Source organism: Buteo buteo, chromosome 2 (genome assembly GCF_964188355.1).
Source record: "Buteo buteo chromosome 2, bButBut1.hap1.1, whole genome shotgun sequence".
In the NCBI taxonomy this organism is placed as follows: domain Eukaryota; kingdom Metazoa; phylum Chordata; class Aves; order Accipitriformes; family Accipitridae; genus Buteo; species Buteo buteo.
This window is the reverse complement of record NC_134172.1, coordinates 36,397,895-36,660,043: the sequence shown is the minus strand read 5'-3', so window position 1 is coordinate 36,660,043 and position 262,149 is coordinate 36,397,895. Positions and strand designations below refer to the sequence as shown.

Here is a 262,149-nt window from a genome sequence, read left to right as displayed (position 1 = left end):
AAAAAAAAAAAACCCAAACAGGTACACCTGTGCAAGGTCTTTTAGACTGGAAAACCTTTGTTGCTGTTTTCAGTTACATTTGTGCTAAGAAGAAATACTATCGCTGCCTGCAAAGCTGTCTCTTCTCTTAGGCCACCTGGCTACAACAAAACTACAGCTAGAGGCTCCAGGGACACGGAGACACGAGACCTGGAAACCATTTAATATGCACAACATGTTGTAAAGACACTGACAACTTGACAAAGTAATTCCGCACGGATGCCGTTACTGGCTGTGAATTCACACATCACACTCCCCTTCCTCCCAAACCTGAGACAGACAGATGCGTTTTATATTTAGTATCAGAGCAGCACAGAACGGGGAGGAGCCCCTTGCCCTCCACTTAGGATCGCTGACCAGTCTCTACTACCATAAATGGCCAAGGTACACCTAAGCCTTTTCATAGGATGATTAAAACTAGTGAAAAAAAATGCTGTGCTACACTGTAGGACTGTTACAATAATGGCAAAATATTGATTCGAAAGCCAGCTATTTAAAAAATGAGACGTGCTTAAGCATTGCCTACGACCTACGCAATTAGGCTTTAACAGCTTACAGCACTCATGTGTATGACAACAAACCATTTCCCCCGCGCCCGATTCCTTGGATTAGAGTCAGAAACGGTCAATACATCTAGCTGAACAACAGATATACGCCCACAAATAAATCATATAGCTGAACCCATAACTTATCTGTCCCATGATACTATGTTCAAAGTTCACGACTGCTCTCAGGAAAACAAATCATCGACAAGTACACCTTAAACTGAGCTGTTTATTTAATGACCACTGTTAATGGCAAACATAGTAGCATTTCGTCTCTGCTTTTACCGTTACAAAAAAATTTCTTTTTTAATAGAAGTATAAAGAGATTTCTCAATAGAATTGGAGGTTGCAATTTGGATCCTACAAAATGATGATTTTTTCTTTTTAGGGTAAAAACAAGAGTAATTCCAGTTAAGTATAAATTTCACTTAAGACATAACATCAGTGTCCAGTTTTCACAGCCAGCAACATTATGAGATATATTGTACCTGGTTTTTCATGTGTAGGTGTGGATAAAAATTCTGCAAAAAAGTACTACATGAATACCAAGAAGTCAAAAGTATGCCTTCTAGTAAGGAAAGTAGGTTCTTTTACTTTGACATCATCAACATGGGCGAAAAGTGGTCAGAACTCCTAAGCAGTATTTAATGCAGTTAGTATTTTTAGGATCCCACCTGTTTTCCAAATAAAAAGAAAATCATTAAATAAATGTAATAACTTTTACATATCATTTAAGTGGAAATGTTAAATAAATTTAAGCACAGAATAAAATTTTTAAAAATTGACTTTGATAAAACCAGTTCATGATGATCAAAGTACAATTTAGTAAGACTGAATTTGGCAGAGCAAACACTTGAAACTGACAAGTATTTTTAACTCAAAATGTCAATAAAAGCACAATACATTATTTCCTAAAAGCAAAAAGTTATGTTATCAGTACAAATTCAAGTTTTTTGTAACCATTAAAACCTCTGTCTATAACAATATTTTGCTGTGAGTGTCCTGGTTTTGGCTGGGATAGCGTTAATTTTTTTTCTAGTAGCTGGTATGGTGCTGTTTTGGGCTCACTATGAGAAGAATGTTGATAACACACTGATGTTTTAAGTTGTTGCTAAGTAGCATTTATACCAAGTCAAGTACTTTTCAGCTTCTCATGCCCAGCCAGCAAGAAGGCTGGAGGGGCACAAAAAATTGGGAGGGGACACAGCCAGGACAGCTGACCCAGACTGGCCAAAGGGGTATTCCATACCATGGGACGTCATGTCCAGTGTATAAACTGGGGGGAGTGAGACTGGGGAAGATCACTGCTCAGCAACTAACTGGGCATTGGTCAGCGAGTGGTGAGCAATTGCATTGTGCATCACTTGTTTTGTATATTCCAATCCTTTTATTATTACTGTCATTTTATTATTGTTATCATTATTAGTTTCTTCCTTCCTGTTCTATTAAACTGTTCTTATCTCAACCCATGAGTTTTACCTTTTTCCTTTCAATTCTTTCCCCCATCCCACTGGGGGGGGGGGGGGAGTGAGTGAGCTGCATGGTGCTTAGTTGCTGGCTGGGGTTAAACCACGACAGTGAGAAACCTCATCTCTGAAATACACACATACATTTCTGGAACTGCATTCCCTAATGGGTATAGCCACGGGGATAAATACGAAAGTAGAATAAACTTCCGCTATTAAGTTTGCAATAATGTCTCTGAAGACTGAAATTAAAATATTTTTTCTATATTCTTATTTACCTTTTTTAACCAATGTTATTTACATTTGTTTTTTTCTTGTAATTCTATTGTGAAATCCCCATTTACTTATGAGACCAAGTAGAGAATCTGTAGAAATGATTGCTTATTAGGACCAGAAGAGGGAGCTCCAATGAATATTTTTATTTATTAAGTTAAAGCAGTATGTAGCGGTGTAGAATTTAAAGGTAAAGGTTATTTTAAAATATTCATTAACAGTTTGATATATTACACCTTTAAATTAAAGTAACAGATTAACGTCTCTGATTGGCATCTGTAGTAATGGCAGCATAGGTCAGAGTTAAGGTAAATGGCCTTTTTTAATCTTTGAATTTGGGCAACTGAGCCTTCCATTCCCTTCTCACTTGGATTCCAGCCATCTCCATCAGTCACCGTATGACCTGCATGCAATCCCAAGAACTCTCTTTCCACACCTGATATCTGAACAAAAAAGCAAGTTGCCCTGCACCAAATGCCTTCAACCTCACCTCTTTTCCTCTGCCAATCAGGCACATAGAGGCATTCTCTCTGATGGGAATCAGAGCTTTGTAAGCTTCTGCCAACTCTCGCTATAACGTCTCAGCACACACGTACCACCTGAAAAGCCTTCAGTCCCAGACATCTTCAAATATTTTTAAGCAGAAACTGACTTACACCTCTCTGTTTTCAAAGGAGACTAACAAAGTTAGCTCAGGCTCTGCTTTTGCCTCCTAAACTGCAGCCTCTTCCAGTTATTCTGTACCAAGTTCTTGCTGTGCTGCTTCGCAGATTTAAACCACCACACAAAGTTACCGAATTCTAAATTTTCCTGTCCCCCACCTTTAACACAACATATGCTGCCACAGCTGTGAATATGGGCAAAGAATACAAAAGCACATGTCCCTTCTTGAGGAAGTCTGTGTGTTGGATTAGACATGATGAAAGAGTGTCTGTTGGATAAATAAATTGATAATAAAACCATACAATTATTTGTTTACATGCAATAAATAGCATATCCATTTCCACTTAATGTTTTCAGAAGTTTAGTGTAATAGAATCATTGTTATGGACAGTATCAGACAGAGAAATCTGGGATAAAGTATACAAGCAGGATCCCTTCAAGTAGCTAGTAAGGATGTGTGGAAATGGGTTTACAGGCGTACAGAACTTCACATATAAAAAATATTTATACTTTGGCAAGAACAGAGCCTAGAGAAGCGTGAGAGAAGGGCATGTTTGAATTTTATCTAAAGGCGATGAAACGACCAGAAAGAAAAAAAAAAGATTTGAAGGAAAGATTAAAATGTCAATATTAACAAAACGAATCCCACCAAGTAAAAATCCATGAACAAGATGAGTCCTAAGGACTCTACAAATAAAGTGCATGCGTCACAGGACTGTAAGACATGTATTTTCTTTACCCTACTACAACGAAATACTTAAATACATGGTTATTCTCTCAGATCTTAAATAACAGTTCTGTAAATCTCTAAATATGATTTTCCATCCTCAAAGGAATATCTATGTAACAATTATGAAGATTACAAATGCATTGATTAAAGTACCAATTTTTATTACAACAAGATAATTAAAAATTTAATTTCAGCAATAGAACAAAACAGCAGAATAAAGAAATGAAGAAATACAAGCATGCAGGTAGGGACAGCAAAAAATACTCTTCAATACAACGATTAACACTGTGCCATATAATAAGTTTTTATTAATCTCCTGGCTTCTTTGATGGCACTGGACTTTTTTCTTTCCGTTTAGCAGCCTTCTCCTTTTTCAGCTGTAACAAAGACAGACACCAACAGTGGTTCAAGAATTAATTTGCAAGTCAGCTAGCAATGCAGTATTAAATCTCTACATCCACTCACAAATTCACCAGAGTGATAGATGCAGTGGAGCAAGCTACAGATCATTATTAGCCCAACCTAGTATCACTTACTTTTGCATCACAGGACAAAGGAGCATTTCCATAGCTCTGCAGCTCCTCCCCTATTCAAACCAGCGCTGCCTTTATCTCTGATAATGGCAATCTAGGTATTTATGTATCCCTAAAGTCCAAAGTGCCTCACAAATGTTCATGGGTTTATCTTTATGTCAATGAAAGGTAAAGAAGTTTTATTACAGACGAGTAACATACAGTTAGACTAACCAACATGCACAAAATCACATAGGAAGTTTGTTGCTGAGGTAGATGCTAAACCTCCATCTCACTGTCTCCTCACTGACCCACAAGGTCACATCTTCCTCTCATAAGATTTTTTTACACAGTAGGCTCTTACAGCATGGTATGATTTACCAACACACATACATTTAACTCTGCCATTTTGTATAAGACTATTAACCCAAACAAATATATCTGTTGTTTTTAGAAGCAACGCTTGTTCTTAAGTATTGTTACATTGGTGAATGAAATTCTATTTAGTGAATGAAATTCTATTTAGAACAATTACATAAAAGGGATGCATGGACTTTTGCATCTCATGTAAAATAAGATAATCACGTTGCTATCAAAAATGCAAGGAAAAATAAAATAATATTTTTAACATGCTTTTTTTCCTCATAAAATAGTGTCAAAAGGAAGCAAAGCCCCAGTCCTGATTTGGATGTCTACAAATTAACTCACTGCTAAGCAATCCTGTTGTTGGTCTACACAGAAACTAATTTTAAAATATTCTTCCCTATTTGGAGGCTTGAGGTTTGTATCTGAAATTCCTACTACCTTTTGCAAAGAAAATAAAATCTTGCAGGGGCAGGGCAAGAAACGCAGCAATTTGGATTTGACAGTAACATATTTTCTCCTATAAACTGATACTGTATTTGTACCATCTTACCATATTTTGTGATGATTTCCAAAATAAAGAAAATTATTTAAAATTTCACAAAGCTAGAACAACTTTCTCATTAACAAAAGCAGCAAGCATAACAGCAGTTAAGATTTTAGAAGTTAATTATGCAACATTGCCTTCCAAAAGAATTCATGAACAGTCAAGACATACTCCCAGGTGAGATGGTGGAGCTAAGGAGCTAATGTGGGGAAAGAATAAGTATTTAAGCATCTAAATAACCTACGCCACAGGGCATTTAAGATAGTCAGTGGGGTGGAGGAGGCACCTCTAAGGGGGTGATTCAGGTCATATAAGAAAGACACACCAGATTTAGCCCAACTACACAGACATTCGCAAGGAAAAGAACATCATAAAGTTTTATAAATGAGGTAGCAAACACATTCCTAAATGTCACAGGGAACTTTTCCGTAAGTCTGCTTTGTTGTGTCTTTCTGTCACATAGTAAAATATTTTGTTGTTCTGTAACGGAGAGTTACCTCAATAAAAATCTGTCCAGTTAAGACAAATACCATCATGACTAACCTCTGAAATCCTGCAATAGCTCATAATTGTATTTAAAACTTTAAGAAGCTAGTGTTTTCTCAGGAAGAGAACAAATTATGTACTGCATTTATATGCCACTTAAATCATACATTTATCTTTTTTAGACATCCTCTTGTGAAAATATATTTGAATTAAGCAATAAATGTAGTAACTTGCCCGTTCTTGGTAACGTTTTTCAAAGTAAGCCATGTCATCATCTTCTGAATGCTTTCCATGAGAAACTTGCCTTGCGGCACTAGAACCATCTGAAAAAAACCCAAAACCAAAACCAAACAACAAACAACAGACAAACAAAGCCCAAAACTTTTTTCATTAATGATACTTGCTATTCCATTAGTTATGTTTTACATTTGGCAAAACACATTCAAAGTGAGAACTCACCTTTATATGCAAGTAACAAACCCCAGCAATTGGGACCAAAGAGTAAGCCCTTTAGCGTAGGCTAGCAGCTATTATAGTCTTGGAGGAGTTCAACAGTTATATTAATTGCTAAATTCTTATACTAAACAAGGGACATAAAATAAGCATAACTGATTCCATGCAAAAAAGACCTTCTGGCAGAAGGCAGTTTCACAGGATTGTGCTGAATACATATGATCCGTTCAGATATGATGAGCTTCTAGTAGGAATTAAAAATTAGAACAACTGATCCAATGAATAAGTGACACCATTAATAGGGAAGATACAAAATGCTAAAAAAAAATCATTAAAAAGCACATAATGAGCAAAATTAACAAGACAGTTACTCTAAGCACTTCAAGCATATGAATGGTGTAGTAACTTTTCACATAACAAGGCTTCAACACTCATTTAAATTTTTAACTTCGATTTTAGCCCTAAGCATCCTTCAACTCATCCATAAAACCAATTAATTTTATATTAAATACTTCTTGTAAAACAGTATTATCCTACTAATACAGCACCTGCTATCTGTGAAATGGTTTGAGCAGAACTAGAAGGTCCCTCAAATGCTTTTAGAAATGGATGATCCATGCTGGTAACAAGGGATTCTGCAAGTTCAGCAGGAGGAGTCCCTGTTATAAAATAAGTTGAATGAAAACAAAAATTAACTTCAGGAGATATATTAAGAACATACAAGACGGGGTCAAAACAAGGCTACAGATTCATATCTACTATACTCAGTGCAGACACCATAAACTCAAGTTAACAAAAGCATTACAGACGGCTTCAAAAGAAATGAAAGCTTTGTTTCTTTAATTACTACAGCTATGCTATAGTTCCTAAACTTCAGACAAATCTAGGAAACCAGATCAGAATTTAAAAAAGAAATAATGAGTACATGGCAATAATAAATAAAACAGTATTTCAGGACAAAATGTGTCCATTACTAAACGACACAAAATCACAGAGCAACAGAGGTATCAAGGCCAACTAATCTGCCTGTCAAAATTAAAGTTCTACAAATGACTCTTGGTTATTTTATGCTAAACAGCTATTAACCTTTGAGCTTGGGGGAAAAAAAAAAAGCTGTAACTGTATAACCAAGAAACACCTAGGGCAGTATTAGGCTAAAGGATTAACATAAATATAACATGGAATTATTAAGAGAAAAACAGAAGTTACAGAGTCCTTTCTAAAAGATATGCTCCACTTCAGCCAGAAGCTACTGGGCTGAACACCATAATTGTTGATAAAGAGGTTTTTTATCGGTTCACTACAGGAAGTTGGACGAGATGGTCATAGTGGTCTCTTCACACCTAAGGACTGCTAGAAAAAAAAATCTGTCTTAAGTCTTACTCCTATTGATCCACTTTGCCTTTGAACTTTGAAAATCTATGTTGAATTACTACTTTTCAAAACTACTTAGTTAGAGAATTAAGTTTCATCTCAGGTCAGCTGCACTTACCTATTCCACTGTCATCGAGTCTCATGTAGCCTTCTGCTAGTGAACTAAAACCAGTCAGTCCTCCCATAGCAGCGTAAGGAACATCCTGCCCTACAGGCTTTCCTTGGGCTAAGCGCTCTTGTTTAGTTTCCATGACTGTCTCATGAGCATATGTTGGCTGACCACATGCACAGGTAAAGCAACTATGAAAGCCCGAACACTTGGAACCTAATTAACAAATAAATAAGTGTAATGAGTTAAATTATAATGGAATTTATACTTTACTGCAGCCAAAATGGTGTTTTCCTAAACTGATCTCATCAAAAACTAGAGCTCCTTCACTACAAAAGCATCCAGCTATGCTTTCTATTTGGAAACATGTACATGATTTTAGGCAAAGCAATCGGCTATCTTTGCTGAAACCTTTTACAGCCTTTTCATCATGGTACGAAAATGCTGTATAGAACAAGAGAAAGGATGAAGGTGGGGATTAGATCATAGGGGTCATCCAGTCTCAGGGTCTCATTCAGTCAAGTTGTGAGTACCTCCGAGGATGGAGATTCCACCTCTCTGAGCAGCCCAGACCAATGCTGATCTTCTCCTGGAGCAGACATCTCTTTCCTAATATCTAACTGGATTTCCTATGTTGCAACTTGTGGCCATTTCCAATACTAACACCCTTCTCTATCCCTCCCTTGACAAAAAATAAAAAAAAGAAAAAATTCTGTCAGTGGGTAAAGAAGACAACCTGCCAGAATTTTGGCAGTATTATCTCCAAAGGTGTACAGCATGTGCCAGTGTTGCACGGCCAGAAAACTTAGAATCTCAAGTTATGACACAAATCACAATTTAAATGTCTCTTAAAACTAGCAAAATTATCTGGGTAGTAAACAGAGGCAGTGGCAACAGCAAAATAGGTTCTACGTAAGAGTACCATTAGACTGACTTTCAGGGGTTTTTTAAGCTTACATAGCCACAGGATGTAACTGAAATAGTTATACAAATGACATGTGACATTCAGAAACACAGACTGAAGTGAAGTGATATATCTGCCTAAGCTACAGCTAAGACTATCATCAATGCCCTGCTGGAGCAATGATGTGAAGAAAAAATTAAGGAACTGATTTTGAAAATATTTCACTATACAAATTATCCTGCTTCCAACTCGCGTTAGAGTTCATTTTGCAGGGCACCAAGAAATAATTTTTTTAAGTCTTGTGTAGTATGTAGAAGGATCACATTCTTTGAAATGTTAAAGGATTTTTCATATAATTTTGGGCACTCCTCAATAACAGAGCTCTTACTCTGGATACAGAATAAGGTATATAAAATATATAAAGTGCAACAGCAATATTTTTTCAATTATAAAGAGAGTACATCTCCAATTTATCTATCACATTAGATTTATACAGCACCGGGCTAGACTAATACCAGTACATTAAAACAACAAAGTCCAAAATAGGAGCAAGTATTGGCACTTCTCTGTGTCATCTTTGAAGCCATCAGAAGTGTCAGGTATTTTTGAGAAACACTAGAAAAAGTGCATAAGGTAAATGATTATTAAAAACACTGTGTTCTAAGGATTCAGTCTGAATCATCCAGTTGCACATTTAAGACTTTCATATTACTTAGAGCAAATTCTTGAAAGACTATCATATAACTATTTCATGTTTTATTCTGTGAGATATGATTCTCATCCAGCAAAAGCTGTTTATGATTTTTCCTGTACAAATTACACAGACTTCATGAAAGAAATTTACTGACAGTACGGAACTCGTAACAAAAAAAGCTTCAGCTTACTTAATTTGAGGTTTCAAACTAAAACATCTTTATGCATTATTTAGTTTTTATGGTTAATAATTCCTGCTGTTTCATTAAAATAACCTCAAACAACTGAAGCACAATGCTTCCTCTTAATGCCTTCTCAAACCTTTTGCTTGAAACTCCATTCCATTTGCATTTCTGGATCCACAATCTGTATGTTCGGGAACTGCTTTGTTAGAGTGCTAACTATTCGGGAACAGAGCACTACTTCTTATTGAGTTGAGAAAAGATATAAAAATACATTAACATTACATTCAACCAGGCAATAGAGGAACAGAGATCAACACTTCCCTCTCTCAAACTACCAAGTTCAAGTAGAAAAGTCACGTGCATGCAGCAGTGGAAATGACAAACTGCAAATGGGGTGCTTTCATACTGCCTAACTTTAGGCAGCTGTCTCCATATGCACCTAACCGAATCATTCAGAAACTTACTCTCCTTCACAGAACTTGGGGAACATAAGGTTGTTGTTCTAAACCCTTCTGTGCAAAAGGTGATGTCTTCCTTCCCATTTCCCATCCTTCTGCAAGGACCAAAATATGCATCAGTGACAAGTGCAGCACGTACCTAATACTCTGGGCAGAATACAGATCCCTAACCTACTGTACCTGTTAAGTTTCCTAGCAAAGAATGCTGCAAGACCATCAGCAACTTACAAGAGTTACATGAAAATCCAGGTGCTGCACTGTGCTGATCAGCAAAGTGTTTGCATCTACAACGGATGGGCTGTGTGCCATTTAGAGGGACATAGTGATAGGACTGGCACTGACAACGGCTCACTCTACAAGGCACACAAATAGGACGGTCTTTGGGAAGCACCTCATAGTCCGTTTTGTGTTGCTTATACCTAAAACAGGTAAAAATAATAACTTTCATAACTTTGTTAGTATTAACAGAAAACTAACTGAAAGGCTTATTATTTATCTTACAAATTCTGTTTTGAAATATCTTTAATTAATTACTGTTAATTGTTAATTTTCAATTAAATTCATAATATCAGGTGCTTTTACATCCATTCATTACATAAATATCACAGATCCTTATGTTTCATTTTGACAGCACTATCAGAATCAATCTGATTTACAATAACTCATGCCTTAAAGCTGAATTTATTGAAGACTACAGAATCATTTTGGTCTCAAAAAAATGTATTGAGATTTAGATTTAAGAACAGTTCTTATGATTTAAAACCTGATTTTCTCAATCCTTAGACCTTAAATTAACTTGCCTATACTGTACTGTAATATATCTGAAAACATTTTACGTTTTCCTCATTTTAAAAAATACAACAGTGCAAAAAAAAGAAAAGATACCTACCGGTGAGTACAAAAGCACAGTGTCTCTGGTCCCACAAGCTTACAGTCCATGCCAGTTGGTGATCTCCAGCTCACATACAACCTGTTCTGTAACCGAATTGGTAATACTTTTCTTTTGTACTCCTCATATTCCTCAGGGGTAAAGAGCTTTCCTCCATCGTCATCACCTACAATTCTGTAAGCATGTCATAAAAAAAACCCATAAGAACATGGAAGACAATAAAAGTAGGCTTCTCGAGATATTTTTTTCAAATAATAGATACCAACACTTTTGCTGTAAATGCAGAATCTTATCTTTCATAATACTGTTCTAGTGATACACAATTAGCAGAATTATAGCTGATCTTTAGAGAAATTTTGTGAATAATGCTCTTTTCAAAAATTTGCTCTGACAGACTGAAAACCAGCATTGTAGGAGAGAAGGAAAAAGTAAAGCCAACTACCAAGCCCCTTTTCATATGGCAGAAAAAGCAATGGGCATTAAGGGTTGTGTAACCAGCCAGCTCTGCCTCAGGCTTCTTGAATGACCTCTGGCGAGTCACTTCACCCATCTACACCTAAACTTACTGCAGACTTGTATAAGGTTATCAAACCTTAGCCTAGTCTGAGGAAGATTATTCAACTGCAAGCAGGTAACCGCACTGCCACCAAAGTAACAAACACCACATCCAAGCAGTCTTCTACTTTGCAAGAAGTCTATGCTAGTTTCTGCACATAATGTTGATCACAGCTGTATCCCACACCGCGGACAGGCCCATTTGTTTAAGCTATCACTACGTTCAAATTCAAGGTCAGTGAACAGTGGGAACTCTGGAGCAGCATCCAGAGTCTACGTTTATGGAGACAACTGAAGACAGTAAGTAAAATCTGTAAAATACAATTTAGACTTAACTGCAGCACTTAACCTATGCTGAAGGTTAGTTTATTAATGTCCGTAAATATTTCAGTTATTGTTACTGTTGTTAATAACAGTATTGTTCAGTTATTGTTTAGGGTGTGCTAAAACATACCGAACAAGAGATTCTTTGTCAAATACTCTGTGGATTTGTACATTGCCGATAATGCACAGCACCAGAATAACGTGTCAACACATCACTGTCATTTGCATGTCAATCCAGCTGGCACCCACTGAATCAGTCCATAACCACCTATGTAAGAAAGACCACCACGCCTACATCTGGTGTTTTACTCGAGGTCTTCCTAGGCTAAATTAAGACCACATTTCAGCGTTAACGACCCAGTTCGTGTTTACTCTTGCTCAAGATCCATCCGCTCTTCAAGAGGAGCGCTGATGAGATTAGCAAAGACACGTAGGAGGACTAGGGCAGGCGTCCATACGCTGCAAAACTTCATCCACGACGCGCGAAAGCCCACGTTTCCTGAAGAGCGGAGCCGCTGGCAGACTCCCCACCCTCTCACACCACGCCGCACCGACGCGCGGCCGGGCAGGCTGGGCGTCGGAAAGCGACGCGTTACCTCCCTTGCGGGCAGCCAGCGTGTACATCGTGCCTTCACACCGGCGAGGCGTGCAGGCCTGCCGGCCCTCAGGCCCGCCTCTTCACCGCAGCCGCTTCAGGGCAGGGAGACGCTCCTCCTCCGCAGAGAGCCGCTCTCGGGCGCCTTCGCGGAGTCGGCCAGGGCACGTCCCGTTTCGCCGATAAACGGCGGGGGAAGGGTTGGGAGGGGACGTGGTGACACAACGAAGCCGCCGCAGGCCCCGGAGAGGCGGCCTCAGGACGGCGGGACCGCCCGGGCCGCCAGGACGTAGCTACCCCCTCAGGGGAAGCCGCCGGCAGGCCGCCGGGGGGGGAAGCCGCTGCCGCCGGCCTCCGGCCCCCACTCCCTCCCGCCGCGCCGCCCCTCTCCCCCCCCAGCGACAGCGGGCGCGGCCCGGCCCTCCCCTCACCGCCGATACTCCGCGTACTCCTCCAGGGCGGCCGCCTCCGCCTGCAGCCGCTCCATGCCCGGCCTCGCCGCCGTGGGGCCGCCGGCGGGCTGGGCGGCTGGAGCGCCGGGCGCGGAGGGAGGAGGGCGAGAGGCGGGCGGGGCGGCTGCGGCCCGCGCAGCCGAACGGCGGGCAGGGCGGGCGGCGGCGGAGGAACGCGCCTGTGAGGACGAGCTCCGTGCCAGCGCCTGTGGGCGCGGCAGAGCCCGCGGGCAGGGCACGCGTGGGTGCTCGCACAGCCGCCGCGGGGCGGGGAGGGGGCGGCCACCCCGCGCACGCTGCTGTCGGAGTCGGGGGAGACGCGCTCGGGGCGCGCAGGTGTGGTGCCTCCGAAGGGGCACCGACACGGACCCCCACCCGCAGGACCGGCCACCCAGCACAGCCCGGCCACCCGCAGCCCCCCCGGCGCCCGCCCCTGCCCCGAGCCGCTGCCGCCGTTCGGGCCTTACCTTGGACCACCGCGTTCCTGGCGCCTAGGGGAGGGGTGGTCGTGGTCGGTCGCTCGTTCCCGGGCACCCTTCCGTTATAAAATACAAGGTACGCTCCATTATAAAAATACGTGTTCCGTTATAAATTACGTGCTTTGTTCGTAGTTCAAGACAAAAGGAGGCCAACTTCGGGAAAGGCTCGTAACCAAAGATGGCTCTTAGACTGGCAACCTGCAATTCCCAGTTCTTCTCCATGTGCCACAGGCGACGCCACCATTGAAACGACTCCTCCAACACGTTTGCAGGCTGCGGTAAATAGAACCATAGAATCACTTAGGTTGGAAAAGACCTTTAAGATCATCAAAATAGACCACGGGCTGCTATTTCTGATACCGCACTGTGTAAGTTGACTGCTTCCACTTGATAGAAACATACTGGTCACATCGTGACTGAACAGGTGAGCAAAAGATGTTTTTCTTACCTGAGCTTTAGGAAATTGATATTTAAACTGTGCTCTGTATGGTAGCATAAGCTACGAGCCCTCAGACTGTCAAAATGAGACCCAAGAGGGTAGGCTTTTTTCCACACAAGAACATGACAAGTGCCTGTCAAAAAAGGTACAGCAATTCAGGGAAATCTCCAGATTGTTTTGCACTGGGCAAGCCACCAGCAACAAAGCAGAAGGTGAAGAGAGATGTCACAAGGACCAAGACAGCATTTTGCCAAAACGTCCCCCAAAGAGAGATGACACAGCAGGGAGACTCTCAGGTTTCCACCAGTATCTAAATAAGGTGATGGAGCATATGGTCTGGGCATTTGTCCTGTGGCTATGCCACATGTATAAGAAATTTCACCAGAGCAGCCAGCACTGCAGTACAACACACGTGTTCTGTCACACTGAGATCTGAACACAAACCAGTCCCTCCTAAAGGCAGAAAAGATAGGGGCGCAAGTCATCACTGCAGTCCATACATCTTCAAGTAAGCTAGCAGAGGAAAATAAAACCACACAAAGAAGTCAGGATTGTTTCTCCAGGGAAAAGAAAATTCCTCCTGTGACCAGAACTTCAAAAGAAGAAACAGATGGGGGGAGGGAGAGCTTGAAAGCAGGACAAGAAGCTCTGCAGGCAGGGAATTTGAATGTACTGAGGAACACACTGCTGCACAGGAACTGCACAGAACTGAAGATCTTTGAGATGCCTTATCTGTATGCACATTTCACTAGTGCCAGAGATCCCAGCACTGCCAATAAAGCTGGGGGGGGGGAGAGAGCTCTGGCAAGCCTGGTTCATGCAGAATGAGCAGAGCTGCTATGTCATGGGTTGATGGACCTCATCTGTGCAAGGTCTTTGTTAAAAACAGTGCTCTGAAATACAGTTCGGGTTTGGAGAGCAGAGCCATGTTTCTGAATAAGGCAGCTTTTGGTGAGGGCTACAAATGTTAGTCTAGATTGTACTTTAGTATCAGATTACCTGTGAACAGTGAGTAAGAAGGTATTGAGTAGGATATAAAAAGTTAATTTTTTGTGGGGCACCTGTTCTGTAACTACCTCCCATCGTAAAAATTGAGGATTTATTCCTGCATTTGATCACAGCAAGTGTTTTCTGCGATAAAGAGACAGCGTTCAGCTTATTAGCACCCCAGCATCTGCTTGGATCCAAATTTGTGCTCATAGACTTACTTGGGAACAGATATAAAAGGTGAAAGACTTTGTAATTAAGCTAATAAAGCTATTTCAAGCACCCATTGTTTTACTGTCATAGCATGAGCATTGGAATACATTTTGGATTCAGAAAACCCTCTCCTGTCTCGCATCCCTTCTAAGAGATTATTAATGGACATCCAAAATAAAATTCATTAAAGACTGAGTCAAACCAGATTTTCCGTGGCAAACTATCGAATAATTTTGCGGGGGGGAAGGCTTTCTGCTACTGTGAAGAGGCTGTGCCACAAGGTAAGTAAAAGGAACAGAATCCAGATGGCAAGTTTTACCTCCTATGGCTGTGATGTAGCATACGGGCGCTGCTGGCCCAAGATCTCTGAACACTGATCAAAGTGGGTTGAACATATGGACACTCGCTTACAGTACAGCTCTGTGAGACCTAAGGTGCTGCCTACACATCAAAGGCAACAGCTTAATGCTGCATAGGGTGTTGACAGTCTCTCTCAACACCCTCTGTTAACAATAAAATGTGTGACCCTTTAAATGTTTAAAAATCCTTACAAGTTTGACATGTGCTTTAAAATTCATCTCAGTGAAATACCTACGTAAATTGAAGATAGCCACTTCATTAATGCAGGAATAAATAATTTAGAAATAACTGGTTTAATATTTTAGACCTCAAGTCATCATTTTGAAGTAGCAGTTAGTCACTCTATGCGTTTGGTTAATGACTATCTCTAATTAGCTATTCTGAAAATGAGAAGAATTGAAGTTACGTAAAGAATAATGGAAATAGTTTCCATCAAATTGTTTCCTCCCTCCACATTTGTTATCAATATTCTGAAATACTTAAAAGCAAATGTAAGCAGTCCTGATGACTTATAAACTTCTAACCCTGTGCTACAATAAAATTTAGTTTGTGTATTATTAACCTAGTTTACAGGCATTTAAAAATGTCAACATGTTTCTCTTCAGGTTTGCTATCAGAGAAACAGAACATGAATAGATATCTACTGAACAGAGTAAGCTGATGAATGCCACAGGGAATATGCAAGCAAGGGTCAATAAATAATGAAAGATTTTTGCTGGAGGTACTGACAAACATAGTTGGGAAATTTGTAGGAATTAAGATCACTTACAGATAAGATAATTCAGTAGCATGTGATGCCACTGGTGCTTAAGTGATATGATTTCATAATGTATGTAATGGGAGGCTTTTTTCATTAACTTGGGCCTCATTTTAATAACCTAAATGATATTTTTAAAGATACAAATGCACATGTGCATCATCCCAGACAAACTGAGATTTTGGGAAAGTATTTTCTAAAAGGTTTTTAAGAAAACATAATAAACTGGGAACTTAAATTTTATGCAGTCATTTTTCTAAATACACTTCTTGTAGAGGTTCCTAAAATTACTCTGCTTCTGCATTCCCACGCACAAAGGCTGCAACAGCAGTGATTACCCCCAGAATACATACCTGCACCACAGGAGGCACTTGGTCACTTAGGCAACTTGCACACATCACAGTCATGATGCAGTTTGGAAACCTCTGCATTAGCAAATATTTTCAATTAGAATTTAGATCTATCTAGCCAGCCTCTTGAAATGCCTGTGTTAATGAAAAAGAAGTATTTTGCAGTTACTTGGAAAAACAGACAACTGTGCAATATGTTAGGCATGTTACTGGATGCCAAAGGATACTGATGTTTCACCACACTGATTACAAGAACCTCTACATCTTTGTGCCATGTTTCTGTATTTTTAAAAATATTTTATTAAAAACAGATCAACAAACTTCTGTGATGCTAACAGGGGATAAGCAGCTTGTTAAGAGCCACCTCAGTGCGTTGCAGTGGAGTATCTGTCTGTCCATCCATTCATCCCAAAGGTTCTTTAATGTGGAACCACTCAGCACTTTTTCTTCTTCATACACAATTGTGAGACAATGCTTGGATATCTTAATTACATCATGGTTACTACGGTGAGATTCAAAAATTATTTATGTAGATGAGGAATGTATTGGGTCTGGCTCTGTGTGGCAAGGTTTTGGTAGCGGGGGGCAGTTACAGGGGTGGCTTCTGGGAGAAGCTGCTGGAAGCTTCCCCTGTGTCCGACAGAGCCAACGCCAGCCAGCTCCAAGATGGACCGGCCAAGGCTGAGACAATCGGTGATAGTGGTAGAGCCTCTGTGATAACACTTTTAAGAAGGAAAAAAAAGTTGCTGGGACAGGCAGAAATGGCAGCCGGAGAGAGGGGTGAGAACATGTGAGAGAAACAGCCCTGCAGACCCCCAGGTCAGTGAAGAAGGAGGGGGAGGAGATGCTCCAGGCGCCGGAGCGAAGATTCCCCTGCAGCCTCTGGGGAAGACCCTGGTGAGGCAGGCTGTCCCCCTGCAGCCCAGGGAGGTCCACGGTGGAGCAGATCTCCACCTGCAGCCCGGGGAGGACCCCACGCCGGAGCAGGTGGATGCCCAAAGGAGGCTGTGACGCTGTGGGAAGCCCACGCTGGAGCAGGCTCCTGGCAGGACCTGCAGACCCGTGGAGAGAGGAGCCCACGCTGGAGCAGGTTTTCTGGCAGGACTTGTGGCCCCATGGGGGACCCACACTGGAGCAGTGTGCTCCTGAAGGACTGCACACCGTGGAAGGGACCCATGCTGGAGCAGTTCGTGAAGAACTGCAGCCTGTGGGAAGGACCCACGTTGGAGAAGTTCGTGGAGGACTGTCTCCTGTGGGAGGGACCCCACGCTGGAACAGGGGAAGAGTGTGAGGAGTCCTGCCCCTGAGGAGGATGAAGCGGCAGAGACAACGTGTGATGAACTGACCGTAAACCCCATTCCCTGTTCCCCTGCGCCACTGGGGGGGGGTAAGTAGAGAATCCGGGAGTGAAGCTGTGCCCAGGAAGAAGGGAGGGGCGGAGGGAAGGTGTTCTGAGATGTGGCTTTATTTCTCATTACCCTACTCTGGTTGATTGGTAATAAATTGAGTTAATTTTCCCCAAGTTGAGTCTGTTTTGCCCGTGACAGTAATTGGTGAGTGATCTCTCCTGTCCTTATCTCAACCCATGAGCCCTTTGTTATATTTTCTCTCCCCTGTCCAGCTGAGGAGGGCAGAGTGATAAAATGGCTTTAGTGGGCACCTGGCATTCAGCCAGAGTCAACCCCCCACAGGAAAGCAACAAAAAGAACAAGAGAATCAAAAATCTTCCCTAAGAAAGATGTTTGCTTGCTGGTTATTTTGGTTGTGGAACTTGAGAGCTGTATTGAGACCTGTGGTGCTTGTAGCTGTTCAGACAGCAATCAACATACTCTTTTCTTTCCATTTTTCTTCATTAGAACTTTTGTTTGGGAGTGGATCTTGAACATTTTTGCTACCTACATTAAACAATCATTCACAGGCACAGAAATACTACCAATTACCAAGTAAAATCAGCTGGTAAACACCCATGAGGCAAATTACAGCTGGGAAAATTCAAGTCTCAGAAATTCCCAAAAGAACAAACCCAAAACAATAACCACCACCACCCAAATCGGGAGTTCTTTATATAAGGGAGGTTTTATGTCCCTCTGCCCTCCAAAGAAAAAGAAAAGGAAAAAGAACCCAAACCCAATCCAGCTAAGAACCAACCAACCTTAAGGAGATTCTGTATTTCACTAAACTTGAAGCAGGTCACTTTGGGGGGATTTTGTGATGTCATCCTAAATGGGAAATACATAGCTGCATCATAAAAACTGTAGCACAGCAGAAACACTATTTGAATATTCCTCTTAAAGATTTTAAAATGTTTGGCAACACAACCAAATGCTGTGATACCATCAAACATTTTGGACCTGGGGTGAGTTGCAGGCTTTCTCTTGCTTCTTTTTCACAAGCCCTTGGGTTCTTTACAGAACCTCCTGCCATTGCAGGGCTGCCACACCTCTCAAAATACCCTATAAAGGAAGCTGCATAGTAGAACATGCAGATGTTTTCTTGCTGCTGTTGTGGATGGAAAAGGCAGTTGAGACCCTCCTCTTATCCCTTCCTTACCCCCTTTTCCTTAGTCCACATGCTTGAAGTTTAGTTTTGCCACTCTTAAAAGTGCTGTCATCTCAGCAAAAAGGATGAAGTGCAGCTTCCACCCTCTGCACTGCTGGAGCACAAAAATCATGGAAGTAGTACTGTGCTAGATAGTTGGTCAAGGGAGAACACACGTCAGAGGCATAGCATGGCGATACAGCACAGAACAAGACCAGCCATGAAAAAAGGGGCACGACGTATCACAGCCACTGATGTATTGCTGTATCAACCCCTAATAATGCTCATTTCATGTAAAATTAGATGTAGGATGCTACTAGACTGTTTTTAACTTGCTTCTTGATAAACAGTTCTTTCAACTATATTTATGAATGGAACATTTCTGCCGTAAGATTTAGGTAGTTCACAGTTTTCCCTATATATCTGTCAAGTAAAAGATAATTCCAATGAGCCGTTGTACTACTGAAACCGGAGAGAAAAGCAACTATTTCCTAATGGAACCATGCATTACTATGAGGAGTACATAACTGCATGTAAGTTAGTGTATCAGTCTCTAAAATCCCTGCATAAAAAGGAAAGTTTCAGGGCATTAGAATTTCAGGAGCAAAAGAACTCAGTGATTGAGCATGAAGAATACCAGATAGACTACTGCAAAACTTCAGAGACATACAATTTTCCAATCCAGAAACACCTAGAGCCCATGTAGCAAGAATGATGAGACTGTTAAAAAAAATGCCAACAAACCAGGAGTCTTTACAAGTACAATTGAAAATTTATTTTTCTCTTTCTGCATTGAAGTGAGTACATGTTTACACATAACATGACAGAAAAAAAACCATCATCTGGATACCGACTAAGGTTGTATTTTTCCTTTGTAACACCCCAGAATGTCAGCAGAGAAATAGAAAAAAAGAAAAAACACATAACTTTGGATGGTATATCATCCAGCACCTCCGGTTTTACTGGTGGGTTTTTTTTTTCCCTTAATATTGGATTAGACCACCCCCACCCCCCTCAAAAACCCACTCACAGCACACTCTTGGCAATAGTCCCTGAACATATCATCCCACCCCACCCCCCTCCCGCAAACATTCAGTACGTTTTAAAAAACAGGCTCAGTGGCACTTTCTATTTAATATGACTTCAGTAACTTTTTGAAATACAGTGCATCCACACTGCAATTCACTTTCCTGTAAGGCTAACTTAGACATAAGGCAAACACTACCTTAGCTCTCAAATATTCCATGATAAGACACCCTTAGTACACGTATCTCTGTTAAATGCAGAGATGCCTTGTTTCCCCTTCATTGCTTTTCCTCCTGATCAAAAAAGCAATTCAGGGAGATAAGCGTGCTATACTCATCACAGATTGCAAGGTACTAAAAAGTTAAAAAGAAACAGCAATGAATAAAAATAAACAGTATTCACATATCCCAAACTTAATTCCATCACTTAAATAATTTCATCTGCAATTACAAAATACATACACTTAAATATCTTTGTAAGAAATAATCATCTAAGATATCACAGATTATGATTTGCTTTTGATAATCTAACTGCCCTAACTCCGGCATAAAGATATACCTGGACAGTGTTGCTACCTAGGATGTTTTCCTATTATAATTAATTTTCTTAAATATACAGTAAATTCTCCCTAGCTATTCTGACAGATAGTGCAAATAAAGACATTCTTTGGGTCACAATTTTAAAATATTACCGCCAATGCTATCCTCAATTTAACATTGTTTTAGTAAATGAGTAACAAAATATTGTAAGTATACACATTTTCTAACATCTGTTTAACAATGCGTTTTCCTCAGTTACCTTGGCTTAACACAGACCACAAAATATGAATAAGCTACAATACTGCTCACCTATCCAAAAGATATGTTATATTTATACTTAAATAAATATATTTAGAAACTTACCTATAAGTTCCGCATTGCTTTCCATTTGTTGTTATTATCCAATGGCATACTACATCAAATCATGATAACAAAATAACTTTAAAGACAACAAAGATCACTTCAGAAGTACTGCTCAAAGGCAATGAAATAATGTTTTGAGAACCTATGCACATAAGTTAGGCCTACATAGATCCAGCACATTGTATAATAGAATAGTTCACGCTTCTTTTAGGAATCAACTACTGCTTTGCCCTAGCCAGAGATAAAAAGCTTATCTTAAATACTACCTATCATATATGTAGCAACATAAAGTGGCCGTGTTTGCTATCTAATGTTGCTTGCTGGTTTTACACGTTTATTTGAAGTTACTGGCACCTGATTGCTAGTTCCATTCGTGGTATTTGTTGCTGAGCCATTCACAACGATGTAATCAACTTTGTTTTCCAATTTCACAAGGCGTTGTAAGATGTCATCCAGAAGAACAGCAATTGTTCTCTTAAGATCAGCTGAAGATAATGGAAAAAACAAATTAGATCCTATTACTTACTACATGTGGAAAAGAACTACTATTTCAACATGTTCACATCTTAAGACTTGCCATCATTCCTACTATACTTTTGGGGAAAGTGCAGATTAGTATACAAGTACAGAATTAAATAGCTGCTTGATTAATATAATTTCTTTGTTATTTTAGGCAAGGAAGATACCGCCATAATAGTGAACTGTGAACGAAGCCAATTAAATACTTGAGTGTAAGAATGAAACCACTAGTTGGAGCATTAGACTAGTGACTATTCAAAAGCAGTATTTCAAATTTCATCCAGACAACAGCACTAGAAAATACCCAGCTATAACACCTTTTAGTCTTGGACAGCAACAGAATATATTTAAATACTTTCCAACATAAAAAATGTACTTCTTAATAGCTTTCTCTAAATAACAGATCTATCCCACAGAAAAACTGGTATAAGAAAGTATCTTATCACTTCTTACATAGGCTATAAAGCAGGAAAAAAAGTTTCCATATTTAGGCCTATATTGATTGAAAAACAACAGAAAGGACAGTAAAAAAATTTCCCATATTCTGGAACACAAAAACAGTAACAGACCTTTCAACAAAAGCTAATTACACTGTTGTCAATGTTCATATCACTACGTTGTCTCAGATTAGGAAAAAATGAACAAACTTACCAGGTTTTACAAGGCATTAAGATCCCCACAACATGCACCAATGCAGACACACACAAGACTCTCCCTGCCCCCCCTGCCCCCAATCAGTTCTTAACTAACCAGAAAAACTGGGAAGGAAAGCACAGGTATGAAAGCAAAAAGAGGAGTAACCCAGATAAAATAAAACACTAGTAGTAAATTAAAAAAAAAAACAAAAACAAACAAACAAACCCCGAAACCACAAAAAAACTCAGGTCAGTCCCTCTGTCTAAAATTAACTAGATCTTGTTTAGTAATGTCATCTTTGGGGGAAAAAAAAAAAGAAAAAAGAAAAAAAGAAAAAAAAATTGCTTTACAATTTGAGCCAGAGCAGGGTCTGCTGTCAATGACATGATGTGGGTCATAGTATCATTCTGTGCTCAACAGTCAGAAGGGAGGAATCGTCTACTCAAGTTCTAAGTCTGATGATCAGCATGTAGATCAAAAGTTGACTTAATTTTTTTATTAAACTTCAGACAAAACCTCAGAAGGCAAATCTCATTTGGAAATACACTGTAAGACTTATATAGCAGTAGAAAGCTGCAGTACACAAGGTTTTTTTTTAAAACAAGTTACACAGAAAAGTAATTACACAGTAAAGGCAGGAAATCCTTGAAGAAGAAAAAAAGGGGGAGGGGGAGAAGAGGGGGAATAAAAGAAAAAGTAGTCTTTTACTGTGGTAAAAAAGTTAAGTTAATGAATGAAAGAATTAAAGGCCAAGACTTTTTGATACTGTCCTTCTCCTCTTGGGTTGCTTCCTGCTCATCTTGTTATCACAGACTTGCCTCCCTGTTCCTGAGCAGCAGAGAAAAGAGTTCAGACACATTTTTGCTATTTGTACTTTTACCAGACTTTCTATAAAGAGCATCCTACAACTGGTAGAGCCCATCCTTTTAAGGATTCCTTAAGAAGGCCATCAAAGTACATTAACAAAAAATATATATATATATATATGTGAAGATTTATAACTATTTCTTTTTAAGCCTTGTATTACTCTCACTTTCACAGATACATTTTTTCCTTTATGTCAGAACCCAGGTAGTTTCTTCAAACCTAATCCCTAAGGGATTAACTAGAGCTCATTGCAGCCTTCCCTCAATAGAAGCTATGAGGGACCAGAGTTAAAATTAAGACATTTTTATAGCTTTGCTAAAAAGATCTCAAAACTATCTTTTCTGTATTTCAGAAGAAAGGCATCTATTACCAGTCAATACTGGAAACATATTCATCAAGTTAACAGGTAAATCAGACAGAGAGAGATGATGCAGCAAATATCAAAGCTCTTGAGACAAGTAACCTAATGGCTCTAACGGCTACTTCTAAAGCAAGGGCAGATTCTGCTAAATTCAAAAGCAAGGGCAGATTCTGCTAAATTTGTAATTGCCTTGCAGTCTCAAGACTGCAAACTCAACTAGTATGTTGCTTTCCACTGCTTTTTTACTACTTAGAGAGAAGAAAATTAAAGAAATGAAAGCAGAAAGTTAGCAATGAGACACAAGAAGAATCTGGAATGTTAAAGTGACTTAATGTAAAACTGTGTCCCCATATCAAGCACGTGCTTACTCCTCAATAGCTTAAGATGGAGAAAAAGCACAATGTTACTGTTAATTCTGTAAACAACAGTAGTCATATACCTGGAGATACCTAAAAAATTCCTGGAAAACAAAAATCTCATGTCTCAAGCTTGATTTTGCACCCACATCTTAATCTTCAACTTCAGTTAATAAACTAAAATCAAATCAGTTAGAGAGGTTTTTCTCTTAAAGAGCAGTAATATTACTTTAAAAAAGGAAAAAAGTATAACTTTACAGTTTTCAGGGAAAAAAAGTATTTTTAAAACTAGTATGGTTTTTTTCTTACCATATCCTGCCATAGAGGCTCCACCGCCACCATTCATTAAATTTTTATTTTCTTCTGCCAGTGCTTTGACATATCTTTTACTTAGATCTAGTATCTGTCCACGCAACTCAGCACTGCTTTGGCGTCTTGGATACTGGAAAGTGTAGCGTAGCAACATCAAACCCCAAATGATTCCAAAAACTAGTAAAAACATACTCAGTTTCTGGGACATATTTTTTCTTGAAAATGTTAGAAACATGTCTGATGAAGGCCACAGGTGTGTCTTAACTTCAAGACAAGCAATTGAACTCGGCTTTATCAAATTATATTACATATTAAACAAAAACAAGATTTCTATGAAGTGAAAAATCTTCTGGCTGGATCATCTTGAATACATCTTCTCATGTTTTAGTTGGTCTCGATTCCTAAAATTCGTAAAATATCACTTGGTTATTCAAAACTGCTACAGCTGTTGACATCAAGGACAAATACCAGTTTCCAAATGCCATATTATTGCATAATCTAGCAAACTGTGGTGGATTTGCATCTGCTTAGAGGTGCAGTCATCTTTCTATCTCATCTGTTGTTTATCAGGTTTCCTCTTCTTATTTTTACTGATTTTTACTCCCCAAACATCAAAACTTCTACGCTTCTACAAATCACCTTAAGTATTTTAAATACCGGAATGTGAACTATTAAACCAAAATGCATTTCAAACAAAATGCTGTATCTAGAAGAGACTTGTAAAACACTTATATACAACATTTTGATGAGTTATATGCATACATCTACACATAAGAAAAAGATCTTGTGAAATTATTGACTTAATTCCGAATCCTCACTTAGAAGCACAGGGCAACTATAAACCGATAAAATGCAGGACAAAGTTCAAAGTTGGGCATCATTCTCTTCTGGTTTTGTACAGCATTATTTTTTTTTTGTTGTTTGGTGTCTTGCTAATAAATAAATAAAACCAAAATGAACTGGCACATTGCACCCACTTTTAGCATTTTACTACCACTTTAAAAAAGTCTTACCATAGCAGCCAATTCTGATCCCTCAAGATTAAGGCTTCAGGCTTTCCTACTTACAAATGGTAGGAAAGCTTCAACAGTTAAACAACAAATACCCAGACATCTTGAAGCAATGTGAGCCAGACATCTTCAAGGAGCTCTGTATTGGGAGGGGGAAAAAAAAATAATATTAAAACAAAACAAAGTGCAGGATTAAAGAGACATTCATTTTCACGTGGAGTGGTTGAAGTTGAGGGCTTCAAGCCACATGCTTTTAAAACAGAAATACATTTTTAAACCCAACTTGAAGCAATTGTTAGGGAAGAACATAAAACCATTTCCATTTTATTATAAATGCATACATTTGAATGTTCAATAACTGATTTCAACATACTTTAAAAAAACCAACTTGGTAAGACTCTCACCAAAATGTGTCCCTCCTCTTGTGTTATAAAGACAGTGACGGTAGATGCTCCAGATTCATCATATGTGTATGTATATACATTTACATATGTATCATTGTCTTATTCATTTTTCCCCCTCAAACAAACCAGATCTTTTCAGTCTCTTTACATGTGTATACGACGCATTTCTCATTTTTCAGCCACCTCTGAAGCGTCTCCAATTATTCAATACTTTTTTGAAAGAGAGTTTCTATTATTTAACATAGTCTGGATAAAGCTAGTCATTTTACATAATAGTTACGTCTTCCCTGTTACTCCTTGTTCTTGCCACATACTACCCAACATGAGCGCTTTTCAGACTGAAGTTACACATTTAATAGAGTTCCCCACCAGACTTTCTATACTGGTACTTAGATCTCTGTTTTTATTAGAATATTGAGGCCAAATTTCTTATCCTGCTAAGCACTCATCTAAACTTAACTCCGCCTCCACGGTATTTTTCATTGCCTCTGCTGACTAGTTCAACTGGCCTTATGCCGACACGCCACGCTCTGCTGCAAACACAAGCGTGGCTGCCAGCCAGCAGGGTGCCGAGTTGTGCTTGTCGCTTACCCTTCACCTTCGCTCTTCAGATAACCTTCTCAACAGGCAAGCCACCATGACTGATTCAAGTGGCAAATTTTTGAAGTGCTCTAAAATCAACACGCATATCTGAATTATTCTGAAAATGATTAGTCCAAGGCAGGGGCAATATTAGGACTTGGATACCAAAGTTGCTGTAAAGTAACAAGTTATCGTGTATAAAATGCCCTATAGCAACTGCCAGTACATAAAATCTTACTGTTGGGTGTACTAATGTAAGTGGCAATCACAAGTGGATGAGGAATAGCTTACTTTACCTTAACTGCAGGACATGACCATGCACATGGACAGATAGCCAACATGCAATAATTTGAAATCCCACTGTAAATTCAGTGAGATGTACTTTGTTCAAAAAATGTGCTTATCTCCCAAAAAACTGTTTTTAAGACACAATTTTGCCTTAAGTACATAAAGTAACAGAGAAAACAATAAAAACTTATATTCTACAGTTTCAGCATGAGTATTTGGAATTGTGTGGTTAAAGATTTCCTGAAACAGATCCTCCCTAAACATGAGCTAACCAAAATTTCTTTTCCCTAGCTCTTTGCCAAATCCATGGCTCTGCACTCGGACTTTAAAGCATAAACTGCACCTACATCATTATGCATCTACATAATCCCTGAATAGTATCAAATATGATGGAAAACATTTACATATGAGGTCCAGGAGTAGGGTATTCATATGATGGCTCAGAAGATCAAACAGTATCTCTCAAGGAGAGACCACAAGTTTCAACCCCCATTCCCAAAGTCTACGTTTTATATTATTTTTTTTAAATTGTCTGAAAAATAACAAATAGCTCTTGCAGAATTTAAATTAAGTTCCACTTTCCATAGATCTCCAGCTATATCTCATCCTGAAGCATTTAGACAATATCACTACAGAGCTCTGAAGTGGAAATAACTCTGCCATCACACTGTAAATAAGACCACAAGCCTGGATAAGAGTCCTAGCCAAGAGGAACAGACTGAATAAACTCCCGCCAAGGAGCAGTAGGACTTGCAGACTGGGTCTTTGCCGTGTATATTTGATTCACAGCGCACATGCTGACTCCTGAAACTAACAGAAATCAAGGACTTAACCTGCTGGGCAAATGGCGTAACACCCAAATACTGACACCGGGCAGAGGAACTAGGAGTAAGTGTACCAAAATGAAGGGAACTATTTGTACTGGTCACTTTTCCTATGCATTTTTAGAGGCCATTCCCCCTTAACAAATTCCAGTGTAATTTCAAAGTTCTGGAGATTTGGTCTCCTCTTTCTTCCTGATGCATGCACTTCTAGTGACCCATAACACACTCCCTGCAAGACCCTTCCAAGATTACACAGTGTGGAGCAATAACAACAACAACAACAACAACAACAAAAGCAAGCTTATACTTGTGTGATTTGCAAGCAGGAAAAAAAAAATGTATTGGAGCAGCACGTGTACATATTAGGAAGAAAATAGCACAGTAAATAAGATGGACGGATTGGAATTTTCTCTTACTTCTTGCTGCCCTGAAGGGTCAGCACTACTCTGTACAAACTTTATAGTTTAAACAAAACTTGTCCTCAGAATGGACCTTTGTTTTCAGTAATTCAGAGGTAATATCCCATGAGGTAACAACATACATTTAAGAAGGAACACTCTCTCTTGTGATCTTTCTTCTCCCTCATTCTCTCAGCTCCTCCTTGCTCACCACTCCCTGAGCAGGGGAAAAAGGAAGCTGAAACTTCCTTCTTCACACTGACTTAGCCCAGGTAGGAACCCAGGCTTGCCACTCTCCCAACCACAGCTGAAGGGCTTTTGTGGCAAAGGAGGTCAAAGCACTGCAGAGAGCAACAGAAAAAAAGGGCACATCAGAGCTACGCCTTGTGGAATTCCTACCATTCCTAACCTGAGACAAAAGAAAGATGACCATGAAGATGAAGGAGTACAGCCAGAACAAAACTTTAAGATCTGAGGAGGGAAAGAAAAAAAGAAAAACCAAACCCAAAACCACCAAATAAAATAAAACACACACAGGCCCCAAAACCCAACCTCTCCCCCCAGTCAAACAAAACCCCTGACCTGACTATGCAGGTAAAATGGCATTCCAAGACTCCATGAAGAAGACGGTATCTTCCAGATGATCCTTTCAATAGGCAGCCTGAAGTGACTGATTCAGGTGGCAATTTTTCAAAGTTCTTTAAAATCAACACGCATATCTAAATTATTCTGAAAATTACAAGCCCAAGCCAGGGGCAACATTAGAACTTGGAACTACCAGCAATTCCTGAACAGAGGATCTGAGACTAGGTTTGCCTTTCACAGACATAGGGAACTTCGTTTTCCTTCACTGTTGCCACTGCTGATTGTCTAGGAATTGTACTGCCAAAGCCTTCGAATGTGGATTTAACATTGTCCAGCGATACCACAACAAACACTGACATACATCTGGCAATGAAAGCAATGAACTAAAGCACTCATCCTCTCCAAAATAAAATCATGTCTCTATCCTCTGAGCTGTGGTCCAACATCAGTCATGTATAAATTATATTGAGTGCATGAAACAAAACGAACAAGGGCCAAAAAAAATGGAACAGAAAATCCATTGTATGTTCTGTAATAAAGCAAAGTTCTATTATTTCTGATGCTACTTACCTAAACAGTAGCATCAGACTTCAGTTTGAATGCTGACCCTTCTCCATGGAAACCAGCCCATACTTAGAAAACATCATACTTGAATTTTGTTGCAAAGTCTTCCTCAGATTCTGCTTTACTTACTCCCAGCAAAACCCAGAGATTATACTCACGTACACACAAATAAATGCAACAGTTTGTAAGGCAAAGGAATGCCTCATACATCCTCTGAGACGATCTCAGGGTACCATGAAAACAAGGCATACCCAAATCCTTAAAAGGTTACAACACTCTTTACAGCACTGTCAGTTCTGCTACTCAGTCAGCTCGTGAAAGACCAGTACATATTCGTCACCATTTTTCTAGTCTGTCCGAGAGATCCCAGCCTTCCACTAGAAGTGGTTATCGGCATGACCAGGGTAAATTTACAACTGTGCTGCAGAGATGGTGTGTACCATCTAGTTTTGAAAAATGTACAGGACAGACGAAGATGGTTATTTATAAGAGAAAAAGAAAGCCTCAGGCCCGTCAGGTATTTTTGGTAGTTATTAGTAAGCAGCTTTAGCAAAAAAATAACAGAACAGAGTCAGCAAGAGGTGAAGAACAGAGAAAACTGAAGCCCGAGAATCCCATTCTGTTCAAGGATCAGAAAGACTTTAAGGATAAAGCCAAGAAAAATGCACTGAAAATAGTATTGTTAACATACAGTCCAATAAAGTCACCTCTTTGGCTATGTATTTTGAAAGCCAGAATACCTACTAAGGCAGTAGTTCCTCAGTGATACCCTTGAGACCTATATAGGTCTCTAATGAGTATATTAATTAAGTAGCCTTGATAAATGGGAACTTTACTCCATCTATTACTTACTACCATAATACTTATCTGTTCCTCACTGCCAAATTATGATCAACAACAATGTAACACAGTGAATTCAAAAGCAAGTCTGGCTTTGTGATCAATTATTATTATTAACCGTACAAACACAAGAATTGATTTATCAAGACAGAGATTAAAAAGAAAAAAAAAGCCAGATATAGTCATAGGAGACTGCACCCAACTACAAACAGAGAATGGGAAAAAAAAAATCTTGTAACAGAACAGACAGCAGACAGAAATTAGGACAGTACAAATAAAAGCTGACATTAATAATTACTATAAAATAATTGTACAGTATGAAATTAGAATTTATTACAATCTCAGTGGGAGCATAACAAGTTTATGAAATTATTAAGGACTTGGAATTAGCATACTAAAATTATGTCTATAGAAGAAATTTCTATTAAATTCATGGCAGCAAACATATCCCAGTACAGTGAGGGTACTGTATTAGTAAACAATAAGCTGTGAACAGGCATAATGATACCTCACTGGAATAGCCAAGGAACGTTTCAAGAAGACAAAAATCACAGGGAATTACAGAATACCAGGAAATATTTCCACAGTTCTGTCAGCTCTATCCCATTAGTTTTCTTTTTTGTATCTATTTAGAGTGTGCTCCCCCTCAGCCCATTTACCTCTGTGACCTCCAGAATCTTTTGTTTTCTGATTTTCCAACAGAAAACTTTGAGCATCACAGTCACTCAGCTGACAGACATCACGCTGACCATTCTGAGAGCAGACAGGCTAGTTCTATGTTATTTGGAAACCTATCAGCACAGTCGCTGTGCAGCAATGAAAATGGGAAGTCTAAAGAATGACTGACACACCCACAAAAAGCATAGAACATATATTCACTGACCAATTCATCTCTGAAGACAGGATAATAAAACAAGTACCTAAAAGCCCAGAAGCTATGTGCTGAGACTTTCTGGAACACCAAAAATGATGTCTGCATTCTGGTAATCTGCAGTCTTAGATGGCTATCATTTTGGCAGTAGGAGAAAAATCTGCATGAGGTGCAGCTAACAAACAGGTACCCAAAAAAGTTAAGTATATCCTGTTACACAGGACCATGATTCCTGGCAATACACAGAAATTTCAGTTCTGCATTCCTACACATAACACAAACTCCCTCTAACAAATCATCTTACCCACATCATTCATATTTAAAACTCATGCCCAAGGAAGAATCACATTCCTTATGTTTTTAAGAGCACATGAGTTCTTGAAAAAATGCCAATAAAACCATCTTTCTGTACTGGCACATCCGTACTGGTGACTTTTGCAGACCAACACTGCCCTTTCGTTCCCAGGTTCATTCAGACAGCTGCATAGCACCATAAAATAGCAGAATATTCTACTCGGAAGCAAACAATTAACAGCAATGCGTGTCCCCAGACAAGTGAAACCATATTTGAGCTGTCTTTTGATGAGATCAACTCTCACCATTTTAAGTATTCCTATTATTGATGCTGTAAAATTTGCTCAACAGAAAAATATCACTAGCAAAAAGGCAAAAAGAGAAGGATACCCTACTGACAAAACCTCAGCAATGCCCAAAACAACAGCGCCCATCAAAATGCTGTACCTGTGTGCTGATGAGACTTGAGGGTCTTTCAAGACTGCATCATAGGTAAGTTGATAGAAGAGAGAATTTATACTAATACCTGCCAGTCTCAAGTGAAAAGAACAGCATTATACAACACACTGCGATCTTACAGATAGGTAAGAAGGCATACTTCTGGGCAGGGAAGCCTGCCCTATCAGTATGACAGCTGCTGGACTCCAGGTTTTAGCAGTTCTGTACCACTTTTGGAACACACTGCCAAAGGAGTCCGCCTAGTGCTTGGTGCCTTTTCCAGGACATCTATCTTTATACCTTCTCCCACAGCATATGTTCCTTCATTCCCTGCCTCTGCGTGCCCCAGACTTGCAATTACCAAGGAATGCTGGGAAGAAAAAAAATTATCCCTTTGCCTTATTGCTACCTGTCTTTCAGGGAATACCTTTAATAGCTATTCCAAGCAACATCATAGAAAGACATGAGGTTTAAGGGAATAGCAAAAACAGGTAACTACCAAGAATACCTATTCTTCTACAGTGCTGCAACAAAGAAAGAAGAAAATCTTGTGTGCTCCCACCACTCGCTGTCTCTCAATGCAGCCAAAGGGTATCTGGGCCAACAAAAGTCACGGCTCACCAAGCAGATATTGTCACTGCTGACAAGTTGCTGAGACTACCTCAAACACATCTTAAAGCAGGAACAGTTCTACCTCCTACAGGCTTCTGAGAACAGCACACAACCAATTTGTTTTGTAGCTGGACTTTTGAGTTGAAAGCAAACACATACCGCTTTAAACTTGAAAACCCACACATAAGTTCACAGTGGCTCTGGTATATAACCATCTGAGTGCCCAAACACTAGATTACCTTTTGTATTTCAGTATTTTAGAAATAATGGTGATTTGTTTCTATTTTGAAGGCATGTAGTCCTATTTGCATTGTTTACATTTTACACCTTCTGCCTACAATTGTTTTTACTTTGCATTATGTCTAAGGAGTCTACTTAAGTACTTTTTGGTACCTTAAAGTATCCTGTCGGTTTTGGTTTTTTGTTTTGTTTTGGGTTTTTTTTTTTTTGAGTACTCCCCCCCCTTTTATTTTGCCTACTACTGTCAGTGAATGCTTTTAAAACAGCCATTTAAAAACAGAAATTCTTTGTTCCTTGCCTGTGGGCAGTCAGCCAAGATTCAAGATTTTGAGAGGGGAAATGACTTGGCAAGGGTTGTGAAGAAAATTAAAGAAAGCAGATATCAATGGGGACAGTATATTATACTTGCTGAAGTTCCCCTCCTCCCACTGGGTCCATCTGGGCCTCAAAACGTTTCTACATCTCTGTATCAGCTTCTTAGGGGGGAAAAAAACATTTAAAAAAAATCATCTCAGCTTCATTCCATCTGGGACACTTTTCTTTTTTTCCTTTATGCTTTCTTGCTGCCATTCAGGTCCCAGTAGGACCCTTGCTCACATGAACCACAGTTGTGACAGAGCATGAAGTACCTTCTTAGCCTCTCATTTCCCGATAAGATTGCCACAGTTTTTTCATTGCAGCTGAACACTAGGCTATGTCAAGCACCCCCTTGCAAAGTCCTAACCAGTACCTCTACTCCCTCTTGAAATTTCACAGCTGTGTTTGCACCACTCTTTCCAAAGTCCCTGGTGACTCCAAAACTTCCTTCTGAGATGATAATGTTTAGCTAATTTTAGCTAGTTTTACAGAAAGCCATACCTGCAAGATCATGAGTGTAGGCTACTGAGAAGACACGGATTTTCACTGAACGTTTTAAAGACAACTAAAAGGAAGGGGGTTGTCATTAAAGAGAACAAAAAGGAGAGGGGAGGGTGGAGTCAGCTAACAAAGTGATGGCTGCAATGGTGGAGAGACTGCCACTGCAGAATTGGTCATACATATACACACGGTCCAGCATCCACACAGACACTATTCCCACGGAACAGTAACAAAAAAGAGGGCAGAGGAAGAATTTAACTTGCCTGGTTTTACTTCAAGAAACCTGCAGAATTCAAACTGAGTACGGATGTGTACAAGGTGTCCACCAAAAGTACATTTCAGTGGTAAAACTACAATACAGACAGGGCCTCAGATTCACGCTCCCTCCCAGGAGGCTGATCCAGTTGAAGATTTTAGAAAAATAACACTGGAGGCAATGTTAAAAGACAGATTAAGTTCTTTTCTTCTACATCTTTTATTATTTCTAGATTGACTTGTCAGTTTATCTTAGCATAGCAAGGGTATGACAGGCAGTAGTTAACCATAGCACCACAGTGGTGTGCATTACAAAATATTTTATTGATAAAATTAAGCAGAAGGTACCCAGAAATTTAACTGGATTACTTACATCATGGTAGCCTCTTATTTCTTCGCTATTACTGAAGAGACCAATTTCAGTGGAATAAGTTTTAAGTCCTCTTGTCTAGGCCTCTAGTCTAGGCCTTGTTTTACGTAAGCAAAGTACCCATTTAGTTCTGAGCAATCCAAAACGAATCTTTTAAATTACATAGCCAAATGGTAATTTTTTTTTTTTTTAAAGTTGACAATCATAAAAGAAAATTTAGGAGACTATTAATAATGCTCAGTTGAGGAAACCCAGCCCACCTAATAGTACAAGTTTTCAATCACAGGTGAAAGAGCTTGTCAAATAACAAATACTATATAAAGTACATTTTAGCAGTAAACTTGTACCAGCACAAAACACATTCATTTGAATGACTGAGCTCTGCAAATTTTTGACAGCTACTACAAACAATTTAATGGCTATTTTTGACACTTGCTAGTCTTCAGATATGTTGACTACACAGCTGAGAATTTAAGCTGACAGCATGCATTTATCCTACTTACAGTTTGGGCAAAATACAGGAACAAGTGCCCTAACTATTCTTGGAGAAGGTACAAGTGATCATGAACTCCAGGGGCAGTATTTTACTTTTAGCAGTTAAATGACATCCAATCCCCAAGCTAAATCACAATACGTGATTAGCTAATACCAATGCCTCCCTCAAGAAGCTAAAAGCCAAAAGGAGTCTTTAAAAGCAGAGACTACAAAAGCTTTAAAAAAAAAAAAAGAAGTCGCTTTATTTCCAACTGTAAAAGCTTTAGGAAAAAGACCTATTTACGAGACCAAAGGAATTCCAACATAATTGCTTAATCCTCTGGAGTTATCAAGTACCTGAAATAAATTATTAAACAATTATATATTGTAAGACATAAAATAACAAAAAGAGGCCAGAATAATTTAGGCTTTATACACATGGGTATCTCTAGCAGTCAAAACGGGAACAAAGGTAACAACAAATTAACAAATTTCCACAATTTAGCTAAAACTGCCATCACTCCTCTTCTAACACTAGAACAAGATGCTACTTACAATATATTATCATCTTCATATTGTCTCCTTTCTTTGATACTCTCATGAAACAACAATTCATAACATTTCTTCCAAAATAAACACTACATCACAATTAGAACAAATCACATGCATGCTTAGCTATTACATTCAGCATGTTCATATTCTGAAGGTTCTATAAAAAGTCACAATTCCTACAAAGCTCACTTTTCACAGTGGAAAAACTGCCCTCCCCTCCCCAATTCACCCACTGAGGGGGCAAAACAACAACAAAAAAAACCCAGTTGTTCACCTGATCTAAAGTGCACTAAAGAAACTCCTCATCATGTCATAGGACAGAACAAAAATTCTATCTGCTTTGCTTTGTGGCACACAAACACAGAAATTACACTCCATACTACCTGTCAGTATCTTTTAGATGACAAGATACATGAAAGAGAATTTACAGGATGCTACCACATTAGATTAGGAAACTGAAAAGTAAGTTTATTAATAATGAATGATTAACAGAGCTACAGAAGTAAGGTAGAGATAAGAGGACGTTATAAACATTTACAGAAATAAATTTAATGGAAGATTAAAAATGTAGTTAAAATATCATCAGATGTTACATATAAAAGCAATTTCACTGTATTGTAAGAAGGTAGCATTATTCCACAACTCTTGCTGTCAGTAAGTTTCATATAGTATAATCTCCTAAAATTAAAACAAATGCTTTGCCCATTATTTTTTTTTATGCAAACTTGTTAGTGCCAGGAGATCACTTAACCTAATATTATTGAGGACCCTGCCTTTGCTCGAATACGGATTAAACAAACATTTTTTTTCTTCCTTCTAAGTTCCATCACATCATTGTAAGCACGTTTTGCCTCCTTGAAAGTTAGGTCCTTACAGTACAAGAAAGACATCAATCTTGCAGAGTCACTGCAGTCATAGTTTATGACAGGAAGGCCACTGCAAATGAAGGAGACCAGAAAACCCTCGTTGCCTTCACTGCTTCCTCACCATCCAAGGACACTGCATCACAGCCCTGGAAAACGGTTGCCCAGCCGAAGGGACCCTTCGGCCACGGCGGGCAGCAGAACACACCGTCCCCACGAACCCGTAAGAGGGGCCTGCAGCAACACCGCCAGGAGCCGCCAGCAAGACCCGCGCTGGCGCCGATAACCAGCGCCTGCAGAGCGGGCAGGAACCGACCCGCAGGCAGCACCGAGCGCTCAGACAGCACCACCCGCTGCGGAAGGACAGGCGGGGGGACGGAGGGAAAGCTGACGGCTGCACAACCGCCAGTGGGGGCGGGGGGAGGGGGGCAGAAGCATGGCCGAGCCCAGGATGATAAACCTGTCCCGAAGCAGGGGGCAAGCCTGAGGCGGAGAACAAAGCGGGGCGCTCAGGCGAGGTGAAAACCTGGGTTTGCCTGGCAGCCGCAGCCAGGCCGCGGCAACCCGGCTCCCCGGCTCGCACACTGCTCGACGCCCCCCTCGCCAGCCCCGGCCGAGCCTGGCGCCTCTCCCCCCGCCCGGCCGAGCCGCCCCGTCTCCCCACAGGGACTGCCGGGCCTCCACCACCCTCACGCCGCCCCCACTCAGCAGAAGGCCTTTCCGCGCCCCTTCCCCCGCCAAGGGGCGGGTACAGCCCTTCCACACACCCCGCTCCGATCTGCCGCCCGGCACGGTGCCTACAGGAGAACGGGGCGGCCCCTTGGCGGAGCCCCCCGGCAGCCCCGCGCTACCTCCGCTCCCGACCCCCAGCCGTCTGACAGGCACCGCTCGCTCCGCTTCCGCCCAGCCTCGCCACGCCTCGCGTCGCGTCGCGTCGCGTCGCACCACCTGAGACCCCACCCCCTCTCCCCCCCCCGTCCCGGTCAAGCGGGCTGCCGCAACACCCCACCCCCCGCGCTGCCTGGGGCGCATGCGCAGCCGGGAGCCTGCCCCCCTCTTTCCCCCGCTTCCCGCCGTTGGTGGCGGTGCGCGCGAGAGGCGGGAGCGTGAGGGATGGCGGCCGTGGCCGGTCGCCGGCGGGCGAGGGGCTTCGCTGGGGGCGAGGAGGCTTGGCCGCGGGCGAGGAGGCTTGGCCGCAGGGCCGCCGCCAGGCCGGCGGGGAGAGCCGCAGCGCGTTGTCGAGGAGCGAGGCAGGCTGCGTGGGGCCGGGAGGGCAGTACGTAATTGCAGGCCTGGTAGTGCTCGCTGGAAACACTGGCTGCCGGGCTCCAAACAGGAACCCCCGGTTCCTGGAAAGCTGCGTGGCCGTGGCTGTCAATTCCCATTGACGTTCATAACCAAAGATTACCTTCAGAGATACAAACCGGGAAAGGTGTCGTTTCTGCCCTCTAACGGCGTAAGGGAATTTTGTTAGTGGCCTCAGAAGTGAGTGCTGTTCCTCAGCTGCATGAGCTGGACTGTTCGTGGCTGGGACAGTACGTAAACTCCCACCGTGATAGTCACGTCAACAAAATCCATTGTGGGTATAGGACTGTGCTAGCAAGCTACCTCAGGCTCTTCCTGCAAGGTGATACTTAAAGGAAGTTGGTATCAGTTAACTAAAGGTGAACATAAGGGCACTTTAAACAGCTGCAGTGTTGCTAGTGTTCAGGAGTATCTGTTTTTCACCCTAGCTCAATCCCTTCAGGATTGTCCCTACCTAGACAAGCTGAGGTACCGGTTTACAGGTCAGATGTTGCAGGTGGGTGTAGAGGACGGTTCCGTTTGCAACACTGCACCCTCTGTAAAATACAACACAGTTAGAGCAAGCATTGTCCTGGCAGCTTGCTGATCCCACCACCGCTCTACCTCCCCATCGGTTACCCACACACCTGCACTGTGCTGCAGCTTTCCCTCCCTTCCAGGGTGTGTCAGAGGCTACCTGGCTCCTCTCCGGTTTTCAATGTTTTTTTCTGCACAGATTAGATGCAGGAAAATTCAGCATTTTAATCTCATGCTCTAATAGAAAAAAAGGATGTTGATACATCAGAGGGGTTAGTGGCCAAGACCTAAGTAGATAGATAAAACTGTTGGCAGGTGGTATCATGTCAGCCAATCAGTTGCATATAAAACTTTTCTAATGTTGGCTAGCTTGCAGCCCCTTATTTCAGAGTCTTGTGAAACACATTTTGGGATTTTTCTTTTTTCTTTTCATGTTGGTCTGGAAAATATTGGTGTTCACCTGAGAATTTAAATTTGAGAAAATTAGGCAATTGTTGAATTGAATGGAAGGCTGTATTCCCACAAAGAATTCAGAAGAAGCTGCATTAAAGGAATTATATATTTATTTGATTATGCAATCCATCCCATGGACGGAAGTCTTTTGCTGAATTATACAATGTTGAATAAGGACAGGCAAAAAAATAAAAACTGAAATATTTGATAAGTAAGCTTTCGAGTGAACAGATTGACTGTATATTGTGCAACACCAATGAAATTGTTGCTAGAAGCATGTTCTAAAGCAGAATCACATCGGATTCTGTGGGTATTTTCTCATGAAGATTTCCTCTTGAAAAGATCAAAACCAGATGGTCTGAAACAGACTCCACGTAACAAAAGTACTGCAGCTATTTACTGCCATTTATTACTGTACTATTTGCTCAGTGATTAATCCTCTGTTTTCACAGACGTGCGCTGAACAGCTGTAATGTCTTTGCAAATATAATTTATATGGTATTTAGAGCTTACTAGGGAGAGAAAGGGAAATCTGTCAATGATGTAATAACAGGAAGATTTGCTTGTGGATGTCACAAAATTGTATTAAGAAATCTGTCTCTATTATAAACATACCCTCTCTTGACAGGAACTCTGAACTATTAGTAACAGTCTTAATTCCTGTGGCCTGAAAGCCTCATGTATTTGGCCATCTTTCACGAACATGCATCTCACAATATTATGTGATACTTTTTTCCCTTATCCAAGATGTGTGGTAAAAACTGTATCACAAAATAATATCAAGCACCTTGTTTCTCCTCAGTGACATATGAAAATCAAACCTTAACACTGTTTACATGGTCCTTGTAATTGTAGGTAATAATATTCTCAGGATTATTTCGAGGGATAGATAAAAGCCCAGGATTGCAGGAGTAAAAACTTGCTATACTGCAGTGTTCTGTATTATTTTTCAAAATCCAAAAAAGCAAAAATAGATTGCTGGTGCGTTGTTTTCTTTGTTCTTTTCCCCATGCCATTCAGTATCAGTAGGCTGTCCTTCTGACATTAATTTGCATAGCTATTGCTCTGTCCTTTTCAAATGAGTATTAAGAATTTTCTCTCTAATGTTTAAACTGCTTAATGGTAACAGCTAGAGAACAGCACTCTGACGAATATGGTTCATGATTAGTGTACCTGCTGCCTTCTTACTTAACAAATTAATCCTCCAGTCTGTATACTTACGTAAGAATGTACACAACCTTATACTTTCCTTACTGCCGCTCCTGTTTTTCTCTCTTCCTGATCCCCTACCAGTAGTTTATACCCTTTCACTTTAGGGAATGGGCCTGATCTGGGCCCATCTTTCCCTCAAAAAAGTGCATTTTTTCCCCCAGATTGTGAATACTGTAAACTCACTACTGCATTAAAGCTGACAGTATATTACAACAGTGTATTAATATTGCTTGAAAAAGCTCCATAAGGCATGCTTGAAGTACCCACAATTATGTCACGTTAGTGTCTCCTTGAGGCCATCTCTAGCTGTTTTCTGTGTTTGAACAGGATAGAGAGGAGGAATGGGGAAGCCCTTGTGATGTAACCGAGCAGAAAAGACAAGCCTTTCAGTAAAATGCTGGTTAAAAGGAAATTCTCAAGACTGCACGTGAAAAATTTAGGCCTTTGTTTCCTAGAAGTATTCAAGACTGAATCACGTGGGTTCATTCCCAAACCTGTACAAGGAAAGCAGCCTTCCAGCCGTGCACGTTAAGCAGCCTGTTGCCGTAACAAAACACCACCGACAACGGGGATTTCAAGGTGCTGACCGTAAACATTCCCTCCTGCGGTGCAGAAGCAGAACCCCGGAGAAGGTGCCGGGAAGAGGTGAGCGGGGGAGACAGCGAGAGATGAGGAGCAAGGTCGGTTTTCAGGGCGCGCAGGAGCCGCAGCCCTAACGGGAGAGCCCGCCTTCGCACGGGGAGCGGCGGGATCTGTCACCGGGCGGGGCGACCAGCCCGCTCGCTCCCGCGGCGGCGCGCCCCCGAGAGCCGCCGCCAGGAGGCGGGGCGCACACACCCCTCACCCCCCCCCGTTTCTCGGCGGCGGAGCGCGCGCGCGGGGAGGGGGCTGCGCATGCGCGGCGGGCCCCCGCGAAGCTTGTCGCAGCCGCGCTCGCTGTCCCGCCGGCGGTGCTTCCTTTGTGACAGGCGGGCCGAGGCCGGCTCCGCCCCCCGCGCGGTGTCGGGCGCAGACGGAGCGGAGGCGCCATTTTGCGCTGCTGCGGGAGACGGTTTGGGAGGCTCTGGCGGGAGGGAGGTGGCAGCGGTACCGGTGCCGATAGCGGTAATAATAACGGCAACAATAATAGCAGCACCGGTTGTGGGCACAGTTGCTGCTCGGGACTAGCGTCCCCGTTCGCCCAGCCCCGTGGCCAGGACTCTGCCGACATGAGCGACGTGGAGGAGAACAACTTCGAGGGGAGGGTGAGTGGCCGTCCCTACCCGGGCCGTGCTGAGAGGGGGCGACCTGACCCGGGGAGGGTGGGTGGGTGGGGGCGCTCGTCTTCCTCCGGCTCGGTAGGGGTGGGGGCAACGCAGCTTGTCTCTAAAATGGCTTCTTCAGGCGCCCGAGTCTTGACTGGGCCGTGGGCAACGCGCGTCCCTCTCCTCTCCCCGTCTCCCTCTTTTTTTTTTCTCTTCTTTTTTTTGCCCACCTGGCGCTGAGGAGCTGGCCCAGTGCGGAGCTGAGCTGCGCTGCCTTAACCCTCACACGCTTCCTCCTCCCATCACGTCTCTCCGTTCCCATCCCCCTCCGTCGGGATGCGGGCCCTGAGCTCTGGTGCTGCGGGTTCTCCTCCACCCTGCTAGTGCAGGTTTTTTCTTTATAAGAACAGGGCTTAGAGCGCTGCTGTAGCCCGGTGTTTCTCCCTGCTTCTCTTTTTATTTTCTTCCCTTCCCGTGATCTCGAGCCGCCCTGTTGTCCTGGCACTCTGTTGTCTGCCGGGCCTAGGCGTCGGGGTCGTTGCCTTTCCCCGTCCCCACTCTGCCTGCGGGCAGTGCCGGTCTCCCGGTCGTGGCTGGGAGAGCGCGGTCCCGCGCGGCGTAGCCGAGGCCTCCGCCCGCGTAAAAGAGGAGGGTCTGGGTCCTTTTGTGAGAGGTGCGCTGCCTCTTCCTGGCTGCTGGCCCGCGAACAGGATCGTCTTCGGGCCAGGTTTCCTGAAGCCATCGGGGAGGTATGGCCTTCGTTCTTAAACCGTTGAAACTCATTGATCACGTAGCTGAAGACTTTCTCTCAACAAGCTGCTGTGGCTTTGTAACCTTGTTAGGCCTGTTTCTTCTCTCCGATTGCTGCGGTTTTTCATGCACACGTATGACTGGTCCCTTCCATTTTCAGTGGGTTTTTTTCTTAGTGATAATCAGGGCAAGCAGGAGTTAGAAGATGTTTGAAACAGGAATGAAATATGTGCTTTGTCCTCACTCCACTTTTTTTAGTTTTGCAGAGATTTTTTTGTTGTTGTTGTTGTTCACTCTTTTAAGAGATTCTTTAGAGGAACACCTGAGCATCCTTTTGGTGACTTTCTCTGATGAATCAGTGACAGCAGCTTTGCAGTTGTATAGGGTTACTGCCTGGGGAAACAAGCAGTGAAGTTTTGGAAGAGCAGTGTCACGTTCTAATAATTACTTTTACACTAATATTGGTACCCTTTTGCAGTGTTAGTTAAAAAAAAAAAGTTCCCTAGGCTAAGAGTGCTGTACCTGGCTGTGCAGTGACTGCTGCTGCTGCTTCCTCAGGTGAAGTGAACAAAATCTGTTCTTGTGTTGAGTGCTTGGACGAAGATGGCTATATAGCTAAGCTCTTTTCAGCTAAATAAACTAATCTCTGAAGGGAAAGCCAACTAAGTCTGAGAAAGTTGAGCAACAAGCATGCTTTGTTGTTAATTTTTTCTATTTTTTCACTTCAATTTCCCATTTTACAGTAAGATTTATATTTTAAAAAATTATGTTCTTGTCTGTGTTCCCAGTGCGGTTTATTGTCAGGAAATATTTATGTTAGGTTCATCCACAGAACATTTGTGTTAGTTTCCTTGATGGATCTGTTGTTCGTGTTACAAAGCTTATATAGCTGTGTGGTTCCAGTATTTCTGCATGCCGCCTTCTGCCAAATGTAGAAGTAAAATAATGTTTCGAGAGTATGTGAAGTCTGAAAAGTCCTATGTAGCAGTTTCTGTGACTGCTACTTCTTAGCTGGCTTGTTGTTTGGGGTTTTTTTTGTGGTGGTGGAAAATTTACCTGTTGGAAAGAGCTGCTCACCATGTCGAGTCTTCATTTGGAAAGCTTCTATTCTTTTCTCTCCCTAACGCTGGAATTTCTCAATCAGTCTGGCATGTGGCAGTGTCTTGTCTAGTGGTATTTTTTTATAACTGAACATAATGGCAGGTACTTGATTAATTTATAATTTGGGGGGGTTGTGCTACTAATGAACATTTGTAAGCAGTTCTTTTTTGCTTCAGTAATACTTTTTTTGTTGGTGGTGCTACTAAAATACTTGAAATAAGAAATTACATTTTGGGCTGTAACATTGTAAATTTTATTTTCACTGAAAGTACTCACAGGCATAAAATTAAGCATGTGTAACTTCAGTGCTTTAGAGTTTAGCCTGTTTTTCCCAACTGGATAGAACTCTATTATGCACTGAATGTCCTGGTGCTTCATTTTGCTATATGCAGGCACATGGAACTGAGAGAGTATGGCATAAGTTTTCAGTGGGAGAAAGAACTGCATAAACTGGAAGAAAGTTTGTAAAGAACCTGCTTTCCTGGAAATCGCCACAAATAAGAGTTCTGGGTACCCTTTCAATTTTCTCCCTGCCCGTGCCCTCCTTCAGTTTAAATTCTAAATAGCGTGATGTGCTTTTAAAAAACTAAATGCCAAAGGAGTAGGGGAGTTTAAGTTTAGTTTAAGTCCTTTTATATTCTATCCATGTAGATGTATATTGTCCCAAAAGCACTTCAGTGAAAGTTCTTGAAAGCAGTGAAGTCTGATACTAAGATGAAGGTGCTTATTGATATGTATGAAGTTTTGTCTTAAAGACATTAATGTTTTCCTGGTTTGCTTCTTAGTTTGTGAAGAAAAAAATGTTCATATATAAATAATGATAATTCAGTTAAATTTTTTAATTTTCCCACAATATGACCAGGAATTTTACCTTTTTTTTTAAGCTTATTTTTCACAGCATTAAGATACTGTCCATGTATATGCTTTGCCTCTAATTTATTATTTTAAAATCATAATGTTAATTAATCTGAACAGGAAATTTAGAATAGTCATGGAAATAACTTTCCAATGAGATTGCATAATTTGCACTATTTAAAATCTTGTCTTTCTAAAGTGTTGGGTAAAATAATTGTAGACACTGTAGTGGTTTTTTTATTATTCTTGAGCTCGTTCATTATTGGCTTTTTTTTTAAGCAAATGTTAATCAAATATGCTCAGACTAATTAACATCTGCTCTTGTTTTTGTGTCATTTTGTTTCAACTTAAGCAAGTTCTGTATTAAGAATGTGGCTGCTTGAACAGAAGAAATCCCCCCTCAAGCAAGCATGGTGATTTAATGGAAAGAAATTGACAGAAGAATTAGAAATACAGTGCATGTGCTAGAGCTAAGTTTATGGACGTTAAGAAGAAAAAAAGATTTTAAGTTGTGCTTCTTACCCAGTGACTTGACTTTTGGAAAAGTCATAGGATTTTATCACTGTTGAATGTTCTTTGTGAGCAGATTAGACAAATGAGGCTTTTTTATCTTTTATTGCTGTCAGATGACAGGCAACCTTTATTTCCTTTCATATTTGTTGTTATTTCTAATAACACATTGCTCATTTGGTGTGCATTTTGTGATGCAACTTTATTAAAATGTTTCCCAGAGCAGTGAACAAGCTGGAGTCTGAACAAACCTGCACTTCAGAAGTTCCGCTTGAACCTTTGATCGATTACTTTTTTGAGCTTCTAATAATGTTTGATTTCTGTAATCTTAAAAGTTTAGTAGTTTTCTACCAATATTAATGTGCTGTTTGTCTAAATAGATAAAACTTTTTATCAGAACAAAGATAGAACTCCATTTTAGAACTCCACATTGGTTGTCTTCCTTCGTTCTAATGAGATGCCTCTTCTTGCTCTGTGCAGAATCTCACAGTGATCTCAGTCTAATAAAGCACTTGGAAGAAATATATGACTTTGCATGTGAGCCATCTTCTTGAAGGAAGTATGTGTAGTTCATATGTATGCAAGCAGCTTTTGGATTAGCTTAACTGTGAATGTGTCTTGTATTTGCTTCATGAAGCTTGTATGCAAAATACTTAATTTCATATGTGTTCTAATGTTAGTTACCTAAATCTGATCAACTTTGAGATAATTTCTTTAGCCAAAAAAAAAAAAGAGGAGGAAGTCTGTTTAGCTATTCTATTCAACCTCTCCTGTAGTGGCAGTCTGCCACCTCTGTGGAAAGGAAGGCATGTTGCTTTCCATACCTTTTGAAATACAGGCATGACGATCTGCTTATGTTCAGGAGTTCTGCATTTGCTTGGAGAGTGTCGTGATCACCCTATGGTTTCTAATGACCATTGTGGGAAAGAAGAGTTTTTCTGGAAGTCATTTTTTTTCTTCAATCTAGAATTTATTAAGCTTGATTATTCTGGACCGTGTCAGCTGCAAAGACTGGTCTTTTTGAAAACAAATTCTGTTTCCTGTCTTCCATATGTGATAAAGAAGTGACTACAGAACCCTCCCTGAAGAGGCATATTTTCAAGCCTCAGTGAGAAGATTAACTTGTAATTTCAAAAAGTTTATTGCTGAAGCTTCCTCTACCCTTTTTTCTTCTTTTTTTTTCTTTTAATCAGAGCAGTATCACTGAGAAATACATATTTTGCTGATATTCCTAGCTTTTAAAATACATGTCTTCAAGATTGCGCAACTTATGAGTTGCTTTTTATACATAAGCTTATGTATACTATTGAAGTATTTATAGAAGAACAGCTAATTAAGGGATCCATTTTATTTTTAGTATAGAGTGACAGAACATAGCATGAAGCAAAAATAATTTAACTTCTCTTGTGAGTTTCAGGGAAAGTTGGCAAATTTCTGTCAAACTGGTTAAAATGCAATCTTGTCCTCATAAATGAGATGTCACTAAATTGACAGTTTTAACTAGTGAATGTAGGCTGCTGCTAAATTTCTGTTTCTTTTTTGACTGCTTATATTTTTCTTTCACCTTTATAAAGTTGGACTTCATTTATTTTTTTAGTTTGGGAAGGAGTTTTTAGTAGGATTTTTGTAAAGTCTGAACTGTCATTTTGCTGGCTTAATGGTATTGCTAGACTAGTTGTTCTGTCCTTTTTTCACCCCATGTGTATTTCTTCTTAACAAGGTCAAATGAATTTCAACTGAAAATTCTGTGTGATTTAACGATTTTTTTTCTTCCCGTTTCACTTCCCATGTTTTGCTGCCGAAAGCCTAACAAGCTTATTCAGTTCTTTTTTAGTGTCTCACTTTAAATTTTGATAGCCTTTCTGTCATACTCTGAAATGATAAGGTGTGAGGTGAGGTAAGGCATGACAGAAGTTCAGGACAGAAGAGTGGTGTAAAAGAAAGAACAATTATTCCCCCCCCCCCCCCCCCCCCGCCATGTTCTTTACCACACCCTATTTTTGATAGGTAGAAAACTGAAAGAATGCTTAAGGACTTTGGCAATTCTACTTTGCATAGAAGTGTTTTGAATGCTTTTAAAATAGTAATTAATTATACTGGAAAGTAGCTCTTCTTTTGAAGGATGCGAGGAAGATAAACAGTATCTGTAACTGGCATCAATTCTGTGGTTTAAACAGTTGTACCAGTATGGATGAAGTGCATTGACATGACTGATGTCTTGCTCAGTTGCATCATCTAAAGTTGTTGATAGTTTTTCAATGGCTGGGTTTAGGTGATCCTGAGGTATTGTGGGGTGGGGGGGAGGGGAGATATCCTTTCCATACCATTTTGTTCCCTGTTCTTTCTGGAAGGGAGAAGGTAGAAAGGATGAAAAATACTCCACAGTCCTCTCTTTAAATGCTTCTAGCTGTGCATCTTCTTATCCAAAGAAACAGTAACTGGAGCTGCAGTCTCTAGATTTTGTATTTACCTACAATAATTTATTTGGCTGCAAGTTCCACTTCTTGGTGAATCATTAAACCCATTTCCTGGTATGTATTTGAGGAAGCCACCAGATCTTATTCTGAGGAAGCACGCTGTTACTATTGAGATTTTTTTTTTAATTATTATTTTAGGTGGGGGTTTTGGTGTAGTTTTTGTTTGTTTTTTTTTTTTTTTTAGTTTTGCCCTGGGAAAAGTGTTATTGACAGATGTAGCATTTGTTTGGAAAGGCAAGTCTGATCTGAAGAATGTTAGGATCAGCTGACTAGCTGACTATCTTTTACTACAGGCTGTAGTGACAGCAAATCTAGATAGTTTGACGTGGTCACAGTATCTGCCTATAAGTTTGCAAGGGTGAAAGTAGTGACTGGAGAGTTGCATGATAAAAGCAAAGGCATTAAAATACATGCTGTTTTGTGAGATGGTTGTGGGATGAGAAGCTGAGTTTAAGAAATGCAGTCTTATCCATGGCCCTGAAATAACTGAGGATCTTTAGAACAGAAAGATAAGGAAATGCTGAGGATCCAGAGAGAAATTTGAGTCTTTTCTCTCTTAATCAGTATTTAAATTAATTTCTGTGATAACGATAGAGCTAAGATCAGAATGTACAGATTGCTTAAAGACTAGTATAGAATTGAGATATTTTAATGCTTCGGATAAGAGGTGTCTATTTTTTCTCATTAAAGATGACTTAGTAAGAAAGAATGTTAACTTTAACTTTCTCATTCATATTGAAGAATGAATATAAATTGTTTATGCAGAACAATTGGGTTGGTCTGTGATACAGACCAAGATACAGCTTGCTAATTATTTCCTTATAGTAGGAAGCAGAGGAGGAAAATTCTTTAAAATCTCCCTTTGTGACTCCTTGAAGCTCTGAATCTCTTAATCCCTGCCTGTAGTCTTGCTGATATAAATCTTACTAGGTACTTTTTCAGCATCATCCTTCAGTCCTTAAACTCTTCCAGATTATCATGATTCCCTTAGTCTCTCCTTTTGAAGCACTGTAGGAGATATAAGTAGGTGATCTATGTTGCATCAGAAGATGAGATGTAATTGCCTGCCAATGACAGACACAGTATGCAACTGCTAACAGGTAATCTCTCTTTAGCTGCAGTATACATCTACAGTTACTTTGTTTGAGGAAGTTTGAAATGTGTAAGAACTTACCCTGTCACCTCTATCACTCCAATTTTAAAGTTGTATGTTTGTGAATGCAAGCCCCTAAAGGGCTTAAACAGATAGTTCCAAAAAGACTTGACCTACATGAAATGTAACATTTGCTTTTGGCAACTTAATACAGATTCATCCTCATAAATGATACTATTTAGAAACTCTATGGGCGGTGTCATATGGTGCTTCAGTTGACTTGATAAGGACACTAAGCTAACTTCTACATTGTATGGGAGTGGGTCCTTGGTGTTTTTGGCACCTCCCAACACCTCTAGATTGTGCAGTATCTGGTTTGGGGGTTTTTGTTTTGTTCAAGTTTCCAAAGTTCTTGTTGTTTAAGAATTGATCTTTCAAGTGTAAAAAGTATGGACAACACAGTATCCTCATGAAGGAGTGACTGAGGAGAGTGAATTCTTTGTCTTTTTATTGAAGGATGTTTTCTAAATCTGAATGATGTCGCATTAAGTGTTTTTCTATATTGCTGATCACTTTTATGAGAGAGGGAAGTAGAAATAATTCCCAGGGAAATTGGTAATTGTTGTAGGGGCTGAAGTGTAAAGGGAAGAATTAAGGAGGCTGTCAAACAAGAGTACAAAAACAGGCAAGGTGATTAAAAAGCATGTTAGTGGTTCTAAAAGGAAATGTATTTTTTATAGTGAACAGTAGATTTCAAATGTAAAAATAAAAACACCAAATAAAATTTGGTAATATTTAAGTGCACATACATCCTTTCATTTCAGTGAGAGTCATGTAGCTAGATCAGCAGATAGCCAGCTTAATAAGGGTAACCTGTAATGCAGACCTGATTATATGGTCCACATGTTATAGCCAAGCTTTGAATTTGGCCTTCATTGATAAGTTTGGCAGGCCTGTCATCCTAATAGGTGATATTCTTCGTGCATCCCTTGTCCTTTTTATTGAGGTAAAGGGGAAAGGTAGTGGAGCTGTAATACTTGTTAGTAAGGAGTCTCTCAGGTTCCATTTCTGGTGGATTTATTGTCTTGACATGTGAGGACAGCATCCTTTGAAAAGAACTTCAGCCCAAAGTACCGAAGAGTTTTAACTGTAAAAGAAAATGCAAATCTGGACATAGGCAGAGTAAGAAATAAATCGAGAAAAACATTGTGAGGACAGGCATGAGGAGAAATGATGCAAATAAACATAAAATGTAGCACCTTGCTATGCATTTTTTTCATTAAGAATTTTGCACATTTTTTGCAAAGTTACAGATGTATATAGCTTACTATTCTGTAGAGCTTTTTATAGCTGAGCTTCCTAGAAATGCTGTACACTATAAAATGTGAGGAAATCATTATCTGCTCTTTGTTTGCTTGTTTTCCTAGTTTTTCTCTTGTGTGCATTACCATGCAAGAAAAAAACCCTCCTGTCTTTACTTTTATTGGATTGCTTTGAACTGTACTATTATACATCTTGTTTTATATGGTTTAAGTTGTATGCAAGGAAAACAGGATAACAACGAGGAAGAAAAAGTAGGAAGAAAAATAATTCGTGTTGCATATATCTATGTGCATGTATTATAAGAGTAAGTATGTGCATAGATAGGTTTTGACTGGAAATCTTTGGCCATTCTGTTGAACTGAGAGTGTCTTAGTAATAATGTTTAGGAGTAGAATTTGTGATGTTCGATACTGAGATAGTTATTATTTTAGGGGGGAAATCACTGATATCAATACTTTTAATATATTTGTGCTAATTAGTTGTTAGTGTATCTGTGTATCTTACCAAAAAATCTGAAAGGGGAGGAGGGTAGCTTTGAAAATACAGTAAAACACTGAGAAGTCAGTAAGCTCATTGTTAGAACGTAGACACTTATACAGTTTTAAAGATATTTTTTTTAAAAAAATTGTTTTATAAAATAGTTTCTTGCACTTTACCTGCTGGCTTTTCAATTTGGTAGATAACATCTGAACTCCAGCAGAGTTTTATAATCCCCACGTGCTTAAATATACTAAATGTTCTTTTTCCATTAAGGTTAATGTTCGTGAAGAAATTGAAGAGTTTTTTCCAAGAATGTGGAAGATAAATCAAGATAAAAGAAGGCTAATGAAAAGTATTAAAGATCAGAAAATTAAAATTGAATGGGGGAAAAAATTGAACAGAAGATTGGTCAGATAGAAGCACTTGAATATTTTTTTAAGGCTATAAGGAATTGTTTGAATTGGGGAAGAATACACGAAGTATGAAAAATGAAAAACTCAATGAAGAATGAAGAAAAGTAGAAAGCAAGAGTGAAGTAGAATTAAAAGAATCTGGAAGAATGAATGGGTCCTAGGTTAAGTAAATGTATGGTTTATGTTCCAGTGTCTGTATGATCAAGTTGTAGATGAATTTGCATGATTACTTAGTTAATAGAGAATTGGTGATCTGGTTCAAGCAGGGACCTATTTGAGGAAAGCATACAATATTAACAGTGGGTTAGCAAAATGAAATTTGTTTTGGAGGGTATTGCCTAACCATTTGTTTTTCAGGAGCAATCAATGTAATAGAATTACTGTACTTTAAATGTTAGGAGTTAGGCATTTATACAACCAATACCATTTTTAATACTGTCTTTTTTGTTAGGAGTCTCGCTCCCAGTCAAAATCTCCAGCTGGGAGTCCTGCTCGTGTAAAATCGGAGAGCAGGTCAGGATCTCGCAGTCCATCGAGGGCTTCCAAACATTCTGAATCGCACTCTAGGTCAAGGTCAAAATCAAGGTATGTCCAGGAAGTTGTTCATGTTAATTCGGTGTTACTGCTTATGCCTGTTCTTTTGGTACATTGATGAGATTTCTTCTCCCTTTGTTGTAAAAATTATAAACCTTCTGGGGTGTATTAACAGGGCTATGTTAATTTCCATGTTAGTGGTTATATAGGTGGACAAAGTTGGGGAAAGATTCCGTACGTAATAAAGCATGGATATGAATAGAGAAAGTAATATAAATAGAAGAGCTAATGTAGAAATCACAACTAAAATTTGTAGGTTTATCTCTTCCATAAGAGAGAGAAGGGATTACATGTCAATTCTGTAAAAGCTCCTGCATCCTTCCCACACAGTCTTTTGGGGGGAAACTCTTGTGTGGACTTCTCCTTTAGGGAAACAAAGAAAAGTCAGGTGAGAACTGCAGCAAGGTAGTCTGGGTTAGATAAAAGGAGTAAGCTGTGTAACTGCTGGAAATGTTGGAAGATGCTACTTAGGGAAGTTCTTGACATTCCTTCATTGGAGGCTTTATAATCAAAATCTAGGCTTTAAAAACAAAATCCAAAACCTACAGCTTAAATTGGACGTGGATAGCTTCTAAATTTATGGGAACTTTAAGATGTAAATTCATTTTTCAATGCTGCACATTTCTTCTCTGTCCTTTTCTACCCCAAGCATGTGTGTGCAGAGGCAACGTTTTATAGTGCTCTGTTCTGAGAGAGCTTGCTCAGAACACAGGAGGAATGTCTGTCTTTTTTTTCTCCAAAGTTGTCATAAATATTACCTGGCTTATACTACCTATGTTCTCTCTTCCCTTGTACCGTTATACTGGTGAAAATGGGGAGAGCTACTGAATCCTTCTTTCATCAATGGAGAGAGAAACCAGAAAACAGCATTTGTAGCTCTGGAGGGGGAAGAGGAATTGCATAGTATTATGTTGCTCCTCCTCCCCAGTTCTTGGGAGAGATCAGTAATCCATCTTCCCTATTATACACTTTATACCAGGGCAGCCGAAAAGGAGTTACTGTGCTCTGAATTCCCAAAGTTCAGCCTAATGTCATAGCTTCTCTTCTTGCAATGTTTAGCCAGATAACTAACTACCTGTTGTTAGTATATAATGCCCATATGAAATCATGCAGCTTTGATGGGATGATGCCTATTTAGAACTGTGCTTATCATTGGCTAGATGACTGCAAAGAAATGCTTGAGGAGTTAAGCAGGTGGTTTTTCTGTCTTGAATAATTTTCAAGCCTAGGTGAACTTCATTTTTAGATACTGCAGTGCTGCTAGATCTTTCCATTTTTCAGCCAAGACAGTATTTTACAGCGTGGCATATCTGCTTTCTGTATCATCATGCAAGTGTTAGTTACATGTGCAGTCAAGCTGATAAAAGTCAAAACTTTGAAATTCCTGAAAACTGTCATGTATATAATCCTCATTGTATGCCAGAAGCAATCTTACAGAGTTAAAAATGATGGTACCAAGCAGGTTATTAGAGATCCGTGCAATCTTTAGATGTGCAAGATAGGAGAAACTTAACTATTTTAATTGTAGAGAGCCTCTAAAAAAAGATTTTTCTCTAGGAAATGTGAGGCTTACAATTCAATATGTTGTGTGCATATGACCTAACTAAAAGCTTTTTCTTTGTTGAAGATCCAGGTCCAGAAGACATTCGCACAGACGTTACACTCGTTCCAGATCCCATTCCCATTCTCATTCTCATAGGAGACGTTCTCGAAGCAGATCGTACACACCAGAATACCGTCGTCGAAGGAGCCGTAGTCATTCTCCAATGTCCAACAGGAGAAGGCACACTGGCAGCAGAGTATGTCATCAAGGCTGAGTATCAACAAAGCAATTGCTGCTTACATCAGTGTAGTCCAGGTTACCCGCAGGCTGAATTTGACCTGTTGTCTTGTCGCTGAAGGATATGGGAATGTGGGGGGAGGTCTGGGGAAAGCAGTCTCTCTCCTTAACAGTTGGGCACTTATTTCTTGTGCCTGCAACTGGCAGGGCAGTTGTAGAAATTCATTGAAAACTGTACCATTGCAAGTCAGTGTGTGCAGATACGGTGACATCTGCTTCTGTCTGCTGTAGAAGTTGAACCCTTCTGATTTTTCTTTTTGTTACAGTTCCAAGTATATGTACCCCTTGCAAAAATGAGACTTTTTCTGTGTATGCTTGCAACCTGACGGTATTGATAAGATTGACTAGATGATCTAAAGAAGAAAATTCTCAAGTGTTTGTTTGTTTACAACATACGGCATAGTATGTTGAAGGTTGCTTGTGATTTTATACCTCTGAGTAATTAATTTGGTTTAACTTGAAGAAATAAACCTATGTGCTACTAGCTAATGTGTAAACCTTAATAGACTAGAAAATTTATGGTTATGAGGAGAATCAGTAAGCCTCTTGAAATGCAAATGAGAAGTATCTCAGTATGGACAGAAGGAAGTATAGATACACCAACCAAGATCTGAGATACTAATCATTTTCTCATTCTGAGAGATTTCTCCCAATTGCTGCCTTTATAGTCTGTTTCAGTGCCTTAGCTTCTCGTTCCACATCACTTCAGGCTGATCTAAATGAGTGCTGTTACATACAGGTCTGCCTCTTCCTTGGTGAGGGCTGTGGTACTTTTCTTATCCTTTTAATTCTAATCTGATATAGTTTCTCCAAATTTTTTACTAATCCTGTCAAAAAGAGTATAGGTTTTTTGCAGGCTTACCTTGGTGAAGCAGCTCACCAGGACTAGATAATACCAATGTGAGGGAGAAGACAGGAGTATGTGGAAAAGGGCAAGACTACAGCAGTGCTAACGTACAGTAGCTTAAGCTGTTGTGAAGCAACATTCATAGTTACACTTTTTTTGGACTGTTGCCAGTGTGTAATCATGATGTAGTAAATATGAATCTAATGTCTTGAAAAATTGGCAGGAATAACTGAACTTCAAAAGGGTTAGCTGATTACCTGGTGAAAAATGAATGAATCCACTTCACTACTTTATGAAATATTAGAATGTTTTGCTCTGTGGAGAAGTCTTTTTGCCTTGGAAATGACTCTGTGAAACACAAAAGTTGTTTTCACAGTGAATTTTGCGTTAATTCTGAGGAGTAGTTCTAGCAGTGTCAAAAGAAAACTTAAATGAACCAGATTTGAATCCCTTCAATAGCGAGGTCCTAAAGACACCAGGAAAATTGGTAGCAATTTTGCCACTTCTGATCTTGCAGAGAGAGCTTGCATACTGTATTGATGGGAGGCAGTACAAAAACCTAATATAAAAACTGTCTTTTAGTCCTCCACAGTCAGTTTAGCCCTTCCAGTAGTGATGTAACTGTCACTTGTCACTTGGGGTGTGCAGACTGATTCTCAGTACTTATCTTGCCTCAGAAAAGGTAATAGGGTTTAAGTGTTGCTTAGGGTGTGCAGACTGATTCTTGGTACTTCCCTTGCCTCAGAAAAGGTAATAGGGTTTACATGTAAGGGGGATGTAAAAAAAGGACAGCACTGATACGTACTGTGTGGAGGGACTTGTCCAAATAATGGTTTAAAAGACAAGATTTCATTAGACTCGCAAGAGCTTTGGTAATATAAGGCATATAGCTGTTAATGCCACTGAATTATCAGATAGGTTGAAATATGGAGTGAAAAAGAAATGTAAACCCATATAATTAAAACTTTCAAATGATAAACTGCCAGATTTTGTTGTGCTCTTCAACTACAATAAGGAATTGTAGAAGATTCATGTCTTGAAACAAAAGTTTGTACTTTGACAAATGGAAAGAAACTTCAAATATATGAGTAGTTTGAGCATCTTATTTTCACAGTGGATTCCTGAACAAAAGCTCTGAAAAGAAAATGACAGAAGATCTAAACCTGTTCATTCTTTGAATTGGGCTGAAGGGCAAACACTGAGGCATAAATTACAGTGCATCAGTGGCTTCGAAAATCTGAAACTGAAATATAAATTTCAACTGTGTCAACTTCCAGTTACTATTTTGGCAGAAACATTCAATCCCTATGCCTGTTGCTGCCATTTTAAATTGCTGTATCTAGTATAACAGGTGCCAGAAGCTGCGAAAATGTTAATTTTGATCAAAATAATTCTTACAGTGGAACTGGCATTAGATGGACGCTCTGGCACATAGAGAAACTTTGAACATAATAGAGAAATTGTACCTTGTACAATTGTACAATTTCATATTTTACTTTAGTTGAAGTGAAACGTGTTAAGTAGATCTGTATCCCACATCATGTTAAAGAATCAAGAGTCTTGCTCTAGAAAAGCGTGCATGCTTTTGGATTACAGTTTCACAGAACTGGCTTTCAACACTTTTTACTATCTAGGTGAAAGAAGCAGGTGATTTTCATCCAGTTTACAAGTGGAAAGAGATAAACTTCCAAATGTAAATATTGACTTTCAATATAGTTGGATAGGAAATGTTGAGAGGGGAGGAAGTTTTGGTATAAGCTAAATTATAGTTCAACTGTCTGTGCTTAGGAGCCTAAATGCATTAGTGTGTGCAACTGGAGGTAGCGTGCACTCCTTAGCACTAGTGGTGGCCGTGCAGAAAGGCTGAAGGGGGGAATTCAGGCTGGCTGACCTTTTCTTAGCACAGACTTGTATGTCATGTCTGCAGCTTGTTGATGATTCAAGTCTGAAATACTGATAAAATAGGTTCCTGTTATTCGGTAGCTTTTCTCTAATCAGAATGCTTAATTTTTATCAACTTGAGTTTTTCACCAACATGAGTTCATCTTTGTCCATTTTCTGAAATAAAAATCATGAAAGTAGTTGCTTTTTGAAAATACTTTACAATTGGAATGATAACTGAAGTGTTAAGCTTTGTAATAAACTATGTTTAGTTTTTCTCACATAAAAATTTTTAAATTTTTTTAATAATTGGGAAATTTTGATATAAGTATGTATAACTTGCTTTTTTGAAACTTAATTGGAGTTGAACGTTTGTCTTACCAGGCTAATCCAGATCCTAATACATGTCTTGGAGTGTTTGGTCTCAGTTTGTATACTACTGAGAGAGATTTGCGTGAAGTCTTCTCCCGTTACGGACCATTGACTGGTGTCAATGTGGTTTATGATCAACGAACTGGACGATCAAGAGGATTTGCTTTCGTTTATTTTGAGAGAATTGATGACTCTAAAGAGGTAAATTCATGCTTTACTACTTTTAACAGGTGTGCTCTTTATGCATTGTCTTCATGAATATCTCGGTTAAAAAACCAAAACACATTTTTGAGTGTGTATTCACTAGCAGGTTCTTGCACTGAGATTAATTAAAAATGTTGTTCAAATAACATGGCACTTTTAAACAGATGAAGCATTTTAGTTCTGTGTTAAGATGCTTGGGCAAATTTGAGCATGAGCTGTCTGTATTGAATCACTAATGAGCCTTGTGCTTTGATTTTAGTCTGTTACTTCAAAATGAAAGTAAATCTTTAGACAGACATAGAAGATTCCTAGTATTCTTTAAGCATTTTGAAAGTTAACTTTTCAAAGTAGTTTTCTGTATCAAAATTCTGAAGATTCTCTTTCAATTTTCTTCTCTAAGAGCATGTCATCATGCATTTGAAAAGTAGTGAGGTTTGTGTTAATTTGTGCCTTGGTCAGTGACGTTGCTAGTTATATGGATAGCTGTTTACAACTGGGCTGAGTTGTTAGTATAATTCATCTGTAAGGAAAGAATCAAATAATATGAACAGCAGCCTGTGTTATGGTTCACCACAGTAAGCAGTACTTTTTTTTTACCTGTGTAAGGATACTGTGAGCTTTACTACATTTACTGAAATTTGTAGATGAAATTGCTATTAAAAGTAAAGACACATGCTTTTCAAAATTTTTTTTTTTCTTGAAGCCTTCACTGTGGGATTGTCTCTTTCTTTTGGGCAAACTGAGTCACAGACTTCAAGCATCTTGCTTGTGGATTAGTAGTCTTGGGCAGATGTTTCAGATTTGCTGTTTGATTCTGTTTACATTTGATAAGTGTATTTGTAATGCTTGGATATGACTCTTCTCACTTAACATTGAAGGGAGGGAGGGTGACAGCTGTGGAACCTACTATCAGTAGCTGAAAAATGAAAACTGATGCTAGTTGATGATACTTTAATGAAGAAAAAATTTTCATGGATAACTTGTTGAACTCGACTCAGTTCTGATCTTTGATTTCTGGTATGATCCAACAGAGAATCAGTTTGTGAGGAGAGTAGGGTTTGTAGATGTATATATATGTGGTTGTTGCAGGTTATACAGGTAAGTAAAAGGACAAAACTTTCTTCAGTGTCCCTTCTGTATCTTCCTACTACCACTTGGACATGTTGAGAGAGGAATTAATGGGGTGGATAGCTGTATATCCATCTTCAGTGGCCTACTCCCTTCTAACTTTTAGCCTTGTATTTCTTTGCACTCTGAGTTAAGTGGGATTTTGAAAATGTGACTGTTTCGTAGAACATTTAACATCCAAAATATTTGCATGGTATTTCTTGTCACGTTCATGTGCCAGTCTTAAGAAGTTGTAAAACAGACACGTCTGTGGAAGTAGGGTTTTTTCCTAGTTGCCGTGGGCAGTGGTCATGCATGACACCACGCATTTCTTAAAATGTTCCGTGTAAATAGCATGAAATAATTTGTTTAGTATAAAGCTGGTTTGGCAGATACTACAAAACTGGAATGCAAGGGGGAAAAAAAGGGGGGGATATTACTTGCAGTCAGAAATACAGAAATAAAGATGAGCACCTTGAGCAGGAACTGAAATAATTGGGAATGTAATTAACCCCCTTTTTTTTTTCTCCCCAGCTGGCTAGTGCAGGTAGAGGGGGAAAGGATACAAAACCTCCCAACACTTGGAATTTACATAACTGAAATCCTTTGGAAAAAAGGACATAAGAAAAACTTTTTTTATTTGACTTCTTTCATGGGGCTTGAGGACAGATTTGAAGATGGCAATAAGTGGCAGCTAGTGTAGAAAAAGGGGATGTAGCTATAGGCGTGAAACTCTGTGACAGGCCCTGTAGAAGAACATGGAAGGACATGAAGTAGTTCTCTGTGTGGAAGATAGGTCAAATCTGAAAAATTGAGCATGCATAAAAGCAATGACACTTGAATTACTTTTGTTCTGAGTAAACAGCTTTGCTCCTAAACAAACAAAAAAAACCCCACCCCAAACAAAACCTCAAAACCCTCAACACCCTAAGCATCCATATAAAGAGAATATAAAACTCTAGATGAGATACTGAACTAAATTCCAGCCTTTTTAAAGCAGTCATAGATGGATTAAATGTGTAGAACTTTACAGAAAAATGAGGATTTCCCATCATCTTCACTATTGTCCTTTCAAGAGAGGTAACATGGGGAAGCCTCTCAGCTGACATGTTGTCATACACTGTTAATATTAAATTTGACACCAAATGAATTATGAGTAGTTATATTTAAACTTTCATAACTTCGTTTAAGGTAGGTCAGTATCAGTATTGTATGAATTCTGTTGCAGCTGAAATACCTCAGGATCTTTGTCGTCACTGGTTAGAGATGCAGTGTTTCTAGTTCCATATGGTGGTAGAGACATTTTGAATTGTCAGCTAGCTCGATGTTGTGGAAATCCATAGACAATGTAAAATAGCATTTCTTAAAGGTGATACTTAAAGGGGCAGTAGTAAAGCTTATTTTCACTTAAGCTGTTTTAGACTTTCAGAACTTCACATTATGACAGCATAGCAGCCTTGTCTTTAGCTCTTTATGATCCTTTTGGTTATAAAGAGGAGCAGAGGTTTAGCTTTTGATAACTACTAGGTAGAGCAGCTGACTGAAGCTACTGTGATGCTCTGACATTCCACCTTAACAGGACTGGGAAAGAAATGTTGGATGCATGTATCCATTCTCAAGGAGATTTCTCATGGAATCTCTTCTACTCTGAAACTCTACTGAGATTGAGATGAAACTTTATGGTCTGACAGAAGGTTCCTTTTCCATCAAATGTCTTTATTGCAGTGGTCTAGTGTTTGCAAGATGGCACTTGACTAGACTAACATTCTGACCCATATTGAAGATGCTCGTGGACACTGGCTTTAGTTCAAAGCGTGATAACAGACAATAAATGTTGAGGATTGGTGGTGGTTTGTCTAGAAAACCTGAAGTTTTGCTGTGCTAATGTTCAGTGTTCTTGTTCAAAGCCTATTTGAAAAGCTTATGTTATTATCTACCTTTTTCTAGAAGAAAGGGTATTCTCTCTTAGGACTTATGGGTGTAGTGGTGTTCATTTTTTGTGAAGTTATGTTGTTGTTCTTAAAAACAAACAAAAAAAACACACAAAAACAAACAAAAAACAACCCAAAACTTTTCTAAGTAATATTTGGTGTTGCTTTTTTGCCTTGTGCGTTGCAGTGTCTTGTTCTTATGTTAGCCACCCTTCTGCTAAGTCTTCAGAACCACATATGCAATGATATGCAAAGGGCAAGACCTATAAACATCTGTTGAAGACCTGTTTCTCAAGATTGGCATTCTTTCTTATATAGTTCTTGGTACTGGCAACGCTGGCACTGAGCCAGTGTTTTAATACTGCAGTTCTGCAATATTTTTGCTAGATTATAGAGGATATTCACCTGCCCATCACATTAGGATTTTCTTCCTGTGTTTGGGGGAGCACAAAATTTTATGTACTAGGATGAGGGGAAAAAAAAAGTTGGGTGGGGGGATTGATTATCTCAGGGTTAACAATAAATTGAGAGGATTATGAGTAAAAAGTGCTGGCTGTTCTAGGGAGATGATTCTTACTACAGTTACCAGGGATTTCATATGCCACTATCCAGCTTTTCAGTAACTCAGAATATGAAGTATTATTTGTTTGTTAAACTGAGGCTACTGTGAATGTACTCTGTGTCTGTAGCAAGAGCTCATCTGAGAAGCATTAGCTACAGCAGCTGTTGGCAATGCGCAATTTTCTGTTTTCTAATGCTAGTTATATGCTCTTTACAGTTTTGACCATCTTTCAGAACCATTTTCTGAAGTAGTATTCATTAGCAATCAAGATAAAGTTTATACACACAAACTGAAATATTAACATAATTCAGTTGCCAAAGACCAGAATAATAACAGGGTTTATCATTTTAATTTGCAAGACATTTAATCTGTGGTACAAGCAGGCCAGCTTAGAAGCATCATTATTAACCAAAACTTATCCCCATAGCTTGTTAAAGAAATGCTTTAAGTATTGTTTGTGGTATCAAAAGGGACCCTTGATATACCAGAAAAGAACACAAGAAGGTCTCAGATGTTTGGAATTACAAGTTACAGACTTCTGGAGTCTCTGAAATACCATGAAATTGCTAATACTTGCAGAAGCATATCCAGTTACTCATTCTGGTTCTCTAAAATCCTGTATTTCTTGACTCTGAAACCGTTTATGCTTTAAAGAGAATACATTTAATCAATAGATGTTTAAGCTCAGAAAATTATATATTAAAAATTATCATTGGCAATAATTCTAGTAATAGTTTAAAAAATAAAACCTTGAACTAGACAATATAAATTGACTCTTGTTCAAAGGTGAAATGGACACTTGAATTCAACTTGGCAAACTGCAGTAAGTGTAAAAAGCTGGGTTTCTTAATTTTTTTTTTTTCATCCTGTCAGATTTTTAATTTTTTTTTTCAGAATGTCCTTTCAGATGTCCTCATTTAAATCCAGACCTGAACTATTGGTATCAGTATACTGGGGGGAGAAAAGCTAATCTATTATGTCTGTTCATCCCATGCTGTACCTGTGATACAGTGGAGATTGTTTTTATTTGTGGTATTAAATAGAATATGGGAAGCACTTCAGGTAAAAAAACAAACAAAATGTCATGGTTTAACCCCAGCCAGCAACTAAGCACCACGCAGCTGCTCACTCACTCCCCCCCCACCCAGAGGGATGGGGGAGAGAATTGGAAGAGTAAAAAGTAAAACTCATGCGTTGAGATAAGAACAGTTTAATAGAACAGAAAGGGAGAAACTAATAATGATAACAATAATAAAATGACAGTAATAATAAAAGAATTGGAATATACAAAACAAGTGATGCACAATGCAGTTGCTTACAACTTGCCAAATGATGCCCAGTTAATTGCTGAGCAAGTGGTTTCCCCCTGCAGCTCCACTCCCCCCAGTTTATATACTGGACATGATGTCACATAGTATGGAATACCCTGTTGGCCACTTTGGGTCAGCTGCCCTGGCTGTGTCCCCTCCCAATTTTTTGTGCCCCTCCAGCCTTCTTGTTGGCTGGGCATGAGAAGCTGAAAAATCCTTGGCTTGGTATAAACATTACTTGGCAACAACTGAAAACATCAGTGTGTTATCAACATTCTTCTCATGGTGAACTCAAAACATAGCACTGTACCAGCTATTAGAAAGAAAATTAACTATATCCCAGCTAAAACCAGGACACAAACAAGCCCCCCCAAAAGAGAGTATCTTAGATAGTTATTTTTATATCATGAAAACACATTTTTCAAAATGAGTCCAAACATGAATTGTTTATGTTTGACTATTGAAGTGTATTCAGTCTGTATGTAACTAACTTTGTAGTGATGTGACATTATTGAAGTAATTCAAAGCAGTTAGGTGCAGTTGAAATGAAGACTTGATGATCTTCTGTACAATGCAAATGGTATTTTGAAGTCCATAGTAGAAATGTAAAGTAACTGTGACATTAACTCTTCCAAGTCAAGTTTTCTCCCTCCCTTCTACCTGCTTCTCCCCTTCCCCAAGTGACCAAAGGGCAGGTTGCAGAAGTTTCCCATGTTATTTCCTTGTCCAAGCTGCTCTTTGTGGCATTATCCAGATTGAAAGATTATTTAATTTCTTTCAGTGAATTCTTGATTGCTAAACTAATATCAGTCATCTGTGTAAGTTTGTGCATATAATTAAAAGTTCAGTGTTTCAAAACTTGTTTTAGTCCACCTAAATGCTAATACATGTACAAGACAGCTGTCATGGTTTAACCCCAGCCAGCAACTAAGCACCATGCAGCTGCTCACTCACTCCCCCCCCCCCCCCCAGTGGGATGGGGGAGAAAATCGGGGGGGGGGGGGGGAGTAAAACCCGTGGGTTGAGATAAGAACGGTTCAATAGAACAGAAAAGAAGAAACCAACAATGACAATGATAACACCAATGAAATGACAACAGTAGCAATAAAAGGACTGGAATGTACAAATGATGCGCAGGGCAACTGCTCACCACCCGCCGACCGACACCCAGTTAGTCCCTGAGCGGCGATCCTCCTGACCCCACTCCCCCCAGTTCCTGTACTAGACGTGACGTCCCATGGTATGGAATACCCCTTTGGCCACTTTGGGTCAGCTGCCCTGGCTGTGTCCTGTGCCAACTTCTTGTGCTCCTCCAGCTCTCTTGCTGGCTGGGCATGAGAAGCTGAAAAATCCTTGACTTTAGACTAAACACTACTTAGCAACAACTGAAAACATTAGTGTCTTATCAGCATTCTTCTCATGGTGAACTCAAAACATAGCACTGTACCAGCTACTAGGAAGACAATCAACTCTATCCCAGCTGAAACCAGGATAACAGCACTTACTGTAATAAATATCAAATGAAATTGAAATCTGTTGAATTTAATGCTTTCTTTCTAACTGTTTTGAGCCACTGGAGGCTGTGATCCTGTAGTCTGGGAACTGCTTATTTGTTCAGATTATTATCTGTAAGGTGTTTGACAGAGTTTTCTTACTATAGATAGGCTGCTGTAGGTTTAAAACTGTAATCTAAGATTGAATTATTACACGTGCTGTTCCCAATCCTCATTTTCTGTTTTCTAACTCTAAACATATAGATGCGTATTCTGGCCTGCAAAGTCAATTTTTCCTTAGAATTTGCCACCAAAACTAATGGTATGTGTTTATAGGAATCCTGTTTGCTTGCTTGCTTACTGTCATCTTGCAAAAGCCTTCACTTGTTTGAAGGAAAATCCAGGTTGAAATAAAAATGGACTATTGACAGTTAAAGGCTTCTAAGAGGTTATTGTGTGTCTTAAATCCCAATATAATTTGTTTTTTCTTTGAAAATGTTTCATTTGATGGTCTGGAAAATACCCTTCTATCTCTTAAACAGTATTTGAGAGTGTCTTCTGCATTGTTAGAGTGAATGTGCAATTTTTTTTTCCCTTTGACATTTAAGTGTTCTTAACACAGCATTCATGCATACCCAAAATGAGCAAGAAAAGCAAAGTGAAATTTGTTTTGAATACGACAAGCTAGTCTAATAAAAGTGACAAATCCAAAATTTTATTATAAATTGTTTTAATTCTAATGAAAACACAAAAACGTCAGTAATTAGAATCACCAGCACGTTTTACAGCCTTTGTAGAAAATAAATACTGTTGTATCACTTGTCTGAAACCAAGTTTTCAAATAGGGTTTTTAGTCATATTGCAGCAGTTGTTAGTTAATACTGTCAGCTTAAGTATTTTGTTTCAAAAACTTGAGATGTGCACATTCATTAAGAATGATGTAGAGAATTTTAAAAGATCTTTGGAAGGAATTTCCAGTTGCTAATGACTGAATGGGAGTGATACATACTATCAATTATTGTTGGATTCATAATGGCTTACTGTAGGTTTTGGCTTTTCTGCATTTGGGGAATGCAGTCAAAACTGTAAAAGTCTTTGTTATGTCTGTATATCTATTAAAGATTTTGATTATTTTAAATTTTTTAGTTGGCAGTTGTTGCTGGCAGCTGTTGAAAACTAAGAAAATTAAAGTTTTAATTGGGTAGGTCATTAGACACTGTGACCAGGATGTGTGAGTTTCATGCAGACTGGTAACTATGAACTATCCACTGAAACAACACATTTCTTGGTACTTCCAAAACAAACAGTCATGTCTTAAAATTCATTCTTCATCTGTCTTGCTGGTATGTTGCTCTTCTCTCTACTGCTCTCTATGTCAAAGAACTCTTTCTCTTAAAAGAGGTGTTTGTTCTTTTAACTAAGATAGATACATGTGCCAGATGTTCTGGATTTGAGGTGGCTTCTTGTTAGCTAAGCTTATTACTCTGCAGGTTGTTGATCAGACATGAAAATGCCATGAGGCAGAAAATTCCCTACCTTTCAAGATAACTGGTATATTGCTGCATTTCCAGAAAGATGCTTTTCATCATGAAGCTAATTTTTCAGCAAGCTATTTGCAGCATTCATTTTTAGGTTTGTGCACACATTAATTCCTAGGATGTGTGCACAGATTTATTTTAATTTAGATCATCCTTGTGGAACAAGACTTCAAAAAAAAAAGTCTCAAGGCTAGGAAACTAAAGCTAATGATCATGTTTTATTCACAAAACATACTTTAGTGTATGTTGAAAGACTTGAAATGCACTTTGGCTCTGCCTTGCAGTTGGCTAAATGTAGTTGTTACTTTTTTTTTTTGTATGGGAACAGAACTCACTAGGTGGCGATATAGTATAGTTATAAACAGCATTATTAAAACACAAACGAAGTGTAGTTAAAGAGGTTAGTGATAATTCAGTTGCTTCCCCTTTGGGGACATCACAGTTAAATCGCATGGGTGTCAGATTTTTGTTTCCTCTATAACTTGTGCGTTAATTCAATAAGGTTCTTGTTAGAGAACTGCAAAAAGTTACGTTTCTGAATAGTTTTTTGTTTCATTGTTTAAAAAAAAGGGGGGGGGGAATGCTCTACTTAGATGCACCTTCATTTTTTGAGGTTGTATATTGTTCCTCGCAGTTAAATAATAGCAAAGTGATTACTCAAGATTGTAACAGTGTCACTTCTCCATACATGAAAAATAAAAATAATGTTATGTGCTGTGCTTGGTGTCATGAACTAAGTGGTGTGCACTAGTATTTCAGAGATCCTAGAAGACCTGATGAAAGGATCAAAAAAAAAAAATTGCTTTGTAAACTTTAATAGCTTTTAAGTTCAGCATTAACTGATTGTTAAATTCTTAAGGTTGTGGGTTTGTTTTTGTTTGGTTGGTTTTTTTTTAAGTTACTGTTGCATGAATTAATTCTCGAAAGTACACTGTGCTCCTTTGAAAAACTATTTTCATGATTCTGAGTTTGTGAAAGGCCATTGTATTGATTCTCAAAGACTAGAGAAGCAGGGGCTAGAACACCCAGTGAGTGTGTGCTCGGGCTGCGGGCGGGTCTGAAGGCACAGGCTTCTCAAGCGCGGACCCTTATGTGTATCGCTTTAGTGAGCTGCTATTGTGAGAGTGAGTGGGGAGGAAGGTTGTAATTAGGTATCCATGTAGGCTGAACCCGCCATTTTACTAAGCTCTGCTGGAGTAGGTCCTTGTAAGGGAGATGGCAGGAGGCTGGGAGAGCATGAAATGGCAGCCGACTAGCAGTAATCCGGCCATATGCACCCTACAGGAAGCCACTGTTTTGCACAGCTTTTGAATCCGCCCGTCCCCTCTGGGTCAGAGACGGCGGTAGGAAAGATGCAGTTTTCAGAAAAAGCTGTTTTGTCTTTCAGTTTACCTTTGATGGGTAGAAGACAAAGTCTAGGGAAAATGATAGTGGTTAGCACCGTGCTGTCTTAAGAAGGAATTGCGTGTCACGTTACTCTGGCACCCCAGCGCAGTCCTGTAACACTGCCGGCAAACAGGCCAGGGGACAGAGATGAGCCATTCGCCACAGTGGGGCACTACTAACCAGTCTAAATAAAACAAGTTCAGGGTTTGTTTTTATGATGGAAAATAATGTGTTTTGTGCATAGCCATCCATAGTTACCAGTAGGTTGCAGGTTTCATGTCCCTGTTCCTTGTCTCTCCTGCAGGCAATGGAGCATGCAAATGGCATGGAGCTGGATGGCAGGAGGATTCGGGTGGATTATTCAATCACCAAGAGAGCACATACACCCACCCCAGGCATCTACATGGGCAGGCCAACGCAGTAAGGATTCATTCATTTCCTGTAATGGGACTCAAATAGATTTAAACTGGATGTTTGGAGTCTGGTTGAAGAAATACGGCTACAGATACCTTTTTGAAATTTTAGAGTTATGCCAATTGTATTTTATCACAAAGTTATTAATATAAAGAATGTGTTACTGTGGTTCACATATACTATTAAATCCTACTGTAGTGTATTGTATCTTTATTAAAAAATACTGAAGGAGTTATTTTTAAAAAACACGTACCCAGCACAGTCGGTTAATGTACGCTTAGCTTACTGAAGTACTAAGGTGCTCATTTACCTTTGATTTTGATGGGAATTAGGCTCAAATCCCTGGTGGGTTTTCTAGGGTTTTTTGAAGGTGTTTTACTTTAAATGTTTCATTGTTAGATTTTTTTCATGGCATAATCTTTAAGTGTCTGATTTACAAGAACACTTAAAAAAAGCTTTTAAATAATTAAATCAAGATGAAGAGTAGATATCTGAAGTAATTTTTTTTGCTTTTTCCCTAATAGCAGTGGAGGAGGTGGTGGCGGTGGAGCAGGTCGTCGCCGTGACTCATATTATGATAGGGGGTATGACAGAGGATATGACAGATATGAAGAATATGACTACAGATACAGGTACCTAATTTTTATTTTATTTCTGTAGGAGCAGTGGACTTACTGGAAAAACTGAAAAATTAGGTGGCAAAAATTTTACTCAGTTTGCCACCAGATTCTGCATACATGCTTGCTATGTGTTAAAGCTGCACTACATTAGGTTTTGTGGGATAAAAGTAGTCGTAATATTCAGTGTTAATGTAATTCAGTTATACAGTAAACAGTTGGGCAAGGGGTTAATGTTGCTACCTGAAGGAGGTAGAGTATGTGCCCTATGAATCTAGTGGACAGATAGAAAAGGAACTCATTTTTCCATGCTGTATATAGAACGAAGGACAGCTGATACACAGTGCTGATTAAAAAGGGGTTATTTGTAGATGGGTTTTTTAATGCTTGACATTTCATAACCATCTCACTGTTTTGAAAGTTATCTAGTTTCAGAGAATGTTGTTCAACAAGAATTGTAGGCATGTGGAAAAGCACTTAATGTGTTTGAAAGGCTAGTGAGAGTTTATTAAATTCTTTGTCTGGGAATATCTTGCCGTTTTAAACACATCAAATAGAGAAATACAAAAGCATTTGTTAAAACTGTAAGCCACAGCCAAATAAAGCTGAAATCATTCATGCAGGCCAAGTCTTTCAGTGCTAAGGAAATAGTTCTGTTCTGTAGAAGTGATGTGAATAAGGCTTCTTTCATAATGGATGTTGTTGGGTTTCTTTTTTAATTTCCTTTAAAGGAGACGATCACCATCGCCTTATTATAGTCGATACCGATCACGATCAAGATCCCGTTCCTATAGTCCAAGTAAGTAAATACAAGTGAATAAATAGAATCTGGCTGTCTTAAGCCATGTTGTACCTAGTATTAATCGATCAATAGAAATTCTGAATGTGAAAGCAAAAAAGCTGGGCACATTAAAGTTGAGATATGTGTACAATTAGTTTATAGTAATTGTGTTGTCTTTTTTTTTTTTCTTCCCCCCCCCCCAGGGCGCTACTGAAGATCAGAAGAGTTACAGTTGAGGACATGATTTTTAAATACAAAGCTCAGATCTTAGCTTCCCTACTGCTCTCCCTCCCACCCTCCCTTCCTTGTCCTCCATCCAGCTCTTTTACAAATCTTTGGTTCATTTAGAATATACATCTTTTCAGTTGAAGTATTCCTGTTTTCCATCCCTCCTTATTCTAATACTCTTAAATATTGTAATTGTTGTAGTTTTTGTGTAGTAAAACATCTTAAGCAAAATGAAATGGAGAACCCAAAGTGCTGATACATTTTGGAAGTCATTCCTATTTTGTTTTTTAAACAATTGGACTCCTGACTAATCAGAAGAGAGCATTGTTATTTTTAAAGCTTGCATGTCATACGTAGTATACACACTCAAGATACTTTGATATAAACCTGCATTTCCAAGTAACTCGTTAATCTTTCTGTTAAAATGTTTACCTGTTACTTTGATAAACAAGTAATGACTTTGAGCCTTTTCTGTAATGACAAATTTACTTAGATAGTCATGAACCAGAGGATTTTTTTTTTTTTTTTGTCAGGTAGTTGCTTTGAGTGTAGACTATTTGAGCTAGAGCAAAATTTGGTTTTTGACTGGGAAAATAGATCCTTGTACACTCAGTTAAGGCTGTGTTTTATAGATAAAGTTTCTGGATTGCTACACAGTGGATAACATTTGAAGTTAAAATTGTAAAAATCCTGGGGTTTTTATTGTACTTGTTTGAATATTTCCCCTTAATCGGTGCAGGAATAAAAATATTTATTGAACATAGCAATTAGTTATATAATTTGCTGTTCATTAAAAAAAAAAAAACAAACAACAACACAACAAAAATCACCAACTTTTTGGTATTGCAATAATGAATAAGCAAGTTTTGTTTCCAGTCCTTTTTGGAGTTTTGAAAGTATGGATGGAAAAACCTACAACTACATGTAAACCTTTTTTCCCCTCAATAAAAGTTGATTCCACTGAGATGTGCTTTCTTGTCTTTTGTTCTGCATTTTGTGTCACCTTGGAATATAGGTTAAACAAGACTTGGTATTGCTGTATGTATAATAAAGTCAGCATTGATCTGTCTTCTCAGGAGCCTTGTCTTCCCTGAGAATCAGCATGTGGTTATGTGGGATGGCTGAGCAGAGTGGGTAACCCAGCTTTCTCTTGTGCCATCTTTGGCACTTGCTGGAGTCGTGGTGAGGTGGTTTAAGGAGAGAAACACTATTGACTTTGTTGAGATTTCTGGCAAGTTTTTGCCCTCTGAAATAACTCGCCATGTGGCTGGTTGAATGTTGGTGTTGGCACAGCAAAAGGAATAGGACTACAAAGCCCTCACAGCAGAAATCATTTCATCCTGATTGTCAGAGAATGCCAGCAAAAGAGTTTGTCATAATTTTAAGAGGGTAAGCATGTGAAATGTAATTTTGTTAACTATTTCTGAATGTCAGTGCCAGGAACTATTAACAAGTAATTAAAAGAAACGCTAACACACACCCAACTATTTTAAAAGCTTGATACAATATACCAGGAGAAATTGGTGACAAGTTCTAACTTAATGGTTATTTCTCAATACTTTATATCCCATTATGTTTTATCCATAAATTGCAGTTGAAAACTCTTTGTAAAATGAAGGCAAAGGGTCTGAAATACTGAAGTTAAATAACCTTCCAACTCTGATTTTACTGCTATTTATTGGTGATCCAGACAAATTAGGAAATGTTAAGAAAATTGTTCTGTGTAAACCAAAGTGTCGAAGTCTCAACATGGAGAACTGTTGGTATTTTTAATTTTTTGTTCTTTCAAAACTAAGGAGAGTAGTGTGCAGAAGTAGTGAGGCAACTGGATGCAAAAGCATGGGAAATAGCTGCAGGGCTGGTTGGGGGAGGCATTCAGACTCAGGGAATTATAATAATAGGAAACAAGAGAGGTAGCTACTTCTTGCCAGGTTATGGTATTTGTGGCCTGTAATTGTCAAGGGTTGAGAAGTTGTATTAGTCAGCTAGGGAGCAATTCAACAAATCTATTGCCTGGAAGCTAAAGCCAGAAAGGAGTGTCTCAATCTTTTGCTTGGAGACTGTTTCTTCCAACAGTTAAACCTAACAGCCTGACAATCCTATTTGTCATGAGTCCATATAAAGTTGTAAGTGGCAATAGCGTTGTATTATGTGGTGCATTTTGCACTTCATGTTGACTGATGTGGTACAGTCCATTTGAAGAACAGGTGAAAGTGGTAGTTCTTACCGTATTGGACATACTTATACATGTATGTAATGTATGAATAACTGTTAGACTTAAATGACCATTTCTAAAACTATCAATCCTGAAATGGGAAGGATAATTTGTAGCTGTTTCCTCATTTGTGTATTTTTATTATTATTACTTTAACTGAGATCAGTTGCACAGAGATCTCTGTGTTAGCAGTTTTCTTTAACTTCTGTGGCTTGCATTCTCCCCCAGGATGGGAGCCTTGTCTCTGCTTTGTTGTGAATGGATTTAGTAACACCGTTTATATAAGTTGCTGATTCTGTTTATGAAATAAAATAACCTGGGTAACTCTTACATTGTGTCTCTAAACACAGCTAGTTAAACAGATACATACTTTCTCTAGTCATTTTTATATTTTTCTTTAGTTCTAGATAAGGAATTACAAGCCTAGTCAGAACTCTGATCATATACTGAAGCTTTGCAACAAAGTAAAAAGAAGTCAACCTAAGTAACAAAACTTAGTGCTACTTCATGCTAGTATACAATAAGCTGAAATTCACAACTGAATTGCAGGGAATAACCTGACAGTTCATGTAAGTTTTTGTATAGCCTCAATTCTAGGCTTAAGATATGCAAGATAATATTTGCTCTTAAACATACTGTGTTCCCAGTTGCTTCAAAGAGGCGGCCAGAAGAACTTCACAACAGCTGCTCCACATGCTAGTCTGAGACTGTGTGTAATGGAAAATTTGCACCTGATGACAATTAGAGTCATACTGGTTTACATGTTGGGTCAAAATAACTTTGGAGCGTGTGTGTATAAAATGATGTGCATAAGGTGACATTTATTAAGGCTGTCATTTTGTCATTTGTCCTATGTAACTACACTTCAAACCTGTAATGACATTAAACCTTCAGTCTTGCAGTACTTACCGAAGCATTTGACTGTGGCACTGCATGATGTGAAAGAGGAAAAGCACCTTCTGTCACATGGCTTCACAATGGCAGAACAGTTAGGTGTACTGACGCCACTGCTGCCCCTTACTATCAGCCTACTTTGTTTAGCTGCTGCAGTCCTCTAGAATGAATGTGAATTCTCTGGAGCAGTAGGAGGAAAACAATCTGGGATAAACATTTTCTATTGCTTCCTATAAAAGCAACTTTTTTTGGTTGGGCAGATGATGTGAAGAAAATTTCCTCATGCACACAGTGCCCTTGTTTTTTAAACAGCAGTGTAAAGGACAACATAAAATGCAGACTCAAGCTACACCATCTGCAGTACCTGTAGACATAATTTCTTGCATTGCTTGCATTTTACTTCTGCAGAAAGTATTTCAGGTAGGACTTCCTCTGTCTATGGATGGGTAAGGAATGCTAGGTTCAGCAGAGGAATGTTTTTGTGTATCTCATACAGAGCTGTAAATACATTTATATCAAGTTTAGGTAAAAAGCAAAGTTTCCCTTAAATAGATCAATAGTATGTCCAGACAGTACAAAAAACATGATCATCACACTTTCTCAGTTTGGGTTAAACTTGTTATTAAACTGGAATACATAAACCTTAATACTTTTCCTTCTACTACTTTAGATATACAAGGTGAAACATTCATTTAAAAAACTGGCAGATAACTAATGGCCTAGCAAAGGCTATGAGCCACTTCAGCATGTCTGTTGAATGTCATGAGGAAGTGAGAAACCACCTCACACGGAATGATTTCTTAACCCTTGTGGTAGCAACTGAGGGCTATGCCTTTGGTATCTAATAGCAGATAGCTTTCACAATCAACAACAAAATTTATTTGGCAAAACATTGAAGATGATCTTTGTTAACTAAGATCTGCAAGCCTTTCTTTAAGTCAGTTCTTGGCAAAAAAGTAGCTACAGTGGAAATAAGTTTCCCACTGTGAAAAGGGCTAATGGTGCTTCTTGTGTAAAATTAATTTTTAAGCTTAAAAAGCAGTTATTTCTCTGTTGTGTCCCGTTCCCCCTTTTTTTTTTTCTTTTGTTTTTGGTGGACCTTTCCAACTGTGAAGGTGTGTGATACATTAGGGATCAAGAATGGAGAATTGTGGTCACTAAGAACCAATATTGATATAACTGTTTCACCAGCCCAATCTGCGATTCCACCCTCATCCTTCTCCCAGTACTGCATTAGGACCAGGATGCATATTCTCTGCACAGCATCTCAAATTCAGTGATTTATGATCTGCCAAAACTTGCAGGCTGAATTTTCTTATGCCAACCCAGTCCCATAATACATGGAATATAGCATCAGCAGTAAGTAGCACAGGCACAAGATAACCCCCCAAGATGCTTCAGTATCTTTGTTTTTCAGTGTTTACCCCAAAGGAAAGTGCTGGCAGAAAACTCCTTGAGTTGCATACAGATGTATCACTGGAGCTTGCATAGGTCTTCATATTAGCTTTAAATGAAAAAAAAAAAAAAAAAAAAAACAAACCCATGAGGTAGAGCAATGGATCAGTGATGTGTAGAGACTGATCTTGCAAGTCTCTAGGTGGAGGAATCATGGGCTGTTTGGACCCCTCTTTTTCACTGCTCCATTTTTGCTCCTGTTCTGGGCATGATGGTAACTAGCCAATCTTCTACTGGTTTGGTTTCTGGATCCAAGGTTTTGAGAGATGCTTATTTACAGTACTTCAGTAATTGTAAGCTGGCCCTCTCTGTCTCATGGTAGAAACCTTGTAAACTCATGGAGATAAAGAGAATCTGACGGATGGCTAAAGGTAATGGATATTTATATGATGTTAGGCATTAATAATTTGCAGTGGCTCTGCTATCTTTTGTAAGCTCTGTGGAAGCAGACGCCTAGCTCTTGCAGCAGTGCAGGAAAGAACCACTGAATGTTGGTTACTAAATCACTGTTGATGTCAAGTGATTCCACTACGCTGGCAACACAGCTCTTTACAAATACCATGTAGTATCTAATCTCACAGCAAACACACAAAATGCCTTCATCAGGGGAACATTCAACTGGTTGATGGCTCTTACGTGCACTGCTGGGATATTTTGGTGTGTGATCTGGACTGCGGCAGGATGGCAACAGTACGGAGGGCTTTGTCAGTAGCTGCTGTCTCCTGCTTGTCAACTTCCACTGTCTAACGTGCTTTCCTAATGCTCCTATTTCCCTTCTGCTCCTTGCTCTAGATGTCAGTTTTTCCCTTTCTCCAGGCTACTGGATTCAGTGTGGGATTGGGCAGAGAGGAGCAACTTCTAGGAAACTAAAAGGTGATCTGTTTCACACTGAAAAATCGCAGATGCCAAATCCCATGGTTACTTTACAGCTGAATTCCTCCTGGGTGAGGATCCTCTTCCATATGGAGCTGCCAATTTAGATTTCTAGGTTGTGGCTTTAACAGTGTTGTGTTGTAAATCCTTAGAAGCTGATCTCTTAAAAAAAAAAAAAACGAAAAAACTCCAACAACAAAGAAACCGACCCCCAAAACGCCAAGATTTTAACAGTGCATCAAATACAACTTCAGTATGACTGAATTATTTGTATAGTTCCACAGGGCATGAACACCTCTAACAGTTTTTCTTCCTTCAGAGCAATTAATTCACTTTAGAAGAAGGTTAATTACAGGTAGTCAGGCTTCTCATTAGCAGAACACTGACTTCCCTGGCTGCTGCCCCTAGCCAGGTACGGGGTTGCTGCTTGGCACCCCTTGTTCCCACTGGCTTTCTTCTTCCCTCCCCGCATCGTGTGGTGCACAGGATAGCACACTGAATGCTCTGCTCTCCTTGGCCAGAAGAGAAGAAAAAAGGTGGAGAAAACAGGTCCTAACCTGCATTTCACGTTCCAAAGGCATTCCTCCTCGTGTATCAGTGGACATCTGAACAGCGAAGGTGCCAGCCTTGTCCTGGCGGACCATCTCCAAAGGAACATCTGGCAGGCCTCCTGTCTCTTTAGAGCAGGTAAGGAAGAGTTACTTGCCAAGCTGAAGACTAGCTTCTTGCTTGTGTCGAGGTGTCCTTCATAAGTTTACGACAAACATAAGTAATAATTACAAGTGGCTGATGCCAAATCTGCTTGAGCAGCGATGGCAGCATGAGTAACTGCGGCTGGTGCTGCATGGCTGGGGTGGCTCTGGCCCTCCCTCCGGTGCAGCTGGCTCTCCCAGGGAGTGTTTGATACCATCACATTAGCTGCTAGCACTTGAGGGAAAAGGTAGCAAGAGCAAAGCCTCACTAAAAAACAAAAATCTAGTGCTGGGCTCACACTCACAGTGGAACATAAAGTGTAGGGATTTTTTCTTGTTTTAAAATAAAACATCCTTTTAAGGTCTAGATTTCCAGTCATATATACAGTGTATTTAATTTCCATCTACTAGAGGCTAAAAAGGAACTCACATGCCAACCTGTCTGAGGATTTCATAGAAAGGAGACAAGAACAATAGGTCTTCAAAATATAAAAAGACAAAGTTTTACGGAAGTTAACAACTGGACTAGATATTGATGTAGCTGAGAATATTCCCTGGAAATGGAAGTTCATGCTGGGGTAGAGTCACCCAATGTGGTGGGAATGTAGGAGGTTCAGTTCCTACCTCAGCCTGCGTGGGTAACCTTGGACAGAATATTCAATCTCAGTTTTCCATGTATGAAGATGAGGTTAATAAACGCTCTTCTTCCATCATTTTTTTTTATTTGATCTGTTCCAGCTTTGGAAGACAGTGGGCGATTTGCAAGAGGATCTGTGAAAGATGATTAAACAACTTTACATAAATCTATAAATAAGTTTATAAAGTCTATACCAGTACTGACAGATGCAGAACACATAAGAGTGGCCCCACGTGCACAGCGATATCCTTAAGGACCGGTCCATCCGGTCCCAAGCAGATGTTGCAGGAGAGGATGTGTTTCCAGAGATTCCAGTTCTGGAACTGAAACACCAAGAGGTTTCTTCCTCACATGGGCACAGACGATGAAGGACCAGACGGCTTGCTTCAGTCTGGGGAAGGGGCTGAGCCCCGTTTCTCAGCCCATGCTTGTCCCATCCCGCACCTGGTGTCCCCACCCCAATGCTGGTGGGGAGGGCCCCTCCTTGCTGAGCACCCGTGCAGTGCCTGCAAGCTGCACATTGCAGAGCAGTTGGAAACGCATGCTCAAACGCCAACACTTTTTAAAAATATTACAGAATCCATGTTCTAGTATTCCCTTAAACTTCTGGGGTTTAGTGCATCTTTAGTTTAGCTCTCCAAAGCCAGAGAAACCTGGGATCTTTGCTACAGAAATCGGGGTCGCTTGAGACAGTGGTTATCCCTGGGTTAATCAAAATGCTGTACAGCCCAGGCCAGAGGCTGACCGGACAGTCTAACCCACCAACCTCCCCCCGGTAGCACCCAAGTGGGCTTAGGCTCGCTCTCCCCCCAGCGCAGCTGCCTGCTGCCAAGCGGGGGTCCCTGGGCTGCAGCCGTGCCCAGCCCCCCCCAAGCTGGGGGGCTGCTGCTGCTGCTGTGGGCAAGGTCTGGGGGGACCTCTCCAACCCCCAGCCCCAGGAAAGACAAAACGCTCTCCCATTTCTCTGCTCCCTCAGCCAAAACCAGGGCTCGAGCATTTCTAAGCTTGAAGCGCTCATGCAGCTGAGCGATGCCGGCCGGGAGCACCCCGGGGACCCCCACCCTCTGCCCGCCCCACTCGCGGGGGAAGGGGGAGTGGGAGCTGCAGCCCTGGGCCTGCCGGGGACTCAGCAGCTCCTTCCCCTGCTCTGGGGCAGCTCCCAAACCCACGGCCCTGGCTGGCCGTGCTGTGAGCCCAGCTGCTCCAGTGGCTGCCTGGGCAAGTAGCACTGGGAGTAACTGGTATCATGTTTGGGTTGTGGGGAGGGGAAGTGTTTAGAAAGCCTGAATTGTGGCCATCGTATTTTGCTGTCTGAGTCCTGTGGGAAGAAGGCGCTACTTGGGCTCCTGATTTTCATTTCTTTTTAAATGGAGGAGTCCAGAGATGAATGAATAAAAACCCTAATTTGTCCTTTGCCAGGGTCCCCGGTGCCCACCTCTGACAGAGGGGCACAGGGGAAGAGCCACCTCGGCATCTGTGTCTGCTTCTGCCTCCTGCCAGCCAGCCCCTTCCCTCTGTGCTTAACTCCCGCCTTGCCATACACCACCTACCCATGCCTTCCAGTCTGCTACCTTTTTCTTTTCAGCTTGAGAAAGATATTTCTGTATTGCACTCGTGAGGAAGAGTCAGCGGAGCCTTCATCCAAGGCACAGCTGTGCTGCAGCATGGCACTGGCTCCAGGCGAGCCTGCGTAGCAGCCAGCCGGCATGGAGGGCGAGCTCGGGGGGCTCGGACCCCACAGCCGGGCACTCCCCACACTTTGCAGCCAGCACCTCTGGGCTGTGTCCAGGTAAAACACAAAGTGACGGTTTGGTGTCTACTACGTGTACCTCCAGAAGAGCAAAGGGATGAACGCGGTGTCCCTGGCTCTCTGTGCCCGTGTGCATCTCGGCGGTCTCCAAAAGCAGAAAAGGAGGTTTTCGCTCAGAGCCCCGTGCGGTGGCATGGGCAGGTCAAACCCCGTTCAGAGAGGACATGTGAAAGAAATCCTGAGCCCTGGCTGGGGAAGAGGGGAGAACAGTGAAACCAGGAGGCTGATAGCCAACTCAGATGTATCCAAACTTCAAACTGGGAAAACTTTGGATGAGATCATTCTACCTGAGTTCCCGAACTGCAATAAAGATACAAATTCTCCAGACAGTAGCGGATTTCCAGCTACTCACAGAGAGGAAGTCTTCATCACCTGTTGGAACAGCACAACAAGGGATACAAAGGCTAGCAGCTGCCTGCTTCTTCATCTTTCTTTGTGACTGTTGCAAGTCATCTTTGACTAAGAATACCATTAATTTAATTAACTAATGGAGGCAGGTAGCTGGGAAATTGCTAGACCTATGAAGGACGTGCCTGTTTTTGAAAGGAACTCCCCACAGCAGGCAGATCCTTGCTTAATTTTTTTCTCCTTTAGCTTCTTCAAAATATTTTTCCACTGTGGGCATCGTACAGTTCTCTCTTGTTATGGTCCTTGCCATGGCCACTAGTGTCCCACTTTCTGGGGTATTGTACACTGTGTAGGAAACGGGAAAGTGGGTTAGGCATCTCTAATGCACAGAAGGAGTAAGTAAGCAAAAATAATGAGAATTAAGTAGATAATAGGGCTGGAGTATCCAGGGTGGGAGAAGCATGGAAGAACCAGCTAAATGAAGACAGCTAAAGTCTGCTGCAAAATGGGCATGTCAAAACTTACCTAAAAGCAAAAACTTTTTTGCTAGCTGTGGACCTATCCCTCTGCAAGGGATCCCGAGCCCAAACCCCACAGCGGAATGAGCAGAAGAGCTAGCGGTTTAGTGCTAATGTCGTGGTTTAACCCCAGCCAGCAACTAGGCACCACGTAGCCACTTACTCCTCCCCGCCCCGCCAGTGGGATGGGGAGAGCATTGGGGGCAGGGGGGGAAGGTAAAACTCGTGGGTTGCGATAAACACAGTTTAATAGGACAGAAAGGAAGAAAATAATAATTGTAATAATAATTTAAAAAATACAATAATAATAATAATAAAAGAATTGGAATATACAAAACAAGTGATGCACAATGCAATTGCTCACCACTCGCTGATCGATGCCCAGTTAGTTCCTGAGCAGTGGTTTCCCCCAGCCCCACTCCTCCCAGTTTACGTACTGAACATGATGACATCACATGGTATGGAATACCCCTTTGGCCAGTTTGGGTCAGCTGCCCTGGCTGTGTCCCCTCCCAACTCCTTGTGCCCCTCCAGCCTTCTTGTTGGCTGGGCACGAGAAGCTGAAAAGTCCTTGACTTGGTATAAACATTACTTGGCAACAACTGAAAACATCAGTGTGTTATCAACATTCTTCTCATGGTGAACTCAAAACATAGCACTGTACCAGCTATTAGAAAGAAAATTAACTCTACCCCAGCTGAAGCCAGGGGATGGCTAACCTGCCTCAGAACATGGGGTTTCCCATGCAGAAACGTACCTTTGAGGAACTGGAGAGCATTAACGTCAGCTTTGGAGCTTAGCAGGGAAAGAAAGCCAATGTGAGAGAAGGTTTTTTAATGAGGTGGGCACCACAGAGATCTGGAGGAGGTAGATCTGCAGGCATCCTTCAGGCATTGTCACAGAGAAGACTCCTGCAGTAAGGCTAGAGATGAGGGGCAGGTTAATGACAGACAAATAGGAACTGTCATGTCCTGCCCTTAGTGACATATGTCACTCAAACGCATTTCTTATTGCTCCACTGTGACATGAGGAGCAAAACAGCAGCTCCTTTCCCCTACCCTGTGGTCAGAAACCCACTGACAGTCCGTAGCAACGAGGACTCATCCTTCCAGGCAGGACGCAGCGAGAGTGAGAGGGGGAGCATGGCTGCGATTTCAGTTATTGCCCGGCACTCCACGTGTCACCGGGGGCAAGACCCCAGCCTTTGCCTGTCCGAGTAAGACCAAACTCTGCTCCAGCCTGCATTCAACTGCTCTGATCTTTTAAAACACGTCTTTGTCTTTTTCTTGACCAGAACATCTGGTATACCTGGTTTTTAAGGAAATGTTAATGGTGATTCCCTTTCTCCTGGAATAGGTGCAGTTTCTGTAAATCCCTGTGACAACTGTTAGTCTGCTGAGACAGAGGTGCTGAGAAGAGGAAGGAGGAGGAGGAGGATGGGAGGAGGAATGTATCCCACCACTTGCTTCCTGGAGACAGCTGCAGCTTCTTCTGGCTCACTAGAGCAATGGACTGGGAAGTGTGGCAAAACAGTGTAGTATTTATTTATGTTCTTATTTTTAAACAAAACTGGTGAGGTTCAGCCATCCTTAGCAGAGGGGTTTTATTTATCTAAAGTGTAGTAACACTCTGAATGACATCACTTGGTTCCAAGCCCACACTGCCTGGAGTAATCACTCTTAGAGAGTCATCTCACCTCTGCCTGTCCCTCTCCTGCCCTGAAAAAAGCACCGAACAGAATTTTTAAATGGTCAGCTTCCAAGGTGTCGTAGGTGCTACCCTCTTTAAAAAAGCAGTCCAAATTACCAAATATCCCCTTTGAGACAGTGTCAGTCTGTCTCTCCATGCAGATAGTCTGTGTTACTCTGAGGATGAGCAGGGCTGGGTTAGCAGAGGATGAGCAGAACAGGTCTGATGGCTTCCCACCTCTGCATTTTGTCTCTTGAGTTGAGACACTCTTTTGCTCTGTGGCTTCTGCACCCTGTTCAGCCACCGCATTATGTGATGTTAAGCAAAACTACTGACACTCCAAGTGTTTAAGATATCCCCTTCGTAAGGTATGTATTTTTACATGAATAAAACCCATTCCCTATGTTAATTTTTTTGGCAGAAGGATGAAGAAGCAGAGAAGCGTCTCTGGAGTGCTCTGCGTGTTGTCTCTGAAGGGGCCATTGCTACCTTCACAAGTTTGGAAACGTACTTGTTGCTTCCAGGTGATTTGAGTACAGGAGTTCCCCTTCAGTAACATCATGGCAAAGTTTGCACACTCTTTTACAGGAGCAGTGTGGTTCCAGAGGTGTAACTGGGATGGCTTACGAGCACAAAGTTACTCAGGTGTTTGAGGGAGGGCAAAATTATGCCTACCACAAGGACACTGTAAGAAACCTCTCCGGCTTGTACAAGAGCTTGCTCCCTTTTGGTGATTGGTCTGGGTGAATTTTCCTGCAACACCTTCTGTTTTCTTTCCCTTTGTCCCCTTGTCCTGTCAAGCACACAGAGGGAGGGAGCTCAGGGAAGGTGTCCCTGGAAGCACTGCGGAGAGCTCGCACCTCCTGCCCTGCCTGGGACAGACCGACAGTCGCAACCCTCCAACGCCTGTCGCAGCGATCCCTGTCCCGCTCAGGACGAGCCTCTGGCTTCTGTCCCCTGCCCTCCCAGCTCCTCCGGCCGCACGGTGCCGAGGGAGGAGCCGCGCTCCCCGCCAGCCCCAGCTTGCCAGCCACCTCCACGTGTCACCCCGTGGGCTACGGGTGACAGAGCGATGGCTGCCTCTGGCAAGGTCTGTGCCCCAAAGATGAAACCCACTCACTTCTACAGCTTCTGGAGGAAAAAGTAACTCCTGGCTGCTGCTTCCGTCGCAGCACACCGCATGGGGAAGCTAAGCAAAACCGAAGGAGAGAGCTGTTACCGTCTCTGGTTGAACGGAGAGAGCAGCTGTCGATGGATCCAGCTCCGGGCTTCACCACCCACCCACCCCACCGGGACTGGTGAAAGGGATATGGGGACGTAAGCAGGGTCTAAGAGCAGTGTCTCTGCTGGTCTCCCACTGAGCCTGGTGAGCGGCAGAGAGGATTTCCACCGGAATACCTACCCGAATAGCTAAAATCATCCTCTGCGGCATGTGGAAATATAACCCTTCGTTTTCCCGCCTGCCGAAGCCACCTGCTGTTGTCTCCTCCTGTTTTCTACTTTTAGCTCATTAGTTCCACCGCGACTACACTGTGCTGTCTCGCTGCCTTTTACCGACAGCGTGTCAGAGGCAACTAAATGCATCCGAGCAGCTGTTTGACCCGTTTGCTGCTGAAAAGCAGCGCAGACCAGCATCAAGTCCCTGCTGAATAACAGCTCCAGGGAAGAAGCAGCCCCGAAACTCTAATGGCTCCAAGTGCTACCAAGGTCTTTTTGTCACAGTCTCCTCTCTAACTTCTGCTGGGTGAGAAAGATGAGCCTCTGTGGCTATAGTGATAATTTTATGAGTTGGCTTCTTAAATATCAGCACGACAACTGCTCATTGAAGGGTGCTGCCAGCTTACTTTCTTGACAGTGATATCCATGCAAAAACTTCCCATAATCTTCTACTAATCGTGAGGAATGTGAGTGGGACTCTGAAGAGCTACCCAAGAATTTCCAAAATGTCACCAGGTACATCAGCTCGGGCTTAATCGGGGAAGGCTCCACTTCGATTCCCTTCCTTCGGTGGGAAGGTGGTCTTCCTCTCTAACACGAGAGAATGTTACCTAAATCAGCATCGCCTTTATACTCAAAATACAGTTCCTCCTTGACAAAGGTGCAAGAGAAAAAGTGTCATGTAGAAGAGGTAGACAGGCAGGATTTGCTGGTCATCTGGGTGTGTGGCAAAAGCTGAACAGCTTTCATGAGCTTCAGCAGTGGGAAGAATAGCAAATGCACCAGAAGCAAAGAGAGAAAGGAGGTGTAAGGAAGGAATTTCTCATTTCTTTGCTAAACCGTACTGGAACATGGGCAAGGAGAGGGGAAAACAAGCTGCAAGGCTGAAGACGGCCGTGCAAACTGGAAAATTTGGAAGTAGCTCAGGAAGTTACTGAAGAAGCAGGAAGGAAAAAGGGAAGGAAATGTATGTGGGGGACACAGGGAACAGAAGAATCTGGAGACTGATGGTTTGTGGAGAGAGGAAATTCTGGGACACACCAGGGGATGATCTCACCACGGTGAGAGCAGGTGGCTGTGGAAATTTTGCGACCGCTATCTATGGAGGAGAGTTGGGCTGAGCAGGATGAAGATGCAGAAGACATTATGCTTGTCCAAGAAATCACCTCTGGCAGTGGATGACACTACCTGGAGCTTTCTGCTTGATCCACTTTCCACAATCAGTGCTAAGACCCCCTACCTGCCAAGCCCTCTCAGTGTCCCCTCATCTCTCTGCAGCACTGAGACCTAAGTCACCTCCTCGCCTCCAGCTACAGTGAAGTTTCTTATTACAGAAAGTTGTTTTGTGCTGAATACATTTGTATGGTATTTTGCTGAGTACAAACTATTAACATTTGAATCAATAACCATGGAACTCGTAAAATTTCAAAACAGCAGAGAGATTTGCAGAGAGGACAAGGTGATGTTTACAGTCCTAAAGGGGTAGGAGTAATAAAGAAGCAAAACTTCAGTTTCAGAGAGAGCTGCAGAAATAGTCTTATTTTTCTTCTTGCAACTAATACATTGTTTTTCTTCTGGAGTCAGACGACTCTTTAGTTACTGAGTGAACAATATGGATTTTTCACCACTGCCCTCCTCCTTTTTTTCTTTCCTTTATGCTGGCATGAATTCGCTCTTCCTGTCAGACATCGGTTACTGAAAACCCACAAAGATGTCATCTGCTTTTAACTTCCTCCTCTCGGCTCAGGGTCTGTACTGCTTCTTCTCCAGCACAGTGCCAATTTCTTGCCAGAAACTGGCTCTGCTGTAGCTAGCGTTTGCCTGAGCTTGAGAGCATGCTGACCCCAGCTTTTCCATCAGCGGCAGCTCCCCGAGCCCACAGCTGCTCCACCCAAACCTCTGGTGAGATGTTACCACCACTGGAGTCCTACTCACAGGAGATCAGTCATCAAAAGAGAGCTGTAAAACAACTGAGCACGGGTTTTGAAGAACAATCCCCCGAAGGGACTGCTCAGGCATGTTATATTGAACCAGTCTTTCACCGCCCCTTGGTGCTGCTGCTCCTCTGCCCTCTCCAAAACCTAACTTGAACACACAGGGTTTCCCCAGAGCAGCAGTAAGGGTGCAGCATACCCTGACTTTCACCAAACCTGTTCTCAGAGGCAAGTGGGAGCCCTCCAAAGGAGGAAACCTACAGAGGCAGGAGGACTGCTTTTCCCCATAGTTCATTGCCTAAAGAACAAGCACATTTGTGCTGATGGGAACAAGTGTTGCACCAGCTACTCTGCGGGAAAGTCTAAAAGCAGGTGGAAGGCGGTGCCCTGCACAGGGCTCCCCAGGCACGAATGGTCTATAGAAATCCTGACAAAAGCCTTCACTTTCCGACTTCAGCCTTCCGGCATGGATCAGGATGGCGGTAGGGTAAAACTCCTGCCACAGGACATGGGTACCGATGCACAACAGGACTGAAGTAAACTCCCCTTAAGGAGCAGAGGGATGGAGGCACAAAATACCGTTCAGTAAGGATGAGGGAGGCAGGTGGAGAGACTGGGAGGCAGGGGATAACAGCTGGGGAAAGAAAACTGGGTGGGAGCTTAAGATCAATAGTTGAAAAGGGAAGCAGGGTGGAAAAAAAATCAGCCAAAACAGGAAAGACGTGGCTACGAGTTGGGCAAAGGAGAGTAGAGGCTGGGTATGAAAATAAGCAGTACCAGAAGTTTGTCACGCTCTTTCTGTGTAAATACACATCAGACTTCACAACTAGCCTCCTGTGTTGGACAGCAAGGATCCTGTTGCCCTGAAAATGTGAATGTGAAGGCATCAGGGAGGACAGGACTGTATTTTTGTGAAAAAAAGAGATGCTGAACAGGTCTGCAGTGACTGTGCCAGTACCTCGAGTGTGTTAAATCCAGCCTTTTTGTGGGGTACATCTCCCACAAGGTGACTTGCTCTCTGTTTTAGTGCTTGCTACCCTTTTCCCTTTGGCTTTTTCTGGAGGAAAAGGAAACGCTCTGAAAATCATTGCCTTAGGACATCAGTCTTTCTAAGATCAGATTTACCTATAGCACTTGGGAAGGATGGTGTGTTTTGTCTAGGCAGGGATGTAAAATCCACTTTCTTGGGAACCACACGCGTACACGCTCTTCCTCCAGCTGCGCTATCTTCTCTTCAAGACCACAGCCAAAGAAAATAAGAGAAGCCAGCACCCCTGCTAGGGGCGTATGTCTGAATAGGCACAAGCTTAATAACGTCCCTATTTAAATATGGATCGAGCCAATCGTGAATTGCTAATGTGAAGCACGCACATGCTAAACCATTTTGGGGCGGTTTGGCTCTCCCTTGGCGCGAGGTTAGCGCACCTTCCGTGAGGTCAACGCTGAAGGAAAATGTTGGTGCCTTCCCTTCTCCCGCTGCTTTGAAACCAGGACCTCCGCTGTTTTTATTCCCGGTCTTTTGTGGCTACTGCAAAGGAGCATCGTCCAGAAGGCACCGTGTGCGTGTTCGCCAGTGGCTGCTGCCCTCCCGGCCCTTTTCCAGCCGGGGCCCCCCGCCGCAAGGCGCCAGCCCTCCCCGGCCCCGGCCCCGGCCCCGGCCCCGGCGCGGGCAGGGGCTGGGGGGGCAGCGGCAGGATTTCGGTGGGGTGCGAAGGGACACCGGGCTGCCGAGGGGGGATGGGAGAGCAGCGGGCAGCTGGGGAAGGAGGGGCGGCGGGGGGCCTCGGGGGGCCTCGCCGGCTCGTCCCGGCGGCCCCCCCCCCGCCGCCGGGGCTGAGGCCGCTGCCCCTCGGGCAAAGCCGTCCGGCAGCCACCCCCCCGGCCGGCGGCAGCCCGCGGGAAGCCCCACCGGCCGTTTCTGGAAGGGAGGGCTCCCTCGGCTTTGTCTGGGCGGCCGGCGGGCGAGTGTCGCGCCCCGCCGCTCCCCGGCCATGTGGGGCCGGAGGCTGCGGGCGAGCCAGCGCTACGGGGGGCCGGGGGGGGGGTCTTCCCCACCTCCTTCGGCTTTCCTGCCCATCCGCGCCCGCGGGCTGGACCTCGGCGCTCGAACCGGCCCCCGCCCCCGCCCCAGAAAGCACCCGAGGGTGGCTGGAGGGGAAGGGAGCCCGGCGGAGATGCCACGGAGCGTCCCACGACCCCGGAGGCTCCCTCGCCCCCAGCAGCCCCGCTCCCCGCTCCCGCTTTCCCGAGGAGCCCCGAGCGGCGTCAACCTTCGGCATCTGCTGGTGCAGCTCTGCCTCACCCAGCCCTTCCCTCCCCTCCCAAGGCAGAAAAAGATGTCTTCCCCGCTCAACCTCCCCAAGGAAGCCGGTCCCCTAACGCTTTGGCAGGCTTCTTCGTCACTCCTTAGGTGGCGAGCGCTGCTCTCAAAGGGGAAGAAGGGAGGGGAAAGCGTCACCCGGCCATTTTGCAAAGCCTGCCCACCCATTCTGGGGGGTAGACCGTAGGGTCCTTGCAGCCAGCGCCCCACCTGCCCAGCTGGAGGGAGGTGAGCTCAGTGCACCCCAAGGAGCGCTCCGGTCAAGCAGCGGGAGGGTGCCTGCACCAGCCCCAGCTCCGCTCCTGCCCTCAAACTGTCTGTTCGGTTGGCCATGCGGCTGCAGAACCTCTTTAATGGGCTTGTAAATGCCATTAAATCTGTTGGGTTTCAGCAGGTAGCGAACGTTTCTATCCAGCCTCTGTTCGGGGACTTCCATAGCAAGACAGGGATACAGAAAATTTACATCTGGGAGATAAAATGGTGTACCCGCAGCCACCCAGCACCCACGGTACCAGTGTAGATTTCACTCCGTTGGTGGGGCATGGCTGTTCTTTTTGATAAAATACTACATGCTGACTGGAAAAAGGGTAATTTCCCCCATTCCCAAAGGGCCGTTCTCTGTGCCCACAGGCAGGTGCTTTGGGATGTGTCAAAGACGAGGCAGCATTTCGTCTGTGATGCTAATGAGCTGCACTGGCCACTCTTGCTCTATTTTTCCTCGAGGACCTGGGTGTCTCCAGTCAAAGGCAGCCCCACCACTTCTGTCCAGGATGTTTCTTACAACTTTACACTGTTGAGCTTTTTTTTTGGCTAAGAATCATTGAACTTCTTAAAAAAAAAAGAAATTTGCTAGAAAGGAACCCATACTTATTTTAGGACAACTCCTTGCTGTTAAGAGAGAACATTGGCCACAGCTGACAGGGGTTTAAGATTTTGTGTTAATCTCTCTTGGTGCTGTTTTCCGTTTAATTTAGTTACATATAGATCAGAGTTTAAAATAGCAACTAACCATAATGCAGGTTCTCACTCCAAGGCAAGGAAAGGTTTTCATCTGTCACTTGGTTAGTCATTGATGGGGATTCTAGTGCAGTCAGGAATACAATGTTTTGCCATATCTAAAACTTATTCCCAGTTTATTTCAGGGACCATGTGAAAACAGATATGGAAAAGAATGGATTTCCTGGAAAGACTAGGTGCTGTATTCAGTATTTAACTGCAAGAAATGTTTCACCTCTTGCAGAAAACAACAGAACACCCCTTTCATTTTACTCTGTTGTTTACTATCTCTTGATTCTTTTTTTAAGATTATTTCTTAATTTTAGATGTACTTGTTCGGGATTTAAGAATGTTTGTATCCTTAAACTGTATAAAAATAAGATGAACAATAATAACAAAGATATAATCTATAAAGTTGGTTTTAACATTACATAATTTTTTAAAAAACTTATCAGAGAAAGTGTTAGTAAAAAATATTAGTAAATTAATACTTTAGCAAGAACAGATTAATACAGGAGAAAAACTATATGCTTATAAAATGCAATGCAGATCCAAAAGAAAATATTAGCTTTATTAATTTAGAAATTCAACAGTTTTGAAAATAAACCCTGGATTTAGTATATATTCTTAAATTTTGAGTACGGGTTCTACATGTATGATGTTTACAACCAGAAAGAGTCATTTGATAACCAGATCTCGAAGGTGTTCAGAGCTTTCCACTGCTTGACCTACAACTTCAGAACTGCAGAGCAAGTCCTGGCTTGTTTTGCCTCTTCATCAGGCTCTGCAGAAGTTTTAAGATGAGACCATGCATGCACAGATACAATGTCTTATGCTATAGGTTTGCAACAAGATGTTCAACATTAGAAAAAAAACCAAACCAAACCAAAACAACAAAAAAAGAAACAAACCCCAACTTTTTGTATAAGAATAAAACTAATCAATTGAAACTTCATTTGCAGCAGATGGAAACAGTGCATGTCTGCACAATAGGGTTCTTGTGGGGATTTCAGGTATAAAACCTCGTATCTTTCTCACTCCTTTTTTCACTCATAATTTATAGAGAAAACAAAATCCTCCCTTGGGCTACAGTTTGTCAAGGTTTTTTTCCTCCCGCTCAAAACAGTTTCTAAGCTGTCTGGAAGTATGTATGGGGCAAAATGTATCTTTCTTATAGGAAAAGAAAGGATTGTTCCCTCTTTCCTAATTATTAAGACAACTGAGCTTTGAAACTTGGCATTTCACTGCTTCTCATTGGAATACACCCATGAACCACTTCGAAGTTAGTTTTGAACCTCTGCAAGTTACCTACAGGACATGGGGAAAACCATAAATTAGGTTGACAGCATTTGCATCCAGAAAGCTGATCTGGTTTGTTCTGTTTCTTCAAAAGCCAGCATTTGAAAAACCCATTTGCAGCTTGTGAGCATAACCTTTTAGCCAGGCCAGGGAGCGATTTCCTAAGAAACTGAGAGGGCACCTGTTGGCCTTTGACTTAGCGGAGCCAGGAAACACTTTTGTCTTACTCTTTCCACTGCTTAACAACCTCTGCCCACACTTTTCTCTTTCTCAAAGTAAATAACCACAACTTGCTGAAAACATATGCACGTTCAAAACTAGCAATATTTGGGCTAGTTTTAGCTTCCTGGAGGTCAAGGCAGCATTAAAAATGTGCGATTAAAATTTAAAAGTCATGATGCTAAGAAGTTATATTCAATCAAATAATTTGACTATAATACTGATACGAAACATCCCCATTTGTTCTTATCATCTAAGAAATACAGATTTAATTTTTTATTTTTTTTTTTTTACTTTAAGAGAGAAAGCTCTATTTTTACTAACTTGCCAGCACTGCAGGAAATTTAACTAGAATTTCCTGAATTTCAGGGTTTAATTAAGCAACTTGAACACTCAGTTCAATTAGGTTACTTTATGTCTATGTTTCATTGCCATCAGAACTGATATTTGGATTTTTTTGTTTTGAAAAAAATTAAGATCATATTTTGACTAGAACCATATTTCAGTTCAAAATAAGGATTTCAGCATTGAGCATTAATATTAGAAACCCCCACAAAGCTAAAAAAGAGGAGTACAAAACACTTCTGAATTTTCCTGGATCCATTATTTAACGTAAGAAAGTAGACTGAAGCATGCAATTAACTTTTTTTTTTTTTTTTTCCATCCAAAGAATGAAAATAAACCAATTTTGGCATTTCTTTGCTAACACAACTTTGATTATATTTTTACATTGTTAACTTATGGCAAATAATGTAGGTATTAGCCTTGCCTCTAGCTGTTGCCTATGAGAATGTTTCACTGACTGTTTACATATAGGCTGGGGCTTTATCACAGGTCTGATGCAAGAAAGCTGAATTTTTTCTCTGGCCTCTGTGACCCCATTATGGTACTTTGTTAGTGTGCATTCTGTGTGCTCAGTCTCACTCCTACAGCATGACTATACGTTCAAACAATGGACTCAAAACAGGCTTGCAAAAAATAGCTTCAAAATAGATTTGCAGGCTTAGGTTTACCTAAATATATAATTTGTTTCATGTTTTCCTACTTGATTTTCTAACTTTGGTTTAAGCAGCACTTTAAAAGCTCAGACAAATTGTTTACTGTTGCAAAACTTTACAGAAACCAAAAACATTTCTTGAAGAAAAACTGGAATCTGAAATTTGTAGAAACTACTACTTAGTCCAAGATATATTTGTGTGCCCCCAGTTGTATCAAGGATTGCTCAATTGAAATGTAAATTGAGCTTTAAAACAGGAATTAATTAGCATGAAAGTAACGCTATATGTATGCACTTTAATTTTGCCAGACTAAGACTTGTATTTATTTTCACAGGCTATGCCTTATGAGGGTGCAGGAGATTTTTGTTTTACAGATCTCTCTTCTCCTACTTAAATACTTACTTTTGTAGAAGTCCTAGTTACTTGACTTAGCTAGTTTTGGCGATAACTAGGCTGTGCATAAAATGTTTTAGAAAAAAAACAAGGTCAAACTTCATTGACTAATTAACTGTCAGAGAACTATAACTTGGGGGGGGGGGGGAACATAGGTATTTCCTTATATAAAAAGATTGTGCCAGCCATTTTATACTGACAAAACCTACCCAAATAGATCTCTTGTAATCAAAGTTCCCTAACATTTTATACATAAAAATATGTACATTATACTAAGGTAACCCTTTGCAAAGGAAACAGTTACATGGTATGGCTTTCATAAGAAATACAAAAGACTAAGCCTAATTTTTTTTAAACCAGATAAAGAATAACTGAAAAGACCTAATGAAATTATTCAGATACAGGAGGAGCCAACAATCCTGCAGCTCAGCCTTCAGCCTCACAGGTAGTTTAAAACTGCCATATACTCTATAATTCACAGACTCAACTATTCAGTCTGCTTAAGAAACAGAGCAGAAACAAAAACTCAACTGTATTTAACATTAGGTTGCTTTCTGATCTTGACAAAAATAATAAAATATATACTGTGTTGGGAAAACACATTTTAAAAACAAACATTCATGACCACATTCTTCAAAGAATACACGTATTAATGGCCAATTTAAACAGCTATTTTTGTGAATGTTACATCGAAATTGGAACACTTATTCCTCACGAAATTTGTAAAAGACATAACCAAAATCTAAACCAAACTATTGCCTGAACTGGAAGGCAATGAATTCTTATCAGCCTCATGTAACAGAATAAATATATTTTAAGATATTCAACTAAATTAAAACAACAAAAAAATTGTAAACTATGAAACTTCAGCAGCTAGCATCACCAACTTTGCTCTAATGTAACAAAATAACTAATTTATCTCAAAAATAAGATTTTTTTTAAAATATTAAAACCAAAATGTTGCAGTTTCTTCAAAGGCCAGCATTACACCAGAGTTTTTAGAGAAAGAGATGGAGATTTTTTCTTATTAATAAATAATGACTACTTGGAAGGAACTCTGGGCATCAAAATCTAACCAGTACCAGGTATTAAAAAGCAAATTTAACACCCTTCCTCTATAACTTTAAGATATGGAAGGTCCTGGGGCTGAATTCACCATAGACCTATGATAGTGCTAGCTGAAAACACCACTATCATACTAGGAAGGCAAAAGGGATTCTGGAGAGGAGGGTCTCATTGTTCTCGCCAAAGGGATTTCATGCTTGGGTTGCTGCCCCATTTTATTCCCTTACTTGATATTCCCCCCCCCCCCCCTTCGCAAAAGAGCTCCTTGATCAAAGGAGGCAAAGGAGGAGCAAACAAGAAATATATTCTGATTTCTCCAAAATGTAAGAAAATAAAACAAAACAAAAACAGAACAAAACCCCCTCTGAACCAAGTTAAAATACACTTAACTAGTGAGAAACACTTTTACTTCTGAAATAATGCCTTCATTTTCAGGTATCCATTCCTTGTAAAAGCCCCACAAAATATTTTGTAGCTAGAGGAAGCCATATTGGCAATTCTTCCTGTCACTTGATCAAATAAACTTCTGAATTTGTCTGGCTGCATTATACATGATATATTTATATTTTCTCTACATTCTTTTTCCACCACAATTGCAAAGATCTCAGGTTTCAGATATCAAACTGAAATATGATAAGTTCTGTTTTGAAAGTCACATTTTAAATCCAGCTGTGCCAAGCAAAGTGAACACTGATGAGAAGTTTATGTGTATATGTATATCTATATTAAAAAAAAACCTGTAAGCTATTTTCAGGTAATTTAAATGTACGTGGTCAGATTTTTGTTTTGCAAGATGTTTGCAAATGTTTGGAAGTGGAAAATAAGATAAGCTGAGCAATCAGCACTTGAATAAAGAGATCCCTGGGCAAAATGAAAAAAAAAAACAAAACCAAAAACCAACTTACTTTCAAACCAGCATGCAGAGATTCATTCTAAGCCACGGTCACGATGTTTTATGTACCGGAATACTTGTTTAGAAATTGTTTGTATTATTGTAATACAACAATACTGCGATCACATTGCACGACAAAACAAAGAATTCCTGCAACTTTCCGGTGAGCAAAACAGCACAGACAGCTAACTTCTTTGTAATTCTTTTTTATTGGAATAAACTCGGACAGAGCTGGCTACAGTGTTTCATCTCAAGCCCTAAAACTTCCGATGCAACCGTGCGATTTGTTGGTTTCCTTTACGCACCAGCACAGCCAGCCGCCGCGCTCCCAGTTGCGAATCCACCGGGTTTCGCAGCATTTTTTTGCGGCAGAAAGATCCAAACTTTCATGCCGGAGCGGAGCCGGTCCCCGTGCTCCGGCAGCCGCCCCGCGGAGCGCCCGGCCCGCCTCGCCGCCTGCGGGGAGCCGAGCCGAGCCCGCTCCCGGCCCCGGGAGCCGAACCGCCCGCCGGCACCACGCCGCCGCCGCCGCCGCCTCCCCGGGCTGGCTGGCGGTGCGCGCCTCGGCCGGACGCACCGGTAGCACCGCTCCAGCGCCCGGGGCCGCCGACCCCGCCGGCTGCGAGGGGCCGCCCGCCGCCGCCCCGACCCTGGAGACCCGCCGCCGGCTTCCCCGGCCCGGGCATCCCGCGGAGCGAGCCAGCGGCGCTCCCCGCAAGGCGCCCGCGCCCCCGCCGCTCCTTTGTTCGCCGCCCTCCGCGGCACGGCTGCGGTGCGGCGCCCCGGCCGCCGCCGTTCAGCCGGAGGCCGCCGGAACCGGCACCTCCGCGGCGTGGCACCCACTTACCACCTTACAAGCGCCGGCCCGCCGCCGAGAGGGAGCGGGCCGACTCTCCCGTCCCTGCCCGCCCCTGGCCGCCGCCGCCGCCCCCTCCCCGCGCCGCGCCGCGCCCCGCCCCCCCGCCGCCGCCGCGCGGGCAGCCGCCCCCCGCCGCCCCCGCCGCGCGGCCGCCGCCGCTTTCGCGCCACGCGCCGCAGGGGCCGGCGCGGAAGCCAATGGGCGGCCGCGCGCACCCGCCCGGCAGCCAGTGGCGCCCGCGCCGCGGCGGCGGGCGGTGCTGGTAGGCGCAGGGCGCAGCCAATAGGAGCCGGCGCCGCGCCACGGCCCGCGCCGCTTACTACGAGTTACTATGGCCGCCCGCGGCTGGGCGCGCGGGGCGGCTCCGCGCCCCCGGGGCTGGCGGCGCCTCGCGGCCGCGGCGCGGGGGAGGGAGGGGGCGCGGGCGCCCCGCGGCGGGGCTCGAGCCGGGGCGGGGTCGGCGCCGTCGTCCCGTCCCGTCCCGTCGGCGGGGGTGGCCGCCCCGCGAGGAGCGGCGGCTCCGCGCCCGCGTCGCCGTGAGGAGGCAGGGCCGGCGGCAGCGGCACCCCCCGCCGTCGTAGCGGCGGGCGGCGGCCGGGGGCCCCGGCGGGTGGCCGCCCGGCGGCCGTTAGGCCCCGCGGCAGCCGCCCCTGCGCCCCGTGGTGGCTGCCCGGCCCCCGCCGCCCATCGCGTGGGCGGCCGCGCCTCAGCCCCAAGCCCACGCAGGAGCCTGCCGTGGGCGGCGGTAGTCTAGGAAAAAAAAAACACCCCACCCAACCCAAAAGACGTTTAATGGTTAATAGTGAGGCTGCGGACGGTCCAAGGTGCTACCCCACACACCGTGCGCCGAGGGGGGAACCCAGCGGGAGCTTGGGGGGGGGGTCCTGGCCTGGGGAGGGGGGGAGGGAGCGCCCTGCCCGCCCGGGACCGTGGAGGAGGGGGTGGACGGTCACGGCGGAGGCTGTCGGTGTCTCACCCCGGAGGTGGGGAGAAGCACATGGTTGAGTTTAAATTCTAAATGGCAGACTGTCGTAAAAGCCCTGGCTAATTAAAAGACTGGCTTTGCTTCCTTGTGTAGAATATTTACGTAAGTATTTTAACTTCTTGGTTTGGGGGGGCGATAAACGTAAACATTTGAAATACGGGGGGAAAAATTAAATTTTTTATAATGCCTTTTCTTACAGAGGTGGCTCGAAAAATACGTTAGCTGTGAGAATGCTTTGATGTGTGCTCACACATTTGATTTGTGACTGCCAAAATAAATTACATCTCAAATTGTAGAACTGTATTCTCAATAACGTTAAGGTTTGGGAGTGCCCAGTTGATCTGAACTCTGTTTGTCTGTACAAGGAAGCGGAGATTTGTCAGGCAGCACGAGCAAGTTTTTGTTGTTGATTTGCCTTTTTTGGCATTCCAAGGTTTGGATTTACTCTTGAAACCACTAACCAACCCACACTTCTTGACAAACAAAGCTATACGTTATTTAGCTCTACAGAGAATATTTCAGCTTATTAGCAAGAGGTTTTCAGAGTATCAGAGATTGCTAATAACCAAGGGGTTTTTTCCCAATCATCTGATTACCAAGCGGTTTATGATGTTATTGGACAACTGATGCATACTGTTATCATGAAGTCTCAATCTTCATTTCTTAAAAAAAAAAATCCTCTAGCAAAACAGATTATCAAGCTAGAATATTAAATGAAATGCATGCACCCCGTTTAGCAGTTTTAAGAGGAAATGCCAGATAACGCTATAGACCAACCATGTAGAAATGAGCACATGCAGACTGCCTTATAGATTCAGTACAAACCAAATTTATAAAGAATGCAATTAAATCTGCAAGAACAGTGACTAATTCCTTTCACAAGTTCAACTAAGAATTCAGTAGTTTGGAGGGGGCTGGTTTTAACTTGGGACAGGCAATTGTTTATTTTCGCCAGACTACACAGGACACGGTTATGAAATACAAATTAGTTTAGGAAAAAATGCCACATCCAGCATCGAAAAGTCATAACAGGTTAATACTGTAGGGAAAAAAAAATATTTCTCTCTATCCCCGAGATAATTATTTGCTAATTTTCTACAAAATGGAAGTTGTGCTTAAATTCTGACGAGTGGAACACAAAACACTCGCTTCCCTCAATCACAAGCTGACAATTAAAAGTTCACAGAAATTACACTGAGATTAAACAATGGGTTGAAATCACAAATATTAGGTTTTCGGTAAGCCAGGCGCTTGGATGCACACAACAAAAAGGGCCGTATTTCCAACTTGCCGCAACATTCACCCAGCCCCTGGTAATTTCACAATGGTCTGGGGCTCCAACCCTCATGGTAAGACATGTCTCCTTGCATCATACCACCACAAGAGAAATCTTCAGCGACTTACTCCCTCTCCCCCGCGCCCCCTCCGAGCCCTGCGTACCACCACCGCCACCGCCGAGCTGCGGCGGCCGGAGCGGGGGTGACAAAAGCCTGCCCTTAGCACGGCTTCCAAGGAGATTTAAATCACCCGTCTTTAATTGTGTACTTGCTAGAAGTTAGGCGCAAAACTACGAAGCGTTCCTGTTTACTACGGATTTCCAGACCTACTACAGGACATGTGGAAATCCATTCACTGCTCGCTAATAAAAGTATTTAACCATTTTCCATGGATATACCTATTAAAACCTACCGCAAGAAGCCTACCACGGAATAAATGAAACCTTCGGCTAAAGTGCGTTGAATTATTAAACAAAACCTACTAGATCGCTATATTAAACACAGTGCTGGCTTTCATTTCCGTATCCTTTCTTCATCTTCAGGCAACATTTTGTTTGCACTGGAAAGGCTCCACACCCCCAAACCCCTCCCCCACAAGCCCACCATTGTATCTGTACGAATGTGGAGAATTATGAATGGTTCCTTAAACCGGGCCGGGGGCGGGGGGGGGTGGGGAGGAGGAGGAGGGGGGTCGCCAAATCCCTTTGTGTGCCGTTACCAGCCGAGGGCAACGGTGCCTTCGCGTTTCCCTCCGCGCCGTCCACCATTACCCAGATGGAAACGGAGCCTGGTCCGTCCCCCCCCCACCCCCCCTGCCCCTCCCCGGAGCGCGGCTCCCTCGCCCCAGGACTCTCCCCTTCTTCATCGTCCCTCAACTCTCCTCTACCCCTTTGTCTTTTCTTCCCCCCCCCCCGCCCGCCGCCTTTCTCCTCCTTTCCGTAAGGCTCAGCGCAAGGGGCACTGCGAGTAATGCAGAAACATTACCATATGGGGCTCCTCCGAGGCTGGAGAGACCCTCCGCCCCCGCCCCGCGCAGCCCCCCAGCACGCAGCCGCGGCGGCACTGCGCGGGAGCGGATCCCTGCTCTCCCCCGCCGCCTCCCCCCACACCCGCGCCCCCTCCCCCTTCTTCTTCTTCTCCTTCTTCTCCCCTCTCTTCCTCCTCCCCCCCACCACAGTGCCGGGGAGCGGGATCGCCCAGGCACGACCCCAATGAATAATCCCCACAGCCTGGCACGGCGGGGGAGGAGCGGCGCGGGGCGGGGGGGCGGGCATTGCGGTGCCTTTTCCCCTCCCTCCCCGGGATCACACCCCGCTCGCACGGGGGGAGGTGCGGCCGCCCAGCCGTTTTTGGGCGGCGGGGGCGCGCGGAGCGGACTCCCCCGGCGGAAGGGCAGAGGCGGCGCAGAGCGGAGCCCACCCAACTCCGGTTTCCCCTTCCCCCGCCCTCTCTAAACTTGTTCTGTCCTGTCCAGCCTCCCCCCACCCCCCCTCCGTCCTTCACCCCGGCCCTCCTCCTCCTCCTCCGAGTGTGTGTGTGCGCGCCCCATCCACTCGCTAATTGAAGAGCTGGGATTCCTCACGTGAGAAGTTGATTTGTAGTTTGAACACGTGGCTCATTCAAAAAGCCGGAATATTCAAGTAATTTTTTTTTCTCTCTCCCTCCCTCCTTCCCTCCCCCCTCCCCTTCTCTCTCTCTTTTTTTTTTTTTTTTACATTGAGAGGCGGCGCCTGCACGCACGTAGTGTGACATTTTCATAGTCCGCCTGCTGCTGCCAAAGGGGCTTGGGGGCAAGACAAAAAAAGTAGTTTTTTTTCCCTCCCCTCCTCCTTTTCCTCTCCTCAGCCCGCCATCCGCGGCCCCGGCGCTGGGTGTTTCCCCCGCGCCCCCCATGCGCCCGGGTAGCACGGCAGGCACTTAGGGCTCCCGTTTGGCTACGGTTTTTTTTTTTTTTTTTTTTTTTTTTTTTTTTTTTTTTTACCCCTTGAGAGAGAGAGAGGGAGGGACACAAGCTGCAGATCTGATTTTTTTTTTTCTTCCCCCGTCCTCTCTCTCTCTCCTTCCTCCATCGCATTTTGTTTTATTTCCCCCTTCCTCCCCACCTCCTCTCGCAAGACGAGGGTTGCAGCCCGCGGTGCGCGCCTCCCCGAGCCGCCAGGAAGATGAACAAGCTCTACATCGGCAACCTCGGCGAGAACGTCAGCCCCCTCGACCTGGAAAGTCTCTTTAAAGACTCCAAGATCCCCTTCTCGGGCCAGTTCCTGGTGAAGACGGGGTACGCCTTCGTGGACTGCCCCGACGAGAGCTGGGCCATGAAGGCCATCGAGGCACTTTCAGGTGAGCGGCCCCTCCGCGCCCCCCCTTCCCCGCAGCCCCGACGGTTCTCGCCGCCCGCGCTGCTCCGCGGCCGCGGAGCTGCTGCAGCGGCGGGCTGGGCCGCGCCGCCGGCCTGGGGGGGGGAGGAGCCGGGGTTGGGGGGGGGGGTCCCCGCTAGCCTGCCCCCCCGCCCCCAGGTGAGATGCAAACTGTTGTTTTCCTGGCGCGGCCGGAGCCGCCCGGCCTGCCCGCGGAGGCTTTGCGCGGGGCTTGCGCGGCGGCGGCCCCCCGGGAGGGGCCAGCCCGGCGTGGCGGGGGAGCGGGGCCGGGGAGGGGCGGGAGCCTGGGCCCAGGGACCCGCGGCGCGGCGGCTCCCATGTTTTTTCCACACCCCACGGCCAGTCCTGCCCGGCCGGGGGCCCTCGCTGCATTGAGGGGGGGAGAGTGGAGGGTGCAGTGAGGAGGGGGCGGGCTGCGGGCGCGAAGCGTGCTGCGCTCCGCGGGGCATCGGCTGCACCCCCCCCCCGCCCCGGGCACAGCTGGACACCCCCCCCCGCAGCCCTTCGCAGGGGCCGCCTCCCCTCGGAGCGGGCTGGGGCTCCCCGCGGCTTGGCGCAGGCCGCAGGGCTGGGGGCGAGCCGCCGATTGCCCCAAACTTGGGAAGGGGGGAGGCAGGCAGTCCCCCCTCCCCGCGCTGCCCTGCTATTTATTTCGGTTTCTCTTCGCTGCTCTCACGCACCATCACCGCCTCCAGCAGCGCGCCGGCTCCTGGCCCCGACATCCTGTTTTTGTGTGCTTAAAAAAAAAAAAAAAAAAAAAAATTAAATTAATTTTTTTTTTTTTTTTTTTTTTTTTTTCGCGTGAAGCGGCTTTGCGGAGGTCTGCTGGGAGAGGCTCCCGCGGAAAAGATGGGCTCGGGCTGCGCTCGGTGTCTCGTTTCGGCTCCCTTCCCGCCCGCTTCCGCGCAGAAAACCGCCCGAAGTTGGAGGCCCGGCGGCGGCGCGGGGGGCGGCGGAGCCCCCGCTCTCCCTCCCCGAGTCGGGGCCGAGCCCCGCTCCCGCACACGGCGTTTCACGGGCCGTTTAGAGACCGGGGATGGGGCGGAGGAAGGGGCCCCGCCGAGGGCAGCGCCGGCTCCCCCCGCGGCAGCGGCTCGGCGCCGGGCTCTGCCGCCTTCCCGGGCGCCGGGTCCCCGCTCCGCCGGTGCCCGGGTTGCCGATGAATGGGCTGTAACGTGTTGCGCTCCCGTTCCCCGCTTTACACCCCTGCAAACCCACTCCGGGAGACGGGGACGCGCGGGGGATGCACAGCCGTGCTGCAATATTTTCCCCCGTTCTGTTTCTCTCTGTAGGTAAAGTGGAGCTGCATGGGAAACTCATAGAAGTTGAACATTCAGTCCCTAAAAGACAAAGGTAATTTACTCTTCCACCCCCCACCCCACCCCCCGGCCCCTTGCCCTCAGTTACCCAGTGAGAAGCAATTTGAAAAATGCTTGGGTTTGTGTTTCTCTTCCCTGTAGATAAATGGGCCGCTTTCTTAAATCCACAGTCGTGCACTCTGTGCTGTCCTAGATGTTTTCTAGAATCACCCCATGTATTTCTAATGTAGTGTCTTGGCCGGGCGACAGTGGTAGTATTTAATTTATTAAAAAAAAAAAAAAAAAGCCTTTTTGTGGGAGAAGCAAGTTATTATGGTCTGACGGTAAATGACTGTGAAGATTTTAAAATTTAAAGTTCCATGAGACGAGTTAAAATCTGGGTGTTAGCAGGAAATGAAATGTGGTGTTGTGGACTGTATAACGGGCAAGCACATGAGCTTTGCTCCAGCAACAAAAAACATCTTGTAAATATACTGGTATACATTCATATTTTTTTGATCCTGCCATGTTGGAGTCTGCAGCGTTTTATAGGCACGTAGTAGAAGTCTCATCTATATTTGAGACGATTTTTCATCACTATTTCGAGCTGGTCTATAGAAGCAGCAGGAGAATGACTCTTTCCCAATAAGGGCAGGATTTATACGTCCTTAATTTCTAAATGTATGTTGGATTTTTGCAAGGCAGTAATTTCATTGGGCCTCACATAAAGAAGCAATACTTGCAATAAAGCAAGGTAGTATTTTTATACTGCCTATAGCCATTCAGCCTGCTTCTTTCACAAATATTTAGATTATAGAAAACCTGGCGTGCACTAGAGAGTAAAGGCAAAATAGATCAAACTTTCCACGTGCTTGTTCCTGTACTCCATTATTCAATCTGGGAAGTATGTCTGTGTAACTTTGTTAAAAGGGTCTTCTGCTATTTCAGGGTTATTTTTAAAAGTGCAGTCTTTTAAAAATAGTTAATTTGAAAAGGTGAATTAGCTGTCTTGATGGGCTTTGTATCTCGGTATTTTAAGAATTAAAAGTTTAATCACTATTTAGTGTTAGAGGAAAGCTTCGCTTGAGAAAGTATGGAGGATTTTTGCTCTAGTTAAGCGGGGGGGGAACACCTCTCTGGACCTATTCATAGCATGTTAATCTTTATGGTTATATTTATTTGATACTTTTCACTGGAAATTAATATGCTGTGTGTACTCATTCTCATTTAATATGCAAGGTATATGGCTTTGATTTACAGTAGTCTATATTTCAGATCTTTTGTATACAAAAATACTGTTGTAGATGGAATATATTATTAGATTTAAGAAGAAAATTCAATGGGACATATAAGAATTGATAATTTCCTATTAGTGTCTTTAATAAACAAAATTATTATGCTTATTAATCTTAAGCTTGCACGAGTAGTATTCTATTTACGCTGCTGAAAACAATTTCATTTCACGCATAAAAAGGTAAATTTAAAATCACTGGTGCCCTCCCCCCCTTTTTTTAATCATTGTTTAATGTGTTTAAAAGTATTTTCCTGTTCTTTCAGCTGTCAGCTGAAATGGTGTAAAAGTCCATTCTTCATATTGGGTAGCATGTCTTCCTATTTGCCTGTGAATTAGCAATTATCAGAAACATGCATCTGTCTGTAACTTGTTGAAAAGAATTCTGCACTGAACTTAAGCACTTTTCTAGGCATGCGTTGCCTACATATAGGCATATTGAAAAAATTGCAAATGTAATTGTATCAGCATAGCCATATTGCTTCTCCCAAAGCCCTTATTTGTGCAAACACTGTTTCATCGTGCAGTATCATGTTGGACTGTATTAGATATAGTTCAGATTTATACTGCTCTTTAACAGAAAATTAAATTGCATTTCTAATAAGTGCACTTCCTTCCCCTTTGTTTCCACTCCCCCCCCCACTCCCCCCTCCAAAATCAAATCTAGGAAGCCACTTAAAATTCATTCAGTGGCCTCCATATGTAAAACTGACTCTCTTGTTCCTTTTATAGATGTCTACTACTTTTTTTGGGGGGGGGCGCTGGTGGTGGTGTCAAAAAGTTGGAGATTTTTTCCATGTCTCTATAAACATTTCTTACTGGGCATATATTTAGAGTTGTTAGGTATGTGTAAAAACACAGTTTTCGAATGTTGAGTATTTTGGTGAAGCTGGTTATTAAGGTGCTTTCAAAGTAACTTATTTGAAGTCTTTGTATCTTTCTACACAAGGCAAAGGTGTAGATGCAGCCGGGGGTGTGTGTGTGTGTGTGTTGCTCACCAGGCCCACCCAGTGTGTTTGCACGCTGCAAGGCCGGGGAGCGCTCTCCAGACAGCCCTGTGCACTCCAGTGGGTGAGATACAGTTAGTGAAGTGACGCCATTTAAAAAAAAATAAAAATGAAATGGATGTGTCAAGTCTGTCTTTCAGCATGAGCGTACGATTAATAGTTTGGTCAAATGATTACTTCATAAGAGCAAAAGTTGTTTTGTAGTGCATTGAAATCATTCAATACATTGTATTGACCTTTGCTGTTGTGAGGCTACTTCATCGAGAGTCCTAGCTCCCTTCCTTGCGACCTCCCTAAATATGATTTTTATTTTTTTTTTTCCTTAGCAGAGTGTGTATATTATCACTCACAAAGGTAGTTTGTGGGTATCTTTCTTGAGAGGCGGCTGAGGTGCATGGGAGGAAAGGGTAAGGGTTTGGTAATCCATATCCTCGTCACATAAAGGAAGGTCAAGAGGTGGTGTCAGCTAGGGTTGCCATAAAGTTGAGCTGAATCCAGAAGACCGTGGAGTGTGCCTGGCTTGTTATTCAGGGTGAAATTCTTGGGCCCAGTAGTCACTGCATTCCAGCCCTTGCTGGATCTTCAGATTTGAAGTGGGCACACCCAGGTTTGCAAAACTACCTTCCTACCTGCTGTGGAAGGAAGGAGAGAGCCTGGTGTGTGCCTTTCTCCCTCCCCTCCCCCCCTGGAAGCGTTTAAAAACAGACAAGGGGATGCACTGCGGTTGAAAGAAGGGGCCTGGTCAAGGTTTCCTTGATGGAAGGGTGGAGAATTATTTTGGGGGAGGTGCAAAGTATTTAATAAGCTCAGAGTAGATTCCTGACTTACTATTGAAATCTCAAGGGAATGCCAAAGGAATGCAGCATTTCTGCATTCAGACCCCTCAGTGTAGAGGAAGGCTATTGCAATATTTAAAGCTTTAGGTCACTTTATGCAAAAGTTGGAGAAGACATTGTAATAATTCTGACTGCTAGTCACGCTCTGCAAGGGAAGGCAGGGCACCGTTAGTCACGATCGCTACTTAGATGGGTTTTCTCCTCGCAAGGCAGCGATGCGGGAGGAGGATGGTGGCAGCCCATAGCGTACGTGCGCCCGTGGCCATGAAACTTGTGGCGCAAGGCTTTGGGTACTACCTTGCCGCAATCCAAGAGCAGCTGGTATCTTGCAAGGCGATGTACGCTGCAATCTGATTATTCAAATGGCCCTGATGTCACTTGTGTGTGAGGAGGGGGGAGGGCAGGCACTAACTCTGGGCACCTGGGGATGTGTCTGGCACAGCCTCCCGGCCCCAGCTCCCACCTCCAGGTGGGCTTCCCACCCTGACCTGGTCCACCACGCCTGCTCCTGGGGCCTTCAGGTGCCTAAAATGCTCACAACACCTCAGTTGTGGTAATGATGAGGTAGTTTTCCAATTAGAAGGTTAATTTATTTATCTCTTCCCCCCCCCCCCCCCCCAAGGGCTCTTTGTTGAGAAAATAAATTCGCTGTGTCTATTCTGGGGTGTTTGGGAGAAGAACAGAAGAGGGTAGCAAAAGTGCATCTTGTAGGTAGGTAATGCTGCTTCTTAACGAGCTGTGCTACAGGGAGCACAATGACCTGTCAGCTGTGCCTCACCTGTAATGCTGAAGTATCTGAAGGCTGATTTGATGAAAACAGGCCCCAAATCCCTTATGCAACCATCTCTGTTCCAGGGGCGAGCATTATGCTGTTGGATGGGCATCAGATTGTGTTGCTAATTTTCAGTATAATGAGCGTTTGTATCTTGAGTGCGCATGGCGGTGGGAAATGGCTTTGCGAGGCTAAAGTATGTATGGTGGCTGCAATGGTCATGGCTATTAAAAAAAATAAATTAGTGGCATTGATTTTTTAGTTTTGCTTCTGTAAATATCAAGCAGGGAGAAACATGCTGAATGTAAGAAGAAATGATAGAAAATATGTCATTTATTAGCTGTATTCGTGCCCTTTTCTGTGGAAAGAGGCAGAGGACCATGCCTGGGTCCAAACTAGAATGTTTTTTAGAGTGAAAGGCCAAAACTTGCATAGTGATTTTTAGGTTTTTATTTTCTGTTTCCACATTTATTTTTGCAGATGTGAACAGGAAATTAATTTTTTTTTTAATCTTTGAAAGCTTACAATTAGAGTGGAAACAAACCTGGATAGTTGTGGTGATTGTTACATAAACAATGAGTTGTTATGGCAAGAACAGATAATTCTTCACTAACCATGTTAACTGTTATGTTGTTGGAAGTTTAATTTTTGTAACTCCTCATACTGTTTGATCATTACTAAAAAAAAAAATCCCTTCTTCTTGCAGTTTTTAAAAATAAGTTGGAGTACATGAAGCACAGCTCTAAACATGAGTCTTGAAAGGTTGGTCCAGCTCTCTTTTTGCTACCCTCCCATTATGGGAGGTGCCCTGAGAACATACTTGTAGTGGACGTTAAATTGTGCATACATACGATAGATTTTGAAGGGGTGGAATAAAAAATAATATTTTGGAAGTGTAATTCAAGTGTAGTAAAATATAATCAGGAAATGTTTAAAATTTTTTTATTTCTCCCTTTTTTTTTTTCCCCTCAAGCATGGGGTAATAACATTTTTCCACATTTTTGAGACCTTGAAGGTGGTATTTTTGTAAAATGGGGCTGTGTTCATTTCAGTTGCTCTTTTAAGTACAGAGCATAGGACTCTACTGTGCTGGAGTCCTTTTATGGCTTCTGGCTAGCTACTGGGTGCACTTCAAATGCTTAGTTTTGACCTGAAAAATTCTTAAATGGCCTGGGATTTATCTACCTAACAGAAAATGTGAAGCTTCCCATAATGGCTATGAGAGAGGGACCCAGGTGGAATTAAAATATGCCTAATACTTAACCATGGGCAGGGCTAGCCCTTCAGGGAACCTCACAAAAAAGGTTCTTCACTCCTTAAACCTGGTCCTCTCCTTAATGTCACTTCAGCTTTTGGATTCTATCCTCTTGGGATTTTGGTAACAAACACATAGTGCCATGGAGCACAATTAAAGACCCTTTTCTGGTGATTTCATCCTTATGCGAGCCCAGCAGGATGGGCACAGGGCAATATTGATGTGAGATTTTTTTTTTCTTGTAATATAAGAGTCAAATTTGTTCTTGGAATTTGATTATTCAGAATCAGTAAACAGATGGAGAATAGGTGCAAAAATTAAACGCTGTACAATTTAAGTAAGGAGGAGAACTTTTAATGTTTTGTAAAGGGAGAGGGATAGGTGGAAAAGTTTGAATAGGATCGATGCACTTAACAATATTGAGGTGCTTTATGTAGTTCCAGAGCACTTCAATACTATTGTCTTTTAATGTGTGTTCTCTCATTTTGTTTTCATAAGCAAAATGTTTATCTACATGTCAGTCCATGCTTTATCTTGAATGATGCGGAGTACAGAATTATATGTTGAGGTATATGCTAATTACTGTTGAAAGCTAAGATAAAACCATAACTTTTCCTTATTTCATCTAGAAATGTGACATTGTTACCAAAAATACTTGTGCATTATTTTACAGTTTTAGTCTGAGGCTTCCATCCTTATGCGGTGTTCCCCCCCGCCCCCCGCCAGCATGTCAAGTGTATGCACTTGTATGTCTTTCCATCCTGCATCTTTGCTGTATGAGTCTTACATTTGCTGTCCAAATAAAGTATTGTTGAATGTACTGTCCAAAATCTCCCCAGGTGTCCTCATCTGGGGTGTGCTGGGGCAATTAGTAAGCCCAGTGGTTACTGGTGTTACCCAGCTTCTCTGAGCATGTTTATCCATGTGGGTACTTCAGTGGCTGTTGTTTCTTCTCATCGCCTGGAATAAGTAATTTGGCTTTGAAAAGTTTCTGTATGGGAGCAAGAGCTCCTGTGTGTTTGTGCATGTTTCAGGTAATGAATAAAAAAATATATTATTGTATTCTCTCCCGCTTTTGCTTCTTTTCATGTCTGCAATATTGGTTTGTGAGTGTGTGTTGAAGGATGCATACTTTTAACCATGAAGAAAATCTTGATGTTTGTAGTTGTATACTTAGCAAATAAAGTGTGTTACTAGGGTGAATATTAGGGTAAATGTTAAAATACTGTATGAGTAATGGTAGTGAAAGAGTGGGGCGAAAAAAGGTGGTGTTTTCCAGGTTTTTTCTCCTGCAAGTGCATTGAAATTTTGAAATGGAAAATTATATTAAATTATAATACTGATATTTTGCTGAAGTGTATTATCATGGCAGCTGGCACAAGAGAAACCTGTAGTATAAAAGCTGTCTCCTGTGCAATGTAACCTTAGCAGCGGTGTGCCTCCCCTATTGCCTGCCTCTTCACGGTGCAGTGGAATCAGCATCAACTAAAACTGTCCTTTTGCAAATCTGAATGGATGGAAGACTGCCTCTAACAGGTAAAATGAGGCATTCTGGATAAGAGTACAGATTAACAATGAGTCAAAGAGGGATCTGACTCTTCTTGGCTATGGGACTAAGTAATGGAACGAAACTATCTTGAAATGAAAAGCCTTCAGCTGGGAAGGGCCTCACTCCATTTTAATTTTTTTTGGTATCTTGATCATTTTGTGACTGTAGTCTGATTGGTGAGAAATAATGCAGAGAAGTGTTTAAAAGAGAATGTGTATGTGTCTCTGTGTGTATATATATGTATATACACACACATGCATTTTAAAAGATTGTATTACCATAAAATAATTTGCAGTTTGAGAAGATACCAGCTAAAAATATCTGGAGAATTTATAAAAATAGTAAGGTTGGGGTATTTTTGCTAGTACTAGTACACTTGAACACAACTGGAGCTGAATGCTCACTTTTGAAAGATTAACTTTCATGCTCAACTGAACTTTAGGAACGCTATTTTAAAATATGTAGTCTATACCATGTGTCTAATACTTTTTTCTTCTTTGTAGAAATAGCAGTGCTTTATTGTTTTGGTAAATTGATTTTATTTTTAAAAGTTAAATGTACAGGTCCTGTAGGATTTCCCTTAGAAATGGAGCTAGCTTCACCTTAATGGAGCCTTAAATATTGTAGTGCAGAAATCAGAATTCCAGACAGAAGAAACTCTAGTCTGTGTGGACAAAAATTTTTGTTGGGGGGGGTGTGTGTGTGTGGAATCTGAAGTTATTATTTGGGTTCACAATTACTTATTTTCCTGAAACTTCATGTTATATAGCAGTTAGGGATGAAGTAAAAAGTTTGTTGTGTTTGGATTTGGAATTATCTGTTGAATATCTAGCATGGATGGATCAATGTGGGATTCTAATTTTCTAGGAATAAGCAGGGCAGGAGGGCTAGCTATGAGAAGGAGAGGTGGGGAAAAACCTTGAGTGAGTTTTACTATGCAGTTGCTCCACACAGCTTTCATCCTGGGTTCTGATCCTGCGTGCTCTCTGCCCCTTCTTCCTTGCCCCCAGAGGAAGTCCTCAGCATACTGCGGGGAGGCTCTTGGGAAACCGAGTTTGCAAAACTGCTCTAGCTTTGACAGGGAAAACGCATATATCATCTAGCAAAGGCAAAAGATACAAGGGTTTGTTTTTTTAAAAACAGTAGTTTTAAAACAGTTATGGAACAGATCATCTAGAAACTTATTTTTGGTGATGGAGTGAATTATTTGGTTTATACGCATAGGGGACATTCTCTATGTGATGGCGGCTTCCTGGTTATCATGAAAGAATAGTCCAATTTTTCTTCCTACATCTAGAGCAAAAAATTCAGAACAATGTCTCTTTAAGGCAGTACTTGAAAAACATAATCTGTAGGATGTTTGAGGAATTTAGGTAGTAGTTTAATCCAAGATAACAGACTACACTTATAATGTAAACCATGTATTGTCTTTTTCCTGATGTGAATTAAAATTCTGGTAAACATGCTTTAAATGATTTTCCAGTGAAAGTTTTGTGGCAACCTTAAGCAGGTAGCGGTTAAAAAAAATAAAATTATTTGCCTGTGTTTTGGAATATTGTTACAAATTTTGAAATAAGTTTTCAGATGAGTTTACTGATTGTATACCAGCTTGTACAAAGTTCCCCTTGCCATCAAGGCACTGGTCTGTTACAGATGTGTACTGCTGCACTGTAAAGAGCACACGAGTCTTTCCTACCAAGGGAACCGGATCCCTGAATGAACCACATCTATCTTTGTGGAAAACCAGCTCTCTGGTGTGCAGAGGCAGCTATTCACCAGGGTCAAGTGAGAGGGATTCAATGCTAAGTGTCTTTTAGTGGTATTGATCGCAGTGGGTGCTGATCAACAACAAGAGTTCCTATACGGTGAGCTTTGTGTTAATAGAAGTTCAGTTATTTAAGCAAGTTCCAGGTGGTGGTGGGCAGCAACATAACTTGGTGACAGAGAGCTAAAAACTGCTGTTGCTAACCAGGTGGTACTCCTTTTGACCCTAACAGAAGTGCTGGAATATCTCAATACTTGTTTGTTCCCCAATTGTATGAACTTTGTACCTGTACAGAAATTTTTAATGTAGGATACTTTTAAGAAACGTGCAACTTTCAAGGAAGATAGGCATTTAAAACTGTCTATGAATTCAGATTCTCTTTAAATTTCAAATACATACTAAGAGATGGTAAGCATGTGGTTTAATGTGGTCTGTAGATTTTATTAACACTTAATGAAGGAATTGGAGGATCCTAGTGTACAGCCACAGGTATTTAAGTTGTTTCTAATAACATGTACAAAATACTTGAGAAATGGACAGCTCAAGTCAGAGCAGAGATTTTTTTTTAAATATTGTTTTTACACTGCTAATACTCATTCATTTGAAGATGCACCAGAATGCTTTTTCTATTAAACTATTTTTCTTACCCCCCCCCCGAAGGAAAAAAAACCCACAAAGAACAAACACCCCCCCCCCCCAAAAAAAAACCCCAAACCCCCCAAAAACCAAAATCCCAAACCAAAAAAAAACCCAACCACCAAAACATAACACCCAAACACTCCACATTAGGTTCTGGTAGTCAAAAAGTAGGTGACCCTTCATTTATTTATGAAATGCTAAGTTTGTTTCTCAGCGATGGTCCGAGTCCTAATAGCAAACAGTGAGGTCCTGTTTTATTTGGTAACTTGGTTTGGGTTGCTGCTTGTTTTGTTTGCATTAACAATGTGTTTGCTTAGAGTGAGTTGTATATGTCTATTTAGAAGTTTTCTTTTTTTTTTTCTGTTGTACAGCTGAGAGGGAATTTTTATAACTAATGTGATTTCTACCCCTTCTTCTACCCTGGCTGCTCTCTTAAACATGAATTGACTGCTGGCATGTAAATATACCCCAAATTCTGCATTTAACATAGAACTGTGATCTTTTACATAAAGCTGTGGAGTACACACCCTTTGTCCAACTGGGCTTGATGACAGTTGTTCAATTAAACTCAGATCATGAGCAAAATTATCTTTTCAGGTATGTAGCGTGTGCTTAAGCCATATAAAGTTGAAGCTACCTATCACTCCTTCAGAGTAATCTTGGGAAAAGATTTATCATTATAATTTGTAGAACTATTCAAGCTTTTAGATTGAGTTAAAGATTGCTTTACCTTTGTGTTTGACTATCTTCAGTAAAATCACAAATTACATTCACTTGCTGTGGTTGACTTTTGCCTGCCTCAGTGGCAAATAATAAGCTTATGTACATTGCTTTTCTTCCTGGCCCTTTTGCTCACATTGCCTGATCCACACAGTTCACTTACTGTGACTCTTACTGGTTTTGCATACATTGGATTAAGTTCAGTATCTTAACATGAAAATGCTACTTCTGAATGCATGAACGATAGTACAGATCCAGCATCACACATGTGGTTACGTCAGTCTCCTGCTGTATAGCAGTGCTGTGTTTTGTACTGCAGCTCTTCAAAATGGCTTTTCAAATGAAAGTTCAAGCTATCTTAACTTTTTAGCTATAGAGTGTTGGTGGAAATCTCATGTGGTTTTGTATTCCAGAAAGCTGCTCTTTGACCTAGTCCTGACTTGTGTCACTGAGTGTATCGTTTTGGGTGGTACTCTTTAAAAGAAAAGAAAAAAAAAAAAAGAAAAAAAGGAAAAAGGAAAAAAAGGCAAGGCATGGAAAAATCTGTCCAAAACTTAGTCATGTTTCACCATGATGAAGCTCTGCAAGTTCCTGAGGAAGAAATGGCATTTGAGTAGTGATAGTTTTCTGGAGATGGCTGTGGTGCGTGTCCTACCTGATGAGACTTGGGCTAGATGAGGAGAGCTTTGCCTGGTTTGGGGGGTCTGAGCAGGTGCCCTGACCTGTTTCTTTTCCCTCTAACATCCAGCTCTGTGAACTTTCCTTGCACTCTGTGGATAACATGCATGTGGTTACAAAGTATTAAAGCATGTCTTTGAGGTTTGGGGAAGGAGAGGGAGGGAGCAATTGCTTTGTTTTGAGGCTTTTGGTAGCTCCAGTTCTGGTTGTTACTGGTAGTTGTCCCTCACTGTGTAGTCCAGTACTAGGCAGGAAGCTGGTGCCAGCATGGTTTGAAATGAGCTGAATTTCTGGGGGGTGATGATGGGGGAGGGAGTGAAGAAGATACACAAACAGTAGTGTTAGCAGAAAATGATCAGTAACTCCCTAAAGAAGGATCATTTTTTTTCTGTGGTTGAATAGTTATCTTATAACATCATCATCTTCCTTATGCTGATTTTTTTTTCTTTGTAATTCAGTGCTTTTAGCTTTCTCTTGCTCTTTATTTCTTTAAAATGTTCTTCTTAAATCCTCAATTGTTGGGCATATCTATATGCAGATGGAATGGTTGAATTTCAAAGCTCTGCAAGGTGTGTTTAAACTATGCTAAGCTATGCTCTCAGGTAAAAGCAACTTGATCTGCTAGTGGGGGCAGGTACCACCTAATTTAGGTATCTCTGTTAACAAATCAGTACCGTATGATTGTGAAAAGAAGATAGCAATTACTGCCTTGGTGTGATAATAGGTTTGCACATCTGTATACAAACTAAATTTGAAGTAATTAACTGTTAAATAATTAATTAAACTTGGTCAAAATTATCATCAACTTTCATATGAACTTTGTTCCTAATCTCAATTTGAATATCTAGCAAAATACTAGATAATAAAATTATACTTATGTAAATCGTACTTATGAATTAACTGGTTAGCTGTAACATGATATAGGCCTTTTCTCCGCTCTGAAACTAAGTGATCCAAATTTACAATTTTGCTCAGTTTAATGCAAAGCAAACTAAAATAGTGTAAATGTTAAATGCTACCCTATGTAAAGAATATGGTTTTCAGTGCAGAAATGTAAAGTATTTTTTTTGTTCTCTGATCATAACAGTGTATTTAAATCTACAGTGACAGTGAAAAAGTCAATGCTCACTCTGATCTTCATCCTCAAAACATGCACTATATTCTATGTTTTCTGTGAAAAAAGAAATGAAAAATAATGGAGTTATTTAAAAGGTGATAGCGGTTATCTTATAATTGCTTTATATGCCACTTCTTAATCATGGCAGGTTTTTTTATAGTATTATGAAAGCATGGGGAGACTATTAAATATTAACTGTAAAGGTTACTAAAGAAAATATACTTACACCTCTTATATACAAGTGATTTTTCATCATAACTTGCCTTTGAAAGAAATTGTAAAATTGAAATGTTGCAAAATTTAAAATTTGTGAACAATTGAATTTTAGTTGTTGGCTTTTCCAGTTGAACAGAATGAAATGATACTCCAAGGCTTTCGTCAAGGCCTGGTATGAAAGCTCAGGGATTGCTTTCATATATTATACTATGTAAGCTTGTGTGCACTAATCAAAGCTGCTATGACAAAAGCACAGAGGATTGTTTTGGTAATTCTTAAAAATAAAGTTTAATGAAAGTTATAATTAACAATATGTCTATTAAGTAAATATAAAAAAAATTGTGAAAGACTCTTTACGCACAAGCTGTGATGCTTTAACTATGCCAGTACAAAATATTTAGTGTGAATGTGGATTTACTAGTGTAGATGTACTTACCCTGATCAAAATTATTGCCCTATAAAAAAAGGAGAAAATAAGCTTTGTAGACAATAGAAAACTTTGCATGGTGGTTATTACTTTATAAATTTAACTTCTTAAAACATGTTAATCAAACAGTTAATTTTTTTCCAGTAACCTGTTTTTAGATCAAAACTTAATGTAGAAAATATTGTGTATGTGTCCAAAGTGTGTATTATTTAGCTTTACATCCTAACAGAAAGATGGTGCATTCTACACTTCAGAGGTATAAAAGTTTTTGAGGGGAGAGTACGCAGTTGTTCTAAATATCATGTAACTTTTTTCTGTAAGTACAGCTAGGAAATGATTTTATTTGGTGCTGTTCTGTCCACACAATTTTTGTGTAATTGAATGGGATTTCATTTTGGGGGGAGAACTCTTCAGAGAAAATTACTTAAAAGAAATGACAATAATGCCTGGAAACCATAAGCCTAATTTGTTTCTCTTTGCAAGCAATTTAAGTATAGAAAAAGCAATGTGTGTTTTTTTGTTGTTGTTGTTGGTTTTGTGTTTTTGTTTTTTTTTTTTTTTTTTTTTAATTCTGCATCTGGTGACATTCAGCAGAAAAATGACAAAGCCAAACAGCAGAGCGGTCTCTTTCTATGACTTTTGGGTTTTGACAGGGCAAGAGAAAGGAAGGAAAACTACTTGATGGTGATAGTGCAAAACCCACACATTCTAGCACTTCTCCAGTAGAGGTGTTATATCTCATCTCCTTTAGGTCACTTAGTTTAAGGCTACGTGGAATTGCCATTAGTAAGGGCTAGCACTTGAGTGCTATTTCTTCTTGTTAGTATTCAATTAGTTCAACAAAGTGTACTAATAAAATAATTACTGGAGCATCAAAGTGATAACTGGTATCTGTGCAATGTCTTAGTCATTGGGTGCATCAGTTTATACATTAAAAGTTTCTGTTTTTTTAAAAACTTGTATGAATAAGGTTTATTGTACTGAATCCTTTGAGATGGAAGAACTTATTTTAAAGCAAAAATAATAGGAAATGTATGGTAAATTTGACTTTTCTTCTGTTGTAAAACTGGTGAAGTATTCTACTTAATCTATTCCTGTTAGTGTGGTCTAGAAGATTTAAAAGAAGCTATTTGTCTTGCTAGTGCTTTTTGAACTTTGCTTGGTTTGTCTTGAGATTGAAAGGTGTAAAGTAGTAATGAGGATTTTTTCAATTTAAAAAAAAACTTTAGCCACATGAGCACGCTAACTGCAGGTCTTTGTTAGGCTTTGCTGGAACATCAGATGATGAGCATAGTATATCTCTTAAATGGTCAATTTTCATGTCAGTATAAAGCTGTCTTCTTGCAAAGTTAAGTAATATATGTATTTATGAAAAAAGTAATAAGAATGGAGGTTTTGGCCAGGACGGATGCAGAGTGAAAGTATGCATGCGTGTGCATGTACACACACACACTACATTTTTTAAGAGTGCATTTAAACACTGGAAAGAGCCTGAAACATGTGGCTGTATACTTGAAAATGTTGACTTACTCTGTGCTCTTGTTAACTCTGCTTTTGGTTTATTTTGTTCTTTTAAGCACCAGGACTTTATTAATATTTTTAGACATTATTATATAGACAGTTGCCTAAATGAAGTAGTTTGCCCTTGTTAATATCCTTTTATATCATAGAAGAGAATTGAAAATGCTAGTGAGCCTGTCTGTTAGCTGAAGTTTACATATACACTTAAAATCAGACTAAGCAAGATTTTTCATTTATTCTAGTTACAGCATACAAGCTTTTTGAAGTTAAATGGTGCTTTCAGCAGCATGAGTGTTTCAGTGTGTTTTCATTTCCCAGACCCCACAGAAATCTTCAGTTACTGAGATAATTTTAGGAATTGGACAATTAATTTGTGTCATTTTTTGTAAAGTAGCCTGAGAGAAGCAGCAGACAGGGTTTTCTTTAAAAAGCCTGTGTGTGGGGTGAAACGACAGTGGAGAAGTATATGCTAGGTTGTGTCCCTGAACTACCCTAACACCTCACTCAGTTTAAGCTCCAAAGTAGCTTGCTCTCAACCTGAAAGGTTTAAATCGGGTGTTCAATAGCAAAAAAAGTAGCAAATAGAGGTTCCCTGCTCTCTAAGCCTATGTAGCAGAGGTCTTGAAATTACATGCTCTAAGTGTATAGGCAGAGCAACTCTTGCTGTTTTACTTCAAGTCTTATTTTGCTTCCCTTCCACCCCCCAAACCAGAACTGAACATGACTGGTTAATCTGGAGCACACGGTGAATTTAAACTGAGTACGAACAAACTTAGTTTCACTCGAGCCTCATCTGAAAGAGACCAAAATGGGTTAGACTCCCTGTCTATAGCTGTGGCGTAAGGAATCCGGAAAGTATTTCCCATGTTCTCTGCAAACACAGGCTCATGGTTGAGCAAGTTGGTCTCAGCAGCATGGTGGCTACTGAGTTTGTCAAGGAACGCTGCTAATTTTATTTAGATATTTCAATCTGAGAAGGGTGAATCACTGAGCCATTGTTAGGATAAGATCTAATCTGGTGCTGTACCTCCTGTGTAAAAAAAACCAAAACAAAACAAACAACCCCCCCCCCCCCAAACCAAACCAAACAAAAAAAAAACCCAAAAAAGTGCCAAAATTTTTACATTGTACGTGATATCTTTGTCACTTATTTCCATGAGGTTTCTATCTGATGTGCAAACTTCTGTGTAGTAAGTGATGATAGTAGGGAAGACATGCAAAATAAAAGCACTATGAGGGTATACCCAGCAGCTGCTTCGTGGAACAAAGTATCTTGTTGGCCTTTTTCATTATTCAAGTCTTGGTACACTTTTTTGCTTCAGAAATGACACTGATGTGTCCTACACCATTTTTTTTTCTCCTCCATGGGCTCTTTGAAAGGAGCTGAATTCACTAAAAATTAAAAAAAAAAAAAAAAAAAGTCTTTTCATTTCCCTGTCTAGAGCTCTCCAGCCCCTCACTTGGCTATGTATTGCAGGGATGTCATATGCAAGTTTCAGTCTGGAGCTGCTGTTTACAGCTGATGTAAAACTTCAATTAGTCCATAGTGGAAATACTGACTGCTTCAACCAGCAGCCCCCATTGGGGCTGGAGAGAAGAAGCCTTTAGCTATTTTGGTGGCTGAAGCAAAGGAGGGATGGGGAGGAGAAAGATAAAAGATGAGCATTGTGTCCCATCATTAGGGGATTACTAGTTACTTCATACTGATCAGGACTTTAGACAATTTTTTTTGCATGTTTAGAAGCACTTTTGCATTTAAAGATGTTATTTTCAGTCTTCCATATACCTCCTGAGTGTTTTCCCTGTTATCCGTATCCCAGTTAATTGCAAGTTGGTGGTGGGGTGGGAGAATAAATGGGAAGTGACCATAGCTCTAAAATGTTTTGTCAACAAAATCAGCTCAGTAGTACAATTGTTTAAGGAATACAGACCCCTGCTCTGAGGAGGAAGGAAAGAGGAACTGTGGCATTTAGGAAAAAAGCCCCCCCCCCCAACAAGGGGGGGGGGGGCAAACAAACACCCCACCCCCAATTCTGTTTCAGTCTCTTCAAAGAATTTTGGCATGGAGCAAGAGAAAAGGCCTGAAACGTCAGAAGCCACAAAGGTAGATGAAAGCCCATTTTCCTAAAGGATACTGGAACTGCTCATTAAATTTAAAGCAATGCTTAATTCTTTAATGAAAAAAAAAATCTTAACAGCCTTCTCATTAACAACACCTGGAAAATGAAAGTTTTTTTAAATGACAACTTCAACATTAGTATGGTAATGGCAGAATCTTTAGAATTTTCTTTTTAAAATGTCTTTATGGACCACTCAAGGGAATTTACAAATAATGAATATAAGCTTTTAGTCTAATTAGTGATGTGAAGAATTGTCGAACTGAAATCCTGAAGCAAATGGTAATAGGTGAAAGCCTACTATCTGGCTAATCTACATAAACATAAGAACTACAGTCAGACTTAAATTGGTTGATTTACCTGTTTTCTGTGATGTAACTTGGATGTGCCAATATAAATCTTCTGGTTGTGCCTCTTGAGCTATGATCTCCTGTCCACAAACGTCCAGTCTCTTTCAGAGTATTTGAGTTTATCCTGCAAGGAGAGCGCAGCCCTGTGCCCAGTCATTTGGCTGGTGGCTTTAGGGAGTAGAGCTGCACGGTGTGCTGGTCCCATGGACAGCTTTCTGATTGTTCGTCCTGGTGGAAAGTAGTAAGCAAATCCGATGTTTCACAGGCACTAGTAGGAAATTTGATCATCAGCAGAGAGGGATCCGTGAGGTAATCCAAGAGCCAGATTTTTGTCTTGAATGCTGAGATAATACACCTTTCCAAAGCAGCTACTTTGGTGGGTTGCATGTGCAAGATGAAAGGGGAAGAGTGTGGTTAGGAGTCAACTGTTATGTCTTGCATGAACTTTGAGAAAAATTTTTTTTGTGTCTAAATTTTATGGAAAATCATTATTCTGAGTGGTAGAAGAGTGCTTTTAAATCCAGGTCTGGGATTAAATAATGAGGCGACACAAAGAGAACTACTGCTGCAGTTTGCCTGTGGCTTAGCCAAGCTTTGCTTGAATTGCTGAATTTGGTCTGAAATTGGAGCAATAACATTTCCTCTTCAAGTATTCTGCCATCCAGATCAGTGTGTAAAAAGTGGTGATGTTTGTTAACAAGTCAGTATTTGAAACCATTCTCCTTTCTTCTGTAGGTAAGGCATCAGGATGAACTTTCTGGTTCACAAGCTAATGGCTTGATTTGATAAAATACAGTAACTGTGTCATCAGTGTGCCTTGTAATATGCACTAGAAATTAATTACCTTTTAATAGAAGTGATATAAAAAATGCTGTTTGTCACTTCACTGAACCTGAGTGGGTTTTTAACAGAAATTCAGTATACCTACTTTCTAGGTAGGGAGTGTGACCCTTTGCTTTTGTATTTATCAGAACTACTTGTAAGGAATAAGCAAATGGAGATATATAATTGTGCATGTATATACATATATAATTTTCTATATATATAAAAAGATGGTTTAGAATGCATGTTCAATAAGCTTTATTTGGATGGACTTATTTGTTAGGTGCTTTCAGGAATCAAATGTGAACAACTTAAAAAAACTGAAAAGATTGCTTAAACCGGGAATTTCAGTGTGAAGTCAGGAGGCAGGCAGGGACTGTGGCACTGCTTACAGGACAAGCTACTCCAGTGGCTTAATCTATATCATTACCTGCATTTACCATGAAGATGTAGGAGATACAATGAAGATGAGGAGAACCCCTCTCTCTCACTTTGTAACTAAAAAAACGCTTCTCCTTTTTTCCCCAACCACACTAATATGAATTAGAGTTAAGGATTTTTTTTATTTTGTCCTGTAAACCTGCTTTCTCCCTCCCCACACTAGAAGAGCATTAAAAACACTGATTCACTGTGTTGTGATAAAGCATCAGCTATTTGAAGCAACCTGAGGGGGAGAAACTAATAAACTCTGTGTGTGGGGGTAGCTTTTTGTGTTGGGTTTTTCTTGCCTGTTTTTATTTTACTGGCTGCAGAGTAAACAATAAGACAACTCTTCCCCTATAAATTTAGTTGATTACCAGCAGTTTTCCATTTGGCTATAGGAGTTGCTAACTTTGTTTCTATAGCTGTGCATGTGAGGACTTTTTATACATAAGTTGTTTCTCACTGTATGGTGTTAGTCCATAGCAGGTTTTTGTTGTTGTTTTGTGGTGGTTTGGTTTTTTTAAATATTTCATCTCTGGATGTCTATGTTAAGTTTGTGTTGTCAGTGAAGTAAGCTTGAGAAATTATGGGTTTTGTCTTTAGGCAGCTCTTAGGAGCTCAGGGAGAAAAATGGTTGTTTTAGTGAGTGGGTTTGCAGGGGCATCGCACATAGCTATCGGGGCCAGGGGACCGCAAAGTCTGAGGCAGCACAAGTGTGTAATAGCACTCAGTGCGGGTGTGTATTGGCGTACTCTGCATCTGTGCTGTTCGTGTGAGGTGGCAAGACTTTTTCCAGGTAGCTAGTATAGCAGTGCCTAGCTAGAGTGGATGAAATGAACAAGCACTTGCTCTTTGCATGTTCCTAAGAGTGGAAAAGGTAGACCATTTACTTTCTATCCCGTAGGTATTGAGTTCAAACAATTGAATGGACTAACATTGTTGATGTTCACTTGATCTCCTTTCAAATGTTTAACTCTTTTTTTCCATAGATTTTTGTTTAAAAAGGAGTGTGTTTGTGCTGTGCAGGTTTAAGGCATTAACACTGTGTGTAGTTCGTATGGCTCCTGAAATAAGAGACTATTACATGGCATTATTATTGAGAAATGGGAATTAAAAAGCAGGAGGCAGCAGGTCTCTGGGGGGAGGGAGGATGGTGAGAGGGGTCTGGTAAGAGTGTGGGCACAATGATAGTGTGGAAGTGCAGTTGCTTCGATACCTGTGTGTATGCTCCCCTCTGAAACAGTCAAATTTTGACACTCCTATGAGATATAAAAAATTGGGACTGTGAGCAAAGGCGTGATACTTTATTGTTCTTTGCTTTATAATTGTATGCCTTCTGTTTCATAAAATTGTTGTCCCTTAAGGGGAAGTGCGGGTCTTATGTGATTTGCTTTTGCTAAATGTCACATAAAACACACAGTGAGATTGTATTGGTGAGTGAAAATGTATAGTGAGATTTTATTTAATGCAGGGATGCAAATATGGACAATTCTTGAGACCTTTTTAACCCAAGAGGATTTTGATAGGTTGAAGAAAAAAACCTCATGTATATAGGGAGGGCAGACAGAGAAGGAAAGAGTACACGTAAAAGAAAGAGAATGCTGAAACTGTAGGTTTTCTTCCCTCCTCCCACCACCTTTTCCCTAAGACATGTTTATTGTTTCATACGTGTGGAAGGAAGGGTCTCATGGGTTGGGAGCAGTGAGTGTCCCTTTGCAAGTGTTCTCCGTATTTACATATGAGAGATTACCCCTTCAGAGATCACTAAGATGGCTTTTAGCAAAATATCTGTCTTTATGGTACTTCACCCTTTCTGCCTCTGCAGAGGAACATAGCACAAATACGCTACCTTCCTCGTGAAGAGGCACAATGATGTCTCTTTGTTTTACCTGCTTTCAGTGTAGCAGAGATATTCATGTCCCCCAAACACAAGGCTCCATGTCTCAACATCCCCAGAATAAATATGTTGATGTACAGCCACCAGCAGTGGCTTGAAGTAACTGAATCCAGTTGTCTGCATAATACCTGAAAATAAGAATTAGTATGTGCGCAATTCCTCTTAAGAAAAGTAAATTATTGCCAAATGATTGCTTATGGATATATTTCTTCTTACCCAATAAAAGTTAAATCTTTGAAAAAAGAGAAACAAGTGGCAATACCTGTTCACATGCTGTGAACTATAGGTAGCTTTCAAAAACTTTCATATGACACAAAGCACAAACATAATTTGCCCAGACTTCTTTTTCAGTTGACATCTATTTGCAATGCCTATTTAGAATGGAAGAAATTAATTAAGAAATTTGCTTAAACTGGAAAAAGTGTGTACACAATGCTTACATGAATCACATTGATATGCTGGCAATGCTTTACCGAGGATTTATTAAGACTAGGTGAGCTATATATTAAATGAAACTATTGTAATAAAATACCTTCATGGAATTTGAAAGGACTATTTCTTGTCTTACACACCTGGTATGACTGCAAGTAGTTGTAAAGTAAAAAATCTTGAGATTATTTCAAAACAAAATAAAACCTCCTGTAGGTTTATGCTGCCTGGGATGTGAAAGCTGTAGGAGCTTTGCTTATACTGTACTTTGCTGAAGAAAATAGGGTTATGAGGAAGATAGAAAGCACCCCAAAAGACCTGACATTGTCTGTGAGAGAGTATTTCCAGGAAGATTCTCCCATATTTTTGTCTTTCCTTTCCCCATTTATTGTGTAGAGTTGTGTCCCTGTGCAAAAGCATGTTTTCTGAAGTCAGAATCCATCCTCATGGAAGCTGTCGTCACTCTGGTAAATTCAGTCAGACCGAGCTTTGTTCCTTACTCTTTGCTGTATATTTGCATTTGGTTTGGGATTTTTCTTGAGGAATTTGAGAGCTGATTCTCTGTGGATTCACGTGCACGCAGCAGAGGTGACTGCAAATCACTAACGCCATCCTGCAGTGAGGAGCTGTATGGGGCTGCCAAAGCGCGGGAGAAGCGATCCTCCGAGCAGGAGCTGCGCAGGTTATCGCAGCACGTGGGGGATTTGGTCTCTGCCTGCTCGCTGCTAGGTCAGTGCTCATTCTGGTCCTGGGAACACAGAAACACCTCTGTCATTTCTATCTGTTCTTTCTGTGTGGGGAGAAGGGCAGAGGGGGAAAGAGGTTACAAGCTTTGTGTGGTTTTTATGTAATTTTAAGAAATATATTTAGATTTTTTTTTATAGGAGCTTGATAGTAACTGAAATGTGGAAGTCTCAAAGGTGTTCGTGATCTTTTATCTTACAGTGGTTCTGTGTGATTCATCTCTTGGCCACGCAAAGCTTTATTTTTTTTTTCTATTGCTAATTGTGATACAGCAATAGTGTAAAAAAAATAAAATTAAATTTTCACATGCATCAGTAAAGACCAGACTTCAAACTAGTGCATTGTGTGACAAGTTAAAATTACTTGCAGTGCAGCCAAGCAACTGATGAAGGTGTAAATAGTTTCAAATTAAATGATTCATATAGCTATTCTTGTATTTTTGAAGTGACCTTTCAGTTTTGTACAATAGGTGTCTCACTATTGCCATAAATTGAGGTGCACAGCAGGACTGTACCCGTTTTGTACTTGGCTTGCCGTTTCCTTTGGCTCTTTATGAATGGGGTAGAGGAACTGGTTGTTTTAAGGTGGCATTTCTTCCTTGTACTCTCCCTTCCTCCTCCTCCTCCCTTTCAGGATGTTCAAGTTATTTCTGTAATACAAATGTTGGCTGGCAAAAGTTTTAAATTGCATCAAACTTTTCAGTTCCTTGAAGTCATCTGGGAAGAAAAAAAGCTTCTGAACCTTGTGTTATGTCCTTTGTTGATTAAACATAGAGATTGCCTTTTATTTGGTCCACCTTTCAAGTGTTGGCTAGTAAAGGAGAAGATACGTAGGTTTTTCTTCTGGAATGAAATGTGAGGTGGTAGTTGTGTGTGTGAAACTTGTATACATGCTTCTGGAAAGGACTTTTTCTTGCTCTCCTTCTCACCAGTGGATATACAGCGCTCAGCGTGAGCATTTGTTATCTAGCTTGGTGTGGAGATGGGGTGAGACCTGTTGTTGGTGTGTTGGCTGAGCTGTTGCATACTCGGATCCTTCTGCAAGTGACACTCCTTGCTACAAAACTCTCATGAATTTTAATTTGAATCTACAAGTGTGGGAGACTAATGGCATGACACAGTTTGAAGCACATTGAACAGCGTATTGGCTGCCAATTTTGTGGTTTGGGATTTTTCTGCATTAAAATTTCTCAGTATTTTTAATATTGAATGAAGATCCCCTTTTATGTTCTACTTTAGGACCCAGCTTTCAAGTTTCAGGTTGCTGTGTGAGATTATTTTGATATTTCAGAGCAGTATATCATTACTTTAGGGTGATTGTTTTGTAGCAGTATTGCTAGCTGAGATTCCAGTTTAAGGAAATCTTTGCAGACTTCGAGGAAATTTCCCCCCCCACCTCCCTATTACAGTGAAGCAGCTCCTGACTCTTTCTTTGCTTTATTGGAGATGAAAGCTTAAACAGAGTTGTGTGTGGTTTGGGTTTTCATTCTCCCTTCTTTGCCTCTTTATATGATCAAATGCTGAAATCAGCTCTTACTTGCTTGAGAGGGAGTGAAACCAGCTGAGAAATGCTGCACAGCCGAGACCTGATCATCTTTTCTGGAGGAAGCGTGCTTGTTGCTTGATCTCGTGGTTGCCGTAGTGTTGGGTTGTGACACCTCTGTGTGGGGAGAAGTTTGGGCAAGGTGGCTTTGTGCCCTAAGTTCCGTCTGCGCCCTGAACAAAGCCTGTTGAGAAGAGCATTTCAAGATGTAAAACACGCACTGCAGGCCTGTGTGGGTGGGTGGTGGTGTTGGTGTTAGGGAAAGGAGTGCATTTTCAAAGGATCTGTGGGGGAAAATGAAAGCTTTCGATTTTATTACTAGACAGGAACATCTCTAAAACTTGTTTTGTTGCAAGATTTTACTGGCTTGTGTAAGTTTAACAAACTTCTGTTATAAGAAGTCCTTAAAATGCAAAGCGTTTTTCTGTGAGAGGTCAGTATTGAGCAATTAAAACACTAAGTAAAACTGAGTGTTTGAACACAAGACACTTACTTTAGCTGCTTTGGTGAACCAAAATGTAGTTGAGACCTTCAAAGCTAGACCGCTCTGTGTTGTCCCCTCTCCCTTCCCCACATCTTCCCTGCCTAGCCAGACTGACCCCACCAGCATGCCCTACCTGAGCCCAGCTGAAACTGTGTTAATCTACACATTCTTGTAAATCCCAAGGGTTTTGTGGCATCTCTGGCATTTATTTGTTCTCTCACTTTGGGGGAAGGGAGGAGACAAAGGACTTGGCTGTGAAGGCAGCCAGCACACTGCCAGGCTTTGCAGTAGCACTTCAAAGTGAATGTTTTGTTTACAAGATAAGTGAAAACTGATGTAAATTTGGGGTGAAAATACAATGAATTTACTGATTCTTACTACACTCTTCTGATCAGGGATGGAGAATGTCAGCCATATAAATGTTAGAAAATAGTCCATTATTAGGCTAATGAAAAACTTAATATTGAAGCAAATGTATTTCTTCATATTTATATTATCTTTCTTGGAGAGGTGTAGAATCCTGAAGTATCCTCTTGGTGAATTTAAAAAAAAAAAAAAAAATTAAAAAAATTCTTAAAGTGCGTAGAGGGGAACCCAGTACAAATACATGGGATTATCACACCCACTTATAATGGAGAGAGTTAGATACTGAAGGCCTTAAAACTGAAATAGAAATAATCTTCAAGAAAAGCGGAGACTTCATGAAATGTAACAGCTGTCAAATGTGTAACAAGTATTTCTGTAACAGCTCTTTGGACTTGAAATGGTTTTGACCTGACATTCCCCCCCAGCGATCTGTTGGGTTTTTCGAGTTGTGTATTTAGTTTTGCCCCTCTTAGTATGACAGATGCTTAAATGTACGACACTGCTATGTATAGTCTATCTTACAATAATGTTTTCTTCTTGTTTTTTTTACAAACTATTTTATTTAATTTATCTGCAGGAGTCGGAAGCTTCAGATCAGAAATATCCCGCCTCACTTGCAGTGGGAGGTAGGAAGTTACTTTAAAAATTATCTGTGCTTAAAACTGTGTTTCTGTTTCTCTCTTTATCCACAAGACTTTTCCCCTTCCCCCACCTTTCATTTGCTTTGCACACACCACCCATTCTGTTCTGGGGAAAAATCCTTTGGAAGAGGGAACAATAGAGCCTTCTAAGCAATTCAGATAACTGCCTTCATTTCTGCTCTCCGAGTTAACCATAAAAAATGTTGAAATGGATTCTTTGGTGAATGCTGACTTCCTGACGCAGTCACTCTCTTTGACTGAAAGCTCGTCCATTTTGGACCTTGCTGGTGTCTGGTGTATGAGTTCAGTAAACTTAATACAAGTTCATATTTAAATACTTGGCCAGAAACTTTACAAAAGCAGAAATTTAATGCTGATCCTTTTAGATTTTGTTTGTTTGTTTTTGCTTTTCCTTGCTCCTCTGTAGTGGTGGCATTATAGCAAATTGTTTGCTCATGCTATTACAGTTATTGGTTCTCACCAATATATTGTATACTTGCTGTTTACACTCCACAAATAGTGTTATAATTTTTGCAGTAGATGGGCTACTGTGAGAACAGATCTGTTTTCATTATTGTTTTTCTACCTCGTATGTGTTTAAAATGTTGTTTTCACATTTTACTAGTGGTAAGTCATCCTTTTGCCTGAGGGAGATTAGAGGGTGGAGGGTTTGAGGACAAAGCTCCAGTAGCGCTGTTCTCTGAGCAGGTTTGGTCTGACTTCTTCATCTGATTTTTCCATCTGCAGCTACTTCTTTCTTTGCACTGTCCGATTGCTTCCTAGCTTTGGAGCAAAATGGAGGCATTGCTCTGTCCAACCTAAGCTGTCAACCACAGGTTTTCTGTAAGATATCAGCACACACCACCTCTCGTTGCTTCAGTCTGTCCTTCTGGTGTGTGCTGCCCATATAAACATTTCCTCTGCATTTCCCAAACCTTGTGCTCCCCTCAGTTGAATCGTATCCACCCAATAATGTTTTATTTCAAATTCATAACTGCTTTTTTGTCAAATGTTTGGGAAGAGTAGTAATAGAAATGGTTGAGGGTGAATGGTTTGAGGATTAACTTATTTTTCGGTACAAACTTCCTCTGAGGATTTTGTGTAGGAATAGTGAGTATCAGAGCAGAAGCATATGACTTGGAAAAATATGAGTAAACGTGGATGTAAGCACTGTTGAGCAGAGTACATAAAAATGCTTCTACCTGCTTGTCCCTTCTTCCACATATGTAGCTATTACCTGCAATTTACAAGCAGTATCTACCCTGTTTCCCATCTGCTTCCTGATTTTTAAATTGTTTCCCTTTCCTTCTCCATTGCTGCAGTTTCTCTGGTGACATCTGGCCTCAGACAGATGTTCCCTCTGCCCCACCTTTTCACAACACTTTGTCTTCCTAAAGTTCCCAAGGAAGAGTTAAAATTGTCCCTATTAACATCATCTCAACCTTGCATAGATGTCCCGAAGTTGCTTGTACAGACTTGACCCTTTGTCTGAGTGCAGAATTTAGAGGGATAAAGCCCCAAAATAACTTGTACAATACTTTTGGGTCCTCTTGCAACATCAGGGCTGCTTGCCAAGTATGGTTTGTCCACAAACTTCCTTAAGTTTTTCTTTGTAAGTGCCGGTGGTCTGTCAATTCTGCACTAAGCAGGTAAGTTTTATATGTCCTGAAAAGAGTGCTGATCACAAAATACAGCAACAGGTGATTAAATTCATCAGGGAATTCTTATGTCAAGCTTACCTTGGGCTCTGGTATCTTCTTTTTTTGGTGCTAAAAGACCTTGCAAAAACTTCCTTTGAGCTCTGTAAGAAAGTTTTGGATGATTCTTCCTTAAGACAAGTCTTTCTTGCAACCAGTTGCTTGGTAGAGAGAGTAAAAGTATGTATATACAGACAGGGATTTATATTGAAGCCAATGTTCTTGCATAAGGTTTTCTGAGGGGATAGTGTGTGCACACACATGTGTGGCATCTGGAGCAATTTTACTGAAATTTTCATATAGTCCCTTTGTGCCAATCTGCTTGTCTCATCACTCCTTTGTTAATTGCTTGCATCAAGACTGACTTCTAATCAGTGTGAAATCCTTAAAACCAAACTAAAAACAACTGCTGAAAGAGGTCTCTAGGTTAGTTCAGTCTATCAGCCTTCATGTATATTTGATATTGAAATACAAAACACACTTAGTACTCTGCAACACCTTTCTTTTTACAGTGACATAGGGATATGTGAAAAGAATGGAAGAAAGATTAATGTTCTTGTGAAATTTTTTTTCCTAGTGTAACCATTATTACGAAGGTTACCGTGTCATTCTTTGCAAAAGTATTTTCTTAAGCTCTGTTGAAATAATTGCCTTGTTCTAATGTTGTTCTTTGTAGAAAACAAGCATTTTACGTGGTAAGCCTATGGGTATGCCCCTAGCAGTCAGTGTGCGTGCCTCTAGTCTGGTGCTTCATAGCTGTTGTGGCCAGTGTGTCAAACGGTGGTACCTGTAAGTCCTGGACTGTGTGGGACTGGGACCCAGCAAGTGTCTCTGTGCACACCCACACCCAACAGAGATAGTCCTTGGCTTATAACAAATCGCCCATAAAACCTCTTATTATAAGGAAGACATCCATAATGTTCTCAAATGCAGCTTGTTGGGTTTGGAGAAAGCGGGTGTGGAAGAGCGGTAAGGATGCTGGTGCCACAGGGGAATGTAGCTGAAGTGTTTGTAGTGTGAAGTGTAACAGATTTTGGTAGTAGCTCCCACACCTGAGCACCCCAGAGAATAGTATTGCCTGGTTTTCAAAAGAAAAACGTTCAGGGAATAAATTGAAGCTTAATCTGAACTGAGAAAGTTTTGCAATACATCAGCTGAGGAAAGTGCCCCATTATTGATACAGGTGCTTTGTTCTCCATGCAGATGTGAGCTGGCTCTTAAGATTCATGAAATGCCAGAGTAAATGAGTTTCCTGTGAAAACCTTGAAACTGTTTCACTGGTGTATCTTCTTACCTTTCTAAGAGGCATGTGTGCCTATTTAGTAAAATTTAGTGCCTTTAGTACCATAGAAGAGAGAAAACATTGAACTTTAGTCTTAAGGAAACATTGACTTCCCCTTGGAATAAAGTGGATATCCTGAAGACTCATGTGAGGTAGGTCTCTTGACCCATAGTTATTTCATACGGATTGGGAAATAAACAGTGGGTGTAAATGGCCACAGAGTAACAAGCATTTATTAATAACATTTTCATAAACCAAGTATGCAAATTCAGGTTAACTATTTGCTTTTCTGGCTGCCTTTTTGGAGAAAAATATTGCAACTAGTTTTCTCCTTCACATGGGTTTAAGTTACTGAACAAAATACTGAATCTGATAACCAGCCATAGCAATTGGACTTGTAGTTGTTTCCTCTGGGTAATGCAAGAGTTCACTGCGTACTTATCAGACCATCATGGTATAAGTAAATAGGTAAGATAACCTTTTTAGACCATTTTCAGGGCTAAGTGGCAGAAGAAAGGTGGATAGTGACCTGCTATAATCTGCTGAGTTACTACATTGAAATAAAACCACAAGGTTGCTATCCTGAAGAGCTTGCTCTTAAAGCGCAGCTGTAAAAGATAAAATTCTAATGTATTCCAAGGCATTCAAGGTTAAGTTTGTACAAAACTTGCCTGGCAATTAATTTGAACTTCACAAGAAGATTTTTGGCAAGGTTCTGCAGGTTTCTGTACCTGTGGGTTGGGTACTCCTTGCCCAGCTAGGAGAAACTGGAGGTGGAGGGAAGGCAGCATCTCTGTCTGAACTAAGAAAATTTAAGACTTGCCTCAGACTGAAATTGGAGTCTGGACTGGTATGGGCTTATCCAGGATCATGTTCTCTACTCATCCAGGAGGTCGTTTGCGTTTTTCCCCCTTCCCTCACTAGACTGTCTGGGTTTGAGGACGCTGGATCAGTGCCCATATTCCATAAAAGCATCATCACTTCTAGAATACATCTTCCTTTTTTTCTGCTTGCATATAAATTGCATATGAGGTTATTGTATCAATTTAGTAATTTGAAAGACATGTGCATGACCAGATTTTATTTTTAAAATAAATCAGTTTCACTTGTTACAAAGTTTTTTTTTTGGTGAAGCAAACACTCAAAAATTAGTGCACCTTTTTTAGTGATAGTAGGTGGGTATAATTGCCCCACCCCCCATCAAATACAAAGTCTAGATTGATGCTAAGAATCATGACAAGTGAAGGATTTGGCACACCACCTTTTCCCATTCTCCACACATACCAGTCTCATCTCTCTCATTGGAAGCAAGCACCCTTGCTCTATGGTCTTTGCAGAAAAGTACATAGATCTCTCTTACTCCTTCCTGAACCACAGTCTGTAACATACTGTTTTTACTCCTAATTTGTAACTTCGAGTGTTCTCTCACTTAGCTTGTGAGTGTTCAGCACCGGAGGTGTATTTGCAAGACAAAATGATATGCCTTCTAGGAGAAGGTCTAGGTGTGGTGATTTAAAACTGAAGCACCTAGAGGTTGTTTCTGTTTCAACATGATGGGGATCTAAGTAGAGTTCTTTTGAGAAGGAATTGTTATGTGAAATGTCACTTTTTTTTCCTTTCTTTTAAAACATTTTAAAACTAGCTTCCTCAGTGTAGAAGATGCTTCAAGAGATTTTCTTTCCAAATATTTTTTCCATGTTTAGTGAATAAAGCACTAGAGAACAGACTTTCAGGACACAGATGGTGCCAGAAACAGCACTTGCTGGCTCAGCAGGAAGGTAGCTGTTGAAGAGTTCCCACTTATCTTCTGTGGGCTTATTTCCTTAGTGGTTTGTATGGAGCAGATAAACAGATAAACAGATACAGTGTTGATGAACTTTGTAACAAAAAAGGTAGACTAAAAGCCCAGCCTGTGGAGTGTGAACCTGTTGAGTGAGCAGAGAAGCAAGAAAAACATTGTGAATGTGTATTCCTAGATTTGCTGTGAGACTTGCAGGTTGCTTTCAGGGACAGAAATGTGTGGGAAGGGAGGTCTGATTTAGCTCTTCCAAAGGCAAAAGTATGTTACTAAACAGGGTTTGCTTTTCCTCACTTTTTGGCGGAAGTGAAAAATGAAGTCTCGTAGTTATGCTGAGACCTCTGCTGTTTTAGATTCTCCAAACAGAAGTAGTAAGGGAAAAGGAATTCTGGATCAGAGTTGCAATGTGAGTGCAGGTTCTGCATTGAGATTTCTGTCAATGCAAGAGAGGTTTGAGCCAATCTCCACCCATCTGCATATTTTATAATGCAACTTTCAGTTTCTTTAAAAGAATTGAGACTGATTCTGATTGTGAGTAAATGTTAGTAAATCTTCTTACAGTGCACATAACTCTTTTTTCCTGAGGATCTGTAGTAGCTTGTGTCACTGCTTTGATTAAAACAGCTAAGCTGTGTGGGGTGGGTTGATTGTTGGTTGGTTGTTTTTTTTAATCTAGAGATGCAGTGTAAAAACTAATCTTGCTGAATGATACCTGCTTATGATGCAGTTTATTCTAGAATACCAAGGATATGAAGAGGACAGGTGGGGAACTTGTGGATTTTAAGAAAGGAAGAGAAAAACATGAAACCATTGCAATTAAGAATAAATTGGCATTATACAAAGCACATATTTCTCATAAAGCAAGATGTAAAGGGGGTATGTAGGAATGAGCTGAGCTACAATGAAAAGAATTCTGGAAGAAAGATGAATCAACAGTAAAGAGGTTTAAAATGTATTGAAATATGATCTTTCACCTCAAGCCTCCTCCAAGAATCCTAACTTAATGTAGTGCTATAAAAATAACATATAGCTATAAAAATGCTAGCAGAATGCTAAGCATGCACAAATTGTCCGCTGCTGCCTGCTAGGTGTGGGAATATCTGGTAGGGATCTCTGTTTTCTGTTTCCTCCTCAGTGTGCTACATCAGGCGCTAAGCTGTACTTTTTGCCAATTACTACTAGTCCTACTCAGCAGGAGAATGGAGAACATGTTCATCTGTTCTCTGCAGCAGTCTTTTACGTATTTGAAGACCTATGCTGTTTAGGGAGGGTTAAGGAGAGAGTTTAAGTTCTTTCAATCTCTTCTCAGGACTCTCATTTCTAGGCAATTGATTGTTCTTAAGTCTCTCACGTGGTAAAGTCCCATGAAGCTTCTCCAGAGTAGTTTCTGTAGTTTAAGATCACTTTGAACTCTTACCTTGTCCTCTGGTATGTTTGCACTCCATTTCAGCCTTGTGACATCTTCAAATTTAATAAACACAAACCTGGTACAATGCTAGATGTGGTGGTCCCTGCAAACCCTAGGAAACAGAGCTCTTTATTTTGCCAACATTGCCTGGCACTGATCACAAGGTCAGCTTCTTACCTGCTGTTGTAGTGTTGGCTGTGTTTACCTTATGAGTCTGTTGCAGGGGGCAGTGTCAAAAGCCTTCTGAAGAAAGATTCCCCCCCCTCCATAGACTGTTAATTCTGTTATAATGAGAAACTTGAGAGATTTATCAAGAATTATGCACATCAGAGAAAGGTTGAATGTTGATCACCTGGTTATTTTGATTCTGGAACTACAGGATAGAGCAGCCCCTGAGGCAATGCAGAGCACTTGGTCAGCACTGCCTCCTCCTGGTCTTGGATCTATATCCAGGGGAGCATGGGGGGTGTGTGTGTGTGTGTGTGCTGCTGCCTTTGATCCTCTCCTGCCAAAGGGGAAAGAGAGGATGGCCTTCTTTCCTTTCTGCTACTTGACCTGAGTCCCACACTCTGAATTCACTATTTTGCCTGACCTGCACATGTTTACCACCATGTAGCTGGGCTTAGCAGCAGGTGAGGCAATCTGATGCAGGAAAGTGACTGTGTCTGTGGCAGACCACCCAATGTTGCACTTAAGACAGCATACTGGCTTATGTTGGGATTTTAATTGCCTGGCTTAATTATAGGAGGTGATATTTACAGGTATATGTGAGGTATATGTGAGGTAATAAACACCTTTTGCAGGTGTTTAAAATGTAGGGTGTGGGAGTGAAGGTCCTTGGATAAACATGCAATAAGCATATTTCTCACTCGGAATGATTTATCCATATGAGTGTGTTGGCTATAGTGGTGCTGATAATTGTCTTATAGTTGTTATAAACAAGGGAAAAAATCTAATGTGGGAAGTAATTTTCTCTGAGAATTGGACTATAGTGTTTTTTACTTAAATAAATCAGGATTGTATTAAAAATAGTTGATAGTGATGTTTTTATCAAATGTCTGCCCCCATTTAAGAGTTAATATCCCAGGTGCCCCCACTGAAGATACTTTGCTGTGTTTTTATTATAGTTGTGGGCTTAGAAATGTAGCATTGCATTAGTTAACACAATATTTTTCTTTAGGAAATTTGTATTGCAGTAGCTTAAGTAACGAATAGAGACGTTAGAGAGGAGGTCAGGGCTCTGTTGTGCTAAGTACCTAGAAGATATGGAAGGTGGTCTTCCAACCACAAGAACTAGACATAATGTTAGTACTCTGTGTCAAAGAAATGAGAAGACTCACCAGGTCAGAGCTGGCTCGACTGACACAGTTTAGAGGTGTGAAACTTGCTTCTCTTCCTCCAGGTGGCCAAGGTGATAAGTTGAAATAGGAAGTGGAAGATTTTGGGCTCCTGCTGCAGGAAATGTGGTGTTGGGCGTTTGTTCAGGCAGCCACTTTTGACTTGTATAGCAGAGGCAGGAAGGTTGGCTAAGCAACTTTTGAAGAAGATACTGAAATGCCACAGCCTTTTGACCAGAATATTAAGCAAGCTGGAATGACTGCTGGCTTCTCTCAACGTGCCAAGTAGTAAGCTGCAGTGACTTCAGGGCATGGTTTGCAAGCTGTTGGTTAATCCTGTTGTGGAGGGGGAAGGACAAGGAGTGGAGGGAAGCATCCACTTGGACCTGCGACTTTTAATCTGTTGTCTCATCTGAGCTGCACGGATTTGTGACTCAGTGAGTTGTCTAGATCTCCATGTTGGAGTATGAACTGCTTTTGGCTGCAATGGGCTTTAATGTCAAAGCATAGAAAACCAGTGAAGTTTAAGTGTTAAATGTGGCTGTCCCAACTAAGACATGCAGAATGTTTATGTCTTTGTAGACTGGATTTATGGGTCTATATCTTATTTTCCTTCCAACATTCAGTGGGAGAAATAGTTAAGTGAATGTTTTTTTTTAAAAAAAGTGATTCAGTGTGACTATTTAATCAGTGCAACTGATCCAAACTTTCCCCCCCATCCAAATTTGTTCCATTGTCCTGTGACTGAGACGAGAAAAATTCTGTTTTCATGACTAGTTTTTGATCTTTGAGGATAACAGAAGGCACAACCTGCAATCCCTTAACTTTTTCAGAAATGTTCCAATACTTAAAACAGCTGTTAGTGTGCAAGAATTTTGGCATTGTCACCATGGGGTTGCTTGGCACTGTTAGAACAATGTGTTGCTCACAAGGCTAGAATAATATGGTTAGTTGTTTACCCTGTCACTAACAGTGACTCCAAAACTTGAGAAATCTTAAGACACACAAGGCTTGCTTGATTCAAAACACTTTTTGGGAAACCAGCCACCAAATCTTACTTTTTATTTGCAGTTCTAGAAAGGTGTCTGTGAAGACCTTTGTTCAAGGGCTCAGTTGCCAAAGTCTTGCACCCCTTAGCTACAATTTTTACTTAAGGAGTCACTTTAATCATGGTGCAACATCTTTATCCAATGTTGTGACATGTCCTTTCATAGAATTACAAAACCATTCAGGTTGGAAGGGATCTCAGGAGGTCTATAGTCCAACTTTCTCTCAAAGCAGGGTCTGTACTGAATTCAAACCACGCTGCTTAGGGTCTTGCCCAGTCTTGGAAACCTCTAGGAATGCAGTTTGTGCAACCTCTCCGGGTGACCAGGTCTAAGGATTAATTATTCTATTAGTGAGAATTGTTTTCCTTGTATCTGGTGAGGACATCTGTTGTGTCAATTTAAGCCTGTTGTCTCTTGTCCTCCCACCCTGCACCTCTGGGAAGAGCCTAGCTCTATGTTCTCAATGACCTCTGAGGCAGGCTGCTGCTATGCTCCCCTCAAAGTTGTCTTGTCTTGGGCTCAACAAGCCCAATTCCCTCAGCCTCTCCTCACTGGAGAGGTACTCCAGTCCCCAACCATCCTGGTGGCCCTTCACTGAACTCATTCCAGGTAATCCCTCTTTCTTGTACTGTAGGTCCCCAAACTGGATGCAGTATCTACATGTGATTGACTATCCCCTTTTACTCAGCATTCATCAACTTTCCTCCATCCATTGCCTGTGCTCCTGTTAATACAGCCCGGGCTGTTGTTGACCTTCTTTGCTGCCAGGACACAGACCTGGCTCATGTTCAGCATGTTGTCCACCAACACCCTGCATGGTCTTTTCAGCAGACCTGTGCTCCAACCAGGCAGTCCATAGCCTGTACCCATGTGCAGGGGATTATTCCTTCCCCAGTGCAGGACTTTGCATTCATCCTTGTTAAATTTCATCAGGTTGCTGTTGGCCCATTCCTCTACCCTGCCTAGGTCTCTCTGGGTGGCAGCCCTGCCCTCTGGCATGTTGATTGTTCCCCTTGCTTTGGTCTCATCCTCAAATTTGAGGAGGGGGTGCTGCACCACCTCCTCCAGGTCATTGACAAAGATGTTAAGCAGGACAAGCCCTGGGACAAACCACTTCTTGCTGGCCTCCAGGTAGAGTGTGGCCAGGTGGAGTACCATCCTCTGAGCCCAACTGTTATTCATTATAGTATTATTACTGGAAATTAAGCTGGATGTGGAAACTCTGCAAGTCTGTGACCTGCATGCACAGGAGGGGAAACATGTCTGGGAGTGGTATTGCATCTCTGCAGATAGAACTTAGGCTGCATGCTATTGCTGGCTAAATTTCCTTAAACACAATGATAAATTAACCCATTGTTCAAACCACCCTTAAGTGAGACAGCCCAGAAGTGAAATGAGCACCATCGACATGCTGCTGTTTTCTTCATTTCACACGTAATTGCATGATCTTGAATCTCACTGGTACTCTAATAGCATAAAATACAAACTGCCAAGGGACTAATGGTGAAAGTTGTAGCTTCTGAAAACTTTTCCATTTTGAATGCAACCTCAGTTTAGCAAGTTGTAATGGAAGTCCCAAAGTGTGTTTTTTTGACCTATGAAAGAATATACATTTTTAATAAGAAAAATATACTCTTATCCCTGTCAAAGTTATTAACATAGCTTTTCTGTGTCTTTTGCATGTAAACTTAGTCTTTCCTAATTAATTATTCATGATGCCTGATATCTTAAATCTTGCTCACTTTAGTTTTTCTCTGTGAAATGAGGAACCAGTAGTTCTTACTGGTGTTGGGTCTTCTGGGGAAGAAGCTGGGAGTGTGCAGCCCAAAAATTCCCAATGAAATCAGATGTCAGTACGTTATTTGTTGGCATATTTGAATGTTCTGGTTTCAGCTGGGATAGAGTTAATTGTCTTCCTAGTAGCTGGTATAGTGCAATGAAGCTGCTAGTAAAGCTACATGCTTTTATAAATGAAGATGCCCTTCAAGTGTTGTAAAATTGATGTGATTAGTTACTTCTGTCCTGCTCTTGGAGAAGTTCTGAACTAATTTCAGTTACCTGCCTTGAAAGAAGATGTCATTAGCAGGGATTGTCTCTTCAGACTTGCCAGTTGTATAATTTGAAAAGAATTGAAAGAAATGCATAAATGAGTTGTTCCTCAGGCAATAATAGGAGAAATGTTATGAGCTCTTGTTTGTGGTAGCCAAAGGAATAGAAAAATGTTAACTTTAAGTGGCCTTGATGTTTTTTTTAATTCATTTGCTCAGTTTGTGCATAAAGAACATAAAACCAGCAACACTGGGTCAGAAGAAAGGTTTATGTATATTCCTGTATCCCATCTTTGCTATGCCTTGGGAGGGGTTCAATAACAAGGGCAAGGATATAGTAATAGCTCACCATAGCAGTCTCCTGGCTTCCAGCATTTTGCAGCCCTGTAACCTACTGACCCAGAAATGATGCTGCTGTATTTAAGAAATTCATCTAGAGTTTCTGTGAACATGTTCTTGAACCAATGCAAATTCAAAGCATCCACAATATACTGCAGTGAAGAATTGCATGGTTTTAGGGTATGTTGCAGGAAGAACCATTTAATCTCGCATGCTTTGAACTTCCACCTGCCTCCCAGCTCCTGTATTGGAGGGAACAGTGAATAGTAGTATCTCCGTGACCTTTGTCTCCCTCTGTATTTCTCTTATTATTTTAAGGACCCATATTCCTCAGCCATTTCTTTCCCAGGCTGAAGAGCAATAGCCTGCTTAGTTGTTTTTATGCGGAAGGTGTTCTGCATCCTTTGATTATCTTTGTCCCATTCTTGGAAGTTCTACTAAGTGATTTGGAGCTAAGGGACCGAATCTGCACACAGTTATAACCTATTCATTTTAGGTTATTTCAGTTTATGAAGGTGGTTGCTGTCAGAGACCTCTGTGTATGTCTTGGGTTTTGCTCTCTTTTTTTTTTTTTTGAGAAAAAAAAAAAAGGTTGCAGTGAAACCAGTGGAAAAGCTCATCAGTGGAATGGGGTTTGCTGCTTACGTCTCAAGAGATCAGCAGACTTTTCTTTTTTATGACAGCCATGGGAAAAATCAACATTATCAGTAGTGCAGATCCTCCCCTGGGCTTGTGGCTAGTTGCCAGGAAATGTTACATCTGAATCATATGCTTACCACATGTCAACCTAACTTTATGCAACTGGCTCTTGTGTGGAGGGAGGGAAACAAGATGTGCTTATTTCCAAGGGGCTGGCTAGTTCCAGCCCAGCTGATTCTATAAAGCAATGGTAATCAGCACATCTCTCCTTACACTTGTCTTAGGCATGTGGGATTTTTTTGTCTTGTTCACTAGACAAGTAGAAAGTGGCTCTTAGACTACCTCTCTGATGAGTAAGTCTGCTGAGACTGTTGCAAAGGCTGTGATGTTGCTGCTACTACTACTACAAGCCTTCTACTTCATTGCTATTTGTACAAGCACACTGCTTCATTGCCTCCGTGTTCCCTTTCCACAGTGACTGTTTTGGTCGCAGTCTTGAACTCGGGCACTCAAGAATGAGGCCCCACCCATGCATCTTCTTGCAGCTCCTACTTGCTTTCACCTAGTGCTACAGAAAAATCTTGAGTTATTTCTTGGGTGTGTGGGGAAAAGGAACAACATGAGCTCTGCAGAATCTCCTGCAGAAAGAGGGAGACCCATAACCAAGGCAAGCAGAGAAGCTTGTACTAAGCAAGGGGAAATGCTACAGGCTTGTGGGAAGGCAAGAGATGCCAACAAAATCTGCACCTGCATACTGCCATTTCATCCAGCAGCTAGCGCTTGCTCCAAGAGTCTGGATATGGTAGTGGGCCAGGTACTGGCTGCTGGGTTGAGGCCTTGGAAAGCAGCAGTGATGATGTGAAGAATAGGTAGGAGATCTTTAAGATGTAGGTGAACGCCAACTGAGCCAAAAGCTGCTGAGCAGGGGGAAGGGAGATGAAGTTGTGTTAATGTATTTCCTTTTTTAAGTTTTTGTGTTATTCTAAAGCCTGAAGCTCCCTCTGATCTTGTGTCCCAAGTTGGTAGCCAAGTACATGTGGGCAGGGAAGGAAGGGAATGTAACTTGAAATAGCTCCCTTATTTTCAGATGCTTTGGAAGTTGTGGCAATCAAAAGGGGAGATGTGACTAAAAGCCATCAAAACCACTTCCAAGCACATGCCTTTTAGTGGAGCAAACGAGAAGGATTTTTAGAATATAATGCAAACAGGAACTGTAGCCCACCATTAACTGGGGGTGGGAAGGAAGATATATTAAAACTATCCTTGCAAACAGCTGCCTTGTTATAAAGCCTAATAGCGGATCGAATGCATGTGTGAGAAACATTCAAATCAACATTTCTTGAGATACCTTTTATTGGGTGCTGGGTTTTTTTTGTTGCTCTTAATAATAGAGTCAGGCTGTTGTTATGTGAGTAGTAGATAGCTCTTCATGCAACACTTTCACTTATTTGCTCACATAGTTCCCTTGCTGAACTCGTAGTTAACCAGTGTGAGCAGCAACCAGGAGGCCAACCTCAACCATGTACTCTGAAGTGGAGGGTTATAATGATGTGTCAGTGGCTTCTAGGTAGGTGTTCCTCAGCCCTTTGTTGCATTGGGTGTATAATTAAATCTGTAGCCTTCATCTGACTGCATATAGCAGCTGTCGTCCTTTTGGATGTGGTCCGAGTTACGAATCTGCTGTTGATGTTAGTGTGTGCTAGTGTCCTCGTGTAGTTTCAGCAGGCTTTTGGTCTGGGAAACTTTCACAGCCTACCTTCTCAGCACTCCTTTCCTTTTCTTGGCATGTTGTTTTCTGGTTTTCTCCATCCAAATGTGTAGAAATCTACAGGAACTGTTCATGCGAGCTTATACTGAAGTGATGTCTATTACATCCCAACTACAGGACTACTACTTTTTTTTTTCGAGTATGTGACTTCTGTGGACCTGTAGCGTTCCTGTAGGTAGTGTGGCATTGCTCATTATTCCTAACTTTGATTTGTGGGTATTGGTTGTTTCACCCCAAATGGTTGCTGGTTTAGGTTACTGTCGCAAGCTGGGATGATTTAAGTACTCAAGTGACTGCATCTTTATAGGAAACTTTCTTGTAGCCCCTTTGTATCAGCCTCTTGCCATCATTCAGTAATTTGTGTGCCTTGTCATCAGGTTTGGGTTTTATACTCAGGAGGCATCTGTTCCTGGTGACATTCTGTTTTCTAAACATGTAGTAGAAGAAACAGTGCAGTGGGGGGCATACTGAAGACTTGAAGCCACTTTGTGCCTGGGACTGCAGTGGGAGCCTGCAGAGGGAATTTATGCTAGATTAGTGATTGGGACTCTTCTGACTGTGCCATCTCCAATGAGCTGTGATGGACTATGAACACCTTTAGGAATATATGTAGATGGCTGTATAGCAGATATGAACTTCTCTTAGCTATGCTGTGTATACCCACTACAATCAGCCCTCAGATCTCTGAGGTCCACAGCTCACTGGCTGTGAAATTCATTGTGGGATCTAGGAGGAGGGTGGAAGGACTACAAAAGGTATCAGAGATACTTGAACTTTTGCCAGCTCAGGAGTTGAGAGGAAGGAAAAAAAAAAAAAATCTGGTGTTGCTGCAAGGTGTTGGAGACAAGTGCCCATAACTTCCATCACTTTGCTATATGACATAACTTCTGGTCTAAGCCAATGTCCAGTGGTACCTTTGGACTCTGTAGAAATGCACATTTTGGTGATTGTTTTGTGTGGCTGTATGTTATGAAAGTAACTTCTGTCTTCAGGAAACAGATAGGAGAATTCTCAAAGTGGTGTCCTTACCTGACTAATGAAATATGTTAACCTGCTTCAACATGGAAGTGTGGTTTTATTTACAAAATAGATATAAGCTATAATGCTTTGTTTCAGCTTGTCAGACTGTGGTCTTACAGCTTCCAGAGGTTGTGCAAGGCATTGCTGTGCTTGCAACTGCCCTTTGTGCCTTACTGTTTAAAGTGTGCAGGCAATCCTCTCCTCCATCTGTTTGGGAAGTTGCTGTCTGTTGCAAAAGCAAAGACAGGAACAATTTCTTTTCCTCTCGCAGTAGGAATACTTGATTTTCTGAGAACATGTATACCTGCATGTCAACAGTTCCCATTAATTTGCCAGAACCAACTTGTTTAGTGGCCACCCTTCTGTTTGATTGTTCATGTTTCCATTGTGGAACTGCTGTTCCACACCATTCAGACAGTGTGTTAATACAGCTTCACAGAGCCAAGCAACAGGTCACTGAGACTGGAATGCATAAGGAGTGTTAGAGCTGCAGCCTCCAGTATCCTTGGACTGCGTTGACTGCTCTGCATTGCTCGAATCCTTCCGCGTGGTATTAGCTTCTGAGCTTTGTGGGATTAAAAGCATTGCCCTACCACATGTAGCTAGTTAGAGGTCTCTCTTCTGCTTGACAAAGAAGGTATAATGCTGTCTTTTGCATTTTCTTTGCAGGAAGGCCAGCTGTTTTAGTAGTTGATGGGGGCTTCACAAATGCAGAAGAGACCACCTGGCTTTGAGATTAGGGAGGGAGCTCATCAGGTCTGTCTGGCCATGTGTGCTTTCCTGTGCTGGGGTAGTGGTGAACCTGAAAATTTACTGCTGATGATGCAAAGCTGGTGGGAGCTGACCTCAGGTTTCTGCAAGGCAGGAGGTATTGTCCTGGGCTGAGGAGCAAACACATTTCTGATGGCAGAGCACAGAAGTTCCTGGGGTGGCCTCCTGTCAGAGATGGCTGCTGCTGCTCCTGAAAGCCATCCCTCGCAGTGCCCTGTGCCTTTCTCTCAGACAAGGGTCACCATGTGCACATGCGTTACCCTATTAGTGTGGTCACAGACATGCACTTCTGCAGCATGTGCATATCTCAAAGTATTTTTAAATATTTATATATTAATATATAAATGAAAAAAACCACAGAGCTTCTGACTTGCAGCAGAATTTGCCCCTTTCAGAGAAGCAGGTGATACAAGTTGTGTGAAATGGTGGAATGGAAGTAAAGTTATATGCTGGTTTTTGTACTGATGCAATCAAAAAAAATTGTGTTTGGGGAGTGAGCAGATTGTAGGCTGCACGGTAGTGGAGTGGCAATCTTTGAGATGCAGTGGCATTTGACACTTTTGCTCTTTGGATTTCTTGGTTTAGTGGAAGTAAATGCAACCAGAAGTGATCAATAGCTTGTCCAGCAGCATTTTGACTACTTCCTAGTGTGTATGTGGTAGAAAATATGGTCTCTCCAGCCTTCTTATGTCTAACCAAATTCAGGTGATTGGGTTTAGGACAGAGGAAATTTCCATTTTGCAAGTAGTAGAAAAAGTTGCATGCAGTCTCAATGGGAAATTTTCAATGAGTAATGATAGAGCTAGTGTGTAAAATGTAAGAGCGGGCACCGCTGACTTTTCTGCCAGAGAATTGCATGTATGTGTGGGGAAACCCCTTAAAAAACCCTACTGACTTCTGCAGCATGCTGGCTTGATTCACTGTTGCTCCTTTGGGTCATGGCAAATGTGCTTTAGCTGTAAAACTGAAGAGTTTGAAGTTTTTGGAAGCGTTGAAAAAGAAATACTTCTCGAGAGTATTTAACCTTTATGATCTAGTTGGAGCAAATAAAGGTACCAACTTTCTTGTGAGTTTTCTCTCTTTCAGGCAATGGTAAATTTATAATCAAGTGAGGGATCATTTTAATAATAGGTTTCAGGACAGTGATACCATCATGTTCAAATTGTGACTAACAAGTTAATTATAGATACTGTATATTAGTTCCGCTTTTCTTTTTGACATCTTTAATTTGGCAAAAGAAAAATGTAGATTATAAAAAGATTGAAAATTAAAGTCTCTAGTTGAGTTCCAACATCTCATGCACAGTTACTTAAACTTTAAAACATACTTTTAAATAGATCTTCCCAGACTGTTAGTCTGATGCCAGATGAACAGTTCAGGGGTACTTCTATAAATCAGTAAAAGAAAATTTTATCACAAGATGAATCCCACATTTTGCGTGCAAAGAAGAAAAGTTAAAAACCAACCACCACCCCACCACCCCCGGCAACAAATCAACAAAAACCCAACAGAAATCCCCTACTCTGCTTGTCTTTAAACCTGCTAATAAGCATTTTCATAACACTATCTGAAAAAAGTGTACTTCTCCATGAATTATTCTCTCATTTGAGGTGCCAGCCTTCCTCCCTGAAAAGTATTTGGTATTTACTAGTTGTGTCTTTCTGAGCTGAGCAAAAAGCAAGACAAATAATAAGCTTCCATTAGCTTACCTGTTTTCTAAACTTTTCTGATGTTGATGTTAGTAGAAAAGCAAGCATAGGTCATGCACCCAGTCCTGTTGCACACTGGAGTTTGTTTTTTCAGCAGGCAATTTGGACTATGGCTTCTAGGCTTTCAAACTGACTCAAAATATTGGGTGAGGCTTCATACTTGAAGGCTTACTGCCCCAAAATAAAACTCCTAGCCTGTGAGTCAAGGACCTGTCCTTTTTGGCAGATAAGAGTGCTCTGTAATTCCCATTTTGCTTTCATTTCAACTCCCTGTTGGAGGTAGCTGCTTTCTTCCCCCCCCCCCGCCCCCCCCCCCCCAATCACAGCAGCTACATAGTAACATCCTTATGCTGTATTCCCTGGATGCTAGAGAACCTCTTGGGATTTGTAGGACACACAGATTTCCTGCGGGCCTTGCTTCCTTCAAAGGCCAGGGCAGGGGTGGGGGCAGAGGGCATCTCTTATCCTTAGTCTCTTTGCTGGGAACTGGTGTCCAGTCACACTGGTATGGGGAAGATGTTTTATGAGTTGAACTAAAGAGCTTTGGATCTGTGTGCATGGATTTTTCATTTTTTGTGATATCCTGATGCCAAAGGTGTAGTGCTTTCCAAATAATCTGATAGCAGAAAGCTGGAGGATACAGACACAGTTACCATACCAGCAGTGCTTGAAGGTGCATATAGCAAAGGGGTGGGAAATCTTAAACCTATTCTTTTTTTAGGAGTATGAGGAATTAGTACCTGGATCTATATAATTGTGAGCCTTTCTCCCACAAAAATGGGTAGTTTTTCAGATCCCTTTGCTCTCTCTTGTTCTATTAAGAACATGACTTTAAAAAGTTATAGAAACACCATAGTTTGTAGGCATAAGAAATACTTAGGGACAATGTTGCAAACATTACTTTAGACTTAATAGACTACTACTTCACCAGCAACTTTGTGGATGTTTTCTGTGAATTCAGTGTAAAATTCTTGCTTCTATTTAATTTTAAGGAAAACTGGAATTAAGTTTCTAATTGCATAAAAAGTATTTTCTGTATAATTGGAACTGCAAGGAGGTTTTATGTTGTGCTGGTCAAAGGAGGCTGGCTTAATACAAAGTCTTTATATTCTGTGCTAACCCACAACAGGAATCTTTGCACTTTTGATAAGTGTCAGCATGTATATCAGATGCATACAAGATCCTAAATTATTAAGACTTGATATGTTGTGGCTGTCTTGTGAATAAAGCTATAACATACATAATACTCTGTCTCCATCAACTGTTTGTGGTGCATTAAGAATGCAAAAATCTACAAAATTGATTATGCAGGAGGAGAGTGACCATAAGTAAGCTTACTGCTCCTAATTCCCTATCCATTACTATCAAGTCATACTGTCCTATGGTTTTAGAAGAATTTGTGGGAGGCAGAAAATAAAAATTATCAGCACTACAAATTCTTCCTGCAGAATTGATTGTGAGTTACATTGTTCTGCAAACTGCTTTTGGAATCAAATTCTAGAGGGAATTCTTGCAGATCATCTCTCTTTAGAAAAAGTATGAGCAATGCTTTCCTTGTTTATGCTTTTCAAGGTCTACCTTACCTTGTTACCTTGCTCATAAAACTGTTTTTCTCACCCCACTGCATGCATTGCTGCTTAACTACCCATCGGCTGGTTGTAATTAATTTCTAGTGACCAGTGTGTTATGTGATGATTGTGGTTTTTTTCTTGCTAAGGTGTGGTGATCACCTGAACAGAGGTAACTATTGTGTTAATGTGCATAAACTTCTCCTTTATTTTTGCTAGCAATATAATTCATCTCATAGCTGCCTCTTGCATGCTTTTGTGGCTTTGGCATATCTGACAGCATATCTTGCAGAAATGTTGCCTTTCATTTCCTTCTGAGAGGGATACAGATGTAGCAATGCAGTGTAAGGAAATCCTGCCCTTGACTCTGGCTGCAGCTATAAGGGAGTCATTAACATGGCTTTCTTCGCCCCTCTCCTGCCCCGTGCTATTGGAGCTGTTGTTTCCTCTGTTGTGTATCTGTTAAGCAGCCCACCCCATCACAGCTTATCAGTGAGAAGAGCTTTGTTCCTGGGAGCAAGAAGACAAAAAAATTTGAGAGGAACTGTGGGAAACTGAAACACAGGGCTTCCTCCTTTCTGTTTCTTGGTTTATAGGATATACACAGTAACTTTGGAGTGAACATGAATGTAATTTGTTTCTTACTCCTAATGGCTACTTCATCAAAATGATCCCTGAGTACTGTGAGTACATGCACTGTCACCAAAATACATGACCCACAGAGCCAGCATTCTGTAGGCTGCAGATACTATGGTGCATACAGCTTGCATTGAAGTGGTGTGATCCACATTAAGTCTGTTTTGGGATCATCAAAAAGTCATTTGAATGAGCAGGGCATTTGCAAGTGGGTGATGAGATTTCAGTGATTTTAGTGGAATCTGGGGTTGTGTGTGGATGCAAGACTCTCTAAGTAAAGGTATTTGTTGTTGTGGCTTTCTAGTTTGGTTTAGATGAGGAATACAATTTTTTAATATTTCTGAAATGTGTTGTGGATTTGGAGATTCTTGGCAGAGTCCCCTGTTGCCAACAAAGAGTCCACTTTGTGTTTTGCAACTCTTTGTAGCTCCTTCTACAATACTCAAGGGATAGCTGTGCTCCTTGCTTTGTAACCTGTGATACTTAATTATGAAGGTTGCCCATGTCATCCTCCCCTGTTTTCTCTGGGCTATACTGTAGTTGTTGGGGCTTGCCAGGGTGTAGAGATGTGGTTTCCATCTTGTAGGAGTCTTCTGGGTGGGTCTTGAGGTGTGCAACCCTCCCTGACACAGGCAGGCTCCCTGGGTTCGGCTGAGGCTGAGATGTTCCTAGAGTGCGAACACTGTATTTTGTATGATCTGGATTGGGAGACTGCCCATTCGGCTACAGCCCTTCCTCCCTCCCTCAGTGACAGCCCAAAATAAACATTGCGCAAATCGTGTGTCCCTCAAACAAGCAATCAGTGAAAATTGCTGTGCTTCCACTGAGATTAAGACTAATCAAAGTGGGCAGCGATCGTAGGAGTCGGTCTTTGCTTGGAGTTTGTTCTAATGAAGTCTTTGCTGCCCCATGAAGGCACAGAAAGAATATGAAATGACACAACCTACAAAAACTTTACCACTAATTGCTTTTTATGTTCTTCTGTTATACCACGATCTCTCTTGGTCTCATTTATTTTGGTGGAAAGCCCTTCTGGTAAAGAAGAAAATTTTGTGTGGGCTAAGTAAGTAGGAGAGATTAAATTTTTGCTGTGAGGTGAAACAAAACCTCTATGGTATATGTCCTTGAAAATTGTTGTTAGTGAGCAAATTATTTTTTTTTAAAGTATTTAAATCGGTGCATTCCTGTGTGGCTCTAGTTTAAGGGGGGAAAAATAGTTTGTATTGGAAATGTATACAGTTTCATTTTATGAAGTCTAGTTTACTGTGTGAATAATTCCTTATAAATATAGCTAGTGATTTAAGAGATGACTCATTAATGGTTTAAAAGCAGTATAGTAAAAATGAAACTTGGTTGTGTGTGAGAGCTATTTTTGTGTGGTGTTTTTTTTTTTTTTAAAGTTATTTTGGGAGTTACTTTCAGTGGAATCCTTCTAACTGTTCTCTATGGTGTAACCATGATTGCCTACCTCGCCGGTTTTCTCTTTTTTTGTCTTTGCCTTTAATGCAGTAGCAGCAAACTGGGAAATGTTGATGTCAGCAAAGTAAAGTATGGGCAAATGTACAGCTTAAAGGAAGGCTAGAATGAAGTTGGTCTTAAAATTACAGTAACTTTTGTTATTTATTGCAGTACTAGATCATATACTGTTACTGTATTGAAGTCATGATTAAAAGCTAGTATAATTCTAACTTCTTGTATGTCATCTCAGTGAGTGAGGTTGTTGGCTTGCCTGACTTAAAGCATATAGTTTTCCTTCCCTTTATGTTTAAGTGATCCTTGGCTGACCAATTCCACTATATGTAGGAAAATTCTTCTCCTTGAACATTGGTAGTATTCTTAACAAGAAGAAAAAGTCCATCTATCATTAAGTTTGAGATGACTTAAAGCTCTGCATGTGTTCTTATATTTGCTGTAATACCAGTTCTTCAGAGTGAGGCTGCTTTTTATGATTAGTTATATAAATCACTCTTTTATTTTGCACTTTGAGAGTATTGGACTTAAAAGCAGTATGCATATCTTCTAAAATTTGCATCAATATAGGAACTAAGTTACACTGATTTAAAAAAAAAAAATCAATGTATTTGAATTTCAGAGAAGTGTCACTACCTGTCCATTCTTCTACAAAGGCTTGTCTTTTCATGGACTTGCAGGAAAAAAAACAATTAATGGAGGCTGGGTTCTGCACTCAAGCACTGAGTCTCTTAGGAATATAGTTGCCTTCACACTTTCCAATTAGCAGAACTTAATTCTAAAGATAGGCATTTAGGCTGGGCTTAAAGTAACGGGAACTCCAAATTCAGTGACTCGTGGGAGGTTCTAAAGCAGTCTGCTTTTCTCAGCCTTGCCTCTTCATGTGTGTATAATGAGGTCTTGAAATCCATAGTGCTTTTCCATTATCTAAAAGATGTAAATGGTTTTGGGTGAAACTTCTGTCAGACCCTCTGCTCATCTGAAAAATCCCCCCACAGTTTCAGAACACTTCCAATGAAGATTTAGAGTATGAACTGAAGTTTTAAAATAAAACACTTGCCTTGTATAACACTAATATTTTACTGCTGTTAGATTAAAAATGCTGAGCCATGATTTATAAGCAAGCTATTGACTTGTTGGACACTTGGTCTGTTTGACAGTTTTAACAGATGCCACTGAAAAGTGGGTGCATTTTATATTAAGACAGGTGGTCCTTTGAAATCAATATTTGCTTTCTTTTTCTAGGCAAATTAATTCAGGATTTGCCTTGTGGATTACTTAATAGTTTGAGGCAAAGCAGAAAAATAACAACCGTGACCATAACCTTGGTTCTTTCAACTTTAAGCAACTATATACCTCTTTCCCCGATGTGTGTGGTTTTTGTGTGTGGGTTTTTTTTTTCTTTCCTGCTGCTTTTCGCCTTTGCTGCAGCTTCTCTTCCCTGAATCTTAACTGTTCTCCCTGATCCCCTTCCCAGTAGAGTGTAGCACTGACCAGCTTGGCTCCCATGTGCAAACCACTCTCAAGGGGGTCCCAGAGGGGCAGAGCCGGTGGGCCGGCAGTGCTGGCAGGCTTTGCGGCTGGCAGAGTATAGTGGTGAGGTTGGAACTGAGGGTTAAAGGTGGGCTGGGGTGAGACTTTTTTTGTGCTTTGCATGATTGGGAGAGGTGGGAGGAGAAGGGCAAAGGTAACCACATGGAATACCTGAGACCAAGGTTTTTAGGTCAACATGCAGCAATGTGATTAGTAGCTGCTTGGGCTTGGAGGGCAGATTATCCATGTCCCTCACCCCTGTGCTGTGGGTTGTAGCTAGGTGTTTTTTCAGCAGTAGGACATCCAAAAGCTGAAAAACTGCAGCTGTGTGGATGTGCACAGAGCAGCCACGCTGGACTACTTTGTTAAAATGTTACCTACGGTTTGTACAGATCACCTGAGCAATGGCACAGGAATATGATTACATTTAGGTATCTTGGGAGAGAAGCTGTAGTATGGGGATTAGGCCTATATCCCATTTTGTTTAATCAGGCACAGAAAGATCTTGTAACTTGGAACTGTTTTTTGTTTTATTCTGTTTTCCTTTATTCTTTTAGCAGCATGTTCTGGGTAATGTGCTCTCTACAAGTGAATGTTGAGACCGAGGTGTTGTTAGGCAAACATCTGTTTATATGGAAAATTAATGGGTTTTATGTTGCTCAGCAGCTTATTTACTAATGCAACCAAGAAGGAGATATTTGTATCTCCCCACTCTTCCCACCACCACCCCAGCCCCAGTTGTGCTTGTTTGCTCACTTTGCTGGCAACAGTAATTTTACACAGTGGTTCCTGTGCTGTCCCTATTTACTGTCCCAAGAACAGCACAGTATGCAGTTAAGTCACAGCAGACAAGGCCATATGAAGCTGTTAAAGCAACAGTGTCAAAGGTAATCCTTTAGAGCCATGTCTGTCCACACACTGTGCTGTCTACTCCTGCTCTCCAACCTGTTTGCTGGTTGACCTTGTCTTCTTTCCTGATCTTTGTATGTATGGCACTGGATTTAGCAGTCACAGGTACCTGCTGTTGGAGTATCTATAGTCTGGGGACTGTGCTGGTCAGCACACAACACTTAAATGATTCATTATCTACTAGAGTTTAAAAACAAAACAAAAGTCCTGTGTAAAGTTTCCTAAAGCAAAACTTCAGGTAATATCTCAAACTAATGAGAACAGTTGATGAAGTTAGTGTAGTTGTGAAGATTTTCTACACAAGTAAAAAATTCAACTAAACTGACTAGTTTGGTTGGGGGTTTTTTCCCCCTTTTTTTTTTTTTTCTTCAAAAGTCTGTCTTCTGACTTCAGTCCTCGTAACAGCTGAACAACTTCTTCCATCAGGTCTCTGGAGAACATGTGGCAGCTGATCTTGAGAACTGCTAACTTGATCTTTGTGTTCAGAATGAGCAGAGTATACCATGGGCTATTAATTATTACCTGCTCTGGTATTTCTGTTCCTTGCAAACATGCTGAGGATGCTGCAAACCATATACTTATTAAATTGTAAGGCTTCTTGGTGGAGCAGGTGCTGACATAACTTTAAATAACAGCAGCTTTTGGGTACATAAACCCTTTAGCACCCTTAGGTAGAATGCTGCTTTTCTACCTTGTACCTTTGTTCTATTAAAATCTTATTTTGTATTTATTGTTGTGTTTATTGCCATGTTTCAGGTGGCTTAGTGCTTCATAGTTGTTCTGTTCATTTATATATGGCATATCCTTTTGCTAGCTTTCTTATTCAACCAGTGAGCTTTTGGTCATCTGACCTTGCCTCTGGCCAAAACATTTGTTTCACTGCTTGTAGATGGTCTAAGAACACCTGTTCTGGCACCCATGTGCCACTAGAATGGAGGAAGAATGAATTTATATTCAGTTTTCCATATTTTCATAGTAGCCTTGTGTATCTCTTAGTCCTTGTTGACTTTCTCACTGCGTAGCTTATTAACTAAGTGTAAGGGTACTCAGTCTGCCAGTGCCGCACAGCAAAGAATTTGCTTGAAACTATTCAAATGATATTTCAAATGACGGACGCTTGCTAGTGAAAATGCAGCAAACTTGCCTGGGAGAGTGATTATAGATGGTTGTGGGTATATAGATATTACCTGAAGCTAGGTTAAGTGTTATATGTATTGGTAAAAATTTTGTCGTTTGATAACTATTTCTATTAGCAAATGAGAGCTACCAGATAATGCATGACTTTAAAGTATTATGCACTGTGTTCTAGCTTTGGAAGTATTGAATAATATTAGAAATGGTGGCCAAAATGCTAAGACTTCTTTATTCCTTTAGATGACTCTGCACAGACTTTCATCCACAGATGAAAGATTTTTCTGGGTTTTTTGAACAGCTGATTCTAGAGGTACTGAAAAGTTTGGAAAAATAGTCATATGTGGAACCTAAAATAGAAAACAAGTGGGGAATGCAGGGCTTTTTACAATGGTTCACTATTATTTTTTAAAATTTTTGCTCACCCTTTATCATTCTTGCCTATCTAAAATATTTACTTTTCACTTGAAAGAAATTAATTTAGTCCGTTTGCTTTCATTTTGTACTACTCCACCCCTCTTACGCTGCTTCAGGATTTTGAGTCCTATGCAGCCGTTTCCTTCTGATACCCTTGGAGTAGCATTGAGCTCTGGGGCTGCATGGCGAGTAGTGATGCTGCCCGGGTGAGTCACCTGGTAAAACCAGAACAGTCCTGTGTGATTATTCACACATGAGATTCAGACTCATCTATCTGTAAATAAGCATGTTCTTGTCTACCTTGTTTTTCCTGTAAACTGCTGAAGCAGTGAATGTGCTTTCTAGGCATGTGCCCTTGACACACAAAGCTAAAAATAGGGCAGTTTGACATGGCTATGCACTCAAATGCTTCCTAGTTTGTCTAAGACAACACTCCCCTATTTAAGCAATCATTTGAATGGGCATGTGTTTTCATGAAAGTGAGTAAATAATCTAAAGTACTTGGAGATATCATGTTTGGGGTTTTTTGTTTTTTTAATTCAACTCTAATATGTAGAGCTCCTGAATTTTTCTTCAGTATATGAACAAAGTTAGGTGGCATATCTGTTCGTAATGTTCTCAGTAACTTTTTGTAATCTCACTGAGAGAGAGCAGAGGTGGGTTTGTCTAAGGCATTTGTACTCTTTCTTTATTGTGTTGGTGCTTTTCTGAGCATTTGTAAGCCCTGTTACTCTGCTCGTGAAGTCGCATCGTTGTCTTTCACGCTGGGTATTGTCACTGTTACTGAAACTCCTTCAGATGCATTTGAGATCTTGCTAGAAGAACAATCAGTTATATTAGCCAAAGCTTGTCTGTTTTTATGACTGTGCTTTTGTCACACCTCTCTTCCAAAAGAGCTGAACTAGTTAAGCCCATGAAAGCATTTCATGCTGTTTTTTACCACTGCGACACAGCGTGTGTCACCTGAAGGTTGCCATACCTCCCTGGGATAGGTTCCTCAAAACTTGCGCTTCGGACCCACGGGGTTTGCTGTGTTACCGAATGGCGTTTCCCCTGGTCGTGCAGAAAGCAATCCCTCGAAGCACAGCCCAGGACTGATTTGAGTGCAAAGCCCGTGCTAGAGCCTGAACCAGAGAGGTGCTCAGAGTGGGAAGGGGGATGTTTGAAGCTGGGTGTGCGAGGCCTGGGGGAAGGGGAGGGGAAGAGAGATTTATTTTAACTAACTGTAAGCTTTATGTAGCTTGCTTCCTTCCTTCCTTGCTTCCTTTGTCCCCCGCTTTACCTTTACGGTAAGAGCATACAACAGCCTGCGTGGCTCTTAAGAAACTTATCGCTGCTGTCCAGGAGGAGTAGGCGTTTTTGGCCCAAATCGTCCCCAGGGTGCCTGTGACGTGCGGTGGTGCCCGGATGGCGCAGGCAGGCTCTGGGCAGGGGAAAGCACTGGGGCTGCGGCCCGGCCTGCTGCCGCCGCCGCCAGGGGAGGCCGCTGGGCGAGGGCTCGGCCTTGGCCTTCCCCTCCCAGCCCGGGGGGAAGAGGAGACGCCATGGTCCAGGAGCCGAGAAACCTCGAAGGCAGCGGAGATGTGGTGTGTGGGGAGGCGGGCAGGCTGAGCAGTAGCGTCCGTGGGCCAGGGCCAGGCTGTGAAAGCACAGGGAGATGAGAGCAAGCACTGGTTTTGGCAGGGCAGGGCTTCATTTTGCTACGTTGGTGCTGTTGTCGCTGATGAGAGAGCGGTGGTGGGGATCTCATGGCCTCCTCGCATCACCCTGCTGTTCAGCCTCCGGTTCCCTTGGTGCAGTTGTAGCCTGTTTACTTCTCAGCAGATCTACTGCCGAGGTGGAGATATTTCCCTTTCTCTCCGCTCCCTTGTATACATCTGCAGATTCAAGACTTCCCTCAGGCTTCTCTTTTGTAACTGGTATGACAGCAAGTCTTTCAGTCGTCTCTTGGAGGTCATGTTTTGTGGGCCTTGGAGGGCTCTCACTCCGGTGCTGCACATGCCTTCAAAGCAGTTGGTGTGTTTCTTCCAGCGGTGGCACATGGTGAGCAACCAGGGCTGCGGGGAAAGACCCGGTAAGAATAGCCGGGGAGAGGGAAGAGCCATTGCAGGTTCAGTGCTGGGAAACGGCATTTGCAGAGAGTCTTGTCTCTGCAAATGTAACCTGGTTTATTCCACACCAATTGCCTTTGCAAACAAAATAGCTCCAGTGCTTGGACTGTATCCTGCCTTATACCAACTGTTAGTGTTGCACAGGATTCCTTGACACTTATATCCATCAAACTCTTGAGAGAATTTCACTTTAAGATAGTCCAAGATCCTTGAGAAAATGAATGTTTAGTCTCTGTACTTCATCATTCTCTATTGCTTTAGAAGCAGAACTGAGGAGTTTGCAAGCTGTGCTTAGTTTCCTTCCCAGCTTGAGCCACTATAAAGTACAAGTTACACAGCACTAAAAGACAGAGACCAGGCTGTAAAGCAGTCCAAATTAAGCTGTGCATTTCTAAATCATGAACAATTCTGAAAACCCCGTTGTACGAGAGAAACGCGTGTCCGTGTTTTGGCATTTTTGAATCAGATGCAGAAACGGCGTATGGCCGGGACAAAGAAAAGAGGAAGAATGTGACTCATGATGCATGAAAATATATATCTTGCTGCACTCTTTCACAGCTCATAAGCAACAATCTAAAAGGAGAAGATACAAAGCTTCCCCCCCCCCCCCCCCAAAAAAAAAAAAAAAAAAATCCATGGGTGAAAGGGTTTCCTTTGTTGGGACTCAACAGGTTGACACCCTTGCTGGGGTGGCTGCACAGCTGCTTTGTAAGCCATGGCAGGGCTCATTTGGTGAGTCTTAGGGCCAGTTGCCCCCTCTAGCCGCTTGCCCCAAGGTCACCATCTGCCATGGCTTGGCTGGAGCTGCAGTGTGGAGCCGTGGTGCAGGAGACCATCGGTTGCTTACGTGCTTGCTGGCTGCTTTGCTCCAAGGCGCACGGGCAAACGAAGCTGTGCCTGCCACTACCAGGAGATTCTGTGTGGGAAGCCTTGAGGTCTGTTTTCACGCTCATGTGCTGCGAGTGCAGCCTCCTCGGCACGGACAAATGTTACAGAGCACGAGCTCATTTTCATGACACTTCACACAGCTGCATGAGGCTCAAGTGCTGTATCTAGTCGCCAGCTTTGTGGTCTTTCTAGCTTTTCTGGGGAAGTTATTGTTGTAAACAGGCATGTGCTTCACATATATGGTTTTGTGCTAGTGTTTCTAATGAGGGAAGAACATTACATGCTACACCAGTAATGTGCATTGCAGTCGTTATACAGATGGCCGTATTCTCACGTGGTCTGTTTCATACCAGATTTACAACTGTGTGTTCATTATTAGACTCGGAGCTGCGCACGAGTGGTGTTCATGTAGTTGCCCATGTATTTAAAGGTTACACAGATACAATTCTTCTTGATAGTGCCTAGGAGAGAGCAGCTTGCTTTATCTAGCAGCTGACACTTGGAAAAAAAGAATCCCAAAATACTTGTTGGTGGGCTTTGGTTCTCCAGAGCCGAATAAGTAGGATTGGACCCATTTTTGAGTATCTGGAATATTTGCTGTTTCTGTCAAGAAGGGCAGGAGGGGTGCTGAGCTCTTCTGCTGACTTGTTCTGGATTAAGAAATTTAACTTTCAACATCCAAGTTGGAAAACTATGCTTTTTTTTTTTTTTTTTTTAAATCTGATAGCTTGGTGGTTTGTAACCACTGTTACAGCACAATTTATACTTGCATGGGATAGTTTAGAAGTATACACAATGGAGCATTTATTCAGTTTTTATTATTATTGGCCAGTGTGAAGAGGTGATTGCATTTTAGATGAGAAAACATAATATTTCATCCTCTCCACACATAATTGACCAGTTGGAATTTTGTAATTATGGTTCTAGTTAAGCTTGCATTTGGTAACTCCCGAACTTGAACCATTTGTCTTGTTTCTAATGGTTAGAAAATGAGTATTTAATTGAATGATTTGTAGTGACCGATGTCTGCTCTTTCCTCATGGTGTAACAAATGAAGGACAAACATACAGTTAGTTTCCTGCCTGGTATGCTCATAGTGCTTCTTGGGGGTGATGGGCTGGTGATGTATGCTTATGTATTGCAGTTTAAGCTTTTTGTAGCTTTAAAACTGGATTTGCAGGCTTTTCCCAAACTTTTCTAAGAAAATTTAATAACTTTATTTTTCAAAGCTGATTATGGTTAAGCATAAGGGATTTTATAGTCTCTCCTAGTGTATCTCAGTGCATCTCTGTTACAAACTCAGGTTGTTTTCTGTTGCATTCATGGCATTGCCACAAGTGGTAAGGTGTTCTCATGTTGTCACTTGCTGTTGCTCTGAGTGGTAAGCTTTTTATGGTCAATTCCCATTGCCATATTTATAGCCTTAAAAAAAAATAATCAATGGCAAAAATTTAATTTAAATGCAACAACAAAAAAAAAGCTAACCTCCAAACCCCTAATACAAAAATCCAAACCTTCACTATCCTTTACTATTTACAGCTGTCAAAAACTCCATGTAACCTTAGCATTCACCAGTTCTAGAGTTTTGTTCTCCCCTTTTCCTTCAAACCACTGTATACCTACTTGATATTTTTTCTACAAAGCTTTTCATCTGCATTTAAGAGTGCAACAGAAACCAGATTTTGAAAAACTAAAGGGGAAGAAAATGTCTAACCTCTTTTACATTGCTTTTTTCCTTACATGTTTTGTATTTTAACTGCAAGTGTGTTTACACAGCTGTCTGCATTCATGTATGTGTTGCTCCCCCAGTATGTGAACTGTGTAATAGATGGATGATAATGTTTTGTGCCTATGCACTCACATAGAGATTTATATTAACAAATCATGTTTTGCTTTATGTCCCAGTTTCTGCCTTTTAATGCTGCTTCACTTGCACTTTATAGTTGGCTCAAACTGGGAATGAAACTAAGGAGCTTGCAAACACCTTAGTACTGTTTCTAAAGCAATAGAGAATGATGAAGTGCAGAGTCTAAACAGTCACTTTCTGAAGTACCTTGGATGGTTTTAAAGTGAAATTTATTCAAGGATTTGATGGATATAGGCTTACTCTAAACCAGTTACTGATATATCAAATTATATTTGTAGAGGCAAGAGTTTTAGCAGATGATATTTTCCCAGTGCTGAGTGGAATGACTGTAGGTATTTCCCTTTGCTTCACACTGTCATCTCCTTTGAGATGAACATCCTCCTCTCAGCTAGTCCTGTCACGTTAGTCTAGTTAGCAAGTGTCTCTCTAGAGCTCTGGGTTTGCTCTTTGTGTGTGTCCTGGTTTCAGCTGGGATAGAGTTAATTGTCTTTCTAGTAGCTAGTATAGTGCTATGTTTTTGGGTTCAGTATGACAAGAATGTTGATAACACACTGATGTTTTCAGTTGTTGCTAAGTAGCATTTATACTAAGTCAAGGATTTTTCAGCTTCTCATGCCCAGCCAGCAAGAAAGCTGGAGGGGCACAAGGAGTTGGGAGGGGACACAGCCAGGGCAGCTGACCCAAAGTGGTCAAAGGTGTATTCCATACCATGTGACATCATGTCCAGTATATAAACTGGGGGGAGTTGGCCAGGGTGGGGATCTCTGCTTGGGAACTAACTGGGCATTAGTTGGCAGCTGGTGAGCAATTGCATTGTGCATTACTTGTTTTGTGTATTCCAATCCTTATTATTATTGTCATTTTGTTGTTGTTGTTATTAGTTTCTTTCTTTGTCCTATTAAACTGTCTTTATCTCAACTCATGAGTTTTACTCCACCCCCCTCCCTGATTCTCTCCCCCGTCTCACTGCAGAGGGGGGAGTGAGTGAGCGAGCAGCTGTGTGGTGCTTAGTTGCTGGCTGGGGTTAAACTACAAGTGTGCCATTGTTAAGAAATATATGAACCACGTTGAGAGCATCTCCAGCAAGGGAAGTAAAACCCAGCTAAAACATGACTTCCAAGGAAGACCTGAGGTCATTAAGTCTTCCCACTGTCTTCTGTGAAGATGAGAGTCTTGAAGTGTATAAAATGTTTTAATATCTGTTGTAGACAAATGCAATGGTAGACATCTTTAAGTATAAAATCTGCATTGATATAGGAAGGGTATCTCTAGTGGTGTGTCTAAAAGTTGTCCATACCTAAAAAGTCTCTGGGGGTACAGACTCAATTAAACATTGGCTTAAAATTACTGAAGTGTAGCTGATTGTACCTTATGCTGGGTAAAATTACTTGTTTAGATCTTGAATAGCTCCGGTGGTGGTGATCATACAGCTGTCCATTTTCAGAATTTGAGGAGGACATACCAAAAGTCAAAACCAACTTCAGCCAGGGATCTGATTTATTAGACCAATCTTGGTTCTGAAACCAGGTAGCTGTGGCTGTCATGGGACAAGTTCTAGACCTAGTCTTCCAGCTGCAGTCTTACTGTGGTGTGAACACTGGTGGTTGGACTGACTGGGCTTCAGCTGATACAGAAGGTCATTAAAAGAGCTTGAAGTCAATGCTCTTTGCATACAACTTTCAGTGTGTCCGTATTGACATTGTCCTCTTTGAAGTAGTGAGGGTAGGGGAAAGACCGCAGGTGTCTCAATATTAGGATAAGGGAACACACATACAGGGTGTGCACGTGTACAAAGTACAGGGTTCAGGTCTCAGAGTACAGGGTTTCAGTGTCTCATGGTAAAATGCACATGAAGCCTGCCAGTGCACGGGGCTACTGTACATCTCTTTCAAAATTAGTCATTCTTGGTGTTTCTATCATGTTGTAAAACTTTTCCTGGTAGACCTGCTCTCAGCTGCTGATGTGAGTTCTAGTCATGCTTTTTTCTGTTTTGGCTGAGTGTTTAATTTTGAATATCTTTCGGAGGCCAGTTTGAGCTGTATTTGTCAAATAGTTTAAGCCTATGACAAGATGCTGAATTCAGTAAACAATATTCCATATGTCCTACCAGACTTTGAGATGTCACTTTTTAAATGAACCAATCATGAGTGAGTTGAACATTATTCATCTTACGCTAAAGCTACACGGAGTTCTTTGAGATGTGTGTGCTGTGCACACATCCCACGACCTATATTTTTACGCCTGAAGCAGCTTCTCATATCGGCTTTCTCTTCCATGCTCTGAGTCCTATCCTGCAAGTGGGTGGGATATGAATGAATATGTATAATATGTTGTGTGTGTATATATGCATATATACACAGAAATATATGTAAAAGAAAGATATTTAAACTAAAAAAATAAAAAGTAGTAGTCAGCTGCACATATTCAAGCACAAGCAACTGTAATCCACATCTGTAGCAGCAGCAGTGAAGACCTATGTAGGAGTGTGGAGAGAAATGGGAGGCTGGACCACCTTTGTGAATAAATCTGTTAAATTATTCTGAGGATGGATTTGCTAAGACTTATGTCTGTCAACTGCAGAAACAAGCTTGAATGTGTTTTTTATGAGGTTTCTAGGAGAATGTACTAACGTTGTTAATATGACAACTATATTTGTACTTGTGAAGTATTTCTGTTTTCATTCTCACATGGTATAACTGGAGGTGAGCAAAGCACTATCTTCATGTTCTTCTTGTTAATGCCTGGTTTTAGCATTTCTCTTGTATGAAAATCCAGCTGAAGGCATTGGTACCTGCACCTTAACAAGAAGCAGATAAGAGGAAGTGGTAATGCTTATTTGTTGGCTTCTTTAAAATTAAGGACTGATTATTTATGTAACGTGTAGTCACAGATGTAGTCAAAGTGCAGGTAAATCAGGGTTCTTTTTTCCAGAATTTGGGCAGAGATCTCAAGTTATTGTTTCCTAATAATTTTTTTTTGTCTGAAGGTATAAAAATACCACAAGCACTGAAGATTTTAATGGTAGTTTTAATGCAGTCAAAACAGTGAGGAACATAATCTCATACAGGCATCATTGTTCAGAGACTCAAGTTCTCTTAGTGGCACGTGAGCACTTCTTCACTTCTTCTCTGGCTAGTTATTGAAAAAAACCCTGACTTACTGAGCTAACTTTGCTTTTTTACTTAAAAAAAGGGGGAGGATGGAGAGGAGAGAGAGGAGAGTGATTTCTGCTTGTTATTGCTTGGTTATCTCATATTAGATCCCTGCAAGTACTATCCCCTGCTCTTGTAAACCTACTGAGGAAAAAGCTTGTGTCCTTAAGTTTTAGGCAAGACTCACAGAAGGAAAACAAACAAACAAGAAAACATAAACAACAACAAAAAAGCACTGCAGTGAGTATTGAGGTGAGTTCAAGGGAATGATTGCCAGAGTGGAGCAGTTGGTCCATCAGTCACCAGAAGGCTGGTCTCTTTCTCATCTAGAACTAGGTTGCTGCCATTTTTGTGTGTGTCCATCCCTGTGATGATTCTTCTGAAAGGGGCAAGAAAAAAACACCCAGACAAACTGAAAGTGAAATTTGCTTGTCTCTGAGCATACAGAAATGAACATAAACCAAACCCTTTTTATAAGTTTAACCTCAGAAGACTCCAATTGACTGAAATTGAATATCAAAGACTGTGTATCCAAATGGCTGCCAGAAAAAGGAGGGTCCAAGCTAATTTTTAAAAGTTAAGTTTTTCTGTGGTAATGCCTGGTGTGCACTTCAGGAGCAGTGTGATAGCCACTGCTGACCCAGGTTAAGGGATGCCCTGCATTGTGTTGGTGGGAGACAATACAAGGAACGAAGCTGGTATGTCTCCTTGTCACCATCTATTCATATTTTCAGAGCGTTAACCCTGAGGTAATTCCTTTATCGTATTGGAAAGCATGAGAGCCTTATTAAACATAAAGAGGACACACCCTGTGCATGTTGTAGTATGTAGAGGCAAATTGTGTCTGCCTTAATTGCGCTTTTGTTCCTGAACCTCCCCCAACCCAGGCTGGAGGGTGACAAAAGGAATGTCTAGGCTGGTTTTTTTCCCCCCTTCTAGGAAAAGCTAATATAATCATCAAAATATATTTAACTGTCTGCCTCTTTCTTGTGAAAGCTCACTGTTGCAGATAAGGTTACGTGCAGAAGTCTTCCTGCATGCCAGTTGGGAGTAACAGCAGATAACTTGGAGCCCACAGCTAAGATGAGCATGTTGCAGTGTCTGTTTACAAATCAAATATCGGCCTGGCATGGCCTGCCCTGGCAGCAGAACTGTGTGCGCGCTAAAATTAAAGAGGAGGCTGGAAAGGGAGACATTCCTCATGTTCTGGGCTGGTCTCATTGGTTCAACAGCATGTACCACTACTGCGCTGCTGGCATGGTAGCCAGCACAACTACAGTAGCACATTGTGCGCTGGTGGGTAAGAGCTCAACAATAAGGGACTGGAAAAGACCGCTTTCCATAGAGAGGTTTTTAGAAGGCTGAATATTACCAAAATAATTTCACAAAGCTATATAATCTGAAAAGCAACTGAAGTGACTGCCCTTGATCTGCTGCCAGACCTCATAGGGGTATTGCTTTCCACAGGCTACTGCAGCACACTCAGCCATGTTACCCCATCCCATAATTTTTTTTTTTTCTTTACCATAGCTGAGCTTACTATTTATGCTAGTTTGAAAGTTAAGCATGCTCTTGGGTAAGCAGAGGGAAAAGTGATTTTCCTGTTGCTGTGTGGAAGAATGGCCAAATGCTTGCATGTATTTTCGGGGTGGTACAGAGTGTTTGGATTTTACATTCTAGCAAAGGGTGTTCAGGTTTCTAACCCAGCCTCCGGGGCTGGCAGTAGCTCTTCTAGTGTTGTCGTCCCTCCTGCCAGGGATGTTGCGATGTCCTGGAGGGGACAATATGGCAGCCTTTTGATCTAAACGTCTCAAATCTGTTTAAAGTCAAAGACCTTAAAAAATGTTGGTAAAAGGTCTCCAAAGCAGTGGGACTTTTTTAAAGTAAAAAAAGCATCTGGAAATGGGATGTCCTTGGCTTCTCCTCCTGCCTTGCAGTTAGGAGCAGTAAGTTTGCAGAAAGGTGCTGTTTGTAGTCCTTCCAGGAGCTGTGCTGGCACAAATGCCCGTTCTTCATGTTCAGTGTCCATATTTTATTTAGTGCTACTGACACATTCTTGTTGCTTATTGGGAAGTTTGCTTCTAGCTTCATGGGGGGAAAGGGTGGTTTGGGTTTTCATGTTTGTTTTCTTGGCATTTTAAATATTTCTTGTCTCCTCTGGGATGCTGTGCTGTATGAGTCTTGTGGTCGTTATTCATAATTTAAGAACCTGTCTTTATAGTGGAACATGTGCAACGGGCCTATCTTTATTCAGTCAACTCTTGTCTGAAGAGCATCTTGGAGCACCTCTGTTCTGAGCACAGCTCTCCCACACTTTGTTAGAGGGTCTTGCCTGTCATGCTTCTGGTTTGTGTTTTCTTTTTTTTTTTTTTCCCCTCCTTTCAAGTATCTGGGTGATGAAAATCATGTCATCAGTGTTTTGTCTCATGCTTTCCAGCTTCAGTGCTTCTTGTATGTGGCTGTTTCTGTATGCTGAACTGTTTCCATCTCCCTGAAACCAAGCGTTGGTGTGTACATGTGACAGTATGTGGTTATACAAGAGTGTATTAGTTGATTTCTGAGGCTTCTGCTACTGCTTGTCTCCATCTCTCATTTATGTTCATCCTATGTTCCCTCATACCCAGAAGCTGCTCTTGTGTGGCCACTGACCTAGGATCCTGATCTTCCTATCTGGTTCCTTCCCTGAACTCATTGTGATGCAGTTCGTCCCTAAACTCTGTCCAGATTTTGGGAGAGCTTTCTTTCATAATGCCCCTCATATTTTAGAAGCATCTCTAGTACTTATTACTCCCACAGTAGCTGGTCACTTCCCCTACATCCTTTCCTACACATGTAGATCCACTTCCCTGTGAAACCTCTCCTGGATACCTCTGCCTTGCTCTTCATCTCCATTCCCAGAAGCCCAGGCAGCGGCTGGGCCACCACTCCTTGGGTTGCTGCTGTGGCCTCCCCAGTCTCCCAGCCAGGCTACATTTCCTTCAGCACTCAGGCTGCCTGTTCTTCATTTCTATGGCTAGGCACTAAGGAAAGCCTGCTCCGCCCTTTTGGAGCAGGCCAGGCTGGCTGAGGACAACCTTGAATTTCAACCAAAAGATCAGGTGGATGTTCCCTGCAACCCCCCCTCCCTTCCCCATGTGGCTGTTGTGCCCACTGCCTACACCTTGCAAGCCCTTTGAGGCAAGGGCCACCCTGTCTTGACGCTGCTTTCGTTATGTGCAGCTGCTGTTTAATGCAAGAGGTGTGTGCTGCAAATAGTTTGAAATAAATTTTTTCCACTGCTCCAGCGGTCCTCTACCACCGCTCTCTGCGTCTTCTTGCTATGCTCAGCTCTGAATAGCACATGTTTCATTCTCATCCAGATGCCAGGAGCAGGCATTTAAGAGCTGTGGCTCCCTAAATATTCAGCAGGCGAATAACCAAGATTTCTTAGTTCCTCTTACACCGCCTCCTCTTTCTTCTCATGTCAATAGCAAAGCACTGAAGTACTCTTTCCCTCTGTGCCTAAAAATCTAGTTCCCCTTCTGTTGGGCTGAGCATTTTGCTATGAATCAGTGAAAAATCAGAATGAAGTGTACATTCATACAGGCATATACAGGGGATTTACACTCCCACTTCCCTTATTTTAAACAGTGCTGGCTTTTTAAATGTCAAAAAATTTAAATTTTAGGCTTTTTAAGGAGAACAAATTGTTTTGACAAGAGGAGGTAGTTTATCGTATAGTGAATGTGAAACTGGTAAATAGTATACAATTTGTCAGTGCCCTGCAGTATTGTTCACTTTTACTCTTAATTTATTACTACTATGGATGTTTTTGATTCACGTTCAGGGGAATATTGCTGTAGTGAGTTAAAGTACTTTTAGTGGAGGATAGCCTGTGGAGCTACTTACAGAGCAGCAGTGAAACAGGACTGGAGCCATTTACCTGAATACTTGCAGTGCCTGTTTCAGAGCATAAGAAAGAAGTTGCATTGAAATTGAGTGTCTAGGTTTCTGGAAAATAACAGGTTTGGGTTTTTTTTTGTGTGTGTGTGTGGTTTTTAAGTCTCGCACCTGATGTTACCAAACTGCTTAGATGCTTCCACAACAGTGACTTTTGCAAAGGACAACTCTAATGGTTTTTTAGCTGTGAAAGCCTGATGTCTTGGGCAGAGCTGATTATTTAGTTGAATTGAAAACTTGGCTATAAAATGTAAGGCAGAGACTTAGGACTAAACTTTCCTGTGGGGCTATTGGAGCCAGTAAGAATAGAGAAGACCTCTGCTGCGTTTTATTTGATTTCTTGTGCTTTTTGCAAGTAGGCCTGAGGAATAGCAGGTGATTTAACTATGTTCCAGGCAAGATATTCTCTTTAAATAAAAGAACAACCACCCAAAAACTTATATCTTCCATGTCAGTTGCTAGTCCCTTTTTGCTCTATGAATTCCAGTGATTGTGAGGAATAAGGGTATTTCAGTTTTCAGGTCTGTGCAATTATAGAGTATTAACTACTGCATAGCAAGCAGAACAGTGTAAACTTGCCTCCTTTATGATTGCATCTCTTCTGTTTTCCCTCTGTAAGCAGGGAAAACCTATTCTAATTTCATTAATAATGAGGCTGTACAATAAACTTCAGGGTCAGAGAGCTTGCTGGTGACTGAATACATCCTGCAAGGTTGTGAATGGAAAACTCCTTCTACCTCTTTGTAGAAGGCTCTGAATGCAAATAGCTGGAAGTAGAGATCGCTCGAACCACGTTAGGTGTAGTTAACTCATTTAACTATGGCTGTTCTCCTTGAATTGTTTCAGTCATCTTACTTGTCATTCAATTGCTCCTTAAAAATTGACACTTTAAAGTAATTTATAGTCTGCAAGCTGTCAGCTAGCACTCAGCATTCACACTGTGAATTGTTTTGTTTGGGTATATATAGGTCAAATGGTATTGGCATAGTGCATCTATTGCAATCATAATTTCTAGTTTAGATAATTGCATTCAAAAGTTTGTGGTTTTTTGTAAGCATCCTCTTAAACCTTACCTTTCAGGTTAGTGTGTGAGTTGGTCATAATTCTAGGATACTTTAAGCTAGACTTGGAAATCTCATAGATCTTGGTAAATGTGTACTTAACAGAATTTCACAATAATATCTTTTTAACTTTTAGGTTTTTTTAATAACCTGGTTTTGAGTGTTTTAAATATGCATACTTCTATTTTTATGACTATCTGAATGTTTAGGTAGCTGCTTAGTTAATGTGTTTTATCACAAATTTTCTACACTCAAAAATCCTGTGATTCCCCTTTGCTTCGAGGTTCATGTTTCTACAGCTTGAAGGCTTTGCACTTAATTGTTGGTGTTTGCAAAGCTCTCATCTCTGCATTAGCACTGCAGAGACCTTTACTGTAGATTTTATTTTAACCTGATTCTGCAGCTCAAAGTGATTCAAATACTTGAAGGTGGTGTTCTTGTTCTACCAAGATCTCTCCTCCCTTCTGTTAAGCGTATATAACTGGTATTTTTGTCTGACCCCAGGCTTGAATCCTTGTGCCCTGCTCCAACCTCCTCTACTTCTTTCAGTGCCCAGTCCCTGCAGTGAGGACTAGATAAGGTTGTCCCCTTTCCTCCCCTCTCCCTGAAAATAGCCATACAAAACAGGAGAGGTGGGTTAAGAACAACTTGTCTTCTCCAGCTGTTGGAATGACTTTAGCAATTTCAGGTGTAGCTGTTACAACTACTCAAGTGACTGAGCTGCCCCATGTGTTATGAGACTGCTACTGATGATCTGCATTCAGGTACTGGAGTTTGCCATGCCAGTATAATAACTAGGGAGGTGATGTAGGTGACATGCACTGACAGCTCAAGGGAAAGTTTTGTATAAGAATATCCAGCAACCCAGCCCATGTGTCTCCTAAGCCTCTGTAAATGCAGATAACAAGTTCCTCCCTTCAACAGTCTCTTGTGTTTCAGAGATTCCTTGTTTAGAGGCCAAACTTACTCTTAAACGTCTGGTCCACAGCAGTGCTGTCCCTTAGTAGGACTGCTGGGAAGCCAAAGGCATGGCATGCATCCTATAGATGACCAATTTAAAAAGGGCGAAGGGGAATCCTGTAAATATAACTCAAGTAAAATGCTTCAATCTTTTTATAGCTTTTCCTGGTTATAAAGAGATCAAAGATATTCATGAAATGGTTGTTAAGGACTTATCTTTTTCCCAAAAGCTTGTCATCTTGAGTTTTGTGCACAATAGAGGGAATGTCTCAGATGTGATCTCCATCTGAGTTCTAATATACTTCATTTTTATCTGCGCTAATCTGCGAACTAAATCCATTTGACAGGATTTTCCTCTATGATTCCTTCTATAATTTTTGGGTAGTTATAAAAGATCCTAGAGGAAATGCTTAATGTTAGAATATGGGACAACCTTCCCAGGAAAGACTTCCCTGGTGTCAAGCACTGACTTGGCTCTGTTTCTACAATGTGCCAGCATACCTGTACCAGCAAGAAATTTTTATTTATTTATTTATTTATTTTTTGGTAAGTGTGGCCTCTTCATGGAATTATCCCTGTGGTCTTGTCGAGAGATTTCTTGGAACTTGTAATTGTTGATTGGTTCCAAAAGATGATTCAAAATTTGATTTTTAGTCTGACAGATTTCTATTATAGTTGCAGGTTTCTAACTTTACAGAAGTCTTTTTTTTTTTTTAAATGAATGAACTATTATTATGCTGAAACTATTATATCACACTAGCATCCACCTTGTAGAGCAGTAATGAAGTGGCATCAAGACTTTTTAATAGCTACAGAAAATAGCTTCCAGAAGTGCCTTTTTCACACACACATGTGCACACATACAGAGAAAAGTGTATAGCAGAAGTACAATTCTCCCTGATAAATCTTCCAGTTAAAAAGAATGCATTTTCTTTAATGATATAGAGTTAACAAAATTGGGAGGACTGAAAGGTGGAGGGGGGAAAGGAAAAACATAACTATTTCCTTTCTGTTTTTCATGGCACTGAGGAGGACATTGGAACTTGCACTGTGGGGCTGAGCAGCAGTCTTCCTGACAGAGACCACTGCTGGATGCCTCTGTGGGAAGGTGTTGAAACTGTCATTTAAAGCACCAGTTGTATTTCAATATAGTACTGTGAGTAAAACAGAAAATTCAACCTTTATCCCCATTTTCCAGACATTCTTTCAAAGTTTGCTGGCTCCCTTGCTTTTTGTGTTGTCTATCACTTAATCAAAGTTGGGCAATGGAAGCTCACTGGATAGCAATGCTTGTATAGCTTTTTTTTTTTTTCTTCCCATTGGCAAACTACAAATGAGATTGTAGAAGTAGTGAAGAGTGTTTCCACTTAAACTGGCCGCCTCAATGCGAGAGGAGGCAGATGAACATGAGCTAGTGTTGCTGCTGCTTCCCACTACGTTTCACAACACCCATCTGCCAGCCCGGCATGTGATCCTCCCCTCACGCTGAGCTGCAGAAATGTCCTGGTAGCCCGTCAGCCTGGGGAGGAGGGGGCCCCAGCAGTGCCCATGAGAAGGTCCTAGGAACAGGGATTAGCTGTGTAAAACAGTAGTTGCTGCCTTTAAGGACCAATCTGCATGGCGGTGCTTTTTAATTTTCTGGAAATCAGGATGGGTACTGAATCAGGAGTGTTTGCTTTAGTGCAAACCTGGTTCATAAACTCTGACATTATCTGAAACTGTTCTTGAAGTTACACCTTTAGTGCGAGGAGAGGGGAGGTTAATAAAGTATCGTAGCAGATATTGTGTGCTGCTTAATTGTATTCAGATAATGTTGCATAAATACTTATTTCTATGTTTTCATTTAATTTAGATGAAGGGTGAATAGAAGCTGCCAATTTGGCCATCTCTACACAATTCGTTATTTCATAATACCTGTATCATATTCCCTCTCTCTTTTCCAAACTGAATTATCCTGCTCCCTTTAATCTCTTTGTGAAGGAGGCCACCCATGCATCTAATAAGTTTTGGTGGGGTTTTTTTTTCTTTCTCTAAACTTTTCTCAAGTAGTCTTTTTTTTAACCTTGGAGACCATTTAATGCCATTTGTCAGCCTTGGTACTATGATTTTTTAATTTTTTTTTTTCAATCCTTTACCTCCTTAGTGTAATACACACTAACCTTTCCTCTCTATCGCACATTCAGACTATTTCCAGCTTAGGGTATAACATGGGAACATGAAAGCACACAAGAGCTTTTTGCCTGCTGCATTCAGTACCTGGGCTAACTTTGTAGCACAAAAATTTCTTTTGCAATTTATTCTATTTTCAGAGCTTCATTAGAATACTTTCTCTGTGAATGTTTCCATTGTATGAATTTTTATTTTAAAAAAAGGAGGGAGAGTGAGTTCTGATGTTGATCTTCATCTGTTTACCACGTTGCTTACACTTGTAGGATTCCTCTTAATTGTTTCTTTAGAAGCTAACCTCCTTCCATCTGTAAATTATGCTGTAAATTATACTTTGTGATTTTTGACTTAACAGGACCTACCTTAAATCTGCTAAGTGTTGTTCTTGAATACTAGTGTGGTTTTAAAGTATATAGTCCTCTCTTTCTGTTATCTTTTTATTTTATAAACATGGGGTGTGTGTGTGCATACACACACACAAATTCAAATGGTCCAGCAGTACTATCTTGAAATACTTATAAACACATGTGGTATGTGGAGTTGGTTACAATAGTTGTAGTCATGGTTGCATGTGATGCTCTAGCTGAGACCTATTTTAAATTGCTTTATATCTTTTGCATAATTTGAAACACCGAAGTTGGAATAGTCCACAGCATCCTTTACCTCCTTATTTTTTATTTGAGCATTTCAGATGTGCCAAAATGAGAGCGAGTGTTTGTTCTTAGCACTGTAGGGAGGGACGTTGGCTTGGGCTGGAGGATGGCTCTGCTGTCAACTAACAAGTCCAGCGTGTGCAGTAAAGATGACTTGTCTGTAAGACTCGTGCCCCAGTTGCTCACCACACACTTTCTTAATTTTGCAGCAAGTTAAGGACTTTCAGGAAGACAAACCCCTTTGGTCAGGGGAATTGAATGCTGCCATGGCAAATTGAAATCTGCATGTTCTAGTCTTTGGTGCTGGGCAAACTATTTAAGCGGTAGTTGCCATTAGTTGCTAACAGTGTGCTTAGTCTTCAGTTTGTCTCATGTGACGAGCCTCAGGTCTCTCTTGCAGAAGTGCCGTGTTCTCCTTGCTACTGAAAGTGGCTTTGAAGCTGTGCTTTGAACACACAGACGTGCTGAGCACTGTGGAAAATCAAGCCCTCGGTGTCCAAATTGGTCGCTCAATTAGTAGTTCCTTTTGACAATTTTGGCTTTGCTCTCTGTGGTTCAGCTTTACGTTCTTAAAACCCTGGTAATGCCACCTAAACAGAATTGTATTATAGGGTAAACTTATTAATAGTTTTGAACATTTGGATAAAACTGTAAGTTCCCAGGAGAAGAATTCACTCCAGGGTTTGTATGGGATGTGGTAAATAAGCCAGAGTTATTGTTTTCAGGCGCTGCCTTTCTGGTGTGTGCAAACAATGACTTCAGCAGCTTCCAGACTTATTTTTCTGATTCTTCCAGACTATGGTCATGGTTTCATGAGACAGTAAACTGGGTATTGGAGGGCCTACAAGATGAAAAACACCATCACCACATGCTGCAATGCATTGGGCCATTGCAAACTGGTGTTGCCTATTCAAATGCCTCCATAAGGTTTTGGAGAAATAATTTTGTCCTGGCAGACTGTGTTCTGGTTTGAGTTCTCCATGTCCATGCTGCCTTTACAAGGGACCTACATGCTCTGACCTTCTTTTGGTGAAAATGGGTGAAGCTGCTGTTCTTGTGCTCTGGCTGGTGGGCTGGGAGGTGTGCCAGGAGACCTGGTGTCAAGCTCACTGGTCTGCCATGGCCTCCATGCAGGTGATGCAACATTATCCAATTACACCTTTAAAAAATGGCTGTTTCTTCAGGGATTTATTAGAGGCTTCTTCATAATTAATTTTCTCCGTAAAGCCATGCTAGCCCTCTGTTGAGGGTGTGGCTTTTACCAACAAAAAGACTATGCCTAACTGAAGGCGTTTTGAAAAACCTTTTTAACGTTGTCTGTTGTCAGTGGCTGATGGGGCTGGGAGAGTGATGGTGGTTCTGCTGAGGTCTTGTTTCAATAAAGTAAAAAATATGCCAGCTCTGCTCACACTGTGCTGCGTTAATATAATTAATTTTAAATTACCTTTTTTTTTTGTGGACCTAAATATACTGACAGAGCACTTGAAGTGTGCAGATGGCATTAGTGGTTCAGCCAGGCTTGCTATCTTGGAGTGGTATCAGCATTGCTCTGCACCCCCACCCCTTCCTTTCCTTACCTGGCTCTTTTGTTTTCTTTGACCCCACCTCTTTTAAATCAGAAAGATGCTTGCACTAACAACTTCTTCTCCTTCCTCGTATTGTTGCCTGACTCTTTTTTTCCCTTCTTTTTGTTAAATCACCCAGAACACTGAAAGTCTTTGCAGCCAAAAATTTCCACGTGGTCTTTTACTGAATGACCCTAATTCTCCTGTCTCTTTTTCTGCTTCCACTATTTGTGATTTCAGTGGTGTTGTCTAATTTTAACTCCCAATCAACATGCCAGGAGTCATGGAGTTCTAATGGATTTACTCTATGTGAGTGGAGAAAATAACTGCAGGTTCTACAGCACCACTCAAAGTTCCCATTGATAAGTGTGTGTGTGTGAGAGAGAGAAACAGTAAGGAAAACTGTACTTACGGACCAGATGTCTTGAGACTAATTTGCTTATGGTGTAGGGCAGAAATCCTACCGCACTGTAAGAAGAGGTGTATGAAATAGTCTGTTTTGAAAGTGCAGAAAACAACTGCTCTGGTTTGTTCAAAGGTGCTACTTATAAACCTGTGAAATCTGCATAAGAACCAGGATATTTTAATGTGTGCTTCAAGCTCTCTGCTCTACTGAAGAGTAATGTTTCCTTGTTTCTTTTTTCCTTGTAAAGCAGCCTTGATTTGTGGGGCTTGGTGTAGGGTAATGCTGTTTATAATGAAGTCAGAATTCGCTTTTAGAGCCTGATGAATGAAAGTCCACAGTATAAGACTGCAGCTTTTTGTGAGAGAGACATCTGTGCTATAACAAGAGCAGGAGACCCAATTTAGACAAATGCTAGAAGGAGAGCTCAAGAAAAGGAAAGACTTTTTTTCTAGCTTAGATTAAATATTTGTACAAATAAACTTTTCTTTTCAGCTGCTCATCAGAATTGCTGCTGCACCACCAACTTGGCTTTGAATTTTGTTCTGATTGCCCAACAAGGCTGTACACGAAGAGTGTTACGGAAGAGCAGCTTAAACAAAACATGTTTGTTTTGCAGCAGAACTAGAGGCTTTGGGCTAGAGAGAAAAAAATTTGGGGAGAGGGAAAAGACAGTGCAAAGAGAAATATGAACAAATTAAAGATATGAATAGAAACTGGCTGTTGCAGTAAATACATGTGAAGCAAGAAATATGCAGGAGTTGAGTTCTGTGTTTTGAAAGCGAGTTACAACAGAGGATCTGGCTTTGAATACAGTCACAATGACTTTTCCCAACTGGATCAGTTGGTTCACTTAAAAGTGTTCTTACCCATGAAGCTTGCTCCTCGCACACACATGCATATACCCCAACTGCTGCTGAAACTTTTTTACTAGTGCTTTTTAAATACAATCTGGTAAAAGGCTACCTCTGTGGTGTTGATCACACTTGAAACCTTGCTTCATGAGAGTGATGGTGATGAAAATGCAAGTGTCTGCTGAGGACAGTGCTGCAGAGAGCAAGTGTCTTTGACCCAAGAGGATTGTTTTTCATTTTGGTTAAAGAAAGCTCCCATCCTTCGAGGAAACTTCTCATAAATCTATTTGGTAAAGCAACTCTTTTAAGAACATGGGAATTCAAATCACTTGGATTAAAGCCCAGATGGACACCATCTCTGAAATGACTCTGAAGAGGATTAAGGAGCAGCGTAAGTGGAGAGTTCCTGGTGAAGAGGGGTGGGATGCTGAATGTGTCATCCTGGGCTATTCCTCAGCATTAACAGCAAAGGAGCCTTTTGGTTCTTGGGCTTCTTGGAGCAGATACAAGGCTAGTGTGTTGAGAGGTTTTTGATGGCTGATCAGAAACATGCTGAAAGTAGTAGTTTTTAGAGAGAATGTAGCATCTTTAAAAAGTTGTGTGGATTCAGGTTTAAAGCATTTCTTTTCTTGGTGAAGCTGGCAACTTTAATATGTGGGTCTTAATGTAAAGGTATGCTTAGCCAAGAATATAAATTTAATATGGCAATAACTTACAAAATATTAATTATTATCCAACAACATCTTGTGGTACCTCTGGTATTCCAGCTTTGCTCTTTTCCTGTATGGTTAAGGATGAAAATGAAATTCTGTGATTTTGAAGTAATGCAGCTTTGGGGCAGAGTGGGGATGAGCTGGTGGTCCGCACAGTTTAAATGTAATAAAAAATTATCTTAAGTAAAGATGTTAGCTCACATCATAGTGTGGTCTGCTGTGTGTGGGTGTTGACATACTGTAGGGACAAAGAAATTGCTTTATCAGACTAATGAACTCTTCAGTATCCTATTTCAAGTAAACATCTCAGAATGGATCTCTAAGCCAGGGACTTGCTTTGCTTTTCTTGTTTTAAAACTCTGACTCCACCTGTGATTCTGTTCACTTGCTGATTTCAGTGGAGGCACAATTACCACTTAAGCTGTCTATGGAAGAAGGCTTTCCTCTAATCACTTGTGGTGACTCTCCTGGCTTGTGTGGAAATATGGCCACAGACCTGCAAGACCTTACAACTCTCCCACTCACCTGTGCCAACATTTCAATTGTCTTAAAAAGATCTTCCAGAGAATTTTATTTTAATCCCCTGGAACATCTCTGCTTCAGTAATATTTAGTGAATTTCAGAGCAAACTTTTCCTTAGGTAGTCAGATCTGTCAGATCTGAGGAGTGGCAGAAAAAATATTTTTTAGGGGGTGGAAAAGGCAAACTCTCAGACTAGGCTAATCTCTACTTGTAGGAGGAGAGGACAATTAACAAATTGTCTATGAAAACAAAAGAGTTGCCAAGAAAATTTACTAGACCCTGTACAAGAAGGATGGGGAAATTCTGCAGTTAGTAGTAGCAATGCACTGCTCCAACTTGGTGAGCAGTACATTGCCTTTTAAATACATGGTTTGAAATATTACCTTTGAAATGTCTGTGTGCAATTTCAATTTTAGTAGGTGGTAAAAATTGGAAATTATACTGATTTAAGTTGTCATTAGGTTTGGGCAGATAAACTGCGATTTATCTTAATGTCTTTTAGATTGTAGTAAAAGTATGTGGTACATTAATAAATTATAATTTTGAATTCTTAATCTCATGAGGATGTAGAGTCTAAATTTTACATTTTTAGGGACTGGGGTTTTGTGCACACTCCATTGCTGGTTGTAGCAAGTGGAAGCGTAAAGGGTACTGCAATGAGAAGCTGCACAGATGCATTTTTATGCCTACTGCTTTCCTTCTGTCCTTGCTTCCTTGTTTCCTTCCTTTCCCAAAAGGGTTTCCTCCCTTTCATACTGACATTTTGCCCTAAGAGACTAACTGAAGAGAAGAATGGTACTTCAGTCACAGAAGAGATTGCAAATTTACTTTTTCACTTCTTGGTGTAAATGCTGAACTTTTTGAGCATAATTTTAATTCTTGAGTCAAAACATTAGGATGCAATAAACTACAATTATGTACTTCTGTGCTAGTTACTGCCACAGTCACTGTCTTCTGGAACATTATTTCTTACCAGGAAGAAAATAAAGTGTATACCATGTGAATTTTAGAAGTGATACAACTGTGTGTGTTTTACTAGAATATTCTGACACCTTGATTTTCCTAAAAGTGTCATTGATTCTTGCCCCTTCTTCATCCTCTATTTGACTAGAATAAAACAAATTTATGCCAGGTAAAACTACTTTATTTGAATTTCGTTTGTCCCTTGTCATATGTTTTTTTTACCTGTTCCTCCCTAGCTTTCTACCAAATGACAAATTAATTATGACTTTCAAATAATTGTGAAGATAGTGTTGCAAGTCGTTCCTCTGGAATGGGTCTTTCAGAAAACTGTCAAAGTAATTGCAGAACAGCTCTTGATGTGCTGGTTATTCTGGTTAACTTGTCTATGTAGGCAAGCCCCTACTAAGTAAGAGAATAACATTTTTATGTATGACCTAAGTGTGTTGGGAGGAAAAAAAAGCCCCAAATGGTAGCAAAGTTGTATATATTTGCTTGGGATACATGGAAAGGTTTTATTCCAGACTTGCTCTTCTTGAATTCTTCTTGCCTCTGCTTTAGCCTACTCTAAGGTGACTTAGATTTATTTTCAAAGTTTGGGACTTACAGTGTAGTGTGACTTCTCAGAATTATGTTCTGTATTTTCACATTCACGAGGTTTTAAACAGAGATTTTTCTGATGTGAGAAAGAAAACACGCAATGTGTGCTTGTTATTACCAAAATAGTTAACATTCCTTTCTTATTGGAGTGGATGTCTTGAATGCTGATAATAATAATTCTGATAAAATTATTACAAATTTTAGTGGTTTACAGGCTTTTTTTTGTTAATCTGTTTTGAAATTGAAATCTGTCATTTCTTTTCCCTCTTGATAGGTGCTGGATAGTTTGTTAGCTCAGTATGGAACAGTGGAGAACTGTGAGCAAGGTATGGCTTTACTCTCAAATGGCTTTGAAATTTGTAGTGGGAAGGGAGTGCATACTTTACTTAACATCTTTTCATTGTGTTTTACTCTCTAGTGAACACTGACACGGAGACTGCAGTTGTAAATGTAACATATGGCAATAAGGACCAGGCTAGACAGTAAGTATCTAATTTACTTGTTAATGTCATCTAACTTGCATTTTGGAATTCATGTTGTTGTGATTTTATATGTAACTTCGCTTCTGATTTAATTTATCAGTAAAATTTTCATGTAAGCATGAAACTTTTAAGAAAGTCTCTTGGTCTTCCCCTCACCAAGTCTTGTGTGCTTTACCTTAATTTGCTATTTTTTGTTATCAAGTTTTCCTGCACTTTAATAAAAAATAAACTAATAATTTTGAAAATTGAAATTTGGGGTGAAATTTTTTGACTGGGGAGGGCAGAAAGTGATTTGCCAATTACAGGATTGGAGTTACTGCCTAGTGATTTTTAGCCATGTTTTAAAAAAGCTTTGTGATGCCCTCCTACAGTGTTGGTTGTTCTGTGCCTGTCTTCTGGTTAGCAGCTGTGCTCTTCTATTTGTTTCTGTTATTTTGCTATGACTTTCCCTTAAGAAATTATTATTTTTTTAATTAGAAAAATGAATACTGTTTCCAAACACACAAAAGGTGGTAATCTGAATACATAAAATAATTTATTTGGGCTTTTTTAACTTTAAGCCACATATTTTATGCTTGCTTATGTCTTCAGTAATTGATAACTTTTAATCGAGATACTAAAATTTAAAAATATAATGCTTTACTTAATCAATGGTTGTATATCTTCTTCCTTTAAACATCCATATTATATATTATGCTATAGGTTTAATTTTGCTTTTCCACCACGGCTAGAAGAAAGACTTGTGTGTTCCCTGATTTTTTTTAATCTGGTGACATTAACATATATTTGCCTTTTTTCTAGCTATAGCAGGTTAAACAAAACCAAATGCATGTAATAGCCTACAATGATCTTTTTATTTTAACTTTGAAATTTCTGCCACCTTGTGGCTAACTAAAATCAGCAGTTAAGATGCAGAGTGTGCTTATGGTATGCATTAATTCAAAATTACAAATGAAATAATATTTGTACATATAATTAAGTAATTATGACTTCTGTGTAACTTGAATGCAACACATGTATTTAATCTTTCAAAGTGTTAGGTTACTCATTAGTGTATTCTAAACAAATGTGATGGGAAACTTGTGTCAGTGGTGTTCCCTTCGTACAGTGGAGCTGAAGGGAGCAATGTTTTCCTTGAATTAACTATTTAACTTTTCTCAAAACCTGAATTGTTCAACAAGTTCTTCTTCAGGTTCATCTGTTGTTTTTAATTCTGTTGCACAGTAGTTAAGAAAAATGTTGAGTTTCTAGTTCTGAAGAAACCTATGGTGCAATGTTCAAAATTAATGCTACATGTGCCAGTTCCTTCTTTGAAAATGTAAGAAGGAAGTACCTAAAATACCATGGAAAGAAGCATGATGCATATTTTTGAGCTGTCATCTGTGATGTGGGTTCCTGGACTTGAGCACTCCCTTCTGAAGTTAAAAACAACAGCATACAATTTCTCCTCCCTCAAACTGTACTTGTTAAATTTTAAGGTCAATCCTGAGGAAATGCTGAGATAAGCCAAGACTGTGAAGAAGCGTCCGAGATAAAATATTGTTTTGCATGAGAAATCACATGACAATAACTGAAAACATCTTGAGTTTGAAGCAGGTGAATTAGCATCCAGCATCAGTGTTGGAGGAGGACCTGAAGCAATACAGGTTGAATGATGACATAGAGTTTGGTTGCCTTGAACAGGTAGGGCAAGTGGAGGAGCCTTGATTTGTTTTTGTGAATGCTTTGATATGGACACAGGGTTTTTCTAAGGGGATGAATCCATTTTCTGTACAGAAAACCTTAGTTCAGGTTGACTGGGTTCAGGATGCAACCTTGCAACCATTTAGAAACCCTGAAGAGAGGAAGGGGCCAAATAGAGGTTTTCCAAAAACCTGTGAGGAATTGCAGTGAAGAATCACTACAGCACCTATGCGTGTGTGACTTTTCCACAGTGACTGTGGTGGTGTTTCAGCTGAACGGTTTTCCCAGACATGACCTAGCTTTGCTTCTTGGAACTGGCTGTGGTGGACAGCAATGGCTGTGGAGGGGGAGTGGTATACAAGTGCTGATAGCTGATAAAAGGCAGTGTTGGTCAGCCTATGCAGTACAAAGGAGTAACAAGAACTGACTTTATCAAAAACTGTTTAGAGTCATTGAGAATCAGCTGCTGATTCTCAAGAAATGTATTTTGAGATTTAGCTGTTTAGGATAAGTGATGCTCTTAGCCATGAGTTTTGGAGCAAACACTGTGACATGGAGTTTTCCGTGCTGCCGCATACAGTGGGTCCCCAGTTCTAATTGTGCTTTTTCTGTACTTTTTGCAACACACATACTAACCTCACAGTTAGTAGTGGTGACTGACAAAACATGCAAAGTTGGCTGCTTCCCTGCTAGATATAGACTGTATGGCATTGCTGTGCCTGTTGGTGTGCGTACCGGCAATGCTGTGCAGTGAAGGTGCTGTAGCACAATCTGGAGATATTTTTGATAAGCAGTTCTAAACACGTGTGGTGTGCATTGCTTGGGGGATGTTACTTTTGAACAGAGCTTTTGGTTCCACCCAGCTGGGAAACTGAGCCTTCTGTCTTGCAAGTCTAATTGTTGTGGCAGAGGGTTCTTTTCTCTAGGTTGGTTCTGCAGTTGCAGTATATTCAATACAGGGCTGCATCTAAAAATTAACTTGGAAACTGAAATCGGTGAAGAATGCTGCAGTCCTTTTGAGAAACAAGTCTAGGGCAGAGCATACAGCACCTAAAATCTGAGAGGTGCGCAGTTATTGACTTCTAGTTGGAATGGAGGTCTTTGGCTTTGACCTGTCATAGTGATGGCTCTCTTTCCTAGCTGGACAGGCATGAGGCTGTCTTGGCAGAAAAAGCAGGATGTTGCTCCTTGTCTTTATGTGGCCAGAGCAGGGGAGCCAGTGTGGTAGATCAAGTGCTTGTGGGAAGCCTGACAGGTTTGTGGAGGGGAAAACCACCCTTTGCTCTCTGGGACTGTGGGTAGGGAGGAGAAGGCTGGGACTGCCAGGGCATCTCTGTGACCCCGTCCCTCCTCTCCTCTCCTGCGAGCACTTGGGAGGAGGAGGGAGTTGTTCCAACTTGGAAACTGCCCCTGCCACTGTCCTTCCCAGAAACTGGAGAGGGCCTTATAAAGCATGTGCGTGCTGCTGTAGCAATGCAATTGCTGAACGTCGTGGTGGGTCATGGAGTATTTGTAAGAGAGGAGTTCAGAGGGTAAGTGGAGAAGCCTGGAGCCCACAGTTCAGTTTGAACAACCCAACCAGCTGCATGCAGGTACTGAGGCATCTTGGGACCTGCTTGCCAAAGGGCAACCCCTCTTATCCCAATATCAATCCCTGACTGCAACTAGTAGGACATGTTGACTGTGTCCTTGTGATATGCTGCCACCTAAATTACAGCTGTTTATCTTCAAAAGTTACACCACCTCCTCTTTCCCTCCCCAAAATGTTCCAGTGTGTAGGCGTCTAGTGCATGCTACAGGATTTAGCTCTACTGAGGATTTTGGAAGGGAAATTTTGTGCAAAGTTGGCCTCATATATGGAGTGGCTGTATATTGTTTTAGTATGGGGCTAAGTGTTTATTCTTTTATCTTATTTTTTTTAGCTCAGGAATGAGGTAGGTGTGTTGGTTGCATCTCATAACTGATGGTGTATTTTAAATGCAGGCTGCAATGTGAAGAGCTCAGGATCTGTGTCTTTGCAGATATAAGTAGGTATATAACTTTGAGTGTTAAGACACTAGTGGTCACCTTTTAATTAGAATACTTGCAGAAAGAAACCATTTTTCTTATTCTTTCAATGAAGCACAAAGCTGTGTGTGTCTGCACACAACATGTATCCCTGATGACTGAATAAGAGTTCACATAACTAATACTTTTACGTGCCATCATGGGTCAGGGCTACTGTTGCCATAGGAACGATAATACTGAAAATTCAGTGGTGTATGCTTATAAGCTTAGATTCATTTTTTTTGCTTTGTTTTTATTTTCAGAAATACTAATGAAAACTATATTTTTATTTAATGCAAAAACCCATCATTTTGCCAAAGAAAAATTACCATGTATATCTGTCTTCTCAGTATGCAAATGTATCTGTTCAGGGAGGAAAAAAGAAAGGTGGTGTACGTACAAGCTGCATGTGGGAGTGAAATATGTTCTCCATCTAGTGCTTAGTGTCATTGCGTTATCAATGGGTGAATGATTTCCAGCATAAGACTTGCTGGTTTTACTGTATTCATTTATCTGGAATGTTTAACCTCTGCTAGCATCAGAAGGGAGAAGACTGGGCAAACATCTTCTCATAGGGAGCTCATGAGAGGACAGTGGAGAGATCTCATCTTGATGGGAAAAACTCAGGTGACTAATTTACAAAATAAACAAATATTTGTTTAAAGGTTTCATTTTTATGTAGGGATCCTTTTACTTCTGAGCACGTGTCACGTGAACATAGGCCAGGCTGCTATACCTCTTAGCAGAGCTTAGGCAGTAGCTGCTGCAGTCTCTTAATGAATTTGTTTTTATAAAAAAATTCTGAACTACACTATGAGATTCCTGTGTACCAGCTCTTGCTGGTATATGAAACAGAAACATTTTCCATTTCCACTAAATATTAATTTTTAAAGAATATTTGGAGGAGGAGGACACCTCTTAGTGAGGAAGCTCACTGATTTTTCCTCCATCTTTGTCCTCATTAAGTGACAGTAGCCCTCATGTAAAAGATAGTTTGTGGGTTGTTTCTGTAGGTACCAGTAGTGCCCTCTGACAGAGGTAACCTGCACAGCCTCTATTAACCTGTGGTTCTGGAAGGAGACCCCCAGCCCTGTTTGGGAAGGCAGAAGTCTTTGCAGAAAGGCAGAGGTGGTGTGGTTGTGGTTTGGACTGGAGTTTCTGAGGTGGTCAGTCAATGTGAGTATGTGCTTTACAAAAGGAGCTGGAGTTACCATGTATTTGGTGGACTGCAACAATGATGATAGCCTTGACTGAAACAGGTGCCACTACTGCTGGGAAGAACCAGTCACTTGCTTTCCTCTGAGGCTCAGGCTTTCCCAGGGAGCGGGGATGGCTTCCTGACAGCAGCTACTGCCCTAGATGCTGTTTTACGGGAATTTTACATCCATCTAGAAGATAGTTGTTAATCACTGATCTCTCTTCTTGGTTTGTTTTTCCTCCCATCCCACCCCCCCACCCCCCAGCAGTGCCTAAATGCCTCTAAAATTTTAGGCTTATTAATGGTGCTGACGGACTGCTGAGCCATCACCTTGCCCTATTCCAGCCCTATGTTTTGTGCCATGAAATTGATAAAAATTAGTTCAGAACAGTTAAATAAAGGTGTATGACAGTATTTCAAAAACTACTGAAAACTGTCAAATGCTGGAATGTGAAGACCAGGCTCAACAGCCAAAAGTGACTTTTCAAAAGCTGTGGGCTTGTGTCTTCTGCAAGAAATGCACCAGAACTGTGTATTGGGTGCATCACTGAAAATTAATCTTGGCATTCCCCTGTGTATGCCCAAATCAGTGCAGAATGTGGGACCACCTACCCAGGAAAAGTCAGTTCCACAAAAGGCTTGGGAGAGCAGTGTTTAAGTACTGACTCTTCTTCCGACTTCTCATCACTTGAACAAGTCAAACTATATAAAACAAGTTAGCCTATAAAACACAGAGAACTCTCTGACTCAGAGGGTGAATTAGTTATTTTAAAGTTTTCTTTATAAATGTCTAGACTAGTTTAAACAAGTGATACTACTGTTGTATCTCTAGTATACTAGAGAAATGTAGCCATTTATAAATTGTTCTTAAGTAGAAAAATTCCAACCTTCCTTCCAGTAAAAGTATGGCGCATATATATGCCATTTGTTGCTGTATAATGTTTGTTGTGAAAGCATAATAGGTATGTAGCTTGGTTACAAACAAAAAGCCTAGTTTTTTCCTTCCCTACCACTTCTAAGGAAGAGTGAGAAGGCTCATGCACTGACTTAATGTAAGATTTTGTATTAGTGCTGGGATTCTGGTCTAAGACGTTTTAAAGCCAGAAGAGATTGAAGCATTTTGGGAAAGAAGCAATGTCTGAACTTGTCAAATGAATGTGTGGAAGGGAATGAGTTGGACTGGATGTCAATCCAGAGCCTACCAGCATGTTCACGAAATTGTTGGTGCTCATCTCTCCAACATCTTGAGGTTTGATTCCAAAAGAAACAGGGCTTGTGCAACTGTACTGTCTGGTGGTGCCATTTCCCTCCCTAGTAGCAATTCAGCTTTTTGGCTGCTTTCAGTAAAACTTGACCCAGAAATAGAGGTCTCGGGTATTTACAACCAAAAAGAATTTAGTATGTTCAGGTTGCATAAAAGGGAAAGGCTCCAGTCCCCTTTCCCAGATAGGATCTCCATGGAGAGAGACTTCAGAGAAATGCCTTTCAGGCATTGGAAATCTATGCAGAAACTAAAACTTGAGAGATAAATCTATAGGAACACAAGTTTCACTAGTCTGGCTGCTCATTGCCCTTACTGTTTTGTAAACGTGGCTTTCTGTGTTATAAAATGCTCTTCAAAGTCCATGGAGTACAAGTTAAGAAATGTCAGCTTTGAAATAGCCTCAGCAAATTTTAATCCAGCTCTTTTGCCATATGCTGTAAGAGATTCTTCTGTTATGGGAACAATTACACTCCTGCCCTGTTCCCAATGGACCTGTGTGTCTCATTTGATGAACAGAAGTGTTTAATGAGCAGCGATCAGTTATTCAATATTTTACTTTCCTTGTTGTTCATTGGCATTGCCTTCAGCCTTACTTATCACCAGCCCTTATTAAACACTGCTCCAAGGACACAAATTACTTGTTTTCTCATAAGCTTTTTACTGTCCAACTGGAGTATTTCGAGGACGCTGGTTCAACCTCTGGGAGATGAGGGGCATGTTATCCTCAGTACCCATATACCACTTCTTACCTGCAAAGCTGCTGCTTGGCTTCAACAGCCGCTTGAGACCCAGACTGTCAAGTGGGACATCCAGGAGATGAATAGTACTTTTCACTGGCTGCCCTTGAAAATTTAGGTGATTGGCTAGCATCACCCTTCATCTCTGCAGTAGAGGTGGATTAAAAGTGTTGCTGAGGGTAGTGTTTGGTAAACTGGCAGTAACCACTTGCAAATATGCATGAATGGAGTGACTGGGTTAAGTTTCTGAATTTCAGAGGACTTCCTCCAGAACATATGGGTTTTGGAGCTTTTTAACTAAAATGTTGGTGGGCTCTTTAATGTGACATGGAAACCTCCTTCCTCCCACTACTGTTCTTAATTTAAATTTTGTCTTTAAACAAAAATCCATCAGTAATCTTTGGTCCAAGATGAAGCCTGGCATTTATGAACTACCCCAAATCAATGCATGTTTCAGCGATATCAATATATCGCTCATAATAGTATGCATTCTGTAGCGAAACTTGAAATGTCTTTCTTGGGTGAACGTGTTAATTTTATACCACTAGATTATCAGTGTGTTGCATGTAGTTTAGTTATTCCTACTGTTTCCCAGATATTTAATCATATTGACTCTACTCTGTGAGTGGAAGATCTTCTACCTCCCAGAAATCTGTCATTTTTAAGTTTAGAGTTGTGCTCCCTCTGAGAAGAGGAGGAGACCAGCAGGTCAGGTTGACTTGCAAACTTGGCCCCACCTTAGTTAGAAAGAGGGGCTGGGCAGAGAGACCACTGAGCGCCTGGGTAGTTATTCAGTGTGATGAACTGTGGTACAAGTGCGTTGTGTGCATTTGGGCAGTAACCCTCTGTGATATTTAATAGAGGGCTCCGCTTTGCCTAAAAGCACAAGAGAACTTGAAACATGGTTTAAATGCCTTCTAACACCTTTTTATCTATGGAGAGTTTAACAGGCGTGTTGGCTTTAATTTCCCCGTTAACTTCTAAACCTGCTTAGAACATGACTAGTTGGTAAGTTGCAAGGTGCTGTCGTGGTCTGCTAAGTGGTGTTTCAAATGTCATTGACTGGCTTTGAATGCTTTCTTTCCTGCTGAGAATGAACCAGGAACTGTCTTTCATATCTTTTTTTTTTTTTTTTTCCTCCTCCCTGTCATAGCTATGTCAGTTATTGCAAAAAAACTCCAGCCAAATAGCTGTGCTGGCAAAAACCCTAACGAAGGTGCTGTGATAGCAGCTAAAAAGTTTTCCCTCTGGTGCAGCTTTAATTCCATTTGGGAAACTGATTTAAATTAAATCAGGCAAAAGAATGCTTTTGAGTGTATAAGCTCTGTCTCCTGTGAGGTTTTGCTGATAGGGTTGCACCAGCAAAATCTTTAAAGTGCACAGGAGCAAGCAAGACCTAACTTGTAGTCCTTAATATGGTGACTTGGAAAAAAAAAAAGTTGTGTAATCAAAATCTTGACTGAAGAATTTTGAATGTAACTTTTCATCTTGGAACCAGTTTTCAGCTTTGTCATGTAATTTAGAAAGAGCAGAAGTCTATATTTGAATGAGCTGTCATTTCATAAGACCCTGCATGTGATTGTGGTTGGGTTTTTTTCTCCTCTTTCTTCCTCTTTGCAAATAAACAGAGCAATAGAAAAACTGAATGGGTTTCAGCTTGAAAACTATTCCTTGAAAGTTGCATACATCCCTGATGAAATGGCAGCCCAACAACCTCCGCAACAACATCCCCAGGGAAGACGTGGATTTGGACAGAGAGGTCCTCCAAGGCAAGGGTCACCCGGTGCAACCACAAGGCAGAAACCACAGTCGGATGTTCCTCTACGGATGCTGGTTCCCACGCAGTTTGTAGGAGCCATTATTGGGAAAGAAGGAGCGACAATCAGAAACATTACAAAGCAGACACAGTCCAAGTAAGTTATTTTACAAAACTGTAATTGTAAGCTTTATTATTGTGTCCTCATCTCCCATGTAATGGGAAACTTGTAAAACTTCACAACTAACCTATGTGGTCAGAGAGCAAACAAACATAACAGCGAATAGGAAACCTTTTGCAAGATTTATTTAAGGACTGGATTCTGTCCTTGACATGTGTTTGAATACTAGCTGGCTTGTTTCTCCCTTTTTAAAAAAAATGAAATTAGTCAGTGCTAGTAGGATGGTACTTGATGTTGGAGAGTTTGCTTACAGATGTACTAATAAGGTTCTGGCACAAAAAGTGAAACTGAAAGAGCTGTAATATATCAGCCTGTGGGACATACAGTCAGTGTGGTGACCCATCCAATTCTTTAAGTGTTTATTCTATCTCTAGTTTAATTTGGGGCATTCTTAGGATTTGTAAATGTTTTCAGTTGGGGGGGGAGGGGAAATATCCTTCCCATCTCCCCTCACTACTCCTTACACCTCACCCCCATTATTTCTGGTGAATACATTTGTTGCTGTCAAGTTGCAGACCATACCAAAACACAGATTAAGGAAATGCATGGGAGGCAAAAAGCAAGCTGCTAAGTGAACTAAGAAGCTTAGAGCACTAGGGTCTAGAGACGCCGGAGGAGATTGTTTTCAGTGTGTGTTAAATCCCTACTCACAAGGAAGAGCTCAGTGTAGATGCAGAGGGAGGTGGGGATCGTATTCAAAGAATTCTTCCAGGATACCCCTAAGACTGGTGAGTGAAAGATGCTGCCTTCAGCAGTACACTGGTATGAGCCCCCAGTTCTGTTACAGCAGGCAGGATCTGGAAATGAGCTGTATGTGAGGGGTATGAGGGTGGGTGGCTTCAGTTTTGAGAGTAGTTAATGAGGATAAGGAAGTTGTCTCCGATTACACCCCCCCACCCCAACAAACAGGCTCCCTCTCCTCCCCCCAACCCGGGATTATCATGATGCTCCTTCCAACCTCTCATTAGCATGTTGTAACCCAGGAGACTATTTGCTGTGTTTAACAACACAGGTTTAAGGGATTTGTGGTGTCCTGACAAGACTTGGTTGTAGTTTGCTTATGGGTAACCAATTTTTCAGGTGATACCTAAACCGTCTAATTCTCAGACTATAAAAATCCTGGAAGATTGGCATAAGGAAAGCTTTTATCTCTTAAAAGAAGGCTGGATAGAGCAGAAATAATCACAGGTTGCTAACTTTACACATACATGACTTCAAGAATGATGTTTTCATTGGTTTGGGGATTAAAAAAAAGAAATGTCATCTACTTCCAGTTGCACCAAGGATTGCCATGGGCTTCTTAGAAAATGCTGCATTGTGAAACAAAATGAATTTTCAATATCAGAAAGAACTGGAAAAATAAAGGGGCTTATTGAAAAGCAGCGTAGTTGTTTGTTTGGAAACAGCTATGATTTGGGGAAGAGGGGAGGAAGCAAAAAGCAGAGGTGGAAAGAGTATGTGACCTGCAGTTATTGGCAGAGGACAAATAATATCCAAGGCATTGTCTTGATGCAGGTCATAATTTTAAATTCCTAGAGCTACATAAACCATGGTGTAGACTAAGGCTAGTATTTTTAGCGTGGTAGAGAGTGGAGCTAGAGGAAAGGTAATGTCAGGACAAATTTTAGGTTTAAAAAGCATAGGAAAGTAATCTTGAGGATGAATGCAAGTACTACGATGCTACTTGCTAGCAAAGAAGTGCTAGGAAACTCTGCTGCTGAGGTCATTAAAAAAGACAAGATGGGACAAAGCCTGACTGTACTGTAGCTGCACAGTCATTGGTGGAGGAACAGGGCTGGTGACAGAGTATTGGAAAAACCCGATAAAATGTTTTCTTCAGTGGTTTACCACAGACTGTCTATCTAGCAACTCTCCTGAATATCTTGATCAGAATTTAAGGAGGAAAGGAGATCCCAGCGTCCACAAAGATGGGGTTTAGCTGGTAAAATCAGGATAGGAGAGGCTCTCTATAACACATGAAACATAGTGTTTAGGAGATGTTTAAGCAGCTGTATACTTTCCAAAATTAAACCACTTAAATGTAGTCAGTGTTAGCTCAAAATAAATTAGTTTTAGGAGAGTTGGAAATATCCAAGGCTTACCACACAGTATGTAGTTATAGTTAGTGTTTTTCTTTCTTTCAAGAATTGATATTCATCGTAAAGAGAATGCAGGTGCTGCTGAGAAACCAATTACCATCCACTCAACTCCTGAAGGCTGCTCAACAGCTTGTAAAATTATTATGGAGATCATGCAAAAGGAAGCTCAAGATACTAAATTGTGAGTAAAAGGCATTTCATTGTGGAAGCATTAAAAATTCTGAATTCTTTTTCACTCAGTTTAAAGATATAGTCTTTAAAACCTGTTAACAAGTGAATCTTTGTTGCCATCATCCATATTTAAGTAGGTAAAGGAACTAAGACTTTTTTCTTTTCAGGACAGTCCAGTTGCTTAATTAGCCCCAGCACAAATCTACGTTTTCAGCCATTGTCCGGCTGTGATTTTGAGGTGAACTGGAGCAAATACTGAAGTTTCTTGAGCAACTAATAACTTTTAATCAGAGTGAGCATAACAAGTTTTGAGCTCTCACTAAAAGCTTTAAGGTGTATTTTTTCCTTCCCAACAGCTCTTGCTACTTCAGTCTGAGTTTTATTTAGCAGGTATGTTACAATGAAGCTATAGATGATAGTGCTGAAATGTACATTGCACTTGGACTCGTTCTGCATCTAGTATAAACATGTGCAAGTGAATGGGAGTTGTAGACATTTCTATGAAAATAAAATTTATCTATAACATACATAAAAACTTGTACTCTGGCCTCCAAAAGTCTCACTGGGTGTAACCTCCATTACAGTACAGAAGAAATTCCCTTGAAGATATTGGCACATAACAACTTTGTTGGCCGACTTATTGGCAAAGAAGGAAGAAACCTGAAGAAAATTGAACAGGACACAGATACTAAAATCACAATATCTCCGTAAGTTTTCGGTGGCCTAATCTTTTGGTGACATGTCTCAGCAGCAATGCCATTGTGGTACATTCAGGTATAGAATTCTTACAAAAATATTATGTGTGTTTTGAAGGCTGGGATAACAGCCTTTTGGAGGCCTTTCCATAATGTGGATTAAACTGTTGCTTAAGCTTAGTTCAATTTAAGGTAAACAGTGAGTCTTCATTGTAAACTCAGTCAAGAGAAAGCCTAAAAATAACACAGGCTATGTGGAGCCTGTGTTAAACTATATTTTAAGTGTTGGTTGTTTTTAACATATTATATCATATGTAATGATGAGTGTTTGAAACTCGTCATTAAGCCTGGATCAGTTCTGAGCTGTGTGTGAAAATGAGTGAAACTAGTGATGCTTTAGTTTCTGGTATACATTAAGTTTTTGGACAAGAAAGAAAGAAATTAAGCAAATGATTTCTGAAAAGAGTATTTTTAGTAGCAGTTCTGTGCCTCTTGGCCCCTAGCAGCCAAACTGGGATACATTGACTAGTCTGCTTCAAAGTAATAGCTTTGTGAGTTTGTGAAGGTAACTGAGGCCTGTTCAGATTTAGCTGAGATTAAACAGGAGTTTTCACCTTCACTGGAAATCTGCAAATCAGTGATTAGATCAACATCTCTGCAGAAGCTTGGCTGTTAATAGTAGTTTTACCCTGGAGCAATATTTTTGGAGAACCTCCCATTCTGAGTAATGAATACTTTGGCATGAACTTTCAAGCATTTGAGGGCATCCTGGACTTAGGCTTTACAGAAAGGGTGAAAATAAGGCTTATAGGCTGTAGGAAAGGAAGAAAGTTTGGAAGACACATGAAGATGTATGAAGAGGTGTGAATACATGCAGGGGACAAGAAAAAAGTATACTGAAGAAAATAGCTCAAATGAAGGCAAGGAAGCTAAGAGTGAATGAGCTTCCTCAAAAAGAGGAAATTCAAATTTGGGTGAAAGAACCCGAGACCTTCCTGAAGGTATCTAAATGTTTATGGAGTTAGTCTGAGGAAAAGAAGTGAATCAATTGGAGAAAAACACCCAAATAATTGTATTTCAAGAATAAGTTTTATAAGGCCAGCATGCTCTCTTAAACGTGTTGGCATAAACATTTTGTTTGCAAACAGTACACAGACTGCTAATGCTATTTCCTAAAGGAAAAAAATATGTACAGGGTAAATGGGATAATGGTCTTCATTCCATGAAACCAACTTGTCTTTATTGATGATGACACAAATAACACATTGTCTGTAAACACTCGCAGAGTATTTTTTTAATTTAGCAAGTTAATGGTTTATTTGCATTAAAATCTTGGCCTCAAGATTATATTTGTCATGCTATGCCCAGAATAGCCCCATGAAGTTGCCTGGTTTAATTGGTGCATAAGAGAGCATATATGCCCATTGATTCTGCTTTGTCTAATTAGTCTTTCTCCTGATCTTTTCATTTAGGCTTTTTGGTAAGCTTGTCCATAAAGTTAAAGTAAGGCAGCTGGTTTGGGAAAGTGTTTCCTCTTTTTCTTTGGGGTGTTCTCCACCACTTTCCTTCCTGAGGCAGTAACTCAGTGCTCGCACACTGGAAACTTAAGGATTGCTTTGTGGATGCATTTCGTGCTTGCCGCTGCTTAACTGAGATGCGCAGGTTGCCACGCTGCCTGCTGTGCAAGAAAGCAAGCCTTGCATGCTTCTTCCTCTCTCCTTCCTGCCATGGGCTTCCTCACCCCTCCTGCAACCTGCTCTGACTTTTTTTTTTATTTTTTCACCCCTTCAACCACTTTTTTCTCAGTATATGGATATGCCATGGCTTCCCAGTCTGTTTCTTCCATTTTACCATAGTAGTTCACCATTTGTTACCTTAAAAAGCACTAGTTTAATGCTGTAACCCTTTCATTTTCCCTGAGGAGTTATAGTGTTTGCAGCAAATGTTGATTTGCACACAGCTTTTGGTTTTCCTGTTACGAGGATTTGGAGGCTCTCCTGCAGTTTCACTGAGGGTTGGGCTTTTTTCCCCTCCTTCCTTAAGGAATCCACTATTGTTCTCAAGGGCAGAAAGTTTCTTATGCTCTCTGTTTCTGGGATGTCTAAAATGTCTGAAGCCCTCTCTCTGTTGGTAGGGCTGGTGTGGAGTGTGAAGCTGAATGGTGCTGCACTGCTCTGCAGCTCATGTTCCTACAGAGCGTGATGGTTTCCATCTTGTGTTGCACCTATGCACATCTCAACCATCTGATGCCAAACCTCGCTGTGGTGGTTTTTGTTGTATTTGCTGTGAGGACAGAGTTTCTCCAGATTCTCCGAGAACTGTGTTTGAGCCCTGTTATGAATTGATACTATGCTCTTTGGAGGGCAAACTCGACACGCTCGGATGTCATCACACTTGAATGATAAACCTGGGTTACACTCTGCTGTTTGCTAATTAACTGTGCTTCTGTTTTATTTGCAGATTGCAGGACTTGACACTCTATAATCCGGAAAGGACCATTACAGTTAAAGGCAGTATTGAAACTTGTGCCAAGGCTGAGGAAGAAATTATGAAGAAAATCAGGGAGTCCTATGAAAATGATATTGCTGCTATGAATGTGAGTTGTCTTGTGGCATGGGCCATTTCTGGAACTAGAACCATGAGAAGATTTAGGTGTGAGGCACCTCTGGAGGTCACCTGGCCCAGCAGAGGGGTTGCTCAATATAAGGCCTGTTTCAAAGTTAAATGAGGTTGTGTAGGAACTTGTCCCCTCTCAAACATCTCCATGGATAGAAAGTCCACAGTGTCTCTGGGCAGCCTGTGTCCTGTCTCACTGCTCTCATGGTGAAAATTTCTTTCCTAATATCACATCAGAATTTCCGTGTTGCAGCTTCTCCCTCTTGCCTCTTGTATTAACTTGTGGGGCTTGGCCAAGGTTTTTTATTATTTATTTATGTATATGTGCTATTTTAATAAGACTTTTTCTGGTTTGCTTTGAGCAAGGGAACTGAGAAATTGATTTAGATTGAGAAAATGAATGGAATGACCATTTCATTTTTTTCTTGTTGCAAAAACCTAAAGGAATGTGTGTTTATGTTCTATTGTGGTTTATGAGCTCTAGTTTGTATGTTTCTTAAAGTAGTTATTCCCAGTCTCTTCATGTTAAAAGCATAACATATGGAAGAAGGATCTCTCTCCTGCTTTCAATTATTTAATTTAAGAAGGCTTTATTGAGGTTTTTCTTGATATAGATGATAAAGGCATTTAGTTATTCAAAGATGATTGGTGAGTATGTAATAAAAACAACACACCTCATTAGTTTGCCAAAGTATTACTAATACAGATTGAGAAATTATTGAGATTTTTGATAAGCTATGAAGAGCTTTTTGTGTGTGTATCCAAATCACATGGTGTAGAATCAGACTGGAAATATTTTTTCAGTTTACAGGAGTCTCTGATTTTCTAGAAATGGCTGTTCTTCATTGTTTTCCTACCAGCTGGAGAGAATATTCTCCCTGCTTTTCCCCTTGCTCTCACTCCCAAACTAAAAGCAAATTGCAGGACACAAACTACACATGAGGACACAATAAAGTATTTTATAGTGGTACACTTTTGTTTCACATAGCAAGCAGGAACATGGGGTGGGCTTGTGGCTGCTCTGCTTTTGGCAAAGGTGTGGTAAGGAGAAAACTACCTCTGTTACTGGATGGATTTCAAGTTTAGTTTGTAGTGGTTATTAGAGTAGTTTTTTAGTTGGTGAAGTGTTTGGGGGTTTTTGGTGTCTCATGATTGGCTCATCTTGATGGCCTGAGATGGTGTCTGTCTCTAGCTGAGGTATTTCTAAAGCATAGCCATATTATTTGGCAATAATCTGGAAAAGTGAAAAAGGGTACTGACAAGTTTCATATCATGGACAACAAATGCTTCCTACCACATGATACTGCCACTTTTCTCAGGTGTGGTCAGGTAAGGGACATGCAACTTTATAGTTGATGCTTTCTCAGCAAATGCTTGGGGGTACCTTCATCTTTTGCAAGGCATGGGAGGGAAAGGATATGGGGGAGGGAGGATGGGGTTATAGTGTGGTGTATACCCCCCAGTGTATGAAAAGTCAGGGCTTGTGCATGGGCTTTCTCTGTTTCTACAGGACTGTCTTTTTAGTATAAAACCAAAATTATTATGTTATATTATATTCTCTGATAATTTTGTTCACTCTGAAAGTGAATTATGCTATTACCTGAATTGCTTGCTATAAATTTTGTCATATGTTTCACTGATTAAGTTGTACCAAGTGATTCCCAGCTGCCTTTACTACTACATGTTTTTAATGTTATTGGTCTGTGCATATGCCAGGGAAATAGGTTTGAAGCAGAGTCCTTGGGGTAATGGAGATGAATTTTTTTTTTTTTAAATAACATAGTGACATCTTCTCAAAAGGTTAATAGCCTATGCCAACTAGGATTTTGATTAAAGTTAATAACCAGGATTGTAAATCTTAAATAACTCTTCTGCCATTGCAGCTTCAAGCACATTTAATTCCTGGATTAAATCTGAATGCCTTGGGTCTGTTCCCACCTTCTTCTTCAGGAATACCACCTCCCGCAGTGAGTGTTGCCTCTGCTGCTGCTGCTGCTTCATATCCACCATTTGGGGTAAGGGAAGGAAGCCTCTGATTTTGGATGGTTAGCGGATGATGATACTAATCTGTACAATGCTGGTGTTCAAAACTAATCAGTTTGCTATATTTTTGCTGAATTACCCCAAAGATCTGGTAATGGTGTTTTAATGGGTGTGTTCTGTCAGTTTTCTAAATGTTGTCTGTCTTCCTGCTTGCACACTGAATATATTTCATGTGGCTGCAGTTGGGAGCAGGCATTCATTGGTCATTTAGTGAAATGCTCAGTGAAACCAGAAAATGGTATTTCTTAGAAAAGTGTTAGATCCTATTTTCTAAAGAACTTGAATTATTATAGAAAGAAATCTCACATAAAATGGAATTTAATAATTACTGGAATTTGCAATTAATAATGCTAGCCTGCAATTGTATTCCTGTTGATATGGAAGGAAAAAAAATATCTCTTGTCATAAAGCGGGGATCTATATGTAGCTAAAATGTTTGTTTGGATGTAGTAGTTTTATAAATGTACAAGCCCTATTGAAATGCAATATTGTTAAATATATAGGATTTAAATTATATGGATGTCATGGTTTAACCCCAGTTGGTAACTACGTACCACACAGCTGCTCACTCGCTCCCCCTCTGGTGGGATGGTGAAGAGAATTGAAAGAGTAAAAGCGAGAAAACTTGTGGATTGAGATAAAGACAGTTTAATAGGTAAAGCAAAAAGCTGCACACACAAGCAAATTAAAACAAGGAATTCATTCACCGCTTCCCATCGGCAGGCAGGTGTTCAGCCATCTCCAGGAAAGCAGGGCTTCATCATGTATAACAGTTCCTTGGGAAGACAAATGCCATCACTCCGAACGTACTCCCCTTCCTCCTTCTTCCCCCGGCTTTATATGCTGAGCATGATGCCATATGGTCTGGGATACCCCTTTGGTCAGTTGGGGTCAGCTGTCCTGGCTGTGTCCCCTCCCAGTTTCTTGTGTCCCCCCAGCCTCCTTGCAGTGGGGTGGGGTGAGAAGCAGAAAAGGCCTTGGCTCTGTGTAAGCACTGCTCAGCAGTAACGAAAACATCCCTGAATTATCAACACTGTTCTCAGCACAAATCCAGAACACAGCCCCATACTAGCTACTATGAAGAAAACTATCTCTACCCCAGCCAAAACCAGCACAATGGATTAATCTCCAGAAAGCTGCCACATTGTTCTCTAAGAAATATGTGAAAAAGTTCAATAGAATTTTATTCAGATCTAGTGGTGATTGGTAATCATAAATGAGGTCTTTTGTTATGGAGCAGAAGATAATTTGTTGTATTGGAAAGCTCTAGAGTCTGTCTGGAAAGAGATGGTGCTCTGCTATTCAAGAAAAGACAACCTTATTACACAGCGAAGGTGATTTTTCATGTCTCTTCCCTGTTTCTTGTGGTGGTGGTTGTTAGCAACTCAATGGAAAATGAATTTTCAAAATGAACTCTAACAAGTGGATGACAGAGCTTTACAAACTCTGACGTGGCTGACTTTGCCCTCTTCTTTGCTCCACAGTAACATCTAGAGAGCTAAGTCTGAGACTCTTCATGAACTAGAAGAGTGAAAATGCAGCACAGCACACTGAACTTTATCAAATAACTCAAGTGGGTCTATATATATTGCACTAAAGGGTAGCTGTTGCCTAAATATTTTTCCCAGAGGAAGAAGCCAAGAAAATGTCACTGCAAGGAACAGGAAAAATTCCACACTCATAGCATTGTTTGTGGGAATGAACAACTTGGGTGTTGTGAATGTATTACAAACAATATTGAGTATAATAGTGGCTTTATCAGGAAAAAGTGCCCCAATGAAAACTACAATGGAAATATGTTTATACTCAGTTATTTTACTACTAATAGCAGTGCTTCTATGACAAACAAATTCTCTTTCCCTCCCTCCCCCTGCCCCAGTTCCTCTGTGCTTTGATTAGAGTGGTAGACTAAACAAAAAAATACAGGTTTCTGCTTCATTGTATTGTATAAAATGCCATCTGTGGTAACGGGTTGCCTCAATTTATTTCTTTTTTAAGAGAAACTAGAGGTGATTTGTTAACGGTATTTAACTTTACTGGTAATGAAAAGTGTAGGTTTTTTCTTTCTTTTTACTCCAGATTTGCAAACTACTTTGCTATTCTTGAGATTCATGCTGTAAGCCTACAGTTCTGTTCCTCAGTTGGTTTATTTTAATTTCTTTCCCACTTTTTCCTTTTGTTGTGGTTCTTTCTTGGTTTTGCTCTAAATACACACCTAAACAGTGCTGAATTTGCTAATTTCAATCTTATTCCTGTCTGTCCATCTGTTGCTAGAGCACCTTTATCCCCCCCTCCAGATGCACTTTTTTTTTGGCCTGTTAGGATCTCTGGCAGTTTCCAGGTTTCTGGAAATAGGATAGTGGCAACATCTGGAAAAAGGCATCAAAAAACAAGTGCCATTGTGTAAAAGTGTAGAAACTTCACAGCTGGAAGGACTGCACTGTCTGAACTGTCTCTTGCTCCTGTTCATACTGTTTGCTCAGTTCTCTGAATAAGTTCTTGCTCCAGATAGTCTAGATGTATGACAAGTTATTATGCAAAAAGGGATAAACTCACAGATTCAGAGGATAAACTGTGATGGCTTTTGTGGAGGTTGCGGGTGGTTCCAAGACAGCCCCTGAACCTGATACTAAGGGCTTTTGAAACAAATGCATGAATAATTGAAGCTATCTCACCTTTTCTTACTTACATGTGACCTTATCTGGAAAAGAGCAGGTGGCTCTGTGGGTTTCAGGCAAGTCAGCCCTTCAGATTACTTGGAGTAGCTGTCCCTCTCTGGGGAGAGGAAAACAAAGAAAAGTATGAGTTTATCTTTTAATGGATGCAGTTTTCCAAGAAACAAGGTTTCCATTTTTAAGTTTGTTTGGGTTTTTTTACTTTATTGGACAAAGACTTTTAAATCTTTGTGTATGAAGTTATTTTCTGTAATTTCCGAGTTTTACTCTTCTAACTTTTTTTTTTCCTCTAGTAGAACAATTAAGACACTGATTAAATAGGGTATGGGGGAATGGAGAAGTAAAAATAGCAAAAGAAAAGGGCTGGCTATATTTTGCAGAAGGAAGGGAAACAATTTGAAAGGCTAAAAGTAACCACAGAGAGGGATCTAGGAGAGCTCATAAGGGATTTAAAAAATAAAAGAAAATAAAAATCTGTGTGGGTAAAGGAGGCTTTAGGGAAAGAAGGTCTTAGAAGCATTAATGAAATCACAGGGATACTTTATGTCCATTTACCTATGAGCTATTCATTACCAAGTTCCTTGTTTTGGCAAAAGTGTTTGGGCAGCCCAAGTCCCTTTAACTTGTTTTGAGTGGATGTCCTTGTATGCTTGGGACCACTGATTAGCTGGCGTTGTGGATATCCATTTCAGGCAGCAGAACATAATTTCTGAAAACACTGCTGGCATCAGGATATAAGAAGTGTATCTTGCTGCTGTCTTGCTTATTTTTGTCAGTGCAAATTTTGCCTTCTGCTCAGGGCTGGATATGGGTTGCTCTTCCCTATCTCCTGTTTTTTTTTGACTGAGTAAAGGTGTGTTCCTCAGCAATTTCATCTACACCGTCATCAGGGGCCTCTTGGCATCTAATGTCATTGAAGTCCTTTTGTGAATGTGTGCATATAGTGAGCCTTGGGACCCCACTATGATGTGCCTGAGAGTTATGAAGCTTTTATTTGAATACCTTTGTGTGGACCCTTGCTTTGCCTTGTGGGGATGGACTCACAAGTGGCTCTCCCTTGGGTCAGAAGAGGTAGGTGGGTGAGCTTTGGGCATTTGCAGAAGAGTTTCTGCATGGAGCTGATCCTTCATATGTACTCTTTTAGTGACAAAGTGTTGCTGTGACATGGTGTAGGACTTGTTCCCAAAGAAACTGAGATGTCATCTTAATTATTGAAAAAAGTGTCTGTCACATTCCTCATGCTGCCTTTTTATATGGGTGGAAAGAGAAAAATCTGCATAGTAAATGCAGGATCTAGGATTTTGTTATATTGCCAGAACTTAGTAACATGTCTGAACACCCATGTATACAGCTGTAGCCAAGTATTTCTAAAACTGAGTATTCAGGAGCTTGGGACTGAGTAATTAGATAGGTTTAGCTGTGTTAACATGAGCTGTGTGATGCTTTATGCTCTCCCTCTTCATCCAAAACTTTGAGGCATATTTGATAAGAGCATAAACACTGTTCTCCAGCTGCTTCAGGAATAGTCCGGTGTGACAAACTTAGGATATGGCGATGTTATCAAACACTGGTTTGCATTTAGCTCCTTGGACCGGATCACATTCAGGAGAGCAATCTCCATGTGACCGAGATTCACACTGGTGTATAACACCAAAGTCTTATTGCATAGAGCCTCATCTAATTTAATCTAATGAGATGCAGTTTCTGTCTCACTAAGAATCTGGCTGTTGCTTTACCCTTTGTCCTGGCAGCAGAGTCCATACAGGGAGGCACAGGCTGTCCTTGGTACCTGTCTGTTTGCAGATATAAACATGCATATCTGTGCACGTCTGCTGCATGTGGCTAACAGTGTCTGAGCACCACATCTAGTGCAGGCTAACCATTCTTTTTTTTTTAAAATATATTTACTATCACTAGTGAAAACTCTTAATATTGCAACTGTATAATTTATATGCAAAGTCCAAGCTCTGTTTGCCTGTTTAAAGCACTCATTTTTTATAGCCATTTAAAAGGGATACAATGGAATTGCATATTGTGTTTCCATTCCTGAATTTTCCTGTCTCTTTTTGCAAAAATCCAAAATTTGTATATTTTAATCTGGCTTCCTAAAAGACAAGTAAATTGGAACACATGGGAATCATTGAAATGTTTTAAAGTTTGAGGAAAAAGTAGGAGTTAAGAAATGTCTCAGTTAAGAATATTAGGAGTTAAAAATTCTTTTTTACTGTCAAATGGACATGATTTTACTCCTATGACCCTGGTGATGTGATAAAACTAATGGGTTTTTTGATGAAAGCGTACCCTTGTGTGGCCATACTAAGGACCGGTAGCCTTTCTGTGCCTATTTGTAGTTGATATCTCGTCCAGCTGCTTTTGGGCCTGGAGAATGATGACTTTCTGTTTAGTCTTAAATCTTTCTCCTTAACTCCGCACTTAAATGCTTCTGTGTGTTGCAGTTCTGACACAATTGCAAATAGTTTTGCTAGTCTGCCCACTGTCACTCATAATGAATGTCATGAGCTGAGTACCTGCATGAAGAATTGGGATTTGTATGAGGAGGAGATTAAGATTCTGCAAAAGTGAATATGCCCCGTGCTTATGTTTTCCAGAAGATATGTTGCCACAAAAAATGTTTTAGAAAGTATCCCAACCAAACTGCTTCAGATGTAGTGTTGTACTGCTTAAAGCTGTTTTGATGATGTTGTTGCTTCTGTCTGCTGAACTTTGGGGAGAATATGCACATACTTGTCTCTCGAGAATAGAAGTTTGTTCTCATGCAACACTGAAGATTTTAAAGCTCCAAACAAACAAGAAATCCTTGTCTTAAGAGTTCAACTGTGTACAGTCATGCAATTAAATACACCTGGCCCATCTACTGGGATTAAGCAGGTTGCACCTTTCCTTTTCTAATTGAAACTGCATGTTTAATTGTACATCTGACTGCATTTCTTTTGTAGCCTTTGGGTCTGAAATTTGGCATCCCAAGGGTATGGGGGAAGGAGGGCTAACCTGTAGAGAGCTCATCCTGTCCTTGAATGTCCTGAAACAGGGCAATAGAATTCTCTCTGTTGCATGGCAGATGTACTTAAACATATAGGAAGGTGAGAGGTAGACAGCTTTCCTCCACAAGAGGAGTTCATGCCTACTGCTCTCCTGCATCTGTAAGGTCCTGTAAGAGACGGCTGAACTTGGGCTGTGTGAAGTTAGCTAAGGGGAAGAGATGCTCCTCTGCTCACTGTAGGACTGCTTTCTCTACTGGTCTTTTTGCATACCTGTTGTAGCTTCTTAAAGGTCTACCCTCAAAATGCACTCTTTCTAACCTTTTCTTTAGCCTCACAGTTAATTTTCAGGTTATGTGATATGCATAGAGGCTTCTAGGAAGGGTGGGGTGGGGTGGGGAGGTAGTTTCCTACAGTAAACAAAAACCAAGCAATCAAACCACCTTTTTCGGATGACAAAAAAGGCTTGTACAGCTAGGCTGACAGGTTGCTTTCCTTCATTCTTTTTGCCATCTCTTGAAGCTTTTTGTTGCAGGTGAGGAACATGCCAATGGAAAACTTTCTCCTTAGAAGATGTTGTGATCAAGAGAGAGATTCCTTCTTTATTCTACAGTAATTTTCTTAAATAATAATAGTAAAGAAGAAATCTTCTATACTGCATAGATGTAAGAGAAGAAATAACTGTATTGTGCTTTTGGCAGGAAAGAAAAGTAATTTAAAATGAAAAATTGCTTCATTGAGGGCCTTCATTTGATGCCCTGAGCATAGATGAGAGACAAGGAAGAGGAAAAACTGTCCTGTGTTTCCAGGTACTTTGACTCTTACTTGGTGGAGTTGGGCTCCTTTGGATGTCTGGGTTTGATAGGATTAGCTCATGCAACTGTTACATCTAAACTACCCAGGGGTAGTAATGTATGTACATCTATAATGTGTGTAGTTGTAAGTGGCTTTGCCCTAACTTGGCTAGCTTGTTAAGCAGTAGATGATTTTGTGAGGAGCTGTCCTACAGCCAAAAGAGGATGTGGTTTTGGGGGTGAAGAAGGATTTGCCAGAGTTTTTACAAAATGGTTTTGTATCGGTGAAATGAAAACTATACATATGCAGCACACACGATCTTGAGAAGGGTACTATAGGATAACAGCATTGTCTGAAAAAACCACTACCAGCTAATTAGAATTCTTTAAAAGGATTGTAACCTCAGTGCCTTGAGTATACCTTTCCTGCTGCTTAGTTTCTGAAATTCATTAATGATGCATTTTTGACAACTAAGAAACTTGCTCCATGGTGCATAACATAGTGGGATTGTTCTGCCCTGTGGAGAAAATGGTTGGTCCTCCCACCGCCTTGAAGTCTCCTGCTCCTACCATGCTGTGTTGGCAGGGACCCATGTCCGGAGTAATCAGAAAATATTCTGCCTCTGGAGATGGACTGGCCCCTAGTGAGGGAAGCAAAAATGCAATTGGCACTGTATGATGTATAAAGATCTGGCAAGTTGACAGTTGGTGTCTTTTCCAAGGTGTTGAAGCCTCCAGTTATTCTTAATAGCTCTTTTTACAGTTCTGAGGTTGTCATAACGCAAATAGTATCACTCTCTAACTAGTAATGCACACTTTTAAAAATAAAAATGGCTTCTTCCTCACTGCAGGTTTGAATACTTGTAGTGATACTTGTAGTTCCTTGGGACAAGAGATAGGAACTTGCGTTGGTCCCCTGCTCCCAGATTATTGTTGTGGGAAGAAGATTTAATTGGTGTTCCCTCAAATATCTCAGACTGCCAAGCTTGAAGTACCAGGCTCAGCATCTTCTGAATGTAAAACTAAATGGGAAATTTAATTCCTTAAGGTGCCAAATAATATTTTGTTACTAAAGTGTGCTGAGCTCCTTCAAGCCAGAAACAAAAATAGGTCAAGTCCTCATTCTGGTGTAGCTGGCTCCACCTCTGGTTTGTTTGTTCATTAAACGTGATGGAAAAATAAGTGACCTTTCTGTGTTTTCACAACCTGTTTTCTTTGCAGCTGCCAAGGAATCCGAGAGCAGTGTCTTTGTAAACCAGAGCTGACGAGTACCTGTATCTTGCAAAGCCACAGATTTCACGGGCAACTTCTAGGAGCCTGGAGTACCCATGTGGCCAGTGTGTCACAGACACGATATTTGAAGTGGAAGTGTTTCTATACATAAGCGTTTGTTTTGGTGGTCGTGAAGTGTTGCAACACCAAATACCTATGTTTGCTGCTTGTGAATGACCAGCAAAATTCCTGCTTACGTAGTTTCACAATCTGTTCCTTGTTTTGATTTCTGCTTTTGGCTGTCTATTTAGAATAAAAGGTGGCAGATTGCTTTTTTTGGCATTGTGGCCTATCAGATTTTGCAAAAACAAGAAGTTCATGCCATGTTCAGAAATATGTCAGACCTGTTCCTGCTTGTGAAATGCCTTATAACCAGCCTGCCAGAAAATGTTCCTTCTCTGCTTCTGTGATTTCTACCCCCTTGCTCCTGGCTAGGTTTTCGTGTTGGAAACACTTCTGATAGGTGCGGTCCTGTTAGTGACTTCTAGTAGTCTGAGGAGATCCCCATGGCTTGCCAGGTAGAAGACAACGGTGATGAAAAGTACTAAAGCTGTGAGCCAAGAAGTAGAGTGAGTAGTAGTGAGATGATTTTAGTAGCATCTCTCTTAAGGTACTGACCATTGTGTAATAACCAGCTGTGTTTGAGTTTCAGGTGTTGAAATGCAGTAGTCCCCAAATTGGAAAAGCAGACAGGTGTTATTGCTTAGGTTTTCAACTGCGAGGACCAGCTCAGCCAGCTGAACAGAGGGCTCCCCCTGGCATGGTGTACTTTCTGGGTGTCCAGAACTGGTGGGGGGTGGGGGGAGGTAGAGACGTGTGGCTTTGCTGTGGGCTGATTGTCTCAGAAAGGGTCATGCTCTTGGTTCATCTAGTGACAGGAGTGTTTCTTACATGATGCTTGCAGGGTAAGGGGGAGCCAGCTCTGCTCTGAACACAGCAGGTTGCCAGCCCAGAGACCCGGACAGTGGAGGGAGGTGGTGTGATGAGCTCCTGGCCACACTAGGTGAAGGTTGCTGCAAGTGTGAAGTTGAAGCTGCTGTGGGAGTTCCTTGTCATACTTGCAAATCCTTCCCACCACTCCTGCCTCTCGCATCAGTCTGGGGTTCATGTGAAGATGAAGCCCTGGGTGGATGGTGGCAGTATGGTTTGTGCATGGGAAAATGGGTGATGTTTCAGGGTGTCCAGAGTGAAGCTAAAAATACACATTGCTGCTTTTAAATTATGTTTTGCTAGCTCTGGGCTGACTGAGTTCAGCAGTGAAGAACTCTGTTACCTTCTGAGCGTAGTCCTGGCTTTTCAGGTAGTGAATACAGCAGAAAGTTTTAGACTTGCAGTATGGTCTTAAATCTGTTCTAAATGAACCGGAAAAGGTCAGAGGGTGGGGGGAGCTCAGGCTTAGGTTTATTAACCTACACTGGCAGCACCACTCCAGCTGGTGTAGGCAGTGGTGACCCAAGAGGTATTTGCAACAATGTTGTAAAACTGTGGACCACATTAGACCTATCTACCAAGACTTTAAGTTTTCCTTAATAGGCCTCTTGTTTCCAACGAAGGCTTAAACTTTTAGTATTAGTATTGGAAAATGAAGACACTAGGATTTCTTTCACTGGTGTCAAAAGCTTATTTTTTTAATCAATGCATTGAATCCTTCTGGAATGTCTTCAAGGATACTTAGCTTAATGTTGGTTTCCCCTTGCTGCAAGTTTTTACTACTAAATAAGTAAGAGCACGTGGTATAGCTGTAGGCTAGGATAATTCTTCACAGTGCGTTGCAAAAATATGGCTTAAATTTTGACTTTGGGTCTGGTAGAAGGTTTGAATGAAATGATATGCTACTTGCTGACAAACCTTAAGGTATTCTGAAGACCAAGTGAGTCATCTGTAAATCTGCCTTGCCTTGGTGATGGTGATCATGGCAGTTGGGAAGGGGGAAAATGGCAAAAGAGAACTTTTTAATGCAGTCATCTACTGGTTGTAATTTTTACTTTACAAAGTGGATTTGTTTACTATTTAAAAACAAAAAAACCACCAATAATGCACCGGGCTAGATGGTAGCCAAATGTTGGCTGAGACTGTTCCATGCAGTCTTAAAATAGTTTTTAATTATTTCCCTCGCAGCTAAAAAAACTGATGCTGACTATAAATGGATAACATTACTTTGTGACTTTAAATGTCTCATCCTAAGGTAATTCATTTGCAACACATTTAGAGTAAATGAAAACATGTACTGGAGAAGCGTAATGGGCTTAGAAACCAGCAAAGATCTGATTCTGCTCCCATTGATGTCTGGCACAAAATCCTATTTACTTCAGTGAGTACAGTATTTTTAAAGATTTACAACCTTATCCCAAATGTTGCCATGGATGTACCAACCACATACATTTGATGGAGCAAGGGGTCTGTGGAGACACTTAAAAACATGACTGGAAAAAAATTTGTACTGTTGGCAGGCTTGCAGAAAAAGACTGAGATTAATGCTCAAGTTAACATGAGGGACATAAATAAAAAACTTGTCCCCTTATGAGTCCTGCAATGGGTGGGATCACATGCTCATACTGACTGAGGGTGCTGTGGACTGACCTAGCAGCAGCCAAGAGCAAGAGAGGGGGGTTCATCTTGGGGAAGAACTGAGGAGGCAAAACTTTTTTTTTTAGTGGTGTTTGGGTTTTTTGTGGTTTTGTTTCTGTCTGTGTGTTTGGGTTTTTTTAAATACCATTCCCCAAATACAATGACCACTCCCCCAACTCTGGTGGCTTAGGACCTACCTACCACCATCTATCTGAAGAATCATAGCTCTATTTTTCTGAGTTTTCATCCTTGCCTGGCCATGCTTTGGCTGTTATACAAGTGTGAGATGAGGAGGAATGCTTTTCCTTCTGATACTCTATCAGGTAAGGGAAAAGCTCTCCCTCTTGTGTGTGCTTTTGGGCAGTTTGGAGACGGTTGCACCAGGCCTTGGCAGAAGTGTTACAGTAAGCTTATCCCAAGGGCAGCTTATTGGGCTCTACAGATCTTTCTAATGACTACTCTGCTAAGCCAGTTTGCTAAGAGTAAACTATAATGTGGTAGGGATGGCAGCAGAGAAGCAATTGTCCTGTGAAAATCTTCTGTAGGGCTGCAGAATCTGGTTGGAGTGAAGGGGACCATCCTGATGGTACCTGTAGTGTAGGGGCTCCAGACAAGTCCAATGTAATGGGGAAGCAGCCAGGGAGCACAGGATTTAGGAACAGATTAAGCTAGACCTTGGATGGAGGTGGTGGGGAATTTTAAAAAGATTTTTTTTTTTTTTAAGAAATAGTTGATAAGGGCTATTAGGCTAGTGACAGATGGCTGGTGTTCAGGGACTTGCAGGAGGTATGGAAGGAGGTGTATCCAAGCTGCTACAGGAAAAACAGTTGGACTGGACTAAAACTTTAGAGCTACTGGTGTGCAGAAGCAGTTGCTTAGCTTCATCCAATGGGGTAGATTAATTTACATCTCTGTGTTAGATCACTGTTTCAATCATGATTTAATTGAGCAAGCAGGAAATTTGATTTAAGTTGACTTATCAAGTTTTACATCTGTACTTTAGTTACCTTTCTGAAAGCCTTAGTGTAGTCTGTACTACCACAGCTACCCTTTGCTAACGTAGTGAATGTATCTTTCTATTTAAACAAGTATGCAGTTTACCATTTGCTTTGGTTAATATATTTTTTCCATTTTCTGTTAAAAAATGATGAAAGGTGCTTTTCTTATTTGCTTGATTGATTAATTTTTAACTTCTGATTTTTCATCAGGCTACATTTGGATGGAAATTGGAATCTAATTAATGAACAAAACCAGCATTTAAAATTGTTTTCATTAGTTAAATGTGCGGGACATAGATGAAAATTCCTTATCAAGCCTGTTTTGTGTTTAAAGCATACTGATTTTTGTAGAAACAAAGCAAGTATTATCAGCTGTTTATGAACTGAATTAATTGTTTCTGGTCACCATGCTCTTCAAGAATCTGTTTCTTAGAACTAAGAAATCTCTGTTTCTGGAGCCCCCTTTTTTTTTTTTTTTTTTTTTTTTTTAAATCTAAAAAACCTAAGTTATCCATCTGAGTGAACATCCTGGTGTTGTCTAGCTGTGTGCCACAGCTACACGTGACAGAAACTTCTCTCCCCAAAGCCATATTCCTGAAGTGTATGCAGGCCTCCCACCCCACTGCCCAGAAGAGTATGTGGATGCAGGCCTCCCACCCCACTGCCCAGAAGAGTATGTGGCTTGCTTTGTACTGTTTGGACCTGTTCAACATTAGGGTGGACTAGTCCTGAGCCCATCCCACAAATATTGTTAGGGCAGAAGAGGTGGTCTGTGCATCACAGACCTCTGAGACAGTTACTCACGAATCAGGGTAGACGTATAGACCATACATCTTGGAGAACTTAGGTTACTCATTTAAAAGATTTTTTTCCATGTTTCTGTCAGTTCCCAGTCTTGAATAAACTGTTTTCTTATGTGGGGGGAAAATAAAGTGAATGGGAAAGAGGAGAAAAATTGCACAGAATTCTCCATGTGCAGGAGACATGACTGTTTTCAAAAATTAGTTGATGACTAATTCCATGACTTAATGAACTTTACAACTTCAGTAACGAGTGCACACTACTTCAACATTTAGACTGAAAAGTATTTAAATTTATAACTATACCATTAAGGCCCTTAAAATTATGAAGTAAAGAAGATGAACTGCAGGATGCTCTCTAGAGTCATTACAGACAGATAGTCTCCAATATATATATATATACACACATATTTTAGTTTTTAAATTTTAAGTATATGTTTAAGCAAACTTGGCCTTGTTAAGGGAGTGAACGTTGAAGCTCAGATTCCACACAGTGGGAAATTAGTTCCCTAAATTTAGTGCTTCTAACATATGTTTAAGATCTAGGAATCTATTTCTGATATAACTCATGCTAGAAGTTCCTGGAAAGCTCTATGACTTATGTGGCGTGGCATGGGGAAGATTAAATTATAGTTGATTTTCTTCCATCCTAAGATCCCCAGAAGCATCTGTAAGATTGATGGGTGGTGTAGTCATTGCATTACATTTTGATGTGTTTCTTTTGGAGGATAGTCTTCCAGTAAATACAAAAGGATTTTAAAATTATTGTGGGTAAGGAGGTGGACAGATAATAAATTGAACTTGATGTTATGATACTCTCTTAAAAGCCTTAGCTAGACTTGATTTCTGCCAGAAGAAAAAAGAAAGAGCTGTTGTTTTTGATGTTCATGCTTTAAAACAAATCAAACAGTATGGCTTTTTGAGTGGTTAAAAATCAGTGTGGGTAAGGAAATGGACATAATCTCTGTAAATCCTGCATGATGTTATACTGGAGATGAATTTGGTTATACGTATGTGGCAATGTGCTTCTGCAGACAAGAATTTGAAAAATGACAATGTATAAACAGCTCAGTATTGACAGATTTTCCGCTGTTCCTTAATGAACATATATCACTATTACACCAAAATGGAAGTTTAATGTTACAGAACCTCACTCACACAAAAATAATAATAATAAAATCCTTTAGGAAAAAAGAAGTTGAAATGTATCAACAAGTCAAAATTATGAGGAGGGATGGGGGGAGAGAGCTACAGTGAGCTGACTGTACAGTTGGAAAGACACGTGTACATCTTCTGTCTTTCATTGCCTTTGTTGCCCATGTTTTATGTTTAAGGGTGAGGCAGCAGAAAGGAATTTCAGTGGTGAATTGAATCTAGCCAAGAAAGTGGCTTGAAATCAAGCTTTGGGAAGAAGAGGGGAAAACTGCGCTGCAGGCAGATGGGCAACAGAGGGAAGGCAGGAAATATCTGCAAACAAAAGTAATGAAGTTTGATTTGTTTCTATGGTAAAGAAATGTGTCTGGAGGTGGATTTAGGTAGAAGCTGTGTAAAGCCTTGAAAACCAAGTCAAGTTACACGTTTGATTTGTAGCAGTGTTGTATGAATTAGCTGGAAAGTTCGTGCATTAACTCAAAAGTTTAGCTGGAAGAGGGTGGCTGGAGTTGCGTGTGGGAGGGAAAGCTTTGGCAGTGGACTTTTGCAGGGGCTGGAGCATGTGTGGACAATTGAAGGTGGGGGTCAAGGAGATGAGCAAGCAAGGGGTGGCTAAGCTGTCTGCACCTGGATTGGAAAGAGAGGTTGCCTCTACATCCAGTGCAGTTAGTATGGGTCCTTGCAACAAAACTGGAAAAACCCAAATGCCTTATGAATTTGTATCCATTTAGAAACAGTTTTCTGAAGTGGGGAGATCAACCAAGTACCTACAGTAGCATTTCCAAATTACTGGAAATCTTGCTGGATTCACAATGAACATGTAAAAGGACTTACTATGAGTACACTCACAGAATGTTTGTAATAATAGGAGGAGAAAATGAGTAATCTTTTGGAAAGCGGTTTAACATATATACTGAAGTGACTGGTAGCTTTCATTACAAATATGTAGTTTCAGGGCGTAGTTTTGAGATCGTTTTAAACTGATCTGTAGGCAGATTAAAAGGGGTGTTCCCACCTTTTCCCATGCCCTGACCTAATTGTTGTTGCTTCCTCCCTTGTTCCAGTACTACCACTTGTGTGGCTCCCTGATTATTTGGGTCAGGGACCCATTGCCTGCCTTAAAAATCAGCTGGATCTGCAATCCTGCTGGCCTCAGAGCATGCAGGGCAATGGGGATGCTAGGCGTGGAGGGCTGCAACCTGCGTCCAGGGAAAACGTGGGCTTAAACCAGCATAAACTGACTGTGAATCCTGATGCCTTGTACATGTGAAAACACAGGCTAAATTGTGTAACTGTTGTGATCACGTAAAGTGACTGCAGAATGTGTTTCTATTCTCAATATCCTATTTTGGGGTTTCTTCACCTGGTACGTGGAGCTGTGCCTGGAATTTGTTTCCCCTGAGGTTACAGTTGACTTGTGTTTACCAAAAATAAAGTCGTAAAACTTGGAAACAAGCATTTTGTTCTGATTTGTTTACAGTTAATGCACTGGGACTTTGTTTCCCCTTGAAAGAAGTTACTGAAACTTAAAAATAAATGGAGATAGCTTCCTTAGGATTGCAGCTGCTTTTTGCTTTGTGTTCATATAGCATATCTCTTTCTGAAAATATCCCAGAAAAAGCTGCTTTAGTAAGCTTCCATATGTGGGTCTGTATCCCTACCAACATATGCAAGTGAGCAAAGCTAAATGAGCACAGCTGGTCCCATGTGCTCTGCTCACTGGTGCTTGGGCTGATCTGCATGGTGGGCACAGAGAAAGTGAGGATGAGGATGGTGCATTGTCTTCGAACACCTCTGAGGGAAAAGGGCTTGTTGGCTTTGTACAAATTTTGAAAATACATAAGCGGGCTACAGAGGAAGAAATGCTTTAAAAGGGGTGTGTGTGTGCGTGTGTGTTTTTAAATACCTTGTAGTTCAAAGAAAGGCTTGTGTGAAATGCTTTTGAGAAGTAACCCTGACGTAAGTGGATGGATTAATGGTACGGTAACGTAGTGGGTACTTGGCGGTGCTCCAGTAGTGTGAGACGAGCTCTTCTGAGACTGGTAAAATAGCTATGGCTTACTGTGGCATATGTAACCTGCGGTTCAATCATCACTGTGCAGCACGTAGAGAGGATCTCAAGTGTTATGTTGTGCTTTCCAGCTGGGGTGTCTGCTTGAAAGCAGTTGGAAGCTGCAGTGGTGCCTGATTATCCAGTGGGCGCAATGTTAGGGTCCTCTTGCTTTTAAGAACGCCTAATCTGGCGTTTAATTTACTAGCCTGCTTGAGGTCTGCTGCCAAGGCTCCAACTGTTGCATAATGTTACACAGGAGGAATCGCTGGCAGTTTTCAAGCTGGCTATCATTCCAGATCACTCCCACATAAAGGAAATTGTAGCATACATGTAACTCTGAGGGTTTTTGTGCTGCTCTCAGCACAATCTAAAGTGAAAGAAAATAACTAGGAAAACTAGAAAGAGTTTGCCTGCTCAGGCTGTAGCCCTTCTGCTTGTAGCAGCCTCATCTGCAGTCTTGCATGTGGAAGAGAATCCAGACAGTGACAGGTAAGAATGAAAGCCTCGCAAAGAAGCAACACCTCAATTGTTTTTTAAAACTCGAAGCACTAAAATTGCAAGTATTTTATAAAAGATGAAAGAATCCTCTTTTGGCTCAAACTGTTCTTTCATGTTCTGTGACTTTTGTGATTCCCAGAAAAAGCCAGACCCTTATATTCAGACATCACAGGGCATCATAAGATTTTCCCCTCATTTCCATGCATGCCTGTTCCATACCCGTTTTCCTGTCAGTCTGATTCGTAATGTTCAAAAACATTCACTGCATATTTCCTTCTTCCCCACAGCAACAGCCCGAGTCTGAGACTGTTCATCTGTTCATCCCAGCCTTGGCAGTTGGAGCTATTATTGGCAAGCAGGGACAGCACATCAAACAACTTTCTCGTTTTGCAGGGGCATCTATTAAGGTATTATTACACTGTCTAACTTTCTGTCTATTCTACATGACACTTCCAGCAAGTTTGCACAAGCCGTGTTTTTGTGAATGTCCTCCCCCACTCCATACTTAGAATGTGATGTGATAAATGGTACATTTGTTTATAAATCATCTTTTAATCTTCCTTGAGACAAGAAAATTAGAAGCATGTTTTCAAACGTCTCCTGAGGTGTGAAATATAAGCTGCAAAGAAAACTACTTTGGTGGTCTCCATTTCTTAGAAACAGACTTAAGTCTTAATGATGCAGTGCTTAAAGGCTTTCTTTTTGCTTTTGGTAAAGTGAAAATTGGTGAGGTAAATTCCCCTTCTAAAAACAGCACAGGTGAAGTCTCCTACTGCTGTGGCTGCTCTTGCTCTGTTCTAGATGGATCGGTCTGGGCTGTCAAGCTCTGACGTCTCAATGCTGAAGCACTGGTGTGTTAAAATCATCCACGTACTCCAAGCTCCTGGCGTTGGTCAGTTCTTTAACATCCAGCTGTTTGTTGACTGCCTCAATGTAGCTAAGAACAAGACGGTTTCAGAGGTTGACCTAATGGAAGCTTAAGTTTGAATTTTAGTCAGTTTGGTGAAATTCTCCTTGGCTGTCTATAGCGGTTAGTACCAATTGCAGTGGTAGTAAGGCCTTGGGTTTCTGCTACTAATGCCATTGTAACCACAAATATCTTCTCTAGAGGCTTGAGCTTTTTTTCTTGTAAATAGCCAGTTCTGCTACTCTATACTGTAAAGATAATGTTTGGGCCTAAATTTAAGAAGTAAAAAAAAAAGAAAAAAAATTACAGTGTGTAGCTTTGTTTTGTGATGTTAGATTAACATTTTCCTGCAGAGATGAATCAAATGTTTTCTTCTCAGTTCTTTTTTGACTCAGATGATGTGGCCTGTTTATTGAGTGCTATGGCAGGGATCTGCCAAAGGTCAGGGGCAGAGAGGCAGGAGTTGGCTATGCTGACTTGAGCTTGGTGAAGCCAGTTAGGCTGGGCTTGGCTTGGAAGGTGTTCATCTAAGTGTGCAGAACAAAATAATTGGGGGACCCTGGTGAATGAATCTTGTGTATGGTTTGCTGAATGCCAAACCATATACTGGCCAGTCAACCAACTGGCACACTGCCCAGTTCCATCCTCTATTGAGCAGTACATTAAATAGTTGTTATACTACCACATGGTTTACATTAGTAGAGTATTAATAATCATATTTTTAGGGGAAAATTTGAATAAAAGAAAGTGAGAGGTGTTGATTTTTCTTTATCAAATCTGTCTTGCATGGAGGTGTGATGTATCACATGTATTTCCTCTTTCTCTCCCCATTCCCATGGTCTGTATCTAAAGATTAAGTGGTATATGGAAGGTAGTGCTAGGTGGAGAGAGAAATGTGAAATAACCTGGACCTCCAAGAACACGTCCAAACTAGTTCTTTAGTTGGTCCTTGGAAGACAGTTTAGTGGAAAGGGAGTTTCCCATGTTTCTCACGCATCTGGCTAGCTGTGGCCTCAGGCTTCCTCTACTAGCTGGCACCCCTCTACCCAACACATTTAACATATCTGTATTAATTGAAATTCAGTTAAAAGTTTGTGAAAGCTCTGGTCTTTTGTTCCTTTAGTAGGAATAAAGTAAAGAATATTTTTGTTAAAATAGGATTAAATCTTAACAGAACTGTACAGTTATAGAGTATGCTTGCTAAATTAGGAAGTTGCATGTATGCTTATCAACTAAAACAAAAATGCAACTTCACCTGTAATCTGACAGAACAATATGGAGCAGCACACTTGCTTCTGTGTGAAAGTGTTAAATATGACAGTAGTAAATTATTCAAAACTTCTGAACTTCCCTTGTGCTGACCACCTGCTCTTTATCATAACTTCTGAGCACAATAATAAATTGGGAATCATCAAGGAATCTGTGCTTTTAGCTAAGAGTTGGAGGGAGTGCTGCCTGACTAACTTTTATCTTGCCTGGCTGTAGTAATCGTACTTTGTGGAGGACATAAAGTCTTTGTGCATGACACTGAACTTGTTTTGAGTTGTGCTGTAGATTATTCCAGATGAAAACATTTTACATCTCCACGCATCATCTTCGTGCTCGTGCTGAGCTTTGTAGATCTGATGAAACTTGTTAGCCAAGAAGCAAGACTAAATAAACTGCAGATGCACGGGGGTTCTGCACAAAGCTGCGGTGCCCAGCCTGTCACTTCAGAGGTGCATGTGGCTGTTGATGTGCTCATGTTGTGTCCCTGTGCTGGGGGTCATTGCTTGGTAATGAAGGGTCAGTGTGGGGCTCCAGCAGACTGAATTATTCAGCAAAGGAGCCAGGCAGAGATTTCTGGGCTGTCTGCTGCCCACCCTGTACTACAGTGCTGGGACCTGCTGGGAACCATTAGTATCTCCTTGGTTATGAATTATTCTCAGAGCAGCCCTTCCTGTCTCTGAAGGAGTTGGGATGAGCTTTACAGGTTTTAGGTGTATGAAGTTGTCAGCTTGTGACAGCATATGGAAGACTGGTTGTTTTCCAGTTAGGAATGTAAAGCTATTTCTCTCAGAAGTTAAAAATTCACCACTTGGATCCTATTTATATGTATGTAACTTCTTCCAAGACCAGACAGCCAAAATTAACACTGAAGTCTCTTAGGTTGCCCCTTCAGGCATTGAAATGTTAGTTAGTACATGTTTCTTTCACAGCCCTCAGCCATCTTTTACTTAAGCTGCTGAGAAGAGGACATTCTAAGATAAAAGCAAAGCAAAAAATGTCCCAGAACACTTAAACACATGCAAGATGTAATGAAGGCTTGATGGAAAATATTTTCCCTGAAATTTCAATAATGGCACTGGTGTTCGCTAAGAAAACATGAGGTGATTGAGAGGCAAACTACAATGTCCTTTTTACACGAACAGCAATTATCAGGCTAAGCTCTGTTAAGTCAGCTGCCTCCAAATGTGCCTTGAAATTTTGTCCCTCTAAAATATGTGTTCCAAAGAATGAATGGATTTAATCCGTGCTTGCCTTTACCACAACGTCATGTCATATACATGTACTGCTGTAAAATGAATGTGTATCTTTAGATATAGCCAGTTGGAATGCAGAAATCATATGAAAAATAAATATGCAAACCAGATATCTAGTATGCAATGTCTTCTCCATCTTAGGGTACAATATGAATAATTATATAAACTTCCGTTAGCAAAATTCTTTAGTGAAAATGATGCATGGTGACTGGTAATTTGTCTGAAATAAACTACAGCTGTTAAATATGAATAACATCCCTATGCCAACAGCTAAGATGAAATCCTGTAGTGTTTAATATATTGCCCATTCAACAGCAGCTATGTAATAGTAGATGCAACAATGGAGATGTCAGTTGTGATAAACAAAAGATTCATCCAGAATGTCAGAGGCTAGTTTGAATTATTTAATGCCACTGGAGTCTGAGAACAACACCCACAGAAATCTTACTTTTGTGGTGACATGAACTGCTAAAGACCCTACAGGCGTCTCTGTCTCAGCTCTGGTGGAGCTTAATTTTTATTTGGGTCATACAAATAAATGTCTGTAGATACAAACCCCTTGGAAACTGCGAACTCATTGTCCAGTATAGAGGAATGTTTTTGGATCTGATTAGTTAAAACAGTAAAGTGATCTTCTGTTTTCAGGGGGACGGACGCAAACTTTTGCTAATGAGCAAAACTTGTTAGAAAGAATATTTAAGTTAGTGGGTAGGGAAGAGAATCTTGGTCTATTAACCATACTTGTCTTTTTGAAGGCTACATGTCCTACATCACTCATAGCCACATGAAAATGCCTTGTGGGATTTCACCATATATGGATGAGTAGCTACGCTTTTAATTTTCAGAAGTAAATTTGCTTATGGTTTAGTCAATTTATCTGTATTTCATTATAGCTAATTAATGCACTTTAAAGAGAACAAACCTGTCATGACTGAAGGGTAATGCTGCTGCTGTAACGAATAATTTTTCACTCTTGAACAGAATGTGAGACTGAAATGGGGAGGAGGAGGCTTTAAACTATTCCTTCAAAAGATAGCTACCAAAAGCTATGTTTATCCATTCCAGATTGCTCCTGCTGAAGGACCAGATGCCAAGCTGAGAATGGTTATCATCACTGGACCTCCAGAAGCTCAGTTCAAGGTACAACATATAAAAACTTGTCAGTCTGTAGTAGCCTTTGGACTGTAAGGGACAATATTGAAAATAAAACACTTGGTTCCAACCACCATTTTATTCAGAATTTTAGTAAACGCTTCACTTTTTCTTTCCTTTTGCCAAAAGGTATCTCATATGAGTAAAAGTAATACAGTACTATCACAGGCCACATTCTGGTCACCTGAAAACTGGTGGGAGTTTCATGTAAGTTAGAATCAAGTCTAGCATGAAAATATGGCCATATTACATTCCTAATTTTCTCTTTTATCTATGAGCACAATAGTTCAGTCTTTCTAGCCTGTCTTAATACATGCAACAGTTTAGTGTGTTTAGTTGAAATAACAAAGCTGACAAGATGAGAGACTGAGTCTTCCCAGGTTACGGTTGCATGCCAAATGGGAAATGTTTTTTGGGTAGCTCTACAGATAAATGCAAGATTTCTAATTGTATTTCCACTACAACTACAAGGAGATACTCAACATGATTTATCTCATTTGTTTTCAAATTGAGTTCTGGAGTGGCCTTCTGTCTGAAGTGCCAAGGGATAAATCTAGTTACTCCCAAAGGAGTTGACGACGTTAGGAGTGATGCAGACAGCTCAGTGCAGCAGCCTGGCCTCATTGCAGATGAGGCCCAGAGCAGGTAGAAAGTCACTTGAGAGTTCATGCCCTGGCATTGTTCTCTTGCTTGTTCTCGGTTTTTGTCTTTGTATTTTTGCTTCAGGGCATCTTGCAAGAAGGAGGTGCACAAACTTCAGGCATATCTAGAATCAGTTTCATTAAAGCCTTTAGGAATTCTGGAGAAGTATCTGGGCAGGTATTTTTGAGTGCTAATAGCGAACTAAATGGATTTGGGATTATTGCTCAGTTAGCATATACTTTAGAGAAGCTGTTGAAGGCAAAGCATAATTCAGAAGCTTTGCCTCCTTGAGGTTTTCTGCATGCATGTGGGCTTGGCCACATGGCATGTTCAACATATAGGGTGCTCTTGTGATCTGGGATCAGCACAAGGTCAGATTCTGGCTACCTTTTCTTTCCATCAGATTTCAGTGAACTTACCTTCAAGTAGTAGCAGGCTGAAGTAGATTTGGGTGTCCCTTACCCTGACTTTTCATGTAGGCAAAGGCTTGTCCTCAGGCTTCCTCCCCAAGATAGATGTGAAGTCCCACAGAGTTCTTTTGCCAGCTCTTCTCCCAACCTGGATCATCCAAGGAGGAAAGTCTCCCTTTTCTGCACCCCATACATTGGTTAAAACCACATCAGTCTACACTTGGGCTTCTGCTTGCAAAGAGGGATCAATGTGCTAGCACAGGTGATGCTCCTGAGTATGCTGGTCTTGTGAAGGAGAGGAGTTATCCCTTGGGCCTTCCTTCAGCTCCAGCCCTTGTAGTCTTTTACTACTCTTTGAGCAATGCCTTCTTGACCAAGATGGGCAGAGGGAGAGTTCAGTCCTTTCTTTTATCACCAATGTTGACCTGAAGCATGCCTTACAGTCAGGGCCCAGCTTCATTAATTCTGTCCTTAAGCTCTGTTTAAGAAGGGTCTTCTTTATCTTTGAGCATAGGCTATTGCTTGTTAAGCACCAAGAATGTAATCTGGGTGCACAACAACTTGAAGAGGGAATAGCTGCTGCTCATATGAGTAACCAGCTCTTGGAGAGGTTGCATCATCCCAGAGCCTGTGAGTTTGGCATCCTTTCCCTACTACATTGTGTTCTACTGCCTGTGATTCATGTCCGTGGTAGCTGCAGTGGCTGCACCCCTTTCTTCCTCAGCTGCAGTAGTAGCCTGAGGATGTTGTGGTATGCAGGGCTATTTATTAGTAAGGCAATGGGAAGAGAACATACCACTGTTTACAGCCTCTGCTGCAGTGCTCCCTAGAGTTTAGGCATACCCGTGACACCAATATTCAGAGATGATCATGTTGCCTTGGGTAGGGGACATGTGCGAGTGAAGTGGAATCTAGTGTAGACAATATATTTCAGGCACAATTTTACCGTGAAGGAGCTGCAGCCCAGTTAGGTTATTTCCTTTCCTTAAAGACTTTTTCAAGAGCTGAGATTTGAGATGTTGGAAATACATTACTATCTTTTAAAAAAGTCAGCATCCCACTTTGCTTTATAATTCAGCAGTAGTGCATGCTTTTTTCCTATAGTACCTCTTCCACTAAGCCCTGCAGTCTATGCAGGTTGTCAAGGTGTTATGCACATGAAAAACATTGCTATTGAAATAAAAAGGGCTATGCTGGCTACTGTCTGTCTCTAACAAATTTGGAAATAGTTTTAAAATCTCTAGCTCAAGATGATGGCTGGGAGTAGTATTGCATCTGCTTTTGGCAAAACCTTTTGAAGTATTTTCCTGGAGTAGGAATCTCTGATTCTAGGGCTGTTGATGTTGCCAGAACATGGTAGTTGTACTGAGTTTTTGTGTGGCTTTGTTGTCTTTTGTTTCACTGGAAAGATGATAGCTTTTGTCCTCTGTGACAGGGTACCACAACCTGCAGTATCCCATCTAGGTCAAAGCTATGCACTACAGATTTTTCCATACTCTTCAGGTGGAGTCTGACTTACTCAAAATACTGAGTACTTTCAGCTCCAAGGTCACAAAATGTGTTTCATCTTACCCATTCTAGAGTAGCATGAACTTGAGTAGGCTTTTAGGACATGAGCCAGAAATAAGATAAAATAAGCTGCCACTATTTAACATAATTATCACGTCATGCTATCTTTTTGGACTTTTCATATTCCATTACAGTGGTGGCCTGTAAGATGGTTGGATTTAGCATGTACGCAGTGATAGGGCTGGTGAGGGTGATTTAAAGGTGGTAAAGAATCTGAACTGGAAAGGCTTTGTGGTCCTAGGTTTGTGGTCTTCACAGAGCATGTCTCTTTAGTATCTCAATAGAAATGTTCTTTTGATTTCTCTAGGAGATACAGAAGAGAAAATCTGGTTACCATTTCTCAAGAATTCACTGATGAACGGCAGGGAATAAGGAAAAGAATGTGTTTAAAAATCAGCAAGATTCATGAGCTTAGTCTCAGTGGACATTCTTCTTGCTACCTGGCACTTGCATGTTTCCCAGAAAAGGGAACTGTGTGCTGGTCAGAGTAATACTGTTCCCATGGTGCTATTTAGATCTAGGTAGTTTGATTTTTTCACTTTAGAAAATTGAGCAAGCTTAGATTTATTTATTTTTAAACAATATGTTGTAATGGATTTTAAAAGCCGCTTGCTCTAATTGGAGTCTTTATCCCATGACTTGTTGTAGGGGTGGCTTTTTTTTTTTTAGCATCCTTAAAAGGATAGGTTTCGGAGCCAATTAATTACATTCTGTGCTTCTGGGTGTAATAAAAAATGCTTCAGCCAGACAGTTCTTCTCTCTACCACTCTTTTACAGAGATGCAATAGTTTCTTTTAAAAGCAGTATTTCTACTGAAAAGCAGAAGAATAATGATCTCTGTTAAATTGCTCCGTGATTCCCTGGTTTGTCATGGAATCTTTAAAGTTGGACAGCTGTGCTTCTTAGTTTGGTACAAAGACTTCTTTTAGAAAAATAGTTACTGTATTTATTAGGGAAAACGTGTTGTCAGGGTTGTGTACGGAGAATTCTCCTGTCTGTGGAATTTCTTGAAGTTAACTAGGTTTCAATAAGCACATTCTCTAACTGAAAGCATTTTTGCAGGCTCAAGGGAGAATCTATGGAAAACTTAAAGAAGAAAATTTCTTTGGACCTAAAGAAGAAGTGAAACTTGAGGCTCATATAAAAGTGCCATCCTATGCTGCTGGTAGAGTTATTGGTAAAGGAGGCAAAACAGTAAGTAGCTGAAATAAAACTTGTAATGTTGTTCAGTTAAGTTTCTTATTTCAGTGTGTATATATGTATAAGGCTTAAACATTTAGCTAACAGCTAATCCTCTGAAGTTACATTAAAGCAGGTGCTATTTTCTTAGCTGTACTTGTTAAGCTTTCCTTTCTTCTAGTGTGGAGTCAAGAGAAGCCAATCTCATATTATGATTTATTTAATCTTAAAAAACAAAACAAAACTAACAAAAATCAACAGTCCCAGTCAGTTCTGCAAGACTTTTATTAATAGAAATGTAGCTCTTCCATTTAGAATGAATACATTCCCACTAAAGACCTGCTTCTGTGAATCTTAGCTTATGCCAGATTTTGCAAAAAGATTTCACTAATCTTATTTAATTAAAATCAGATCTAATGTGTCCAAAGTTGGCATTTCTGGCCAAAACTGAGTGAAAGCATAATTTCTAAATAAGTGGTAGGAAATTAAGACATGTTCAGACCTCAATATTACAAAAAGAAAAAAAAAATTGCTTCAACTTAATTGATGTAATTTCTTTGGCTCAGTTTGTTGCATAAAATAACATCACTAGGATTGTTCATGAAAAGGTGCTGGTACTCTAGTATTTTCATATGGTTGTAAGTCAGGAGCTAGCAGATACTTGCAAAGAAATGGTTCAGTCTTGGGTCTCAATCCTTGAGTGCAATGGGATCTTGAAGTTAAGTGTCAGGAGGCAGCATGACCTCTTTCATTACTTGATTGGTAAGAAGTTTAAGGACAAACATCTCTGAAAAGCTGTTCATCTAGAGTATTTTTGATTAAATAATGCTATGCATTTCTAAAATAAAATGGATGTAAATGGGACAGAGACTCTAACCATACATCTACTTATAACACTATGGAAGCTGATAGGCTACTGAACATAATTTGGACACTTCTCATTGTTCTGTTTGGAGTTCTCCATCTTGTGGAGGTTTTTCAAGGAAAAATGTATAAATACTTTGACCTTTTTTTTTTCTTTCCTACATTATATGTTGCATGAGTTTTCTGACTTTAAACTTGTAAACTCAACTGTAAATACTGTGGCATCTATTTGCTTTTTTAAGTAATGTATTTAACACCTTCTCTGTGTTGTATTTAGTCTTTAAAACACTTCTACAAACCTAGATAACTTGGTGCTAATTTATGTTAGAGACATAAGAGGCTCATCATGTAGAGTGCACACTGCTGCACAAAGATGCTTCTGTTAGTGAGTTTCTTTTTTTAAACATAACTTAGAGGATGATGTTTCTGTGGTCAGCAGTATCTTTGAGGCTTGGGGGTTGTGGGATATTTGTTTAAGATTTTCTGACGACTTCTATCTATTTATAGGTAAACGAGCTTCAAAACTTGACAAGTGCAGAAGTTGTAGTCCCTCGTGACCAGACACCTGATGAAAATGATCAGGTGGTTGTGAAAATAACTGGTCACTTCTATGCATGCCAGGTGAGAGGACTGGAATGAATTTCTGTATTACCTTGATGTTTCCATAGTCTGTTTTTTATATTCAAGTGCAGAGTCAAGGGATGGAAGACTTTTTTTCAGGGTATAGAAAGCACTGCTTGCCAGGCTCCTCTAGTTGTCTTGCTGCAATAAACTTTCCTCATGCCTGTGAGAGATTTATAACAATATTGCACCATTACATATGTAAAACTATCTCCTTAAATTCTCCTATCAATATATGTAGGCTCTGGCATTGCTAAAACTTTCAAAGCGAAAGAAAACCCAGGTTGTGATTGGACTGAAATTCAGATGGGAGGTACAAGCCATCTCATAGTACCTGGCCAGAACTGCACCTATATATGCAATTTGTCCGCATCACCCAATCTGTTGATTTAATATCAGAAAGAAAAGGATCACAAGATTCCTTCCCTCACTTAACTCTTAGTTCAGACCAATTCCTTTTGCTACTTCGCTACAGGTGACTTCTAGTTCAGAAAGGAGATGGGAGGGCTGGTAAGTCCTGTAAGTCTGACCTTCTGGATTCCCTGGTGTATAAAAAAAATTGTCCACTCTCTATTAAGACAGTGGTTCTTATAAAACATTTGTGTCTCCAGAGGAGTAAAAATGAAAGTAGCCTGTAGCTTCAATAGTCTTAATGTTGGTAGTCATCTTCCTATGCTCATGCTTTCTATATTACAGATGTGAAAACTGACCATGCAGGTAGTTGTAGTAGGTGGAAAAAGACTAAAAATTAAAGTTGTACATAATGACTAACCCAAGTGTATTTTAACTAGTGAGTAATCTTGTCAGTACTAGGAATTTAGTTATTCCAGATTTTCTTAATCCCAGTAGCATCTATAGTCAGTTGTAAACAGCAGTCACTGCAGCATGACATCACAATGGATTGTTTCTTCTGCTTTATGTTTTTCAGCTTGCTCAGAGAAAAATTCAGGAAATACTGGCTCAGGTAAGAAGGCAGCAGCAACAGCAAAAAACATTGCAAAGCGGACAGCCTCAGCCAAGACGAAAATAAAGGTTTAGGAAATGGCCCATCAGAGACAGATGCCAGACCAAAGACAGACTGTGCGACAGAGAGACGGGTGGTGAGCACCTGTTGAAGTTATATGCAGAAGATCCACCAAGCCAATCACCTGTTCGAGGACCAGGCAACCGTTGAACGCTGTCTCTGAGAATGTATTCTTTAGGCTCTCTCAAACTTTTGAAACCCAGCTTTAAAATAAGGACCCCTTCACTTCCCTTTTGTTCTATTCTCACAATTTAACATAAACTCGTTAGTCTTTTTTATTGTTCTTATTATTCCCCAACAATTTTAGAACTTGGTTTAATGAAGCTTTCTCTTCTGAGTTCACTGGTTAAAAAAAAAAAAGAAAAGAAAAAAGACAAAAAAAAAAAAAGGCATTGCTCTTATAGGTCCAGTTGTAAAAGAAGAAACACATTTGGAGGGTGGGATTGTGGGTGGGCTAGGGTTAGAGCAAGGGTATTGACCAGAGTTTAAGTGTTAGTCCCAATGTTGAAACAAGTGGCATTTTTTAAAAAGAATTTGGTTGCATTTTTACATAACACTGCCATGAATAACCTAAGGGAAGTGTTGAATGGTGTTGGCCAGGGCATAAAAAGATAAATATGCATTTTACTAAACTACCTCAGGCATTTAGTACCTCAATGAGAAATTGTTCCTTTTTTGCTTTTTTTTTTTTGGTATTTTGTATACTTTATAAAGCTAATAGTTCTTGAGCATTTTATTTTTTTAAAAAAAATTAAAATTTGATCAGCCACCAGCCAGGAGTACTACAGACTTACCGGGGAAAAATATAGTAGAGCACTTCTAGCTGCTGGCTGATGGGAGTAAGGTGGGTAAAAAAAACATAGCCTCAGATTTTCTGAGGGTTTCAACACCATCATTTGTTTAAAAAAAAAAAAAAAATTCAGTGAATGTTCAAAAGATAGTGAATGATGCCAACATTCTGATAGCAGCAATGCCGTTTAGTTTTCTTTTAAGATGGGATGAAAAAGTTTGTGACGGTACTTTTTTGGGAACAGGACAAGGAAGTGATGGCAAGAGGCTGGGGTTGGGGGAAAAATTTAGAAGGCTGCAAGAGGCTGAATTTTTTTTTTGTGCTACTTGATTGAATGCATGAACCCTTTGTGCCTTTGACCATCACTACCTAATAATGCTACATTTAACCATTTGCAGCCCATTTGGACTTTGCCATTTTGTTCAAAGAGCAAGCTTCATCTTCAGTTTGATAGAACACTTGATCTGCTAGAGCATATTTGAGGCCATGAGGGTCTCTGCTGTCTGCAGATCATATCATACTGCTTTCAGTTACCACGATGGGGGAAGGTCAAACAGTGTTTGATCACATTGAAAGATAATGAAAGGCTAAGTTTACGTATCCAGCCGCTGTTATGGGCCACACTAAGCCACTTTTGAAGGTTTTAAGAACAATTACTAGGAAAAAAAAAAAAACAAAACACAAAACAACAACCTCTCTAGCCTGGCTTATAATAGATGCAGCAGGATTTATGCACGTTCTGCAACCAACCATTAGAGAAGAAAAAAAAAATGTCAAAAGGCAGGGATAACAGGAAAGTTACCAAATTTTTTAATTTCCGAATGTAATTTGAATGATGATTGTGGTAATAGTGACACATTCAAGTTTCTACAATAAACTTCAGTCTACCTCAGTTTAAGAAAAAAAAAAATGTGGCAACACATGGTGCATAAAGACTGCTGTGTGTGTGTGTGTGCGCGTGCGCGCCTGTATGTGTGTGGTCGACAGAGCCATGCTATTACCTCTGAACCTTTTTTTGTGATGTTTTTTGTGCATGAGATGATCAGAATCACCATGCTGCACTGATTTGAGGGGCACAACGAGCAAAAACATTTGTTTCATCATTTTGTTATCTACCTCTTAGGTTCATGTTGAAATAGAGGCATTACTACATAGACTAGATAATTTTCCCAAAGATCATTGTTGTACAGATTAGATAATTTTGAAAATGGTCTGAAGTGTTTTTCCTGCATCTCTTCTTTACTAATTGGTTTAAAAACCACAAACTTATGTTGTAGTTTTAGCAAAGAAAAATGAGTTTCTTTTCCTTTTTTTGACAGTGACCTTCATCTAGCCTTTAGGATAATTTTTTTTTCTTACAATGAATTTAAAATTACTGAAGTATGAAAAGTCATAGCATTTTAATTTTTTTGAGGCTTAAGTCAGTCTGACATTCCTTTCTTAACATTTGAGAAGGATTTGACTTCATTATTTTCCATAAAAATTACTTTACAAATAGGTGCTGCATTTACATCTGCTGATTTAAATACTGTCATCTCTTAAATTTCTAGACTTAGCATGGTAAATCATGTTTTTCTTTTCAATTGAGACTCGGTAATTTGGAGTATTTGGGAATAGCTAGAAAGTAAATACTGTAAATGATTTCAATATCCACAAAGTATGGATCATTTTTCATCTGTAATGTGCCCCCCAATGCAGCTCCACTTGCCAGATGCCTCTGAATGGAATAAAGAGTTTAACTCCTATCATCAGATAAAGTTGTGTGGTGTTTTTTTAAATTAGAGGCATAGGGACAGACTGTTCTAAGTATTTGTGGTACTTTGATCAAGTTCGTTTTCTGTCCATAATAATAACTGGGTAAGGATGAACAGCCACCCACAAGTATTCCATAGCTGCTAGTGCACCCAGAAGCCAGCTTACAATGTTTGCACTTCCCAATACAGTGATTTCTGTGGCTTATAATTCATCTTCTCCCTCTCATATAACAATGCTATACAGGCTGTAGTACAACCTATAATTCATGGTTTACAGTCTTATGCAGGTCACTTAGGCTGATTTGCTGTGGAAGGGATGTGTACTCAACAGTCCTGACCTTTAAAAGGTTTGGAGTGAGATCTGAATTGCAGTTAACTTTTTAATTTTTTTTTTTGGCTGCTTTTTACTCAGTCTTTACTTTGGTGCTCTCAGCATGATGAAGCTGTGTAATGAACACGGCCCTAGAAGCTTGGATAGGCAGAATCAATCATGCTAGCAAGCAAGTGACAGCAACTTGTATCTCACTCCTACCACCACAACCTAAACGCACACCACTTGCCAGTGAGGTGGTATTGCCTCTCCATTTAGATCCTTGTTAACATTATTTGGAATAGAAATGAGACTAGATGTTTAACTGAATGCTTTAGAGAGGGAGGGGTTGGGGAATGAAGGACTGTTGTGAGTAGTGTAATTCTGTATCTTTCAAAGAGGAGTGGAAAACCAAACTTGTTTTCCAAACTTTTGCACCCTCCCACTTGTCTTGACAGCTCATTTACTGGGACCAACCAGCAGAAAGAGGGAATTGAAGAAGCGATGTCTGTAGAAGACACTGCGTAGGGTATTGCATTTCACAGGAAACTCTAAGCTCATTTTTCCATGCCAATATTGAGCTATTTTCTCAGAACCAGCATCCCTGCCATTTGAGCAACATAAGAAGTTAAGCTTTCCTCTGTATTGCTGGTGCATTTGTGACAGCTAAACCCCTGATTGTTTTAAGCATTTGCTTAATCATGATGCTTTTATTTGCTTCTAACCTTCCAAAGCTTTAATTCCTAAGCTGCGATTTCAAAGGCATGCGCTCTTTGTATTAGTTTCCATTAAATGAAGCATGTATGGTGTGCAGGACAGCATGGTCTCAACATGGTACTAGGGCATAGGATTTTTAAATGAAAATGAGAAATTGTGGCGTAAGCACTCAAGAGGGGCTGCAACAGAGATGTTAGCTCAACTAATGGATGCAAACACTGCTTGGTAACAGTTACTCAAATGCAGTGCAGGAAACTAGTGAAACGATGACAAAAGTTCCACCTTGATAATTGTTTCTCCTGTTCATCCCATCATCAAGGGATCCTGCACAGACACAAATCTGCATGTACCTCTGTACAGGAGGACCAAAACCTGCTCAGTATTTTTATTTTACACAGAAATCACCTGATCCACAGAGCTGAAACCATTCCCAAATGTTCTCCTTCCACAAGGGGTTTAATGTTGCACAGTACTGATCATCCAGACTGCCTTTGTTAATTCCTAGGTCCCAGCTTTTAGGAGGGTCAGGCCACAGGCTCACCAAGTCAGGCAGGTAACCTGGCTGGGGCATTGCAGTAGCAGGGCAGATTATGACTGCTTCTGTTAAATGGGGGATGAGTTCTTTTCCTGAGCTGGCAGTTCTAATTATTTAATAGCAACCAGTGGATGTTCCATATAACTCCTTTTCACAATGTGCTTTGGCAGTAACTTCAGTTATACTTTTACATTTATTTTACTGGATTTTGTCTCCTCAGTTCATTTGATTATTTTTTTTTTGTCTTGTCTTACAGACTATTACCCCTTTCCAGCTGTAAGAGTCCTAGTCTGTTCACATGAAAGCTGTTCCCTTTCTCTTACTGTTCTTTTCTGGGTGTTCCTTTCATTACTCTGCTCTGTGAGACAGGATACTGTATGCGGTTCTGGTTACCAAATGTGGGTTCATATAATGGCATAATGTTTGCTGAACCTGCCTCTATTCATCTAGTATTACTTATCTTCAGCAGCAGCAGTAAAAGGCAAATGGTTTCAGGGAACGATCCACAGTTACGCCTACATATCCCTCCTAGGAGGAAATGCCTGATTTAGAACCCATCAGTCTGCAAGACAGCCAGGGTTATCCTTCCCCCATGTGGATTACTTACTGACAAGTACCATAGAGCATTCTGAAAATATTTCTTTGCAGTCAGACTTAACCATCAATACCTCTATTTTGTGGGCAAAGATGTTTTATCTGCATAGTTAACTACATCTAATAAATGCTCCTTGCTTAATTTGCAGAACTTTCTGCTGTGTCGTATCAAAGAGCAGGTGAACTCAGGGGCAGTTATTCCTGAAAGAACAGAGGCTAGACCCAGCAAGAAAACATGACCAGTCTGAAAGGAGGGAGGCTTTTTGTTTCATTTTTTGAAAACAACTGAATGCACACACCCCTTCCCACAGGCACAAAAACCAATGTCACTTTCTTTGAGTGTTACAAACAGCAGCTGCTGTGCAGGGAAAAGATGCAGACAGGCCTTGAAATAGTTTGTGGGGCTATGAGGGAAAAAGGCCATTACCCTCAGGATCTACTGTTTCTGCTTCCTGATGCACACCAGAGCAAGCTTCTCCAGAAGGAAGAGATTCTAATCTAGTGATGAAAGCCCTGCCCTGTACTGGAGAAAAGCATCTTGTTTTACATCATAGACAAGTTTTGTTACCACCTTGAAGCTCTTCTAACTGGTTATTAGACCATGCAGCAGTCAGACTAAGAACAAACTGTGCAATGACTTTTGAAAGTGCTTAACAGTTCAGTAGCAGCAAGTAATGCCCAGTGACTAAGGACTTCCTTCAGAACTACTTTTGCCCACTTCAAAGGAGCTGAAGGTTTATACTGCCATAGCATGTTGCCTCAGTGTCCTTTTCCAGAAACAAGGTGAGACAAAAACTAGAGGAGAAGCCAACTGCACACTTAGAATGAACTGAATGTTTTACCATGAAGACAAGGAATTGGAGCACTTCAGGATTTTATTTTTTTTTTAATTATTAAAAACAGATTGGCTTTGGCTGAAAAACCAACTTACTGTTAACTCAAGACACGTTTATTTGTCACTGCTGTGCTCTTGGCTTTTATGTGCTCAGTAACACCAGTGTGTTTTCTCTCCTCTTTTAACTTAGAGCATGACGTGCTTCATCATGACCAGAAGCAAATGGCTTAATACAAGAAGCCTCATCTAAACTGTACTATTTCACACACACAGTTTTTCCTTGCAGCACTCAAGGCTTTTTTGCACTGCCACTACAGGCAGGTCTTTCAAAAATACTAGAAAAAAAATTAATGTAGAGGCTGAGCATGAGTTTCAGGATAAATTAAGCAGCTGGTTTTGCCCCACTCTTCTCACTGCAAATGCCATTGAGACAGTGAGTCCCCCAGGAAGCTCCTTTATGATAGGATTCCTTCTTTGACACTGTATGGTTGGACCTGATCTTAAGGGTCTTTTCCAACCTTAATGATTCTGATTATTTTTGTAGCTTGTTCAGAACTTTACCTAGGCACATCTAGTAAATACACTGTTTTGTACCGATCAACTGTAGTGAACGTTAAGTCAGTAATCAAGACTGTATGTTGCTCTCAGATCTGTGAAGGCACACTCATTTCTCTTTCCACTCAGCAGCTGCATTAAGTTCTTGTCTCAGGATGATCACTGCTGTTAGGAGTCATTCCAAATATAAAGTCTTCCGGCAGTGACTGTGGCATCATCTGCGCTAACTGGTCATCATAGGAACCAAGAGTCCATAGCTTCTCCAATTCATAAACCTCTCGTGCCTCTGGCAGCATGAAATGCACCACTACACTACCTGCACAGAACAGAAATGCACAATAAATTAACAAAAACTGTAAAGCACTGCTACACTTGCAGCTGTGCAAAGAGCTCAAGTCTTCCACCCCCATTCTGGCTAAATATAACAGGTCAGCTGATGGAGGTCTCAAGTTGCCGGTTCCACTTTTTGAACAGTGTTAGGAACTGGTTAGGCCTTCAAAAGACTTCAAGACTACATACAAGAGAATGCGAGGGGCAATACTCTGGTTTAAACTAAAACAGTATCATCACAAGAGTCCACACCAAAGTAGTAATGACTTCTAGCGAACAGAAAGAAGTCAGTCAAAAGAAATTTTACTTGAAAGAGGCCTCTCCCTAGGGTTACAGATGGGCTTTCAGCTTTCCTATATTACCAACAACATTCAGCTACAGCCAAGTAATTTTCCTTAGGTGTGTTGCTCACTTCTCAGGCGGTTTTTATAATGAAATAGGTCCAAACTTTAATATAATAAGGTTTTTCTTACAGGTTTTCATTAATTCTGTGCAAACAATAGTAGAGAATATTAATTCCAGTGTACTTCTAATGCACTTTTTCTAGTTATGCCCTTAAATTTCAACTGGTTTTCAGATATAACTATCACAATCACTGACAGTAAAGTAACCAAGGCTTAACATCACTGGCTGCAGTGCTCCTCACTCACCCATGCTCTCTTTTAAGCCAAACCACAAAGTTAGAGGGCGAGATTCTAGAGCTAGCAGCGAAGGAGAAATGCTTTCTGAATGCAAAGTCTTTTATGTTTGTGTAGAGAGTTTCACACTTGTAGAATAAAGAATTAACCTAAATTCCTTCAGACTGAGGTTTTACCCCATGTCGTGGTATGATCTGGACAGTCTGTTCAGCAGTTCACTACTAGGGCAGCATACAAGGAGCCCTCACTCACCCAAACAGAGTGACTGAAGTAGCTTTTCTCTTTCCACTACTGTTCTCTTCAATTTATTAAGACCCGGTTTAGCCACTGAAGAGTAGTTACTGCTTTCTTCTCAGTGCCAATGATCTTTAGTGAAAATTTATTTAGTATATCAATAAGTTCAAGCAACAACTGGAATTCCAAAACAGCAGAGTATTACGAACTCTCCATAGCAACCAGGGTTCACGGTGAGATGCTTCCTTCAAAAAAGAGCTCATGCAGAACTTCATAGTTGTCAGATTCACAAATATTTACCAAAATCAATGCACAGCCAGTCATCTGTCTCTTTCCCTTCAATCTGAGCATGAGGGTCACCTTCTTCCTTGTGATGCTTGTACTGAGAGAAGAAGCAATGGCAGAAAATTAAATACTTCGCAGGTATTTAAAAGCACTCGTACTTAACAGATAAGCTGGACTTTGCTGAGTTGTCTAGAGTTGTTTTAAATGGGTTAGATTACTTCCTGTTGGTTCTGGGGTCTGCACAGAAAAAGAAAAACATACACTTGCAGCACCAGAAAATAAGTACAGTTTTCTCAATGGGATTTAGTATCAAATCTGGAATCCTAGTGCTCAGAATTCCCATAGAGTTATCCATGAATTTTATAGGTGTCCATTTTTTCTCAAGATGAATACTGAATACCATTGCTTAGCATTAAGGTAGTCTTTCAGTTACCGGTTCCCTGTAGCTGCCATTACCTAAGTTTTATTTCCTTTCAGATACCTTTCATTGTTGTTTTACATTGGCTAGTTAAGGATGCAGAAATGGAGATGCCAAGCTTATCCTCTTCTCAGATGGAAAAGGGTGGGGAGAAAACAAGTTTCAACCCATGCCATGAAGAAGGCATTCAAACAAGTCTCCTGTCTGTTGAGTGTGTGATGGGTGGAAAGCACAACTGGCACACAGGTTTCCAAGCTATGAACCACTGTGAGAGAGGGGAGTGGGCAGCTCAAAGCATGACTGCAAACACTCAGCTCAGCTAGGCAAGGTAGTTAGTTCCCCATGCAACATGGTGGCTTTCACAGATGCCAGCTTGAGAGGCTCAGCTCTACCTGCCTAGTACATAAAGAACCTAAGCACCCACCAGAGCTGAAGAAATTGACAACTACAGGCTTAAGTACCTTCCACTTTCGGATCTGGTCATAACCTACTAGTTTCTTTACAAGAAGCATCAATAGAAAAAAAAATGGAATTAAGTCAAGTCAACCACACCTTCACAGAGCTCCTTTATTAAAATCTCTACTTTATATCTAGTTGAAGCAGTCAATCAAAAAAACATGGAGACCTTTTTCAAGCTGAAATTAAAAAACAAACTAAACATTTATTTCAGCACAAGGCCACAAGGAAACAGAGTAAAACTGCATGGCTCTGACAGTCCTTTCTGCCATGAAAGAGAAAATACTAAGTAACAGGTTGTAACAGCATGGCTGGCTAGCAAATGAGTCCCAGTTCACTGGGAAAACAATTATCAGAAACCTAACTCTTCCTGGTCCTTCCCACACAATGCTAGCTGCTGGGCAATGGCCCTGGTTTGCAAACCAAAATGGAGAACTTTCAAAATGCAGTTCAGAACTAGTTCTACCTTCCTTTCTTTAAGATAGCTTGTGAGATATCCTCAAAAGCAGGTAATTGTCAAAGACTCTCTGAAAGTCTACTTAAAATACTAAAGAGCCCAGCGTGCACTGCCATCAGCTATGTAACAGATGTTGGAAAGGCTGATGTCCACTACGAGTTTCCTTCAGCCTTGTCTTTAAAGGCTGCGTAATAGTGAACAGATTATAATGAAGCCAAGTTTTAGTTTCTTCCTCTAACACGAAACCAGACAGGAAGGCATTAAGCAGTAGTTGGGACCTTGCCATTTACAAGCTACTGGAAGAAAAGCAGGAAGACCTCATGCTACACATGAGCACCTTTGCATTTTAGTGTACATCATGCATTACCATAACGTTTTAGGTATTGTAACGTTAAAGCCAGCCCGATGCCTAGCAGCGCTCCCAAGCACCTGCTCTGCTTTACATCTTAAGCTTTAGCTTAGTTTTGCCTAGAAAACTTTCAATGCCAGGCAAGCTCAGCCACTCCTGAGTAGCTGGCCAGGCTTCTCGGTTTCTCAGGATGCCCAGGAGGACACCACGTCTCTCTCCCCAGAGGCTCTGCCCTTGCAAAAGAGCTAATCTTACAGCCACCAGAGGGAGCAGCCAGTTGTAGCACAGGCATGTTTTTGCACGGTGAGTGGTATTCACTGATCTGTCCTGGTCCGGGGGAGATGGAGAGCTGTTGATTTAAGACTAGCAAGTTATGCAAGTAATAGAGTACATATTAAGCACTTAAATTTAGTACATTCGAATCACAATAATACAACTTCTAGCTTGAGGCAAAATTTTAGTTTGCAAAGATGCATCAATTCCTGCAGAGAACACAAGAAACTCCCCTCACCTGCTCGGAAAGGCACCAAAAAGCAATACCATCTTCCCCTCTCTACTCCCCACCTTAAGTCTCACAGCTGAAACCAATGGGACTGCAAGGAAGAAAGTAAAACCAAGAGCCGAAGGCAAACTACAGGTTAAGTACAGACAGCTGATTGAGATGGGGGCTAGTAATATTCCTCACACTGTGCTTTGTAACAGTCAGCTGGCTCTTTTCTGGCCATAAAGTTCCTCCCTCCCTGAGTCTGGTCCTTATCCCTAAGCTCTACCTGTATTTTTATTCTGACCTCTATTTTTGTATGGAAAAGCTCACATTCTACCAAAGCCAAGATTTCTGTTCAAGGATGGCTGCTGCTGCTTCTTCTTTCCTCCTGTACACGCACAGTATGGTGACTATTAACTAGCAGTTTGCTTCGGTAAGCCCATGAGGGGATCCTGTGCCTCACAACATGCCATCTTTTTTCCAGCCTTACGATATACCTGAGAACCTGGTAAGTTTAGGGATTAGGGTTTGAGAACAGTCAGATTAAGCTACTTGGAATGAGTGGGAATAGCCATCAAGGTTGCTGTATAGAAGACAAAAGTGGACACAGGTCATCATCACCATTTCACATCACTCTTGTTCTAGCCACCAAACTGTGCTAATGCCATCAGTGTTCTAAACACAGAGAGGTCTGTTTTTAAAATATATTCTCTACATTTTGAGTAGTACTGCTAAAGGAAAAAAGTACAGTTAGTTGCTAGATGTATTCAGGACTAAACGACATATGGATAATCAGTTTCATCTTGCCTGGTACACCCCTATAGGTACAATCCTGGGGAAATTCCTTTCACAACATTTAAAACCATTCCCTAAAACCCAGAGAGTGCAGCGGGAACTGTCTTACCATTTTCAGCATGTAATGTGCCATTGCATGGAGATGTCGTGTTGAAGATCCGCTCACAATTATAAAATAATTACAGTATTTTATTTCTAGAGGTAGCTGGATGACACAGATGTCTTTAGCATTTTCTTGCCTCAGCAGAGCTACAACAAAGTCAATGTTGAACTTCGGAAGAATAGTACCTGGAACAGACAGAAAAAATAATACAGTAGCAATTTATCTTTTTAACTGCAAAAATCAACCACTTAAGAAAACATAAAATGGCAATGAACTGAATTATAGCCTAAGCTAGCCACTCACTATGGAGTTTGGTTTGATACTGACAATGCAACATGAACTGCAGATTTTTAAAAATCATTTTTAAAACCTTCAAAGTTGAGAACTAAGCACTCTTCTGGTAAATAACATTCTATCACTACATACAGCAGTTAGCAAACATCAAAGTTTCTTTTAGGTAACTTACTTGTTGTTAGTACTTAAGAGTCAATGCTATCATCAGATATCTGTCAATTAAGATGAATGAAACTTAAGTCCTTCAACGAACATTATTAAAAAAACAGACAAAATCAAAAACATTTCAGAACAATGCTTTTCAACAGGCCTGTGATAATACATGGCAATGAAATTACTCTAAAATCTTAAGTAGATGAAATCAATATATTGAAAATAGAGCTGACAAGATGCAGTGTGAAGGTACTGAGTAAAGCCACTTCTTTTTCCTTAGCCTGTTCTGCTACAGAGGATTACGATGTTGTAGACAAGGCTTTAGTCCTTCAACAGTTTAAGCAAGCCAGCTTAGAAACTAGTGAATCAGTGCAACTACCTTCTGTTCACACCACGAAATCAGTTTATTTCTAATTTGCCCTAATTAGGTAGATGCAACTTGTATGCATACTTAAGGCATAATTTGAATCTGTCAGCAATGCACGCCTGCCACTATAAAGTGAACGTTAGCGCAGACCAAGCATCAGCACAAAGCCAAGCTTTATATTTACCAATATAAAGAAAAAGCCAAACAAAAGAACAATAGCTACATATAATTATATGCATGAATGGGGATATAAAATTGGATCAGTTCTCTGCAAATTAAAACCTTTGAGCTTAGGGACTTATGCACTCTTTCAACTTTTTCCGTGGTCACACATGCAGAAAATTAGCAGTGGCCACAGCTCCTCCAGGCGCAGCGGTTACAAAAGTTAAATATTTGCCTGGTAGCCACATGTGAAGTCTCTAGTGCCTACTTAGAGAACGAACGGTCTAAACAACCCCGGGCACGCTTCGCCACACTGAACGTCACGGTCAGATCTAGGCTGGAGATGGGCAGAACAGCTACAACAACAAACCAGCTCTGCGCACCCAACGCTTATACCCGTAACCGGCCATCGTGCTACTAAAACTGTTACCCACAGAGGGAAGTTTCTTCGCGAGCACACATCGGAGAAACGCAGTTCCAACTCGGCACCACGACCCTCACAAAAGTTCCTGCATGTATCTACGCGCAGGCTCGGGCTATGCTGCCCACCGACTCCCCCACTCTCCAGCGGGACGTGGCAGGCGGTGCTGGTTCGGTACACACGCCGTGGCCCTGACGCCCGTGGTCTCGGCTGAGGCAAGGGCGATTCCACCGCACTAGGCACCCGCGGGATCCTCCCGCAGCTGCGGAATCCGATTCCGCGCGTCCCCCGCGGCGACGCTCTTCCCCAGGCGTTACGCTTCGCTGAGGGCGCCGTTCCACAGAGCGGGGGAGCGCAGGGCGGAGCCGAGGGCCTTCGGGTCGGCGGCCTCCTCCACGCACCGCCCCACGACCGCGCTTGGGCCCACGCCGCGGAGGCCGTGACGCCGCGCTAACCAGCGCCTGACGCCCGCGGGGCTCCCGGCTTGGCGGGCGCTCGAAGCGGTGCCCGACCGGCCGGGCTGGGCTGGGCCGGGCCTGCTCCACACACGCGCTCCCTCACCCGCGGCGAGGCCGCGGGCCTGCGGCAGCCCTCTCCGAACCCCTCGAGAACGACCAAGCTCCACAGTCACCCGAGAACCAGACCGAAGGACCGAGCGGGAAAAGGTCAAAAGGACCACGACCGGCGTCGCGCACCGATAGGACCCGCTGGTTTACCCCGGCAGGCGGCTCAGCCCCCCCCCCCCCGCCCCCGGCTAGGCCGCCCCTCGCTGGGCCCTACCTGCCGCCTGGCGCCGCTCCGCCGCCGCCCCCAGCGCTCCGGCTCCGCCACCGCCACCGCCTCCCGCGCCCCGCGCCGCCGCGCAGCCCCCGCGGAGAGCCGCGGCCACCCGTGGGGGCGGCTCCGGCCGGAGGGCGCCCCCCGCCGCGGCGGAGAGAGGCCGCAGCAGCCGGCGCCCCCCCGACACCGCCCGCCACATGCCCGCCGCCGCAGCTCCGGCACCGCGGCCCGCCCCTCCCCGGCATAGCCGCCCAGCGATTGGCCGGCGGCGGCGACGCCCCTCTCGCCTCACTGGCGCATCCTGCCGCCGGTCGGGCAGGGCCGTTGGGTGCGCGCGCGCAGGGGCTGGCGGGCTGAGGCGGCGGCCGCGGCGGCCGGCCTGTCCCCGCAGCGTCGCCGGCGGCCGGGCCGGCGGCTGTGTGCTCGGCCCTGGGGAGCCGCAGGGGGAGCGGGCGCTCTCCGAGAAGCGGCTCCTCTCCGAGGAGCGGCCGCCGGGGCCGTCGTGTGCCGCCCTCGCACGGCCCAGCCCCGCGGCTTCCCCGCTCCTCTGTCGGAGCCCCGGTGCGGGGGTTTGGGGGTGTAGAGAGGAACGTCGGGGCGGGCAGTGGCTCGGTCTCGGCTTCCCGGTCCCCGTTTTGTGCTCCGCGTCAGTGTTTTCTGAGGGGTGCCTGAGCCACCGGGCGGTAAAAGGGGCGGGGGGGGACGGGACCTGGGCACCGGTAAGCCGCGCTCTGCTGCGGTGGGTGCTTGGGATCTGGAAAGGAGTAGGCGCAGAACGTGGGCACTGCCGTATGAACCTTACCCACGTACCCCAGGTCGAGCCTTGTGCGCCCTGCTAAAGGCTATGGCTTTGCCTGAAAAGCTGCAGCTGGTTTGAAACTAGCACATTTTTCTTGGGAACGCGTGTTTTACGTTTGTGTAATTCCCACACGGTGTTAATGGGTGCAAGGCAGTAGTCTCACTGTGTTTGTTTTGCTGTAGAGAGTGTTGTCAAGGGTTAAAAAGCTATAACCTAGGCAAGTTCAAGCATTTGTACTTACTGTGGGAGAAACCTGTTTCCCTCCACCCCCTTCCCCCAGAGATGTTGGCATTTACACTGACAGTGAAATAAAAGAATTACCGTTCAGGCTGGTTTTCCCTCCTTCGTGGAGTATGATGATAAAACAATGGTGTTAAGACTTAAAAGGCATAATCTTGTGAATTATAAAGACCTGTAGTGATAAAAGCTTTAGCTTTAAAGGAAATTTGAGTATGCTGTACAAGGCTGGAGGTGGTCAGTTATACTAACAGGCCACAGTGTCTGGTTGTCTCTTGCAAAGTTTAGTTTGATGCCTTTACAATTCCTTCAGGGGCTCGTGTTTTTTAGCCTTAGTTTCAGCTTAGAAATACTTTTGGTAAGAAAAATATGCTACATCTGATGAGTCTCTTATTTGTGTGCTATAAGAAGTGTTCAAGAAGAAAAGGGGGGAGGTAGAAGACAAGCTGTTTGAAATAATACTTCATTTTTTACAATTACTTTTAACAAACTTGTTACCCAGCTAATATTTCCGTTTCTCTTGATGAAATGTTTGAAAAGATGTTCTTTCTAAAGATGATGTACGTTTATGTCTAATGTCATTCTTTTATGTTATTTCTCCAAAGGGGATGCCCGAAACCTGTCTCGTAACATTTGCCGACATTCACAAATCTGTTATTTGTCAGCTGTTCTTGCCTTTGAAGGACATGAAATTAATTTGTATCCTGATCTGTTCTGAAATGGGGTTTCTCAGCTGTCGTCTGGTTAAGAAAGTCTCCTTGCTGCTCAGGTTTGTGTTGCCATTGCCCCAAGTACACTTGAAGGGAGACTGCAAAAATGGCTAGGTAACCAACGGTAGTACCAGATATGCATAAGCGAACTAAGACTAAGGCAAATCCCGTTGTGTTTTCTGGAGGTAGATACTGTTTTGATTGGTAATTAGGCAACTCATCAAGTTGCTTATCTGACAGTATCTTTTTCTGAGACAAAGGAGATGTACTCTCTAAAATCATTAGATGGTTTATTTGTGAGTGCAGAAGTTAGATTCCATTGTATAAAAGTAAAGATGTATGAAATGGAAGTTACAGCTGAAAAGGCAAAATCAAATTATAAAAAATTAATATTCTGACATGATATTTGAAGGAAGATAGTGCAAGCTATTCTGTATACTTAGGTTAAAGGATAAAAAAGTTCTTAAAGTACGCCCAAAAGCCGTTTTCTATGCAAAAGCTTAATTTGTCTCTGAGCTCCTAACACACAGTGTTTTGCTGAAACAAGATGCTTTCTGCGTATAGCCTAGGTCAGTGCTAGCCTGCGTCATCACTGATCCTAAGCATTATAGCTGTGACAGATTTAATTTTTTCGTGCTGCATTACAGGTCATAAGCTTTCCACTAAACCCCTGTCCTGCCTCAAGCTAGAGCAACAAATACAAATTACAGTCCTTCCTGTCAGCAGTCTGACTGATAATAGAGGACATAACATTCAGGCAGTAATTTTTGCAGGAAATGTGTTTTCTGTTTAAGTCAGAGAAGAGTTTTAGATGCCCATTTGTGGTTAGACAATAGGATGTTACATATAAGGAAGATGGAACAATGGCAAGTATGGTGCTTTTAGTAATATAACTGAAATGGCCGCAGAGGAGTTAAAATAATTGGAGAACCTGGAAACAAAAGAAGAAAAGAGGCTGTTGAATTTTAGAACTAAAGAACTAATCTCACAGGTATGTTGGAACCTGCATTTTTTATATCCTTAAGTCATTTAAAGGTGTCCATGCACACTGGGGTAGTGCAAATGACGAGCGTTTGACAGGTCTGCTAAGATACCAGGAAAATACCTTTATGCTTATATATCACCACAGGAACTGAGAACAATATGTATCAGAGATGTTCCAAGACGTGGTAAATAAGCTAATTATATTGCAATACAGATCTTCAAAGAATTCAGTGTTTAGAAAAGGATTGTGTAAGGTCATTTTCCCAGCCCCCAGATGAGAGTTAATTTCATTTTGATTATAACCTTTAATATTAACAGCAAGGCTCTTATGGAAAATGAACTATTTAAAGCATTTTTGGTCTGTTTTCTCATCTCAGTGAAACTTTTTAGCAACCTCTTCCCGTCTACAAATAAGGGGCTCTCCTTCTCTCATCATCCAGTAATCCAGCCTTCAGCAGTTCGCTTCTGGTCTCATGCTGTGAAACGCCACAATGCAGAATGATGAGCATGTATGGCTAGAAGACCAGATCACTTGGGAAAGGCCTCAACGTGAGTTTTCTTAAAACAGAATTGCAGATAGAGTAAACAAGTGAAGGCACATTAATTTTGCAGAAGTTTATGCTTTTTAAGCTGCATCATGCAAAAGCAGAAACTGGAGCAGAGTGCTTTATTTATATTGGGGTTTTCATTTATTTGATGAAGTGGTCAAAGACAGAGGGATGGAGGAGCGAGCAGAAATTAATATATCTTTACAGCAGGAGAGAGAGGAATGAAAGGAGAAGGGGAAAAGGGAGTTGAATGCTACCCCTTCCTGCTAGAACCCTTGTTCTGCTGGCCCTTGTACATGGAGCACATATCTGCCCTCTGGGGAGCAGTGGTGCCAGTCCAGTGTCTCCAAGACCAACGGAAACAAAGGAGACAAAGATGGCATCAGCAATTGCATCTAAGGATTTTACATGGGACTCAGAGTAAAAGTTTCAACAGGGAGAGCCAAGCAGATGGGCCTCATCTTGTTGCTCGGGTGTCTGTGGTCCAGTTTGTAGTGAGACTTGTGCACTGGTAGCCATGTCCAGTAGGAAACTAAATGTGTCCAGCCCTGTTTTCTGGCCCTGAGGCCAACTGGCATATAATGAGCTGCATCCATGCTATTGAACCCTGCAAAACAGGGTGGCTGCTGCCAAACTCCTGGTGGGGAACAGTGCCTCTGGTGGTTCCCAGAATCTGGGGTTTGCTTGGTGGGGAGCTAGTCTGCCTGGGGCAAGACTATGCTAGGACCTCCTGAACAGTGTAAGACTGTCAGTGGTTCAGTGCCAATGCCTGGGAATAGGCCATGACACGTTTCATTCCACAGACATAACATGTGTCTGCACCCCATGTCTTTCTAGCAAAGGCATGAATCCTGCTAAGGCAGCAAGCAGCTATACTGGACTGTCTATTTAAGACTAAGTATTTACAAGTTGTTTTTTGTTGTTTTTTTTTTTGTTTTTTTTTTTTTTTTTAATTAACCTGTTTTCCCCCTCCAGATTATGGATCTGCTTAGTTTGCAGGTAGTTAACCTAGAAGTAAAAAAATCCAGATAAGGGAGAGGGGGGTGTAAGTTATTCAGAAAAGTGTATCTTAGATCACAAGCAAGAACAGCGAGTGCTCAAAACTACCTTACTGTTTCCTATGAAGGACTATTTTAATATTTCAAATTTCACCAAGCCCCCAAAGTTACCATCCCATCTACATGTGCTTTCACCTTACCCCCTGTTTTTTTTTATAACAAGAAAACCCCATCAAAGTACAGTTCAGATATGACTTCTGTATGTAATCTAATAGTCAGTGTTAGACTAAATGTTTAAACAATGCCTGGTTTGCTTTTCAGGAGAGGATTTCTCTCAGTGCTATTAGGGAAGAAAATTGCTTTGAAATTGCTGAAGTAAGCAGTTAGTCCCTTCTGGTTCTCCGCTTCTCCTGCACTTCTCTCAATAGGCTTGTATTGCTTGTATCTCCTGCAAGGAATGTGCACAGTTAGTTGCTGAAAGAAATTTAAATGAAAGTTCACACTTAGCATGTGACCGGTGCGTAAGAGAATTAATCATATATTCATAACATATATTCTTTCTCCTCCTTCCCTCTTTGATCCCATTTAACAGTTAACAGCCATAGGTCAGTCATGATAACTAAGGCCTGGTTAATGAGAAGGCTCCGTTGCTTAGTGGAGTCCTGGTGCTCTGTGGAGGTGTTTCTTTCTCACCACTGACTGTGAAGGGTGAGCATACTCTTGACTCAGGAGTCTTGGTGCAGTCTTAAAGTTTCATGAGAAACATCCAAGCTAATAATGCAGTAACATGTGCTTCTGTTAACCACTGTCCTGCATGCCTTGCACCTTTTTCCCAAAGAATTTATTTGTCAATTATTTCCCAGGCAGTTCCCAGGCCTTCTAGTATTACTGTTTGTGCTTATGAGCACAGAATGTAATTTTCTATGAAAGTCTTTAACATTTGCATGTTTTCCAGTGGTTTTGTGGCTTAAGCCAGTAATCTGATTTTCTTGAATATTTGCCAGAATATTTGTGAACAACAATAAAAAAGAAACAAAAATATAGCTAATGGAAATTTAAGTTGTTGGTTGTGTTAATTTAAACTAATATTTTTGACAGTTCCTTGAACTGTTTTTAATCCTAGAAACTAGCAACTTACTTGTAAAGGACAAAAGCCCCAATGGCTGCAAACACTGCCAACAAACCAAGGAAGATGAAGACACCTTCTGTTGTTCCTGATGATGATCCTAGAGTTCAGAAAGTAGTTTGATTAAATGTTAACCTCTTTTTTACAGTGAGAGAGATTTTCTAAAGAAAACGTAATTTTTACTTGATTGCTGTAAAGATTGAAGTACATTTAGTACTTCTAATATGCTAAGCTTTGGAGGTCAGTGACTTTGGCAGCAGGTGGTGCTTTCACATCCTAATTGGTTTAATTCTCGGTTCCACCAGAGTGTGAGTTGGGCTTTGCCGGTTTTCTCGTATGAGCCATGCTCCTGAGACACATGGCTGCCCTTCCAGCATGGAAGGGAACAGAGGGTCTTGCTGGCACCCCACGAGGTGCAGCTGATTTGCTCCTTGACAGTTGCTACGCCAGGGAAACTTTTACACTGCGAGTATAAGAGATGCAGTCGCTTTATAAGCTTTAATGTTAGATTCAGCTTCAGCTTTCTCTTAGGAATGATGACCGGGGGAAAGGGGATAGAAAGGAGTTTCTTAAATGTTATTGTTTGGTGCAGTCCCATATGTTAAGATGGCAGAGTGTGGCTAAGAGATTGATGGACTTAGGCTTGTTTGCCTTATCCAGAGCTGAGGGCTCTGCTTTTTTAATGTGCTCATTCTGGGAAATTAACTTTGAGCTCTGCCTGTCACTGAACTCTGCCTTCTGGTTTGCCATCAACCATTTCACTCGCATCTACTCCCAATTCCATCGTATCTGATGGAAGAAGCCAAATCATCACAAGTATTCTTTTTAAATATCTTAATTTTCCAGTCCACAGGCTGTACCTTTATCGAGTTTACTGACACTGAGACACATTCTTGGTCCTCATTTTAACAACAGTGTTTATACAGTGAAGTAACCTAGAGGTGTGTGTTGGCTTACCTTTCCAGTTATTAATTTATAATTGCTGTCTATGAAAATTGAGATATCAAATCAGGGTTTACCATTTACTTCATACATGTGCCTCATATATTTCTCAGTTTGTTGATACAATTGTTTGTGAAGGCTTGACTTCCTTCCTAGTTTACACAGTATTTTTGCTGAGACTCTAGGGATTTACCTTATTTTATGAATGAGGTAGGTCCTTGGACTAGTTTGCAAAGCAACACATACTGCTGGGATGGGTCTAAAACATAGGACAGCAACCCACTCAACGCAGTTTAAGCAAGTTAAGAGTGGATGTTTTGTGCAATGCCTACATAACTCAGGCACAGTCCTGCCAAATTTTAAGGGCCCAATGTTTAGGCACCAAATACTCAGGTGCCAAATTATGGGATTTTCAGAAATTCATAAATACTTGCCTTCTCTTGAAAAATGAGTGGAAAATTGTGGGACATGAGAAATGTTTGCAAATGTTAGATGGGCTCCTCCAGAAGGTGACTCAAAGCAGCAACGTCTCTTAGATCCTAATTCTGCCTTGATTATAGTGGAAGCCCCAAAGTACAACTTAGCTTTGCCCTCTGGAGGAAATCTAGGAAGACCAGCCTTATTGGGCTAAAGTTAGCCTCTGTGAATATAGTTTGGAAAAATCCTACTGCATGCTTATTTTCACCTTTAGGAGCTGGAATGCACTTATAGGTCAGGCATTGTGCCTTAGTCATCATGAACTGATTTCGGTACAGCTAAATTTATACCCAGATTAAATAAAATCAGCCAAAAATACTGTGGCAAATGACTGCAAAGGGTCAGTTGCTTCGCTGGTACAGAAGAGTCACTATGACATTGCAGTGGGAGGTCAGGAGGGCAATGGGAGTGGGAGCAGAGAGACAGCATGATCATTTAGACTTCTGACTGAGGCTCAGTTTAATACCTGGGTCTGTCAAAGACTGCTTGGGCAACCATGAGCAAGACACATTGATACTCATCCAACCAAAGGTAAACCTCCTGTTCTGAAATAGTCACCCTGGGCAGGCTCTGTAGTCAATGAATGTTACATAGATCTTTCCAGAACCTAATTCATCTTATCCTCATTTAGAAATAGAAACCTGGTCAAGGTCAATAAGCTACAAAGAGGGCCCAGGGCAGTCAGCTCAGCTGCAGACTTTGGTTCTGTCTCAAGTGAGCTGAATTCCTCTCTGTTTCTCCATGTGTGGAGTAGGCTGGCTGGTATCTCCCCCACCTGCTTTTCTGCCCAACAGAGTTATTCTGTGGAAAAATACATTATGGCTTAAGAACAGTTCATATTCTGTAATACTGAAGGGTTTGTGTAATTACTATACCCATTGGATCGTAAACATAAATCAAACCAAGTTCTAACATCTAAAATTCCCATAGGGAAAGAATCATCCTTTATCTTTGCATGGACTCTCACACAAGCTGGCGCAGTCTCAGCTGAGGCCTCCAGGCATAATAAAAATGCCATATAAATTCCTGTGCTCTTGCCCACTGCAGGGAAATGACCACAGGGAGAAGCTATTCACAGACAACCCGCATCTGCTCTGTGTGGACTCACCTCCGTTTACAGAAATCAGTGCGCTGGCAAGGGCTTGACTTGTGTCATCCCCCAAGGTGATGTTTATACAGTATGTTCCAGGTTCCTCAAAAGCTCTCCTGATGGTGAGTAGGCATTCATCAGTGACGATGATGGGGTCGCATACCACACTCTTGGACACCTGGCACGTCGGGTCAGAAACTACTGTACAGACATCTGTGGGGAGACTGGTATGGGAAGAGAGAACACATTACACCTGTGGAGTCCTATTAACCCAGTTCATAGACACATTGCACTGATGCCCCAGTTTTATGCTGGTGCCTGTTTACTGAAATCAGTGGCACTATAGTGATTTAAGAGTGGTTTTCCTAATACATTATATATGTATCTTATATATACCTATACATTTTCTGTATACATACATGTGGATTTTATATAAAATGGATATATACAATCTATAAAATTACCTGCTTCTTTTACATCTCATTTAACATTTTATGGTGATCAAAGAATTACCTGCCTCAAATCGGATTATAAAGTCCGTTACCTGTAATACACATCATTAAGAAAGGAATGCAGATTCTTATCTGTAGTATCATGTGCCGAAAATATGAACGCTAGCTTAAGAGAGGTTAATTGTTTTCCAGTTGTATTACCAAGATGATTCTTGTACTTCTAAGTCCTTTCAAATCTAATCCCCTTCTAGGAGCTAGGAGTATTAGTGCAATGTTTTTCTATCCAAGAAATTGCTTGGACACACCCATTTACTCTAAGTGTCAAAAATCATGGCCAAAAAGAAAGGGTTTCCTTCCAATTTCAGTAGGCTGCTTCCCATTTTACAGTAAGTGCTGAAATCTTGTCTTGGCCAGGAAAATATAGACTTGTTTCTCCCTACTGTCTAGTTCTCCTATTTTTACTGAAGCTTGACATTTGTTCTGAATCCTAAGAGCCTGGCAGTAACCTCTGTTGCCATACTTTACAAATGAGACTTGCATTATCTTTAGTTCCAGTCAAGAAATAGAAACACTGCAGTTCCCAACTTTTGTTCATGCAGCTGCATCTAAGTGCAGACAGCATTCCAGCACCTAATTATTTTTAAAGAGGAAAGATTGACAGTTTCATTCACACACTTACCTCCCTTGGCAGGTAACAACAAAGTCAACCAGTGAGTTTTCAGCTTGACTTTCTGTCATCTGGATGCTCATCATCTGAATAATATTTACCTCAAGGATTCCCTCTGGGAGAGGAAACAGATGTCAATGGTAGGACACATGACAAGCTCTGAAGTCTGTGTGTATAGAACCTCAAGTGTTTGGCTGATGCTCAGTTCAAGTCTTGTTTTCCATAACCTCCTCCCTCCCTTAGCACTCCTCTTGAAGGGTTTGAAAGCTGAGAAAATTTCCAGTGCTTTCCCAGTGAGGCTGCTCCTTTCTGCTCGGCTTTATTTTTCTATTATTATTATTTACTTATTTATTTTACAGTTACTTCCCTTTCCCACTACATGTGACTTCTGTGCATGCCAAGGTCAATTCAACCTTATGTGACCCCCCCCAGGCCGGTATGCTTCAGGTGTGGCAGGTTCAGAAGCTGATGATACAGAAAGTAGTGATATGGTGCACATCCCTGCCAGCCATTTTCCAGCCCAGGTGCCTGGAAATACCACAGGTAGCATGGGGGCAACCATCAGCAGGCATCCAGACCAAGGCCCAGCCTCATGTGTCTGAAAGCAAGGGGCTATAACCTCTGCTGCTAGGTCCTGGCAGAGCATGTAAAGAGACCAAAGTCAGCCAGTTAGCTGTCTGTACATTAATCTTTAAAAATGTCAGCTAGGTCCAAAATAAAGATCTTATTGTGGGTCTTAGGTATTTGATAAAGGGAAGCCTAAAGAAAAATTCTCTCTACCATACATTGTTGTACATTATTAACCCCATTCCTCTGTTCAGGTGTTGACCTACATCCTTACCTACGATAGAGATACCAGTTCTATAGTATCCATTTCTGTAAATATGGCAGCCTCCATCAGGATTATCTTCCATTGACTCGACAGCGGTAGAAGTGTCTGAATTAGAAGATACTCCGGTCGTTACTGTCGAGTTGAGGGAGAAAGAATAGACACACAGCTTTAGAACAAGTTCAGCTTAGAGGTATTCTGAACATGGCTATATACTTCAACTGCATTAATTACATAGGTCATTAGTGACTTTGGTTTGCAGCTGTGCAGTCATGTATGTATCTGTATGGGATCACAGTAATAAGGCTTAAAGAAAACACACATGCCCAGCGTAGAACCCTGGAGTGGCCTGGGTAGCCTTACTCTAAAAGCCACATTGCTAGTCACCCAACTCTGTGAAATAAAAGTGAGACTGAAAGGTTTTATATAATTAAACACTTCTTTAAAATTCCTAAATCAATTCTAGAAGAAATCCAAAGGCCAATAAAAGGTTTAAAACACTCTCTTTAATAGCAGGTATTTTCCCATTGCTCTACATTACAGCTAGTGGAAAAATGAAGAGGGGAAGTAGTGAAAATTATATCTTTCCTTTCATTTTTCATTCTCACTCAACATTTTGGTAAAAGCACATATTAAAATTCTGAAATTTGAAAAATATAGCCACATTTATAATTTAATAGTAGTAGTATTATAACTACCCAGGCTGAAACTGCAGGCCTTTTACAAACCTTAAACCCCCCTGAGATGATAAACCAATGCTGAACATAATGAAAGTTATTCTGAAATATGATAGTGCATAAATTTAAAGTGGAAAAGCCATTCTGGGTTAATGCCATGTGGAAATCCCGTATTTTGGAATATGAGTAACTTTCTTCTAGTTCAATCCAATCTCTTTTAATTTTGGGTGGAAGTTAATGCAAACCAGAAAGGAACTGACTGTAAGAGTGTTCTGAAATACCTCTTTCTCACTTAAAATTTATATCTTACCTCAGAAGATGAACCTGAGTAGGCAAGGCTAAAGTCACTTGACCTGGTGTGGTAGAGGGTGTAAAACCAAATTTATATGTACTGCATGTCCATCTGAAGACCTCTGTATGCTGTCACTGTTGCAGTAGAACTGGATATGTAATGTGTTAAATGTGTAAGTGATGCCTACTGTAGAATCATAGAAGAGTTTATGCTTATTGATTCTGTCTCTAAACCAATTTATAGAGGGTTTGCAGAGCCTTGCAGCTCTTTCATTGATGACAGTAAAACTTCTAAAGATACAAACTTAAAATACCAGAATTTAGAGTTTTAGCGTAGCTCCTAATACCACTGCTGTTCAATAAACTCTTACCTGCTGAGGTGGGCAGTAGTGCAGTGGGTGTTACTGGCTGGCAAGGTACAGGTATAATGGCTTGGACAGTTAAATTCAGAGTGAAGTTCCCTTGCAGAGTATAGGTGTGAGATGTAGTGGAACTGCTGGCTACAAATAAGCCACTTCCATCTCCGAAGTTCCACTTGTAGGAGATGGCAGAGTTATTAAGATAGTAGGTGGGATCATGGATCTTCACATCAAATGTGATTGGTGAGTCTTTGATAAAAATGGAGTCTGAGATGTTGCGGTCATGTTTTTGGAACATACTCACAAATATTGGAATTTTGTCTGGAGGGGAAAAAAAAAGAAGTAAATAAATAAAGCATACATACCTGGCTGCAAACAACAAAGAGCTCCAAAGTCCCTGAACAGCAACAGTCAGAATGTGAGACATTAACACGGGTTTCTACTTTAATTCGATTTACTGATCTGAGGAGTGAATGTCAGTAGGAAAGTGTTACCCAGAAAAGTATGGGAAGAAATGAGGAATCACAGGCATCTGTGGAAGATTGTGTTTCCTCTCATAAATAATTTTTCATTACAAAGTAGAGGCATCACAACTGAGCTAGATACAAAGGTAAATTACACTACTCAAGGCAATTTACCAGAGATTCCACATCCATATTAAAAACCTTTCTCAGGCCAATGTCTTCTTTTTGTGCCAGATGATGCTTGTGCTGAATTCTTCTAACACCTAAACAACAAATACCCCTAGTATTTTATTACAATTTATTCCAGCATGCTTACCTGTTACAACGTAGATGGTACTTGCTGTTGCAATTGGAAGATATGCTGAGTGCCCTCTCCTGTAAATGGATACCGCCATCACATGTTTGCCAAGAGTGATATTTGCTGTGTTGAGTGAAAACATCACTGAAGATCGTCCAGTTGTTTGGTAGTACTGACCTGAAACAGAACATGAACTTATAATATGTTTACCCCTTCAGCCTAGCTATGAGTTGTTTTAAGAGAAGCAATATCTCTGTGAATCTTGGATTATCTAAATCAAAATGAATAGTTTAGAATTGTCTTTCAGTTATCTGGCAGGTGTTTTTGGAGGACTGAATCCATTTACAATGTATTTACTCCTGTTATTTCTGTGGTTCTTTTGAAGGTGTCAGAAAGGTGTCTCAAATTTTGCTAACCTAAGAGAAATTTGCCAAGGCATCTACATCTTTCCAAAGCAATTACATTAAGTCATTAGGATTATGTAGTGAATGGTGTTACCTCTTAGGCATTTTAAGTGATCTTGTGTTTGTATGCTTTCAGTGTAGCAAGAAGGTATAATACCTCTTGCTTCATACCCTAGAGCCCTTTGTATACATTTGCTTGTTTTTGTAACAGCTGATTGAGGTAGGTAAATAGTATCACCTCTACACAAAATTTGGGACATTACTATTATTACTCATGCTGATATTGATGGTAATACTGATTTAGCCAAGCTAACTTAGGATACTAAGATTTAGTATGTAGCCAATGTCAGGAATAGCCCAACCGATACTGAAAATCGGCATCTGCGACCAGATCAGTACCACACAGTCAGTGGCAGTTTTCACCTCCCCAGAGGCAAGGAGTGCTGCACAGTTAAACTGATCAGAAGATATACAGCACTATGGTCTCTCTTAAATTTAAGAATCTGAAGTGGCAATGAGCAGTCAACAAAACATCTGACTGACTGCTTGGACCCTCTGTTTTCCTAGGAAAGGATCTTGAGTATTACTGAAAGGAAATTAATCTTCTTCAGTGATAGTACTGTGAATGCAGAAGAAAGAGAATCTCCTGGTAATCCGTGATTTCCAGACCGAGCAGCTAATAGCCTCTCTGGAAAGCAGGGAATGAATTTGGGATCTCCACTCAAGAGCATGGAATCCTTTTTAAAGAACTTTTACTAAAACATATTCGACAAATGAGTTAGTGTACAGAGTGAATATAAGCTTTGTAGCATCAGCCAAACCAAGGGATATGTTGCTGCACTAACCAAACGTGTGAAACACATAGACAAAGTTCCTTCTTCTCCAGCCAGGATAATGAGGGAAAGGTCTCCCATCTGGGAATACATTATGGCTGTGGTTGCTTGTGCAGTTTTCCCAGCCACAGTTGTCGATCCATTCAGTCCAGTTGTAGACATAGACTTGCTGATCCTGGGAAGCTGGAGGATCTAAGTGTAGAAATAGAACATGTTCCTGGTCAACTGAGAAACATGCAGAAAGTCAGGAAACAGGAGGCAGGCACCCCAGGTTATAGCAGTTATTGCACTTAAACAACAGCTTAAGTGGGGTATTTTTAGACTGACATTTGGTTTTCTAAGATTGTGCTTTGTTTGGTTTTTAATGTAAACACCAGATTGTTCTGGCTTGGCATTGTTTTATTTAGAAGCTTAAAAAAATTTTACTGTCTCATGGGCCAGACATGATTTAAAATTGCTTGCTGAAAACTTGCTGTTGACTACACAGGATGCTACTCTTTCAATGGAGTTAGTGGGGCTACCTGAACATTTGGCAAGCAGAATCTAAAATTTTAAGTAGAAATAGCAGCCATGGAAGCACTTGAGGAAGTCACTTAGTTTGTTTTGTCAGAAAAGTTTTCTATGGCACCTTTAAATAACTTAGACATGAATTTCAGTTCCTTTCTAAATAATAAAAGAACAGCTTCCTTCCCCAAACAGCACAACAGATATTAAGTAGAGAATGGATATCAGCAGTTAACAAAACATTAGACAGTCAAAAAGTAGAACTCAGGCTGACAAAAAAATTGCTGATATGTCTGGAAATGAAATTGCTTTGATCAATAAAAAAACTTTGTTGAACATTTATGAATTCAGAGGAAGAAATGTACAACAGCCTGTTTCACTCTAGATCTGGTAGCCTCAAACATTGGAATGATGATTGTTTTTTTGCTCCATGTAACTGTAAATAAGATTAAAAAAGGTGATTGATCAAAAGATTGCTTGATTTTAAAATGATTTATTTTCTTGATTGTTTTTAATTCTTAAAATGTGGGAATGTGAGATTTACTCTTTCTTGAGGGTTTTTCAAGATGCAGATGATGGTTAGTGAGTTCTACAATTCCTAATTGAAAAAAAAATCTCAATTTTATAAATTGACAGCTTTATAAATTTGGAAGAAAACAGTGTAACTCTGCAACCTTGTGACTGAGCTGAAAAGCAGTAATAGTTTTGTTAGGAAGCGAAATTAACATCACTGTTTTGGGAAGGCAATTTTATAGTGAGGGCAAATCTTAAATTACCTGGTCATTATATATAGTGGGTGCAGAACAGTGAAAATACCACAGTGATCTTCTGAGGAAAGAAACTGGTGTGGCACAGGTTAGACATGCGTGTAGTTATCAGTTAAAAGCAACATGGCTGTTGTTCATAGAGTGTGCCTCTGATGTTTTAAAAGATTCATGACATGTTCATCCCAGCACCATAGTCAGATGCGTATATAGCGCAGGGAGACTGCCTTTACCTACCCTGGGTACAGTTTCTCTCGTATATTATGTTGCCATCATTATCTTCTTTTTGGCACTTGGGAAACTGGAGAGTCACAACAAAGGTCACGTTGGATCCTACCAGTGCTGGGCTATCAGTGTCCAATTTGGCTGTCACCCTTCCACCTGTATAAAAGAAAATTGGTCTTCAGTGCAATAAAGGATGCATCAGAACAGCAGCTACCTTCAGCTGTGCACTGTTTACATTAGAAATGCTTTATTGATTCCTCTGTTTCCAAGGGGTTTTGTGCTCCTAAATCACTTGCACTTTTATCAAAACCTCAACTTAGAACAATTAGAGGGACTCATCATTTTCCCCCACATCACTTACTGGTCTGTCATTCATTTCCTTCTTAGAGCTAAGAATATGGTTTTTTACCCATGGCGGTCAATATATTCCAAAGGAGAATATTTTTGTTTCTCCCCAGGGATGCAGCCTTTAGACCTCAGCTCAGATGGGGTGATGATAAACAGGGCCTTCACTGAAGTTGGCAAACTGAAGCCCACAATGCCCTACTGAGGTAGCAGTTGAAGCTACCTGTCCTCTAGGACATGTTTCAAATAATGGGTTGTCCTAGAGCCCTTGTCATCAATATGGCTTGATAAGTATTAATGTCTGAGACTATGAGTCATGGGAAAGCATTCACCATAACAACTCACTGTTCTGCTTCCTCAGACAATGTACTGGGAATGGTACCAAAGCCAATCATCTCTGATTTGCTATTCCTTGCAGCAGTGGTGGATATTGCATCTGTGAAAAAGCACTATAGCACCTGCACTCTTCAATGAGGTGGGTTTTCTGGCCAATTTTCTCAGTGTCTTTGAAATGCCTATGTGCAATCACCTTTCCAGCAGTCCTTCCATCTGGGATCTCCTTCTTCCCAGAAAGGATAAAGCTTTTCGTTCCATTTATTTTGATCACTAGACCAGCCTTGTAGCTTCTTGTAGGATGTGACAGAAGTTCTTCCATGGCTCAGCACATCTTGAAACCCTAGAGAGACGAACATGTAATGTAATAGCATTTTTCCCACCACCCTATAAAGACATTGCTCTTGTGCTGAACAGCCCTCTTATTACAACTATATTCTTGTACTGATTAGAAATCTCTTCACCAGTAGAAAGTTACAGAATTTTATCATCACAGCTATAAACACATCAACTATAACCAACATAAAGACAATTCCACTACTGACAGACTGATGTTTTTCTACTTGCACTATTGCAAGCTTTCCAGAGAAAGAATAAAAAGGTTTACAACATTTTGACAACGTCAGAGCAATTGTTTGTATGAATGGACATAACCCTGCAACAATCAGGCTAGTTGTACACAGGTTGCTTGATTGCTGACTGCTTTGTGCTTGCCTGGTGATAAATCTATGAGTAAAAGGCTAACAGGATAAGTTCACTCTGTGTCCGAGTTGTGCTCTAGTGGAAGTTATGCCAGGAATTAATTTTGACCCAGTGAAGCTTCTTTGGTGAGTTGGCTGGTGGTTTGGGTGGGAGGGGTGGAACCAATTGTAACAGAAGCTGGTATTTCCAGAAAAGGAAATTTAGAGCTGAATAGTAAATTCAATGTGTTTATAACATAACAACAAAAACGTATTAGCTTCATGCCTATTACTTTAAAATGGCTCAGATATTAAGTAACTTTAATAAGCTCGCTCTTCTCATATTACTACAAATGATGGGCTCAAACTTTTCCCAGGCCTTCTAGGATCCATCTTTCTGTCATGAAGTACATATAATGAAAAGCAAAGTAAATATCCAAGTAACCTGTAGGAACATGTCAACCACTGTAGGATGCCATAAAAATATGTTTGTACGTAGGCTCATCGGCAGAGTTCCATTAAAGCCTGGGGGCTTTAAACAACTCTGTCATGTTAATCAGTTAACTGCTAGGCGTGCCATTCTGTCACAACATCAAGGGAGTTAGGATTTCTGCTGTTCATGGCTTTATTTTAAAGGTAGCTGATGTTGGATGCTTCTGAGATTTATACGCAAGTGCAACGAAGAGTTGGATGACTTCAAGGAAAATGCAGAGACCTGTAAGAAGGGCAAGAATGGCCCTGTGTGCTGTAATGTAACTGGCTGTGTTGGAATATCTCCCAGTTTTGGAAAAGGCACAGAACAGGTGTAGCCAGTTTAAGCATGGTCTTTATGGGCATGGGACTCCTAATTTTACTGCAAGGGAGAACCAGAGAAACAGCACTGAAGAAGAGGCAGGAGCTGCTTTCTCTTGGTGTTTTATTGCCCAGTGAGATTTCTGCTGGGCAGGAAGGACATCCCTTGGCCAGTCCCATCCTAATGGTCACTCTGAACTGATGCTGGTAGCTCTCTCCCAAGTCTCGAGGACTGAAAGGTTCAAGGAAAACAGATTTTGCCCTCAGAGACATATTCTCTCACGGTCTTTTGCTCCTACAGGAACTCCCCACAGTCTCACTTAAATCACTTGAATCAAGTCTTCCCTGCAGATTTAATGTATTTTGATGTGAGCAAAGCATAACATAACATCATGACTGGTATTTACTTAATGGCCTGTATCACATGCTGTATTGTTTTCAGTCTTGGTCAGAAGAAGAGTTGGGTAATGTCCTTCAGAAACTTTTCTCAGGAAAAAAACAGATTAGCAAAGTATAAAAGTATTTCATAAAGGCTTATCAAGTTCAATTACATTTTAGGTCATTAAATTAATGCGTAATCTTATTTGAAAGTAAGCAGCCAGGGATTTTTCCTAATTTCTTTTCCCCATTCTCTTTGATTTTATCTAAAAATTATTTAATGAATAAAATTGTTTGGATTTTGTTAGATCAGAACATTTCAATCATTGTTTTTTTCCCAAATGCTCAATTCATCAAAAAGAGCTGGAACACTTTTAATTTTATAAATGCTTTTAATTTTGAATTTTCATTAACAATCCTTGAATTCAGAAGTAATTTTCTTGTCCAGCTTTGGTAATAATTGTGGTCACTGCTTCTAAATCACAAGCTCCTTAGGCATTTCTGTGCCTCCCTGATGTGCTTTGTTTATTTCAATCTAATATAAAACATTTCACAAGCTTCAGGACAAGACAAAAGACATTTTTTCAGATGAGCAAATACTTCAGCACTAGTTTCTCTAACACATGGAACTGAAGATTTTCAGTTGCTGAATTTAAAGGAACAAAAAGCTTTAATGTATTTCTTTAACAATGAAAAACACTCAAGAACAGATGTTGGTCATAACCAAAATTAGAGCAATTCAGTTCAAAATAGAGTAATATTACACTCTAAGGAGCAGATTACTGTAATAGTTTTGGTGAGGTGATCATAGGGGAAAAGATCTTATACTCTGATTGACTTTCTTCTTCTCATTCTGTTTTTCATTTTGGTGAAAAATGTAGCAAAGGCAAGAAGCTCAGTGTTTCCCGTGATAGTGTGTTAGCCATGAGAGAATGAAAGCCAATGTTAGAATAACAGCAATAAAAAGATGACCTAGCTAAAGAGGATGAAAATGTATTAGAAGTAAAAAGGCTGATGTTATGGCCAAGCTAAGAAGACAGAAAATAATGTAATCTTTCTAAAGTTACATATAGAAACATAATAAAGCAGGGCAAAAAAGAATTTGAGGAACAACTTGGAAAAACATAAAACCTACTAATTAATCTTTTTTTCAAATACAAAAGTAGTGGATAGCTTGCCAGAAAGTCTGTAGGGCCAAAAGATTATGTAGATACAAAAGAAGCATTCAGGGAAGGTAAAGGGATAGCATGAAAGTCAAATATGTTAGTTTACATTTTCATTCACAAAGGAGGAGTGTAAGAGGTTTCTGTGCTAGAATTTGTCTTTACAGTGATGGAGAGTCTCTCTCAAAATGAAGTTTTGGCACAAAAAAAAAAATTATAGAACAAATCAACAAAATGAAGTTGTCTAGATAGGATGGCTCAAAAATTATGGAAGTTATTCAAGAGTGAAATAAATGAGCTATTAACCATAGCATGTAACATCTTGCTTAAAACTGCTTCAGTGGCCGAGAAAGGAAAGTTGGCAAATGCCATGACACTGTTTAAAAACACTTCCAGGGAAGATTTAGAGGATTACAAAAAGTTTGAGGCTCAAATTGGAGAAGCTGGTAGAAACAGCAGTGAAGAACAGAATTAGCAGATACAGTGGATTAATATGATATGCCGTAAAAGGAGCGCATTCCTCACAAATATATTCAAGTTTCGCTGAGGGAGCCAGAGAGCATGGGAACAAGGCTGACCTGCTTGTTATAGTCTGCTTGAGTTCCAGACACATTTGATGAGGTCTCTCGCTAAAGGCACTTAAAGGAACTAAGTTACCGTGGGATAAGAATGAGGGTTTTCACGTGAATAAATAATTGGTTAGGATATATGAACCAAAAGTTATGCATAAGTAGCCAGTTTTCTCAATTGTTGAAATAATTTAAAATGTTCATAATCTCGAAAACAGGTAAACAGTAAAGTTCTTTAATCTGCTGAAGACAGTGTCTTAAAGTAGTAGAGGGGAGGACTGTGTGAGACTCAATGACTCAAGAATAAAACTATATGAAATTCAGCATAGGTAAATGTAACTTTACTTATAGAATGACAGACTCTAAACTAGCTATTGCCACCCAGAAATGAGATCTTGTAGCTTTACAGTTTTGAATACAGTGCTCACTGGTAGTTGAAAAACTAGGGAAAGGCTAGATAGAGAACGAAGATGAAAATGTCATTACAGCATTGTATAATTCCATGTGTGTTCATGTGTTGAATACTGTATGCTGCCCTGTTCTCTACAGGTCAAGCAGGGTATAAGAGAACTGAAAAAAATACAGAAAAAGGTGGCGAGGATGCTGCAAAGGGATAGTATTGTTTCCTTATGAGGCACAGCTAAATAGACTGTGTCTTGAGCCTGGAGAAGAGATGACAGAGGAGAATATAAAAACAGAATCACGAACAGCATGGAGGAAGAAGCAATTTGTCACTATTTCTGAAAGTACAAAAGTTAAGGAGGATCAAATGAAACCAGCAGGTTACAGGTTCTAAGCGCATAAAAGATATTTCTTCATGTAAGGCACAGTTAAGGTGTGAAATTTCTTGCTGGCAGGATCTTGTGTGTGCCAAAAATATACATGGCTTGCAATCAAAACCCAAGTGCATGAACGGATGGAAGAAAAGTCCAGTAAAAACTGTTAAATACAATGACTCTGCATCTGACAGAGGCAGTTCTGGTGCTATAAATCATCAGAGGCTGGGAAAGTGTCCTGAGGAAATACCAGTATACACTTGCCCAGTTATATATCCCTTACTGTTTCCCATTGGAGACAGGTACAAGGCTAAATGGATACTCAGCTGGACCTCAGCTTTTAAGGTCTTCGGTTTCCTTACTGTAGATTCTGGAATTTGAGCCTAAAATCCCATTTCTGTGCTCCCAGCCCTGAGCTCAGGGAGTCAGCCTAAGACTTGAGTCAAGCTGGGGGCCTGGAAAGAAGCAGAGGACCAGCCCACTGCCTGCCCGTCGTGGTCTGAGGACCTAGTTCCTTGATCAGCCTCCCTGAGGTTGGGGATCCACAGGTCTGGGTCTCCCGGTGGGAAGCACTGCCTCTGACCTGGCCTCTCCCAGCCACAGCTGAGCTGGACACACTGGGAGAAATCCATTCTGCATCTGCCTTTTTAGCCATGCTTGAGCTGGGGAAATATTGTTAGGAATTTCTTGAAATGAGCCAAGGCTTAGCTCCAGTCAGCTCTGTGTATCTGTGGAGCGCAGGAAATAGATAACTGAACAGCTCTCGGTGTATTTCTCCAGCTCAGGTGACATTTCTACCCAGAGCCAGGCGATTCTGAGGTGGAGCTAGCTGCCTCGCACCAGTTCCCAAGCACAGCTCCAGCAATTGCTGCACATGCAAGGGGCAGCCGTTTTTACTGCACTGGCTTGGGCTGTCGAACCCGCAGGGGCAGGGAGAGAGGACGGGGTGAAGGAAACACTCACGTGTGGCGGCAGCACACAGCACCGCTTCGGTCAGGAGCAGGAATCCGAGGTGGCGGTGAACACCGCTCATGGTGCCGGAGACGCTGCGTCGGCTCAGCGTGCGCAGAGGAGCAGAGAGTGCCCAGTGCCTGCACACGGGAACTCCTTCGGTCCCCACTGAGAAGTGAGAATGAAGTTTCTCCGCTGCTCTGCTCTCCGATTAAATGAAGGGCCCCAGGACTCATCATGTGATGGAATTAAGCAGAGATGCATGATTTTGTCTTCAGCTTCTTTCAGCTCATGTGCTTATGACTCACTCCCTTTGCTTTCAGCATTCCCTGGGATTTCTGAGACCTGTTTAGAGCCACACCATTTACCTCGCAGGCATTTTTATACTAGTTTTGCACTATGATCAATTTTTGTACTTAATTTGTTTTTAAAATAGGAACGTCTATTTCTAGAAGTCCAAATTAACTCTTGCCCCAGCCTGATTTGCAAGTGCTACTGCAACAGCTCACTGCATTTGATGGACCCATCACTACCTAACCATGTGTCTCTCCCTACATGCTGGGCAACAACTGTAAACTAGATGGAGACTGGCCAGTTCTAACACATCCCTGGACTTGGATCCTGATCAGAGTTGATTTTTAAGGAAAATGTTATTTAAACATTAGTGGACACATGTGTGTACCATCCGACCACAGTTGCACAATACAATGTGCCTATGGTTAGAGGTGTAATCATAGGTAGGTAGTGACGGCCAGTCAATATCTAGCTCACAAGTTGCCATGACCTACACACAGACAAGTACTTCATTGTATATACTTCATGGTGTGTAGACATAAAGGAAAAATAGACTTTGCTGCCCAACCTGACAATGAGGTATAACCAATGGCTCAGGAGGACTAGGGTAATACAGACAGAGGGGCAAACACTGCACTTAGTGGTTCAAATTCAGGTTCAACATGCTTCACCAGCCCAGGTGTTATTCTGCAAGCAGTGCAGCAACTGAATTTTGTTGCAACCCTGGCAGCCTCGTGAAGTTTCTTGCTTTTGTTTGCAGCAAAGGACAAGCTTTGGTGAGATGGCGTGGCATAGAAGCAAGTACGGTCCTCAAGACAGGAGTTCAGTAGTGGTTTCAGTGATTCCAAAGTATAGCACTGGCAAGTGAGACACTGGCTAGCCAGGAACCAGCAAGTTGGACAACACTAAACCATTATTATTTTGGGCAGGGCAAGTGAAAGTTTGTAAGTCCAAGGCACTGTCAACAGAATGAAGAGATTGGCCAATGGAAGGAGATTTTAGAACTGTGACTACTTACTCTTTTGTTTGTTTGTTTGTTTTTAGTTTCTTCCATTTTTCTAGCATTTTCTGTTAGCTGTGTAAGTAATTGTCACTACTCGGAGCATCCCAGCCAGCATTTCTCTCAGTAACACAGGCTCTGATGTCCAGTCCTGTGCATCTTGTATATGCAGACTCAGTGCTTCAGCACCCTCCTGGCTGGGTCCAACCCTCCCTCCTACTGTCGGCCAAGGAGAAGGGTGAAGGCAATAGCCTCAGGGATATAAGGCTTGTTTAAACTAAGCCCTCATCTGGCAGAAAGGAGAGGGAGCATATATCAAAGTCAAAGCTGTGACTGACTATGCAAAAAAATCATATGACTGCAGCGTCCTCATGTGATTGTTGCTTTTTCATTGTTATTAAATCAACTATATTCCCAGTTGAAATGTCAGGTTTCGAAGCCATTCACAATTATTTTTTAAACCATATGGGACATTAATTTTAATTGCACTCCTTTGTTTCCAGGTTGTTGATCCTAGAAGTGAAAAATGACCTTCAAACACTGTGTTTCAGCACTGGGGCCCTGATCCAAAGTCTGCTGGGGAGAAAGGAGATTTGAATGCTTGTTCCCAACAGGGTTTTGAGAACCTCCAGAGGAAAACTACTGACAACAAATGCCTGTTAATTAAAAACAAAAATTTATCGGCCTAAAAACAATAAAGTTGGTTAGGATGTAGTTTTTTGCCATGTTATTTGATACATGAAATTGTTACATAAATACTGAGTGACACTCTCAATAAGGGCCAGCTGGTGGAAATTATTAAACAAGTTGTAAATAGACTTCAGGGGCACTGACGATCAGGCCTGTGGTTAGAGGAATCCAAACCCACCAGGGCTGGGATAATGACTAAAAGGTGGCCGTACTGTGATGCTCTGGTCTGTCGTGTTCTCCTTCCTCAGCTCTTGGGCCTTAGACTACTCATTCCTGGAGGGCTGACACAGAAAATGTTTAGTTCCCCTTGTGCTGTGGCTGCAGCTGACAGTGTTAGCAAGAAAAGAGGAGAGGATAAAGCTGCATAAGAAGGGAAGAAAGAGCTAGGAGGAACAGAGATGTAAAAGGAGTGAAGAGAAGAATAAAAAAGCCAAGGAAAAGTATGAGAAGTGAAGACTGAAGGGACCACCTGAAAACTGAGCTGACTTCTCCAAGTGTCCCAGCTGTAGCTGACTCTGTCTGAAAATGAGTCCATCTGAAACACTGAAGAGTTGCTTGAAACTGGTTGATCATCACCAGATCTTAAATTAACTTCATAGTTTTTACATTATTATTCTTGGTCTCTGAGAAACAGCTTTGCAGTTAAAACAAGTGAACCGAATTGTGCAGCTGTAAAAGAGAAAAGATTAAAAATATATCCTAAATATTGTCCTAGCAAAGAAACACACATTCAGAGAGATTTAGGCTTAATCTGACAAAGAAGTGGGTGGGTAGGAAGTGCTTGGTACTTCACAGCTTTAGCGCCTTGGTTATTAAAACTCACTGAGGAGATATACATCTCTGCTACCTGCAGGCCTGTCAGATGACAGGGTGTGAGCACATCATATGTACCTGCATGTCTAGACTGTGATAGAGCTGGCACGCTCGCACCGGTATCACACCACCATCGCCGCAACATGAGTGCAGGAATTGTTAATCACTGCTCACAGGAATCTTAAAAACAAACAAACAAAAAAAAAAAAACCCAAAGAGATTTGAAGAATGAACTTGACTTTTGGCCAAGCCAGCAAAGGAAAATGAGACGACCTTGTTTTGGCAACCACGTATTTTTAGGTCAGTGCTGTCTGCCATTACCAGTGGTCTCTTGAGGGAACTCTGCTTAAGGCTGGACAAATTCCCTTTCTGGGAAGAAATCACCTGTGTCTTGCCTCATATGTGGCAATGGTCATCATCTGAATGAACCGAATGTGTAAACAGAGCTGCATTAGCAGTCTGCAGTCTGTCTTGTTGTACAGGGAGGAAAAAAAGCTCTACAAAAGCTCCTGATCAGTTTATGGCACCATCCAGCTCAGTTTATCACTGAAAAACAAATTAACCCTTGCAACTGGACAAACAGTCTTTCACTAATTCCAGCATCTTCATTTTTTGCTTTTGTGGTAGCTAAAGCTACGCATTTTACCATTTTTTATGGGAAAGTATTTCCTTGCAGTCATACTTTTCTCCAAATTCCTGTGTTGGGGTTGATGTTTTCCAAATTTGGCACTTGAACACAGCATATATTTCTGGAGATTTTTTGCGATAAAAGTCATTTTTGGCCTGATTTCCTCTAGAGGGAAGGCCCAAATGAGCATGCCAACTCTCTGCCTTTTTAGGGGTGTCTTTCTGTTCTGAATGCTAAACTCACTGCTCAGTCACAGCCATGTGTGTGACAGAGTGCCCCCAAATGCCTCATGAAAGCAGCTTGTGGGGAAGGTAGGGGAACACCCAAAATTGTTTACAGCACTTTGACATCAGCAAATCCTCACAAAAGCTCATCCGTGAGACGCAGACCCACAGAGCACCCTGGCCCAATCATCCCACACAGGTGGACTTGGCTTCCCTGCCCATGGGAGTTCTCGCTAGTTTGTGCAGATGACCAGCAGCTGAAGACAAAGCACGATAACAGATACCGATCCTCCAGACTGCACCTTGCATCTTTTTTTAAAGGTGTGTAAACAAAGCAAGTTTATTCAATGTCTCTGGGCAAGTTGGGTTGTTTTTTTTAACTATGGTGTCAGTGCAAGGAGGATGCGTAGCTATGCTGGTAGTCCCAGTGCTCTCCTGCTGCAGCCCATGGTCTTCTAAATGCCTCTGTGACCTTCTGGCTCGCTCCGTGTGCACCTCAGCTCACCCACTTTCAGTTCTGAAGCTGCCACAGTTCATTTGCAGTCTGGACATTGGTTTTACTGTACTACTTTTCTCATACTGATTTAATGAACTGTTACGTGGTTTATATTCACAATGATTCACCAAGGCACAGTCCTCTTCCAATCAGGAGAGGAAATAATTGCTGTGAAAGTGCATGATTATGACTGCGCAAGACCCATATTTTACATCATATTATAATGAAATCCATTCAGGCCTCCCTGTTGCTCAGAGAGGTTTTGTATCATTCAACTCAAGAGAGAGCAACCAAACTATTGCTGAAAACGTCTGTTTTCTCTAAAGACATTCATTGATAGTTTGGCTAGGAAAAAGAGAAAAATTTCTTCCAAAAAAATAACCCAGGAACAATCAAACCAGCAAAAACCAAGCAAAAGGTGATGTATCAAAGAAAATATACTTAACAAAACATCTGCTGTGTAGTCATTTTGGTGGGAGGACACTGAAGAAGTAGTTTCACAGCCAAAGTCTGCTGCTTTAAAGCTTCTCTGAGAAACAATATAAACTGAATGTACTCAATTGTACCTTATTCCCTGTATATGCTATGTCTCACTTATTATGGACTGGGGATAAGAGTTCAGCACAGAAGCTCAGTTGTTTCATGGTCCAGTGAAATTGCCTTGACTGCTCAAGAAATAGCCTCAGCACTTCCCTGAAGTAGGAGTCAGAATAAATGAAAATGCTGGCAGCTGAACTTTAGCATAACATACTCTTCAATGTGTTAACAGCAAGAATATGGGCATTTTTTGGACTCTGTTCCCACTGACTCATGGCATTAATTCAGACAGTAACCTCTTCCTTAGAGGCTAGACCCAGCAGTGAATATACAAGCAACGGAGAGGGGAGAAAGAAGACGAATGTATTATACAGCAACCAGCTTTCTGTCTGGAAGCCCAGTTTAGATAGTAGCATTTATGGCATAAAAGGAGGGAAAACTCTGAGGAAGTGGAGCTGTTCTGCTCCTAGTGATGTGTTGCTGTCACCCTAGGACTTCTGTGGCTGGCAGCAATTCAGGAGGACTCATTTGCAGGCCTGGAGGGAAATAGAAAGAAAAAGGTCGTACGGGTTTGGGTTTTTCCAAGTTTACCTGCTGCCACTTGCACGGAGTGGCCACGGCTTGCTGGGACCACGGGTTAAGCAGCGAGGCCCAGGAGGAGCAGCCTGGCCGTGCCGAAACTTGCCCGTCTCCACATGCACACGTGCATCACCACGTCGACGCGTCTTCAGCTGCTGCGGAGCAGCGGGTGGCAGGATCAGGCCCTGACGGCGCAATACGGCGCAAGCAGGGGAGGGGAGGAAGCCCGGGCTGGTAACGCAGCGGTGCAGCCCCCACATCAGCACGGGGTACTGCCCCAGCTCCCTGACGCATGGCTGGAGGGGCTCCTGCTTGCAAAAAACTTTAACAGGAACTGCCGTTTTTCTTTCACTGGGAGAAAAGTATGTTTTTCATGTCCTGTTTCCAAATGCATTACATAATAATCTTTAACAGTTCTGATCACATGTGGGCAGGGAAATATATCATTACATATATTAAATAGATAGGAGTGAGTCTTCTGAGTTTGTCTTAAACACCAATATCCTTTATTTATATTCTCTGTGATCGGAGCATTAAATTTGCACCGATTCTGTTTTAAATCTGCATCGGACTATGGATATTTTGTTTCAACTTTCTTTGCCAGTACTGGAAAACCTAACATGACTTTATTGTGTTACTGTATGAGAACCAAAAAAATTGATTTAATACAGCAGCCTACTTGCAATCCCTGGCTTAAGTGAAATACTAAGGGTAAAATCTCTCCGTCTAGCATGTGTAATGCACTGATCACAAGAACTATGAGCTCTGCACGGGAAGTACTATATGACTTGATAAGAATCATTACAGAAAATGTGTGTGCATCGTGTAACAGAAAAATCTGGTTCTTAGATCTATAGTTTAAATTGTCTCTCCTAAAAGAGCAAAATAGCTTAACAAATCTTTCCCTCAGCCATGCTGCTTAATGGCAGCTGGCTGCTCGGAGCACTACTGTATGCCAGTGGTCTGGAAGGAAGAGAAAGCTCTTCCGTGCCTAACACAAGGGGCTTGCTTACATTTTCACTGCAAATGGTTCAGTTCTGCTGCACGTGGAAAGAAGTTGAGCAGTTATAAAAAATAATTCAGATCCAATGTAAAGTAGTTGCAGTTCTTCTCAGCAAAGGACATTATATCCAATTTGGATAGTCTGAATTTAATCCTGTACTGTAAGTGTCTGACATCAAAGTATAAAAAATGGAATAGTCATGAAGAAAAGAAAATAAAGAGATGAGAAGTGTAAGTGGAGGAAAATGGATTGTACATTCAGACCTCTATAAATTTACATTGATTTTTCATGCTGCAGTTGTGGTGAGCGGTGTTTGGATAAAGGCAAAAATTATGTTTTTATGAAATAAGAACAAAATTATAAAATGAAAATAGAGATAATTTGATCTCTTAGTTACCAATTGTTTGCTACATTTCCAAGTACCTGGTTCTTCTACTATTACACAATACAAAAGAACTTTTGGCAAGAAAAAACGGTTATCGAATGGTGCTGTGTAGAATGAAAAATAAAAACGTAAGAAAAATCAGTGTTTGCTACGACATAGACACCAAGGAAACTCAAGTTGTAAACCATTCTTCACTGAGCAATTTTCTTAACAGTTCAACTTCTGTGGATGTTCTGATAACAAGTAAAAACATCCAATGGGTGCTGAGGACAGACAAATTAATACTAATACATTTCCATGTATTTGAATTTTATTCAAATCAACTAGTTTCATCAAGATGTTGACAAATATAAAGAACTGCAGTATACAACCCAGATGACTCTATTTATTTTATTTATAATATAATTGGAAGTCAGAGCTTCTTTACCTTGTCATGGTGTTTGTTGTCTAAGATGAAATTCAAAAGTCTGAAGCTGGGAGCAAACTTGATGAAGCTGCTTACTTGTTTTGGCAGCTGAATTACTGGATTTCACCCAGATATGCATCGATGTTCCCTTCCCCTCCTGTGCCCCTATACTTTTACTTGGCACATGCATACAAACATTTACATTTTTAGGCAGAAATAATCTACTGAGTAGTAAAACTCAGCTGGAGGTCACTGATCAGCAAAAATGAGCAAATGAAGCTCACGGTGAGAACACTGTCTGATGCCGTCAGCTGCGGTGATGTTGCCGCTTGGCAGTGGGATGAGGAGAGTAAAGAGCATCGCTGAGGCACCGTGTCACCCGGCTGGAGCGCTGGCAGCAGCCCCCACTTTTCGGATCAGTATTGTGCATGGATATGGTTTTCACCAATACCTCAGAAGAAATCCAGCTCTGGCTTCTAGTAGAAATCTTTAACTGTAAGAAATTGTCTTGTTAAACCACAGCTGAACCATCAGAACAGTGAGATCAGTTTGTTTGCTTTCATTTTTTGCTTGTGTCATAACACTTAGCACAAAAGTGACTTAGGATGCATGTGTCCCTTGTCTAACTGAAGCAAGATTAAAAGCTTCATAGTAAATGCATAGGGCCATGTGACTGAGGAGAAAAGGTAGAGAGATTTTTCAGAAAGAAAATGTTAAAAACATCACTACTATCTGGGGGTGCTTTGCAGAGAGTCTGTAATACAGGGTTCTTTATCATCCTCTCCATCTCAGCCATCTGAACAGCAAGAGGGAAAGCACAACGAGGTGTTCAAAACATCTTCAGCAGCTAGGAAAAAGATGCATGAATATGAAGAAGGAGACTCCGCTGCCACTCTACTCTTTGGGTAAATAACTTTCTTTCTAAAAGTAACAGAGGAAAATCAAGAAGAGGGAGGATTAGTAATACTTTAAGCAAAATGAGGGCCGCAGGCATAACAATAACTAAAAATGCCATGCAGCTGCATATGTAATTATCAATAACCACCATCAGTGCTCTGCCTGCTGTGCTGAGGAATGGCAGTGTGTTCCTGACCCCATACATCCCCCCCAGCACCTCTAGTACCCTGTTAAGGACTCGTACTCGCACTAATTGGAAATGTTTGAAGGCAACTTTGATTTATTTCTTTAATTCATATGAAATGGGAAGGTTCTGAGAGAAAGTGATCAAAGATGACACTTTGGTTTGGTGGAGCAGCCCACCAAAACATCATAAACCAGCTCCCCTTCCCTCTGGATAACCCAGCATGGTCTTCCCAGGAGCTAATACAGTCTCTCCCCAGGATGGACACGACACTGACAACTGCTCCTCTGTTTAAGCAGCTAAAAATGCCTCTGGCTATCTAAATTCAGTGGAAAACTGTATGAAAGTCACAAAGTATTTAATTAAGAATTTAGTGTCAGGTCTTCAAGCCTCTTAGAATTACAGCAAGTATAAATAAAACAAGTAAGGAATAAACTGCATTATGAAATTTTTGAAGTCAAATGTAGCAAGGCTTAAGGACGCTATTTGAGTATCTTGAAAGGCACAGGGAGGACATTTACACTGTTCCATAGTCACATGCTTTGGACTTCAGGTGACATTTGTTGGGAAGCTTCAGGATGATGTGTTTATGCAGATAGGAGTCAAAAGCCCTGGAAAATACAATTTTCATGAAATTTTTGCTCAAATTACAGAACCTGCCTCTTCATCACAACTTTGTACTGAAAGCAGAGGGACATGCAAACTCTGTCTTATTTATCTACAACATGTTTAATAGTTTTCATTCCTATAGTATTTGAATGCTTTTCATGTGTTTTCAGATTATGCAGAACTCTCTCATAAGGTATTTGTAATAGATATTATTTTTAAATAGAAAAAAAGGTTCGAGTTATTTACAGCAGAAGAAAGGTGATTTCCTGTTGGGTGGGGAATCACTGAATCATTCAGAGCTTTCAGAGGGCTTCTCCTTAAAACAAGTGTCCCTGATACACAAGAAAGGCTTTGGCTCTCAAGAGCTGTGTCTGGTTAGAACATAAATGAGAACTATACACTATTTAAATCAGAGCAAATATAGACTGAGACAAAGCAGGCAGTTTAAAAGAGACTCCACCCCTACTCATTGCATTCTCGTTGGACAGGTCCTTTTCTTTTGCTATGCCTCAGTCTAGGGCCATTTCGATGGCTGTAAGGGCTGTAGTAATGTCTGCAAGGGTCTGTTGCCCAGTAGTGACCTTTGGTTAAGTTCCTTCAGGGTTTAAGTCAGTCCTCTCATGCTTTTGCAGAATGTTGTGTGGAGAAAGAGTTGATGGACACAAGTTTTTTGCTAATAATAATTTACAGAGATAATGCTGAGAGCAGGCAGCTCTGTGCTTCAAGATACATCACAATCTTTAGGGAGAGCTTTTAAATTCAGTTAAATAATGACTGGTGTGGGGTATTATAGTGGACAGTTTGGGAGACCAGAAAGGTATTTAATTCTATTTCTTATGTACCTGAAAACCATTGAAAGGAAGCAATTTTGTAGCTGTCTACCTAACCTTCCATTTACCTTTGAAGTCTCCAAATCAGCATGTATTGATTTAAATCCTAACAGCCTACAACAGGTTTTCAAACTAATAGGGTGAGAAATTTTAAAATGTCATAGGAATAAAGACAAGATTTATCTGGTTAGGGCAAAGGGTTCCTTCGATGTTTCTAGCTTCCCAAGTTTCTCTGTAATTAAGAACTGGTGAAACGAACTTGCTAATGGAACCACTTAGTGTTAGTACCACAGCAGTATTTAGGGGGCATAATCAGCTATCACTGCTTTGTGCTAAGCATTTCATGACCATGTAATGATCATCCAGGCAGCCAAGCACCAGTATTGCAGGAATGTTTTCATGTGCTTTTGTGGTTCTACGGTATGGCCTCAGCTCAGCCAGCCTTTTACCATGCCAGCTTTGGTGCTCTGGATAAATGCAACCCTACTCAGTACTTGCCTATTACCTATATAATTCATTGGTCATAAGCAAAGGTTGCTCTTGTACTAACTCAAGCCCTTGTGGTAGCCATACGAACAGCAGGTAATCTTTGGTGGCTTCCACCTTGGCCAATACAGGTAGCAACACTTGGGAGGCAGGAAGAGAGGGTGGCAGCAGAGAATGAGAGTAAGTAGCACAGTTCTACCTTTTTTCGTACAATTAGGGTAATGTTTTGACGATCCAGGACACAAACCTCAGTGGAACCTGTGTGCCCACAGAGAGGAGAAGGTGCACAGAGATGTAATCCTCTGCTAGGGACCCAAGCAAACTTTTACAGTCATCCTTTTCTCATTACCATTGTAAGGGACTTCTCAACACATGCTTCCTTGCTTTCACCCTCTCAGGCTGCAACAGGCCACAGCTGAAGCAAGCGGGAAGGAGCCTCTGCTGCCGGCAGTGCAGATATTCGAGGAGTAATGCAATAGGGCTGAGGGCTTGATCTAGTGTTTTTCTGCTTTTTGCTTTCTCTTGTTTTACACTTGAACAGGGGAAGTCTTGCCTGGCTGTTTCAAAAGTTTTATTAAGCCTTGTATGATAACTGTGTAAGAGGTCACCAGCTGGAGATGATGGTATACGAGCAGGCAGAAGCTACGTCAAGTTAGAGGAGATGCAGTTACTGGTTCAGTGGTGTTTCCTGTAGAAAGCCCATCAGAGCTGTGCTCTGGAGTCTGCCTGAGCTTCAGTTTACTGGTGAGTCTGAATATTCTTACTGAGACGTGGGTTGCCTTGAATATTTTGGGGCCTTTTTTGGGGGTGGTGGTTGCCCTGCAAAGTAAAGGGGGCTGAATACAGTCATACACGGTCAACTCTCTCCAGTTTGAACAGAGGGACCCAGTGGCTGCTTGGGCTTCTTGAGTCTGCCGTGTGCGATGGAAAAACATTTCAAGTTGTCCGAGTTTGTTCACATTCAGACTCTCCTGTACCTTAAGCCTTATGGAGTAAGTTTTGTTAGGTTTAAGATTAGAAGATGAATGAATATGTTGCAAATCTCCTCAGCTGATAGATAGAGCCAGCACTTTCCTCAAAATAATCTGAGGGTATGTGAAACGTCTTGAAAAATTTCACGTGTTTTGGCAGAAATGGTACTCTATGCTAAAGGAAAGAGCAAACAAATTAATATAGTGCATCATACGATAGGATGAAGGGTTAGTGATACAGTAACGGGTTAGTGAACAATCATTGCTAGAAACTGGCCAGAAGGCCATCTTATTATTAAATAAGATTGTTATTTCCAGTTTCATTTAAGTGAAAGATTGTTCATGGTTTCTGTTTCACTGTAGAAGCTCTTCTGCAATGATCCTGTTTTCTCCATAAGCTCTGGGAGGCTGGAAGGTCCTACAATGGCAGGATCCTAGGAATGATGAGGCTTGGGGTCCATCAGCACAGCTCTTGGATCATGGATAATTTCACTGATTTCAGTTAAGTACAAAATTGGCAGCAAGTTAGCAATCCAGTGTGAAGTTAGGAGGCTCAATTGTTATATTTGAACTTGCAAGCGCAGTATTGCTCCTTGTTCCTGGGTTAACTTCATGTTTGAACATGGAAGAATTTTGCTTTGATATTTGAAATGAGTTGGTTTTGACCCACAGAATGTGCTTATGAAACTTAGTTTGCTATAGATCGGTGCCCTTTGTCCTCTGTAATACCCAATGGGGCAAAAATCTGGCAGACTATTCCAGGTACTAGATTTATGTATGTGCTGATCAGCCAGCCAGTTGTTAACAGTATTCATAGCAGCTGAGTTTTGCCTGTTTTTCTTTCAGTTGCAACACTAATTTTGGTCTCTTTCCTCATTCAGCTGCCAATTCTTACTACAGTTATGAGAATACAGTCAACTTCGAGACTTAAGTGCCTGGAAATTAGCCATGGGCTTAAAAAAAAGTGACTGGTGCAGAAGGAATCGCAGAGAGATGATCAGACAGTATAATCAAACCCATGTTATCTTCTCAGGAAACCTGCTAAAATTGAGTAATTTGAATATAAAGCAGAAAACATCATGAACTGGCCCTCAGCAGTTTTTTTGGCTCCTGTGCACTGTGTCAGAAACTGAAATTGCCATTTGGGAGTCCTGCTTCCATAGGGAAATTTTTAGATGGCTAACAGCCAGCATCACAACTCTGGGGCATCTTTTCTAGAGATGGGTCCACACGGAGGGTCTGCAAGAGCTGAGCAGGGCACGCAGGTTACACAGCGTGCACTGGGGCTTCTCAGCTCCTGAGTCCTCCAGCTGAGCTCCAGGGCCCCGCGAATCATCACAGACCCAGCATCAGAGGTGGGAACGCTGTAAAAAGCAATTTATTTCCTCTTCCCATACACCAAGTACTGCAATGTATACAGACTCCTAAGTAAATGATCTAGGATGCATAGGTATAAATTACAGCCACTCACACACTAGCAGATTTTTAAAAAGAACAAAAAAAAGGCTACATATTGTTCTCATGTACTCTTTAGTTGCTTTATAGGACTCCCTCTGTTTGTGACTGTTTCTGTTATGTTATTGTTGGAAGAATAAACCTTCTCAAAGTAGATCATCATAAGGATGGAATGTGTCCAGTGACCACTTAAGTAGGAGAAAATCTCTTTGCTGCCAGAACCAGTTTATTGCAGCTGTGATGGAGAAGCATCTTGTGTGCGTTTATTTGTTTGTTCTCCAGTACTGTGTTTCATATTGAGACACTCCGCTAATCTCTTTAATGTTACCCAATATTTTCCAAACCAAAAGTAGATAAATAGAGAAGAAAAGGTCAGCGATAGCTCCCTGTTTTTTCAGCACAGGACAACCTTATATGTTGTCAGGTGTCCAGCTTAACTTGGTTACCTCGGTACAGACCTGTTATTGGCAACCAGATGTATTTTCTGCTGCAAGGATTAACTTAGATTGCTTGTGTTACTTGTGTAATGTGTGTTCTTTGATAGGCATTGCTTTCTAGTTTTACTGTGGAAAAAAAGGATGGACTTGTACTTCAACCACATAACCAAAAGTTAGGGTGTCCAGGCTTTTACCCCTGGCAGTATCATGGATTTCAGCAAACTTGCCCCCCCCCCTTTTTTTTTTCCTCTTTTCCTCATCCTCTGTACAGCATTGCTCAGAAGGGAAAACCAGGAGAAAGTTACCCTGATTGTTAGGAGATACAAATTAAGCAACTGTTAGCAGACAGACTACACTCATCATTGTGTGGAGGCCCAGAGGTGCTTCCTCCTTCCCTGGGTTGTACACCTGATGGATGACAAAATGCTGGTGCCACCTCTGCCTCCACCGCACAGCTCGGGGTAGAGACCGTCCCTGTTGTGTGCTCCCTGCTGAAGGGGTGGGGGACTAGAGGACAAGCCGGAGAGGAAGGTACATCACCGTATCGGTGTTTTTTAGGAGAAAAGAAACCTGACCTGCTTCAGAGAAGTGTCTGGAGAACCAGAAGCACTCTCTTGGTAGGGGCCAGAGGGGAGCTTTAGTATCTCTGAGTTTCTAGGTGTGGTCTTGAGAAGTAGAGGCAAAGACAGCTGTCTGGGAAGAACAGGCAGGAGGAGCTGACCAGTGGTTATAGAAGATGATTAAAGGTTAAGGGGGATTCAATTTGCTAGAAATCTCATATGATGTGGAGTTTGTGTGAGTAAAGGGCACTAATGGGACAGAAGCCTGAAACAGCACCAGCGGGAAAGACAAGTCGCGCTGGAGCTGTATCAGCACCCACCTGTGACATACAGCTCTGCTTGTGTTCTCGGGCTGGCTTGGAGGTGTCTCAAATTATTCATGAATACGGTGTCCCCACAGGGTCACCGGTGTTGTATGCATGTGTGAATTCCCCGGCAGGCTTCAGGAAGAGGCACAGACCTCTGGAGAGGAGGGGTTTCTGGTGGCCATTTCCCTCCGCAAAACCTGCGTGGGAAGGCCAAGGGAGTTGTGTCCCCCAGTACGCAGAAGCGGGGAACCAGGGAGCCTGGGGGGAGTGTGAGGCACGCAGGGCAGGGGGAAAGGCATCAGTCTCTGGGAAGTCAGGTGGGTTAGACAGAGATGTCTGAACCAGGCTCCAGGCAGGAGGATCTACAGTGAAATTTGAGACAGCCTTATCTCAAGGTAGGCAGATCTGCCTGCAGGCTGGGTCTCTTTTTTATGCTGTGCCAAGTTCCTACAGGGAAGTTCAAGCAGCGCTTTGCTTTGCAAGGGCCTGTTGGTCCCCAGCCCCGTGGGAGCTGCTGAGCAAGCACACAGGCCGTGGGAGAATGCTGAAGGCTCTCTTCTGCCCCAAAGAATTAATGTATACCAAATACAGAGGGTTCTTCTCTGCCTAGCCTACTGTCCATTTATCATACAGAAACAGTAAGTGATACCAGGCTTTTTTTAAAAAAAATGCAACTCATGGTTATAAACTGCTATTTCAGTTTTATATAATTTTAGTTCTATTTCATCATTACAGATATACTTCAAGAGAAGCCCATACTTGCAGAAGTAAACTACAACAACAAAATCTCATGTGACTATAAGGAGTGCTTTAATACTGAAGTGCATCACAAGCCAGAGCTGTACAGATGCTTGTCAGGCTGAGAAAAACACAACAGCACTGGTTAGACAGAAAAGCTAAGCTATCGGAGATCAAAACTGTATGTCATTAGTCTCCCTTTAAAAGTGATGTGACATGGTTTTACATGCACACACGCAAATGTTGCTTGTTTGATTCATACAGGAGGGTTGGTTTATTTGGTATAATTAGAACTAATCTAATTACTTTTTAGGGCATATGCAGTGGGCACATTTTGTGTAATTTGCAAAGATAAGGCTCCACGGAAGATTTACAGAAGCATGACTCAATGCTGACTAGAAAGCATTTAGTTCGCTAAGAGCACACCGCCATAACGAAACAGAAATTCAGGTGGAACAGGATACAATTGCTGCAGGTACTTTAAAACCACCAAGATCACTTTTCTGATGACTACTATGCAATTAGCAACATAACAGATCTGCCTGCTGGAAGCGGTGAGATGTAAAACTTGTTTCTTATGTCTCTCATGTGACGCAGTAATAACAAACCCTACTGCCTGTGGAGGGAAGACAAAGCAATCCACATACCTAAACAAAAATGTCGACCAGCCTGCTGACATCTAAATCTTGTTGTTCTTCTTGCTCTTCTTCCCTCCATTTTAAGATCTGGTTTTGTTCTTTTGCAGGACGGTAAGTCCCACCAAGGAACCCATTGCATGATAGAGCGTTGTAAGAATGTGCCTAGCATTATTCTGCAGACCAAACTGAAAACTTGCAACAGCACTGCAGATTAAATAAGAATATTGCCTGAGGCTGAGTTGCTGAGAACTACTCTCTTTTTTTTTACTTGGTTATTCTTAACAGGAAAACCAGGCAATTGCAAGTGAGAGTTTCAAGACCAAGAGGCATATTCACTCCCAGTGTTAGGGAGCTCATCTGCCTCTCTAAACTCAGTGGAGAAAGGTGCCCTCTTTATGGCCAGCCCCGAAATCATTCCCAGGAGAGGTGGCAGGCACATACTGCTGCCTGTCCCAAATCCTCAGCGTTGCACTGTTGTCGCTCTCTTCACAAGTGCTGGTGTATTTTGGTTCAAAGGCAAGAGAACACATCTACTTATGTTGACTGCTGCATCTCTGAGGACACGTACTGTTAGTCCTGACAGGTAGGGATTTGTTTCTAGTGTTTTCATTTTGGTTTGACCAGATCTTAACAGAGGAAGAAAAGGACTTTCCCAGGTGGGAAACTTCCTGTCTAAGATACCTCTGACGAAGTACTGCAATATTCTGGTTACTACTCAAGATGCCTTAAAAAAATCCCGTTTCCTCCTTTCTGAGAGGGTACCCTTTCAATAAGACAGTCATTCCATGCCACTGACTCTGCTTTCACCAAGCAGTAATTATTCAGCTCTTAAGTTTCCTCCTAAATTCTCATTTCCAATCGCTTTTCTTGCTCTCTAAATCTCCTGCTACTCGTCACGTAGCTCTCTGGCAGCTGCGTGCTCAGAACCAAGCACAGCATTACCGCAGTTGTAGGAGATTCCTACAGCTCAAACTGCATTTTACTGATCTAAACCACTGTGACTCCATCTCTCACTATCAGTACCTTTTAACTCTACAGTTTTCTCTGCCTCTCTGAATATTAGTAGTCTAGATTTTTCCTTCAGCTGCTGGCTAATACAATTAGACATCTACTTAAATTGTCTAAATACAACCTATGGCTTTCTTCCTCCACTATTGTCCAGGTAAATATCAAATTACAGTTTCTCTCTATACTCTACATTAGGACATGGGAGGTAGACTATGAACAAAAAGCATTCACTTGCTTGTTGATGTTTCTGACTAATGGCTAACCCTAATCACTGTTACATAAACATCTGACACTTCTTAAATGCCTGTATCAAATACCTTACTAAAAGCCAGATCTGGTGTCTTTAGAACCTCTTCAAATTATTTGTAACCACCAACAAAGTACCTTTGCTTGCTAAGATATATTATTTCCCCAGCCTGCTAGCACATCCCTGGAGCTCTATCGCTTACCCGGATAATTACCAGAACTACGGCAAGTCCATTAGCTGATTCCCTTACTGACCAGTACAGCAAATTATCTGGACTCCCACTGTGCTGCAGTAAGCTCGTATTTCACAAATATTTTCTTACTTGCCTTTTATCAGTTACTGCATTACATCCTCATTGGTTTTCAACTCTCCCTCTTTTCAAGTATTTTTTAAAATAGATTTCCACCATTTCAGTTATCAATCTCACTTCGGTGCTCCTGTATTAATAGGCTTTTTTTATTCCTTTTCCCCTAGACATGTTTGTGAAAGCTCTTCTTTCCTTATCCTTCTGGCTGTTGTTGATTTATTGTTGTTGGTGACCTTAGCTTTATTCTCTGAGGCTTAAATCTAGTCAGTTGATTATTTGCAGTCCATCTTCCTTCATTCAATGTAAGGCTACGTTGCCACTTTCTGCTGCATACAGTGAAACTACAGAGCGCTTGGCTACTATGACGCTTAACTCTTAAGACAAAATTTTAATGTTTTCTGAGGCTCGCTCCCTGCCCCCCGTGCTACTAGCTCACATTTTGAGATCTCCCAGTGCTGCTAGTATCATCTGGAGGGAAAAGGGCAGAGAAAATTCCCTTTGTTAGGTGCTGGATTGCTTCCTCTGCTGGGGCAGTGGAGGGTTTTTCTCTTGTATACAGCCAGTCTCAAGTGCTGCTGTTTGAGGATTAATCCATGACCTCTTGGAAACCAAAACTTCAACTCATTCTTCAAATTAGTTGCTTGTACCACACCACAGGAATTTCAGTGACTCATAAATCCTGTTATTTCAAAGTAAGGGAAGCACTTGAAAATATCACGTGGAGCTTGAATGTTCTAGCCTGTTTCACAGACCAAGTTCTTCTACTAATCAGGACACATTATGCCTCTTTGCTTGCATCTTCACCTCATGTTTCCTGTTCTAAAACGAGGTACAGTAAGTGAGATCTGTGAGTTTGCTGCTACCCTGTATGTATTTTTATATGCCAGACCACAGTACTATGACTTTCTGGAGAAGAGCCATATACCAAACAAAAAAGCAGTTGCAAAAAGGAAAAGTGAAGAAAAATGAAAGGGTTGTACCTAAAAGGAAGATAGTATTTAGCCACCTTTGTACTTGCAACCAACTTTGATATTAAGTATACCAAAAGCAGAACAGGATGAACAGCAAAAAAAAATGAAATGCAGTGCAAATGTTGGGAAAGATTGCTTTGATCTACTGACAAATTGTTGCTTATTTTCTGCAGTTTAGTAAGCCCACTAGCACAATACTATTTCTTTCTGTTCTATCCTCTCCTTATCTCTACCTCTGCAGCTAAATACACAGCTTGCCTTTTGCTAGTTAAATCATATCATATGGCTCTCTGCCATCTTTTTAGATGTTCAGAAGCCCATTTGGGATGAAACACCAAGTCTTAGTATCTCTGTAATAGCGATTTTTTTTATTTTTCTTTGAGAGTGAGGAGATGATCTGGAAAAGTGCATTTATTAAAAAAAATAATGATCAAACATGTTGGTTTTGGGTTTTTTTGTTTGTTTGTTTTTAATTTATTGTCATCTAAATTAGGAATACTTCCCTTAACCTTTCCATTTCTTAAGGGCAAGGTGACCTAAGACTTCAAAATTCCCTTGTCCCCTTAGGTCCCTGTAGGTTAGAATGATGTTTAAGAACATCTAGCCAATGTTCTTTTGGGTATGTACAGTAGATTGTTCAGATTTTTCATGGCCTTTTTTTTTTTCCCCAGCAAAAGCACTTCCACTTAAAGCGCTTGCGTACTTTTGAGCCTTGAAAGCTCTTAGTGCAGCTTAGCAGCAACAGCCTGCTGAGCTACTCTAAGAAAGGCTAAAGGTTTTAGCTCATCGCTTAAGTTCAAAAGCAAGCTGCTTTAAGCTCTTATGTACCGCAGCAGCACTGAGGTACAGAAGCTCAAAAATCTTGCTGAGGCCTTGTGTATAAAGACACTTCAACTTAGTAAAGATAGCTTTGGCATTCGTCAGAGGTAGCCTATCCTGTGACTTAGAATGTTCTGGTCTTTTTTTTGTTTGTTAAAGTAGTCATTTAAGAGGATGAGCGCTAGGAAAAAAGCACAGGTGACTTCAAAACTATTAATACTTTAAATGTAAGACAAAACCATCCACAGTCCTCTAAAACATGCCATGGGATCCTTAAGGTTATCAGCAGGACTTAATTCTGTACCTTTACCCCAAAATATACTCTTGCCATGCTAGAATGTTGCTTTAATACAAATAATAATATAAATTATTGGAACTTTAAAAAAAACGTTGTAGCTTTCTCATACAATTGGGTTTGAGAATGACTAAGGCTTCACAAATGAAATACATGAAAGGGTATAGCATGTAATAGAACAAGTTCAGACAGTTACGGAATTCATCTGACAAACCAGACTTGTTTTTGTTTGTTGTTAAATACTAACTTTTTACAAGAGATGGGGGATTTCTGCAACT

At 41.1% G+C, this 262,149-nt stretch overlaps 6 protein-coding genes and 1 long non-coding RNA gene across 16 annotated transcripts; 3 read left to right on the top strand and 4 right to left on the bottom strand.

The window, feature by feature from the left end:
- Positions 1–2,459: 2,459 nt before the first annotated feature.
- Positions 2,460–12,770, bottom strand: FAM221A (family with sequence similarity 221 member A). Of its 2 annotated transcripts, none has more exons than XM_075050835.1 (7): positions 12,595–12,770; positions 10,690–10,863; positions 9,807–9,895; positions 7,570–7,776; positions 6,626–6,736; positions 5,859–5,947; positions 2,460–4,093 (listed from the first exon to the last, which is right to left on the bottom strand). In XM_075050835.1, exons 1-7 carry the CDS (start codon positions 12,648–12,650, stop codon positions 4,025–4,027), a joined length of 795 nt encoding a protein of 264 aa, XP_074906936.1. In that variant the 5' UTR covers positions 12,651–12,770; the 3' UTR covers positions 2,460–4,024. The 2 variants fall into 2 exon arrangements, with proteins under 2 accessions (XP_074906936.1, XP_074906930.1); XM_075050829.1 differs by lacking the exon at positions 9,807–9,895 and adding an exon at positions 10,029–10,219 and having other exon boundaries at positions 2,461–4,093.
- A 6,720-nt stretch (positions 12,771–19,490) lies between these two features.
- CCDC126 (coiled-coil domain containing 126) lies at positions 19,491–35,993 on the bottom strand. 2 transcript variants are annotated; one of them, XM_075050810.1, is made up of 4 exons: positions 35,891–35,993; positions 24,731–24,866; positions 23,715–24,118; positions 19,491–21,151 (listed from the first exon to the last, which is right to left on the bottom strand). In XM_075050810.1, the coding sequence occupies exons 3-4, from the start codon at positions 23,950–23,952 to the stop codon at positions 20,970–20,972; spliced, it is 420 nt and encodes a 139-aa protein (XP_074906911.1). In that variant the 5' UTR covers positions 23,953–24,118; positions 24,731–24,866; positions 35,891–35,993; the 3' UTR covers positions 19,491–20,969. The 2 variants fall into 2 exon arrangements, with proteins under 2 accessions (XP_074906911.1, XP_074906919.1); XM_075050818.1 differs by having other exon boundaries at positions 35,807–35,953.
- Positions 35,994–39,513: 3,520 nt separating this feature from the next.
- On the top strand, positions 39,514–66,840 carry TRA2A (transformer 2 alpha homolog). 5 transcript variants are annotated; one of them, XM_075050774.1, is made up of 9 exons: positions 39,514–39,769; positions 48,632–48,943; positions 49,223–49,356; positions 50,993–51,164; positions 54,318–54,506; positions 64,141–64,256; positions 64,775–64,882; positions 65,599–65,666; positions 65,852–66,840. In XM_075050774.1, the coding sequence occupies exons 4-9, from the start codon at positions 51,132–51,134 to the stop codon at positions 65,860–65,862; spliced, it is 525 nt and encodes a 174-aa protein (XP_074906875.1). In that variant the 5' UTR covers positions 39,514–39,769; positions 48,632–48,943; positions 49,223–49,356; positions 50,993–51,131; the 3' UTR covers positions 65,863–66,840. The 5 variants fall into 5 exon arrangements, with proteins under 5 accessions (XP_074906875.1, XP_074906882.1, XP_074906874.1 ...); XM_075050781.1 differs by adding an exon at positions 43,466–43,544 and having other exon boundaries at positions 48,632–49,356; XM_075050773.1 differs by having other exon boundaries at positions 48,632–49,356.
- Positions 66,841–93,178: 26,338 nt separating this feature from the next.
- Positions 93,179–209,849, top strand: IGF2BP3 (insulin like growth factor 2 mRNA binding protein 3). 2 transcript variants are annotated; one of them, XM_075050712.1, is made up of 16 exons: positions 93,179–93,321; positions 93,797–94,018; positions 95,349–95,409; positions 118,899–118,947; positions 166,180–166,231; positions 166,324–166,387; positions 174,944–175,228; positions 177,398–177,532; positions 178,107–178,229; positions 180,678–180,813; positions 182,717–182,848; positions 198,973–199,092; positions 203,180–203,254; positions 206,950–207,081; positions 208,438–208,551; positions 209,480–209,849. In XM_075050712.1, the coding sequence occupies exons 2-16, from the start codon at positions 93,844–93,846 to the stop codon at positions 209,579–209,581; spliced, it is 1,755 nt and encodes a 584-aa protein (XP_074906813.1). In that variant the 5' UTR covers positions 93,179–93,321; positions 93,797–93,843; the 3' UTR covers positions 209,582–209,849. The 2 variants fall into 2 exon arrangements, with proteins under 2 accessions (XP_074906813.1, XP_074906821.1); XM_075050720.1 differs by lacking the exon at positions 93,179–93,321 and having other exon boundaries at positions 93,406–94,018; positions 182,717–182,800.
- A 5,283-nt stretch (positions 209,850–215,132) lies between these two features.
- On the bottom strand, positions 215,133–222,636 carry MALSU1 (mitochondrial assembly of ribosomal large subunit 1). The gene is given in 5 exon segments (XM_075050748.1): positions 215,133–215,981; positions 217,168–217,249; positions 220,221–220,399; positions 222,392–222,608; positions 222,610–222,636. Coding segments are annotated over 5 exon segments (684 nt in total). The 3' UTR covers positions 215,133–215,802.
- LOC142041678 (uncharacterized) lies at positions 221,141–245,055 on the top strand. Of its 3 annotated transcripts, none has more exons than XR_012653517.1 (6): positions 221,141–222,276; positions 224,033–224,196; positions 225,499–225,670; positions 230,260–230,424; positions 231,446–231,561; positions 244,854–245,055. It is a non-coding gene; the product is annotated as an uncharacterized LOC142041678 (long non-coding RNA). The 3 variants fall into 3 exon arrangements; XR_012653515.1 differs by lacking the exon at positions 221,141–222,276 and adding an exon at positions 222,753–222,952; XR_012653516.1 differs by lacking the exons at positions 221,141–222,276; positions 231,446–231,561 and adding an exon at positions 222,753–222,952.
- On the bottom strand, positions 225,665–243,316 carry GPNMB (glycoprotein nmb). Its single transcript, XM_075050735.1, has 11 exons — positions 243,069–243,316; positions 237,944–238,090; positions 237,082–237,225; positions 235,589–235,768; positions 234,358–234,516; positions 233,590–233,898; positions 232,263–232,385; positions 231,434–231,536; positions 230,321–230,526; positions 227,806–227,893; positions 225,665–227,115 (listed from the first exon to the last, which is right to left on the bottom strand). Exons 1-11 carry the CDS (start codon positions 243,136–243,138, stop codon positions 226,962–226,964), a joined length of 1,683 nt encoding a protein of 560 aa, XP_074906836.1. The 5' UTR covers positions 243,139–243,316; the 3' UTR covers positions 225,665–226,961.
- Positions 245,056–262,149: the final 17,094 nt, after the last annotated feature.

Bases quoted from the DNA above. Each gene is read 5' to 3' on its own strand.
- GPNMB (XM_075050735.1), bottom strand. From the start codon at position 243,138: ATGAGCGGTGTTCACCGCCACCTCGGATTCCTGCTCCTGACCGAAGCG. The intron at 234,517-235,588 runs GTTAGTGCAGCA...GTTCTGTTTCAG, and splicing joins CTATGTGTTTCACACGTTTG to GTCAGTACTACCAAACAACT. The intron at 227,116-227,805 runs GTAAGTTGCTAG...CATTCCTTGCAG, and splicing joins GGGGCTTTTGTCCTTTACAA to GAGATACAAGCAATACAAGC.
- IGF2BP3 (XM_075050712.1), top strand. From the start codon at position 93,844: ATGAACAAGCTCTACATCGGCAACCTCGGCGAGAACGTCAGCCCCCTC. The intron at 94,019-95,348 runs GTGAGCGGCCCC...TTCTCTCTGTAG, and splicing joins GGCCATCGAGGCACTTTCAG to GTAAAGTGGAGCTGCATGGG. The intron at 207,082-208,437 runs GTAAGTAGCTGA...ATCTATTTATAG, and splicing joins TTGGTAAAGGAGGCAAAACA to GTAAACGAGCTTCAAAACTT.
- CCDC126 (XM_075050810.1), bottom strand. From the start codon at position 23,952: ATGTTTCTAACATTTTCAAGAAAAAATATGTCCCAGAAACTGAGTATG. The intron at 21,152-23,714 runs GTAAGAAAAAAA...CATTATCTTCAG, and splicing joins AGCCTCTATGGCAGGATATG to CTGATCTTAAGAGAACAATT.
- TRA2A (XM_075050797.1), top strand. From the start codon at position 39,734: ATGAGCGACGTGGAGGAGAACAACTTCGAGGGGAGG. The intron at 54,507-64,140 runs GTAAATTCATGC...TCTCTCCTGCAG, and splicing joins GAATTGATGACTCTAAAGAG to GCAATGGAGCATGCAAATGG. The intron at 64,883-65,598 runs GTACCTAATTTT...TTTCCTTTAAAG, and splicing joins GAATATGACTACAGATACAG to GAGACGATCACCATCGCCTT.
- FAM221A (XM_075050829.1), bottom strand. From the start codon at position 12,650: ATGGAGCGGCTGCAGGCGGAGGCGGCCGCCCTGGAGGAGTACGCGGAG. The intron at 7,777-10,028 runs GTAAGTTGCTGA...TTTGTTAATTAG, and splicing joins TGGATTTTCATGTAACTCTT to GTTCCAAGTGTTCGGGCTTT. The intron at 6,737-7,569 runs GTAAGTGCAGCT...ATTTTATAACAG, and splicing joins ACTCGATGACAGTGGAATAG to GGACTCCTCCTGCTGAACTT.